Genomic DNA, 288,358 nt, shown 5'->3' with positions numbered 1-288,358 from the left:
TTTTCCAGCTCTGCCATATAATGCTAATTATGTTTGTTTGTTTATTTGTTTTGTTTGTTTGTTTGTTTTTGGAATATTGCTGTTGAGTATTTAATTTAATTTAATTAATTTAATTATTCCGACTTCTATGGTGCCCAATCCCATAGACCTCAGGGCGGCTTACAACAATATAAATACAATACAATAAAAATAAGTCAAATATGAATTAATAAAAACAATGAAATCTCATTAAAAGCCCCCTAAACTATCCACTCACAACAGCATACATGCCAGTGAAACAAAATTCGGCCTTGAGAAGATGTTAACATTCATGGCCCCCAGGCCCGCTGGCAAAACCAGGTCTTCACAGTCTTTTAGAAGGCCAGTAGGATGGGAGCAATGCAAAGCCTGCAAAGACTTAAGGCTGGGGGAAAAAACCTTCTTTGGAGGGAATAGGAAGCCGGAAAGATCATTTGTACCTAGTTAGGGCTGGAAAAAAAAGCTTGGAAAAATCTACATTCGAAGTAGAACATGCACCCAAATTTTCAGCCTTTTTTAGGAAGGAAAAAGGTGCATCTTATACTCCAAAAAATACGATATATTCATTCAGTAATACTTTTACTGGGCTAAAAATGGCAAGCTGCCAGGTTCTTTATAATTCTTCATATTATTTCTTCTTAAAGCCAACATGTATTCTGTTACCTCTTCCATTTTCCTATGAAGAAAAATAATTATTTTTCTAAGTTATTTTAGTAAAAAGGGTACCCACCTCAGTATTCATTTGCATAACTTCATTGTTTCTCACCCAAAGTTCTTACTGAGAATCTGTAACAACTCTAAATGGTAATTCTTCAAAGGTTCACTTTAAATTAGTGCTTATTTTAAAAATAATGATACAATTACAATATAATGTAATGGCAAAAAAGAACAAAGATTAACATTACCAACTCTAAATTTATGTGAAATATGCTTGACATTAATTTTTTTTAGTGGCAATGAGGCATTATCACACAACTATTTCTCATTTTTATTGGAAATGGAAATTCAGTCCATAGATTCAAATTAAAATGGAGTTTCATTCATTCCATGATAAGAACTTGGTTAACCTCTGTCTGCTGAAAAAAGCATTTCATATTACAAAGAAATAAAAGTAAAAAATCAAAGTATTCCCTTAATGTTATCACTAATTCATTTGCCATTCGTCTAAATTATTAACATTGGTGTGTAATTTAAATATACATGGAAAGTCGTGTAACAAATCTCAGAAGGCATACCAGTTAAACAAAAATTCCCGCTTTTCAACAAGAATAGATTAGCCATTCAATTTGGCATAGTCTTTATATGCTTTATTATGGCACTGTACATACAATCTTAGTACTTAGTACTACTTAAGACTAGTATATTAGACCCACATATCCAAGAATTTCAACAACTATAAACTCCTCTATGATAATTCTTTACAAAAATTACTCATCACTTTCCCAATATATAAGAAAGACAGATGAGATCCTGACAGCTACAGTCCAATTAGTCTTTCCACTGTAATTAATACATTTCACATTAGATTTCTCTGTCACAGATTGCATGTCTAGATGTATCCTGAGAAGGTTATAGTGCCAGAACAGGGGAAGGATTTAGAGACAGGCATTCTACAACAATTCAGTGTCCAATATTACATTATTTGGTAGAGAAATATTAGAGACCTTTGAATTTCTAATATTTTGCTGCCTTAAATGCATTTGACTCCATTACCTGAGAAAAACTTGAGGAAATTGGCTAATTCAACAATTGATCACAATTGATTAATTTGATTATTTAATTAGACTGTGATAACACTATGCTGGCTAAAGGTAATTAGTTAAGTGATCTAACAGAGTCTATTCGCGCTGATAAAGTGGTTAAGCAAGGATATAGTTTAGACTCTTATTGTTTAACTTTTATATTAATGATATTGTTGAAACTTCACCACCACCACCCCAAAAAAATGAAGATCAAGATCTGAGACAGTATGGATTGTCAAATATCAGTCCTACTTGCTTTAGGCCTAGAAAACCCCTGATAGGATTTAATCAGAGGGCATTTAATTTGACATTGGATAGGATGAATGGAAGAGGCAGACAGGAGTGGCTTCAAAACAACAGCTCTTTATTTGGCAACTATTTACAACTCAACAAGACTCTTTCTGATAGTCAGCCTTTTTATAGGGAGCTGCCAGACAGTCTAGCCCAGGGGTAGGCAAAGTTGGCTCTTCTATGACTTGTGGACTTCAACTCCCAGAATCCCTGAGCCAATCATGCTAGCTCAGGAATTCTGGGAGTTGAAGTCCATATGTCATAGAAGAGCCAACTTTACCTACCTCTGGGCTAGCCAATCAGCAGTCAGTATTTCCCCTCCAAAATGGAGGATCTGAGAATGTAACACCATGGATAAACCAAACTCTTCCACTTTCTAAATAGACAAATTGCTCTGTCCATCTGGAAACACTCCCCTCCCCAATCCTATGACATTCTATATGGCCCACTTCAAAGGCTCTTTTCCCTAGTCCATATAGGTGCTGTCCCCAGTTGGATGATAACTGGTTGATGTGTCAACTTTCTTTACGAAGATCAGATATGCATCTGCTCAAATATACAAATTGTGTCTGTTTTGCATATCCTTTTAAAGCACCCACTGTAAAGCACCCACTGTAAATACACTGATGAGTAGACCTAATATGCCCTTTAATTAGATAACTTCACTCCTAATGAAGAAATTAAGGTACCGGTATTCATATTAATGATCAATATCCAGGTATTCTGAAGGCAATAGCAACATCTTTATTAATACTGTAGCTCTAACTTAGTCCCTTCCATACAACTTAAGATTTATAGGATGTCATGCACACACACTATGTGGATGTTATGCCATTATTACAAGAATTATTCCCTAGATGTCGGATCAGTCGGATCAGGCCTGCATAACATAACTGTCAGAACCAGAGACTTTGTTGACTTTCATTAGTTATTGTTTCTTTCATTTCAGATGCATTGCCTCAAAAAATTGTTGTTGCCTTTCTCAGAGAATAATCTGAGATTTTTACATTATCATTATCTCAGTAGCACTGAATAGAAGTACGGAGAAGTACTCCCATCTTAGTAAATGTTTTAATAAAATTGCTTGAAGAGAATGTTAAGGAATTTCATATTTCTGCGAACTTGGCAGTGTGCTTTCTGATACTGGGCATTTTTTATCTATTTTTAATTTCTTTAGTCTATAGGCCAGGAGCCAGTCAGCCTTCTTTTCTTGATTCCTAGTATGCCTGCCAGGTACAACCTAATAGGAAATCACTTTCAAGGCATGTATTTTATTCATAAATCCTGGGTACTGAACATGAGCCACAGGACAATGTTATACCTCACAGCTGAGAATAATTTGAGTTTCGACCTTTGAAGGGTCAGCCTTTGTTTTTTTTTAAAGAGTCAAACAAAGTAATCTAGCTTTAAAAAAAAGTTCCATTGTATACAAGTAAAGGAACAATATTAATATTTTGTGAGTCATTATTTCCTTAGAAGGCTTGTATGTCTAACCAGATAATCTCCATGACCGCATTGAGATTCAGGTTCAAATTAGGAATTAAAGACAAAAATTAGAGACTAAGGAAAGCCTGAAGATTTACTAAGCAGCAAACTGTATCGCATTATACTTCAGCCTTCCCTGAATGGCACCTTCAGATCTTTAGGGTTTACATTTATGTATTTATGTATTTATTTATTTAATTGGATTTGTATCCCGCCCCTCTCTGAGGACCCCCTCTCCCAAATAGTATATTTAATTCAAGAAGTTATAGTCTCACTATCTACTATACAAACTGTATGTGTATGTACACATACACATGCACACACAGCTCTTCTAAAATTATACACATTCAACCTCATTTAGGAAAAACATACTGAGAGCACAGAAGGGAAAAAAAGAAAAAAAAATCAAAATCTTTCTATTGGTTCTGCGCACCTGACCAAAATTTTTCTACTGGTTCTGCGTACCTGACTGTACGTGTAGAAGCCGATCACTGCGTAACAGGTTCAAGAGGGCTAAATTATGACCCATGTACTTATCAGGAACATTTTGTCTGCTTACGTCTGTGTGTGTGTTAGGTTCATTTTACAATCAGCTACTGTTCTCTTCCCTAATCATGGGACGTCATTGGAGCACCAGTAGCCCCTTAACCCTCCTGTTCTGTTTAAGAAAAGTAACAAATCTTCTGTTCCCGGGTCACCCTGACCCGGACCGAAAACTCTTCATTTGCAGTGCTTATGTTTGGTCAATTTGAATACTTTTTTCACTTGGAAAGTAGTCTGAACATTTCTGCACACAATGATATGAAAATTGAACTGAAGAAATTAATCCTTATTGGTTTATTTTGCACATAAATATGCCTCCCCCCCCGTTTTTGTGAATTTTCTTTAGGTTTATTGATAATTATGCCTGCAAAATACATTCTATTTTACTAAAGTTGGTATGGGATTGGTAGCTTGAACATTTCTGAACATAATGATATGAAAATTGAACTGGAAAAATTGATGCATATTGGTTTATTTTGTTGATGAAATGCACGACCCCCCGTTTTTTTTAAAATAGTCTTCACTTTATGGATAGTTTTGCTAGCAAAATACATTCTATTTTACTAAAGTTGGTGTGGGATTGGTAGCTTGAACATTTCTGAACATAATGATATGAAAATTGAACTGGAAAAATTGATGCATATTGGTTTATTTTGCACATAAATGTATGCCTCCCCCCGTGTTCAATTATTTCAATTTATATAAAAATTATGCTGTTAATTTCAAACTTACATACTTTTTTTTAGTAAAATGGATTTGTTTCATAAAATTAGTTCTCTGGCTACAATGTGGTTGATTTTCAAAAGGATATTCCAAATATTTCTAGACAAATATGTATAAACAGTGACAATAATGGCACATAGCAGGGGTGGGGGGTGGCCCTTTTGTGGCAAAAATAAACCAATAAGAACCATTTTTTTCAGTTCATTTATATTTTTCTTATATTCAGAAATGTTCAATTTAGTATATCAAACCTTTTGGGGGGAAATTCCTTAGGGATTTGTAGCCTTAAAAAATAGAAATTGACACGAAATTAAAAAAGGATGGGGGGAGGGGCTTTTTGATCAAAATAAAAATATAAGTCTCAATTTTTCCAGTTCAATTTTCATATCATTATGTTCATAAATGTTCAAACTAGTTTTCCAGTTGAAAAAGTTTTCAAAAAGATCAAATTCAAGTACCTAAAAAAATTATTTTTGGTCCGGTCATATACGAATAGAAACAGACTCGAAGTTATGATTTTTTTTTGCCCAGAAAACAATTAGCCACCACCCCAAAAATATTTTTTGATGATCAGCATTGTTAAATTGAGTAAATGAATGCCTAAGATTTTAAAGAATACATTATTTCGGATTTGGAGCATAAAAAAATAAAAAGTGAAAATGGTTGCAAGCAGCCGAGGGGGGGGGGGGGCTTATTTCTGATATTAAAAAACCAATAAGAATCATTTTTTTCAGTTCCTTTATATTTTTCTTATATTAAGAAATGTTCAAGCTACCAATCCCAAACCAACTTTAGTAAAGTAGAATGCATTTTGCCAGCAAAACTATCCATAAATTGAGAAAAATTTCGCAAAAACGGGGGGGGGGCATTATACCCGCAAAATAAACCAATAAGATTTACTTTTTTCATTTCAATTTTCATATCATTGTGTGCAGAAATGTTCAGACTACTTTCCAAGTGAAAAAAGCTTTCAAAAAGACCAAACATAAGCACTGCAAATGAAGAGTTTTCGGTCCGGGTCAGGGTGACCCGGGAACAGAAGATTTGTAACTTTTTTTGCCCAGCAAAAACTAAGCCCCCCACCCCCCAAAAAAAATTATCATAGAGAGAACCCCTGAAATGATGAAAAGTCATGAAATTTCAAGTTCCAGATATGCAGGGAAAATTTTTTACAGGGACTCAAACTTGAACAGAACAGCAGGGTTAAACTCAATTAAGGCATTCTCAGAGTATGATCTCCTTTTGATTATTCTGGAGTCTTCTAACAACTTCATTTGGCTTTTTATGTCTTCAGTGAGACAAATAAATTGTGTAATGGAAGCATTTTCTAAGAAAAAGATCAAATCTTTATATTTTTTTAAAAAAACAAGAAAAAATATCCTAACCCTCATTGTAATTCAGGCTTGAACTGTTCACCCCGGGCATGTCCAGAAACTCATTTTCTAACACTAGATGCAGCATTCTCTGGAGGGAAATGGGCCATCTGTTTCCTTATGATGATAAGCTGCTAACTCTGTGCATTATTTATTATATATACCGGTTCATGTTAAGCAATGATTTTCGTCTTCTCCAGCATTAAGAATTCATCTGGGTAAAAATGGGATATGCATGTTAATAAAATCTGGTATTAGAAGGGGAGGAAAAGATGAAAACACTGCTTATATTTTCAGTTTCTGTCTTTGAAAGGTGGGATTAACAGTCCTCCACAGTCACTGGAGCAGGGGAGGAGATATGGATTAAGAGCAAGTGTCCTGAATCAAGTGTCTTTCAAAATTTATTTGTAACCTAGCCTTCCATCAAATGTATCTCCCAATGAAAACTACCACCTTATTTTAATAGAAGTTAAACAATGTTAACAATGACTACTGTCAGTGATGCATAATTACAGCTTGAATCTGCATTTTTAAACAGGCTTATTAGTTTAAATAATATCTGGAGCATTCTACAAATTTGCTACCAATTCTTGCATTCCTTAACTGTATTAAGGTTTGCAAAAAGAGAACAAAACTAACTAAATAGAAACATAGAAGACTGATGGCAGAAAAAGACCTCATGGTTCATCTAGTCTGCCCTTATACTATTTCCTGTATTTTTATTTTAGGATGGATATGTTTATCCCAGGCATGTTTAAATTCAGTTACTGTGGATTTACCAATCACGTCTCCTGGAAGTTTGTTCCAAGGATCTACTACTCTTTCAGTAAAATAATATTTTCTCATGTGGCTTTTGATCTTTCCCCCAAATGTTGCTACTTTTTAAAAGAAATACAGTATTTTTACTTCTGTGTGTTTGCATGTATGCGCATGCGTATGTATTAAAATTAACCAAGCTACCGGGCAAGTCAATTTTAGGGTACAAAATACACCTGTCGGTAAGGGCCTCTGCAACATAAATAGAATGGGATAATTTGCCATGTTTAAGATGAACTGGATTTTAAATGTGTGTTTGTATGATTGTGTACCCATACTCACAAAAAGAATCATATATACAGATATATACACATATACATAAACATACATATTTCTGTATTGGGAGCATGATGGCTCAGTGGTTAAATATGCTGAGCTTGTGACCGCCCAGGTTCAAAACCCAGCTCCTGTTATTCGCCTCAGCTTTTGCCCACCTAGCAGTTCAAAAATATGTGAGTAGATAAATAAGTATCACTTTGGTGGGAAGGTAACACCGTTCTGTGAGCCTCAGGATCTAGTCATGATTTCCATATGACTTCAGATAATACTGATTCCCTTGCTAAGAAACAAAGAAGGGCACAGCCCCCTATAGTCAGACATTGCTGGAGAGGGAAAACCTTTCCTTTTCTATCACCTTAGGGCAGTGATGGTGAACCTATGGCACAGGTTGCAAAGATGGGATGCAGTACCGTCTCTGTGAGCATGTAAGCCATCGCCCTAGCTCAGCTTCACTCAGGTCACTTTCTCCCTCACTCTCGCTCTCTGCATCAGCTGGTAACCCCCCCCCCCTGGCCCAGGGTATCCAGAGGGGTCTGGCTCATCCTTCTCAGAATCTGACATGACCTGAGGCAGACAAGGAGCACTCACAACAGTTCCTGTTCCCATCTCGATCTGCTTCTCCCTCTCTTCCTTCTTCTCCTTCTCCCTCTTTCCATATTATTGTGGTTGGCTCTGGGCCAGCTCCTGCTCCAAGGACTGTGGAGGTTGATGTGGGAGAATCATCACATTATCAGAGGCCAGTTTTACTGCCAACAGCTTCCGACAGCGAAGCATCTGTGTCAGGGGAAGATTCTAGTGAAGTAGGATCAAAGGAGGAGATAATTACAGGCAGCCCATTTGCTAATTACCCCATTAGTGAACCATCATCATCATTATCATTGTTAGGTTCAGAAGAGGAGGCATTCCTAGATGTTTGCAGATGCAGGTTAATGTCAAGGAAGGAACAACTGCTCAAGTATTACAGGAAATAAGGGAGAACACCTGTGGCTGGGGCAATTAGGCTAATAGGGCTGCTGATAAATTGCCAGTGTTGTTGCCTCTTGGTGTGGGAGTTTATCTGTTTGGAGAGAGAGAGAACTGTGTTTTACGTCTGGATTGCACAAGGACTCTTTGAACTGTTTCAGGATTTTACAGGACTCTTGGACTAATTCACAGTTAAGTTTAAGCGTGAGGACTCTTGAAGGGGGGTGGCTGTGACATCTTCACAACTGCTTTTTATCTGCTTTGCTTTCATTTTATGTTTTTCACAGCATTCAAGGCTTGGCATCAGCTGGTAACCCCCCCCTGACCCCCCTGATGCCATTCAAGGCTTGGCATCAGCTGGTAACCCCCCCCCGGCCCAGGGTATCCAGAGGGGTCTGGCTCATCCTTCTCAGAATCTGACATGACCTGAGGCAGACAAGGAGCACTCACAACAGTTCCTGTTCCCATCTCGATCTGCTTCTCCCTCTCTTCCTTCTTCTCCTTCTCCCTCTTTCCATATTATTGTGGTTGGCTCTGGGCCAGCTCCTGCTCCAAGGACTGTGGAGGTTGATGTGGGAGAATCATCACATTATCAGAGGCCAGTTTTACTGCCAACAGCTTCCGACAGCGAAGCATCTGTGTCAGGGGAAGATTCTAGTGAAGTAGGATCAAAGGAGGAGATAATTACAGGCAGCCCATTTGCTAATTACCCCATTAGTGAACCATCATCATCATTATCATTGTTAGGTTCAGAAGAGGAGGCATTCCTAGATGTTTGCAGATGCAGGTTAATGTCAAGGAAGGAACAACTGCTCAAGTATTACAGGAAATAAGGGAGAACACCTGTGGCTGGGGCAATTAGGCTAATAGGGCTGCTGATAAATTGCCAGTGTTGTTGCCTCTTGGTGTGGGAGTTTATCTGTTTGGAGAGAGAGAGAACTGTGTTTTACGTCTGGATTGCACAAGGACTCTTTGAACTGTTTCAGGATTTTACAGGACTCTTGGACTAATTCACAGTTAAGTTTAAGCGTGAGGACTCTTGAAGGGGGGTGGCTGTGACATCTTCACAACTGCTTTTTATCTGCTTTGCTTTCATTTTATGTTTTTCACAGCATTCAAGGCTTGTGTGTGGAAGAGCACTTAAGCTGATTAAAAGTGCATTTTTGGACAGCATTTTCCTTTTCATAAACCAACTTTGTTTACTTTACAAACATGTGTGTTTGAATTTCTCCTTTGGACTTAATTAGGGGCTTGTAATGTGAAGCCTGGCATAACACATATACTGTACATAAAGAGTTTTATATTATATTAAGCCTTAACTATACACTAAAAGTAATAACAACATAAAAATAAATCTATCATTTCATTAGGAAATTGTATAATCAAAAATTTGGAACTTATTTTATTTTTAAGTTGAAACATATTCCAACTGGTTTTATTACACTTCCCAAATTAGTCCCAAGAATACTCACCTATCTTCTTATCCACCCCCTCCCTTAATGACCATCTATTAAACTGGTGATTAAGAGATCAAATTATTTTCCTTTGGCATAATAATTCCATTGGCTGCGAAGGAAATACGAAAGCTTACTATGAAACAATTAAATTGTCATGCAATAGGTAATAAGGTGAAAAATTATAGTTGCTTAGATCAGTGTTTCCCAACCGGTGTGCCGCGGCACACTGGTGTGCCGCAAGACATGGTCAGGTGTGCCGCGAAGAAATAAGCTCAGCTTCTGGTCTCGCAACTTTTTGCGAAGAGAAAAAAGCTGTGAGACCGGAAGCTGAGCTTGCTTCTTTGCGCCTTCCAAGTTTTCCAGCAGCTGCGGCGCCCCGCCCGGCTGGAGCTTCCCTGTCAGCAGGTGAGCTTTGGGGCTTGGTGGGAGGGCAGCGGCAGCGGGAGGGCGGCGCGCAGCGGGAGGGTGATGGCGGTGGCAGCGGCAGCGGGCAGGAGCCATGCCGTGGGGCGGTGGCAGGGTGGTCCCTCTCTCTCTCCCCCTCTCTTGCTTTCTCTTTCTCTCCCCCTCTCTCCCTCTCTCTTTCTCCCAGTAGCCGTGGGGCGATGTCAGGGTGATCAGCTGTGAGGCGGAGCTACGGAACAGAGGAACAGAGGCACCGACGGCGGCGGCTGGAAATGCTGGAATTGCGTGGCTGGCACTTGCCTGCTGGCTGGACCAGGACGGAGGCTCAAGCCCCACGTCCATGCCCAGCGCAACGCCAGAAATGTACGGCGTCTAGCCACCGCCGTCTGTGCCTCCGTTCTGGAGCTCCGCTTCACAGCTGATCACCCTGCCGTCGCCCCACGGCTACTGGGAGAAAGAGAGAGGGAGAGAGGGGGAGAGAAAGAGAAAGCAAGAGAGGGAGAGAGAGAAAGAGAGAGGAAGAGAGGGGGGGAGAGAAAGAGAGAGAAAGATATAGCAAGAGAGGGAGAGAGAAAAAGAGAGGGAGAGAGGGGGGAGAAAGAGAGAAAGAGATAGCAAGAGAGGTAGAGAGGAAGAGAGGGGGGGATAGAAAGAGAGAGAAAGAGATAGCAAGAGAGGGAGAGAGAGGAGAGAGGGAGAGAGGGGGGAGAGAAAGAGATAGCAAGAGAGGGAGAGGGAGAGAGGGGGGAGAGAGAGAAAGAGATAGCAAGAGAGGGAGAGAGAGAAAGAGAGAGGGGGAGAGAAAGAAGGAGAGAGAGGGGGTAGAGAAAGAGAGAAAGCAAAAGAGAGAGAGAAAGAGAGATAGCAAGAGAGAGGGAGAGAGAGGGGGGAGAGAAAGAGAGAAAGCAAAAGAGAGAGAGAAAGAGAGATAGCAAGAGAGAGAAAGAGAGAGGGAGAGAGGGGAAGAGAGAAAGAGAGAAAGACAGCAAGAGAGAGAAAGCAAGAGAGAGAGAGAAAGAGGGGGGAAGGAGGGTGAGGGAAAGACAGAGAGAGGGAAGGAGGGCAAAAAAGAGAGGAAGGAAGGGAGAAACAAAGAGAGATGGAGAGAGAGGGGAAAGAAAGAGGAGGGAAGGGAGAGAGAGAGAGAAAGAGGGAGAGAGAAAAATAGAGCGAAAGGGAGGAAGAGAAATATTTTTTGTCCAAACTTTTTTTTACACACACACACCCGCCCACCCGCCCCTGCTCAATGTTCCCCAGGATTTTGTAAATGTGAATAATGTGCCGCGGCTCAAAAAAGGTTGGGAAACACTGGCTTAGATAGTATTCCAAATCAAATTCTAAACTAGCCATTAGTCAAAACAAGAGGTTTTTACTTCCAATAAAATGATTTTGTGCTGTTAACCCTGCAACCCAAAAGTAAGTGCATTTAATGATACATTTAATGAAAAAGAAATGGTATGGGGTGGATTTGTCCCAATGGGGCATATGCTTGAATAAATAGATTAAAAAATAAGGCAGAAGATAAATATGTTACAAAGTTAGGTGTATATTTCATTGCATTTATCTGTAGGAAGTTAGCACCCACCCCTCTCCTACAAAAAGGAAATATCCTAGGAAATATTAAAAAGGCAGAATATTATATAGAATATTCCTGGAAAGATGCTTTAGGCAGAAAAAAGACTCATTTTTAGTAGCTCCCACCTTTGTCAATGTTCCATCAAGGAATGGCCTAGCTCACTCATTCTCAGTGGTGGGCTATGAGGCGGAACGCTAAATTGCGCTCGCCCCTGCGGCTCGTACATTCTTGCGGGGCCAGCGCGATTTTTCTGCAGCACCTGTGGAGGTAGAAAAATCGCACACAGAGCCACATGTGCGCCTGTGTTTCGGCATGCATGGAAGCAAAAAAACCTCACCAAAACATGGGCGCACCAGCAGTTCCATGCGCAATTTTGCTACCTCCACAGGTGCAGCTACAAAATCCACTGGCCTCACAAGAACTGAGTGCAATTTAGCATTCCAGCTCATAGCCCACCACTGCTCATTCTCCTCTCCACCTTTGTTAATAGCCTGGACCAGTCTATTCTACATACCAAAGATCTACTTCCTTCAGACAGAGCCATATTAGGAATTGCCCAAAGCCCGTTCATTACACCATCACCCAGCAATGCCTATCCAAACTTGAACTCAAAAATATAGCCTACAGTGTTGTCCCTGCACGGCCCCATTTTGACAGCCAATCAGAGTGTATTTCTTTCGCAGGAGCAGGACGGCTCCAGGGCATAAAACAAGGAAGTCTCAGCATCTCTTCCTTTTCTCTCCTTCAACATCCTCAAGGCATGTGATCCCCTTTTCCTAGGACCTCAGACCATGTGGTCCATCTGTCCTCCATTAAACCATCTTTCCAAGCAGTCCCATGCTTCCAGTGTCTTTTTCCCCACTTGGAGCTGAACCCAGAAAGAATATTCCTTAAAACACATCCATGAAAATTTTCAGTGCAATCCAAACAATCACACTGATATAAGGTTGTGCATCTGAATCAAGTTGTTCTTACATGCATGCCTCAAGATAATGGAAGCAACAATGTAGTATAGCTGGGATCTCAGATTATTTTTGCTGTTGATACAAGTTTTCTATACAATAGCTTCGTCAAAGAAGAAAAGCAAGGTGCTTAAATGTTAAATAAGGTGCAATTTTCAATTATATCCCCTAACATTTACATTCTTTTTATTACAATTTGGGGCTGGAGGAAACCCTCATAATTTCTCTATCAGTCATGATAAATATGAAAAACCATATTTGCATATAAATTGTTAGGATTTCTTTATAAGAAATTATATAGAACTAATAACTAACTGATCACAAGTGAAACAAATATATTAGTATAATGAGTGCCTGGTTTAGAGATAAGGATTTGGCTGTTGCACCAAAAATACTCACTGTGAGTGTTAATCACCAAAATTGAATTTTACTGTGTACTGAACTGTGTACAAGTCTGACACTTTGAAATTGAACTAATCAATTTTCCTGCAGGAACACCAGCTTTGACACTGCAACCTTTACTATTACTGAATGGAAAGAAAACACACAAATGTCAGATACTGTATTAAGATTGGATTACTTTATGTTTGATTTCATATTGCCTCTTTGAAGTTTTTTTTTTGCATGATCCAGGGTTCATGACAAGTTTAAGTAACCACTTGATTACCCAAAGATGACAATGCCATGTGATTTTTCTTTTCACAGTAGTAAGACAATTCAAATCTTCCCCCCAACATTTTAAAATGTAATTATTACAGTTTCCTAATTTCTCTTATCTGTTTTGTTAATTACACTAACTATCCAATGTTTTCTCCTCCAAAGAAAACCAACTGTGGAATACAAACCATTGGCCATTCTAGATTATATTGTGACTATCACATAAATGTCAGTTTACTGTTTTTGCTCCATTACTAAATTGAACTACTAACTTCCCTATTTGAGTCAATGTACAATAAGGATGGGGTAAAATTTGCCATCCTCGTTCTTGATTTGGCTGTTGTGAGAAATTGATGAATGTTGTTTTTCTGCTTTTAGTGTGCCACTTGTTACAAGTAAGATTATCGGCTTAATGTGTCACTATCTAGCAGGAGAATCAATGTAGATGGGAGTGGGGAGGACAATACAACATAAAAAGGATGGACCTGACTCAGTATTTTGCCTGTACAGTATTCCTTTGTCTGCAGCTCTTTCCATGTCCCATTTTGGCATGTAAAATGATTTTAGAAAAAGTTTAAGGCAGCAATAGGAGACCACATCTTGACTTTGCAACCAAAAGGTCCTGTAGACTGGGAGAACAGAAACTTATTACTAGCTGGACCATCACATTTCCTACTTGATTGAAATGGACAAAGAGCAAATAAGCAACAAAAATCCAATTCCAGGTACATGCATAGGTAAAGACCAAATCCAATCCAAAGGTAATCAATGCATCATGGCATTTCAATACAGAATTGCATAAATAGGCTCCTTCCCAATTAAAAAAAAGTGTGTTCTTCAGACTGTAAGTTAAAAAAAGAAAATTAATTTCTATAAAAAGAACTCATGAAAGGGTGCTAGAGGTCTAGGCAAATGCTAGAAGGAAATGGCTTTGGTGGAGACTGGCTAGTGATAAAGAGAGGGAGTCACTGGTGCTGCTCAAACATATTTCTGGTCGCACTACAGTTACTCATCAGTTCTCACCTGCAAAATAATTGCTGATAATGTGTTACAAATTATACATTATAAATTATGAGGTTGTGTTGGGACAATGTCTTCTTAACAGTAAAAATGGCTTTTACTTCAAAGATTCAGCAATAATTTAAGGTTGTTTCATGCATGGGCTGGAGACAGAATAAGGATAATACCTATAATCAAGGAGGAAGTGTGTGTGTTGTCAATGTATGATGGTGCCATGGTAAAGTCTGACTGCAGACCGGTTCTTTATAGTAGGCAGATAATTTATTAGATGCTATAAGAAGCCTTATGGTTAGACCAATGTAGACTAATGTTTATTTTGAATCGAGTAGTGATGCTATATCTCCAGACTCTTAAATTATATTATTCTGGATTCAGGCCAACAAGATATTTCAGAAAAAAATTAATAGTCAAGATACCTCAGAAAAAAAATTGTGAAATCTTGCTGATTCAATACTTGGAAAAGAAAGTAGAACATATGTACTAAGGCAAATCCATTGCTCTTCTTATTCCAGCTACAGTAATAGAAGCAGATATTCCAAAAATTATTCTTCTTCTGGACAGCAAAATGCACAAAATCAAAGAGATACACTTCTTCCAACGAAGCGACATAATTATATGTCTATGTATAATATCACATAAGGAAAAAAGGATTATAGTAATAAATTGCATAAATATTTTAAATATGAAAACAGAACACAATATTTATTTTCCAGACTACTAAAAGCATTTGACTGAATCTATGTTAGGTCTTTGATATGATTTTATAAAGCCCTATCTCTGTACTTGAAAACAGTCAGGAAAATCCATTTAATGATCAAATTTTATTATGAGTTTATTATATTTCCAGGCATAATTTAATATCAGTTATGATCTGACTATAATTGTGTTGTTCTGTTGTTGTTATAGAATACTGAACCATTTTAATTACTTTTTAAAAATACAAGAAAAAATCTAAAAAGGACTTTTACTTACAGGATTAATGTAAGTGAAAGCATTTCTCCTTAGGTTTTTTTTTCAGATTGAAAACTGGGTACACATTTATCATTCTTGCTTTATATTATGGTCTATAAATGGTAAATTGATTTCAAATGTTAATATTAATGGATATTAGCTAATATCACATTATCTAACTTGCTTATGCAAACATTTCTGGATGAGTATTAATTTAAAATAGTAATGTAGGCCCGGGAAGAATATATGTTATATCATAACAAATATTGATATCCTACTGAGTCTAAGGACTAATAAAATATAAGCATTTTTTCAAATCACAGGGAAACAATTGGTAATGAGATAATACAAGCATATTTAAAACCCATGTCAGTGGAAATGTCTTCTCCAATTTCAATTATTAAAATTAGTGAGCATATGTTTTTGATTTTGGATAGCTGAATCTGATTAATTTTGATTGATGCTAGACAACCCAGGACCCACTGAGTCATCATTGCAGAGATATTTCTTTACCTAAACCAGGGGTAGGCAAAGTTGGCTCTTCTATGACATATGGACTTCAATTCCCAGAATTCCTGAGCTAGCATGATTGGCTCAGGATTTCTGGGAGTTGAAGTCCACAAGTCATAGAAGAGCCAACTTAGCCTACCCCTGACCTAAACAATGAAACAGAATGACCATGAGAGGGCAAAAAAAATCAGATTTCCAACTTCCTGCTTGCTTCCATTGCATTTTCTTTCCTTTCTAACCTTTCTTAAACCCAGGGGTGAAAACTCATACAACTTTTCCAGCTTTTCTTGTTCATCACTTTATTCTACATAACCTAGCAGCTTTCAATCAATCACTGTTTGCTTGAGAATCAATGTTATTTATTCACTTCTGTGAAATATCCATGTAGATTTCCTGTGGTTTCGGCTTTTTAAATTTTGATGGACTTGGATCCCAAGGAATGAAAAAGGATAATAGGAAAATAGTAATGCAGAAATAATTTCACAACAAAGAGTCTTAACAAAGTCCTATTATCTAATTTGTATCCAAATTCATTTGGATGCAACTTATTCATTGGCAAATGCTGCCACTCACTTGACTAAAATTTTATGCAGGTGTTTTATATCATACATATATCATGTACACAATGAAATCATAACTGCTAATTCTTTAGCTAATGTCGTCTTCATAGCACTGACTTCTTTCCAAAAACATAAGATGACATCATTATTGGTGATAGTATAACGTGCTGATCCAAGTAGAATGGATTGACAGCATGTAATTGACAAATGGAAATGTTGTCATTGTGTATATTTGCCAAGTGCCATTCAATATTTTCTGGAATGGCACGTTAATGTGCCAATAACTATTGGGGCCACCATATTCAGATTATTCATAACCTTTCAATTTTGATTTTCAGATTTTAATCCAATTATTTTATCTTCTTCTCTACTGTCTCCTGATATTGCTATACCAATTATCTATGCTTTATTTATTTTTTTAAACCTAGTTAAATCTGGCATGATATGAGCCAGTTTTTTTATCAGTTTAGAAATCCCACAATATTTTAACCTGGTAATATTTTACTACTTTTTCAACTATGTGCACTCACCAATTTTTCAGTACTCTCCCATTGTAATTTTTACAGTTGTTTCAGTGAATCATTTTGGCAATGGTGTTGTGTCATTGTTTATAATCAGTTTCTGAAATCTTCTTGCATGAACTGAGTGATTTATTGTTTCTTCCATCTCTTTACACAAATCATTTGATGATTTTTCAATTCTAGCCTGGACTGTATCACTTTGAATAGATTAGATTAGATTAGATTTATTGGATTTATATGCCGCCCCTCTCCGCAAACTCGGGGCGGCTCACAACAATAATAAAAAACAGCCCACCAATCTAATTACAATTTAAAATAGCTTGCTTTTCAACAGCAAAAAATCAAGCCTTTGGTGTTTTTTTAAAATGTCCCAATTGTAAACAATTGCCAGGTTTATCTTTATCTACTTCTCCATTAATATTTTATTATTAATTAATAATTTATTAATTATAAGGTATTTGTTCAGAGTAAGTCTTGTTCAGAGAAAGCACACCTTATAAGAACTAACTTACTAACTAATTCCACTTGACAATTAATTAATTACAATTACAATTCAAACTTATAACAGATTTTTCCACCAGGAGCATAAATATCTAAGTATGTTTCAGAAGGTCATTGCTGGATTATAGGGAGAAGACACAGAATATTCTGACTGTGACGGCAGAGATATTGCTTCTCAAACTTTTCTACATGGTATGCGCTTCAGTCCTTCCACAGACCAGGTCCTCATTTGAAACTTATGGTCTGCTTTTTGCAAGAGAAACAATAAGAATATTGATCAATAAATAATTGAAAATGGCCAGGTACCTGAGAAATAGCTGTTGTTATGTAGAAAAACCAATAGACGAATTCTGTCCTCATTTTATGAAAAAAGCAACATGCCTCTTAATTATGCCAAAACTGGAGGCAGGTTTGAATATTGGATATTTGTTCTAGATTTGATCATTTTATATGGCCAGAATGGCTCTTTGGGATTAGAAGGAGGATGCGTTGTCTCTACGTCTTTTACTGCCTCCAAGAATGTAACTTTGTGCCATATTTTTTTTCAAAATATCAGACTTTAAATCACAAAATTCAACAAGATTAGGTTCTGATTCCTTCAAAATATTTTGTGTGCAGTCATAATCCCTTGCTCTGCAGATTACAACTATTTAGAGTTTAGAGTTTAAAACACCCAGACATCTCTGGATTACTTATTCATAATGTCTTTTTCTATTAGTTTTCCTTGCACTTCCTTTTTCAGTTCAGTTATATTGCCAATGTTCAGGGGCTTTAGAAGTAGTACAGACAGTGATGGGCTGCCAAAAATTTTACTGCCATACTGTGGGTGTGGCTTGCCAGCCATGAGACCAGGCGGGGGTGGCTTGCCAGCCTTGTGACCAGATAGGAGTGGCTTGAAATCATGTGACGGGTTGCTTAAAGGTCATGTGACTGGGTGGGAGTGCCTTACCGACCAAAGAGGTGCTTGGACTCTTTTTCAGTTGATTAAGTCACATTATTTGAATAGCCACAAAAAGGACAAATGACAGCATTATTTGTTGAAGAGCACAGAAACATTTTAAGGTTTTGTACTGAACCCACAAGGTTCAGTATGATAACAGATTAGACAAGTAGCTCAATTATCTTTAATTGCTATAAAAGTTCAGTTCTAGATAATGATTAAAATGATTAAACAATTTATGAGTAAAAACATACTATTTAGTTATTTCCAGGAAAAAGTTTTTATTTTTTCCCTGTACCAATCACATATGCAATATAATATACCATCAATCTTAAACTACAATACAATAATAAAATTTTTGAATTGGGTATTCATAATCCATCCAGTGCTACCTCCTATACATTTGACATCTGGATAAAAAATAATTATTCAAATTTCTTATATGCATTTAAAAAGCTATTAACTAATACAGTTTCTTTTAGCTGCTGCTTTTCTTATTACATCTGATCATTTAGGCCGCCATACTTCAATCTCCTCGATATATCCTTAATATCTATTTCATATCTATTTCTTATCATTACTTTTATTGTAATCGCCCTTTAAAAAAGAAAAGAAAGAAACCAGAATTCCCAATCATAATGACTAATTATTTCCTATTTTAAAAGTAATTAAAGATCATACTAAGGTACTAGAGAAGGACAATAAAAAAACCTATTAAGTATTCAATAAATAGTGCATAAACTTACTACCCCCACTGGGTTCCTCCCCATGGGGGCCGCAACCCATTACTTAGGTTTCCATTTATGGGAAAGTCACTCTGATTCTAACACATGACAAAAGAGTAGCAAGAGTAGAGAGCATTACAGGATGATTAAAACACAAATGGGTGTCTGAAACCAAACATCCCTCCTTAGCAGGTTATGAATTTTCAGGTACAGGTAGTCCTCAGCTTACGACCACAATTGAACCAAAAATTTCTACTGTTAAGTGAGACAGTTACATGAAGTTTGCTCCACTTTATTACTTTTCTTGCCACAATTGTTAAGTGAATCAATGCAGTTGTTAAATTAACATGGTTTTTAAGTAAATCTGTTTTCCCCATTGACTTTGCTTGGCAGGAGTTTACAAAAAGGGATCACATTGCAACCGTTATAAATATGAGTCAGTTGCTCATGTGACCACGGGGATGCTGCAACGGTTGTGTGAAAAACAGTTATTCACTTTTTCAGTGCCATTGTGACTTTGAATGGTCACTAAATGGCTGTAAATTGAGGACTATCTGTAAATGTGTGTGTAAAAAATATGACTTTAGCAATCGAGTTGTCGAAGTGTGGAACTCATTACCGGACTCAGTAGTGTCAACCCCTAACCCTCAACATTTTTCCCTTAGACTATCCACGATTGACCTCTCCAGGTTCCTAAGAGGTCAGTAAGGGGCGTACATAAGTGCACTAGCGTGCCTTCCATCCACTGTCCAATTGTCTCTCCTTTATCCCATATATTCCGTTTCCCCCAGGCCTGTGCAATGTATGCATGGTATGTTTGTGTGTATGTTTGGTTTTTTTTAAAAAAGGGTTTTTAGTTATTTTAAATATTAGATTTGTCATATGCTGTTTTATTATTGTTGTTAGCCACCCGGAGTCTACGGAGAGGGGCGGCATACAAATCAAATCAAATAAATAAACAAACAAACAAACAAATATATTTTCTTCCTTATATATTCTCCTCTATTTTTATATCTTTTCTTCTATCCTCTTCTATATATATATTACTACATGTATATTCTCTTCAATGTGTATTGTATATGTATTATAAAATAAATAAAATAAAACACCAAAAAATAAATGTACCTTTTCCAGAGGTGTAAATATGCACATGTTACAGTAGGTGGCAGCATATAGCAATTTCCCTAATATAAAGGGGGGAAAATTAAAAAACCCTAAGCAGCTTTAAATCTTGGTAAGTATAGTACAGTGTTTGAATGAGAGTTTATAAAAATATTTCTGGGGTGGAAAGTGGAAAGATATTTTGGAAGACATCATTGGCAAACCATTTCCAAGTTCCAGGTTCCAAATGAATATAATTGGAAAATGGCAAAAGCGAATCCATTTTGGTATTGTTGCCAAGAGAACTAAATGAATGTGTCAATACAGTTATCAGGAGCCAGGTTTGACACAAGAGAACCTATGGGGTTTTTTTTTCTAGTGTATACCAAATAAATTATGTACATCAAAATGTAGATGTAAAAGTAAGGTTTGGGTATCTAGAGGGAAGATGGATTGCTGTGGAAATGACAGATTTAGAAGACTGAGAAGGAAAAAGTACAGAGAACAGAACCACGGCAGTTAACTTTAGATAGTTTCAGGGTACGTAACTGCATAGAATCTGATTATTTGGATTTAAAAAAACCTTTAGAGTTGGCAAAGTCAGCTTTTGGATAAAACTCCCTGGGCAGGAGTCAAAACAGGCAAGAAGATAGTCATAGCATTGTTATGTGCTTGTCTGATGTAAAGACTCATACATGAATCATGATGCTTTAACAGATGTGACATATTCCAAAGATTAGTTTATAAAACAGGAATCTTGATTAAAATACTAATACCTTTTGTATGAAGGAGAATGAGTGTTGAGGTAATGATATACAGTAATAAAGTTCATTGCCTGATGAATAATGTTTGATTCAAATAAATCAAAGATATGCTATTTTTAATTCTGTATCATTACAATGTGTTCCTTCAGGATGGAAAGGCTGTGATTGGCTTCATTCACAGAAGTCACTCAGCTTCTTATACGAGGTTCGCCCAGAAAGTAATGCACCACATTTTTTCCCCTTCAAAAATTATTTATTGAACACAATGAAACTTACACAAAAGAAAGAATTGTGTTTCTTCTACACTCCCTATTTTTCCATGTAATCTCTGTCCCATTCTATGGCCTTCCTCCAGCGAGGCACAATGGCCCTGTCGGTACCACTCCTTGTTCTGGTCATGAAACCATTTCTGCACTGTAATGGCCTCACCCTCTCTGCCCAGCGACTAACCATACTTTTGTTGACTGCAAATTATCCATAAACTGTACACAAACATTTGTGAATGTTCCCAACAGTTTCTTTCTCCGCAGTGAGAAATTCAGTGACGACATGCTGCTTGTAACGTACATCACTTACAGACGCCATTTTGAAATACTGCTGCAGCTACACTATCTGTCTGAAGAAATGCAAAATTTACATGTGCCCTCCTGACAATTCAAATAATGTATATCAAAGGTTTTGCATTTGTACCGCTACTGTAGGCTGAGGGGGAAAAAATGTGGTACATTACTTTCTGGGCAACCCTCGTATTTACTTAAAATCTGGTCCCAAGCCTAGTTAAATGCTATGAAATAGCATGAATGTGTGAATATTTTAAAGACAAGGGTTTTTAATTGTTTTTTAAGTATTGGATTTGTTCACTGTTTATTGTTGTTGTGAGTCGCTCCGAGTCTCCGGAGAGGAGCGGCATACAAATCTAATAAATTATTATTATTATTATTATTATTATTATTATTATTATTATTATTATTATTATAAAAGAGGCTGTGGAGGAAGAGAACTTTATAAATCATTTTACTCTGACTTACACAAATTGAGTAATGACATTTGAATGTAATACTAAAAAACAACAATCCCGAATGTAAATTCTCTGGTTTATTTGTATATGAGCAAGAACAATCAAGTGGATATGTAATAGCATCTTTGATCAGTTGTGAAATTTCTTCAGAATTCTGCCTTAGCTTTATATCTAAAACTGATCCATTTTTTTCATGAATCAAAATAAATGCAAATAATCAGTCAGATATTATTTTTATAAGTTGTTGAAATATGTATCATATATTTCTTGAATTGTGTGTCTGGGGGTTTGGTTTTTTTAGCAATTTTTTACAACATATGTAATATGCCATATATTTTGTAGAAAGACTGAATGAGTGGACCCCACTGAAGACCAGAAGATATAAATATAGATAATACAAATTTAAATGAAATTGTTCTGGCCATAGATATAGACATAAATATAGTTGCTGATAAATTTGCTGTCAACTGTGATTATTCCGACTTCTTAATAGAGAAACTATATTTCCATGATGCAACTTGTAGCTCAATTAATTTCTAATGAGATAAACAGGATAATTAAACTCTGAGATCAAATAAAAAGGATGAGCTAATTTTATGTGGAAGATTAACTACAGTGCTGAAAAACAGCAAAGTGGAAACGTTTCCGGAAATTTTGTCTCTTGTAGAACTTCCTGCTGTGAATTTTATCAGATGTCTTTATAACATGGGTAATTTTGTGACTGAATATTTAGTGGGTACTTTACAACCTGTTCACCAATCTTTGTTTAGAAATGAAATGTAAGACCATTAACTCTAAAAACCCAAAAATATTTTTGACCATTTTATTTTCACGTCTACGGGGAAGTGATTTTCATTTACGTATTATTCAAGCCAGATTGTCTGACGATCTAAAAATGCTGTATTTGGGCAAGTTGCCACAGTTTAAAATCATTTGAGGCTTGAGACTTCAGATATTTTTCTTTGCAGTCATAAACTTCAACACTTCTTTCAAGAGGAAAAATGAAATACAACAGAAACAATAATTTCATTATTATAAGACTAATATCCCTCTGATTACAGATTACAATACATCTGGCAAGTATTATTGCTGTAACAATGAAACAAATTGCTAGATACTTCACACATAAAAAAGAAGGTATTCTGATGCATTTGGCATGTTTAAGTTATTTGTATGTGAACAATAGAATATGATTATATTTGATTTGAGATAAGATGGCAATTTACTTCTACTTCTATGCAGTGTTTTTACAAAACAAGAACTAGAATAAAGGAAGATGCTTCTACAAAAAATAGGCATTTATTTTTGAACTTTTGTTATAATAATGAGTCACAAAAGGTGGAATGAGGAGGAAATGATTGTGCAGTGATATCTTCCAATTTGGAACATATTAGAATTGAAAGAACAGAGCAAAGTTCCTTGACCTCAGGAAGACATATTTATGAGCCAGCTCGGTTGGAGGTAGGGGGGAATCCGGGGAAGATTTTGTTCCAGGAACATCCAATACAGTGGTGGGGTCTAAATAATTTTGCCATCGGTTTGTGCGCGCGTCCTGGGTGGGTGGGTGGAGCCTTCCGCTGCCAGCACTACTGGTTTTAAGAACTGGTTCTAACTGGGAGCAACCCACCGCTGGTCCAGTACCCAAAGCAACCAACATGGTTTGTCAAAAACAGATCCCACCAAACAAATCTCAAGACTGCCCAAGGAGTTACAGAGGAGTTATTGTGTCTGTCATTTGCACCTTTATGTCTGTCTGGTTTGGCACTTGCAACAAAACAAAACAGACAGAGACTTCAATGGATAATTAGAACTACAGAAACATTTCTACCCACCCGCATTCCATTTGAGGACCGGTATACTGCACAAGCCAGAAAGAAGGCTGTGAAAATATTTACAGACCCCTCACATCTTGGACATAAGCGGTGTCAATTTCTACCCTCAAATTTACACTATAGGGCACTAAACACCAGAACAATTAGACACAAGGACACTTCCCCTACCCCATTCCATCACTATGCTCAATAGCTAATTCCTACAGCACTGTCAACCATCTAGTAAGACTGTATTCTATTATTCTTCTCATTTTTCCTATTACCCATCTCCTTATCTTCTTTTGACTATAACTTTGTTGCTTATATTTTATGATTTATATTGTTTACTTAGTATCCTAGTAAGATTAAGCTGATTGCTTATTTAATATCCTATGACTATCACCAAGTGCTGTATCTTATGATTTATGATGAATGTACTTTTACGATGTCTGTGAACATGATTTATCACTTATTGCTTGTTTGTACATGAAACCTTATGCACCGAAGACAAATTCCTTGTGTGTGACCAATCACAATTGACCAATAAAGAATTCTGTTTCTATTTTATTTCTGTAAGAATACTTCAACTTCAGAAGGCATTCAACAAAGTAGACCATAACTACTTCTTGGTAAGAAAGAAATCTGAGGTTGTATTTATCTATTTTTAAGTACTGCTAAGAACCCGATGATTTTTAAAACCACAAAACTCAAAAAGTGTACTTTCTTTTTCACATGACTGTAGATACTGTTAGTACTTGGCTCAATAATAGTAACTGTGAGGGGGATCTAGGATCTTAGTGGATAATCACTTAAATATGAGCCAGCAGTGTGATACACCACCAACGCAATCTTAGGCTGCATTAACAGAGGGATAGAATCAAGCTCACATGAAATGTTAAGATCACTTTATAATGCCTTGGTAAGATCACACTTGGAATATTGCATTCAGTTTTGGTCACAATGATATAAAAAAGATGTTGAGAGTCTATAAAGAGGGCAGAGAATACCAGCAAAGATGATTAAGGGTCTGTAGGCTTAAACATGAAGAAAGGGTGCAAGAACTGATTCATGAAAAGAAGAATTTCAGGGGTGTCCTTATTGTTTGAACTGCCTTGTAAGGTTGACATTATGCATTTTATATATGCTTGTGGGTTGTTGGAGTTTTTGCTCTTTCTTTCTGTTGTCTGTTCCAAATTTGCAGTGACTAATTTTGGCCTTCTACTTCATATATAAAACACAGTGTTAAGTTCATAAAAACTTGCAAAACACGTGGCTGCCTGATTCTTCTTTATTAGGAATCAGCTTGTGTGTAACAGAACACGCAACAAAATATACACCTGCAATTTGCGGCAAAAGACAAAGCACATGGCTTGTGTTTTGCTTTCTCTTGTAGGCGTGGCTTTGACAGCTGCTTGAATTTCCCGGCCATGGTTTAACCAATCCGTGGCCGGTATGTAAATGAGATAGATTAGCATACAGTATTAATATAATATCTTTACATATTGAGTATTTACATAGGAACGCAACACAAAGTGTTTAAAAGAAAGCATCCTTGGATTCAGCATTGGGTAGAGCTAAAAAAAGTTGATAGTGTGATCAAAGCCCTGCACATTTTGCATACATTTATATTATGTGTAAAGCTTTGATCACACTGCCAATTTTACTGCCATTTTGACTTTTTGAATGTCCTGTATGGACACCCTGTTGGGACTTGTAATCACAGCATAAGAAATTGTGGAAGATTGTAGAATTGACCTCAGTACATGAAATAAATGGAAGGATATCTGGATGTTAGGAATTTAGGAATTTCCCTTTCATTAACATAAATTGCACAGAATTTAATTTGCTGAAAATATCTCTATTCAGGGATAAAAAACATGTCCTTATTCTTTTTTATTCTAGAAGGGAAGAACATGATAAAAATAATACTAAAATACTAAAAATGTAAAATACTGAAGATGTTGATCAGATTAAGCTTTTTTTAAACTTTGGTATGCAAGGTTTGAATATTACAATTGCCTTTGCCATGAATATTATCTTCAGTTTACAACCAAATAACCATTTCATCCCTATTCCCCATCTTCTTTTAAATCCTCTGCTCTTCATCTACAAAATTCTTACTAGAATGCCAAATGATTGAAAATTTAGAATATTAATTTTAGAAGCAAAACAAATTATGAAAAAATAAATGATAGACACACTCACATGCATAAATAATTAAGCTGCATACTTTAATTTATGGCAAAGCCCAGCATATTGCCAAATAGGAAAACAATATATCTGCAACACAGGCTATAATACTAAAATCTACTTTTATTTCTGACAGTAATTGTGCTGAGGTCCCATGTTGGTGCTCAGCTATAGAAAAACAATTCTCCCAGATATAACCCCAGAAGCAGCTTCTTCGACAATTGTAAGGCATGCAGGGACCCTTATTTTCTCAGAAATGGAGAACTACTAAAGTAATCTCCACGGAACAAGTGTCTCTGTGACCAAATCCTTTAATTACATCCAGTGGAAAAGCACCTGTGGCAATTAACTCCTCTGACTCCAGCATAGCAATTTTAATTGGTTGTGGCAAAAACTTTCAAACTTAAAAAACCCACAGTTTTATATATTACAATTTGGAAAAAGAAATACAAATGAGCCAACATAGATTGTAGTATCTATTGTCTTCTGTACTAGTTTTCAAGCTACATAAGTGGAGCTGCACTTGCAATTTTTATCTTCGTTATTTGGGTTTATCTGTTCTTTGCACTAGGTAAATTTGATGTAATACTATTTTTTCCAGTTTCTTTAGTGTATAGTCCTGATTTTAAAAAGTAGGTAACCCTCATTTAGTGATTGCCTCATTTAGTGACTACTTGCAGTTATCACAGTGATGAGAAAGTAACCAATCCTCACATTTCTACTCTTTGTAGCTCTATAAAGCAAAGGAAAATTGAAGTAAAATCATAAGCATAGTTACAGTTTCACTTAGTGATCCCTTCACTTAACAGCTAAATTGTGGGTTCTAATTTTGTGGATGCTAAATGAAAGCCAAAATAATTTTTAAGCCTAAATAAGATTGTTACGCTGATGTCTATATTTATGTATAGGATTTATATCTTTTTAATCAGTTTGCTTTGATAAACTATCAGTATGCTGACTATGGTCCCAGGATCCCCAAATATTGTGTTTTAAATTTCTTAGTTCTTAATCTATTCCTGACTGACCAGGAAAGATGGAAATAGTTTTATGAAGGAAAAAGTTTTATGTATATTTAAATCAAGCATAAAATTCTCATGTTCAATAAATTTATATTTTGTTAATCAGAGAAAGGTCCAGGGTTGTGATATAGAGCCAGAGTACATAGTTCCATGTCTCTTACAAAAGTTTCACTAGTTGATATTATTAGACTCTTCAAGTATCATTTCAAAGTAAAGGAAAATTAGAACTCCTCTTCGGGCAGCAAATCCCCAGACCAATAGATGGCAGGAATGATTTATAGAAAACTGATTGCTACCATTCAAAGACCAACTTTTGAAGTCCAGATCCAGTCTGGTAAAATGAAGGATGGGGAAATTACCATTTAAAAAAAAGTCTTTAATACCTGTTCATATTGCTGTAAACTATTGAAAATAATAAGCAATATGATCGGGGTGGGTTCCACTTACCTTTGCCATTGTTTAGCATTGTGATATTTCGCGCGCATCCCCTTGTGCAATTCTGCTTTTGCGCATGCTCAGCAGCTAGAATCAATCAGAAACATAGCTGAGGAGCTGATCAGCTATGCTTTCAGTGAAGGAATAAAGGTAAATATAAACCCAGAGGTGAAAAAGATGATGAAAACAGTTTAAAAAATTACCAAACAGTAAAAAAAAAAAATCAGAAAAACATTCAAAGAAAAATGGTGGCGCCCACAGACCAACACCGACCAAACCAGATCTGTGACACCATTGTGACATCACCAGGTCGCTACCGGTTTGGGCAATCTGGTCCAAACTGGGAAGAAACCATACCTGAATATGATCAATAGATGTGGAGGGGGGAAAGAAGGGATCACTCTTTATGTTAAAATCAGCTTCCACATATTATAAATTAAGACTTAATTAACATTGTAAAGCATTAGAAAAAGTCCTAAATCCTGAATTCCCTTAAAGTTGTAGCTCAATTGTTTAGAGTCTAGCTCCTGCCATATTATTCAAATACACAACAGAGGCTCCTATCCAAAAAGAATCAAGTTCTACTATTGTTTCTGAAGAAGTAAAAGTACAAAGGTCAATTATTCTTTTTGACTATCCAAAGTTAACGTGTTATATCTGTCAGTTAACTGCAAAATGTTCAGTTTTAGTCCCATAGTGTTGTTTGGTAAAGGAAAGCACAGGGGTAGAGGCTCAACTAGGCAAATTTAGAACTCAAATCCAATGACTTTATAGGGAAGTAATTCCTTTAAAGTGCCAATTAGCTGGCAATAAGAATATGTAATTAAAAGAAAAATAATAGCATTTTTTAATAAGAAACAAAAATGGTGCAAACAGTTTTAGTCAATTTGTTTCCAACTTGTGTCAAATCAAGAATTTGGGCTTGGCTTGTTATCTTCCCTCAAAGATTCTGCTTCTCCCTGGATAATCACTTGGGCCTCCTCCAACAGCAATTAGGATTTTTTTTCTGGGTAGGAGGATCCTGGACTTTAGCCATAACTAAGTCAGTAATCTGAATGGAGGGCTATAGAAGAAAACATATCGTCTGCCCTTGAAAGTCCTGAAGACAATATTATCTTCTCATCTTCTATAAAACTTCTGTTAGAGGCTGGCCAGAGGATTAAGAAGGAACTATGTTTTTGTAAGACAAGGTTATGCTATCAAATTTATTTATTTATTAACTGGACTTTTACGCTGCCCCTCTCCGAGGACTCGGGGCAGCTTACAACATATGAAATAACAATGTATAACATCCTGAATCTAATTAATAACTAACAACCGAAAAACCCAAAGATCATAAGAACACTCATACCCATTCAGTCCACTAACTCGCATAACTTTCGTTGGCCAGGTGACAGAAGTCTAATAGCCCCAAGCTTGGCAACATAAATGAGTCTTGAGACTCACTTTTAAACCGTATATCCTGAATTTCTCTCCAAAGTGTGTAACTTTTCTATTATGCTTCTGAGTCCACCATATAGCAAAATCTGTTTATTATTTTATTGCCAATTTATCTATAGAAAAATAGATAGAAACAATATTTTGATGGGACAAAATCAGTTTTAATATTCAATAATGGCTGAAAGGATTGAAAGTGCATGACAACAAAAAAGATTAATTTTGTTAATGTCTCATCCTGGAAAGCCCTAATTTGTATATTTCATATAGGCGTGCTTTCATTTCCCTATCCGGGCTTTTATAAAAATATAGTTATATTTAATTAAAGGGAAAAAAGTGGTAGCAGAAATCCTAAGAGGCAGCAATATGCTTTCTATTTATTAGGGTGCATCTAAGCCTATTGTCATCTATCCATTTTGGTTTTTCTTTCCACATTCAATAGTTTACATAGACCATGCATCAGTGGTTCATAGCATACCAAAGTGCAGACTGTTTGCCAAGCCTCATCTTTCCAGGAAAGTGTCACTTAGTTACCCTTCTTCTTTCAATCAAACCTTGATGTGAGTTGACTGTTCATGGCCTCTGGAAGATCTTTATATTTCCAGAAGGTAGGAGAGAAAGAAGAGGATCAGAATTATTATTAGGCAGAATACACTAGAGACTAATAAATTAAGGATGTGCAGTCTAAGGTACTCTCAAATATATGACAAGTTAAAGCTAATACAGAATTCATATGTGCATTCATTTTATTTATGACTGACGGATTCCATTGTGATATGGCTCGGCAGTTGTAGGTACAGTACTTTATTTAAAAATGTGCATCAGGAGATGTGCTTAATAAATTATTTTGCATTTATGCTTGTTAACAGCACTGAATAGTAAGATATTGGTTCACACTATAATAAATGGAAACACTGCATATCAATAAGTTTCTTTTTCTTTTATTGCAATAATGGGTCAGACATTCTTTCACAATTAAAGCATTGCTTATGTTTATTCCTATACTACAATGCCTGTAATAGCTTATATTACTGAACTACAGATTTTTAAATAAGTTTATGGCTGTAAAATAAACTTATAAGCAATTTAAATAGGAAGAAAGGTTCATATTGTTTTTTCTCCCGGGATTGCATTTATAATAAATGGTTTACTACAGTATGTATTGGGAATGGACTTGGGTAATATAGAGGTGTCCCATTCTGGAATCAGATAGTTAGAAAAGCTTGTAACTTTATTTTGTAAGATTTTTAATATTCATGTTGTACTCTTTTTTAAAAAAAGATTTTGGTAAGGAAATTATCATTTTTAGAATAATTATTTTCCTATCCTGAGTTAAATTCAGACTGTTCAGGGCAAACTGATACATGAAGTCAAACTTTAGCATCAAGACAGATGAAAGGTTTTTTTTCAAGATCCAGCATCTAGTTGGAGGTCAGGTATTCAAGGGCAGCACACATGTACAGTGGTACCTCTACTTACAAACGTAATTCATTCCGTGACCAGGTTCTTAAGTAGAAAAGTTTGTAAGAAGCAGCAATTTTTCCCATAGGAATCAATGTAAAAGCAAATAATGTGCGTGATTGGGGAAACCACAGAGAGGGTGGAGGCCCAGTTTCCTCCCAGGAGATTCCTAGAGAGGCCCAAGGGAGGCTTCTCCCTGCCTTTTCCTGTTACAGTTTCGGAGGCTTGGGTTTGTAAGTAGAAAATTGTTCTCGAGAAGAGGCAAAAAAATCTTGAACACCCAGTTCTTATCTAGAAAAGTTCGTAAGTAGAGGTGTTATTAGGTAGAGGTACCACTGTATATGCTCAAATACAAATATAAAGTCACTGGACCTTGCTCACCTTGTCATTTCTAACTAGATGCATCAGATGGTTGTCCATCTAGCAGAACAGATAATTGAAAGGGTCTTTCCTGCTGATGAAAACCTAACATCAGGTCCTAAAGTGTTTATTTAAGTGCGCAGTACTTAACATATGCAATTGAGGGTTATGCTGGGATTGGACTCTTCTAAAAAGCTGTCAGCCTTCCCTGAATAATCCTGAAAAGACGAGGGTTAGAAGTAACTAACAAGGATAGTAGATAGGGAATCCCAGAACAGTAAGCTAGACTTAAGAGAGAGATAGAGAGACAGAATATGTATAAGTAGCAGGTGCTACTGGTACAGATGAGGACGTTGCACCGATGGCAAAAATTTAGCTTCATGCGCAGTTTCATGTCCCCAAGAGGATATGCGTGTGCATCTGAGCGAGATTTTGCTTCTGTGCATGCGCAGGCGTGGGATTTTGGCGATTATTTGCTTCTGCATCCATGAAATTTCATCAATTATTTGGCTTTGCGCATGCGTGGATGCAAAAGAATCGCCAAAATCTTACATACGCGCATGTCCCCTTGCATGATTTTGCTTCCTGCGCATGTGCAGAAGCAAAATCTTACTCGGATGCATGTGTGTGCATGCCAGAGATGTAAAGCTGCGCACGCAGCGCACTGGGAACAGCAAACCCTTGCCTGATATGTATGTATGTATGCATGCATGCATGTATGTAGGATAGAGTTAGACACCAGTCATTGTAGGATTCTAGGATGTCTGACTGCCTTTGCAGTGTTTATTGCTTTTATATTGTTTTCCAAACAGGAAAAGGTAACAAAGAGTGACAGCATTTTTTATTGGTGAATTATGCTCGCTAATCCTTAAGAACATCCTGTTCATACAACCTAGATAAGATCACGTACCAGCCAGGGATAATGTTCAACATCATCCTGGCGATATGAACTGGGTGAGATCATGTAGGTATGTGAGATTTGCTTGGGATAGGTGGTTTGCTGCACACCATCTCTACATGACCCCTATTCTCTACAAATGCATATGTGCGTATGATGTGTGTGTGTATTTTATCTGTTTCTGTTCTTTCTCTCTTCTCTCTTATGTATATGTGTGTGTATGTTTTCTTTTGAATCACCCTGGCATACCCAAATATAGGAGGAGCTTAATGCTTCCTTTTGCCTCTCAGCCCTCAGAGATCTTCTAATTCAAGAATGTCAAACTCAATTTCATTGAGGACTGCTCCAGGGTTGTTTGGCCTGGGGAGATGGGGCGGGGGGGGGGGGCATGTCCAGCTCAATGTCACTTGTGTGATCAAATGCAACTTTTGCTAGTAAGGTGGTAGCTCTACTTAAGAATTTTATTCATTCTGTGACCAGGTTCTTAAGTAGAAAAGTTTGTAAGTAGAAGCAATTTTTCCCATAGGAATCAATGTAAAAGCAAATAATGCGTGCAAATAAAAGCCCGGAATTTGGGTGGTAGGAGGAGGAGGAGGAAAGAAGAGGAGGAGGACAGTTGCTGCCGAAGGAAGGTGAGGTGAATCAAAAAAATCCAAAACTTTAAGGTTTAAAAAAAAAGAGGGAGTCTGAGGCGCGCGGCTCAGCCTGGCAACCTGGCGCACGACTGCCTCCCATACCCTGTGCCAGAGAGAAAAACCTAGGCGGGCGAGAGGGGGGAACCTCCCGTTCCTTTGAATGAAAGGCAGCTGCTGCTGCTGCTGCTACCTCTTCCTTCCCATGATGAAGGGCTCCCCTCTCCTCTCGCTTTGTAGCCGGCACCTTTCCTTTACTGTGGCGACTCCTCAGTTTGGCTGAAGCTGAGTTGATCCAGTTGGGGCGAAGAGCCCCCTTTTGCCTTTTCATGTCCAGACGCTCCGGGAGACAACCTCGTGCCGGGTGTGTGGGAGGCAGCGTGAGGGGATCACCATAGCAAAGTGGTTTATTCACTCTCCAAGCATCCAGAGAAAGGAAAATGCTTTGTTTGCTGTGGACTGCCAACGCCTCTTTAAGCGCCACTGAAAGATTCCTCTGGCAGCCCAGAAAAGCCCGAGATGGCCGGGATTAAAGGGTTAATGGCAGGAAACTGGCTGGGCCTTCGTGCTGCTCTCAAATTTCCTGGGAAATTTTTCCGGACTTGAAAATGGTTCTTAAGAAAAGGCAAAAAAATTCAAACACCCGGTTTTTATCTAGAAAAGTTCTTAAGTAGAGGTACCACTGTAGTATGTTTTGCTAATACTCTGCCAGCAAAAACAGAGCTTGGGAGGGGCCTACATGGCTCTCCCGGGCGGTTTTTGGTTGTGATGGCGTCCTTCAGCCCTCTGCCAGTGAAGAGAGAGATCAGAAGGGGTGCACGTCCCCCTCTCAAGCTCTGTTTCACTGGCAGGGGTACCGCGGGACAGTCCTTTGCTGTTTCTAGGGTGGCACTGTGGGGCAGATCTAAACACCCTGAGGGCCAAATTTAGTGCACGGGCCTTTATTTTGACACCCCTGTTTTAATTCAATCTTCTGCCTCAGGCCAGGCCAGTAATTCTCAGATTCTCTCTTTTTTTAGTCTAAACCTACTCAGTTGTTCACAGGATTTAGTTTCTATTTTTGTTGCTTTTCTCTGGACTCTTTCCAATTACTCGGCACCACTCTTATGTTTGCCGTGACCCAAAACTAGACACAATGTTCCTGAAGCTGCAGTCCGATCGGTGCCCATATAGTGTTATCTTGGACAAGTAACCTGGAGTTCTTCCTTCCTTTAATACTGCTCCAAAGTACCAATTCACACATCTGAGGACTATTGGGACTCTTAATTTGCCTAGCTAATTAGGAAAGGTGGATGGGGTAAGATATGGAGTTCTTTAGCCTGCCCCACTGTCTCTCAATTTAAAGGTCAACTTTCTATTTGTCCCAGAAAAGGCTTCTGAGAAAATATTTAATAATAATAACAACAACAAAGTTGGAAGAGACCTTGGAGGTCTTCTAGTCCAAACTCCTGCTTAGGCAGGAAACCCTACACTACTGCAGACAGATGCTTATCCAACATCTGCTTAAAAACTTCCAGTGTTGGAGCATTCACAACTTCTGGAGACAAGCTGTTCCACTGATCAACCATTCTGACTGTCAGGAATTTTTTCCTTAGTTCTAAGTTACTTCTCTCCTTGTTTAGTTTCCACCCATTGTTTCTTGTTCTACCCTCAGGTGCTTTGGATGATAGGTTGACTTCTTCTTTGTGGCAATCAGAGATACTTAAACACTGCTACCATGTCTCCCCTGGTCCTTCATTAAACTAGCCATGCCCAGTTCCTGCAACCGTTCATGTTTTAGCCTCCAGTCCCTTAATCATCTTTGTTGCTCTTCTTTGCACTTGCACTTTTTCCTACTCTCAATATCCTTTTTGCATTGTGGCAACCAAAACTGAATGCAGTATTCCAAGTGTGGCCTTACTAAGGCCTTATAAAGTGGTACTAACACTTGGCGTGATCTTGATTCAATCCCTCTGTTAATGCAGCCTAGAACTGTGTTGGCTTTTTTGGCAGCTGCTGCACACTGCTGGCTCATATTTAAATGTCTGTCCACTAGGACTCCAAGATCCCTCTCACAGTTACTACTGTTGAGCAATGTACTGCATTTTCTTTTGTTTTTTGCCTAAATGTAGAACCTTACTTATTTGAGCAGGGACAGGGGTAGAGAAAAATGTTTGAGAAAGCGAAGGTCAACTTCTATCAACCCCGCTCTTTTCCTTCTTCTTCGACACAACCCTTTCTCTCATGAACGAAGACGGTTTGGCCACCGTCGGCGACTTGAGGCATGCGTATTTCCAGCGGCGGTTTAAAACAATACAAACACCCCCCCCCCCACAAAACAACAAAACCAGCACGAGACCCGAAGTCGAGGCGAGGAAAACAAAAGGCGGGCAGAGGCCGATACCGGCGGCGCCTCAGCTCGGTTTATGTTTATTTTTGCAAGACACCCCCCTCCACCCCCGCACCCTGAAGAGCCGCCGGGAGCTTCTGCAGCAGCCTCAGCGAGCGAGTCACACGCTGTACACACGCAGCCCCGCGCTGGCTTGAGAGCGAGCGAGCGAGCGAGCTGGCGGTGGAGGAGGGGAAAGGGTAAGCGAGAGAAGCGGGCGGGCGGCTGAGGGAGAAGAAGCGCGCCGAAGAACAGCGCCGGCCGCGGGCCGAGAGAGGGAAGGCGGCGAGGGAGAGACACCTCCGGCCGCTGCGCCTTTCCCCAGCCGAGGAAGAGGCGGGCGGCGAGGGAGGGAGGGGAGGGGCCGCGCGAGCTCCGGCTTCCCCCCCCGCCGCGCGCCCACCCGCGGCGCAGCGGAGAGGCACCGCGCGGCCGCCCGCCCGCGCGCGGCTGCAGCTGACCGGGCGGCGCTGACTGACATCTCCCTCGCGGCTCCCTCGGGTTTCTCTTCACCATGGACAGCTTCGATTTGGCACTTCTGCAGGAATGGGACCTGGATTCTCTGTGGTGAGGCTTTGGCGCGCGCGCGGTGGAGGGGGGGGGGAGGAAAGAAACTGGGGAGTCGAGTCCGCATTGTGACCGCTTGCCTTTCGTCCCTTTTTCCTCCCCGCTTTCGGGGGCTGCCGGGAGTTCCGAAAGAGCCGCGGGGATGCTTCGCCGCTCCAATGCTGTAACGCGCGTCACGTCGGGAATGGGGTTTTAGTCGCGTTATTCTAAGCCGCCTCACGACGAGTCGTGAAGATGCAGTCACGGTACTAAGAAAGGTAAAAACCACGGGAGCGTTAATTTGCGCGTCGTGTTTTCGTCCGTAGTGATAAGTCTTCAAGCTGTCCTTCAAAACTCCCGTTCTTGGAGGGGGGTGGGGGGCTGAGTTGGACAACTGCAACCCTCCTCCCTCAGTTTCTCAGACTTCGACTCTTTTCCTTTGCAATTTTCTTCTTCTGCAATTTTTCTTCTTATATTCTCCTGCCTCCATCTATAAACTATTCGCCTATTTATTTTATTTTATTTTATTATTTTATTTTTATTTGTTTGTCATACAAATATATTGTAGTAGATTTATAATAGAAGTATAAAGTAGAGATAGAAAAGGTAAAAAGACATTAGGGTATATTATATACAGTATACACTATATTATATTATATATTATATATATTATATTCTCCCGCCTCCCTCTATATAAACTATTCGCCTCTTTCTCTGTCTTCTTTTGGGACAAGTTCCCCAGGGCTCCCCCTCCCCCCCAAATAATAATAATCATCATCATCCTCATCCCCGTGCGCGTTTCTGTCTTCCCATTTTCCCTTCCTTCCTTGGAAATACCTTGGGGGTTTCTCTTCCCGATACACCCCCCCTTGGCTTGTTTCCCATTCTGCTTTTGGGGTCATCCCCCCCCCCTTAGACTTTGCTCCCCAGACTGACCCGCGTCTTCACCTGGATTTCTCCTGGGTGACAATAAATATAGAAATTGCTGCATTTCCAAAGCGGCATCTGGCGGCAGTCAGAACCCATTTCGAGAAATATCATTTAACCAGGTGGAAATTTCTTCCCTCTCATTGTCATTCAAGGGGGGGGGGGGCAGCCTTCACAAGCGAATGCCTCCAGTACAGTAATTGCAACTGATGGCATTTAGCATATGAGCACCCTTAGCTCATTCCCTCTCTCGCCCTATAATTACAGTAATGCATTGCTGGGAGTTAGCCTTGGTTGGTGTGTGCGGATGTTGTTTATGCATCTCAGGTACTTTTTTTGCAACTGCTGGGTGCCACTTCAGTTTGTGCCAGCTTTCCTGTTGATTATAGCCTTTATGGCTTTAACCTTTTGTTTGTGCTTCTAGGAGGAGGTAAGTACATCATAAGGTTAAATGAATGATTATTTATGTACTGAGTTTAAAGAAGCACAATATACATTTGTTTAAAATTCCTATTACATATGTACCAAGTCACTATTGATTGCCATATACCCTATTCTCTTTTTTTGCAAAGAAGCTATTCAAGAAGATACAGTTATTCTGATGTGCTATCTAAATCTAAACATAGATTTCTATGTTAATGTAATTGGGAAAATGGTGGGGCTGTTTTGCTGAAAAATCATTTGTAGTTTTGTTTCAAGCTTAGGAATTGTGGAGATATCTCATTGACAAGACATATAGTATGTTTACATACGGTATACATACATACCATGGTCTTTCACGACTGAAGGATGCCAATGCAATACATACAGTATATTCAAATCTATCTGTCTGTCCATCTATCCATCAATCTTTAGGTGATGTGGTTCTTGTCTGAACATTATGCAGTCTGTCAAAATTTGTAGGACAGATAAGACTGGCAGCGAGTTTTCTATGGGAAAAAGATATTGTGATTGTGCTATATAAGCTCCACTAATGCTGAATACTGCAAATTGAGAAATGGCTTACTGAAAGGTTTAAATCTTAAATGTAAATGAGCTATGCAATGCATTATAAATGGAGTTGTACATTACAATTACTAATGAGTTAGTGGCATTGGATCCTAAAACTACAGCCCCTGATAATGTATACATTCTATACATATTACTCTTGATTTTAATGAATAGATATAATCAATAATTTACTACCAGGCTATAAATGTCTTGATAACTTTACTAGTAGACTGTGACTGTGGTTATGTTATCAGGGTCAATGCTTGTTTTGGAACTAAACCATTGTATTGCTTTCTTTTTAATGTATTTAAGGCCAATTCAGGCTTGAATATTTCATAAGAAACAGACTGGCTTAATTATCTAGATTGAAGAATACACCCCCCCCCCTAATTTCCTGTACTATGGAAATTAGCTATTTCTTTGGCATAATTAGTATTTAAAGAAATCTGGCAAAATGTTGGGAGACTAGATGTATTTGGTACATTTAATTTTCAATATTTTTTCATAAGCTTAATGATTATTAAGGGGGCACAATCTGAGGTTACAAGGGGGCACAATCTGAGGTTAGTTGGGGGAAAGATCAGAAGCAACATGAGAAAATATTATTTTACTGAAAGAGTAGTAGATCCTTGGAACAAACTTCCAGCAGATGTGGTTGGTAAATCCACAGTAACTGAATTTAAACATGCCTGGGATAAACGTATATCCATCCTAAGATAAAATACAGGAAATAGTATAAGGGCAGACTAGATGGACCATGAGGTCTTTTTCTGCCGTCAATCTTCTATGTTTCTATTAATTTTAGTGTTAACTATTTGCACTACTGTAATGTTAAAAAGTTAGCCTTCAATAAATACTGAGGATTTATCTATAGAGTAACTTTAAGAGAATTGTACAAAAAAAAATATTACCGTATTCTTGTTTGGAGGTAAGATTTATATGGTTGCAGATATTATCACTGATTCATTATGCTCAATAAGTAAGCAGCACTATCCTTAAAATGGCATAATTAGTTTGAGATGAGATTTGCATGGCAAGAATTAACATTCTGTATTTTACTGATAAGCTTTGTTTTTTTATTGCCAAGCATTTCATTGTGTTTGGTCAGTTTGGTCAGAGGCCTGTTTTGGTCAGTTATTGATTAATTGAGAGAACAGTTATGTTTTACAAACATTGGAGAAAGTGGACACCTTGAAGCATAAATATTGATCATATATCTTCACCACAGGATGATCTGTACGGAACAGAAAACTGCAAGCTACTTGTGATTGGAGGCCTTATGCCACATTGTGCATTCTTTCTCTCTTTCCATCTTTTTCTTTTTTAAGAGAGCAATTGGATTATTGAAATTTACAGCATTTCTGTCACTTCCACCCCTCTAATAAACTTGACCAAGATGTTTTAGGTATAATAACATTGTTTTATTCTTTCTAAAAAAATATTTGTTACTGCAAATAAGAAAAATGAACATTTAGATCAATATTATTGATGGAATAATGAAAAGGAACCACATTCTTGGGTAGCAACAGTAGATCATTGCATTTTGGACTGTATTTATAATGATTTGGTTGCTCATTTAGTAGTGTAAGGAAGACTATTTGATGACTACTTTACTTAGGAATGTAATATTTAATAGTCATTTATACAATTTTTAAGATTAAATAAAAATGTTCTTATGTGGTGAGGAAATGAATGGCAACATGAGAAAACTAATTGTGGCATACTAGAAAGACAACTTATTGTTATAATAAAGATTGTATCACTATTATTAATGCATAATACAGACATGTACACATTTTGAAATGATATTGTTACTGCAAATAATTCCTCTTACCGATGTCCTGTTTTTCCAATAATATTCCAGCAGCAGGATATTGCTCGTAAATACAATTGTGCTGAAATTGCTGCATTTTTTTAGAATTCATATAATGCATAAAATGTAGGACATGTATAACCTGTTGTTTAAGTTGCTTATACTTTGAGATAATGTAAATAATAGTCCATCAATGACCAGTAGTATAATTAATCCCAAGAAACACTTAGAGCAATATAATGCACTTTGTGTATTTTTGTATCCATTAAAAAAGTGTATAATGTGCAGTTAGTTTGCAATCAATTCACTACATTTTTCATTGACATAGCAATAATATGTTGGTGGGGAAGCAGCTTTTTATTTGGCTGCACTCTAAATGCACTTTACTGCATCTACAATTGTGTTTATGCAAGAGAAAACAAGCTGAGAATCTTGCAAAATTACTGTAAATCAGATTGTATTTAATGAAAATATTTCTGTTTGAAGACTATTTTAAGCCCCTTTTAAAGAGGCAAGGTAATTCACAAATGCATATGTATTATACACACATAATGTATTGTGTGTGTATTTGTGTGCCATTTGAATCTTTATATTTTCAGTATTCTTTTATGGCTACTTATAAAACTTTGGAATGAAGACTGTTACCATTAAAATCTGCAAGTACTTTATGCTTTATTTATAACCAATTAAAGACATGATAAGATTTCTGAGAAGATGAAGAACACAAAAACATAAATGAGATTTGAATCTTTTGTCCTGCTGGTTGAAAATTGTGGGAATGAGTTCAGATTAGACTGAAGGAATTCCACTCTGAAATATGGAAATTGCTGCTAATCAGGGTGTCCAATACTGAGTTAGATAATTCAGTCCTTAAGGCAGCTTCTCAGCGTGCTGTAATATTTGAAGAATCAAGGAAGTGAAGTACATGAAGGGGGGAAATGCCGGTTGTTATCATTTTAGAAATGTGATAGAATATTTTTCCATTATGTATCTTCCCAGAAACCCTTCCCAGATATAAGAAAAAGCACACCTGGGAGGGATGCTAAAAATAATAATCTCATATTAAAGTTACCTAGTAAATTCCTATATTATTTATTTATTAAATTTATATTATGCAATGAGATGTATCACAAGGTGATACAAAATCACCTATCTTTTTCTCAGCCTGCCTTGAAGAAGTATTTTGCAAACTTGATGAGGCACAAATGGAAATAAAATCAGTGGTGCCTGTTTAAACCACTTAAGATTTGCAGATGATGTTGTTTTCTTCAAGATTTGCAGATGATGTTGTTTTCTTCGCAAGATCCAGAAGAGTTACAAAGACACATACAAGAGTTACACAAAGCAGGAGAACCATTTGGCATAAACATAAACCTGAAAAAGAGCCAGGTTATGTTTCATAAATTCACCAAAGAAAGAAAAAAATTATATCTGGATTAGAACTAGACATAGACCACTGCATATATGGCCATGGCCAATTGATTTCAAGGGAAGGTGATGCAAAAAAAGGAAATTGAATGGTTATGTTAAATGTGATTGGCAGGTATTTCCAGGTTAAATGTAATTTTCAAGAACAACCTCCCTCTATGCCTGAAGAGAAAAGTTTTCGATCAGTGTGTGGTACCTGTTCTAACATATGCCAGTGAAACTCACAATTGTTACAAAAACTATGAGTGCTTCAAAGAGCCATGGAAAGATATATGCTTGGCATTACAAGACAAGACAGAAAGACTTGCCTTTGGATGAAAGAACAAAAAAAATATACATTGCCATCAAAAAAGTAAAAAAATTGAAATTGAAACAGGCTGGTCACATAGGAAGAAGAACTAAGGCAGTCTTAGAATGGATTCCACTTGACCAAAGAAACCTAAAACAAAATGGAGCTACAACGTCATCAAGTATTACAAGCCCAAAGAAAAGTTCAAGACCATATTGGTTGGAAACATGCAGAAGAGGCCTTTATTCTGCAATGGATAGACAACAGAAAGAATAATGATGAAATTTATATACTTCCCAAGTCCCAAAGTTTTCTGGTGGTTCACATTAAAAAGAAAAAAAAACCCAGTAATAGATTAGAATAAGATAATACTTTTGTTAAGCTTTTATTTTTTTAAATGTGAGAAATTTCTGCAAATGCTTTTGACAGTGCAATGATCTTCCACTTTAGAATAAATAATATTTATATTTAACAATACAAATAGTTAAAGGAGATTTATTTAGGAAATTTGTTTGTTTATTTGTTCACCATTTATGAATAATTCCAGGAAGTGAGCTACATATACATGAGAGCATATTGTTTACCTTTTTTGTTATCCTTGAAGAACTAAATTCCTTATCTTCCATTCTCTGCTCCTTGTGAAGCTTAACTATAAAAAGACAAAATATGGGATGAATGGAAGACTGAGATATCTTTTTAATTTGAGTTTTCTTTTTAATTTTCTGACTTGCTCTGAAATATAATAAGAAAATTAGGATTAGAATGTTATAAAAGTAAATAGATTAGATTTTTTTAGATTTTGAGGTCATGGTCCTGAAACATAAATTAGTAATAATTCACATATCTCAGTGATTCTGAGAAGGCTGCTGTATTTATAACAAACTTTGGTATCAACCCACTGTTTATTTCTTATATTGCTCCTCATTACATAGTTTCACCCTCTCCAGGCTCCAAAGGCTTCCCAGGAGGGGAATGGCCTCCCCATCTTCACAGAGGCTCTCTGGAAACCAAAAATGCCCTTCCAGAGACTCTGTGTGAGCCAAAAATCAGATGGCCAACGCACACATGCACGCTGGAGTTGAGTTAGGGAAACAGCTCTCGTGCCCGCAGATATGGCTCCGCGTGCCACCTATGGCACCCATGTCATAGGTTTGCCATCACTGATATAGGATGTAGGTTTTAAAATCAGTTTTTATTTCATCTTGAAGTACGGTATGTAAAACATTGTGTAACCCTTTCATAATAAATGGTTGTATTTTTATTAAATAAATTAAAGAAGATGACAAACATGGATTAAATTAAAAGATGCAGTAAGGAGGCTCTAAGGATTTCACTAATCATTGCTGACTATAAGGAGTGGTGCTTTTCTCAGTTTCAGATGCAATACTTTTATAAAAAATAACTTGTCTGTACTTTCAGTGTGTGCACATGCACACACAAGATCATTCTAATTCTATCATTCCTAGCCTCTCATTCACAATGTGTTCTTGAGTTCAGGAATGTTATATTTGAAAAACAGAAACCTTTAGCAGGATTAGGTAAAATAAATACCAAATTACACAATGATACACCAGATTTATTTAATTATTATTATAGGTATATATTTCCTTTTACTATAACGTTATCAAAAATGTAAATATTTTATTTGATAATAATGCTACCATTGTTTTATGACCTTTAGATTTCTCTTCAGAAATACAGTATGGTGCAAATAATGACATTCATGATTTGGTTTTGTGAAGGTTTCCAATTTGTTGGACAGCTCTTAATTTAGCATTGGCAGACAGAGACTACTGCTGTCAGAATGTATTTTATCGACACTTTGTTAGCTATGCTGTATGTTGACCTTTGACAAAAAGCCACAGTTGCCATATATCTTGCAGACTCTGAAAAAGAAAGGAAGAAAAGGTAGTATGTTTCTTTTTCTCGGGCTTGCAAGAGAAACAAAGCAAAATAAATAATATGAATTCTAAAACCATTTTGGAACAGAGAAGAAACTGAGATTGCAGTCCTAGAATAAAGTAGTGCTCTTTGTAGGTATGCATATACATTTGCCGTTGTAATATTGATGCATCCCAGTATTCTTAATTTTCCCAGCAGGGGATTAACCAGAACTTTAAAACAATTATTATATTTGATAAACATTTTAACATACATGGTTTTCCTTGACAAAAAGCAACTTTTACAATATGTTTAATTTGCAGTGAAAAGTAAACATAGAATAGGGCTGTGCAAAACCATTAAAATGTGTATTTGAATACCCAGAATCACACATGAAGCAGTTTTTTATTGTTAAAATAATGCAGCTTTGTGTGTGGGGTGGGGGTGGGGGGTGGCTTGGCTGATTCAGAAGCTGCTTCCAGCTGTCTCCATGTATAGCTACTTCACCTTGCTGAGAAAGTATTGAACAAAATATCCAAGGCAGAATAATACTAGATTTGGATCCAAAAAGGATGGCTTTCGAGAAAAGAAGGGAAATCATATTGAAATATATAGTCTTGCATTACAGTATATATCCAGAAATTAGGGAATGCAAAAAAGGAGATGCAATTCAGACATTTAAAAATATATATATACTATCACAGATCCATGCATACTTTCTATATTGAGAGGTGGACATATTTTACATTTTTAATATAAAAGCATGTTTTTAAAGAATTTTGTTCTTAATTATTGCTTAATTAATAGGTTTATTTGAATCGGTTACTGCTTTCTGTAATATATGGCAGGGGTACCCACCCCTAGGGCCATGGACTGGTGATGATCTGTGGTCTGTTAGGAACTGGGCTGCACAGCTGGAGGTGAGTGGCGGATGAATGAGCGAAGCTTACAGTATCTGTATTTGCAGCCGCTCCACAGCACTAGTATCCCTGCACATACAAGGTCTCTATGTTATGCAGTCCCACTTCCCCTCCCAGTCTATAGAAAAATTGTCCTCCGCGAAATTGGTCCTTAGTGCCAAAAAGATTGGGGACCACTGCTATATATGGAAAATATCCTGAAATAGTGGTCCTCTGACAGTGATAGAGGAACTAGAGTCTGGTGGGTTGAACAGAACAACTTGCTTATGAGTCCACAACAATGTTTTCATTTAGGAAATCACTTTTCTCCTACCAGTTAAAGGACAAATAAAAAGTTAAATATTGTTTATGAAATTAACTTCTTCGCTTCTCTGTATAAATAGGAAAGAGAGACAGTTGGGGGTAGTGGGTAAAAGATCAACTAGAAATGGGAAAACTATGGGTTCTAGTCCCACGTTAGGCAAAAGACAGACATGGTGACCTTGGACCTATCACTTTCTTTCAGCCATAGGAAAGAGGCAATGATAAGCCACTTAGGAAATATTTTGCCAAGAAAACTGCAGAGTCCTCTCCAGGCAATCTCTGAGAATCTGATGTGAGTGAAAGGATGGTTAAAACAATAGAAGCAAAGTTAAAAATTAGTCATTATATTACTTACATCAAGTAGCTAGGCTATAAAAATATGTCTTAATATTTTTAATTTCTTTTCCAAGATTTGCTAATTTTGAAATATGGAAAAGGAAGGGATAATACTTCCTCAGTTAGCTGTATATATGTGTCTGTCTTTGATAATACAAAATTATTATGTCACATAAACCTGGCAGCATAAATTCAGGAGACACATTTAGATTAATAAATCTAAAGCTTGATTGAATGTCAAATCAATTAAATACATATCTAAGGACACATACATATGCTCAATTATAGAGAATGCTGCTAAGTAAATTTTATACAATGCTTCAGCATAATATTAGTATTTTTTTTCAGATTTTACTTCCCAGTACCTTAAAATCAAATTCTTAGACTGCATGCAACAATGCAAGGCTTACTGTTAGGTTTACTACACAACCCATTGCATATGGTATTAAACTTCTACTAAAAGAGCCAATAAAACATACAAAGTTATACTAGGAGTTTTTAATGATACTTAAAGACATAACAACAAGAAACTTTACATATGGGTAATTTGAAATAATACAATAGCATGACAGATCAGTACTCACATAAGTTAATTGAACATTTGAATTGCTGAACAATTCGCCATAAAATTAAAAGAGATTCCTGCTCTACTCTGCCTCAGGCATTTAGACGAATAGCTTAGTGTTCTTATTTTACCTTGAAGAAATAATGGATTATAAAAGAAAGAAATAAGTTCTGAAGTAGATAATTTCAAAAGATAGAAGATACAACCAATCATACAAGAGAACTGCAGGAAAATATGACAAGCTTTCCAGATTTCATAAAACCTGAATGGATTCTATTTTATGTATGAAAGCTCTTCATTCTGGTTATTCTTTTCTTCGGTTCTTCAACCAGAAAGGATGTGAGGCAGTGGTGGGATTCAGTGGTGTCCACCCTGAGGCAGCCCTTCGACCGAGCGCCTTTGTGGACAATCATAGTGAGCAGAGCGGATGAGAAATAGAAATCAGCTGGCCAGCATGGTAGGCCGCAGGAAAGGCAGGCAAACAGGCAAGGCGCTGAGATCAGTTGGGCTGCATGGTCTGGGTGAGCGAGCTAAGGAGTCGGAGAGTAGCTGGGTGCAGGCATGACTCTAGCTGCCAGGCAAGTTGAGCGAGGTGAGATAGGGTGGGCAGGGCAGGGCAGAGCAGGGCCAGCCAGTGGTTCGTTTAGCTGGTTCTCCGAACTGCACAAAATCTTAACAACTGGTTCTGCTGAACTGGTTGAAGCTCACTTCTGATGTGAGGTGAAGTCATAGCTTGTAAAACAAATCTTCTCATAATTTTAGTCTTCCTATCCTAAAGAACATATGATCATATAGAGTACATTTATGATTTCTGTATGTATAGATAAAATAAGATTTCAAAATTGTAGTAGTAATTCTGTTAAGTTCAGCCTTAACCCTAACCTTAAACTCAACCTCCAAAGTTCCATAAATCTTACTATTTAAATAGCAATTCAGAATCAAAATGAAATAAATCAACTCTTTTCTTATGTGAAGCCTGCTATAATTTATGTATGCTTTTACAGGACCAAAAATGAAATGAAATTATATTTGGGGTCTTTGGCCTGATAATGATAATATCATATCATTTTTGGTCCTGTAAAAGTACATACATACACTCTTTCTTTTTTCAAAGTATAATCAGTTAATGAAGTTGGACGAACATATGGCAAAACTGGGAGGTTTATTTGAGAAATTCTGACTGAATTTACCAACCCCTCTCTTGTTATGTTTTGAAATAAATGGCTGTAAAGAGTGACTTCTGTGAAAAGCATGGAAGAGAAGTATTTCCCCTTTCTTATGTTGCCCTGAGGTGACAATTTGTCATTGAACAAATTCACTGGGAGTCCCTACACAGCAAAACAAGGTAACAAATTTGGGAGGGGTCACTGCATGAGGGATGTCTGCATGCAGCCATAAGAAATTCTTTTTAGATTGTCAGGGCCACCCGTTGTCTTTGCGCTTCTGCATCTGCACAGAAAGAGATGGGAATTGCTGCCAAATTGGCAGATGAAGTCAATGTGATGGACTTTGGGACAAGGGCTTGAACTTTAAGCTGGGTGGAGAAACCCCTGGGAATTCAAATTTGGGTTTCTCCCAGATGTATTAACATGGCTCTGCTAACTTTGGAACTTTGAGGAATACTTTGCCTCAGACTCTGATTTAGTTTTTATTTATTTATTTATTAGATTTGTATGCCGCCCCTCTCCGTAGACTCGGGGCGGCTAACAACAATAATAAAAACAGCATATAACAAATCTAATCCTTAAAATAACTAAACCCTTAATAAAAACCAAACATACACACAAACATGCCATGCATAAATTGTATAGGCCTAGGGGGACGGAATATCTCAATTCTCCCATGCCTGACGACAGAGGTGGGTTTTAAGGAGCTTACGAAAGGCAAGGAGGGTAGGGGCAATTCTGATCTCTGGGGGGAGCTGGTTGCAGAGGGCTGGGGCCGCCACAGGGAAGGCTCTTCCCCTGGGTCTCGCCAAACAGCATTATTTAGTCGACGGGACCCGGAGAAGGCCCACTCTGTGGGACCTAACTGGTCACTGGGATTCGTGCGGCAGAATCCCAGAATTGATGCTATTTGAAACCTTGACAATCATACATGTATATATTGTAAAGCATCAATTCTCTTTTATATTTACAGTTAGCAGGCCAGTGTTAATACTTTGTGTTTCTCTTGATGCATTGCAGAAGAAATCACCATTTGACATTTTGGCATACCCACTTCTGGGCCTTCCTAATATTTTCTGGGAATGTGTGTTCACATCAAGAAAACATTTCTGTTGGAATAGTTGTTGAATGACTTGTAAAGGTCTATTAGATACTTATTCTACAAAGTCTCCATATATAGCAACTAAGAAAGGCATAGCTTACTCAACCTTACAGTACTCATACATCACATTGAAATAATAGTCCTTCAGAAGTTTGTCTTAGTATGATTAAGCGAATTGTTGTGGCATTGTTCAAGTAGAAGGAGAAGCTCAAAAAACCAAATAATTGCGTTTGTAATTTGATTAACAGATGTCTAAACTGAGATCTTGACATTCTTCCTGTCTTAACCATAAAATGACATTGTTGTTATAATAAAGCCTATATATTATTTACAGTGCGCCTACTTTGGGATACTATGTATTAAGTTGTAAAAATTGATCCAAATTGAAGATTGTTGGATGTTTAGTTTTTTAATTTTAAAATAAGAGAAAAGAATACAAATGAAGGATGTAAAAGTATGGATTGTACTGTGGGAATTCAGAAAAAAATTGTTCAGTAAGAATTATTAGTATTACAATATAAAGTTGCAGTGTTTAACATTTGAAACACTTCATTATACAAAGGTCTAGAGTGCTATTGATTAGATCTAAATTATGGTGTATAGTCTTAAAGATTAACTATATTTGTAATGTACCAAAGAGTTCAGTTATCATTTTAAGAAATTTCTGGTTTTTCAGCAGAATTAAAGCTATGTAGCTTAATAAAGACTATATTTAAGCCAGGTTTACATTGTTCAATTTTGATATAATTGTAGTAATACTGGAAATTAGTAAATTTCAATAGTTAAATTTAAAATGTAGTTCAGTAGTTAAATTTAATATATTTTCTTTCATTTGTCCAATTTATTAGGTGCTGACATTCACTCTGTGGTTAATAATACTGGATCTTTGGTTATCATTCACTATTAATTAATGTATCATAACACTTTGTTTATTGTTGAGATTGTTTTGTTAAATCCTTCTTACTTTGAAGAAGTTAACCTTTACTGCAACAGGAACTTGTAGCAACTAGAAATTAATATTAGTGTTTAATTTTTATAGAATTATTTCCATAATTAAAGCTTTAGTATCCCAGTTTTGGACCTTATATTTGTGAATTCAGCATTGGCCCAACTGCATCCTGCTCTGAGTGTTACTCTGTGAAATGGGCATTCAGTATGTGTACTGTTAGAAATAACCAAAGAAACTTGGATCGATTAAAAAAACCAAAGAGTATTTATTGGGAAGAAATAATAATAATAATAAAAGCAGTTTGCAAAGTGCGGTGGGCCATTCAGCTTGACCTTAAAGAGGTTTGAGCCAAAAGCCACACTTAAGATTTCCACAGCATTACATTTTATAGTTTCTATCTTGACGCCCCTCCCATGCTCCTCCTATCGGATACAGTCACCGATCACATCTATTCCGTAATGCCTCAGAGACCACAGCATCTTTTTCAACATATCTCCAATAACATATTTTGCAGATACAGCATGTTCTTATGTGCCTTATTTTAGCATTAAGGAATGTCCCTTAGTTGGGCCTCTTTCTTAATTAACAAAAGGATATGTCAGCATATTTTCTCCAACTAAATAAAACAAGTTAACAAGGTCGAGCTGGAAGGGACCCTGTAGGTCATCCAATCCAACCCCCTGTCCAAGCAGAATTAAATCTCCTACATTTATATAAATTTCTACATACTGTACTATTTTATTTTTGAATGTTCTTATATCTAACAGTTCCATTGTAGAATGTCTGCTATCTTTTTTATTACTCTTTTTCAGAACATTGTTATACATGATGTTCCTCCCATGTGTCTTACAATCTATTTATGGTGGGTTTTTGGTTGTATTTTATTTTAATTAGATTTTATTTTGTGTTAGCTAAATTTTGCTTATTTATGGTATATTGAACTTGATTTAATAATTATGTAAAATCTATATTAAATTTAAATGTTAGGCTGACATTAGTTCAACAGTTTTGAGATCTTGAAATATAACTTCAACAAAGGAAGTGCTGTTTATCATAGCTATGACAAAGTAAGTAATCTAACGCATAACATACTTGCGGTATGCAGCAAAATCATATACAGTACTGCCACTAAATATTCCAACAAATTGAAGCAATACCAATTTCATACCTTTTATGCACTTGGCTTTCATTTAAGATCTGAACACTGTATTACTTCTTGCTGTACAAATTACCTAAGTAAAGTTTAGTCGTTAGCAATGTTTGATAACGTTTTATTCAATTCAATATGTATTAAAGAAAAACCAGAACTCCTAACTGGTTTAAAAATTACATTGACTTGAATTTACATTGATGCATTTTTAATATTAAGCATAATTTAAAAAATAATCTGCTCTTTTCTTTTTGGGAGAATCTCACTAAACTAAGTTCCTACTTGTTTTTATATTAAAAAAGAAAAGCAAATTTTTCTTAGCAGATGAAGCTTTCATTGATAGATTGGATCACAATTGGACCAGGTCATTTTCAAACAAAATACCATAATGCTAGTTTGGACTTAAGGGCAATTGTGGTCCTGAAGATGATTGTACTAAGAAGAGTTTTTGTCAATATTTGCACCCCAAACATGCCATGCTGTCAGAGAAGTGAGAGGAGTTGAAGTCTAGAACATCTGGAAGGCATCTGGTAGAATAAGTTGCCTTGGAGTCATGTATTATAAAATTGCCAAATTCTTTCTTACCTGAAGAAGCTGACTTAGAGTTTTTCTTCATTTAAATTTATCCCATTGAACTCAGATCCCACTTTTAATGGAATGACATTATCAATTTAGAAACATGTTAATTAGTACAAAATTCACATTTCTACTACATTGTAGGCTCATGTCAGAACACCTCCTTTGTTTTTTTTAATACAAAATTTTTGGGGTGGAATTTAGGAACTTCCGAGTGTGCGGAGAGGGGCGGCATACAAATTCAATAAATAAATACATTTAACTACTGAGTTCTGCTAAAAGTTTTAGGGTAAGATTAAAAAAATTCCCTGTAACTTCTCTCCGGCTTTTCATAGCAGCTTCGAAAAGTGCAATTCTGTTAATCATTCACGTCCCACCAAAATGAGCAGGCTTAGTTTTAACTTTATTGATTTATAATCAGAGGTACAAAAAACCCCATGTATTTAGGGTGACACATAATAATGTGTATTGAATGTCTTATCCCATTTGGATTATTTTATTTATTCATCATCGAAATCTCTAATGTCTTTGTGTTACAAACATAGCTAAAACTGATGAAATCAGTTATGTTCTGTATATTTTTCATGAAATGTTTATTTTTTTACCATAAGAATATAAAAATGTCTACTTTTTTCCTTTCATTAATTCCTTAATTTATTTTGTCTAGAAAAATCCATAGTGTTAAGTACTCTGTTTAGCTCTGCTGAAATGCAATTACATAAATATTATATTAAAATGAATTAAAATAAACATTTGTATTTTAGGTGAAGCACATTTATGTTGGAAAAAGAATGAGATACTTATTTTATTATTCACAGTTATCCTTGCTAGTTTTTCCTGTCTGCTAGTGATGATCTTTCAGTTCTTGTTTCATAAATATGCATATTGTGTTCAAGATCCCATTTAAATGCATGCATGAATAAGAAGCACTGAATTTGATTAACTTTATTAGCCATAAATTATCAAGTGTATTATTTTATGTTGAACCCTTTCTAAGAGAAAAATATGGCAAACTCTTACCTGTGTGATTTGTGATTAATTCTACTCATGCTAATGCAAATTTCTATGAGTTTTAAATGTTAGTAGCAGGTAGTAGCTGTAGTATATTGCAGACTTACATAGCATTTTGCTATCTGGACAGGCAATCATTTGCATCCTTTCAAAAATTATTTACAGCTTCAGCTAATTACTTCTTAGGATGTAAACCCTATCACATCCACACAATTCATTAAAGCACATTCAGTCTGAATAGAATAATTTTTCAACTTTTTGGTGTCACTTTTATAGACAAATAACACTTGTAAATGATGGATAATGGGCATCAGAGTGCTGTGTGGTATAAAATGAGCATGAATAATGTTTAATGGGAGATAGAAGATTAACTCGTCTATGACCTAATTGGCTGCTTTGTGGTAAATGCAAAATGCTCCATGTCTATTATAAATAATACTGAAAGAAGATGCTTCTTAATTCCTTCCTTATTAAATACTTTCCCCCCCCACTGCCTAACTCAAACAGGAAAAAGAGGCCCTAATGATAATCTTGCTATAGAAATTTAGGGATTGAAATAGGACAGATGGTAATTAATAATGTTATACACTAACAGAATAAATATCTGGCTTATCTAGAGGTACAGTATATAGAGACATATGCTGACCTGGGGATACATACCCTCTCCCACACTCCCTCTCTTTCTCTCTCTCTCTCTCTCTCTCTCACACACACACACATGTTGTGAGGGTAGAAGAATTAGATATGATTTTTATTACATGTATGCTGGCATCTGAAAAAAATATACTTTGTAAATTTGATGTAATCAATAAGATCTTATCACACTGACCAGAAAAGGTAAAATAAAATAAAATTGCTTATAAAAATATATATCAACCTATTTGGTCACAATCTCAGTATATTTTGCAGGTACCTACATAAGCAAAAATGAAATCAAATAAAAAATCAATTAAAAATAATCCAATTTAAGAAAATTAACTTGAGAAATAATATGGAATCAAAATGCAATTTTCAAACTGATATTTATGGTGTTTAGAAATTTACCTGATTTACTCGATTTTGAACCTCAATCTAAAGGTAGGTGTTGTGGTTAGCTCTGGCCCAGCTCCTGCCCCAGGGAATGTGGAGGTGGATGCAGGGGAAACTTCAACATGTCATAGGCCTGTGTTATTGCCGACAGAGTCAGTTCAGAGTTTAGTTTCCTCGGACGAAGAAGAAGGTAGGAGTGACTTGGAAGAGGGGGGCTTGGCACACAGCCCAGGCAGTCAATCTCCATTATCTTCCATTGATTCGGATAAAGACGTCTTGGACCCATGCAAGTGCAGAATTATGCGTAGAAGAGACCAAGTAAGGACATATTACAGGAGATAAGAGAGGCCACCTGTGTTTGGGTGGGGCTCCAGTAATTAGGGCTGCTGCTATAAATAGCAGTGTGTGGGTTTGACCATTGTGGAAGAGTATCTGATCGCACTTCTTCAGGAATCGTGTGTTGCTGTTTTCTGGACTTTGTTTGTTGATTTTTCACGCCTTTGAAACCAAAGCAGAGCAACGTGTGTGTCTCTCATTTCGTTGGAAGAAGAAGGGGTGTGAAGTTTCTTCACAACTGCTAGCTAAGTACTTAATGACTGCTTAAGAGAAATTGTACAGACTACCCGGTTGTTTTGGGACGAGTGCTCTTTGCAATACAAAAAGAGTGCTTAGTTTATTTTGAATTTTGTGATAAAGAACATTGTTTTGAATTTTCAAATGTGTGTGTGTCTGAAATTTGTACCCTTGAATTTTCGGGAGGCTCCTACCAGAGAGCCCGGCAGAACAGGTAAGGTACATGAATATTCCAAGAGATCCAAAGGAGAATTTATAGCAAGTGAAGTTGCCCGCACTTTGAACTAATCTAAATAAAATTCATGTGTAATTTGGGCAACTGGAGTTGCCATTTTTAACTGCCTCTTTCATGTTTTGGAGAAATTCTATAGAAATTTTCAAAATAATGCATGAATATTTCAAAATATTTTCCAGGTATTATGGAAATACAATGCATTCTGGAAATTATTTCTTTGTAATAAATAAAACATTGTATATTTTTCTGGTCAAGAAATTTAAAATACTTTTAAACATGCTTGTGCACATGCATACAGTATATTTAGATTCAGCCAATTATTTTTTTCATCCAATTAGATCAGAATGAGCATACCTGAATAGTTAGCATAATATGAAACTTGGCAATTGGAGATTTTTTTTTGAGGTGGGGTTGACTATCCTCACCGGGCTGAATTATTATTAAATATTCTCAAGAGAAAGAAACAAGAAAGTAATAAGCACAACATGGTAAAAAAGATTCAATACATGACTGTAAGAATACTGTCTTATGTAGAGGGAAAACGTTGTTTTGCACTGAATTTGTCCAATACTGTAATTTGAACTTAATTTTTAAAAAAGAAGAGAAGAAACTTGGATTTTTGGATATTTGTTTGGAAATACACATGAAAATGTTGATTTTTTTGCATATTTAATTAACTTTCTATGACAAGTACACAAAATTATATACTGGTAGATCTGCACTGTTATAAAAACAAGTGATTTGGTGAGCATCTAAGACAGCATCAACACAACCATTTTAATAGGAACAATGGAATAAGTCAGGTTGGAAAGTAAATCTGGTTGCTATCCAAAAGCTCCTGGATTGATTACTTTAAATACCAAGTTTATTCCTTATTGTTGAAATATTGTTTGTAAAAGGAACCCTGGGTTTGTTCTTAAAATCAAATTGTTAAACAGGTTATCTGTTTATCAATGCAGCCTTTAAAGTGATGGCCTTTATGCAGTGGTGAAATCTAAAAAAAATTCCTTATTTTGTGGGCATGGCTTGGTGGTCAGGTGACTTGTTGGGCTTGCTTGGTGGTCAGGTGACCGGATTGGTCTGGCCATCTTGTAAAATGCCTTCCCTTACCTTTCTCTCTCTCTCCCTTCCTCTTTCTTTCTTGATTTCTTTCTTTTTTCTCTTTATCTCTTTATCTTATTTCTTGTCTCTATCTTTCTTTTCTTTCCCTTCCTTCCTGTCCTTCCCTCTCTTTCTTTCTTTCTCTCCCTCCCTTCCTTCTTTCCTTCCTTCCTTTCCTTTTTTCTGTCTCCCTCTTTCTCTTGGCAGCAGAAGGAAGAAAGTGCTCTTGTAGGGTAGCTGGCTGAGCCCCGCAGTGGTGCGTCCCCTGTCATGGGCTGGATGGGGGGGATCAGGACCCGACGCAGAGGGCATCTTCCATCAAGCCTGGTCTGGTGGAAAGAGCAGCCCCTCCTGGCGCCTTCAGGAGCAGTGGGGAGCCCTTGGCTGTCTGCAATGAGGACACACCAGCACTACTGCTGCACTTGCCCATTGCAGGCATCCAAAGAATGGCACTGCCGTGGGTAGTTTCCAAGACTTTGATACCTGCCCAGGCGAGACCGGTAATGGATGCTCAACCAATGAGTGTGGGGCACCTGATGCCCCCTTCCTTCCCCATATCTGCAGCTGAGCCTAGCACCAGATGGGAGGCCACCACCCCAACCAACCCTCTCCATGGCTGGGCATCTGCCTCCCTTCCCCATGAGCGAGGAAGGGGAAACAGTTGGGACCTATTTCTTCTTGGAAAAGGAGGAGCCACCAAAGTTTGAAAGTTGGCAGATGATTCAAAGCTGATTTTGCCCCAGATTGATGTCCCTAGCTTTCAGTCATTCTCCCCTGCCACAGCGGGCAGTGGGCGGGTGGAACTCCCGTGCACTTGCACGACAGAGGAATGAGGGTAAAATGAAAAACAAGGAGATGGGGACTCTCCGAACACATCCACATATGGCTCATTGAATGGAGTGGAGACATACAGATGTGTGTGTCCCATACCGATGCATGCTCAAACAAAGCCTCGCTGGGTGGCTCTGCTAGTCATACATCCATGCAGGAAACTTCCCCGGTGTGGCACAGTTCCGGGATAGCGGAGAGTTGCCTGGGCTCTTCACTATCTCATAATTGTGCTACGCAGAAGAATTTTCTTGCACTGCTGTGCTGCTGGCACCAGCACCCGAGACAGAGTACACCCTGCCCTTCCTGACCTGAGGCACAGTGGGTCTTCCTTCCCCCACCACTTTTGTTGTGGTTCAATATAAACTATTGGCTATTTCTATGAGAGATAAAGAATTTGGCAATAGTTAATTATCTACAATAGAATTCATGTTCCGTTTCAAAGACAAAAAATATATGGGTGGTCAATTTTTATCCTGCTACTTGTGTCCAGCTCTCTCCCACCCTTGTTGGCTTTTCATGATTCTAGCTCCAAAATCGACTTTTCAGTTAAAATTCTTTTTTATCAGTTCATTATTGTCCCATATGTTTCTCCTCCTTCCTTTGAACTTGGCATGTCCTTTATTTTGAGAGTTATTGCCTTATTAATCATTTCAGAATGCAGCAGGCTGTTTTAATGTGTCATGATAGTTGAAACTTCAAGATAAAATATAGGCTTTTAATGGCTCCACAAATATTATTCCAGTGCATTTGCATCTCTTTTACTGCTACTTTCAAATATGTAATCATTTGTTCATATTCCATATTTTGGAAATCAAATAAATAGATAGGACTGATTAAATAGTGACAATCAAGCTGCCTGAATGACTTAATCCAGTTAGAAGGGAGCAAGTTTTGTTGTCTTCATTACCACTGAACTGCAATTGACTCCTTCACCTTCATCTCAAAATTGTCTCAGAGCCATAAGGATATCTTACCTTTCCCTAATAATGATAACAGTTTGTACTCACTGCCTTAATAAAATCAGCAGTTTTGCTTCTTAGACTCCTGTTGTATTGATGTGGTACAAAAATCTGTGTTTGGGTTAACTATATTAGATGATTGGCAATGGTAAGGATAATGTGTGATTTTAGACTTTTTCCTCGCAACAATGGCAGTTTACTCACTTTCTGGCAGTATTTCCTGTTTTATATTTTCATTTTTTTTTTTATTTTGCTTACCTCCTGAAACTACTGAACTGGAACTGCACATGGACCCTATTTGTATAAGAAGAAATATATAAGGCCACCAAATTCATAATTTAAAATCCTGGCCATTCCCTACTTAAGTGGCGAAATCGAGGGGAAAAGTTGCAGGAAGCAGCTTTGTTTATTTCAAGTCCTGGTCTGAAATTCAAGCCTCTGTTTCTGCTCCTGTTTTGAACTTGTCCAAGTGGCCTACAAATTGCTCCTGGACGTTTTGCCAAACAGCAATGTTTGTGTGGTTTATCTGCTGTTATTTGAAAGATTTCATCAGACTTGTGTTCTTTTATTTGAACTATTGCTGACTGTTAAGGAACTTAATTAACAGCCATTGCACAGAAAAGACTGTTTTATAGTTTATTTGATTTTAGAACGATTGCTAAACAAGCTAATTAGTACACATTACTATTAAAACAAGTCAGGAAGCTGGGTCAGAACAACAATGTCCTACCTGTCAATGACTACTTCAGCTTCAAGACAACAATACACGAGTACATAGCAGATACAAACTCAAAGTGAACCGCTCCAAACTTGATTGACGAAAATACGACTTCAGCAACAGAGTGGTCAATGCCTGAAACCCAGTACCTGATTCTGTGGTTTCCTTAATCCTTAATCTTAAACTGTCTACTGTTGACCTCACTCCATTCCTAAGAGGTCTGTAAGGGCCTTGCGTAAGTGCACCAGCATGCCTACCAACACTGTCCAAATGTTTCTTTTTATTTGTACTTATTTTATGTATTCAAATAATGTTATATTTATATATACAGTGGTACCTCATCTTACGAATGCCTCTTCTAATGAACTTTTCAAGATACGAACCCGGTGTTTAAGATTTTTTTGCCTCTTCTTCCGAACTATTTTCACCTTACGAACCCAAGCCGCTGCTGCTAAGATGAAGGGGTTTCTTTCCCCCCCTTTTTTTAAGAAAGAAAAGGGAGGGGTGGCTTGGAGGGGGGACAAGACTCCACTGAATTAACTAGGAGGACGGCGTTGTTGCAAGCACTGAGGGGGGGGGGGGTCTTTTTAAGAAATAAAAGGGAGGGGTGGCTTGGAGGGGGGGAAAGACTCCACTGAGTTAACTAGGAGGACGGCGTTTTTGCAAGCACTGAGGAGGGGTGTCTTTTTAAGAAAGAAAAGGGAGGGGTGGCTTGGAGGGGGGAAAAGACTCCACTGAATTAACTAGGAGGACGGCGTTTTTGCAAGCACTGAGGGGAGTATCTTTTTAAGAAAGAAAAGGGAGGGGTGGCTTGGAGGGGGGAAAAGACTCCACTGAATTAACTAGGAGTATTGCGTTTTTGCAAGCACTGAGGGGGGGCGTCTTTTTAAGAAAGAAAAGGGAAGGGTGCCCCCCTTGCCTTTCTTCCTTCCCACTCACCCTTTAGCCTAGCTTTGCTTCTTCCACCCGCCCCCTTTAGCTGCTCCTCCCTGCCCTCTGTTCGCCTCCCTTCTAAAGTTTGGGATTTTCCTGAAGGATTTGCACGCATTATTGGCTTTTACATTGATTCCTATGGGAAACATTGTTTCATCTTACGAACTTTTCACCTTACGAACCTCCTCCTGGAACCAATTAAGTTCGTATCATGAGGTACCACTGTATTATCAAATACCAACTTGAAAAATAAATAAATAAATATTTAACGGGAAAAATAATATTTATGGGGAAAGACTTGGTTAGAAGCAGTAGAGCAACCTTCAGCCTTATCAATATTTCTTTGCTCTCATGGGGCTTCTTTGCCAGTCGAAATTGGAGGAGCACTGTGCAAACTTTTATGGCCAGTTAGTGGAATTTCTTACAATTTCCAAGGTGCTTCTTGTTCTATATTTACTGAAGGGTATAGCAGACATGAGCTTTGTGTGTCAATAATAGCAATGGCCGTTACTGAATAATTACATTATGCAAAGATTTTAACTACGGTACATTTGAAAATTTGACGAGGAGAGGAGCAGTAAAGTGAGAAATTTGGAAGTTGATGCTAGGTAAATCTAGAGTTCATAAGTATATATCCAACTTTTCAATTATTTGCCAGCAATTTGGGATGGAACAATATGGCTTTGATCAACCTTGAAAAGGATCTACAAATGAACTGAAAGATGACTTATCGAGACAAGGCACCAGGGGTGAGTTCTGGATTGGGTTACTGTCGGTTTGCTCAGGAATATGCTGCATTGTGTACATGCTCAGCACTAAAAAAAGCATGTGCAGAAGCAAAAACCAAAATGGTGGCACCTAGAGCGCCGCTGAGAGAACCGGCTCATGAGTCTGGCAGGCCTGGGATACTGCTGGTTCCAGTGACCCAGGCCGCCAAGTTACTACCTAATCCATAGGTCTGAAACGGTAGGAACACACCTCTGCAAGACACAACAGAGAATTTGGAAAAACTGCTCTGGTATTGTGAACTGTTGGAAGAATTGAGGCACAGAGGAAATAGTAAGGCTGAGATAGTTTCCAAAGTCTTTCTTTGTCCCTATCCTGCTTCAAATGGCCTGCTCAGACACTAGCCCTCTGTTTTAACAGAGAAGAATCTGCATTTATGACTCTACCGTAAAGCTCCAGAAGGTTTAGCCAAAAGTTGAAATATTGAAGTTCAGATTTTGAATCATCTGGAAAGGGCTTCTGCAGGCCACATGGCCAATTTGTTTTTGAATTATGTCTAAAATATTGTTCTTTGAGCAATTTTGTAGGCTCTTCTTCACAATCTTAGCCCCTCCAGACAAGAAGCGCTTCAGCAGCCAATGACAGGCAAATGCATTCTATTATCTCTGTTACCCTTTTTCAACTTCAGGTTTAAAAATATCACTCTCTATTTTATAAACTTCAGCACTCTAGGCAATTTCATAGATGAGATCACAATACAGCAGTTGAAATTGCCCACCATTATTTGAAAAATCTAGGCTGGTAGAAACTATTGACAGGCATATACCACAAGCTGGTTGTGTTTTGTAGCAAAGCAGGTGTGGACATTTATTGCAATTGACAACAAACAAACATATAATTCTTGCCCATTCTACAACAGCCAGTAATTGCACACCAGTAATTCAGATGTTCACTCAGAGCAAGGAACATTTTTTCCCCACTTCAAAAGGTGTCAACAGCATGGTTTGCAAGCTTCCCAACCCTATCCTTTTCCTCTTCCTACTTACTGGTAGCTCTCTAAACTCCATTAGGGCTCATTATTGCCTTTTATTTTGGTTATGCCAGACTCAGGTATGCCTCTTTCTTAAATCTTAAAATGAATTTGGGATAATATAGTTTCTCTTGTTATATTTGCAGAAAGATAATTCATGCAAACAGACTTTTTAAAACTAGCTAAGTTTTCAAAATCAAGTAGAGGTATTTATTCTAGGTCAGTGGTTCTCAACCTGGGGGTCAGGACCTCTTTGGGGGTTGAATGCCCATTTTACAGGGGTCGCCTAAGATCACAGGAAAAGACAAATTTCCCATGGTGTTAGGAACTAAACTTTCTATTCTGACACCTTGGAACATATTTTTACAATCCGACCAATCAGGCATTTACAGTGGGGGCATCCCTCTGACCTTCCTGCCAATCAGCTTAAAGCTTCGTTGAAAGAATTTGCGCTAGCCTTGTGGTTGGGGGTCACCACAACATGAGGAACTGTATTAAGGGGTCGCGGCATTAGAAAGGTTGAGAACCACTGCTCTAGGTAAATTATTTATTTCTTTCAGCCAGAATGGCATGGACAACTAATATCAGTCAGTATTGGTATTAGAACTAGGATAAAAGTCTACGGAGAGGGGTGGCATACAAATCTAATAATAAATAAATAAAAGGCATCCCCCCCCCCCCCCACTTGTGCATGCTTTTATCTTGTTTTAATTGAATTTCTTTGTTTTATTGTTGTGGGCCATTCATTAATTGAGATATGGATACCATGAGATAAGAGTACCATGTACACCCCACAGAACCAATGATTGAGATGGGTGGCTATAGAAATTGAATCAATCAATAAATACAAATTTAACAATTTATTACTTTTATTGTTACTTTAACTTAAAATAAATAGGAACATGGTTTTTAGGCAGATTTTTAGTTAGAAAGAGTCAGATAACTGGAATCAAAATGTCTGAGATCATGATAATCAATATACTAATTAATATGTAAATTAAATGAGATTGTCTTATTCTTGCAGAAAATCAATTCATTTATTCAGATCTGTTAATTTATATGCTGCCAGGAGTTAAGGAAAAACTGAAGCATTCATTGTCTATTCATCTATCCTACTTATCCAACCATCCATCCATCATTTGGAGGGGGGTATATCTATTTAATTTAGTCAGTCTTGGTTCTGAGTAATTATGTCTAAAATTGCAGTTACCCATGCTTTCTCAAGCCACTAAATTTAAATACATAATTAGGTAAATGAAATCAACATTTATTGTAATGTATCTCATAGTAATGTATATTTTACAAAATAGTGTATATATTAAATGTAAGTCATCATTATACTATTTGTAAGTGTTTAGGTTCAACAGATTTTAAAATGCTAGTTGTAATCTTTTTAATATTCGCCCCAAATTTTAAAGTAAAAATAAAATTCAATTTTATAGAATATAGACAGGAATTGTTTGGGCCTTATATGAAGTGTTCTGATGTTATCCAAAATATTCTGGAAGTGTACCAAACGCAGACATAGTCTGTCTTCAACCATCGTCTGTTTCAAGGTTGAAGTGTTTAAACGCTTTGCACACCATTAGAAGTGTACAGGAGCAGTCCAGTGCCTTTTTGAAAGCAATTCACACTTGGTATTACATGCCATAAATGTTTCTTGCTAACTGAATCAAACAACAAGCTTTCTGTACAACTTCAAATTATAAAACAAGTGCATAAAATGCTGTATAATTAAAAATGCCTTCTAATTAATCATTGTTTTCCTGTTAAACAAATTTTCAGTGGCAGTATTCTTGCCATTATTAACCTAATAATGGAAATTGAAATAATAGAAGTAAATTAATGTGGTGGAGAAACATTTACAGAGTAACATTTAAATTAAATATGACATTAACAAGTCTAATGTTTAAATGCTGTATAATTAACATTTGTTCAGCTTCTGACAAATTACAATAATATGATTTTAGTGGCTTTATTTATGGTTCATGATATTCTTTGATAAACATTAAACGAGCCATGCTTTCTTTTATTTCTTTATGGCATGCTACAGTATACATACTCTGTATTAATGAAGAGGAAAACCCATTTACTTTTTCAAGTACAGTAGTATGCCAAGATTTTTAAAAAAATTGGTAATATAAGAATGCTTTATGTGTGGCAGGTACAAAAATAATCATATCTGCAGAGCAATAGAATACTGTATTGGAATCCCTAGTGTTCCTTCTCTCAACCCATCCATAGCTTTGCTAATTTTTTTGGAATTCTGTTATTTGCATTTGAAAATAAATATTGCTGAAATGCTTTCTTTTTGCAAGACCTCTTAATGGGAGATTGAAAACAAAAGTCCCAAAGCAATGAAAATATAACTAAAGCAACAAGAACTTACTAAGTTTATTATGTAATCATGGATATTAAATGCTGTACATTATAGTTGTATTAAAATTCAAAGTAGCCAGATAACAAAGAAGAGATAGGATGGAAATGGAATAAAATATGGTTCAGTATTTCACTCTGATTGTCTTAATTTAATTTAATGAACATATTGAATGTTAAGAAATTATCCTGGATAGAATTTGTTTCAGGTTTGAATATTTACTAGATGAACCTCTTAATTAGTCTTCCAGTGCACATGGATACAATGAAAAGATCAAGCTAAACAGATAGAAAAAGCATCATTTTCGTTTGGGATGATTTAATGGTTGAATTCAGTCATTATACTAATACATAATGTGATTTAGTTTGTTTAACTATATTTAATGAATTCAGCTGAGAGGTATTCCAGTGTTCAGAATGTTGTGGGAACCATCTTTTCTTCTCAAACAAGAAGGATGGATTTCATGGTTGAAGTAAAATCTTAAATCTCATGAGTCTCTAGGACCATATTGAGCCTCAAGTCTTTGTATTCACCTGCTATACAAACACCTCTACTGCAGTGGTGTAATCCAATTTTTTTTATTACCGGTTCTGTGGGCGTGGCTTGGTGGCTGTGGTGTGTTTGGTGGGCATGGTGTGCTTGGTGGGCATGGCAGGGGAAGGATACTGCAAAATCTCCATTCCCATCCCACTCTGGGGCTAGCCAGATGTAATATTTGCTGGTTCTCTGAACTCAAAATTTCCACCACCAGTTCTCTGAACTACTCAAACTTTCCACTACTAGTTTTCCAGAACCTGTTAAAACCTGCCGGATTTCACCTCTGCCCTACTGTTATATTAAGAATCTAAATTTTGTTTTGTCTCAGGAGATCTCGCTGAGACTTTTTAGAGCTGCCAACATAATTCTGTCTTTCTTTCTTTCTTTCTTTCTTTCTTTCTTTCTTTCTTTCTTTCTTTCTTTCTTTCTTTCTTTCTTTCTTTCGTTAGTTAGTTAGTTAGTTAGTTAGTTAGTTAGTTAGTTAGTTAGTTAGTCCAATACACAATGAGGGTTTTAGTGGGTATATATCTATATATACATAATAAAATACATGATGAAGGTTATAGAGGAGATACTCATAGTAAAATATATCTAAGAAATAATAGAAAAGAAGATAAAGTAATAGAATATATCAATGAAAGAATAGAAGAAGAGATATAGGAATAGAAGAAAGGTATAGGAGATATAGGAGAGCAATGGGACAGGGGACGGAAGGCACTCTAGTGCACTTGTACTCGCCCCTTACTGACCTCTTAGGAATCTGGATAGGTCAACCGTAGATAATCTAAGGGTAAAGTGTTGGGGGTTTGGGGATGACACTATGGAGTCCGGTAATGAGTTCCACGCTTCGACAACTCGGTTACTGAAGTCATATTTTTTACAGTCAAGTTTGGAGCGGTTAATATTAAGTTTAAATCTGTTGTGTGCTCTTGTGTTGTTGTGGTTGAAGCTGAAGTAGTTGCCGACAGGCAGGACGTTGCAGCATATGATCTTGTGGGCAATACTTAGATCTTGTTTAAGGCGTCTTAGTTCTAAACTTTCTAGGCCCAGGATTGAAAGTCTAGTCTCATAGGGTATTCTATTTCGAGTGGAGGAGTGAAGGGCTCTTCTGGTGAAGTATCTTTGGACATTTTCAAGGATGTTAATGTCTGACATGCGATATGGGTTCCAAACAGATGAGCTGTATTCGAGGATGGGTCTGGCAAAAGTTTTGTAAGCTCTGGTAAGTAGTGTGAGATTGCCAGAGCAGAAGCTATGTAGGATTAGGTTTACAACTCTTGAAGCCTTCTTGGCTATATTGTTGCAGTGGGCTTTGGCACTTAAATCTTTTGTTATTAGTATACCAAGGTCTTTAACAGAGTGGGGATTATCTGTGATAATTTGATTATTCAGTTCGTATTTGGAGTTCAGATTTTTCTTCCCAATGTGTAGGACAAAGCATTTGCTAGTTGAGATTTGGAGTTGCCATGTGTTAGACCACTCAGAAACAGCATCAAGGTCTTTTTGGAGAGTAGTTGTGTTATCGGTGGTGTTGAAGAGTTTTACATCGTCGGCGAAGAGGACACAGTTGCTTGTGATGTAATCGCAAAGGTCATTGATGTACACATTTTTGTTCACTTGCAAAGCAGGCTTCTAAATCTACTTTCTGGGGTTGCTGCAGTGATGGGCTACCAAAATATTTACTACCACACTGTGGGCATGGCTTATATATTTTGTTTCAACATCTTTCAGTGCAAATTGGGTGCTCTGGGGTGGCGCTCCAAATTTTGCTACCGGAACTGTGTTCCTGACCGTTCCCGTAGGAACCCCTCACTGGGTTGCTGTGATCTTAAGTACAAGTCGTCCTCCACTTACATGACCAATATTTTTGTTACTAAGTGAGACAATTAAGTGTGTATTTCTCCATTTAAATCAGTTCTGCAAACAAAGCAAATTTGAAAAGAACTAATATCTAAATATTTCTACATCTTCATCTAAGAGTATAACTGGTGAAAAATTAAATTTCTAAGTAGCTATTAAATTTAAGTGCATTTAATTGGAAATGACATTGAAATGGCATTTCAAACTCATACTCAATACTCATTTTGCTTTCAAGCACTTATGCGTAGTCCAAAACACAGTAAATCATGCAGAATATCTGCCACAATTCTATTTAAGCCAAGTGAAACATAACATGACATAGTACATACATCATTTCTTGACTAAATTTGATGAACTTCAAGTCATTACCAGTAAATTGGAAATGCTATTTGAATAATGTAACCTAAATAGACAGCTTGGCTGCTAGTACTTGACACTGATAATGAAATGCCATATTTTCCTGTCCCTTGGAAATAAAATATAACACCCTGCTATTTAGGCATACTTTGCTTTATATAGGACAGTTCTGTAATGATTCTTTTATGAAAGTTTATTTGAGAAATAAATGAATCAAATCACACTTTTAACAGGAGAGTGCCTCTCTGTTTTTGAATTTAAAGGTTTTAGAGTATGTTTAAAAAAGTTCCGAACAGTTTAGAAAACCAAATTAAAACATTTATGATCAAGTTAGACCTGTTAATTTCCTTATAAACTTGTTAATAAAAGCAATATTATATTACTTGGTGTGATTGTATCGTGACAGCAGAGAAATATGTTAAATATTATATTCCCCTAGGTACTATAACTGAGAAAAGGAATTGCCTAGATTTATTTTATAAAATTAACAGATCAGATATACTTACAAATACTAACCCAGTTGAAGTATTACATTAAAGTATAATTTGCATTACATTAAGGTATCATTTAGTGAATAGGCTACAGATCCCTGAGTTTATACAATACACTAAGTCATAAAATATTTGTTTTTTAAAGTCATTTATAAGTTATGCAAAATGCGTTTTATAAAATATGGCTTAAAATGCAGTAATGAAGCTAATTTTATTAGTTTTAAGCCATAATATGTAAATGATGGTAGTTTGAATCCGGTCTCTGTGTATGTCAGTATATGTCAGAGGTGATTTAGTAAAATTCCAGAGTTTTCCTGAAACAATTTTCTTCTCATCCAATTTTGCTTTCATCTGTACATAAGTTATTGTTACCGGAAGACAGTGACTGCATTGATATTTATATGACTGAAATAGTGAGTCATAAAACCCATGAAGAGAAAAGAATATTTTTTTACAATATAATTTTATTAATTTATTTATTATTAAGAGTATAAAGTACAAATAAAAAAAAAGAATAGTAGAAAAAATGGGGAAAAGGAAACAGATTTAAGTGTAGAATGAAGGGAGTGGAAGCATTAACTTTCAGCGCAATTGAATGAACCGAATAATGTTACAGCCTCAATTTTTTATGTTGCATACTCAGTATACACTAGCCATTTCTATAATTAAAAACTCCAGCACAAAATCTCAATAAAGGAAAATATTTGTAGCTCAAGGTTGAAATGAGGGTTTCTTGGTGCCCTCTGAGATTGGTTGTTTTGTTGCAGATGTTTCATCACCAAAAATAACCAAGTTCAGACAGAATCAAGGACCCCTTAATTTAAATTGGAACTGGATGGGTGGGCATTGGATTTGGTATTGTGTACTGTACTGTTTTTTATTATTGTTGTGAGCCGCCCCGAGTTTGCGGAGAGGGGCGGCATATAAATCCAATAAACCTAAACCTAAACCTAACCCTCACAAAATTCTAAAGCACTTTCCAGATACAAATTAGACATGTTATTGATTAAAGCAATTAATTTGGTCACCTCCACTAGTTCCTTCAGTTTTTCCAACCATTCTCCCATTGTGGGGATTAGTATATCTCTCTATTTTCATGCATAAACCATTCTCGCTGCTATAAACATGCAGAACAACAATGTTCAGATACAGAAGATTCTTCAAACGAATGTGCAAATTAAACCAGAGACACTCCTTCTGTGTTTAATGGACAAAGATCTTGGGGGAAAAAGTGAGGAGTGAAGATTCAATTAATCTAGCTTTAAAATTGCTTAGAGTGAAAGTTTTAAAACTCATTGCACAATGAAAAATGAAAATTTAACCAGGTATTTTGGTGAAGGAGAAGTAATTTATTGGATGTAAGATGAAAAGCTGTGAAAGTAAACATCAGTCTCATCTTAGACACATGTCACTGATTGATGTTTTCCCTGCATAGCTGCCTAGAGGTAAATTCTTTGAAATAGCATAGTAGGTATTTTGTCTATGGGATAGAACACTTTGTTTCCTTGTTGGTTTTTTTGATACCAGCCTATATGTCTTTATTTTCAATCAAAGGGAAAACAGTAAATCAGAATAATTGCTTTACCCTGTGGCATTTCTGTTTGTAAAAGGAAGAAAAAATAATGTAGAACCTTCAAATTAACTTTCATTTGAATTAGGTAAAAAGTCTAAAAAATTACTTGCGTCCCAATATAACATTTTATTAATCATGTCACCACTCTATGAAAAGCTAGTCTATTAATTTTATGAGCTGTAAGCAGTATATGTTTTCATTTGGAAATACAGTATCTTTTAATATTAATGAGTATAAATTCACCACTCCCTAAAAATTCATATAAGCTATTAAAACAGAAAGTTTATAAGGGGAAGTTGCTATTTTTTTAATTAAAAAAGAATCAGACTTATTAGATTTAAAATGAAGTAGGATATCTAAAAAATATGAAACACCTCTGTCAAGGGAACTTCAAGTTGAAGTTCACACATCTTGAAACCAGTCCTACTGTTTACATTAGCTGAAGTCCTGTTAGAATAATCCTGACTTCTGGGGCTAATATGAGTTTGGAACTTTTTGTAGCAAAGCTGTTACCCTTGACTGCTCTTTGATATGTTCTTAGTGTTGTTATTTTGTTAGGCTGAATCTGTTTTTAATGAAATGATAGATATATAGATGGATGGATGGATGGATGGATGGATGGATGGATGGATGGATGGATGGATAGATAGATGATATATAAATTTAACAAGATAAACAGTTAAAAAGTAATATAGAAGCCACTCAAAGTCATATATGTTTGTTGTTGTTAGCCATGAAGTCGTGTCCGTCATGTTGTGACTCCTTGGATAACGTTCTTTTAGGCCTTCCTGCCCTCTACTATCCCCTGGAGTCTCTTTAAGCCCATGCCAACTGCTTCAGTGACTCCATCTAGCCACCTCATTCTCTGTTGTCCCCTTCTTTTGCCCTCAATCATTCCCGGCATTCGGCTCTTCTCCAGTGAATCCTTCCTTCTTATTAAGTGGCTAAATTATTTGAGTTTTATCTTCAGGATTTGGCCTTCTAAAGAGCAGTCAGGGTTGATCTCCTCTAGGACTGACCAGTTTGATCGCCTTGCAGTCCATGAGACTCGCAGGAGTCTTCTCTAGTACCATAGTTCAAAGGCTTCAATTCTTTGGCACTCAGCCTTTATTATGGTCCAACTTTCACAGTCATATATTGCAACTAAGAAAACCATAGCCTTGACTATATGCACGTTTGTTGGCAGAATGATGCCTCTGCTTTTTAATATGCTGTCTAGATTTGCCATAGATTTCCTTCCCATGAGCAAGCCGTCTTTTAATTTCTTGGCTGCAATCCCCAGAGTCCATCAGGAATTGGGCACCTATAAATTCAATTCAGTAAAATAAATAAAAATAAATCTGTGGTGATCTTGGAACCCAGGAAAATAAATCACTACTTCTATTTCTTCCCCATCCATTTGCCTGGAATTGAGAGGGCCGGATGCCATGTTCTTAGTTTTCTTAATGTTCAGTTTCAAACCAAATTTTGCACTCTCACCCGCATAAAGAGGCTCTTTTGTTCCTCTTCATTTTTTTTGCCATTAAATTAGTATCATCTGCACATCTGAGGTTGTTGATATTTTTCCCGGCAATCTTAATTCCAATTTGTGATTCATCTAGCCCTGCCTTTCTCATGGTGAACTCTGCATATAAATAGGTAGGTAACAGTATACAGCCTTGCCAAACTCCTTTCTCAATTTTGAATCAATTAGTGGTTCTGTGTCCAGTTCTCACAGTTCTTCTTGACCCGCATTTAGAATTCTCAAGAGACAATAAGATGGTCTGGTACTCCCATCTCTTTAAGAACTTGCCACAATTTGTTGTGATACACACAATTGAAGGCTTTAGCATAGTAAATGAAGCAGAAATGAATGTTTTTCTGGAACTCCCTAGCTTTCTTATACATATGTTTATAGATTCTAGTAAATAAAATAAACTCTGTGAGAAAAAGAACATATGTGACATAAATTATTAAGGCATTATAAATACTTCTAGGAACTTGAGTGAAGATTTTGACAATGCAGCTGTCTTTCCACAGATGGAAGTCAGCCTTAGGAGAGCTCTAAAGGTGTTTGTGTTATGTTACAAGGACAAATATTTTATTATAAACTATATAAAAATAATGATTTTTACATAGAGTTAAATGCAGGGACACTGAGACAGGTGTAAGTGCAAGGACCGGTTATGTTTTCAGTGTTGTTATAACTTCAAAAGTTTGCTAAACAGCACAGTCATTGAGGGAAGATAACAGATAGCATTGTGATGGACCAGAGTTTCTTTGATGATAGTAGTAAAGTGGCTGCTATTATAGACTAATACAGGGGTCAGCAGCCTGCGACTCTGGAGCCGCATGGGCTCTTTGGGCCCTCTGCTGTGACTCCTTGTATCATCACTGTCTGGCCCTGCCCATCACCCTTCCCTCATCTGGCCTGAGAAGGTAAGGGCAATGGCAGGAATGGAGAAGCAGCTGGGGCTTATTTTCTGGAGCTGGTTGAGAAACAATCGCGATACGTGGCGGAGGCTTCCCTTCAGGTGACCCTGATCCCCCTCTCGTGACTCCCTGGCTGGCTGTGGCAAGGCCAGGAGGGTGCACACGCACAGGAAGACCCTCCTCAAGCGAACACCAAAGTGCAGTAAACATGCACGCAGGGCGGATGTCCACTCACTTAAGAAGGGTCTTTGTATGTGACTTCTCTCCTGCCCTAAGGATCTGGCCATCGCCTTGCCATGTTCACCCCTGGAGCTCTTAGACTGAGCGGGAAAGGCATAAGCAGTAGGAAGCGAAGGCTGCCTTGCGCGCAAATGTAACACAATGACCCTCCTCCTCACCCTCCTTGTTCTCTCATGTGGGAAGAGCACAGCAAGGCGATGCCCAGAGCCTTAGGGCAGGAGCAAAGTGGTCCTCTACCTGTCTTCACGTCACATCTGCATATAAGGCATCCGTTTGCTTCCTGCCACTTAGGGCTAGAACTTATGCCCTTGCTGTTCAGCTGAAGTGTTGGGGGGGGGAGAGGACATGTCAAGGAGATGGCAGGATCCTTCGAGCAGAAGAGAAGCCGCATCGTTTTGCGTCCTCTTAAAACCCTCCTTAAGCAAGCGCCCACCCTGTGCGTACCTCTGCTGCTCTTTGGTGCTCATTTGAGGAGGGTCACAAAACCTGGATAGGCATGGCTGGCAGGGTATCATATGACTTGATGGAATTCAATGACATTGAGTTGGCCACGTCCACCCAGGTTGTGTGACTCCTGGTGTTTTGATTTCTCTGGGAAACAGGGTCAAATGGCTGTTTGAGTGTTTAAGGTTGCCGACCCCTGAACTAACTATATTGGTGCAAATACATTTATTGTTTCTGGAGCAATTCTGACTTAGATGGAGTTAAGAGGAAAATTTAATAATGTTAAAGAGGAAGGGTTGCAACAGGGACCCAGTCAAAATTCTAGGATGCATAAAAAAATGAGGAATTCATTTTAATTTTTAAAATGTATTTATTGTCAAACATGTATCGGGTAGTAGTAGTTAGTATAAACATGTGTGGTGAATGTTTAGTGAAATTCACCAACTTGTCTTAAACTGTTATCAGAGCTTGTTTTAGTACTCTTCATTTAGCAGAGGAACTTTGCAGAAGTTATGCAAAGTTGTGAATTTGGGAAGATGGGGCCAACTGAAAACATGTTTTTAACAAGTAAATTAATAGTGATCTCCAGTTGAGCCTATTGCAGGCCCTGCTAATAAAGATACCCAACCGCCTTCATTATTTTATATTATTACCATCTTTTTGTGGACAAAAGCCTGAAACCGAGATATATTATCAGATACTGGTTTCTATCTCCAACAGTTTACCACCTTATACAAACTCTGGGGAGTAGGACTAAAGCATATTACAATTGTAGCATTCCTATTTGGAATTTATTGGGAGTGTTTTATATAGATTTAGCTAGTTTAAGACAATAAAAAGCTTTCTTTTTTCCTTATTATATATCAAATCCCTTCATCAAACTGGCGTTTAAAAAAAAGTTATCTTGTCAACTTTATCATTTTTGGGGTCTTGGTTTGCACCTAAATACTGCTACCAAATTTGATTAATTTTTGTTCTTTTTTGGTGCAGTGTCTATGATCTTGACAGAAATATGCTACGAAGAAAAGAATGGGAAAGGAGAAATCAGGAAACCCAGCATGAAGACAGCATATTTAATACCAGTTATTCTCTCTTTAGTGAACCATACAAGGTATGTACTGTATTCTTTTTCTATATCCTACCTATCTGTTAGATTGACTTGTTTATGGAATGGTGAAATAGATTAGGTGTAACTTCTATAAGGCAAAAGCCTTGGCGATGTGGCCTCTATGGTCGCAGTGGCGGCAAATGGAGTCGCAGAATGGGCATCTGGATCGAGGATGATTCCCTCTGAATCCGGAGCAGATGAAGAAGGGTTGTGCCGGTCTTGGGGATCTCGCCTGGGTCGCCCGGGTCTGGAGGCAGCTGTCATCTGCTTCACCCGGCTATGGCATTTGGTATTCGGAGTGCTGTCAGTTTTGAACACCGTGGCTGTCTTGTCATTTTTCTTGAGCTCTGCAGCCACGGCTTCAGAGACTTCCACGGTCTGAGCAGCTTTAATGATGTCCTGCAAGGACGTTTCTTCTTCAGTCAGAAGTTTCCGCATCCCGAAAATTAAGGCATCAATTAGGCGGGCTTCAGGGTTGTCAAATTTGCACTTTGAGAGAACAGTTCGCAGATGGGTGGTGAACTGATTGATAGATTCCCCCTCGGCTTGAGCCATCTGCGAGAATTGGTGCCTGAAGACCCTGGCTGGCTTGGTTGGCTTAAAATGAGCCGCGAGCTTGGAAGTTAAGGTTGCCCAAGATACAGAGTTTGCGGGTTCTGGGTCAGTAAGGGTCTGAGCCAGATCGTAAATCTGAGAGCCACAATAGTTTAAAAAGATAGCTCTCTTCCGTCCGCTGTCAGCATTTTTCATGCCGGCAGCCTCTAAAAAGACATCGAACTTGCCCATGTATGCTTGCCAGGTGGTCTTTTCAGGATCAAAGACATCGGGAGGTCTGGCTACAGATGAGGCTTCCATGGCTGTAGGTAGGCGTAGTTTCGACCTCCTCGTCGCCAGTGAAATAAACGAGCCAGAAGCGGGCTGCATGGATGACTGTTTATTTCTTAGATAGACTCAAAGCAGGCTTTCTCTAATTGATTTAATAGCAAATGGTCTAAGTGGAAGCGTGGGCGTCTCTAACTATTTATACTGTCAACCCCTAGCAACAGGCTAGGTTTGACATTGTTGCAATTTTCCCGCTTAAACAGAACAACCAATCATTTTAGTGTATGCAAATGTGAACTCTTGGTAAACTTATTACATTAACATATTTACATATTCAACATCATCCAAGTTATATTGATTCATTCCTTCATCAGTTCCAAATGTTACATAGTAAAAGTTCCTAAATATTTCTATCCAGATCAACTTCCTTTCCCCCTGCATCAGTCCTTGAATGGATTAAGATTTTACATGGAATAATGAAATGTTTTCCTTAACCAAATAAAACAAGCATACTTTGGTGACACACCCGCACTATTAATGCAATCTGAGTGTGATCCCCATTGTGTGCCCCACCTATACATGCATTCCTCCCGCTCCCTGTTTCGGGCCTAGTAGGCCTCCCTACAGCCTCCTGGGAGCAAAAATGGGCCATGGGGGGGCTGCGTTGCATTCCCCCCGTGCCTCATTTTCGCCCTAATATGCTTCCCTGAAGCCACCTTGGAGCAAAAAGGAGCTGGGTGGGGAGAGGTGCCACTCACTGCACCCCGTTTGTGCCTAGTAGGCCACCCTGCAGCTTCCTGGGAGAAAAAATGGGACGGTGGGGGGTTGCTGCATGATATATTGTTGTTTATAAAGTTTAAATTTATTTACAAATGCATAAATACTATGAGTTGTAAGGCAATAGATCTACATGAGTTACTTAACCTCTGCTATTTTTTCCCTGGCTAATGCTTATCAACATTTAAATAAATAGAGTTATTAGATAGTCTCAAATAATAACATGTATTTTTTAAACCATCAATCCTACACTACAAAATAACTGCACATTCTTTTTTTTCAGTGATTTTAATTCTTGATCTTTTATTTATGTTGATTATTTCCTTTACAGACGAATAAGGGGGATGAACTGTCTAGTCGTATCCAGAATACACTGGGGAACTATGATGAAATGAAAGAATTGTTGACCGATCACTCCAATCAAAGCCAGCTTGTTGGTGTTCCAAAAGCCTGTATGTCACAGGCGTCTATGAACAAAATAGAGGAGCACTTTGCTGCTGAAACTATGACCCTTACTCAGAGTTCTGTTTGCAGTCCTCAGTCTTCTTTGCCAGTGACACTTTCTGGACAGCTAAGCAAGAATGCAACAATAGGTTGGCAGAAATCTGGGCATTGCTTGGAGAATCAGAAAAGTGGGGGCAAACATAGGCATGGATTGTCAGATTCACAGAGTAATGATTTCAAAATAGCTAACCAAAAGAGCAGTTTGGAAAAGATTATGCATTACGTACACACTCCTTCACCATCATCTTCATCCAGTGCTATTCAAGGTCCTATAGTATCCTTACTTGTAGAGAACATTCAAACACAACAGCAGTCAAAATTGAGCTGTGCTACAGAGACTGGTGTTCAGGTTCAAGAAAGACCAGCTATGCATAGCAAAGGACACTGTGTACAAAATTTTCATCCTGCACTTGCTTCAAAACCAAATAGTATAATGCAGCAGAAACCAACAGCTTATGTGAGGCCAATGGATGGTCAAGATCAGGCTCCTGATAAATCTCCAAGACTAAAGGTGCCGGATGAAACCAGCATGCATTGCATCTCATACAGAGAGATGTCTTCTGTTAAAAATGAATCAGCTAAGACCAAGTCAAAAATGACAAAGTGTGGCATTTCCAAGCAAGAGGAGGTAAGTTTAATTATGACGCACCTTTCATAACAAACCAAAAAAGAATCACTTTTCAAATATTTAGGGTAACATCCCATGTAGCCTTTTACCTTCAGGAAGAATGTTTGGAATTGCATTTCCAGTGTTTTATGACTCAAATTGTAAGTGGCAAACATACACTATAATCAATATTTTTATATAATAGAGTTCAATTTATTGCTTAGTAAAGAGATGACTTCATTCAAAATGTGCACTAATGGTTTATGTATTTAATAAACTCTGCAATTGTTCAGCTATTCATATTTCTGTGAAAAGATGACTCTGATTTGACAACTTCTTTCAAGAGTTTCTGGTAAATGACTTTCAGTGAATTGATTTTTTTTTAAAATGGAACTACTATACTGTATACAGTGGTAGCAAGGATTTACATTAAAATGGGTAATATCTTCATATGTGAGGACTGCACTTGACCTTGGAATAGATTGCTGAAATGCGCGCCTGAAAGAAGCAATAGGAAAGAGAAAAATATGAACTGAACTAGGTAAAAATTATGTTAAAAATCCATTTCTCCAAATGAATACTTTTAAATTGACTGAAACCACACAGCCAAAATGCCTCATCAAATGTTATGACAATACTCAAGGATTTTCAAGGAGGCACAAATTCAAGTGACTCTGCTAGGCAACTATGATGAAAATAGCAAGTCAAAAATTATTTGCTGGTTGTTTTCAGACGCCAGATATCCAGACAGCTTTGTCAGAAGGAATTTTACATGGAAAGGTAACAACTTTCCATTCATGGTGTATATCCTTTCAGATGTTGTGTGTAATGTATGTATAAACAGGTTTACAAACAGTATTCTCCAAACCTACAATATTATTTATTTCTATAGTTAAAGTTCTGTTGTTGCCAGGGAAAACACAATTTACTATGGCAAACACAATCTGTGATTCCTCAAAACCCTTATTGATTCTAAGTTCATCTAGTAAGGCAGTGATGGCAAACCTTTTTTTGTTCAAGTGCCAAAAGGGGGAGAGCATGGGAGGGTCGTGCGCGTGTGTACCCACACCTATAATTCCATGCGCCTCCCCTGCAAATGTATGTGTGACCCCTCCTCCACTTCTGGTACATTATGGCACATCCGTTTTTCACTGTCCCCAGGCTTCAGAGCCTTTCTAGGAGTCTGGAGAGATGAAAAATAGCCTTCTCTACCCCACTCTGGAGGTCCTCTGGAGGCCAGAAATGTTCCGTTTGCCGACTTCCGGTTGGACTAGAAGTCCCGTTCTTTTGCTCTCCTCAGAGCCTTTCTAGGAGCCTGGGGATGGCGAAAATGCCGTCAACATCAAACTTTGTCAACTTCTAGTCTGTTTCTGGCCTCTGCAGGACCTCTGGCGGGGTGGGCCTTTGCAGACAGTCACTTTTATTTCTTTCTCGGTAAAACAAAAAATTATTTCTGCAGTGTTTAAGTTCTTATATTTTTTATCTCAGGAACCTGATATGTTCATGAAGTTGATTTCAGTACAATGAATCACAGGAAATAGCATTTGAATACAAATCGCAGGACATTAGTTTTAAATTTGCAGGAAAGGTTGATTTCCTCTACAGATCTATTCTGTATTTAATATTGTTAACCAGCTTTAGGGAGTTCTTGGTAGCTTGATATAAAATTAATCATAATAATTTATAAAATGTAATGTAGTGAAATATCTTTATACATTAACTATAACCAGTAAATTACATTAAATTAATTTTTGAAATGTTCATTCAGGATGAGATTTTTTTTGAGTCATTTTTACCAGTATTAATAAAAATGCATACTCAAATATCTCCACTTTTCAAAAATTATCCTACTTCTCAGTATAAATTATAACCTCTCAACTCAAGTGTTGTTGTTTCTCATGCAGAATTTTACTGTAAGCATCTGTCTCTCACATTGATGATGACCATTCCATCTTTGTCTTTGTCCATTCTCAAATACATCTTGGTATTTCTAGAGGGAAAGATTTATAATTTGCAATAGCTGTTGTAAGAGGCTAATCTTAGGTAGTTTGCAGTGTTTAAGTGGGTGCTAGAACAAATCAAATATAATAAATTAACCATACCTATTGGTACATCCAGACTTTCTATCTTTCTCTCCCTGCCTTTCTCCCTCTTTCTCTCCCTTCCTTTTCCCTCTCTCTATCCTATTTCCCCCCTCTCCCTCCTGTCTATCTCATCCTCCCTCTTTCCTTTCTCCCTCTTTCCTTTCTATCTTTCTCTCCCTCTTTCCTTTCTATCTTTCTGTCCCTGCCTTTCTCCCTCTTTCCTTTCATCTCTCCCTCTCTCTTTATCTCAATTCCCTCTTTCTCCCTGTGCTGCTGTGCCTGCCCTGCAGCCCCACCACGGACGGACTGCCTTAGCATCGGCGCCCCCCCCATACACACACACACACGCTCCAGCTCCCGGACCATTGGCGGCACACACACACACACACACCACACACGCTGCGTTTCTCCCTGCCTTTCTCCCTTTCCCTTCATCTCTCCAGGCACACGCTGCAGCTCCCGGACCATCGGCGGCACATACACACGCGCACACACCCCACACACGCTGCATTTCTCCCCGCGTTTCTCCCTCTTTCCCTTCATCTCCACGCACACGCTGCAGCTCCCGGACCATCGGCGGCACACACACACACACGCGCACACACCCTACACGCTGCGTTTCTCCCCGCGTTTCTCCCTCTTTATCTTCATCTCTCCACGCACACGCTGCAGCTCCCGGACCATCGGCGGCACACACACACGCGCACACACCCACACACGCTGCATTTCTCCCTCTTTCCCTCTTTCTTTCTTGCTCTTTCACTCTCTCTTCCTTCCTATCTTCTCTCTCTCCCTTCCTTCCTTTCCTTCTCTCTTCCTTCCACTTTTTTCTCTTTGTCTCTCTCTTTTCCTTCCTTCCCCTCTTCCCCTCCCTCTCCCTCTCTTTCTCCCTTTATATTTATCTCTCCCTTCCTTCCTCTCTTCCTCCCTTTCTCTCTCCCTCTCGTTCACTTTTCTCTCCCTTCCTTCCTTCCCTCCCTCCCTCCTTCTGTCCTCTCCTCTTTCCCTCCCTCTCTTTCCCTTCAGCTGGCTTTGCTGACCGGCACAAGGCTCAAGCCAGCTGCACTGGAAAGCCAGGAACGTCCTCCTGCCCCCCCCAGGCGAAAACACAACGGAGGTCTGCCGCCACCAGATTGAGCCTCCCGTTGCTCCACTTGGTTTCGCCTGTCATCCTGGACCTCCGTTGTGTTTTTGGGGGGGAGGGGAGGAAAGCTGGCTTTCTTGCAACTCTTTCCTGGGCAGGGGGGAGTAAAGCAGCGTGTTTAAAAGGCGCACTGCTTTCTCAGAAAGCCGGCTTTCCTGGCCGGCACAGGGCTTTCCCGCCACTCCTCCCCCCCAAAACACAACGGAGGATGACAGGCAGGGCGAAGCGGGGTGGAGCTACGGGAGGCTCAAGCAGGCAGTTCAGCGGAAGAGGAGGAGAGGGGGTGGATCGGGCGGGCGGGGGGCAGCGCCTTCTACTGCCGGCGCCTCCCCGCCCCCCCCAGGGTTGGCAGGGGGATGGGGATTGCGCGCCCATGGAAAAGGGTGCGCAGGGGGTATTTTGGGGTGCGCGCGTGCTCACGCGCGCAGCTTACAGGGAACGGTGGGTGGAGTTGGTATCTTTGGGTCCCATCTTGTAAGACCTAGAAGTCATGCATTTTCTGTCACTGTACCTGCCCTGGGGAACAGTCCCCCAGAGATCCAGATGGGTTTGATCCTGTTAGTCTTTTGCTTGTCATTGAAGACCTGACTGCTCCCAAACCCATGCAGCCCAGGACATTAAGAGAGCCCTTTGCTTTATTCTTGTGATTTAAAGGGAAAAGTTTTTTCTGTGCAAAATGCAATAAATCTTTACTGAAGGCAACAGACCAGAATATGTAAGAATGTATTTTTAACACTATGTGAAACACACACCATATAGTTTTTTTTCCAGATAATGAAAAAAAGAACAATAGGTTTCCTCATTTTTGTCTAAAACATAAGTTAAAGCTGGGGGGGGGGAGGGTGTTGTCAAATTCAAGGCATGGGAGCCAGAGCCAGTTCACAGGGTGCTTAGATCTGGTCTGCGGAGCCACCCTGGAAACAGTGAAGGACTGGGCCATGGTGCCTCTGCCAGGGAAAATGGAGGTCAGGTTCCCGAGCTCTGTTTTCACTGGCAGAGGGTTGTAGGAGTCCATCACAGCCGAAAATGGAGCCCAGGAGCCTGTTTTTTCTGGCAGAGTGCTTGGGCCACCACAGGTGCTCCCAACACGAGTGATGTTGTGCTGGCCACGCTTATCCCAGCATCGCCCACTCCAGCCCCCAGAGATCAAGCACAATCCTGATGTGGCTCTCAATGAAAATTGAGTTTAACACCCCTGAGTTAAGGGAATGGTAATTTTTGTATACAACTTTATATTTCTTGATTCTTTCATTGCTGATATCTAATAAACTTAAAAGTGTCAACAAGTATCTTTTGACCATGTGGGATTTATGTAAGTTTATGATGCTCTATTGCTAAAATTGTATATTGATTTTGATTTGTTTGTGTATAGATTTTCTCATTTAAAATTGTTAAATATAAAATACATTGAATAGCAATGTTTGCCTTTTTAAAATTTCAGTTTGCTTCTGATTTGGAAATAATACTAAATATGTTTTTCCTGTCGGTAGATATAGGTCTAAAGTTATACCTGTACTACAGTTGTATATGAAATCGGTCTCTTTTTTTAAAGGAGATGTATTTAGCAAAAAATAAAAAAATAATAGAGACATGCTATATATTCCTAACAGTGTAATGAACCTTTAAACTTTTACTCATATATCAAGATTATTATTACTTATTTCTATGCTACCTCTATGACATACAAAATGCCCCACAATAGCACTACACAATTAATATCACAAGTCCATATTGCAAATGATTTTCTAGAAGACCTCCAGGGACAAATACTGTGCATCTAACAATAATTATATGCATAGACAGTACAATTCTTTGCCAGCCAGTGCTTATTAAAATCTTGACATTAACCATTTGCTAGTAATTATGCTTTACCACATTGGTTGCGTACAGGATGGCACTAATGAAACAGTAGCTTAATTACTACTATTGGTATGGTGGCCCACAGGGTTAGAAAAATAACTGTAGCTTCAGTTAGAGGTAAGCACTTTTTTCCATACAAACAGAAGGGTTTTCTAATCACTAGTGATTGTACCATCTACACAAACATAGCCGAAGTACCGGTATATAGGTTGTACAATTATTTTTAACTACTGCTGCTTCTGCTTCAAATGCAAGAATAGGTAACAATATCAAGATAATATGCACTTTAAGAAAAGTCTGAAGAAGGCTTGTTTATAAAAAAATATTTATTAAATTGCTTTGCTGGCAAATCTAGCCAAACTCTCCATGAGTAACAAAACACATGGAACAATGTCACAACATGGCAGAAAACACACTGTGATTGCTAATGTATACCATTCCACACAACATTATAGAAAAGCTCTGTTTTCATGAACTTCTAGAAAATGTTTACAGAAAGAGGTAGTCTCAAGAGGGCAGTTATTCCAAAGAATTGGTACCACCACTGAAAAATAGCATTCCCTGGCTTTGGTTCCTTTACCACATAGCAACAGAAGATTGTTAGCAGTTTCTGACAGGAAAAATACCTCATATAGATCAACTTTGATTAGAGGAGATTCCTAGTTCCCAGCAACAAAGGTTAAAATCAGCAGCTTGAATTGTATTTAGAATGATACAGCTTTGAGCTTTATGGCACTTTGACAGCTGTAACTCCAAAATGGCTTACCTGTAGCAGAGCAGAGTCTTGACTTCTTGTTCCTACTGTGGTTGGACCTAGATGACATGAGATTTTTCTCAAAATCCATGTCATGTATGGATTAATCAGCATCCTTCATCTCTATCTTCTTGAGAATGTTGGGATGATCATGCAATAGCTGGCTTTAAGGTATTAATAAATTGTCTTTGAGTTGGAATAGCCAAATAACATGATATTTTGTTTTAAAAAACTTCACTATTTCACTTATCTCTTGTTGAGATACCTTTTGTCATACCACGGTTCCCCATACCACGGTTTTTCCCACCCGATGACGTCATATGTCATCGCCAAACTTTCGTCTGCCTTTAATATTTTTTTAATTAACTTTAATAAATAAACATGGTGAGTGATAATCAGAATGGTTGCTAAGGGAATGGGAAATTGCAATTTACGGGTGTAAAGTGTTAAGGGAAGGCTTGTCATACTGTTCATAATCAAAAATAGTGTATTTACTTCCGCATCTCTACTTCGCGGAAATTCGACTTTCGCGGGCGGTCTCGGAATGCATCCCCCGCGAAAAGCGAGGGAACACTGTATAAGTAAAGAATTGTTGTTTTTAGTAAATTGCATAAATTGTATCTTTATTTTCTTGCACCAGAAATAAACCTGGAACAGATTTGCGTGTATCAAATATTCATTAAATATATAAAGACTTGGATGTTTGAGTTTTCTGAATGACCCATCAGCCTCAATCTGACAGAGTAGAAAACTGAATAAACCTTTTTCAAAGAACAGCTTTAATTTCACCCTGTGCACGATGTAGCAGAATAATATGAGGTAGTAAAACCGTTAATTAAGCATTGTCATCCAGTCACTAAGCCACTGAACTGTAGAACTGAAGTACATAAACAGATCACGAATTGATCATCGGGGAATATGACAAAACATACATAGAGGAGAAGGGCAGCCTATAAATCTAATAAATAAATAAATAAACAAATACATAAATGTCAAAAAATCTACTGTTTATTTGTTTTCAATGCTGCAATTCATGTACAATGAGTATAGCTTATGTCATGACATCATAATGCATGATTTATCATTTCAGCACCATCCTGTTAGGATCAGAGCAATTCCTGAGCTGGGTAGCATTATTATTAAACTTTTCTGAGCCATCCAGGGCTACCAAAGATCCATTATCTTGGAAATATGAGATAAAGAGGCTGGACTTTAAAGTCTGAAACATAGATGAGATAAAGGCTTTGACTGCCTGCACTACAGAGAATAAATCATCTTTGTGTGCTTGGCTTCATTCTTGACAGCAATAATGAGACTAATCTATCTGAGAGAATCTGAGAGATTTCTGCTAAGTAAATCTATTTCTCAATAAGGGCTTGTGTGTCTAAAAAGTTGAGATTTACTGCAAGCTATATTGTGATGCCTGACAAATTTAAGCCCTTGTTAACCTCATTATATTTCTTTATCTTGCTTGCATAGATTTTTTTACTGCTATTACTGGCTAGAAACTACATTTGTGAATATTATGGGTTGTTATCATGTCCTGGAAATAGAAGAACAGTGCAAAAGGTGAAGGATGTGTTACCAGTTTTGTATTAAAGCTTGCATTCTACTTGCTGATAACATAAAACTTGCTTGACTTTTGGACTGTGGGCTGATAGGGTATGTTCTTAACCTTAATAAACTCAGGAAATGGGGAGAAGTCCATGCATTTTCAGGATTTAAGAGATGAAAGAAGACTCTATTTTTAACTGTGAGAAGAAATTCATTTCCCTAATTGCAGATTTGTTTATTTTGTGCTCCAAAAGTTTTGTTGAAGCCATCTAAGTAAAGTGATTTTGTTTCAGTATTAAGGGTTGAATGTGTTTATCAATACGGGATAGATTTTGATGTAAATATATAGATATAGTTGTATACAAAAATGGAAATGGAGATACAGATATAGCCACTTGGCACCTCTGTTTAGTATGACCTGAAACTTTTTGGGTATGGGAGACTTGTAGGTGCACCCAAAGAGGCATATGGCAGATTTTGTAGAGCAACTGTTGGACAAAAACTGTTTAGATTAGATTCTAGTACTAATCCAGTAGAGGTGCCTGAGAGATCAGTCTTGGCAGACCAGCCTGTTACCTTGGTCAAGTGTGAACTTGTTGAATCTGAAGAAGTGGAGAGAGTCTACATGACTGTAAGCTTGGCCACCTTATTAGAATACCCTCTTCTTGCAGTATAAGGTTTTATTGGAGATAAAATCTTCTGCCTCATGTATCCCAACGACCAGTCAGGTCCTACAGCATTGGCCTTCTCCAGGTCCCGTCGACCAGGCAATGTTGTCTGGCGGGGCCCAGGGGAAGCACCTTCTCTGGTGGCTCTGACCCTATGGAACGAACTCCCCCTGGAGATTTGTACGTGTCCCCCCCCCCGGCCTTCTGGAAGGCCTTAAAAGCTCATTTGTGCCACCAGACCTGGGGCCGTTGAGCTTAACATTTTGCTCCGGTCATTAATTTGAAACTGACTGTGGTATAAATGAGTGTGAATGTGAGTGTATGGTTTTTTAAAATGGGTTTGTAGATTCTTAATGGGGCTTTTAGATTACAGTATTTAATATTGGACTTTTTGAATTTATTATTATATTTTGTATTTTTTATATGTTGTAAACCGCCCTGAGTCCTTGGAGAAATAAATAAATAAATAAATATATAAATCTCTCTTGAAAAAAAAACAAACCCAGAAGCTCTCACAAGTGGACTGATTTTAGCTGAATTAAACAATTTCTTTATAAGAAAATAACAGATATTTACAGTACCATATGCTGAGTACTGTATTTCTCTTCATTCAATTAATAATAATAATTTAATAAAAATTTATTAGATTTGTATGCCGCCCCTCTCCGAAGACAGAGAATTAGCTTCATTACAGCAACTTCAGAGCAGAGACCTTACAGATTGAACATAGAATTAGCAGAGACCTCATGGAGACTGGAAGCCTTTAGCTTACAGTTTCTCCTGCACAGTAGCAGCTAATCCCATTGGCTGACTGAGTTACTATGCTAGTTTATTGGCTGACCATGTTACCACCGGCTCTTCCAACTCATAAATATCTCAACAGATTTCCTGTGAGCTAAGGTGTGGTTGGGATTTCATGGTTCTCCACCACTTAAGTAGAAATGCTATTTCACCTGTTCTCGAGTGATGGCTAAACAAATTTTGTCCAGTATACCTTTTAGAGAAGGTAATGGCACAGCAGCTTCGGTAGAAGCAGAATAAAACAGATTATATGGACACCTTTCAGTCAGGTTTCAGGCTTGGGTATGGAACTGAAACAACTGAAACAACACTGGTGGAAGCAAAATGTGGGGAGTACATTCATCTTTACTTTACTTGATCTCCCTGTAGCCTTTGATACCAATGACCATGGTATCCTTTTGGACTGGCTGCAAGAATGCTTGTTCTCCTCCTTCCTTTGCAACCAGTTCCAAGGAGTGTTGATCTGGAATGAAAGATCCTGTCTTTGGTGACTTACATTGTGGAGTGCTACAAGATTTGGTGCTTTCTCCACTCCTGTTTATCGTATGCATCAAACTACTAGATGAGGTGATTTGTAGCCGTGGGGTAAAATTTCATGGATATTCTTCATGCCTGGTGAAGTAAATTATGATTTTAATATTCTGTTTCGATCAGCAGTGGGTTGCTCCTGGTTCGGCCCAGTTCTAAGAACAACAGTGCCGTCAGCTCAAACCTCTGCTCACCCACCCAGGACGATTCTGTACATGCGCAGAAGCATTGCGTGCCTAAGTGCTCGTATGAACCAGTAGAACCCACTACTGGTTTCGATGTCTGGAGGCTCTGTGACATTGGATGAGGAACATCAAGCTTCAGTTCAATACTGGCAAGACTATGTAGCTTTGGGTTGAGGATTCACCTGGATGTGAGACAATGCCATCTTTAGTTCTAGATAGGGTGGCATTGGCCAGACAGATCCATTTTACTCCTGCAAAATTTACACTGTAATAAAATATATCTACTGTTTCAAGGTCATCAAAAGGACATATTTGAGAGATGGGAATCTTTTGAAATCTACCATGTAGCAAACCTGATGGCAATACATTTAAGATATTAGATAGGTGGATATATTTTGTAGTCGATTCAGATACTTGATTACCTAAACCTTCCAATTCCGCAAAAAAATTCCACTCTTCTTGTAACTAAAGAGTAAATGCTTCTTGAACTGCATTAGGTTCAGTAAATTGTATTTTTGATGGTTTAGACTTTCCTGATTGTCAATTCAGTAACAGACGGAGTATTCAAATGCAAGCGTACATTTTAAAAGTTAGGTGATGATTTTGAAGCCTTTCATAATTTCAAAATGTTGCCTTGGCAGACTGATACGGAGAAAATCAATTGGATTTAACATTCCTTCCTTAAAGTGTCAGTACCCAGGATATATATCTGTGAAAAAGAAATATATATGGGGAAAAGTAAAATTGCTCATTCTGAGAATGTTCAGTGTAATCTTTGAAAATATAAGTGGTTTTACAATTTGTTAATCTAAAAAATGTGTCAACTAATATGCATAATTTTAAAAGACTTGAATGTCTAGCTATGAAATACATCATTATACTTCACTTACATTAATATTAGAAAATACATTTTGAACTACACAATATTTCACAATCTTATGAATTCAGATTTGATTACAAGGTGCAATTAATACCAATTTTCCAGTTTACCTATGATTACTTTTTTTAAAGTGCCACATTGTGCCATATTGTTTTTATGTACAGTGGTACCTCTACTTAAGAACTTAATTTGTTCCGTGACCAGGTTCTTAAGTAGAAATGTTCTTAAGTAGAAGCAATTTTTCCCATAGGAATCAATGTAAAAGCCTCCTTAAGCGCCACCAAAAGGTTCCTCTGGCAGCCCAGAAAAGCCTGAGATGGCCAGGATTAAAGGGGAATGGCAGGAAACTGGCCTTGCCTTCATGCCACTCTCAAATTTCCTGGAAAATTTTTCCGGGTTTGGGTTCTTAAGTAGGAAATGGTTCTTAAGTAGAAGCAAAAAAATCTTGAACACCCGGTTCTTATCTAGAAAAGTTCTTAAGTAGAGGCATTCTTAAGTAGAGGTACCACTGTACATGTTTTTAAAACAATATTGTCTATACAGACATAATTCTAATTTGACGTAAATAGGAACTTAGTTTTGTCTAATCCAAATAGCCATAATTTTTGAGATTTATAATTACTGTATTTTTCAGAGCATGAGGGTGAAAATCTGGGTGCATCTTATACTTTGAATGTAGACCACCCACATTCTCCACGCGTTGCATTTTTGAGTGGTTCCAGGCAGTGGGAATACTCACTTCCACATGAAACACAGGGAACTGCATTAAGAGTGTCCCTAATTCGGAAGAAAAGGGGTGAAATTTCAGGAAGAGGAAATTGAGACGCCGCACTGGGATTGTCCCAGCTGCGAAAACATGGAGCCAGATTCCTAACAGAGTGAAGAATGCAGGAGGGAGGGAGACGAGGGAGGAGGCAGCAGTGACCAGAGGTGGGAAGTGGGATGCAGAAATCAGGGGTAACTCGAGTCCCTGGGAGAACTACAAGGGGATTGCTTCCCTTGTAACTGTGGCAAGCCTGGATTCAAGAGATGCAGGAGTATTCAAAGACGAGGAGCTTTCCAATAAAGCTTTAAACAAGTTTTGAACAAGAGGCAAAAAAACATCACCACCTAGGACAGACTGCTCATCTGAACGCCTAACTAAGCAAGTGCTTGGGATCTCCAGCCTTGGTTTTGATCCCAAGTCGCCTGCAGAAACAAAGCAAAGGATTTAATACGAAGTTTTCAGGTGGCAGATCCCCCTCCATTTTGGGGGTAGAGGGAATCTGCCACCTGGTATCTCTTTCCTCCATATCCTCGTATTTCAGGCACGTTTTTTGCAATCGAGGAGGGAGATCTGCCACCTGAAAACTTTGCTTCCTCTCTTTCTGTGATTGCAAGGGAAGCGAGCCCCCTTCCAGTTCTCCCAGGGACCGGGGTTACCCCCGACTGCTGTATCCCACTTCCAATCCCCGGCCACTGCTGCCTCCTCCCACCTCTCCCTCCCTCCTGCACTCTTCGCTCCATTAAGAATCTGGCTCCATGTTTTGGCAGCTGGAACGATCCCAGCACGGCGTCTCCTTTTCCCTCCTCCCAAACTTTCACCCCTTTTCCTCCGAGTTAGGGATGCTCTCAACGCAGTTCTCTGGACTGTTTCAGGAATCGGGCTCCGACCGAGACAGCAAAGGCTCATGGGTTGCTGGGAAGCCTGGTAGCATGTTTATGAAATGGCAAGTCTAGGAGAACTGATGTGCTGCCTCTCTATTGGGCCTTGCTGTGAGAAAGCCCGGCTTTCAATGACTATGGCTATAGGTAAGAAGAACGGGGCATTTTGGGAGTCAAGTCTGTCTTCTGCCCCCATGAAAATCATACCCCACCATACCCACTCCAGTTAAATTCCATCCCAATTTCTGCAGAAAAAAATGTCAACACATGCATAATAAAACAGAAACTCTGATTAACGATTTGAAGATCTGAAAATGATAATTTGATTTGATTATGTAATCTGTAGCTGTATAGTATAGTTTTCCCCCTATACCACATCTGTATATTTATTTTGCTGAAGACATAGCTAAAATGTGTTTAATGATAAAATCTGTTCTTAATTATGGATAGCAGCTGTCAGAAAGGATCCCCCCCCCTTTATTCTGAAAACTTGCCTGATCTACTCATTTTTATCTGCATTGGTCAGGGTTGCCAGTGCGAGAGCAGAAAGCTTTATTGCTGACTTCAATTTGGTTTTGGGAAGGTGGGAGCAAATTGTCTCAATCTGCATGGCAGGTTTTAATTTTCCTTTTCCTAGTATTGCAAGCTGTTGTTTCTGCCTAATCCAAGAGGCCTATAAAGCAGCACAACAAATGAGTTAGCTATTAAGTGCTGCGGTAAGTATTTTAGGCATCAATTCTTATAAATTTCCCATGCCTTATTGAAGATGCACAATTATGATATTATTATCCTCAGATAGATACTACTAGGGAATCATTTTCTTTTTCTTTTTTCTTTTTTCATTAGAAAGGTTTTTATTTATAAAACATTTAAAAAAACATAACATATACATAACAATGTAACACAATACAGACGGATAACAAAAATAAAAGGTACATGACAGTCCATATACATATTAGTTATTGCCCTTTCCCCCCCTCTATTGATTTTTCAATATCTGTGTAAGTTTCAATTGATTTAGAATTTCTCCTTCATACTTTCTAGCCTTTGATCTTGTTTCTCTTCTCTATCCAACTATATAATTTGTTCCAGGTTTCAAAATAATCTGTGTCTTATTTGTCCTTTAACCCAAACGTCCATCTGTCCATCTCTGTGCATGTAAAATTTTTAAATAAGATTTCTTCTTCTATGGGAGCATCTTTATTTTTCTATTTCTGGCCATATGCTATCCTTGCTACAGTTAAAAATGTAACATTAAATAGACTTTATTTTTCTCATATTTGTCGATGGTTATTCCAACAAAAATAATTCAGGTTTCAGATTGAGTTTCATCCCTAAAATTTCTTCCAGCCATTGTTTATTTTTATTTATTTATTTATTTTGTCCAATACACAATAATACACAATGAAGGTAATAGAGGACACCTTCAAGGAAACAGAATTAGAGAAAGAATAGAAAAGAGAGTATAGGATAAAATAATCAATGAGAGAATAGAAGAAAGATATGCACTTATGCACTCCTCTTAATTGTCTAATTTTCTCCAAATAATCTCTTCTTTGTGGCACTCCCACCACATATGATATGTTACAATAGTCTTCCAGCATGTTCCTGATATGTTCTGATTCATTTTGGCCAATCTTACTGTAGGGAGATGCCATCTATAAAACATGTATGCGTGTAAAAGGCAGCACTGATCACTGATCATTACAAGATCAGGCACTAAGCACCAGCAGATCCATAGAAGCAGGGATTTACTACACTAGAACCCAAGGAGTATATATATGGACTTTAACTCCCAGAATTCTCCAGCCAGCCATCAAGGAGTTTCCACAGAACATTATGGAGAATAATAGAGCTAAGAATCTGTGGGAATTCTGGATCCAGAAGCATAGGCAGGCATTAGATAATCAACCATACACTGTAGCAATAGAAATTAATAGACAAAGACCAGACAAGTTTGGAGGCCAGGCAAGCGGGTTGAGGTAAGGCGTCCTTAGACGTGATCGATGTGGAGTTGGCTTCGCCCATTCACTCACAGACCCACCAAGCCACACCCACCAAGACACGACAACAGAATCGGTAATAAAAAAAATTGAATCCCATCACTGCCTTCCATCCTTCCAAGGTCAGTAATACAGTGGTACCTCAAGATACGAACCCCTCGTCTTACGAACAACTCGTGATACGAACCCGTGGTTCAGAAAAATTTTGGCTCTTCTTACGAACTTTTTTCGAGTTATGAACCGGCATTCGGGAGGCTGCTGGGAAGCCCCCCGGCTGTTTTAAAAGGTGACAGCCGGGCGGTGGAGCTTCCCAGCAGCCTCCCGAACGCCGGTTCGTAACTCAAAAAAAGTTCGTAAGAAGAGGCAAAATTTTTCTGAACCCCGGGTTCGGGGTTCGGGAGGTTGCTGGGAAGCCCCCCAGCCCGGCTGCGACCTTTTAAAACAGCCGCACGGCTTCCCGGCAGTCTCCGAACGCGGAAGTTCGGGTTTGGCGTTCGGCTTCGGGAAGCTGCTGGGAAGCCGCCTGGCTGTTTTAAAAGGTCGCAGCCGGGCTGGGGGGCTTCCCAGCAGCCTCCCGAACCCCGAACTTTTGCCGAACTTCCGGGTTCGGGATTCGGGAGGCTGCAGGGAAGCCCCCCCAGCCCGGCTGTCACCTTTTAAAACAGCCACGTGGCTTCCCAGCAGTCTCCGAACGCCGAACACGGAAGTTCGGGTTTGGCGTTCGGCTTCGGGAAGCTGCTGGGAAGCCGCCTGGCTGTTTTAAAAGGTCGCAGCCGGGCTGGGGGGCTTCCCAGCAGCCTCCCGAACCCCGAACTTTTGCCGAACTTCCGGGTTCGGGATTCGGGAGGCTGCAGGGAAGCCCCCCCAGCCCGGCTGTCACCTTTTAAAACAGCCACGTGGCTTCCCAGCAGTCTCCGAACGCCGAACACGGAAGTTCGGGTTTGGCGTTCGGCTTCGGGAAGCTGCTGGGAAGCCACCTGGCTGTTTTAAAAGGTCGCAGCCGGGCTGGGGGGCTTCCCAGCAGCCTCCCGAACCCCGAACTTTTGCCGAACTTCCGGGTTCGGGATTCGGGAGGCTGCAGGGAAGCCCCCCCAGCCCGGCTGTCACCTTTTAAAACAGCCACGTGGCTTCCCAGCAGTCTCCGAACGCCGAACACGGAAGTTCGGGTTTGGCGTTCGGCTTCGGGAAGCTGCTGGGAAGCCGCGCGGCTGTTTTAAAAGGTCGCAGCCGGGCTGGGGGGCTTCCCAGCAACCTCCCAAACCCCAAACTTTTGCCAAACTTCCGGGTTCGGCGTTCGGGAGGTTGCTGGGAAGCCCCCCAGTCCGGCTGCGACCTTTTAAAACAGCCGCGCGGCTTCCCAGCAGTCTCCGAACGCCGAATGCGGAAGTTTGGGTTTGGCGTTCGGCTTCGGGAAGCTGCTGGGAAGCCGCGCGGCTGTTTTAAAAGGTCACAGCCGGGCTGGGGGGCTTCCCAGCAACCTCCCGAACCCCGAACCCGGAAGTTCTGAAAAAATTTGGGGTTCGGGAGGTTGCTGGGAAGCCCCCCAGCCCGGCTGTAACCTTTTAAAACAGCCGCGCGGCTTCCCAGCAGCTTCCCGAAGCCGAACGCCAAACCCGAACTTCCACGTTCGGCGTTCGGAGACTGCTGGGAAGCCCCGCCGCCTGGCTGTCACCTTTTAAAACAGCCTGGGGGCTTCTCGGCTGCCTCCCGAACGCCGAACCCGGAAGTTCGGGTTTGGCATTCGGCGTTTGGGAGGTCGCTGAGAAGCCCCCAGGCTGTTTTAAAAGGTGACAGCCGGGCGGCAGCGGTTTTTTTGCGGGGTTTTTTTTTGGTTGCACGGATTAATTGACTTTACATTGTTTCCTATGGGAAACAATGTTTCGTCTTACGAACCTTTCGTCTTACGAACCTTCCCCCTGGAACCAATTAGGTTCGTAAGACGAGGTATGACTGTAGTGCTGTTGCTTTTGCTATGGCAGAGCAAACTGTCACAAAGTACAGTAAACTTAAGCCGCTTCCTAGTTTTCTTGTTCACTTATATATTGTTGATCTGCTGAGGCATGTCCAGATATTCTTTGCCATGCAGATAGAATTTAGGGTCAAGGGAGAGCAGTCAAAACCAGTTGCTATATTCACACTATTAACTGTTACCTCCTATTGATAGCCGCATATTTGATGTTAATGAGAAAGCTTTCCATTCACAAGATTCTTTCACTCAGTCAAAAACCTGACCCAAGTTGCAAGTGTATATCCATGTCTCGTTAATATTTTTTCTCATTAGAAAGTTCATTAGGGAGATAGTTTGAATAGATGGAACTTCTTGTTGACAATTATCCTGTTAGTATTTATCAGCCCTTAGATTCTCATCTAAGTTGATTCTTTCTGCTCACAAAAAGAGCATGTGAATAGAAATAAGTCATTATTTTTGTATATTAAATACTGTGTTTTCCAATACTGTATACTGTATATATTACCAAGTAAATTATATCCAGAAAAGATTTGAAATTAAATATTGTTGTATTCATTTTCATTTTTGAACATTTATTTCAAAATAAAATATAATTATTTTCATATTGAAGAAATGCCAGATTAGATTAGATTAGATTAGATTTATTGGATTTATATGCCGCCCCTCTCCGAAAACTCAGGGCGGCTCACAGCAAGACAAAAACAATACATAATGATACAGATGCCTTAGAGCAGAGGTCCCCAACCGCCGGTCCGCGGACCGGGACCGGGCCGTTGGGGCTTTTCAGCCGGTCCGCGGCGCCAAGGCCCCCTCGGCCTTTCCGCACCACCAGCGGCGCTCCCCCCGCCAGCCAGCCAAGCCCCGCGCCCGCCGGAACCGGCTCCTCGCTCTCCCCCCGCCGCCCGCCGCGTTTGCAGGAGGTGGGGAGGGTTGGGCGGCCCGCCAAGGCCAGGAGGGACGCCGCTGCCCCCCCTTCCCTCTCTCCGCCCGCCGCTGCGCCTCCTTGACGCCGAGAGGAAATGCCGGCAAAGGCTTTCCTCAGCGGAGGCCGGCGAAGGTGATATTGAATGTCGGGGGAGAACGGGCGGTTGCACGCGCTCCCTATCTCCCTGCTAGCCCACTCGGAATATTCAAAATAAGAAAAACCTTTGCCGGCGAAGGCTTTTCTTATTTTGAATATTCCGAGTGGGCTAGCAGGGGGATAGGGAGCGCGTGCAACCGCCCGTTCTCCCCCGACATTCAATATCACCTTCGCCGGCCCCGCCTCTCCTGCAAACCCCCTTGCTGAGAGCCCGGGGCGGAAGTGCTCTCGCAAAGGTGAGGCGGGCAGGGCGTGCGCGCGTCATCGCTGAGAAGAACGGAGAACGAGAGTGAGTGATAGCAACAGACAGCAAGATAGAGAGAAAGTGAGAAAGAGAGAGTGAGAAAGGGGGGGAGAGAAAGAGATAGCAAGAGAGAGAACAAGAGAGAGAAAGAGCGTGAGAAAGAAAACAAGAAAGAGTGAGAGAGAGAGAAAGCAAAAGAGACAGAAAGAAAACAAGAGAGAGAAAGTGAGAAGAAGAGAGAGAAAGAGGGGGAGAGAGAGAGAAAGAGAGAGGGGGGAGAGGGAGAAAGAGAGAGGGAGAGGGGGAGAGATAGCAAGAGAGGGAGAGAGGGAAAGGGGGAGAGAGGGGGGAGAGAAAGAGAGAGGGAGAGAGAGAGGAGATAAAGGAAGAGGAGAGAGAGAAAGGAAGAGAAAGAAAGAAAGAAAGAGGGATAGAAAGAGAGAGAGAGTGAGAGATGCTCAGTGAGCCTTTCTTTGAAGTTGCCTTTCTTTCTTTCTCTTTCTTGCTTTCTTTCTTGCTCTTTTTCTTTCTCTCTTTTACCTTCCCTTCCTCTATTTCTTCTTTTCTTTCTCCTTCCTACCTTCTTCCCTTACTCTCCCCTTTCATAAGTTTCCTTGCTTCCTTCCTCTGTTCCTGTCCCTTCCCCCTTTCTTTTTTTCTTTCTTTCTTTCCTTCCTTTCCTCCCTCCATTTCTTGCTTTCCTTTTCCTTCCTCCCTTCTTTCCTCCCTCATTCCCTTCTTTCACTCCTTCCTCTCTTACTCTCCCCTTTCACACCTTTCCTTGCTTCCTTTGCACCCTTCTTTTGTTCCTGTCCCTTCCCTCTTTCCTTCCTTCCTTCCCACCCTCCGTCCATTCATTCACCCATTCCTCTCTTGATCGCCCCTTTTACGGCGCCGCTGACAGCTAGCTCCCCCCCCCCCACCGGGCCATGGAAAACTGGTCTAGCTTAAAGCCGGTCCCTGGTGCAAAAAAGGTTGGGGACCTCTGCCTTAGAGGTAAACACGAAATTAAAGAGCCCCAAAAGTAAAAATGAAAGGGGCAGACCAGAAATAAAATAAGCTCAGGCATTTCTATGTATGCTGAATGTTTCATCTCAAGGATATTAACATGAACATCATATTATTGAGCAGTGAAAATTATCTTAAAGCAGAATATAGTGTAGATGTGAACTACAAACATACTTGCAAACGCTCCTGTTTTTCTCAGGCATTTTGACACTCGTTAAAATAATTACTATAGATTTCAGCACATTTTAATATAGTGAAAAACATGTTTAAACCATTTTCTTTTCAGAAGATTTGCTTGTTAACATTTAATGCCTTGATTAATCTAATTAATCTACAAAGTGTTTTCCTATTGTATCTTGTCATTAAGGTTGCCAACATGATAAGGTGTAAATTGATTATAGTGTGATAACTTGTGGCTTGCAAAATATGCTGAAACTACAAAGCAAGGTGAAATGCTTGCATACTCTAATAATTTATATTCTAAAGATACATCTTGTACTGATTAATATTACATTAATGCACATTGATGTCAATATTATTTGAAAGATTGGAACACAGAAATTTACAGAACAACTCCCTCATTTACCTTTAATAAAAAGATGCAAAATGCATTAAATTTAATGGAAAGAATCATACGTGACCTAGGTGGCCAACAAAATAATTGTTTTACACAAAAATGCTGCTTAAAATGGTAGTGCCGCGAGTTCACGTCTGATTTAAAGATAACAATTTAGAAGGATATTTCCTTTTTAGCAAGATGGCATAATATCTATAGCAGTGGTTTTCAACCTTTCTAATGCGGTGACCCCTTAATACAGTTCCTCATGTTGTGGTGACCCCCAACCATAAGTCTAGTGCCAGTTCTCCAAACAGAGCTTCAAGCTGATTGGCAGGAAGGTCAGAGGGACATCCCCACTGTAAACACCTGATTGGTCGGATTGTAAACATATGTTCCAAGGCGCCAGAATAGAACCTTTCGTTCCTAACACCGTGCAAAATTTGTCTTTTTTCATAGTCTTAGGGACCCCTGTGAAATGGTCATTTGAACCCCCCCCCGAGGGTTCCCGACCCCCAGGTTGAGAACCACTGATCTATAGTATCAACTGGTTTCAGTAAGTTAAAATAGTATGTAATTATCATTGTCCTTACGATTATTCACTGATCATCATATATTTGCAATGGATTGCCATCTTGGCGGGAGTGTCTCAACTGTACCCTTCCATCTTACCTCCTTCTTGTATAAATGTAGTAGTCTCTGGTTATGTGGAAAATACTTCTGCTACTGCCTCTTATCTCCCTGGAAAAAGAAAATGATGAAACTTTTCTTCCCCAAAACTAGAGAACTGGGGAGACCCCTCATTCTGCACACCTTAACTCAGTGTTTTTCAACCAGTGTGCCGTGGCACACTAGTGTGCCGCGAGACATGGTCAGGTGTGCCGCGAAGCTCAGAGAGAGAAAGAAAACAAGAGAAAGAGAGAGAAAGAGAGAAAGAAAGAGCAAGAGAGAGAGAAAGAAAGAAAGAGAGAGAGAAAGAACAAGAGAGAAAGAAAGAGAAAGAAATAAAGAAAGAGAGAAAGAGAGGGAGGGAAGGTGGGAGAGAGAAAGACATAGAGGGAAGTAGGGAGGGAGAGAGAAAGAGCAAAAAAGAGGAAAGAAGGAAGAGAGAAAGAAAGGGATGGAGAGAGAGAAAAAAAGAGGGAGAGAAAGAGGGAAAGAGAAATAGAGTGAAAGGGAGGAAGAGAGAGAATTTTTTTGTCCAAACTTTTTTAGCCACCCACCACCACCACCACTCAATGTGCCCCATGGTTTTGTAAATGTAAAAAATGTACCGCGGCTCAAAAAAGGTTGAAAATCACTGCCTTAACTAACTACAATACTCCTCAACTTAAAACAGTTTTGTTTAGTGATTTTTTGTTTTAGTGATTGAACCAGATCCGTTCTCCGGGCCTTGAGTTTGACACCCCTGCTCTAAAGCTTCCAGGTTGAAAGGATTGCTGGTGACATCATAGTTGCCTAGAGAACGCCCATATACAAAGTCTGAATATGGATGTTATGCGTGGGATCTCAGCTCCAATAATTTAAAATAATATACAGTGGTACCTCTATTTATGAACTTAATTCATTCCATGACCAGGTTTTTAAGTAGAAAAGTTTGTAAGAAGAAGCATTTTTCCCCATAGGAATCAATGTAAAAGCAAATAATGCGTGTGATTGGGGAACCCACGGGGAGGGTGGACGCCCTGTTTCCTCCCAGGAGAGGCCCCATAGAGGCTTCTCCCCGCCTTTTCCGGCCCTGCTTCCTCCCAGGAGATTCATAGAGAGGCCCCACAGAGGCTTCTCCCTGCCTTTTCCAGTTACAGTTTTGGAGGCTCAGGTTTGTAAGTAGAAAATGGTTCTTAAGAAGAGGCAAAATTTTTTTGAACACCTGGTTCTTATCTAGAAAAGTTCATAAGCAGAGGCGTTCTTAGGCAGAAGTACCACTGTACTTGCAACAGAAAATCACAGGCAAATTTCTTGAAGAGTTAACCAGATCTTCTTCAAATATCAGAATTTGTTAAAAGAGTAGCACACCTGAATACAGATCCTGGTCTACAGTTTTTATTTTGGAAAATTTTCCCCAAGCTTGTTTTTCCAGCTGGCTGGTTCTAACTAATCCCTAACTCATATAGAGTTGCAAACATCAGTCAACATTTTAGTAGCACATTTTCCTCATATCCCACATTTTCCTCCTACAGGTTATAAAGCAAATTATTAATTAATATTAAATGTACAGGAACAGTTCATCTCATATGGTTTTATACCAATGGTTTTATAATTAGTATCAAATGAATGTTTGCAATCAGCTGTCTTTTTTTTTTGGCATACTTTAAAGAATCTTGCCTGCATATCAGTTATATAAGATGACATTAATATTATAACAATTGACATTCCATAATATACATTCAAATATTTTTTTTAAATTTAAAGTTAGTCCTCATATGTAATTTAATTTCAAATATTAATGATCTGATATATTGCTTAAAAACAAATACAGTGATCCCCCGATTATCGCGAGGGTTCCGTTCCAAGACCCCTCGCGATAATCGATTTTTCGGGATGTAGTGCGGAAGTAAAAACACCATCTGCGCATGCGCGCCCCTTTTTCCATGGCCGCGCATGCGCAGATGGTGTTTTTACTTCCGCACCTGGGAAGACCCAGCAGCTGAGGAGCCGCCTGCCTGCCCGCTTGTCCGCCGCTTTTCCACTTGTCCCCCGCTTGTCCGCTTGTCTGGCCGCCGCTTTTCCACCCGCCGCTTGTCCGCCGCTTTTCCGCTTGTCCAGCCGCCGCTTTTCTTGTCCGCCCGCCGCTTGTCCGCCGCTTGTCCGGCCGCCGCTTGTCCACCGCTCTGGGAGTTGAAGACCCAGGGAAGGTTCCTTCGGCCGCCCACCAGCTGATCTGCTCGGCAGCGCAGTAGCAGCGAGGAGCCGAAGATGGGGTTTCCCCGTTGCCCACGCAAAGTGGAAACCCCACCTTCGGCTCCTCGCTGCTACTGTGCTGCCGAGCAGATCAGCTGGTGGGCGGCCGAAGGAACCTTCCCTGGGTGCCGCCCGCCGCTCGAGAGCAAGAGGGGGAGAGATAGAGAAAGAGAGAGAAGGAAAGAAAGAGATGAGAGAGGGAGGAAGAGAGTGTGAGAGAGGAAGAAGCAAGATAGAGAAAGAGAGAGAGAGAGAAAGATGAGAAAGGAAGGGAGTGACGTCATCGGGTGGAAAAATCGCGATATAGCGTTTCGCAAAGATCGAGATCGTGAAACTCGGGGGATCACTGTACTGCTATTTCTGCAAATTTCAATAGATTTAGTACTTTTGAAAGATTGACGTGAATGACACAAATGGTAATTTTTGAAATGAATCTATCAAGGTTGTTCTTCATGTTTTACATTGTAGAATATTTATTTTTCTAATGTCTATTTCAGTCTCATGCCCTTTCCTCCATTTTCTGGCAATGTATAGGCATGGCTGCATTAGTCAAACTTGAATGCATAGCAGCAAACTGAGATATATTGGCAAAAATTGTAGGAGTATGACAAGTACTATGCAATCATCACTATAGTTATTCTTCTTTAAAAAAGAGAGAGAGGGAAAATGCCAGTCAGACTTTTCATATTAAACAGGATTACCTCTGAAAATACTATAACTTGTTCTTTTCTTTCAATAAATCTTAATAACAGGAAAGCAATTTCATTACTATGTTCTTCTTTATTGAAGCTTTGATAACCTAACACAATGGATTTGATCCTTTACCTTCAAAACATTTCTATAAGGAAGAATCTTGATTTTTGAGCAATATTGTAAATGATACCAAAAATTATTTGTTCTTTTTATAATGCTAGGTGATTTTTCTCTGAGAAATCCTATTGTATTATTCTTAGCTACAGATTTCTATTTTCATTTTCTTTATTTATCTTTATATTAGATATATATTTTTAATCCAAAATTTCATAATTGTGAAAAAATATTACTTAAAATATTACTTTGTACTCGGGAGAATAGTATACACAAACTTGGGTAAGAGATGGTGATAAAAATATACACCATTGAGATTTCTAATGAGACTAGGTCTTTGTTCAATAATAAATTCAATTATTTAGTATTTCAGTTCTTTTGCTGGTAGGCTTCTCATATTGCCACTAATGATATCATAATTTTGTATAATTCTTTTTTATGGTGTGCAGTATTTTTATCAAGTAAATTATTTCTCCTAGTAACAGTCATTAATTTTTATTATATTTTACTAGCCTCATTTTGTTCATATAGCTATAGAGTGAATTCATGCATATTTAAACATTCTAATTAGGATATGTATATATGTGTTTGAGAGAGGGAAGAAAGGAGATTATTCAGGTAATTATCCAGACACAGCAACTGGTGGAGTTTGTTTTTATTTATTTGAATCCTGTCTTTATTGGTTTTACAAATAGTCATAACGGCGAACATATCCAACACATTTTCTCTTATTTTTCCCATGAAAATTCTGTGAAATAGGTAGGCTGAGAGAAAGTGACTTGTTCAAAGTCATCCAGCTAGTTTACAATCATTGAGGATTACGTATCATAACATCTATGGTATGCTATGTTTCCCCTCCACCACCTTTTCAATGCACTTTTAAAATATCTTGATTGTTTTGTGGAGGTTTCTTGGTGTATTTTAAAAGATTTTTTTTTAGTTTTGTATTTTAATTTTCTTTTGAATAAAAATAGAAAATAGAAAATAAAATAAAACATAAATGTATGAACCAAATCCAATTCACATTGCAATAAATTGTCCTTGTGGAATATGCATCTGCAACAAAATTCTGCCTGATGCTACACAGCATTGTTTTCAATATGTAAATGTGAAAGAAAAAAAATAGAATTAGTTTCTACTTCTTGTGAGCCAAAATGTTAGGTACAATCCCAATTAATTAATTAGATTTCTATTCCGCTCTTTTCAAAGTAAATAAACATAATATACACGAGAATCTAATTATTTAAAAGACATATACAAAGTTAGTAAAAAATCTAAAACCTTTTACACAATCATCCACATTCATACGATTCAATCATTCATTATAGTATTTTATCATACTTAATAATAAAATTGGCTGTGGTGGATGAAGTCTTAAGATTTCTAGCAGGGAGAATATTGCTATCTCTTCTTTGGTGAATTTCTGTCTGTAAATTCAGAATCCAAGAATCATGACTCACAGGAAACATATCCCTGTAGAAACAACAACTCTGAATGTTCCAAGTTCATCTGGTTAATGAACCCAATTTGATATCCCTGGTGATTTTGATTTCTTTTTTCTTTGGCATATATGTTAATTTATCTAAAATAATTTAATGATCACTGATTATATAGTGCTTTAAATTTAAAGTGCTGTTATAATTCAGTCTAAAGTTTTACAGTTTTTAATTATAAATTGCCCTGGGAAGATGGCCTGGAGAGACAGCTAAGAAATACATTAATGAACAAATTGATTAAAATAAATTAGCAGCTGCTCAATGGACATTCTTTAGTTCATAAAGAATTTACCTTTAATTCAAATTGCAATTACAATATTGTTTTAATTATTTTAATAGGTTTTTACTTCCTTATTATGAACAACAGTGCATAAATGTCTCCTTACCATTGAAGATAGCAATTTTGGCAGAATAATGTTATCTATCCCAAATTATCCCAAAAGTTAAGAGTAATTCATCCTGAATCAAATATCAATGTTTGTTCTTAATAACATCTATTATCAATTGTCTATCTTGTGTTATCTAATTAAATTAGATCGACCCCCTGTTTATTAAATGTGATGTATGGTTGTGATTGCATTGGTTGACTGATTTTAATATATTGGGATTTTAGCTTGTAGTTTTTAAATACCGTATATACTCGAGTATAAGCCGAGTTTTCAGTCCAAAAAATGGGCTGAAAAACACAACCTCGGCTTATACTCGGGTCATTGACAAAGTCACCACCAGAGGGCGCTATTGCTTGAGCCAGAGCGAGGAGGCACCAGCTTTTTTCCCCTCTCGCTTGCCGTAGGAGCTGTGGGAGGGGCTGGTTCTTCCTCTCCCTGGCTCAAGCAAAGGAGCCAGCCATGTGCTCCAACCGAGAGGGGAAAAAAGCAATGGAAAGCCGGTGAGGTGTGTGTGTGTGTATGCCCCCTCTCCCCCCCCACCGTGAAAAAAGCCAGCTACCTCTTGCTGAAACCCGGAGGCTTTTTTTTTTTTACACCCTGTGTGCATTTGTCAACAGGTTTACAGTAACTATTCCTTGCTCTCTCTGCATTGCCCTTAGTTGGATTAAAAAGGCCCCCTGCTGTCAGATTCTCCTCCCCCTCCTTTGAAAGGATTTAAACTGTTTAAAAAATGGTATTTTGTGGTAGTTGCTATCCTTGCTTGGATAGAAACTAATAAGGCAAGAGCTAGACAGGAATTCCTAAAGTGTGTCTGTGGAACTTTAAAAGTTGCCTTTTATAAAGTGGGTTTGAGAGCAAGTTTCAATTAGCAAGTATGAGGGGAAGCATTTTACATATTTTAAAAATGAGTTTGATTCTTAATAGGACCTGCATATTTAGGATACAAAACCACAAGAGCTGTCTGTGTTTTGCAAGTTTTGCTTGTCTCACTAGTCTGTCTGTCTGTCTGTCTGTCTGTCTGTCTGTCTGTCTGTCTGTCTGTCTGTCTATCTATCATCTACCTACCTACCTACCTACCTACCTACCTACCTACCTACCTATCTGGTTTTCTATGCTGATAACCTCACAGCAGCTAATGTTGAAGCTCTGTTTGGATATACAGATTTATTTATTTATTTATTTAATTAATTAATTAATTAACTGGATCTGTATGCTGCCCCTCTCCAAGGACTCAGGGTGGCGCACAGCATATATAAAAACAGAACAATAATGTAAATCCAATTAATGATGAGATGATGAGAAGGAATCCTGTTTTAAATTTACAGAGCTATTTTACTGGTTTTCTTTAAAATAAATATTCTGAAACATGTAATCTTCTGATATTTCAATTAATGTAATTTTATTGGTTTCCATTTTTATAAGTTACCAGTAGCCACTGCATTTTCTAACCTCGGCTTATACTCGGGTCAATGAGTTTTCCCAGGTTTTTTTGTGGCAAAACTGGTGCCTCGGCTTATACTCGGGTCAGCTTATACTCGAGTATATACGGTAATTAGATTTGTTATACGCATTGTTTTATACTGTGTCTTGTGAGTCGCCCCAAGTTTTTGGAGAAGGTCGGCATATGAATCTAATAAATAGTAGTAGTAGTAGTAGTAGTAGTAATAATAATAATAATAATAATAATAATAATAATAATAATGATGATGTTCGGAAACTTCAGATCGTGGAGAATGCAGCTGCGAAAGCAATCATGGGCTTTCCCAGATATGCCCATGTCACATCAACACACCGCAGTCTGCATTGGTTGCCGATCAGTTTCTGGTCACAATTCAAAGTGTTGGTTATGACCTATAAAGCCCTTCATGGCATCGGACCAGAATACCTTCGGGACCGCCTTCTGCTGCATGAATCCCAGCGACCGATTAGGTCCCACAGAGTTGGCCTTCTCCGTGTCCCATCGACAAAACAATGCCGTCTGGCAGCACCCAGGGGAAGAGCCTTCTCTGTGGTGGCTCCAACCCTCTGGAATCAACTCCCCCTGGAGATTAGGACTGCCCCCACCCCCCTTGTCTTTCGCAAACTCCTAAAAACCCACCTCTGCCGCCAGGCATGGGGAAATTGATTCCCCTTGGCCGCTTCGTTTTATGTATGGTTTGTTTGGGTTGAATGATTGTTTTTAAATCAAGGGTTTTTAACTGTTTTGCTTTTTAATAATTGGATTTGTATTTTGTATTGCTGTTGTGAACCACTCCGAGTCTTCGGAGAGGGGCGGCATACAAATCTAATAAATTCAATTCAAAATTCAATAATAATAATAATAATAATAATAAATTATTATTATTATTATTATTATTATTATTATTATTATTATTATTATTATTATTATTATTATTATTATTCAATCTCCACATCAGTTTTTCTTCCCAACAAAATCCAAATAGAAGTGGTTACCAATTAAGTGTAATAAAGCCATTCTCCAACCTCCCTCAGTCCTCCTAGGAAAAAAAACCTCTTTGTCACTTAGAAAAACAACATCTGCTAGGTCCGTTGAGTCCATTTTTTACCATCGACAGACTGGAGGCTTTCCTGAAGCCTGGACAGGGTGAAAATGGGCTCCCCCCATCCAGAAAGCCAAAAATCAGTTGGCCAGCTCACATGGGGGGCAGGGGGGTGTTATATATGCATGTGCAGGGGGAAGGCATTGCATTATGGGCGTGGATATATACAAAGGATTTGATTCCCAAAAAGGGTGTCAGAGCTTGCAATGTGAACTTAACATCTGTCTACAATATTTAAAACTATCCCCACATTTCTTCAAGAGATTTTGCAAGTGGTGCATGTCTATATGAATCATATAAATAAGTAAAAATTAATTTAAAAGTATAATGAATATTAATGTAATGAATCAAGTAAAAGTAACTTTCATTAAAATTCATTACCTAATAATTTAGAATTGAATATAAAATACACTCAAGTCATACAACTGTTAGATTATTCTGCCAAAATTTTGAATAGGTTAATCTCTGTAATAAATGTTTCAATTATTTCTGACATGCCTGCAGGTATCTAATTAAATCAGACAGGTTCTCCCTATTGGATACCAGAATACAAAATTGTGAGCTTTGTTTCTGGAGATTTTCTGCTTAAGAGACAGACTAGCAGTCTAGCTTTGACAACTGAGAATACTCGTGCAGACAAAGAGAAATATGTTCACTATTAAAGAGTTACATACAGAAATATAAATAATGTTGTCTTATGATTTCTGCATAGCATCCATAGCTATTGCATGGCTGATCAACATGAGTTAGGACACAAATGCTAACACAAAGAACAAAAGATTCAGAATATGTGGGGTTTTTTTTTAAAGGAAACAAAGGCAGATGATTCAGATGTGTGCAAAGGTGGACAGAGATACATTTTCAAGGGCTGTGGAATTCTGGGAATTGTGTATTCTATGTGAAACTTTGCTTCATGCATAATATTTAAAAATATTTAAAAAGGAATGGATCCAGTGTGGAGCCACCGTATCAAAGAAAGTGGAAGTCACAAGAGTAACCTGTTTAAGGGCACTTGGAGATTTCAGGTTGGTTAAAATTGGAAATAGAATATCTAGCAGGATCATATCTGGAAACACATTGGCCAATAAACAATTTATATAGATACAGGTTCATATTTGCATCTATAGAAGATTTACTGCTAGATTTCTTTTTTAATGAAAATGAAGACAGGTACTTTTAGATTTAATAGTTCTGTATTTTTTATTTCTTAGTAAGATTTTATAATATATATTTTATCTCTATTGGCACATAATTAAAATATTTTAAAAGTTTTGTCTTAATGATTTTTTTTTTATGAAGTAAACAATGGCATAATTAAACAAACATTTTGTTTTTGTGTGATTGATTGATTATATGCCATCAAATTGATGTCAACTCTTAACAACTGGATAGATTTTTTTTCTGGAACTATCTGTTCCCACTCTGGGCCTTTGAGTTTTTCCAACAGTGCACTTATTGCCATTGTAGTCAAATCTATCCATCTTGTAACTGATTATTATCTTTTTCTGTTCCTTTTCATCTTTCCCAGGATTGAAGAATTTTTAAGAGAGCTAAGATTACTAACAATCAAGAAATGCATATGCAGACTAACATTTATCTGAAAATAAATGAATACTTTGACCAATATACTTAGATACCTTATACCTTATTATCTACACCAGTGATTTTCAACCTTTTTTGAGCCGCGGCACACTTTTTACATTTACAAAATCCTGGGACACACCACCAACCAAAATGACACAAATCTAATAAATAAATAAATAAATAAATACATACATACATACATACATACATACATACATACATACATACATACATACATACATACATAAATAACCCCCTCATATATATAATCCCATGTAACATCCCCTTATAAATACAGTCAATCATCAATCATCCCTCCTGAAATTTATACCGCTGTCTCATTTCTGGGTACTTCTCCTGTCTTTCCCCCTTTTCTCTCTCATGTTTCTCATTTCTCTCTCTTCCTCCCTTTTTCCCTCATTCCTTCTCCCTTTCACTTCTCCTCTTTTTCCATCCCTGTCTCTCTCCCCCCCTTATGTGTGTGTATGTATACACACTCCAACCATTTCCAAAACCAGGTGAGGGCTGGGGTTTAATTCTCTTTTATTCTTTTCAAAAACAGGTGAGGGCTGGGGTTTTTTTCTTATTATTCGGGTGCCTTTTACCATATGCTTCAAGAATCACCTCTCTCTCTCTCTTGTTTCTCTCTCCTCTCATTCTCTGCCTCAATCATTTTCTCATTTCTCCTCCCCTTTTTGTTCTCATTTCTCTCTCTCTCCTTTTCTCTTCCTGTCTCTCTTGCTATCTTTTTTTCTCTCTCTCTCTTGCTTTCTTTCAGTATCTCTTGCTATCTCTTTTTCTCTCTTGCTTTTCTTCTCTCGTGCTTTTTCTTGTTCTTTCTCTCTCTCTGTTGCTCTCTCTCATTCTCTTATTTTCTCTCTCTCTCTCTTTTCTTTCTCTCTCTCTTAGTCTCTCTCTTGTTCTCTCTTATTTTCTTTCTCTCTCTTTCATGCTTTCTCTCTCTTGTTCTTTATCACTCTCTCTCTCTCTCTCTGTTGCTCTCTCTCGTTCTCTCTCTTCCTTTCTTCTCTGTGGAGGCCAGCGAAGGTTTCCCTTAGTTTGAATGTTCCGAGCAAGCAGCCCCTTTACTGACAGCCCGGGACAGGACTGTGAGAGGGGTGGGCGTTCCCACAGCGCTTGGAGCGGCTAGCGGCCGGATCGCCAGCGCCGCTGCAGCCACCACTGTGGAAGAAGCCGCACCCCAAAAAAGCTTGAGAGAAGGAAGGATCGGGCTGGCGGGGACAGCCACAAGTGGAAGCCTCAGCCCTGGAGCCCCCTCGCGCCCATGGCTTCTCGTCGATGTCTCTGCCTGCCCGATCCGCTGGAGTGCTAATAGCAGCGGCGGGCAGGAGCCCCCCCCGCTATTCCCGCCGCCGCCACCGCTATTAGCACTCCCGCGGATCGGGCAGGCAGAGGCATCGATGAGAAGCCATGGGTGCGAGGGGGCTCCAGGGCTGAGGCTTCCACTTGCAGGCCCCCCCCCCTATTCCCGCCGCCGCCGCTATTAGCACTCCCGATGCCATTGCCACCATGGGGAGGCAGGGGCAGCCGCGGCTCCCTTTACTCCTACTGCCGCACCTCCCTGCCCCTGCCTCCCCACGGTGCCTCCGGCCAAACGCGCCTCTGGCTTCTCCGCCCTGCCCCATTGCCCGCCCACTCTCCTCCGCCGCCGCCTCCTGCCTTGGGGCGAGGAGTCCGGGACTGTGTGGCTTTGCGCCATGAAGAGAAAACGGCAGCAGGGAAAAGTCGGCCGTTTTCTCTTCATGGCGCAAAGCCACATAGTCCCGGACTCCCGGCCAAACGCGCCCCTGGCTTCTCCCCCCTGCCCCATTGCCCGCCCGATCCGCCCACTCTCCTCCGCCGCCTCTCGCCGCGGCACACCTGACGGTGTGTCGCGGCACACCAGTGTGCCGCGGCACACCGGTTGGGAAACGCTGATCTACACCAATAAGATCATGCACAGGTTTTTCTTCCCCTCATACTCTATGGAAGCAACAGCATAACAGAAATACAGTGATCCCCCGGGTATCGCGATCCCGATCATTGCGAACGGCTATATGGCGATTTTTCAACCCGGAAGTCAAAACACCACCTGCGCATGCGCGCCCTTTTTTTTCTATGGCCACACATGCGTAGATGGCGCCGGGCAGATCAGCTGCTGAGCGGCTTCCCTGGGTCTTCCCCCTCTTGCTGGCGGGAGGGCGAGCGGCGGGCATCAGCGAGGAGTTTCCCCACCGCCCACGCAAACTCCTCGCTGCCGCTCGCCCGCCCTTCGCCCGCCCACGCTGTTCGCTCGCGCCGCTTCCCAGCTGAGTCCTGAAGTGAATTGGCTTCAGGACTCAGCTGGGAAGCGGCGCGAGCGAACGGCTTGTCCGCCGCCTGCCTGCCCGCGCGCCCGCCGCTCGCTCGCCCTTCGCCCGCCCACGCTGTTCGCTCGCGCTGCGAGCGAATGGCTTGTCCGCCGCCTGCCTGCCCGCTCGCCCACCCTTCGCCCGCCCATGCCGTTCGCTCGCGCCGCTTCCCAGCTGAGTCCTGAAGCGAATTGGCTTCAGGACTCAGCTGGGAAGCGGCGCGAAGCGAACGGCGTGGGTGGGCGAGCGGCAGCGAGGAGTTTGCGTGGGCGGTGGGGAAACCCCAATCTTCGGCTCCTCGCTGCTGCGGCGGAAGTAAAAACACCATCTGCGCATGCGCAGATGGTGTTTTTACTTCCGCACCGCTACTTCGCGAAAAACCGATCATTGCGAGGGGTCCTGGAACGGAACCCTCGCAATAATCGGGGGACCACTGTATTGACATTTTTGTACCTTTAGCATTGGAGAAGACACTTTAGAGCAGGGGTAGGCAAAGTTGGCTGTTCTATGACTTGTGGACTTCAACTTATAATTCCTAAGCTAATCATGCTACCTCAGGAATCCTGGGAGTTGAAGTCCACATGTCATAGAAGAGCCAAATTTGCCTACCCCTGCCTTAGAATATCATGCATAGAAAAATAATAGTCCTTGAACGAATCAATCTAGAGTTCTCATTCAAGGCACAAATGAACAGGGTCAAATTATAATACTTATGACACACAATGCACAGGCTCTATAAATTCTGTAGTCTATAATGCTGAGAAAGAAAGAGATCAAAAGAATGCATAATCAGTAGCAAGATAGATGAACTCAATTGCAGCAATGATGTACCATTGGAAGACCTGAAGACAGATTCTGCTGGAGAAAAACTATCCATATGGTTGTTCAGAGTTGATATTGACCTGCTAGCATTTAATCAATTAATCAAATTTAAGATAACAGATATTTAGAAATATATATTTTAAATTATTTATAAAATGCAGGTTGAAAGTTAATTATAGGAAGATTCATGCTGTATAAAAATATAATCTAATAAAGGAAGGACATATATCAGATTACGCAGACATGACCAGCTATGAAGATCCATGTATCTTTCACTAATCCACGTGAAGGCCCCAGAATAATACTGAATAATAATAGCAATAGCACTTAGATTTACATATAGCTTCATAGTGCTTTACAGCCCTCTCTAAGTAGTTTATAGAGTCTGCGTATTGCCCCCAACAATCTGGGTCCTTATTTTACCTACCCATATTTGTGCTAACTTGTTTCAGTAGGTACTAAAAGGTTGAAGCCCTTCGTGAGTATTGACTACTGAGTCTATTTGAACTTCACTAGGCAGGATCCAATTTTAAAAAAACCTAGCTGAGCTGCCGCTGCACAATTTAAAAGCTGTTACAGAAGAAATAGAACATAAATTCTCTAAGCAGTAATGATTTCCTTGCACATGCATGTACCTTTGAACTCTCAGTAGTTCTAATTAATAGTATTAATGTATTTAATGAATGTGGTATAGATTATATCCAGCACATAATGAAACAGCTGTAATTTTGCTTCATTGCTACTATTTTTTTGCTAATTTTGTAAATTATTGCTTTCTTTGATTTTGTAAACTATTACTTTCTTCAAAGCAAGGAATCTTCTCAACTGTAAGTTCAAGAAGTTATTTGTTGCAGATAATGAACTCACAGTTGAGAAAAATCCTTGCTTTGAAGGAACAGCTAATTATAGGTGTTATTTTAAGCTTAAATTAACAACAAGGTTTTTAGATAATGACAGTTACAGTTGTCATAAAGAAATAACTAATGCAAAATTGTTGTTATGTCAATAGTATACAACAGTTGTTAATCATCTTACACATGCAAAATATGAAGCGACGTTTATGAACTGCATTTGGCATCCTACATAAAACTCCAATTAAGTACAAAAATATTGATCAACTCTTTTTATGAGCCAATACTTTTGCACAGGTCAAATTGGCTTTGCCCTGAACCCTTAATAATGCAAGATTGTTTAAAAAAATGAGATTTTAAATTTTATTGACTAATCACTTGAAGTAATTAAAACTTATACGTCTTTAAAAGAATATTATATTTCCTGTCTCATGCTACATAAAGAGGGCATTAAAGTTCATTGCTTCTATTAAGTTTTGAAATCCTCCTAAACATGATAGTAACAGTATTTCTCTCAAATCTGCCACCACCATGGGGGAACTGAGACATCTCCCCTGGGCCTATACAGTTTATGCATGGTATGTTTGTGTGTGTGTATGTTTTCTTTTTAATAAGGGTTTTTTAATGACTTTTAATTATTAGATTTGTTATATATTGTGTTATTATTGTTGTGAGCCGCCCCTAGTCTATGGAGAGGGGCGGCATACAAATCTAATAAATTGAATTGAATTGAATTCATGAGCATAGGTATCACAAAAAACTTTGAATGTACTATTATTGGGATATTGTCTATATCAGTGATGGCAATTTTTTTTCCTGTCGCATGCCAAGAGTGTCTGTATGGGGGGGGGGGTTTGCATGTGCCTGTGCCCACACCCATAATGCAATGCACCCCACTCCCCATGTGTGCACACATGACCCCCTTCACATGTATATATGCATGACATCACCATCGCTTATGCACAAACACACACACACACACACACGCAAACGTGCTCCCCTGCACCATTTAGAAAAAAGATGCTTGCACCAACCTGGAACCCAAAACATGGTGGGCAGCTAGTTCAGGCCAGTTGCTCCCCTGCACTTGCATGCCTGGCTGCCACGGTCAGGAAACACCCGAAGCTGCGCTGCCCAGGATCCACATTAGAAGCTGTTTGTGCTGGCAGAGCAGCGCTGCCTCTTTGCTCCTCCTCCTCCTCCCAGCCTCACTGTCAAACCTTGGCATTTGCCTTACTGGAAAGGGGGAGAAAAGTCCTGGTGGTGATGGGAATGTCTGTGGTGCCAGAGACTGCAGCCATGCTCTGGAGAAGCCCTGTTGGAGCTGTAATCCAATTAATAATAATAATAATAATAATAATAATAATAATAGTAATAATAATAATAATAGTAACAACAACAATAACAACAACAACAATAATAATAATTATTATTTATTAGATTTGTATGCCGCCCCTCTCCGAGGATTAGCTGTATACATGGTGGCAGCCAGCGCAAGAGAAGCAGAACACCCAACACTCAGTTCTGCAGCCCGGTTGGGCGATTCTGGAATGGCCTGCACTGGTGGGGTGTTAGACTTGCCTACATAAATTTACCAGCACCACTGCCTCTGCTTCTCTTGCACTGGCAGCCACCATGTACACAGCATGCAGCTGCGAAATCTGGAGAAAGAGGGAGCCACTCACACCTTTTTAAAAAGTCTCCTTTCCCCAAAAGAAAATAAATTGGGTTGTTGATTTGTCATGTGTAACATAAATGTAGAAAATATAGACACACAGACACAGACATACAACAATTCCATTCTATTTATGGGCTAAGCGAACCCTTTGGGCTGCTTTTACATGCAAAGAAATGAGACTCCCACAGAAATGGCTGGGCTCTGCAAGTGAAGCCACCACTCCCCCGCCACTTTGCCTGGTACCTCTGGAAACACATCCCTCCTTTCCTCCCTAAATCTGCCTTCCTGTGCAAAGGGTCTCGGGAGAAAGTTGGAGGAAGCAGCTTGACTGGCGGAGGCAGGTCATATGTTGGCATTGTAGGGCCACATCCCCTGCATCCATCACTGACCAAGGCAGCGTGGAGCCAAGAGGTTCCTTCAGCTGGAAATATCAAGGCTGGTTTTTCAATTATGGTGCTCATTTGAAAGTTTGGTGCCAAGATTTCACAACCAAGAAAGGAAGGAACGGTGCTCTCCTCTCTTTCACCAACCCCCTTGAAGATGGGGAGAGGGGCGGCATACAAATCTAAATAATAATAATAATAATAATAATAATAATAATAATAATAATAATAATAATAAGTTTCTAGTAGCTGCTTTCCAAAATAGATCTCTTAGCTCAAATAGCACCCCGAGGTTGAGATAGCTCTTCATCCCCATCTGTACCCAGGTAGCGGCCAATGGCCCTGAGTAGTGGTGTTTTGTTGGTTTGTGGGAGTGAAGAGCCGGTAACAGCATGCAGATAGAGGGAAAGTGCTTTTTGTACCCCCAGCTTACTTGTGCAGGCAGAAGCAGATGTTCAGAAGAGATCCGAGGATGGGCTTCTTTTAGTTGGATGATCACTGGGGTAGTTCAGAGGGGAGCTATGTTGGTAGATCCATTTGGAGGGACCTGGGTGGGGTGAGTCCTGCTTAATTTGGCTGTTATTTTTCCTTTTCAAACCAACTCCAAGCATGCTATGCACAAACCTCAGCAGCTCTTGTGCTGCCGCCTGTACCACTTGCTTGGAGCTGGTCTGGAAATGAAAAAAACACAGCTGCCCCACCCAGGTCCCTCTGAATGGGTCTCCCTACTTTACCCTCACCTCTGAACTACATGCCTGAAAGTAATTGCCCCCCCCAAAAGGAGCCTGCTTCCAATCTCTTTTGAGCACCATGCGCTGACTGGGAAAGCTCCAAACGTGCAGCCTAGCCTGGGCTCCTCCCTGCTGAGGGCTGCCATTCCCTGGCTGATGGCAGCACTCTCGGTCCTGCCACCTCATTCACTCCATCGGCCGTGCGGTCCCCAGGGCTGTGGCGATTTTTGCCTTCCTTTGGCCATTGTTTGGGCACCATTGTCGCAGCATTTGCAGCTCTAGAGCATTTGCAGCTCTAGCTTTGCAGAGTACACAACCCATTAGATGTCAAAGTCCTCTTCAAACATGATGAACGAACATCATCATCATCATCATCATCACAGTTCTATATATTTAGCCGTTCAGCAAAGTTTAATTATTAGACATTTAGCACAACCAAATAACAAATTTTAAAAATATAACTAAAATAGAGGTGTTTTTTGAAAAAAAAATCAGGATTGTATCAAAATATCAGTTATCAATAGAATTTATTTTATTTATTTATTTTATTTATTAGATTTGTATGCCGCCCCTCTCCGAAGACTCGGGGCGGCATCCACCAGTAGAATTCAGAAGTGATTTAGGTGGAATGCATGTAAGTTTTAATTATTTTTAATTAATCATAAGTGATTAAAAATAATTAAAACTTGCATGCATTCCACCTAAATCACTTCTGAATTCTACTGGTGGATGTTAACATTAACCTATGAATATATTAATATCATAAGTGATTAATATATTCATAGGTTAATGTTAATAGTATTTATTTTCTTCTTAGAAAAATTAAGTTTTTATTTATGTTGTCATGATGAAATCAAGTTTCTTTAATGAAGAGATTGGTGGGACTTATTCAGGGGACCAAGCTTTGAACACTGTAAGTTGTGATAAAGCCTACTTTCGTTTCCTGTCACTGAAACTGTCACTCTGAGCTTGTCTTTTCAGTAACATTTGTATTCAATAGCATTTGTATTTGCTGATCCTAAAAATGATCCAGTTGCATTAAGGATTTGTTATTAAGTCTTTTTATACTGGAGGTATCCTTTTGGATTTACATCTGAAATGTAGCAAAACACTAAATATTTTTTTGTTTTCATACCATATTTTCAGAATACTTGAGAAAGTGAGCAACAGTTCTTGGAACTATTACAGAGTGAGATGTGGAATAATTGACATATTGAGAATGAATTATTATTTTAAATACAGATTAAAAGTCTGCATGATGGCTTCTGAGAGTTACTAATCTTGTTGCCTATAATTTCATTCTTAAATTACTGGTAATTGCAATAAGATTAAGAATGAGTCTAGTATTATTATTAAAATAAGTATCAATATTAGCTAGAGAAGAACTTTTCACTAATTCAGAAAAGTGTTTTCTGAAAATAAGGAATCTAAACTATTCACATTGTTATATTCAGGTGGAAGAATATACAGTATATAACAAATACCATAGGACTGTTTTTGTGGATTGGTTCATTCCATAACTTTTAATAGAAGTGTAATATTTATAGAAACCTTTCTAGAAAAATACTATATCTTTGAAATTAGCTTGAAAATTATAAGCAGAGCATGTATAATTATAATGATACATGTTGACATCTGCATATAGTTTTTTTTAAAGAGTTTTGAGTGACATGTATAATTATGAAACTAATTATACATGTCACTCAAACATTAAAGGACATTAAAGGACTTTTTTTCTTGAGGTGAAAGTTTAAAACACACCTCTCATCATTCGGTGATAAAACATATTTCAGGAAAAATTACAAATATGGTAGTATAAAATGTTAGTTGTATATTTTCAAAAAAAGACCAATTTAAGCAATTTAATGTACCATATTTTTCAGAGTATAAGACACACACCCCTCGCCGAAAGTGGGTGAAAAAATCAGGGAATCTTATACAGCGAAAGTTGCTGTAGGGGAGGGGATTGGTGAGGCGCTGATCAGCTGTTCAAACAGGCTGTGGTGAACAGGCTGTGGCGGTGGCAAATGGGCGGCACTGAACAGGCAGTGGCAGCATACGGGCTGTACAGAACAGGCTGTGGTAATGGAGAATGGGCTGCGCCAAGCAAGCCTCAGTGGCGGTGAATGGACCACGGTGGTGATTGGACTGGGGCAAAGAGGCCCCAGTGAATGGGCCAGATGAATACTGGATGGATACTGGGTGGCGGAAGCAGATTCCCCCCCCCTGGTTTTCTTCCCCCTAAATGATAAGTACTGTACATCTTATAGTCCGGAGTGTCTTATACTCTGAAAAATACTATAAATATAATACAATAGAAATACAGTGGAACCCCGACATAAGAGCTGCTCGACTTAAGAGCTACTCGAGATAAGAGCTGGGAGAGGAGAGACATTTTTTTATTTTATTTTATTTATTACTTGGATTTGTATGCCGCCCCTCTCCGCGATACGAGCCGAGAAGAGCCGGGCTGGCTTACTTTCCTTCCTTCCCGCGCTGATGCAGAGCCACTCTAACAAAGCGTCGCGCCCCTCTGATGCTTTCGGCGGCTTCCGAAGCGACGCTGGGCTCTTTTGCCGCCAAAAGCGCCGGGGGGGGCGTGACGCTTTGTTCGAGTGGCTCTGCATCAGCGCGGGAAGGAAGGAAAGTAAGCCAGCCCGGCTCTTCTCGGCTCGTATCCCGGCACTTGGTGAGTGGAGAGGCGGTCGCCTCCCCTGTCGCCCCACTCCGGGGGTCCTTGGCTTCTGCTGGGGGTGGGGGGATCCGAACGCTGTTTTGAATTTCACATTCCGAGTGGCCCAAATGCCAAAGGCGAACTTCCGCACCTCAGGAGTTAGCTCGCAAACGGCGCAGCTGTTTTAAAACATCGCTGCCGGCCTGGGGGGGAGAGGGAAAGGGGGGAGAGGGGGGAGAGAAAGAGAGAGGGAGAGAGAGAAAGAGAGAGAGAAAGGGGGGAGAGGGGGGAGAGAAAGAGAGAGGGATAGAAAGAGAGAGAGAGAGAGTGAGAGATGCTCAGTGAGCCTTTCTTTGAAGTTGCCTTTCTTTCTTTCTTTCTTTCTTTCTTTCTTTCTTTCTTTCTTTCTTTCTTTCTTTCTCTCTTTCTTTTTCTCTCTTGCTCTCTTGCTCTTTCATTCTTTTTTCTTTTTCTTTCTTTCTTTCTCTTTCTTTCTTTCTCTTGCTTTCTTTCTTTCTCTTGCTTTCTCTCCTTCCTTCCCTCCTTCCATTTCTTTCATTCTCCCTCTCTATTTTTATTTCTCTTTCATTTTCTTTCTTTCTCTCTTGCTTTCTTTCTTTCTTGCTCTTTTTCTTTCTCTCTTTTACCTTCCCTTCCTCTATTTCTTGCTTTCCTTTTCCTTCCTCCCTTCTTTCCTCCCTCTACAGGATTGGGTGGCAGTGAAGTTACTCTCCCCTTTCATAAGTTTCCTTGCTTCCTTCCTCTGTTCCTGTCCCTTCACCCTTTCTTTCTTTCTTCCTTTCTTTCTTCCTTTCTTTCTTTCCTTCCTTCCTTTCCTCCCTCCATTTCTTGCTTTCCTTTTCCTTCCTCCCTTCTTTCCTCCCTCTACAGGATTGGGTGGCAGTGAAGTTGAATAAATAACTACAGTTTAATGAATAAAAATAAAAGTTTGCCATGTTGATTGTTTTGGGTAAAAAGAGGAAGGGAAGGAAAGCTCTCAGCTTATCATCTTATTAATAAGTAAAGTTACATTTATTCTTGCAATGTCTTTTTGCATAATTTAGACTAACTTTGTGAGTTTTTTGAGGGCTGGAACCAATTAAAATTATTTACATTAATTCCTATGGGGAAAAGTCATTCGAGATAAGAGCTGCTCGACTTAAGAGCGCAGGTCCGGAACGAATTAAACTCGTATCTCAAGGTACCACTGTACTATTAACAAAATACAATAGTATATTTACTCAGTGTCATGAAGCTGTTTTCAATCTTGATTTAGGCAGCCTACTAGGAATTTGATAAAGTTGTAAAAGCAAAGGTGATTGTGAAGCAATCATGAATAACAATAGCCTGTCGTCCTATCAGATTTTAGTGACAAGATAATGATTATTGCCTTCAAGCCATTTCTTTTTGCAAACATATAAAAGGAACCTGGGAGGAAAGGCTGAGAATCCTTTGCTGCTTTTGCCCTATTTCATATAACATTATTCAGTTTCTTGATACCAAACCTAGAAAATAAATCTATTGCCTTTCTAGCATTAACAATTGGAATCTATCCAAAGACATAATTAAAATAAATTCGTCACTGTTTCTAGGGGTTTATCCTCACATCTTGTTAATAAAGTTTCTTAAAAGATGTATCTTTGTTTCATCCTCTAACCATCAAAAATACATTTAACTAATTTGAAATTGTTTTCTGGACACAATTTATACGATGATATAATTGATAATGCAGTGAAGACTGATATATATATGTGACAACATACAGATAGAATTGTCGGGTATCAATAAAATTATAACTGCCTTGGAAATGGCCCTAGGTTGGGCCGAGAGGTAAATAAGGAGCTGTGATGTTCCTTTAATACACCAGGGTGATTCGACACAAAAATATGTAACCCTTCCCTGGTGCAGAGCTGAAGGGATTGGATACTGTAGCCTACAGGATAATTCTCTGCCTTACAAGGCAAGGGTTGCAGGTTCAAGTCCCAGTGGGTATGGCTAGCTGATGAGGCCAAAATAAGGCTGAAATAGATCTATCCTAATCTCCCTTAATTTTCAAATTCAGCAAAAAAATGGCCTTTTATAGGCTGTTGAAGACGCTTTTCCTTCTATTTCTGTGTACTCTTTTTGCAGAATAATTCTCCTTTAATTTTATTGTTTCATACCTTGCTTTTTCCTCTATAGTAAACAGCCATATTTCCTCATTTCACTTGCCATCAGAGAAATCAGACAGCTGGCCTTGCTCCCTTCCTCCCCATTGTAAATTATTATTATTATTATGAGTATTTATTGCTTCAATGTTTAATTGGTTTTTAATTATTGTAAGCCACTGAGAGTTGCTTCTATGTGAGGTGGGCAGTAAACATGTCAAATAAATAAATATTGGCCAGCCATAGCAGCATCCAACAGCCTGCCCATGTAGTAGGGCTAGTCTGGAACAAGGCTGAATCCAAAAATATTGAATGATTTGAACAATCTTAATGAATACTTGAACAAAACTAGATGAAGAGCTAAGCTGCTAATTTAGCTATTCTCTTTGTATCGAATTTAGCCCTATCTACCTTGTAATTCAGACACAAAGTCAAGGTCTTTTTGGAGAGTAGCTGTGTTATTGGTAGTGTTGAAAAGTTTGACATCATCGGCGAAGAGAACGCAGTTGCTTGTAATGTGATTGCAAAGGTCATTTATATAGGGTATGAAGAGTGTTGGTCCAGGTATCCAGAACAGGATTAGATATGGCGCTCCCTATTTTGACAACTTGTTGTCTGTTTGATAGGAATGCAGTTATCAACTATGGAAGGATCCTAATATTCCGTAGGATTTGAGTTTTAGAAGTAGTGAGTCATGAACCACTGAGTCGAAGGCTTTACAGAAGTCAATATAAATTGCATCTATAGATTTGCCCTGATCGAGATGTGTAGTCCATATGTTTTTGCAGTAAAGGAGCAGTGAATTGCAGTGAAGGAACAGTGAATTGCAGTGAATTGAACTTTTTTCAAAGTCTCAACATCTTTTTGGTAATGTGGTGACAAAAACTGGATGCAATATTCCAGGTGTGGTCTTACTAAGTTTTTATAAAGCAGTACTAATACATTACATGATTTTGATTCTGTGCCTCTGTTTATACAATCAAGGATTGTATTAGCTTTAAAAAAACACTGGTGAATTTGGTTGTTCACACCTGACTTAATATAATTTACTGTAACATGCAAAATTTTGGCCATTTGCACTGCATGTTGACACATGTTCATATTATGCATTGTTTGAATTTTAACAATGGCCTATAGTTTTCAAAACGATTTAATGTATTTAGTTACTTAAAACTAATTATAGAAATACTAAGAATATAAAGCTAATTCTGTGATATTATAAAATGCCTATTTATCACATCACATCATTTTATTTTTTATTTTTTGAAAATGATTAGATTAGATTAGATTTATTGGATTTATATGCCGCCCCTCTCCACAGACTTGGGGCGGCTCACAACAATGGTGAAGAACAGTACATAGTAACAAATCTAATATTTAAAAATCTAGATTACAGTTTTAGATTAAAATAATTAATAAAAATATAGTTAAAGAGAAATTAAAGCTATGCAGAATTCATGGTAGTTGTTAGTGAAGCTTAGATCTGTGAGCAAATGCTTTTAAAAAACTCATATAATTTTATTTCAGTTTTCAAATTCTTTTTGTATATTTTGTTTTGAAAAACTTGTAAGTTAGGGAAAAAAATTCTTGCCAAAGCATCCTAAGTCATATAGTGAAGCCATCCATTATTAGGGATAATATTTCAGTTTTGAAATTCAGGGAAGAGCATAGTTTTAAACTATGTTCCTTACATTCTAACATTTATCAGAATCTATGCTGCTTAAATAACAATAAAGAAAATGAATCGATTGACAGCAAGAACAGTTTATTTATTCCTTTAGTCACACTTCACTAACAAAATCAATACCTATCTAAAACATCTGATATTCCAGTGGTTTAAATAAATAGCTGACATCCTTGAATGGGGAAAAGGAGAGAGCTTAGAGAAGTAGCAGCATAGATATTTAGCATTTATATTGATCTTGCGTTGAATACTCGTGAAATTTTTATTTGTAGCTAAAATGTGTGAATCTCTTTTATGAAGAAAATACTCCCTATAGCCGAAGTCATATAAAAGAAAAAGAGAACTGATTCTATAATACTGTTGTCAGGTTGTATGTTTATTTTAAAAGAGATTGTACACTAGAGTGTTTTTTATTAAGGCCGTTTTTTGGAAGAGTGTGCAGTATTGTGTGATTTAAAAATAAAAAAATAGAGCTATTGACATTCACAATATAAAACTTTTTTTAAAAAAAATCTGGTTAGCTAATAGCTTGCTGTAAAGATGAAATGAATGAGACAGTGTTATTACAGAAGTGCAGAACATTGAAATAGGTCATAGCCCTGAAAGTTCATCCATGTTTCTTAATCGTACATAATAGAAATAATGGCATTATGTTTATGGCAAAGCATAGTCTTGGATCCATTAATTAAGATAAAAAATAAAAGTAAAGATACAAAGGCCTCGTGCATCAAGGTTTCTCCATCAACGTCTCCAATCAAGTCATCTGATTCCATCCACTTCCATTCTTCATCTATCAGTGTTTCTCAAATAGTGGAGTGGGTCCCCCTGGTGGGGGGGCATGGAGCGATACCCCGGGGGGTGCGAGACCCTGGGGAACGTGCTTTTTTGGCTGCAGAGAGGGGGGGGGGGGATTGCACCGAACAATAGCACAGAACAAGAGACATGAAGTGCATATAACAAACCTTAAGAGACACCATGGAAAAATATTTAACAGGGAGGAAAAGAAAGGAGAAGAGAGACAAAAATAATGAGACAAAAGTAAGTCTCCCGAAAGCTAAGATGAGGAAATATGACGAAGTGTATGAAGCGGTTGGCTTCAGAGACAGGTGGGAGACGAGGAAATACTAGTATGTTTACTATGTTTAAAAATATTGGCAGTAGACAGCATGAAGCCAAATAAATTAAGGCATTACTTAAATACATTACACCCCAATCACGCTGATAAGCCGCTTGAGTCTTTTTCTGCAAAAATGTGCTGAATATTGCAAACAATCATCCCAGTGGAGAGTTGTGGGTGTGCGAAATGTTTATTTCTTCCTAGGGGGGCATAACAGAAAATAATTGAAAAACACTTATCTAGGAGCAGTCATTGATTCTCTTACATGTTCTGTCTGCCTTTTCAACAAACGGCAGGACAGCCTTACGCAATTAGTCCTTCAGGTTTTAGCAGATCACAAGGTAATCTTAGAGACCCTGTCATCCCTCCTGGGAAAGATGGTGTCTTGCATGGCTATCACCCCCTGGGCATGTCTCCATTCCCAAGAACTTCAATGGTTCCTCTTGCCATTTCAGAAGTTGGGCCAGGGCACATAATTTCACAGAGTTCTACTCTCCCTTTCAGTTTGCTGATCCCTTCTCTTGTGGAGTTCCTCAGCCATTTCCAAAGGCAGCTCATTTTGAATTCCACACAGACTAGTAGTGACAACAGATGCAAGCCTGTTGGGATGGAGTGCCCACACCTACAGAGCGATGGTGCAGGGCCAGTGGCCACCCCAGGAGTCCACGTAATCATCAATTGACTCGAACTATGAGCAGCCTACCTTGTCCTCAGGCAGTTCCGTTACAGAATCTCTGGGTCCTCATGTTGACCATCAACCTGTGAACAAAAGCCCACATAAATTGCCAGAGGGCACCAATTCAAAATCTCTACAATGCGAAGCCAGGAGGCTGGGCCAAGAGACACCTCCAGTCCTTGTCTGCAGATCACATCTCAGGGAGTTACAACACCCATATAGACTGGCTCAGCTGAGCGCAAGTGGATTAAACAGAGTGGCGGCATCTTCCATTCCTCTTCATCGAAATATCTCACGTATTCAGACCACCGCTCATCAGCCTCTTTGTGACCCCTACCAACACCCAACTATCATGGTTCTTTTCCCGCTTTCCGTCGCTGGGAAAGGAGCAAGTGAACGCACTCAGGAGTCCATGGCCTCCCAGCCTTCTATACACCTTCCCGCTGCTGCCAGTGATCCCAGACTTGATTCAGAAAATCCTTCAGGAACGAGTGGAAATAATACTTGTGGCCCCATTCTGGCCTCATTGAACATAGCTTGCTGACCTCCAGGCTCTTTCAGTCACCTGGCCATGGCAGTTGCCCGTTTCGATGGACATAATAATAATTTAATAGCAATTTATTAGATTTGTATGCCGCCCCTCTCTGAGGACTCAGTTAGGGAGCTTTACATCACCCAGACCCTGCTTGGCTTCAATTGACTGCCTGGAAATTGAATGGTGCAACTCGATCAGCCAGGAGTATGATGGCGATGTTATTCCCATCATGCAGGCTTCCCACCATCTATCCACTGCCTGTATTTATTCTGCCATATGGGAGATTTTTTGTAAATAGTGTGCAAAGGAAAATCTCTCCTCAGTGTGTATTCTTGTTTCTAAAATTTTGCGGTTCCTTCACCAAGGTCTTCGCAAGGGCTTGGCTCCCAACACCTTCTACAGACAGATGGTGGTGCTTGCATTGGTTCTGTGATCGGTTTGAGTCTTTAATTTGGGTTCTCACCACCCGTCATTTCCTCAAGGGAGCAACCAACCTCCAGCCTCCTACAGCACACCGCTATCCTACCTGAAACCTCATGGAAGCGCCCTATGATCTTCTTTGGGAAACTATTGCACTACCTCTCCATCAAGGTGGCCTTTTTTGTGGTCAAAATGTCACTTCGCCAAATTTCGGAGCTATCAATCCTTTTGATGAAGGGCAACCTATGCATATTTCAACTGGACAAGGTGACTTCTTTCTTTCTGAAGGTAAATTTGATGTCCCATAAAATACATAAAACATAAAAACATAGAAGATGGTCAGCAGAAAAAGACCTCATGGTCCATCTAGTCTGTTCTTATACTAATTTCTGTATTTTATCTTAGGATGGATATATGTTTATGCCAGGCATGTTTAAATTCAGTTACTGTGGATTTACCAACCATTGTCTGCTGGAAGTTGGTTCCAAGCATTACTATTCTTTCATTAAAATAATATTGTCTCACGTTGCTTCTGATGTTTCCCCAACTAACCTCAGATTGTGCTCCCTTGTTCTTGTGTTCACTTTCCTATTAAAAACACTTCCCTCCTGAACCTTATTTAACCCTTTAACACAGAGGTCCCCAACCTTTTTTGCACCAGGGACCGGCTTTAAGCTAGACCAATTTTCCACGGCCCGGGGGGGCGGGGCTTTGGTCATATGGGGGTGGGGTTATGGAGGGGTGGAGCTTAGTGACACAGCCCTCCACACTTCTCCACAGGACGGGGAGAATCAGGAGGCTCCTTTGGCGGCTGGGGGCTGCCTGGCTTTGTGATTTTGGCTGGGGGGGGAGTTAGTAAGGTCCTACTTCTCCACCCCCCAGCCAAAAATTCAAAGCCTATCTGCTGGATACGGGCGATGAGTGGGACAGAGCGGCGCGGAAGCCTCTTGCAGCAGCTGCTATAGCCACCGGCTTCCGCGCCGCTCGTCCCACCCATCGCCCGTATCCAGCAGAAGCTGCTGCCTGAGTGCTCTTGGCCGGCGGGATTCAAAGTGCTGGGGTGGGGGGTGTCCCGACAGCCCCCCCACCCCAGTGCTTTGCCTCCTGCTGGGACACCCCCCCACCCCAGCACTTTGAATCCCACCGGCCAAGAGCACTCGAGCAGCAGCTTCTGCTGGATACGGGCGATGGGTGGGACGAGCGGCGCGGAAACCTCTTGCAGCAGCTGCCACAGCCACCGGCTTCGGCGCCGCTCGTCCCGCTAATTGTCCGTGTCTGGCAGAAGCTGCTGCCCGAGTGCTCTTGGCCGGCGGGATTCAAAGTGCTGGGGTGGGGGGTGTCCCAGCGGGAGGCGAAGCACTCGGGTGGGGGGGCTGTCAGGACACCCCCCACCCCAGCACTTTGAATCCCGCCAGCCAAGAGCACTCGGGCAGCAGCTTCTGCCAGACACGGGGAATGAGCGGGATGAGCGGCGCCGAAGCCGGTGGCTGTGGCAGCTGCTGCAAGAGGCTTCCGCGCCGCTCTGTCCCACTCATCGCCCGTATCCAGCAGATAGGCTTTGAGTTTTTGGCTGGGGGGGGGGACTTAGGAAGGTCCTACTTCTCCCCCCCCCAGCCAAAAACTCAAAGCCTATCTGCTGGATACGGGCGATGAGTGGGACAGAGCGGCGCGGAAGCCTCTTGCAGCAGCTGCCACAGCCACCGGCTTCGGCGCCGCTCGTCCCGCTCATCGCCCGTATCCAGCAGATAGGCTTTGAGTTTTTGGCTGGGGGGGGGGAGAAGTAGGACCTTCCTAACTCCCCCCCAGCCAAAATCACAAAGCCAGGCAGCCCCCACCCGCCAAAGGAGCCTCCTGATTCTCCCCGCCCTGCCCGACGCCCCACCCTGTCCTGCATAATGTCCTCTGCCGGGAGGGCAGCGCCGCCGCGGACCGGCTGGAAAACCCCAACGGCCCGGTCCCGGTCCGCAGACCGGCGGTTGGGGACCTCTGCTTTAACATATTTAAATGTTTCGATCATGTCCTCCCTTTCCCTTCTGTCCTCCAGACTATGTAGATTGAGTTCATTAAGTGTTTCCTGATAAGTTTTATTCTTAATACCTTCCACCATTCTTGTAGCCCGTCTTTGGACCCGTTCAATTTTATCAATATCTTTTTGTAGGTGAGGTCTCCAGAACTGAACACAGTATTCCAAATATGGTCTCAGCAGTGCTCTATACAGTGGGATCACAATCTCCCTCTTCCTACTTGTTATACCTCTAACTATGCAGCCAAGCACTCTACTTGCTTTCCCTACCGCCTGACTGCACTGTTCACCCATTTTGAGACTGTCACAAATCACTACTCCTAAATCCTTCTCTTCGGATGTTTTTGCTAACACAGAACTGTCAATACAATACTCAGATTAAGTATTCCTTTTCCCCAAGTGCATTATTTTACATTTGGAAACATTAAACTGCAGTTTCCATTGCTTTGACCACTTGTCTAGTAAAGGTAAATCATTTGCCATAGTACAGACGCCTTCAGGAATATCAACCCTATTGCACACTTTAGAGTCATTGGCAAATAGGCAAACCTTCCCTACCAAACCTTCCCCCTATGTCACTCACAAACATATTAAAAAGAATAGGACCTAGAACAGACCCTTGTATCAAGAACTGGTTCTTCCATCCTTCTGCATTTATCCCTCCCATCCATCAGAACAATGTTGGCATGCCCTATGGTGGAGTCTCAAGGTATATATTAAATGCCCAGGAAGTCGGAGGCCCTCTCTGTGGCTTTCAATCCGCATTCCTTGGGACATATCTTCTGCTCCCTTTGGTTGCTGGATCAGCAGCACCATTGACCAGGTCTACGAATTAGCCGCTCTTCCCACTTTAGAGGGCATCATGGCACATTCAACTAGGAGTGCGGCTATGTCAGCTGTTTTGGTGACTGAGGCCTCTTGACAAAGTCTGCAGGGCTGCCATGTGGGCACATATTTCCCAGTTCATCCGCCACTATAAAAATAGATTCATAAGCTTCGGTGGGTGCTGCCTTCAGGAGGCAGATCTTTTAGCAAGGTGTGGATCATCCTTAGTCTGCACATTTTTATTTTTCCCCCTTCCTGTGACCTCTGTTTTGGTATGTCCCATCCTGAATCCTGATTCCACTCCAGGATGGAGAATAGGCATTGGACCTACCTGATATGTCTCTTCCCAACTAGTGGAACCAACATTCAGTCCCTCCCTTGGTGGCTGGTGCTGATGTTTTTAAGTTGATTTGGCCTCCCTAGTCCCTTCTTTCTGTCACAATCCACCAGAATGGGAGTCTTCCATGTGTATCTTTGAATTAGAAATTGCTACAGTGAGTCTAGTCATCGGATTCGTCAGATCTGGGTGTAACAGGGCAGATCCCAGCAATTAAGTTTAGAGACAGACTCGGTCCTCAAGCTGATTGGTTGATGACAATCAATCTTGAATGCTGGTTCCACCGGATGAGAAGAGGCGTATCAGGTAGGTCCAAGCCTATTTTCTTACCTTTCTTGCCAAGGTTGTTAAGTTAATCACTGTAGTTGTTAAGTTAGTAATATGGTTGTTAAGTAAACCTGGCTTCCCCATTGACTTTGCTTGTCAGAAGGTTGCAAAATAGGATTACATGACCCTGAGACAGGAAACCATCACAACCATCTGAATTTTGATTACATGACAATGGGGATGCTGCAACGGTTATAAATGTCCTAACTCATTTTTTTCTGTGCCATTATAACTTCAAATATTCACTAAATGAACTATTGTAAATTGAGGACTCTCTGTATTCATTCAGATACAGCATAGGTAAAATAGTAAGAAGTTGGTTGATGCTGTTAAGGGATATTATATTGAGGAAGTGTTCTGAGCTAAGTAGGAAAAATATGTCTCATTTTTTTGGTACCAAGAGAAATGGGGGTATCTCCCCTTTGTCATCCTTTTAATAGCAAAAATATTGCTGATATTTACTCAAGAAAGCAAAAATGAGATACAATGGCTTAAAGAAAGATGGCACCTTTTGTATTATTTCTTTTACTTCTTGCACAAAGATATCTCTTTGTGAAGGATAAAGGCTAAAAAAATAACAATTTGTCAGGGAAACGGTACTGATATATTACGGTACTTAAAAACTACAACCATAGTGATTTATATTATTAAATCAATATTAAATGTATTTGCACTTGTAATTTATATCCATTTCTGATGAATATCAGGAAGTCTCATTTTTATGTTAAAATATTCTAAAATAATATTATTTGAATGATTTTTAATTTATTCTTCACAAACAATGTTGTGAACCACTCCAAGTTGTGTCTCCTAAGATGGATGATCCCATATAATTCTTAAAATAATAAAAATGTACATAGTGATGAAAGTTTTATAGTATTCTTCCTTAGACACACAGACAGACACATACATTAAAATAAGAATGTGATAAATGAAAGACAAAAAATTGAAAGAGTCTGACTACCATATTAGTGCAAGAAGTATGAATAAAGTTGATTTGTTTAAAAGCAAAAGAAAATCCTTGAACATATTCTAAAAATTTTTGATTTTGTGTATTAAAAAAGCAATAAAAGATGCTGCTTCACTTTCTTATTTAGAATAGTTATTAACACAGAGTAATGCTTTTAAAAAGTCAGGTGGCACAATGCAGCACTGTCATTTTTATGTCCATCTAATTAATTTATTTATCTTGTTTTGGTATATGGAGAATGTTTGGATAAGAGGAAGAGATAGAGAAACTCACTGCACTAAACCTCTTGTTTCAGAAAGTTTGGATATTTTTTCCTAAACCACACATAGTAAAAATGCAAACAGTGTTTAAAGTTCTTTTCAGTTATGACTAAATAAGAAAAATGTGAATGTCAAATTGTATTGAATTTAATGTGAATTTGTTTTTAGTTTTCTTTAAATCTTTTTAAATGACCTATAAAATGATATCTCCATGCTAAATGCTTATAATACTTCTTCCAGTTCTCTAGAAAAAATGCTATATATGTTTTTTGCAGTTCTTTCATTCAACTTAAATATGAACCTTATTTTTATTTCTGGTCAGCAGGGCTAGGTAAGTTTTGAAAATAAAATTAAAAAATGAAGTGCTTTTAACGAATACTAAAGAAATGCTTATTTATCCCAAGTATACAAACATACAATAAGATTTTGTGGTTTTTCTACCACTAGAAAATGAAATAATAACATATTGTTCTGCAAAGATCATGAAAGTGGTAATTATGAATACTTGACATGACATTTAATTGTACATGTTTAACTATAAAATCACTGAAGTTAATTGTGGGAGAAAGATCCAACAGGACAATGCATTTTTTTTAAAAAAAGTGCAATACTCTTTAAAAGAAACACAAAAAAATGTACATTAATCTGGAAATTTGGGTAGACGCAATATTAATTTGTACACTGGAGTCCTAAATGAGATTTTGAAATTTTCATCATGAAAGCAAAACTGTATAAGAACTAATGACAACACATTTTCAGGGTATAAACTGAATCTTTAAATTACACAAATACTGTGGAATTATTCAGCAGTGAAAGGAATGAAATAAATATTAAAAAACACAATATAAAGATCTATTTGAATGAATCAAACTTTGCTATTTAATTTACATATGTAGGGCTTATTAGGATGATGAATGACACTGCTGAAGAACAAAACATATTTCTGAAACAAAAGAACATCTCTGTAGCCTAATAACATTTTATGCCAGCACTTATATTTATCAAAAAGAGATGCTATTTATTGCTATGATTATTTAAAAATCATTTTTATTGTCCTTTGTTCTTCCCTCTTCTGGGAATTTTAATTCAGAGTTTTGACACCTGCTTATTAACTTGCTTGAAATATGAAATACAAAGGCATCTGCTGTATAAAGAATTCTAACCAGCATGTTTATATTACTGGCAGCTGTACACAAATTAGCTCAGTTTGGATTTATTTCTCTTCAGAATAGAAAGCATCTCAGGCAAGGTTGCCTCAGCTCACATATATATTATGATGATAATTTTTTTTAAAAAAAATGCCCGAGATTCAGAGCAGGTGCATCTACAGTGATTTGTCAAAATCTGCACAATGGCTAACAGATTGTTGCGACTGACGGCCTACCCTGCACACAAAAGGGGTGGAGCTTAAATTGTGATGATTGCCATCTTGCAAATTTTAATAGTCTCAATGAAAAGCTCTGAGTCAGTACTACAATTAAGAATTACTTATTCTTATGCAAGTTCACTTGTTAGTTTACAATATGTCAGAAATTATTTATTTGTATCAATCTGCCCACACAGATAATCAAACTAAGCAGTTTCAATGATTTGATCAGTACATTTTATGTTACGGTCACTGGGACATGTGAAGCAGAAGATGGTCCCCTAAATAATCTGGTCCAATACCATGTATGGCTTTATAGGTAATAACCAATGCCTTGAATTGTGTTCCGAGACCGTTTGGCAGCCAGTGCAGCTCACGGAGTGCTAGACTGATATAGGAGTACCTAGGTACGCCCAACTCGGCTCTTGCTGCTGCGTTCTGGACTAAGTCTCCAAATGTTCTTCAAGGGTAGCCCCAAGTAAAGTGCATTGCAGTAATTGAGCCTTGAGGTAATGAGGGCGTGAGTGATTGTGAAAAGAGACTCCCTGTCCAAATAGGCCTGCAACTGGCGCACCAGGCAAATCTGTGCAAAAGTCCCCCTAGCCAAAGCTGAGAGATGTTGCTCTAACCTCAGTTGTGGCTCTAGAAGGATCTTTAATGTCACCTTTAATTGTTGACATTTCAATTCCATACACTAGGAACTTGCCCACAAACAGATACACATCACATGATAGAAGGAAAACAAAGGTCTTTATCAAAAGAAAAGCAGAAATAACTCCCTTTTTAAATGTCAAAGGGATTTTCTGGTACACACAAGGCACAGGTTAAATGCAATCCAATTTCTCACCCAGTAACTGGGAAATTGAGTCCAATTCCAAAGTCCAGAAATTCCACACACAGTCTTGAACAGGGAAACAGCAAACCACGATCTTGACGAAACTATGAATCAGATAAACTTCCACGAGGCTAAACCAGCACGCTGCTCTTTTTATCTGTAGCACTAATTACAGCAGCCCCACCCAACCACAGGTGGCCTCACTTATCTCCTGTAATAATCCTTCAGTTGTTCTCTCCTATGCATCACTCTACGTATGCATGGGTCTGTCATAAGTTCTTGTTCACAATCCAGGGATGATAAGGATGATTGATCTCCTCCTGGGCTGTCTACCAACCTCCCCTCTTCCCTGTCACTCACGCTTCCTTGGTCAGAGGAGACTTCGTCGGCAGATTCTATCGGGAGCAAAACAGACCTGTGGCATGTGGATGTTTCCTCCACATCCACCTCTACATTCCTTGGGGCAGGAGCTGGGCCAGAGCTAACCACAACACTATCTATCTATCTATCTATCTATCTATCTATCTATCTATCTATCTATCTATCTATCTATCTATCTATCTATCTATCTATCTACCTACCTACCTACCTACCTACCGACCTACCGACCTACCTACCTACTTATAAAGGATAAAATACATTAATTAAGGTTTTAAGGTTTTAAGCAGATGAAACACATGAAAAAGTTATGCAATTATATTGTTATTATTCTAATCCTAGCCAGTTACTTATTCACAAGTAAGGCTTATTTAATTCAATGTCTGTTCATTGGTAAATGTACATTAATTCACACAGCAACACATACAGTAACTGTTGTTATAAGCAGAGTGAATCTGGATCTGGAATTTTTCCACATAATTTGATCTTGTATGTTTAGGAACATGAAATGGGAAGAAGGAACTGCAATATTTTTTTGCTTACGGAAAGAAGCATACTACTGGTAAACAAGAAGATGACTTGAAGTGAACTGTTGCCCCTGAAGGAACTTCCTTGTCATCTTACATTACAGTGACAGCTTTTATTTTTAGCATGTAGAGATCCCATAATAGGAACGGAAAATATGTGTATCTGGCATTTCCTTTCCATGAAGCTGTAATATCTCCTTTGAGATTCCAAACATCTGAACTTAAGTAAGAAGCAGAACTTTCATAATGATAAGCTTTTGAATTAATTTCTATCTTGAAGTTCAAGACAAAAATTTGTGGCACATTAATTTTTCTCCAGCGACGAATGAAATAAAGGAATCTGCTTTCTTCTCTTGGCCATGTTTAAAACTTGATTCTTTCCCCCAGTCTTGGCTTAGACCTGAGCACGGTTAATTATGGCCCCTTTATTACCTGTGGATTTCAACTCCCCAAATTCCTGGCTGGCTCAGGAATTCTGGGGGTTGAAGTCCACAGATCATACTGAGTTAGAGTATATCGAAGGTCCAAAGTGTTTAATTTAGGACTTTTCACCACTTGTCAAATTGTGTTAATGCATGTTGTAAATTAAAACCAAAATGAAAATATGGCTGGACTACACCAAATCATATGAGTTTTAAAAAATCGCTCAATTTTCTTACAGTGTGGGGTCTTTGGTGCATTTTACAATGCAAGTACAAAACCTGATATCCAATCTTTTAAAAACATGGGGGTTCTTTCTTTTTTTCTTTTTTTAAAAAAAGGAGTATACTGTATTTTCTATTTTTAAAAACTGGGATACATTGGTGGTTTTTTTTCAAGATAGGATATTCTAATATTATTTGATAGCTCAATTTTACAATGGAGATGGTAGTCTTCATGTTGTTTTTGGTTTCATCTGCAATTGAATTGTTGTTGCTTTCATTTTAAGTGCAGCCAGTATCAATTAAGATACTGTTTTGGGAGACTGTGTCAGTACATGTAAGTATTATGTAACTTTAAACATCTCCTGTATAATATCCACGACACTAAATTACATAGTAGTCATTTAATTTCAATGATTATTATAGCAAATACGTTCCCAATGGATTACGGCCAATCTGTGGTAAGGCACTTTTAATTTAAATGATCTTTGGCAGAGAGCATATCATAATATTTCTGATGTTATACTTGTGAAAAAAGCAACACTTAATTTTTTTTTCTGTTTTACCATTTTTGAAAAGAAGCATTTGTAAAATTGTATATTCATCTTCTCAGATGTTCATAGTCTCTGTTCCATTTTAAAACACATTTAAGAAAAATGGCACAGAAGCAGTCCACCAGCATTGCATAAAAGTTGCCAGAAGGCATATATTCATATATGGTGGCCATTAATTCTAACTTTATATCTATTTCCACTTTGTTTACAGGACAGTGGAGTAGGTGATGATGACTGTGTTGAAGAAATTTTACGGGTAGGAATGAATTCTTCAGTTGTTTCAAAGTTTAGGATATGCCTTTTTTATGCTAGTTAGAAAGATGTTTAAGTTTAGTTAAGGGGCGTGCATAAGCGCCCCATTGTGCCTATCGTCCCTGTCCTATTGTCTTCTTTTGTTACTTTTTATCATTACTTATCTAATGTTTAATATGTACAAATTATCACCCTATAATTGTTTGACAAATAAATAAATAAATAAATACCGTAAATAGTTAAATAACTCTAAATTGCATTTTAATCTAATTCTTCCTGATTTATTGTTTTGGAAAATTAACATGTGAAGTAAAATACAGTGATCCCCCGGGTATTGCGCTCCCGATCATTGCGAAACGGCTATATGACGATTTTTGAACCCGGAAGTAAAAACACCATCTGCGCATGCGCGCCCTTTTTTTCTATGGGCACGCATGCGTAGATGGCGCCGGGCAGATCAGCTGCTGGGCGGCTTCCCTGGGTCTTCCCCCTCTTGCTGGCGGGAGGGCGAAGCCCCCCCAGCACCCGCTCGCCCGCCGTTCGCCCGGCCACCCGCCGTTCGCCCGCCCTTTGCCCGGCTCGCCCGCCCTTCGCCCGGCCACCCGCCGTTCGCTGGTCCGGCTCGCCCGCCGCTCGCCGCTCGCCCGCCCTTCGCCCGGCCACCCGCTGTTCGCTCGCTGCTCGCCCGGCCACCCGGATTCGTTTGGCTTCGGGACATGCCGGCGGCGACGTTTTAAAACAGCCGCGCGGTTTACCAACTGAGTCCCGAAGTTCGCCTTTGACTTCGGGACTCAGTTGGTAAACCGCGCGGCTGTTTTAAAACGTCGCCGCCGGCATGTCCCGAAGCCAAACGAACCCGGGTGGCCGGGCGAGCGGCGAGCCCGCCCTTCGCCCGGCCACCCGCCGTTCGTTCGCCGGGTTGGGGGTCCGGGGGGTGCTGGCACCCCCCATGCCGGCGGCGACGTTTTAAAACAGCCGCGCGGCTTCCCAATGCGTCCCGAAGACAAACGCGGAAGTTCGCCTTTGACGTTTGTCTTCGGGACTCAGTTGGCAAGCCGCGCGGCTGTTTTAAAACGTCGCCGCCGGCATGGGGGGCTTCCTAGCAGCCCCCCAAACCCGGGTTGGGGGTCCGGGGGGTGCTGGCAAGCCCCCCATGCCGGCGCCGACGTTTTAAAACAGCCACGCGGCCCCCAATCTTCGGCTCCTCGCTAGCGCTGCGGAAGTAAAAACACCATCTGCGCATGCGCAGATGGTGTTTTTACTTCCGCAGCGCTACTTCGCTAAAACCCGATCATTGCTAGGGGTCCTGGAACGGAACCCTCGCAATGATCGGGGGATCACTGTATATCTTTCTTTTCTCAGTGTTGTGTGACTAAGTTCTCCAGTCAAGTAATTCATACACAGATATATAGCTGAAATATTTAATGAGTGAAATTACTGAAATTGTTGTACAAAAAAAGCATCAGGCTTCCAAAGTGAATATAAAGCATAACAATTTTATGCCTTGTATAAAAATTGGAAATTGATTTACAAATAATATGAAATGAATTAAAGAAAAGAGAAACTATGAAATAAAGACATTTATCCATTTCTAATGCCTGTTCAGTCTTTAGTTATATTTAATAATTAATTTTTATTCATTAGCCATCTCAGTTATATAATTTATAAATAAAGAAGTGATCATTTGAACTACCATAACTTTTCCAATGCTAATTTATTTCTTATAAATTGTAGAGATAATACATAATATTACATACCTTCAAACTTATCCAAAGTGGAAGACTCTTGAAAAGACCATATTTTTTTTGTTCTTTCAATAAAGTTATTGCCTAAATTTCTGTCTGGTGGGTAGTTTACATCTTCATTAGCAATATTAGCAAGATAGTGGTATTTGACTTAAATAACAATAGAACTTCAATTTATATTCTGCTTCACAGTGTTTTATAGCATTAAGAATTTGGGAAGATCTGCTACTTTCAAATTACATTCAAATTCAAATTAGAATGAATACATTTCCTTCTCAATATGATATATATGGCCAGTTGAAGTAGAACTTTAAGTACATTTTTCAATAAAATTGGTGCAGTTTATCTCTGCATTCATCTGCAGTTTAAACTGCAGATAGACTACTTATATAGTGCACAATTCATTCATTCATTCATTTGTATGTCACCCAATTCTGAAGAACTCTGGCAGCTTACAACAAAGATAAAAACATCGTAAACAATTAAAACATCTATTAAAAACAATTGAAAAGCATCTACATCTTTCATTCTGGTCAGATCTTATAAAGATATAGTAGTGAGAGCAACAGCCCCGGGCCTGCTGCCTTACGGAAGGCCAATAGAGTAGGGGTAATCCTAATCTCGGGGGGCAGCAAATTCCAGAGGCTTGGGGCAGCCACAGAGAAGGCTCTCCCCACTGGGCCAGCCAGTCGAGTTTGCTTAGTTGACGGAACCAGAAGGACCCAGACTCTGTGGTATCTTACAGGTTATTGTGAGCTATGCAGTAGGAGGCAGTCCCAAAAATAACCTAGCCCTCAGCCGTGTAGAGGTTTAAAGGTAATAACCAAATCTTGAATTACGTCCGGAGACTAATCGGAAGCAAGTGCAGCTCGCAGAGAATTGGTGAAATGTGGGTGTTACTAAGTGCACCCACAGCAGCTCACATGGCTGTGCTCTGGACCATCTGCAGCACTCTTCAAGGGTAGCCCCATGTAGAGCATGTTGCAATAATCCAACCATGAGATGACAAGAGTGACTGTGAGGAGAGCCTCATGATCCAAATAGGGTTGCAATTGGTATACCAGGAGAACCTGTGCAAAGGTCCCCCTGGCTACAGCTATTAGATGTTATTCTAATTTAAGCAGTGAGTCCAGGAGGACACCCAAATTGCAAACCTTTTCCCAGGGAGGTAATTTCTCCCCTCCCCCCAGTGCCAAGGATGGATAATCAATATAATGGTGGAAGGTCTTAAGCATAAAACCTATCAGGAAAGACTTCATGAACTCAATCTGTATAGTCTAGAGGACAGAAGGGAAAGGGGGGGGACATAATTGAAACATTTAAATATGTTTAAAAGTTAAATAAAGGTCAGGAGGGAAGTGTTTTTAATAGGAAAGTGAACACAAGAACAAGGGGGCACAATCTGAGGTTAGTCGGGGGAAAGATCAGAAGCAACGTGAGAAAATATTATTTTATTGAAAGAGTAGTCGATGCTTGGAGCAAACGTCCAGCAGACGTGGTTGGTAAATCCACAGTAACTGAATTTAAACATGCCTGGGATAAACATATATCCATCCTAAGATAAAATACAGGAAATAGTACAAGGGCAGACTAGATGGACCATGAGGTCGTTTTCTGCCGTCAATCTTCTATGTTTCTATGCTTCTATAATCTTTTTGGGCGGAAACCCACAGTCACTCGGTCTTGTCAGGGTTGAGTGAGCCTGTTTCCTCGCATCCAGACCCTCACAACCTCAAGGCACCGGCATATCACATCCACTGTTTCACTGAACTGACAAGGGGTGGAGATATACAATTGGGTATCATCAGCATATTGCTGGTACCTCACCCTGTGTCGACGGATGATCTGACCCAGTGGTTTCATGTAAATGTTAAATAGAGGAGGGAAGAGAGAACTGAGCTCTGAGTGACCCCACAAACAAGGGATCTAGGGGTCGATTTCTATCCTCCTACCAACACCAACTGTGACCAGCCAGAGATAAAAGAGGAGAAGCACTATAGCACAGTGCCTCCTGCTCCCAATCCCCTCAGTTGTCCCAAAAAGATATCATGGTTAATGGTATTGAACGCCACTGAGAGATCAAGTAGCACCAAGATAGAGGAGTAACCCCCCTATTTCGGGCTCGCCAGACATCATCCATCAGCGTGACCAAAGCAGTTTCTGTGCTATAACCAGGCCTGAAGCGGTAGGTTCGAGCCTGGATGAAAGTTCATTAAATCTGCTGGATCCAGGGAAGACTTCTTGAGGAGGGGTTTCTCAATCAATCACTTCCTTTAATGGTTGTGGAAAAGACCCCTCTCTCAAGGATGAATTAATTATAGCCTGTAGCCAGCTTTGTGTTATCTCTCTGCTGACAGAAACCAGCCAGGAGGGGTATGGGTCCACCAAACAAGTGAAGGAACTCATAGTTCCTACTGCCTTGTCAACTTCCTCAGGAGTCACAGCCTCAAACTCATCCCACACAATCGGACTAAGACCTGCCCCTATTAACTCAGTTGAATTTGCCCAATCAGAGTCCAAGTCTATCCAAATGTGAGTGACTTTATCCGACAAAAACTGCACAAACTCCTCAGCTCTACCTTGTAAGGGATCCTTCCCTCCCCCCACATCAAGGAGGGAGGGAGTCACCCTAATAGAGTGGCTGGGCGTGAATCAGCGGATGGGATAAGTGTGGAAAAATGCAAGCGTTTTGCTGCACATATGCATATAAAATTCTTAGCTGCCTTATTGTTGGTTTAGGTAAATCTATATTTTCAGAATAGATTACAATACATATCTTTTGTGATTTTGTGCATGAATATCTTGACAGCTCTTGATCTTATCTTTCATAGAAAACATAGGAATTGACATATGCTGTATGTTGAGTAGCACTTTAAATTTCTAAGATGTTATGGGTTAATAGAATATTGAGTAAGTAAGAAAAATGTAGGCATTTAATATCTACCATTCATTCTCTGATTACTCTTTTGGCAGTCAGGGCCTTCATTTTAACATTTAATGAATAAAATGTCTGTGCTGCCGGAAATGAAGAAACTAATTGTGAAAAGACATAACTAGCAACGACTAAGTAAGAGAATTGAAATATAGAATCATCCAGGAATGTATTAATAACAACATGATTTTCTCACTTACTAAATACTGTGTTAAAATATATAGGTATTTATCTATATTTTTAAAGGAAAGAAAGCCAAAACACATTGTAATCAAAGGTTTTTTTAGCTAACTAAAATATGAAATCATATAGAAAGTACATTTAGATATGAACTTGACAGTAAGCTGATTATTATTCTTATTCCTATTAAAAAGAGCTTAAATGTATGCATGGACTGGGATTTGAATTAAGCAATTAGGCTATATCACACTTCACTTGCCTTCATATATTTACATATTTTTATATTTTTCAATACGTAACAATGTCTCTCATCTTTTATTTGTCTTTGTGTAACTAGCTCTCTAGGTTATCTCATTATTCTGTCTAACAAATAAGTTACTCAAAACAATTGTTATAAGAGGTAGTAGCACTAAAAATGTCCTCTTTTTCATGTTATTTCTACTATCATATACAGGTTTGTTCAGGGCCGCCATCAGGAATTTTGGGGCCCCATACAGCCTAAGTGTCTGGGCCCCCCCTCCCTTCTTCCTTCCTTCCTTCCTTCCTTCCTTCCTTCCTTCCTTCCCTTTTTCTTTCTTTTTTCTCTTTTGGTTTTTTTCCCCTTCCTTCCTTCCTTCCTTCCTCTTTCTTTCTTTCTTCTTTTTATTTCTTTCCTTTTTTCTCTTCTTTTTCTTTTCCCTCCCTCCTCCCTCCCTCCCTCCTTCCTTCCTTCCCTTCCTTTTAAATTTTCAAACTGTCTTCTTCATATTCCTGGCTGAGGAATTCTGAAAGCTGCAGTCAACTGTCTTCAGCCATTGTCCAGCTCTGTGCTATGGACCCCTCCCTCCACCCCCTGAAGAGGCCGGGGGCTTCTTTCCAAAGCCAGTGGCAGTGATGCCAGAACCCCCTTCCCTGGGGATGGGAGCGGGGGGGGGCTCCACTGGTCTCCCTCAACAAGACCTTCCGCAACACATCAGCCCTGCTGGGCAGGCCTCTTAGCCCCACCAAAGAAATGGGGGTTAAGGAAGACCCCACCCCCCACCTTGCCCCAAACACTGGCACTCTGCATAACCCATGCGGGGGCTTTGGCTTCCCCTCTGCAGAACAGAAGCTGGGGACCTCTCCCTCCACATACACTGGATCCCTATGGCCCATCCGAGGGCTGGCAAAATAGGTGTGCCCCCCCACCTGCTTTTCTATCTCTCTCTCTCTCTTTCTCTCTTTCTCTCCCTCTCTTTTTGTCTCTCTCTCTCTACTTTTCTTTCTTTTTCTCTTTTTCTCTCCCTTTCTCTCTCTTTTTCTCTTTTTCTCTCCCTTTCTCTCTCTTTCTCTTTATATCTTTCTCTCTTTTTTCTCTCTCCCAACCTCTCTCTTTCTCTTTCTATCTCTTTCTCTCCCTCCCTCTCTCTTTCACTTTCTCTACCTCTTTCTCTCCCTCTCTCCCCTTCTCTCTTTCTTTCTCTTTCTCTCCCTCTCCCTCCCCCTCTCTCTTTCTCTTCCTCTTTTTATCTCTCTTTCTCTCTTTTTTCTCTTTTATCTCCCTTTCTCTCTTTCTCTCTCTCTTTCTCTCCCCCTCTCTTTCTCTCTTTCTATCTCTTTCTCTCCCTCCCTCTATCTTTATCTTTTTATCTCTCTCTTTCTCTTTCTCTCTCTCTCTTTCTCCCCCTTCTCTCTGAAGTGGGGAGGGCCGGGTTGGCACCAAGGGAGCTCGAGACAGGGTGCAAAAGCAAACTACTCTGCTGGCCCAGGCCCACATCGGAAGGAAGGAAGGAATGGTAAAAGGGGCGATCAAGAGAGGAATGGGTGAATGAATGGACGGAGGGTGGGAAGGAAGGAAGGAAAGAGGGAAGGGACAGGAACAGAGGAAGGGTGCAAAGAAAGCAAGGAAAGGTGTGAAAGGGGAGAGTAAGAGAAGAAGGAGTGAAAGAAGGGAATGAGGGAGGAAACAAGGGAGGAAGGAGAAGGAAAGCAAGAAATGGAGGGAGGGAAGGAAGGAAGGAAAGAAAGAAAGAAAGAAAGAAAGAAAGAAAGGGGGAAGGGACAGGAACAGAGGAAGGAAGGAAGGAAACTTATGAAAGGGGAGAGTAAGAGAGGAAGGACTGAAGGAAGGGAGGGAGGGAAGAAGGTAGGAAGGAGAAAGAAAAGAAATAGAGGAAGGGAAGGTAAAAGAGAGAAAGAAAAAGAGCAAGAAAGAAAGCAAGAAAGAGAGAAAGAAAGAATGAAAGAGAAATAAAAATAGAGAGGGGGAATGAAAGAAATGGAAGGAGGGAAGGAAGGAAGGAGAGAAAGCAAGAGAAAGAAAGAAAGCAAGAGAAAGAAAAAAGAATGAAAGAGCAAGAGAGAAAGAGAAAGAGAGAAAGAAAGAAAGAAAGAAAGAAAGGCAACTTCAAAGAAAGGCTCACTGAGCATCTCTCACTCTCTCTCTCTTTCTATCCCTCTTTCTTTCTCTCTCTTCCTTTCTATCTCTCCTCTTCCTTTCTCTCTCCTCTCTCTCTCCCTCTCTTTCTACCCTCCTTTCTCTTCCTTCCTTCTCTCCCTCCCCTCCCTCCTTCCTTCCTCTCCATTTCTCTTTCCCTCCCTCTCTTTCCCTTTTCTTTCTTTTGGTCCACTTCTCTCTCTCTCCGCTTCTCCACTTGCCTCCCCCTCGCGCCTCGCCCTTCCCACCCGTCCACCCGCGCGCGCTTACCAGCAGCAGGAATTCAAGTAAGCCCAAAAGAAGCCATTGGCTCCGGGTGGCGTTCATGGCCCCCCCGAACCCCCAGCCCAGCTGGAGCTCCCTCTCGCCGCCGCCATCTCCCTGTGACTGCCTGCGGCCGCTGCAGCCCCCCCTCCCACCGGGCCACAAAGGACATTTGCCGCCGATGCCAGTGAAGCTTCAGCTGGGCGGGGCGCTGCCGGTACTTCCCTCCTGGGGCTCCCACTCGCAGCTGTCCCCCGGCTTCTGCTCGATGCCGCGGTTTTCGGCGCTGTCCTGCTGTGCCCCAAAGACGGAAGGCGGGAAAAAGGCGAGAAGAATGGAGCTCTCCTTCTTCCTGCCTTCCGTCTTTGGGGCCCAGCAGGACAGCGCCGAAAACCGTGGCATCGAGCAGGAGCCAGGGGACAGCTGCGAGCGGGAGCTCAGTGCAAGGAGTCGCTGACTGCGGGCCCCAATTTGCCCGGGCCCCGGTAGCGCGCTCCCTGTAGTACCCGTCTATCGGCGGCCCTGGGTTTGTTAATCTGTCAATCTCTCTGGATAAACCAGACAGAAAACACATCTAAATGAGTTAAATCTATTTTATTTTAAAGCTACATTAACAGAACCTTGAAATCCTGAAAAAGCATAACTTTCCATTGCCACTTTTAATTGCTTGTTCCATTCAAAAATCCTTTCTAAGTTTCTTTTCCTGACCTTTAAACCACTAGGGGTTCCTGATTCTCTTTTCTGATTGTTTCCTGGGCAGCACCTCTTCCCTCCTTTCCTCAAGGTCATTCCCATAATCCATTACAAATCACAACATGAATGCAGAGAATTTTGTTTCATGGTTTGCGGAAATATTTTATTTTTCTCCACTGATGAAGAAATGAATAATACAAACAACTACTATTAATGTGTTTGTCCCTACTGGTCTTCTCCTACACAGATTTATTTTTATTTTATTTATTTTGTCAAATATGTATTGGTAATATACAAAAATATAACAAAGTTTATATACATGATACTAGTAAGAGAGAAACATTAGGACAGGGGATGATAGACACGCTGGTGCACTTATGTATGCCCCTTATTGACCTCTTAGGAATCAGGTAAAGTTTTGGGAGTTAGATGATGATACTACAGAGTCAGGTAGTGAGTTCCATGCATTAACTACTTGGTTATTAAAGTCGTATATCCTGCAGTCGAGTTTGGAGCGGTTTACTTTAAGTTTGTATCTGTTGTGTTGTTGTGGTTGAAGCTGAGGTAGTGATTGACAGGAAGGATGTTGTAGCAGATGACTTTATGGGCTATGCTTAAATCATGCTTAAGGCGGTGTAGTTCTAAGCTTTCTAAACCTAGGATTGTAAGTCTAGTTGCGTGGGGTATTCTGTTGCGAGTGGAGGAGTGGAGCGTTCTAGTAAAGTATCTCTAGATGTTTTCTAGAGTGTTTATGTTCGAAATGCGGTGTGGGTTCCAGACAGATGAGCTATATTCAAGGATTGGTTTGGCGAAAGTTTTGTATGCTCTGGTTAATCGTATGAGATTACTGTCGAAGAAGCTACGTAGGATTAGATTACGAAGGATTTGGTAGTGAGCTGGTCCTGAATGATTTTTTAAAGATTATGCTTAGTGGTTCGGCTAGGGCTGTTGAGAGCTTTTTTAGGAAGTATACACATAGACCATCAGGCCCAATTGATAGAGAAGGTTTAAGGTTGCATAGTGCTTTTTCAACATTGTCTTCTGTTATGTCTATTTGTGTTAAGTTGCTGTGAGTTTTTGAGGTGTGATTAGGGAATTTTGGAGATGAGCCGTTGCTGCTTACAAAGACTGAGCCAAAGAATGTGTTGAAGAGGTTAGCTTTGATGGATTCGTCGTAGCATTCTTTGTTGTTGGATTGTAGTATTTTTGCTTGACTCATAGTTATGATGTCACAGCATCCCACATTTATATGGGCACCATTTGTGATATTCTTTGTGGGCTTCCTATAAGCAAAAACAAAATCAGCAGAAGGTTGCAAATTGCGAACTTAGACATCCTTGCTTAATCTCCCCTGATGATTTGCTTAACTGGAAGTGCCAGAATCTCTGTCATGTGATGTCACACATTCTAGTCCCAATTGCCATCAATAACTGAGGACTATTTATAGTGCTTTTGTTATCTATTAGTCTAATACATTGTCATAAAACAGTTTATAATGGGATATGTGATATTATGTTACTTGCCATACGTAGCCAACTTACAATTTCTCTAGCAAATTATTTAACAAATCAGTACAATGTTAGTAACAATATTAGTGACTTTTGCATGTATGTATGTACTTATGTATATATGTATGTATGTACAGTATGTATGTAATGTTCTTGAATAAGAAAAAAAATGTTCCAATGACCCTGAGTTAAAGAATGTACTATACACTTTAATAATGCAGTGTACTGAACTGAAGTCAAATTATTTAACAAGTCAGTACAATGTTAGTAACAATATTAGTGACTTTTGCATGTACGTATGCAGGGGTGGGCAGCAGGCAAGATTGGGTGGAACACAGTTCCCACAGTGGAAATTTATGTATGTATGTATGTATGTATGTATGTATGTATGTATGTATGTATGTATTTATTTATTTATTTATTTATTTATTTATTTATTTATTTATTTATTTATTTATATGCCGTCCCTCTCTGAGGACTCATGGCGGCTCACAACATAAATGAAGCTGTGTGCCCAGCTCCAGCTGACCATCCCACCTCCCATCCTCCTCCTCCTCCTCGGAAAGTGGCAGGGAGATCAGCACCGGCAGGAGTTGCAGGGAGCCCATTTCCTCCCCCATCTTTTCTCAACAGCTGATTGGCACCCATTCGCCTAGCTACCCAGCCTGAGGTGGGAGGGTGACGCAGGAAGGAGAGCACAGGAAACACAAAGAAAATTGTCATGCCAGAGAGCAACACTGATGAGGTTCACTTGAACGATAATGATGTCTTTCACCTGGTCACATGGCTGGCAAGCAACTCCTACCTCGTCATGTGACCATCAGGCCACACCCACAAAATAAGCCACACCCATAGTGTGGCAGTAAAACTTTTGGCTGCCCATTACTGTACGTACGTATGTATGTGTGTATGTATGTACTGTATGTATGTATGAATAATAAAGAAACAAATTAATATTAATATCTCCAAATGTATTTTAATAAAATAAGAATTTTTAGGTAATATTTTAAAAAATACCTTTTAGAAAAATCTCCAGGTAAGATGGTCGAATTGAGGTAGTTAATGGGATTTTACTCTTTAATATTGAGTTGTTTTTTTAAAAAAAAAATTAGAGTGATATATTAATCTAGCAATTATTTGTAAATCATGTTTAATTCACTTGGAAGTTTAATTCTTTATAAGATTTATTAGAAAAGTGGTTGACACTTCATTTGTTGCTGCTGCTGCTATTTGTACAGAATTCTTATTTAATGATTAAATAAGATCAGTGTTTTACTCCATTGCCTAAAACAAAAACAAAACACATAATTGTTTAACCATCTGTATTATGGAAAATGGAAATTTAAGTAGTCTCTACAGATTTTTGTTCTGGAGGAATGCATTATAAATGCCTTGTAAGGTGCTCTTTTCATATGTGGAAGAAATTACCACTATTGTACATCTTTTTATATCTTGTTGCTTAGCAACGTATCATGGAGTGGGTACTACAAGGTGTCTGCTTTCTCATTAGAAATGTGCACGTTGCTCTTTAATCCTGTTAAATTAGCGTTGTTTATATTTTTTTGGATCTTTTTGTCTTTATTGATTGAGGTTTCGGCTACCAAATTCAGAAGATTTTAAAGAATTTGATCTTTCATTTCTAATTTAGTGTGTGTGTTTTCAAGTTAGTTCCTTCTTTGCCAGTTAATCACTCTTGTTTTTGCACAATGATTTGAATAGTTGTGTCCATAATCATAAAGATAATTGGAATGAGTTAGGCTTATCTGTGTATCTCATGATGTATTATTATTATTATTATTATTATTATTATTATTATTATTATTATTATTATTATTATTAATTAGATTTGTATGCCGCCCCTCTCCAGACACTTGGAACAGCTCACAACAACAAAACAGTACAAATCCAATAGTTAAACAATTTAATGTCAAAGCTCCTACTGTCTTTGGTCCCAGCTACTTTGAGTAGAAGAAATTAGCCGTTCGTTTTATTTTGTAAACATTTGAAGAAGCACTAAAAGTTTCACTGGACCTCCATGGATTAGAAATTATAGAAAAGCAAGGGAAGAGAGCTAAAAATAGCTGTATGCAACAAAAAAAGCTGCTTTTTGCAATTGACTGGTAGGGATTTTTCAATGGTGATAGTGTTCAAGTGGTGCTCATATATTTTGGGATTGCATCCAAGGCATCTATTACAATTGGTACTATCTTTGCTTGTTTTTGCCAAAGTTGCTCTGCTTCTGTTTGCTGTCCTTTGTATTTTCTCCAAGTCTTCATCTTCTCCTCTGTTTTGTCCAAGTACTCCTATCCAGACTTTTTTGGTCTTTCCTCTTAACAATTGTTAAGTCTGGGTTGTTACTCCTTGCAAGTGTTTTATTCACATCATTCATTGTGACAGCCATATTTTGAATGAATCTGAGTTTTCAACAACAACAACAACATTTCAAAAGGAGAAACTGGAAGAAGTTATTTTTACTTTTTACTTTCAAACAGCAGAAGTTTTGAACAAATTCTGGCAGAAAGCGAGAGAAATTCTACCCCCCAAAAAATCAAAGAACTAGAACCGTGGTTGGTAAAGATTATAATAGTTGCTGACGTGCTCAAACTGTTTCGTTTGATTAAAGAAAATATCTGTGTTTATTTATTTACGTTTACCTGTCTCAGAGTTCTTGCATAAAACAGAAGAAATAAATTTACAGTCTGTGCTTTTGATGATTAGATAGGATTGAGTGCTCCAATATGACTTTAGAGAAAAAGATAAACCTGCAATAGTACTATAAACAAGATCAGAAACAATTTCTTTAAATATCAGTTCAAGATCTGGTGACTTATAATTGAGCCATTAAGTTTCCTTTCAGAAAGATGGCATGCACAGAATTTCTACAATACAGTCTGCTCCTGTTTGCATAACCCAAAAAAGAATATGGAAATGGAAGTGTTTTTCTATACATTAACATCTCAGGATGAATTTGTCATCTCGCATAGTTTATTTCAAGTCACTGGGTAGTAGAAAAATTCATGAAGCCACTTTTGATTATGAACTTTAATTCTGTTTTTGTTTTTCTTTCCTCTCTGTGTACATATAGTTCTTTTTCTCATGCTGGCCAAATTGATCAAAGGACTTTATTGTGATAGCAGGAAAAAATAGTTTTAGATTTTTCATGTTAGCGTTTGGAATTCTCTGCATACGCTTCAATTCAACTGACCTCTTAATATATCAAAACACATTCTGTTTTTCCTGTAAGTACTTTAAATCCCTGGAAAAAGTAAAACCCCTCTAAAGACTGTAACATCTCTATGAAGTTTAAATGTAGCTTTATCAAAGCTATCAAAACATAAAGCTGAAAGCAAAGAGTAAGGGATACATATGAACTGTTTATTTTAAAAGTCTACAAAAGCTGTTTTACTACTATAATTAGTAAAGAACAGCTATAACCAGATGTGATAAATTTGAAAAGTATGATTTCAGTATTGGCAGTTCTATTATTTTTTAAAATTAGGCTAAATGGGTTAATTTCATGTTTATTGCCTTTGTACATTACTGATCTTCAAAAAGCTTCATCTCACTGATGAATAATATTCTTATGGGATAGAATGAAGGCTCTTTTGATGATGTATATTATGCTAGCTAATCCATGTCATTATATATTGGCATTGTATGGTGGCATCATAGCATCTGTGAAAATTAGCCCAGCTCATGCCCTGATTTTCTTTTAGATAGAATACTACTCCTGATATTAATCATATTTCAAATAATCCCTGATTGTAACCGACTTTCTACATAGGAAATTTTCTAAACACTCTAAGCTATACATCTGTATTTCTTTTACAAATATTTTGCAAGTGATTGGATGTGTAAGGATGCATTGACTTAAGGATGTTAGCTTAGTGGGAAAGGGAAATGCAATGGGAAATAGACCTAAGCATGAGTTCTATCTTAGAAAAATTAGATGATTCTATCTATTTTAAAGAGATAACAATAAGTTTAGATGCAAAAGAGAAGATCTTTGAAACCAGTTTAAAAATACTAGAATAGACAAATATACACTAGCTAGGTTTCTGAAAATGAATAAGCTTATGTAATATTAAAGGAGTCCCCTGGAGCTTTATAGCTCAATAAAAATGCATGGGTGTGAACTAAGAGAACCTTAATTATCATTTCCTGAAGAAAGAAGCAGAAGGAAACAAGTTATGGAACACTGCCTAAGCGACAATGAAAAGATTGGTTTAGAAGACCTACTCAAGTTAATTATGTGACTTGTTATATTTGAGGATACAGATAGTTCTTGACTTATGACCACAATTGAGCCTGGAATTTAGATGGTCATTGCAGTTGTTAATATATAGTAATGCAATAGTTTTCACTGCTGCTCTTCATTTCTGTTACTGATGGCGGGAGGTAAGACTTCAATCTTCTCAGCAGGAAAACATTGTATGGTAGTTGTTTATTGACATAGGTTTAGATGACATCAATATGCTGTTGTTACTCAGCTTTCAGTCTCAACAGGTGATGCCATCAAAGTGTTTTTGAGGTGCTTGTAGACTTTTACATTTGGATGGGAAAGAACAGTTTGAAACTTAGTCTCAGCAAAAGAGCCTGACTGGTCTGCCTGTCCCTCACTGAACTGGACTGTAATTTAGAAGTTTTGAACCTGCAATTCCTATTCAAAGAGCAGGTGACAGCTTTGGCCTTTTAACAGTTCTATCTGGATGCCAGTTATGACTCCTGGCATGGTTACTGGCTGGCTTCCAGGTGCTATTCAAAAAACTGTCACCTTTAAAGTTTTCAGGATTTGGATATCTGCAGAATCTCCTTGTTGAGTCCTGGGACTAAAGAGGCTTGAGACAGGTTTAAGACAACAGCTATTTATTCTACTCTCAGTGGACCAGAGAGTAGACTGGGTAGTCACAATATCTAACACTCTCCCCTTTTAGTTGGAACCATCCACTTAACATATGTAGTTTCGTAGGTAGGCGGGATGTTTGGAAACTAGTGGATCTGCGCGGTTCAGTCGGGGAATTGGCTTTGGCCAGAGAGGTTGGGTCTGCTGTCATCTCTGGCTCTTTCCGTGGAAGCTCCTGGAAGCTTTCGGGTTTGACTCAGCTGTAGGGAAACCATCATTTTTGGAGCTTTGGTTATCTGCATTAGTGTGTTGGCGGCTGTGCAGTTTTTTTATGTGCCCTAATTCTACCACATAGGACCGGGGACTTGTAACTTCAATTATCTCCCCAGGTAGCCATAGGGACTCCTTATCAAACTTCCTTGCGAACACTTGGTCAATTATTTTGAATGGCCTAGTTTGTTTCTGCTCAGCTGGTTCTTTTTGGTTGGCGTATTTGGGGTATAATCTATCTAGTGCAGAGTGGAGTCACCATCCCATGAGCAGCTTGGCTGGGCTTCTACCTGTGACTGTGCTTGGCGTTATATGTTATACTAATAGGAACTTATACTTGCTTGCCAGTCACCTGGGGCTATATGCCCAAGTGCCTCTTTGGCTTATACTTGCTTGCCAGTCACCTGGGCCTATGTGCCCAAGTGCCTCCTTGGCTAATCTGCCCATTTAGCCTGAGCATTCCTGGTCAGATGTAAAGGAGCGGTCAGTGCAGGGCAAATACCCTGTTCCCTTGATCTTTGTAACTGTAAATTGAGGCCCATTGTCTGATACAATCATGTCTGGTAACCCACGAATGGCAAAGAGTTTCTGAAGCATTCGGACGACTGCTGTGGTTGACCCCATTAAGATGATCTCCAGCCATTTGGAATACGTGTCAACCATTAGCATGAATGTTTGTCTGTGGAATGGGAACACAAAATCGATGTGTACTCTTGACCAGGGTGCCTTAGGCATTCCTGAACTGGGGCTTTGAGGGGGGGGGGGTGCAGCCCTAGATTCCTGGCACGGCATGCAGACAACCACCCATTACTCTATTTGTTTGTTCATGTTTGCCACCATACATAACTCTAGGCCAGCGCCTTCATCCTGACCACCCCTGAGTGATGTTAGTATCTCCTCTTGTAGTGACGGAGGAACATTATGAGATCTCTCCACAATAGGCAACCCCCTTGGGCTGAGATCTCATCCTGTTTAACAAAATAAAAGTTTAAACTCTGGTTTGTCAGGCCCTTGTGGCCATCCCCTCCAACCTAGTTCAAAATAGTCTGGAACACAGAGTTCCTAGCTGACCGTGAAATTTATAATACCTTTATTAGTTTTGAAGGGTTTTAGTGAATTAATACATTGTAATGCTTCAATTTTTAAAAATTCTCATATTTATATTATCCCGTTATTCTACTTTGGGGGCTTTACTATTTGTAAGCAAAAATAATCAGATCCACATCTGAAGAGTTCAATTAGCTATTTTATTGCTCAAGCACACAATACAGGGATCTTCTCAAACTAGAGCGTTGCACCCAGATCAGACTCTATTAAGGTTCAATGGAATTCAAAGCGAGGGGGTCAGACGAGTTTTCCATTTGACTTCTCCCCCTGTCTCGGACTCTCTCTGACATATTTTATAAAAGAAGCAAGTCTGTCCTATTGCAGATGCTATAACTGATGGCTCGCTGGAAGGACTCACTGGAGAAGAACCTAATGTTGGGAACGATTAAGGGCAAAAGAAGAATGGGAGGACAGAGAGTCCTCCCATTGGAGTCACTGGAGTCACTGAAGCAGTCGGCGTGAGATTAAATGGACTCCAGAGGATGGTAGAAGACAGGAAGGCCTAGAGGAACATTATCCATGGGGTCGCGTTGGGTCGGATGCAACTTCGCACCCAACAGCAACAAATAATTTATGAGGCACTCTACAATCACACATCTGAATTATACATTTTTCTTCCCTGCTCTTTCTATATTCATTTCATAGATTTGATTGATTGATTGATGGATTGGATTGGATTGGATTTGTATGCCGCCCCTCTTCGAGGACTCGGAGCGGCTTCCAACAAGCAATACAGTTTACAAATCCAATATTTAAAAACAAAACACATTAAGAACACAACTCAACAGACCATGCATAAAATGGGACAGCCGGGGGAAATCAATTTCCCCATGCCTGGTGACATAGGTGGGTTTTTAAGAGTTTGCGGAAGGCAAGGAGGGTGGGGGCAGTCCTAATCTCCGGGGGGGAGCTGATTCCAGAGGGCCGGGGCCGCCACAGAGAAAGCTCTTCCCCTGGGTCCCGCCAAACAACATTGTTTTGTCGACAGAACCCGGAGAAGTCCGACTCTGTGGGACCTAATTGGTCACTGGGATTCATGTGGCAGAAGGAGGTCTCGAAAGTATTCTGGTCCAATGCCATGTAGGGTTACACCTTGTGTCTTGGCTTCATTATCAATTAAAAAAGGTAAAGATTTCTCCTGTCTGGTGATGTTCAACTCTAATTACTGTAATCTGTTTCCTAGCCAAGGGAGATAATGTTGTCCAAAGATGGTTCTGTGGTGATATGGCCAGCATGTCTATATACTGAGACACATGGAAAGCTGTTAACTTCCCATCAAAATTATGTCTATTTATTAACTTGCATTTGCATGCTTTCGAACTGCTAGGCTGGCAAGAGTTGAATCAGTAGCAAATGCTAATCAATATAACTGCTAGCTTCTTCTATAACAAAATATGTGCTACAAATGTAATCAGTATCATAAGAAATGCTCCCATGTGCTAGATATTTGTCCATTACTATGCATGTTTTACACTCTGCCAAGATTTCCTTAGCAATGTAGTTAATTTGAAAACCCTGTTTTTTATTTATTTCTGTATTTCTTCTGCCTACCAGTATTCTGTCATCTGTCATATATTGATGAACAACCGACTCGTTTTTTTTAAAAATCCTCCCCTATTTTCATAACTTGAAATTGTACCACGATAATCCTCATATTGTGGCTACTGTTTTAGTAAGAAGTAGAAAAATAATGCAATTGTGCTAATACTTCTAAATACATGTTCTATGCAGTTGGTGAAGTTACTATTATTATTTATATTTATACATCATATTTCTAAGCCACCCATATTTCTCATGAGGGTCTCTGTGTGTTTAGGCTGTAATGATCCTGACCTTGATGTATCTTTATTCTTCCTTTCATATTCTATTTACATTATTCCATTCTAAGAGACTGCCATTCATATTAATTTTCTGCTTGTATTTGTCAGTTGACAAGTTAAAAACAAACTGCACTTATCTTATTGGCAATTCTGAAATTAGAATCCACAATTCTTGGAGGAAAGGAGGTTAAGCAGACTAAGACTGTGCCCTGAATACAGTAATCACATTATCTCAGCTTGTCTGTGCAAGGCCATTTTTCAGACAATTGTTTTATTACACAGTCCATTGCTTTTATTTAAGCACCTGCTGTAACTCCTAAATTGATGCTGAGATGCAACTTAGTCATCTCACAAATGACTAGCCAAATACCTTCAATAATTTGACAAAATATTTAGAGGCAGAATACCGGTTTCTATTTATTAGATACATACATAGTCATCACATGATTTCCCTTCAGGGTAAAGAACATTATGCACAGCATAGAAAATGAGCAATAAATTCTCAGCCAAATAAATTATATGCATGACAACAGAAAACTAAAAGAACTATAGTTAAAAACAATTTACAGCAACATCATTTACTACTTTCTGAGGTTTTCTGGTCTTGTGGAAAGATCCTTGTTTCCACTATGTTCATAAACTATATCGTACATTGCTTTTGTTGTTTAAACTTCTCATTGCACTTTTTCTGAGGTTCCCATCAATTCCATCCACCCATCCATCCATGAATAACTTTTTTGATTTGCCACCATTCATTCGTCCATCATAGATTTGGTTTTTTAGGCTCAATCCTCATTCGTTTATTTTGCATTCAATCCAAATAAATTCAGCATTCATTTATTACTGATCCCTTCTTTTCTTGCAATATTTAAGTATCACATTTCCATCCCATTCCCTTTTTATCTCCTGATATACCCAACTCTCACTTCCATATAACAAAAGAACTGAAGTACTCTTATACACTGCTATTTTTGCATTTTTTAAAGCAAAGATTATTTCCTTTCCAGATCATATATTCTCACTAGCTTTCTATCAGTATTTGCACGCCTTTAAATGTCTCAGTTTCTTGTCTTTAATAAACATTCTGTAAAAAATACACTCAATGTCATTTTCATATTAGATTAGGATCAGAGAGACCCATGTTCAAGTCTAACATGAGCCTGCAACCTGGATAACTGAGCCAGTAACTCCCTCTCTGTCTTGAGTTCCAGCAGACATGGTAGATAAATCCACAGTAACTGAATTTAAACATGTCTGGGATAAACATATATCCATCCTAAGATAAAATACAGAATATAGTATAAGGGCAGACTAGATGGACCATGAGGTCTTTTTCTGCCGTCAGACTTCTATGTTTCTATGAGTTCCTAGAGGAATAAACACTATTTAAAAATAGACCATTTTCTCTAGTATTTTCCCATTTATGTATAATTTGCAGTTTTCTGTCTATTAGCCCTATGAAATACAATTACCTTGATTTTCAGGCATTAATTTTTGTAACCATACTCCTTACAGTATCCTTGTATCTAATATTTATTGTTCAGATTCTAAGCATCATCTATGTAGACATTTGGTAGTTTTTGTGGCATCCAAAAAAATAAAAGATTGCATTTTGGTGGGAAATAAAACTATGAAAGAAGGATTCAGTTTGATATACAGGTAGTCCTCATGACCATATTTGAACCCAACATTTCTGATGTTAAGTGAAAAATTTCTTAAGTGAGTTTTATCTCATTTGATGACCATTCTTGTCACAGTTGATGAGGGAATACGGCTTCCCCGTTGATTTTGCTTGTCAAAAGTTTGAAAAAGGGGGTCATATGACCTCAGGGCACAGGGCACAGCAACAGTCATAAATATCTGAATTTTGATCACATTGTCATGGTGATGCTACAAAGGTTGTAACTGAAAAGTGAGCATAAGTCACTTTTTCCAGTGCTGTTGTAACTCTGTACAGTCTCTAACTGAATGCTAATGCTGTAAGTCAAGGACTATCTGGCATATAACATACTGTTTTGTTATTATCTATGAACTGAGTCAGCTATCTTATATATTGAGCCGCCCCGAGTCTTCGCAAAGGGGCGGCATACAAATCTAATAAATTGAATTGAATTGAATTGAATTCACTAATAATAGAAGAAATTTGTGAAAAACAATGGCTTAAATGACTAGCTGCTGCAAAGGACACTTTATTTGTTTATTATATTTATACCCAGCCTATCTATCACTTGATAATCAGGACAGCTTACAACAGTTCAAAGAATTCAAAATATAAACCAGCACAAGAAGATACCAAAAATACATGAAAGTAATAAAAAAATCAGTTAATTTAACAATTGAAGAATCAAACCAATTCAATTAACAGATGAATTGTTAATTAAAAGGTTGGCTGAAAACTTGTACTTTCATTAAACTTATAAATATTGGCAGAATGTGAGCCAAAATATATTCAGATGTCACCCAGCTCCAAAGCTCTCCCACTGGTCTGTTGTATGTGTTAAAGAGTGTAGGAAACCAAACCTGTCAAAGAGTAATATTTTAGTCTCACCTTCAGGTTGGGCTGAGCTGCTGCAAAATTATGTCTCCCGTATTCAGTCCTTCCAATTATTTCAGAAGGGTGTAATGATCATTGGTATCAAACACCACTGAGAGATCCAGGAGATCTAATGCAGTGCTCCTCCCATCTACTTTCCAATATAAAGCATCATGAAGACAACTAATCTAGTCTCACTACCCTATTCTGGGGGGAAAAACTAATTGAAATGGATCCAGAAAAATCTATGTTTTCTATAATTTCTTGTCATGTTATCTTTTTTCCCTCAAGATATATCTATGCAGTTTTATTATTCCTTTTTTCTTCCTTTACGTTTCTAATGCTTGTTCTGCAGGGCTCTCTGATAGCCTCCCGAAAATTCAAGGATACCAATTTCAGACACACACACGTTTGAAAATTCAAAACAATGTTCTTTATCACAAAATTTAAAATAAACAAAGCACTCTTTTTGTATTGCAAAGAGCACTCTTCCCAAAACAACCAGGTAGTCTGTACAATTTCCCTTAAGCAGTCATTAAGTACTTAGCTAGCAGCTGTGAAGAAACTTCACACCCCTTCTTCTTCCAACGAAGTGAGACACACACACGTACATTGCTCTGCTTTGGTTTCAAAGGCGTGAAAAAGCAACAAAGTCCAGCAACACAAGATTCCTGATGCACTCCGATCAGATACTCTTCCACAACGGCCAAACCCACATGCTGCTATTTATAGCAGCAGCCCTAATTACTGGAGCCCCACCCAAACACAGGTGGCCTCCCTTATTTCCTGTAATATGTTCTTACTTGGTCTCTTCTACGCATAATTCTGCGCTTGCGTGGGTCCAAAACGTCATCATCTGAATCAAAGGAAGATAAGGGAGATTGACTGCCTGGGCTGTGTGCCAGGCCCTCCTCTGCCGAGTCACTCCCACCTTCTTCTTCGTCTGAGGAAACTAAACTCTGAACTGATTCTGTCGGCAATAACACAGGCCTATGACATGTTGAACTTTCCCCTGCATCCACCTCCACATTCCCTGGGGCAGGAGCTGGGCCAGAGTCAAGCACAACAATGCTGCTACAATTCCTTTAGTCCATCTCCATCCAAACTGTTCCATCTCTATTTTTACAGTTTACAGGAAAAAGTATATATACTTGTATGCTTACATGTATGAGAGAGGCTGGTATGTGTGAGAAAATGCTTGGTATGTATAAGAAGAAGCTACCAGTTAATTTTCTATGCATGGCAGTGTCTTTTATAAAAAATTAATTTTGATCCTTTTTTGTCTTGGTTTTGCAATTTTAGAGTGGTAGTATATACATTCTGCTATATGCACACAATGGAGATCAGAGAAGGAGAGATGTCTAAGATTGGTTTCAACAGCTAGGAACTCTATGTTAATACAATAGGAAAACTGGGCATTGTCATACTTTGATATGTGTGCAGACACAGTAATGGGCAGCCAAAATTTTTACTGCCACACTGAGGGTGTGGCTTATTTTATGGGTGTGGCTTGATAGTCATGTGACTAGGTAGGTGTGGCTTGCCAGCCATGTGATCAGGTGAGAGTGGCTTGAACGATCATCATTGTTCAAGTGAACTGTTAAGTCCTCGACTTACAACCTCACCAGTGTCGCTTGCTGGGATGACAATTTGCTTCATGTTTCCCATGCTCTTCTTCCTGGGTCGCTTCCCGCCTCAGACTGGGAAGCTAGGTGAATAGGTGCTGATCTGCTCTTGAGAAAAGAGCGGGGAGGAAAAGGGCCCCCTGCAACTCCTGCTGGTGCTGGTCTCCCAGCCGCTTTCCGAGGAGGAGGAAGAGGATGGGAGGGGGAGGGATTTAAAAATATCGAAAGTTGAAGGAGAGTTACAAGGTTATTATTGTCGCATGATGCCTTTTCATCTCAACTGCAAGTAAAGTGAGAGCTTTGCAAGGGGAAAAAGATCGCAGGCCAGACCGCGTTGACGCGACTCGGCTCAGCTCTCCTTTTTTCCCCTGCTGCTGTTGCTGCGTACTCCTTGCTTTTTTCTTCTTTCCTCCTTCCTGGCATCAGGAGGTGGCCGTGTGAGGCTGGAGGGGAGCCAGGCAGGAGAGAGGGAAGCTCACCAAGGCCAGGAAGGAGGAAAGAGGAAAAAGCGAGGAGCACAGATGCAGCAGCAGCAGCAGGGAAAAAAGGAGAGCCTAGCCAAGACCGGTAATCCCAGAAGTGACTGCCACCGGTCACCTGGAGCTAGGCATGCAGCTTTATTTCCGCTGGTGGAACTGTGTTCCGTCCTGCCTGCTGCCCATCCCTGTGCATACATACATACATACATGTGTGCATGTATTTGTACACCCACATTTCTGTATCCTTTTTTGTAGGGATTAAATTTAAAATCATGTTCCTTTAGAATACATATATCACTTTTTCTCAATCATGGCTACTCTAAGATGTGTAGACTTCATGCTGGCTGGGGAATTCTAGAAGTTGAAGTCCATACATCTTAGGGTTAAAGATTAAAAAATTAAAAACACTGATATAGACAATTAATTAGCAGTAAGCAAACTTTGGTTGGTATGGGGTTATGAAGCATGCTTTTGGGGAAGTTATAATGGAATGCATGGATGATTTTGGGGGATGAGAGGGGAAAGAGGAAGGAAGCAAATAGATAATAGAAGCAAGAGCCCCTAGTGCAGGGCTGTCAAACTCCCAGCCTGTGGGCCGGATGCATCACGCGCTGCCCATGCCCATGCTCAGTTTAGCAAAGAGGGAAAAAGTCATGTGATGCCACCATGATGGTGTGAGTTTGACACCCCTACCCTAGTGGCTGAACGGTGAGAGAAAGAATCTTAGTAAGGACCTGGCTTATTGGATCAAGTAGTTAAAAGTGGCACTATGAAAGTTGTACTTTGAGACTTGCAAGATTAGCAAGTAATGTAGCTTTACCTGCTGAACATTTCGCTAATTGTGCTTCCTATTTGGTTTATCTGAGAGGGCTGACAGAAGATGAGATGATAATAATAATAATAATAATAATAATAATAATAATAATAATAAATAATAATAATTGGATTATTAATTGGATTTGTATGCCGCCCCTCTCCGCAGACTCGGGGCCGCTAACAACAGCAGTAAAACAGTACAACAAAATCCAATACTAAAAAAGCAGTTAAAAACCCATTATATAAAGACTTAAAGATAATGCAAAACAGGTGAAATAATTTTTTCATACATATTGATATAGCTGGGATTTTTGTTATTAAAAAAACGAATGGGAAATGATAATGAATTGTAACTATTTTAAAAAGTATTATTGACTATTGTATGGATATATGAAACTCAGAAAGCAACACTCATGACATGAGATGTAGAAAGACTAAAAATAAATAAAACGTATCGGGGGAAATAAATATGTTGACACGAAAACTGCCACAAAATCCTTTGTTTTAGAATATAGAATTTCAAGTTTAAAATATATTAATACTTTATAATATATTTTTGAAATTTCTCTCATTTTTTTCTAAGGAAATGACCCACACTTGGCCTCCACCACTTTCTGCTATCCACACACCTGGCAAAGTAGAACAAAACAAGTTTCTGTTCACAAACAAGGTAAATTGTTTTAGCCCAATCATCATTTTCTTCTATTTTGACAAGAAGCGCTTTCCTGTAATTTTTGGATAGGCAGTTTTGTCAAAAGTATTTATAAAAACACTTTTCCTTGTTTAATGGCTGTATTTGCATTTGAATGTGAATATAAACAAATGGTTTGTGAAAGCAAGGAAATAAAATATATACAGACGTTTTTATGGACTTTGCCATGATATGTGTGGTAGCATTGATGAGAATTCTTCTATGATCCATTTTTTCTCTAGTAAAACTCTACAGAGTTTGTAGATAAGAAACAAATAGCACAAAGAACAGGTAGTGTTTTTTTTAACGACCTGTTCTTTGTGCTATTCTTTGTGCTATTTCAGTAAAAGAGAATATATGTTGCTCATGAAATATCTGCAAGCAGCCAAGATCAGATACCAGAAGGACTCCAAATGTCTTACATTCTTACATTCTGTGAATAGGAACTTGGTTGCCCACAATTTTATTATCTTAGATTCCAAGACCTGCTGGGCAGCGGTGGGTTGTAAAATATTTTGCCACCGGTTCGCAGGTGTGCTCATCTGCTCATGTGCAATGCTTCTGTGCATGCGCAGAAGCAGGTAGGTGGAGCCATCCACCGCCAGCAGTATCGGTTTTTAAAACTGGTCCAAACTGGGAGCAACCCATTGCTGCTGTTAGGTCAATGAGACATTTTTATAGCCTCATGGAGGCTCAGGTACATTATAGCATATTTTCCTTACAAAATAGCTTGTATAGTTTGAGCAATATGCATGTTGAAGAAGTGAATGATGAAGACTTAATTGAAGGAGATAGATATACAGTATTTATTTCCACAAAGTTATGTTCACAGCAGTACAGTTGTAGTATACACGGACTATTCACTTATGGATCCATTTATTCAATATCATCCAGCCTTCTCTATGACAAGTTTATATCATGAGTACAAAAGCACAATATAAACTGTAGCCTGTTGACTGTGTAATTCCTGTCTCAGTTGACATCATGAATTCTCCGCAGTTACTAAAATTAATCTATTCTGTGTTCCAGGCATATTTTCTCACATTATTATTATTATTATTATTATTATTATTATTATTATTATTATTATTATTATTAATTAGATTTGTATGCCGCCCCTCTCTGTAGACTCGGGGCGGCTCACAGCATACAATAAGACAATTCATAACAAATCTAATAAATTTAAAAAACATTTAAAAACCCCATTATTAAACCAGTCATACACACAGTCACACTATACATAAATTATATAGGCCCGGGGTAGGGAGGGGGAATGCCTCAATTCCCCCATGCCTGACGGCAGAGGTGAGTTTTAAGGAGTTTATGGAAGGCAAGGAGGGTGGGGGCAGTTCTAATCTCCGGGGGGAGCTGGTTCCAGAGTGTCGGGACCACCAGAGAGAAGGCTCTTCCCCTGGGACCCGCCAGACGACATTGTTTAGTCGACGGGACCCGGAGAAGGCCAACTCTGTGGGACCTAATTGGTCGCTGGGATTTGTGTAGCATTATGTTCCAGTCTCGCTCTTAAACGTTTGACCAGGAAAATATGGTCTTTGTAAGCCTTCCATTAGAGGTGATGGGCTGCAATGAGAAAATCAGCAACTGTTGATCATACCCTGCAAAGATCCTTTATTAGTAATTACCAGTTTTTCAGCTTTTCTCTCTTTGAAACAAGAATCTTTCTCTTTCATCATTTAGGGTATAGATGGCCTCCGTTTCTGTATTTAATTCTCTAGTTAACAGGTTTTCCTGTTTCTCTTTGATAAATAAGGTATATTTACAAATATTATTTTTGCTAGTCTCAGCCCTTTCAAGCAGATGCTTATCTATAAGATTTATAATCAATTTAGCCATACACATATACTGCTTTCATCCTTTGACAGCTCCTCTTTATAAGAAATTTCAACATATTAATCTCTGTTCATTTGTCATGTCTAGAAGTAATTACATCTAGATAATTAGCTTTTTAAATTTGTGTTTAAATCTATCTTGATCTATCCTTAAAGCATGCCGAAGCACTGCTAACCTGTATTTTATGTCTGCTTAAAATGTACATTATATTAGTAGGCAATTAGAATACGGTAGCCTTTCCTATCTGTAGGCAAGTTAATTTGCTGTACAGTAAAAAGGGACATAAAAATTAAATGGCTACAAGTAGAATTTATTGTTATCATATTGTATGTGTTTAAAATAAAAGTCCAGCTAGCAAATTGTTTCCTGGATATGCCATTTGTACTGCTGTTTTCATCTCCTAGTTTAGTCTTCATCTTCATTCATTATTCTGCTGAATTACTTTAAAAATGTATGTAAATAGCACAGGACTCTAAACATATAGACTGTGTGTAAACAATATTATGGAAGAAGAACAAGTTCTATCAGACAAAATTGAAATTTGTTTGAATGTGAATTTAAAAATAAGCTTTTGGAATCATCTGGAAAAAGATGATAAACTGGATGTGCAAATGAAACCTACTTAATAACTACATACTAATAATTAATGACATAATAATTAAAAGGGACAACCAAATAACGAACTAGAAAAGTAACTTGAATAATTTTCCTACATTGGATTTATAAAAGAGACATGGTCAACTTTTGTGAGAAGAGACAAATAACAAAAGAAAAGAAATCAAGTTCTAGGATATTATTTGAAGGGATTGTGGGTAGGCTGTAATTCCAATTATCATCAAACATTGTACTCTTCTATAATCACATGATCACACTCTGGATGCTTGGCAACCTATTCACACTTACAATTGCCAAGTGTCTTACAATCATGTGATCTCCATTTGATCATAGGTGAAAGATGAGATATGGGAAGAAGATATCATTTGTTGTATTTTAGAGGTTGACAAGTTGCTATAATTATTTATATTTATGAAGGTGGGGGAGAGTTATTTTTTAATAGATATTTTTTCTCTACTATTCTCTACTGTTTTCTATTCTTTATTTTTTTCGTGCATCTTTTCTTTTGGTTTTTATTCTTTCAGTTTAGTCTTCGGAGAGGGGCGGCATACAAATCTAATAAATAAATAAATTAGCTTTTATCTAATTGTAATGTTTAATTAAAAATTCCTAAAATTGTTAATTTTACTGTGAAAAACATTTGCCTTCTATAACTCCTCTTAATTTTAATTCTTTTTATATTTATCTTTTTATTGTTTGTAAGCTACCCAGAGTTGTCTTATCACTAAGATTGATGGTCTATAAATTCACACAGAGAGAGAGACAGAGACAGACAGAGACTCTTCTAATTACCAGCTACAGTATTTGTTACTTTATACTTTACTGTGTAGGATAATAAATATTTTGCTTGTTACTTTGCTTTCTGTTTTCAGAAGTCTTTAAAAACAAATCTCAGGAAATCTTTCTCTCTCTCTCTCTCCTCTGCCTCTCAATTAATTAATTTGTTTCCTTCCCATCTCACTTAAGGTGAGCCTTGCAAATTTATGGCACGTGTGGCAGGTAGCACGCAGAGCCATATCTGCCAGCATGTGAGCTGTTGCCCTAGTTCAGCATTTTTGACCTCTGGAAGACCTCCAGGGGGATGGAGTAGGCCATTTTCACTCTCTCCGGGCTCCAAGAAAGCCTATGGTACCTGGGGAGGGTGAAAACCAGGTCTACCGGGCCCACTGGAAGTTGGGGAGCAGGGGGTGTCATGCAATGGGGATGGGGTAATGGGGGGGTGTCTCACGCACACACACATGAGGGTGGTGGGAATTAGGGTCATTGAATTATGGATGTGGGCACGCACGCTGTTGTGAGAGGGATGTTTGCCCGCTTTCACCTGGTGCACCAGTTGCGGCCCTATCTGGATCAGGAGTTTCTTCTCACAGTCATTCATGCCCTTATCACCTCGAGGTTCGACTATTGCAATGTTCTCTACATGGGGCTACCTTTGAGGAAGGTTCAGAGACTACAGGTAGTCCAAAAAGGAACTGCGTGAGCTGTCACGGGCCTCCTGAGATATGTCCATGTTTTTCCAGCACACCGCGAGCTGCATTGACTGCCAATTGGTTTCTATGCAATTCAAAGTGTTGGTCATGACCTATAAAGCCTACATGGCATCGGACCAGATTACTTGTGGGACCATCTTCTGCCTCATGTATCCCAGCAGCCGGTCGGGTCCCACAGAGTTGGCCATTTCCAGGTCCCACCAGCCAGGCAATGCCGTCTGGCGGGGCCTAGGGGAAGAGCCTTCTCTGTGGTCGCCCCAACCCTATTAATCAGCTTCCTCTGGAGATTCATACTGCCCCCACCCTCCTGGCCTTCCATAAGGCCTTGAAAATGCACTTCTGCTGGCCTATGATTGAAGCTATTATGTATGTTAGGATGTATGTTGATGATTGGTTTTTTAATGAACTGGGTTTTTAAAATAGGTATTATTTAGATTTTTAAATCAATTTTAGGATTGATGCTTTCTCTTTTTAGAATTTTAAATGTTAGATTTCTGTACATTTGTATTTGTTCCGTTATAAGCCGCACTGAGTCTCAGGATAGGGGTGGCATAGAAATTGAATGAATGAATGTAATACATCATAGTAAATTCTGTTGGATGAGAAAGTTTCAAAGCCATATACAGTGAACCCTCGAGTTTCGCGTCCTCAAGGATCGCGAAAGGGCTATTTCGCGAGTTTTCAACCCGGAAGTAAACTCCACCATCTGCGCATGCATGCCCTTCCACGCATGCGTAGATGGTGGAGTTTCCCCGCCGGGCAGAGGCTTCCCTGGGTCTTCCCCCTCTTGCCCCCGTAAGACCCCAGCGGCGGCGCGAGCAACGGCATGGGCGGGCGGGCGGCACGCGCGGGGACACCCCAGTTCGGCTCCCCAGCTGGGAAGCGGCCCCAGCAACAGCGTGGGCGGGCGGGCGGTGCCCGCGCGCTTGGGGACATCGCAGCTCCACTCCCCAGCTGGGGAGCCGAGCTAGGGAGTCCCCACCGCGCGCGCGCGTTGCTGGGGAAAGCGCGCGCGCTTGGGGACATCGCAGCTCCGCTCCCCAGCTGGGGAGCCGAGCTAGGGAGTCCCCACCGCGCGCTGCGTTGCTGGGGAAAGCGCGTGCGCTTGGGGACTCCCTAGCTCCGCTTCCCAGCTGGGGAGCGGAGCTGCGATGTCCCCAAGCGCGCGCGCTTTCCCCAGCAACGCGCGCGGTGGGGACTCCCTAGCTCGGCTCCCCAGCTGGGAAGCGGCCCCAGCAACAGCGTGGGCGGGCGGGCGGTGCCCGCACGCTTGGGGACATCGCAGCTCCGCTCCCCAGCTGGGGAGCCGAGCTAGGGAGTCCCCACCGCGCGCGCGTTGCTGGGGAAAGCGCGCGCGCTTGGGGACTCCCTAGCTCCGCTTCCCAGCTGGGGAGCGGAGCTGCGATGTCCCCAAGCGCGCGCGCTTTCCCCAGCAACGCACGCGCGGTGGGGACTCCCTAGCTCGGCTCCCCAGCTGGGAAGCGGCCCCAGCAACAGCGTGAGCAACGGGGTGGGCGGGCGCGAGCAACGGGGTGGGCGGGCGAAGGGCGGGCGGCAGTGGAAGCAAAAACACCATCTGCGCACGCGCAGATGGTGTTTTTACTTCCGCACCGCTACTTCGCTAAAAATCGATCATCGCGTGGGGTCCTGGAACGGAACCCTCGCGATGATCGAGGGTTCACTGTATACATATTTCAATCTCTTTTCTTTAAGAGGGAGATCTAGATATTTAAACATCTAGTATGGTTAAGACTGATACAGATAAAAGAGAAACCATGAAATGAGTACAATAGGGCACTAACTACTAAAATATAAGGGGAATTCAGTACAGAATTACACAGAAGACATTTGTTGTTCAAAAATGTTGGAGTTTTACTAGATGCCAGTTAGTAAAAAGCATTTAAACAGATGGGGCTACTTGTAACCCATGTTGAAATGACCAGAAGTGAAAAAGCTAGTAATGTTTTAGTGATTGCCAACTATATAACATTCACTTGCAAGAAAACCCCCAAACTATTGTGCATTTTAGGAAAACTGACAATTTTTTAAAATAAAAGTAGTTCAAATGTCTCTTTGCATGTAGACTGAATAGATGGCCTCAGTAAATCACCATATCTCAGCCTTAGTTTCCTATCTGTGAAATGTAAACTACAGTAAACAATGACTAACTGTGATAAATTCAAAACAGAATTCTTATTGCTTTTTTCAGATCCACTGACTATAACTAAACAATTTAAATGTATCTTACTTGGAAGGAAGAGGAAGTTGATTTTAATTTATCACCTTCATTCTGTGCATCAGGCAACCAAAAATGACAAGTTTACTTGAAATTGCTCATAATTTTGGTTATATGCCATTTAGAAAGTTGTTAATCCTATTCACTGTTAAAACTGCACATATTTATGTTAATTAGCTTTATTGTTGCAGTTCGCTTTGTTTGAGTTATTTCAGTGGAACAAAAAATGGCTTTTAAAAATGATATTTCATAGTGTTTATATTTAGCTAAAATGCCATTTTCACATATTGAAGGCAGACACTGAAGATCAGGAAACCATAAATAATATACAATAATGCATTCTCAGAATGAACAAGTCATTTGCAAATACAAAAAATTACAGGTTTCTTTGTACATCTTTAAAAGTTCCATTATTGCATTGAATTATTCAAAACAAATTTGAGCTGACATACTTGGAAGACTTAGTGTAATGGCTGCCAAGATGATGAAGATGTTTCATAAAAACATCAAAACAGTATGCAGTATGGCATAATTTCTCATCATTGTTGTTAGATTATCATCAGGATTTGCATGCTCTGCCTGGTCTGGATAGAACAGATTCTATCTGTTGGGATTCAGGCACTGGCTGTGCTGTACTTGAGCTGTTGTTGTTGTGTTGACATGCAACTGGCAATGGCTCAAAATCCATGCTGCTGGACCCCAAATTCTGCTAGGGTAGTTCTGCCAGCCTTTGTTCTCTGCCACCATTGTCCTCCCTTGCCTCATGCATAGGTGCTGCACTAGCATGTGATCACCATGTAGGAATATAGAGGAGCATTAATGCTGACACTGCTATTTATCCATGACAATTGGTTCCAAGAGGGTGCTAAAAACATGGGTGTGGTGTGAGGTGACAAGTGAGAGACTGCAATTATGGTGATACAATATTATGCATATTTATGCTTTCGTATAAATTTGATAACAATTGCATTTTAATTTTGCATCTGTATGCATGTGGTTTGTCATTTAATGCATTTTAAATAATGTGGCTTCTATGCGGATCGATAATGACCCACTTGTTTTAAATGTTCTCCTAGGAGGGTAAAGGAAATGAATAAGGAAGGAATAAATTCAATGTTTTCTATTGCGGAGATTGCATTGTACATCAGACTATTGATCATTTACAAAGGTATACATTTGTAAAGACTAGCATAAGACTTCCCAAACCTTCTTGGTTTATGCTGCCCCAAACATTTCCCAAAATATGTGAACTCACTAACAGCTTAATTCATTAAGTTACAAAACAGCCTGCAGAGTTTATGTTGGTTGCTCAGTGCTCAGCTAAAACTACTGTGATCATGATCCAAGCTAAATGCTATTGTCCAGTCAGCAGTCACTTGCCTATACAATTGTGACTAATTTAGCATGCCCATACTTCTACCATATAATAAGAGAACTGGGTTCTTTCCACAGATGGTGCTCTGTTAGAACAATTTCCTGTGGCATCTAATCCACTATGGTTGTAATTATACTCTTAAATATTTTCGGAAAATACAATATACTGTACTCTGCATATTATCATTTTGAGAAACAATAAAACGATGGCTGGTGTACTTGATTGTTTTGGAAGTGATTCTTGGAGTTTTCTTCCTAGATGAGGACCATTCCCATATGTCAGTTGTCTTCAGCAATGAATCAGAGGAGGAAAACTCTGATGTGTTTCTAACATGGATGACATTCTGCCTAAGAATATTGAAAGATATTTATTTATTTATTTATTTATTTATTTATTTATTTATTTATTTATTTAGTTAGTTAGTTAGTTAGTTAGTTACTTAGTTAGTAAGTTAGTTAGTTAGTCCAATACACAGTACACATTGAAGAGAATAGACGTGTAGTAATATATATAAAGAAAAGGATAGAAGAAAAGATATAAAAATAGAGGAGAAGATATATGAAAGGAAGAAAAGGTAAATGAGATAAGGAGAGACAATTGGACAGGGGACAGAAGGCACACTAGTGCACTTATGCACTTATGCACGCCCCTTACTGACCTCTTAGGAACCTGGAGAGGTAAATCAATATGCACACAATCTCTTTGTTGCTAGGGTTAAAAAAGTGTGGTCCAAATATTGTGTACAGTAAAATTACTGTTTCTATCATGTGTGTCAAGCTTTAATATTGTTCAGGTAAATTATTGTCACTGTACCATTCCATCTGCTTAATTATCGATTCCTTTTTTTCGTTTTTTAGGATTCCCAGCATGTCTCTACAGGACAAAGCAATCAAAGTAAGAATAACTTTCACTTCATAATTGCATTTGATGGAAATCATGATAGGTTGAATATACCCTAAGATAAATTCACAAGGGAAAAATTGTGTTTGATATATTTTGATATTTTACTTCTTTTTTTAACTGGAAACCCTTTGTCTCCAATTTCTACTAACTTTTAAATTGTGATTCTAGTCTCCAAAAATTAAATGTAGGTATATGTACGAAGGTTATCCAGAAAGTAAGGTTACAAGATTTTTTTAAAATACAAAGAATGAATATATTTTAACAAAAGTTACACGGATTGTAGCATAGGTAGTACATTGTTTTTCCACATAATCACCATTCAGTTCAATACATTTTGTCATCCATGGAACAAGTTTTTTGTTGCCTGTGTCATAGAAGTCTCCCGCCGCTTTTTCAGCCAGTTCGTCACTTCAATTTTCACCTTGTCCGCGTCAGAAAAGTGTCTTCCACCAAGGTGTTCCTTCAATGTAGTGAACAGATGATAGTCACTGGGTGCGAGATCTTGACATTATGTCCTCTACATAAACTGAAATGATTTCACGATGAATCACAGCAGCGTTCATGCCTTAACATTCAGGTAGCGTATTAGAGTGCGCACTCGCACTTGGCGGGAAACGGAATGAGGATGCTCATCTCTAACCTTCACCACAACACCAGTTAATGATCTACTGACCACTGGTACTGCTCGTTCGCTTCCATTGGCTTCCCACTACACAATAGTAATGCGAACTTCCCCCCGTGGACATTCTCCGCGAGAGCTGTGTGCCTTGTGACCTTACCTTCTGGTTAACCCTCATACCTTCAGCTTGAGACAAATACTCTGGCTTTTAGGAGATGTTCATAGATTATTTTCTGAAACAATGACAATACTTTCTTCGTATTCACTATATCTTCTACTCTCCTGCAATGACATCTCCAAAATTTCTGTTATGCTTCACTCTAGGGGGGCGTAGGAAATGGCCTTGAAGGACAAGACGGGGAACAGGTACTAAGACAATGGTCAGATAAGAGAGGTTTGAACTAGGCCAAGAAAATAACCGGCGAGACACTTTTCAGAAAAGCCCCTTTCTGATTTATATGAATAGGAGGCGAAACACACTCAGACTTGCCAAATTCTATTACTATAGCAATTACATTACAAATAATTTTGACCCTATGGTGTAAGTTTCTTAGTCTAATCTACCTTGCTCTGCTTTCATTCACCATTATGGTAATAAAAGATATTAATAACATTATATTTCTTTAATTTAATGAATGTAGCTTCCTAACACAGAGAACTAGATCCTATGATAAATTAATTGGAGCAAGTTTACTGATGCTTTCTTCTCTGCCTTGGAAGTACTTAATGCTTTCCCCATACGCAATTTTGTGGATTTCCTGGAGAATAGGAATATGGAAGGGTTATTCTATTTGAATTATCCTAAGATCCAATTTGTATATTCCTCCATACTCCAAGCCATGACTTTTTTTTCATATTGTTTAGGATGACTTTGACTTTTATAGAAGTTTTATGGAGGCGCAAGAGAGGAAGTAACAGATACGTTTTGCTCTGCGGGGTTAAGTTACATTGGAATCTTACTCATTGTGTTGACATGAATGCACCAGGTTTATAAATTCTGTCTTTCTTATTTTCTCATAGGCATATTCATATAAACAGCAGTAATTTAGGTCTATATAGATGTTGTAAAACTATATGGGCTCTCTGTTGCAAATAATTCTTTTGTGATACCGGTTGGGTTATCTGCTAAGCAAGCTAAGCAAACATAAATATGTTAAGAACCATTTATTTTACTGTGTGTTAGAATATTTCTGAAGAATAATCATGGAAAGAGAAACACTTGAGAAAACGTAGTGTGGGGCAGAGCAGTTTACCTATTTTTTATTTTGGGGTAATTTCTTTTATTTATGCAGTATTTTAAGTATCAGGTGTGTGTTCAGTTCTACACACATAAATAAATGTGAAAAATTCAGTATGCCATGAGCATTGGGTACTTGTACCAATATATATATATTGGCTAGAAACTAAGCAAAACCTCCAAATTGAATTACTTTGGGATGTGAGCTTTCTTTGATGAAACTTAAACAAGTAATATAAAGAAAGAGAAAAACGTCCTTTAGTTTGGGGAAGAAATAAGTAGCACAACATGGTCTACATTTAAACATAATTCTAATTTTAACTTTGCAAAGTGAGCAACCTTTTGATTTTTAGAGTTTCATGTTCTAACTGATACTGTTCATGAAAAACATTGCAAACATTTTTTCGGTTTTTATTTGACCACACTTGTTACAATATCTGAACCTTAAATTACAATTATGGTTTTAACAATTAATTATACAAAGAAGCTAGAATTTACATTGTTATTTTACAATCTATAGTTAACTTTTTGGTTCAGATCATGTAATATGTTTAGTTTAAAGGAATGAGATTCTTATTACTGTTCAGCCATCCCAATGTAACAGATCCCAGAAAAATGATGCTGGTTTCCAAAACATTATAGTACTAATATTTAAAACATTTGCTAACTACAGGAGTCTCCAAACTTCATCACTTTAAGTCTTGTGGACTTCAACTACCAGAATTCCCTAGCCAGAATTCCTTGGAGAATTCTGGGAGTTAAAGTCCACAAGTCTTAAAGTGTCTGAGTTTCGAGACCCCTGCTTTATTAGAAAGATGCTAACTTTCTCCCTAGGCATTAATAGGCAATTAACAAGAAGATCGAATAGCTTTTTTCCAATAAAGCTTAGAGATAAATGGAATGCCAAAATAAATGTATTTAGTTGCCAAAATGTCAGTCATTTAGCCTTCTCACTCTCCCTTCTACCTAATCCATCTTTCCATTTCAATAATGGATTGTATTGTAAATTGTAATTGTAAAGACAATTACAATCTAACTTTCTTAATTGTGAGCACCTCCTATGAACTTGGCACCAGAGGAAGAAAGGGAGTGTGCTAACAACTGTACATCTCAGTAATGTTTAATGAAATGTGGTTTAAAACATGGGTAGACAACCTTTTAAAGCTAGGTACTGATTTGAAATTTTGTAGGCTTGTGTTGGATGCACTTACATAATTGCTTTCTATTCTCAAAGTGGCTTTTCCCAGTGGACAGAGCAATCACAAAACATCAATTTACCTAAGAGCAAAGTAGCCCTCCAGGATGATGCCTGTCATTCCATTGGGACCTTTGTAGTGCCCAAAGGCATTGTTTATTCTAGATACTGTATATGGATATGAGAATAAGATTTGCTTCCTTTTAGTTCTTTTAAAAAAATATTTTTTAAGGAGACGGATCAGACAGTCTGCAAAAGGGAGGAATCTAGAGACACTTTGTATGCATATTCTCCATGTATTTCCCAGAATAAACATTGAGTTTTTTTCTGAAATCCTAACGCTGGCTCCAGGTAAATATTTCAGGAGCCAGGAATTTTATAGTGAAGTGCATTTAATAACAAATGAAAAATGTAAGAGTCGGGGTGTCCAGCAAACCTGGAAAACAGGGGGGAAAATCAGGGAATTATCAGGGAAATCGACAGTTTGGGAAATATCAGGGAATTGCCAGGGAATTCGTGAAAAAAAAATGGAATAAATCAAGGGGAAAAAACCAAACTATTAAAATGTTTAAAAGTCAAGGAAAAATCATGTAAAAAAACCACCAGATTCCACTACCTGGCAGAGTCAAACAAACATGAACATAACTGTGGCAACAACTTGCTTCCCCAGCTACCGATATTTCTCCACGGCTTAGCCATTTGGTATGACATCATCTACGACCATACCTTAACTAGATCACAAGTTACAGGGAAATGTCAGGGAATTTCAAAATGCTTTCTCCCTGAACACCCTGAAGAGTGGAATCTCATATAAGAATTATTTCTCCAGTAGGTTAAGTCCAACTGCCTGTCTCCTGAAATTATACCATTCACTCTGTTCTCTACCCTCTGCATTTACGAATGCTCTAGCTCTAGCTCTGGAAATAATTGTTCCTCTTTAGGGGAAGAATAGACAAGCAGGAATTTGTTCCACATTAACAGATGGTTCATTTTATAGAAAACCACTTAAGACTTTGGTTTACTGTTTCATTTTTCTGCTTATTTGTTGAATTTCAAATAGATAGTAAGAAGCAATTACACATTTACAGAGAAATGTACTGTACATGTGAGAGACCCTGTATTTCTTTTTAAATCCCAGCTTATATTAAAATGTTTCAAATAATCATTTTCTTGGCATTTCAAAACTTGTAGTCACATCAGATTTTAACTTTCTCAGCGAGATACCTCAGCTGAGAAAGCCTAAATATTTTGTAAAAAAATATTTTTAATTATGTACTGTAGCTGCCTATATTGTATAAATTATGTCTAGGTTGTCATTATAAACATAATAGAAATACAGGATTAAAATTTTAATACACCATTCTTATATCCTGATAGTAAAATTTTATCTAAATCTATTAGACAAAATTAGATCCCATTTATTTTAATGAGGCTGCTGGATAAATTACAAATCATTTGAGAAATATTGGACCTTTTCTGGACTTTAAGACATAAATAGAAAGCCACACATTTAGTGACCTAAAGAATGTCCCACTGTCATATCAGGCCATGTTCCTATGTTTACTCCATGTTTTTGCAAAAAATATTTTGAGATGTCATATTTTACATTTGCCTGGAAACTTCATGTCTAATGCTTCAAATATTTTAAGATTGACATTAGCGTAAAATAATAGTTTGTTGTTAAGATGCTGCAGTATTCTATTGTATTATATAATTTCCCTCCTCCCCAAAACAATACTTTTGAGGGCAGAATTGTCCCTTGACAGATTTCTTTTTGAGTAACTTGAGTTTCATGTAATTCACAACCTAGGACCATTTATAAGGAAGTCATACTGATCCATTCACTATAGTACTGAAGGGATAGAGAGATAACTATCTAGTAAAACAAAACTGTTTTCTAAACAACTGGTTCTTTGGAGAATACACTGCTTCCATATATTATATTTAAAAAGAATATGCCGTAAAGCAGGTTATTGAAGGTACAAGGTAAGTAGATAAATGTATTTTATAATCTTAGTGCCACAGAGTTACATAACTCATGATTTTGGCTTATTTAAAATTCATGTTTATTGCTGACTTAAATATATGGAGTTTTTTTAAAAAAAGGCTGCAATTCATTTTTAACTGTGATAAATAGATAAATTAGTGAAGATTGGACTTAATCCCTGGTTAGTTCAATGGATTTGCAGCTGGCTGAAGCGTAGACATCAGAGAGTTATTGTTAATGGCGAGTATTCTGAGCAGAGACAGGTTACAAGCGGTTTGCCACAAGGGTCTGTTCTAGGTCCTATTCTTTTTAATATGTTTGTGAGTGACATAGGGGAAGGTTTGGTAGTGAAGGTTTGCCTATTTGCCGATGACTCTAAAGTGTGCAATAGGGTTGATATTCCTGGTGGTGTCTGTAATATGGTAAATGATTTAGCTTTACTAGATAAATGGTTAAAGCAATGGAAACTGCAGTTTAATGTTTCCAAATTTAAAATAATGCACTTGGGGAAAAGGAATCCTCAATCTGAGTATTGTATTGGCAATTCTGTGTTAACAAAAAATTCAGAAGAAAAGGATTTAGGGGTAGTGATTTCTGACAGTCTCAAAATGGGTGAACAGTGCAGTCAGGCGGTAGGGAAAGCAAGTAGGATGCTTGGCTGCATAGCTAGAGGTATAACAAGCAGGAAGAGGGAGATTACGATCCTGCTATATAGAGTGCTGGTGAGACCACATTTGGAATACTGGGTTCAGTTCTGGAGATCTCACCTACAAAAAGATATTGATAAAATTGAACGGGTCCAAAGACGGGCTACAAGAATGGTGGAAGGTCTTAAGCATAAAACGTATCAGGAAAGACTTAATGAACTCAATCTGTATAGTCTGGAAGACAGAAGGAAAAGGGGGGACATGATCGAAACATTTAAATATGTTAAAGGGTTAAATAAGGTCCAGGAGGGAAGTATTTTTAATAGGAAAGTGAACACAAGAACAAGGGGACACAATCTGAAGTTAGTTGGAGGAAAGATCAAAAGCAACACGAGAAAATATTATTTTACTGAAAGAGTAGTAGATGCTTGGAACAAACTTCCAGCAGACGTGGTTGATAAATCCACAGTAATTGAATTTAAACATGCCTGGGATAAACATACATCCATCCTAAGACAAAATACAGAAAATAGTATACAGTAATGGCAGACTAGATGGATCATGAGGCCTTTTTCTGCCATCAGTCTTCTATGTTTCTATGTTTCTTATCACAATTATATCACAACATAATGACCTTTACAATTATGGCTCATTTGCTAATATTCTCATTCTTTTTTTTTCAAGGAAAAGATGATGTTGAGCCAAAGAATCCAGAAGACTGTACCTTGCATACATCGTAAGTTAACCTAATATTTACAGATTGTTAAATGGTAGTAATTTTCCTTGAAGTCCCAGAATAGAATAGAATAGAATTTTTATTGGCCAAGTGTGATTGGACACACAAGGAATTTGTCTTAGTGCATATGCTCTCAGCGCACATAAAATGAAATATACATTTGTCAAGAATCATGTGGTACAACACTTAATGATTGTCATAGGGGTCAAATAAGCAACGAAGAAGCAATATTAATAAAAATCTTAGGATACAAGCAACAAGTTACAGTCATACAGTCAACATGGGAGGAAATGGGTGAAAGGAATGATGAGAAAAACTAGCAGAATAGAAGTGCAGATTTAGTAGAAAGTCTGACAGTGTTGAGGGAATTATTTGTTTAGTAGAGTGATGGCGTTCGGAAGGTGTGTCTGTCAAAAAAAATCAAGGTGACTGCAACTTCATAATCAAAGCCCTGCTCCTTATTTACATGCATCACTTCTGTTTAACATAACAAATCTCTTTTGGATTTAAAGTACTACTTCTGATACTTTGAATTACTGTTTCATTGAAAGTTATAGCAATTGGCTAGTATAGCAAAACCCCTTGATTTTTAAAGAGACTGTAGCAAACAACAATATACACATTTTCGAGTCAGCACTTTATAAAAAAATTAAATATATTTTTAAAATATGACAATAGGAGTTTTTCTCTCTTATTAAAACATATGGCATGTGTTGCTTATGATTTACTGTTTATTTTTCAGTGGCCACAGATTACAGCTTTATCGTTCAATTGTTGAAATCCAAATGAAAGATTTAATATGAAGAATTAATATTAATATTAATATGAAGAAAGAATCCTCCACAATTTGTTGAGGATTCTGAATTAATAAAATTAGTAGGCCAATCAATCACAAAATATGATTCCAATGAAACAGTGGTAGGTTTTTAGTGTTAGTCTGCATGTCAGACAAATTTTTAAGTGCTGCCTACCATTTTTATTATGACCAGGAACAGTTATGTCCAATAATGTTTATTTGGCACTGGTGTTCTTGACACTATTTAAAGTAAAATACTTTTTCAAATCAATCTTGTCAAAATTGTTAACAAAAATAATTAAGACTCTGCTTGGTGATTAATAATTGTCATGTATATTTTAATTTATATACACATGAATGTGCATCCCCCCCCCCCAATACATTGTACTGTACTTTGGTTTAGAATAATTTTGTTATTTAAATGTGATCTGTAATGATTTCAGCTGTTGTTAGCACATGAGGGGTGATGCAGTGGTTGGAGTGCAGCCCTGCAGGCTACTTCAGCTAACTGCTAGCTGTAGTTCAGCAGTTCAAATCTCACCACTTACTCAAGGTTGACTCAGCCTTCCATCCTTCCATGCTGGTTAAAATGAGGGCCAACATTGTTGGGGCAATATGCTGATTGTGTAAACCGCTTAGTTTATTGGTTTATATACTGTATTCATTTTAGTAAAATCAAATTTGAATATATATATTTATTATCTATTAATTTTATATACTGAAGTTCATTGGCTCTGAGTGGTTACAAATGAAACATTAAAAATAAGATAAACAAAAAAGGAGCGTAAATATGGTAGGGATGGCAAGAAACAAATCTACCCTGTTCAAAGGGGGAAGGGTTAGTCATTAATAAATAATTTTCATAAACTAGGTTTTGAACTTGGCTTCTTTGAAACTTTGAAATTTGGCTTCTTTGAAACATAGTTCAAAATTTTAAATGTAAGTCAGATAAGAGAAAAGTTGAAAATGCATTGTTAGTTACAATTTCATTTGTGGAGTATATGGAAAGAAAATGTAAAACTATATATGAACTATTTGTTGCTGAAAATGAACATTAGACTTCTCAATCATTAAGGAACTATGTTCCATTCTATAAATAAGATATACAAAGAACAGTTCATCATTTAACTATACAGAACATTAGGCATAAATGTGTAGCCTTAGAGAACTTCTGCTGTCATAACATATCATATATATCGTCTCTCTCTTTTACTCCCTCTCTCTTTTCTTTCATGGGCACATTTAGTATATATCTAGTGTATTAATATGTCCATGAAAAAGAGAGAGAGAGAATATATGTTACAACAGCAATTTGTTGAGAAGTAATACATATCTAGTATATTTATTAGAGGAGCATGGTGGCTCATGTAGTTAGGATGCTGGATTGAAGACCTGCGAGGGGAGCTCTCATCTAGTTTGAATTCTAAAGTCCCAAAGCAATTTAATTTTATATGGCTTTCTCTAATTTATGGTCCCACCAGTTCTTGCTTTTGGGTAAATGATATTTCTTGCAGATCTTCCAGGCACAATTGTTGCTACTTTGTCATGCCGCTGCTTGTAGTCAGTCTGTGCAATCGTCTTGCAGTAGTTTACCAGTTGGTCCATTGTTTCTTCAGCTTCTTTGCATAGAAGGCACTTACCTTCTATTGCTACTGCTGCTGTTGCTGTTGTTGTTGTTGTTATTATGATGATGTTGTTGTTGTTGCATTAGCCAAGAGACTGCACTGATAATGCAGTGTAATGATTTGGCTGCCAATTTTTCAGCTCTGTTGTGGGACACACTTGCATGCTTCCTACAGTGAGCCACAGGAGGGCAAGCCGGCTTCACACCAGAAAGAAAGATAAGCAGCTCTTCCACAGTCATTCAAGGCTCCCTCCCTTTCCTGTATCTGCCTTGCAAACAAGCATTGCAATCTGGAATATTCAGAACTGGCAGGAATCTGCCTGCATGGAGAACCAACTTGTCTACCCACCGAAGTGCTACCTACATAGGTGTATCTAATCACATATAGCATACCTTTAAACTGTTAGTTGGAGAAATGCTGAAGCAAATGATGGGATCTCACACCACTATGCTGTGCTAGGACTTGAAACATTGGAGCAAAGACCGTCCCCAGTGTCATAAAGCTACTGAGTCACTACACCTCTATGTAATCAGAAGAAAATAAGGAAGAAAATAATACAATTACTATAGTAATATATATTTATATAGAAATAAACAAGATAATAATCAACATGGGTTTGTCAGAAACAAATCATGCCAAACCAATCTCATATCATTTTTCAATACCATAACCAAATCAGTAGACCAATGCAACACAGTAGACCTAATATACCTGGGCTTCAGTAAAGCTTTTGATAAAGTAGATCACAATCTCCTAATCCACAAATTAGGAAAAAACGGGGTAGATTATAATACATGCAGATGGATAAACAGTTGGCTGATCAATTGCACCCAACGAGTTGTCTTCAATGGCTCCAAGTCCACATGGAATGAGGTAGGCAGTGGGGTACCATAAGGTTCAGTCCTGGGCCTTGTACTCTTCAACATTTTCATTAATGACCTAGATGAGGGAATAGAGAGAGAACTAATCAAATTTGCAGATGACACCATCCTGGCAGGGGTAGCCAACACCCTAGAGGATAGGCTCAAATTACAAAAGGACCTAGATAGATTAACACAATGGGCCAAAACTAAGAAAACGATGTTTAACCTCAAAGAAAGGAAAGTCCTTCACCTAGGTAAAAAACAATCCCTAGACAGGCATACAGACTGGGAGGAACGTCACTTAGCAGTAGTGACTGTGAAAGAGATCTCGGTGTCTTGGTGGATAACCAACTAAATATGAGCCAACAATGTGCAGCAGTGGCTAAAAAAGCCAACACAATCTTAAGCTGCATCAACAGGGGGCTACACTCTAAGACTAGGGAGGTATTAATACCACACCTGGAGTATTGCATTGAGTTTTGGTCACCACACTTCAAAAGGACATAGAAACTCTGGAAAAGGTACAGAAAAGAGCAACCAAAATGATAAGGGGACTAGAAAATGAAGACAAACGAAGAGAGATTGCTGGAACTGGGCATGGATAGTCTAGTGAAAAGAAGGGCCAGGGGGGACATGATAGCAGTATACCGGTACTTGAGGGATTGCCACAGAAGGAGGGGGTCACTATATTTTCCAGAGCACCAGAGGGCCAGACGAGGAACAACAGTTGGAAGCTGACCAAGGAGAGATTCAACCTGGAAATAAGGAAGAACTTCCTGACGGTCAGCGCAATCAACCAGTGGAATGGCCTGCCAGTGGAGGTTGTGAACGCCCCAACTCTGGACATTTTCAAGAGGAGATTGGACTGCCATTTGGCTGGGGAAGTGTAGGATTTCCTGCTTGATCAGGGGGTTGGACTTTGTGACCTACAGGGTCCCTTTCAACTCAGATAGATGGATGGATGGATGGATGGATGGATGGATGGATGGATGGATAGGTAGGTAGGTAGGTAGGTAGATAAAATGTAAACATAGTAGATGCCCTATTTAGTGAGTATTCAGAGTTATGAGACTCCTTAAACTTACAAACATCAGTATGTCTCTGCAAACATGTGATCAAGATACAGACACTTTGCATCTGGCAGATATTTTTGTACATTGTACCATCCCATGATCATCATTTGTGTGCTGCACATCCAGTATCCAACAAACAATGAATAGAGAAGCTGGCAGTAAAACTTCAAGTTCTTGTCACATTATGTCATGCTCAATGACCATGGGTGATTAGCTTAACCATTTAAAAAATTGAAATTGGTCATAGAAGAAGATCAAGAAGAAAGAAGGGGAAAAAATGAAATACACAAGATAGAAACATTACTGAATGTTCTTCTCAAAATCCTGGTATATTATTCAAACCTTACTTTGGTGAATCTTTGCTTTTCCTAAATGATTATGCAGATTTGTTAGGTCACACAATCATTCTAGCAAGTGCTACAAAGCAGAATCAAATAATATAACAGATGTATATTATTGTGAATACATTGGACATGGTTTGTAAAAACGATTTCCCTAAATTTCAGCATTGAGATGAATTACTACACTGTGATGATATAAATAGCAATGCCTTCTCAGATACAAAAAAAAAATACTTCCAATAATTTTACATCAAACGTTTTGCTGAAGCAGGAGCAGTGAGTAGCTTATGATACCCTGTTTCCCCGATAGTAAGACACCCCCGATTGTAAGACGTATCGGGGGTTTCAGGGGGGTCGGCTAATATAAGCCGTACCCCGAAAGTAAGACATATGTCTTACTTTCGGGGAAACACGGGGGGTATTGCCGCCTCCCTTTCATCTAGCTGTGCGCCGCCTCCTGCCCACGTCCGCACCGTCCCCCTCTCCATACGTCGCCGCGCCGTCCCCTGCACTTGTCACTGCCGCCTCTGCAAATTTACTCGGGCACGTCCCTACTCCAAAGAAACCTCTCCCCCCCCTGCCCGTCACAGAAGGTAAAATGCATATACACTAAAAAAACACGTTTTACACAGGTTTTTTAGCTGTCAGTGCCCCTTTAACAATATAAGACATACCCCGAAAGTAAGACATAGTGGGGCTTTTGGGGATAAAAAGAAAGTAAGACACTGTCTTACTTTCGGGGAAACACGGTATCAAATGTCTGTGCCACACAGATGATCAAAAATATAGTTTTTTTGGCAGAAGGCTATTTATTTTATTTGGTTCATTTAAAAAAGGGTCTCTTTATATTAAACCACTAAGCAAGCAATACTAAATTCTTCAATATGTCAACCATTTGAAACAATATAATAACCAGATTCTGCTCAGGTTACCTATTAAATATTATTTCTGTTTATTAAAGAGAGCACTTTTATATCATACCATCTTCCTAATAGTTTTCAGATCTCGATAAATGTCATATTTGTCACCAAACTCTGTTGAAGAAAGAGGAATGAAAATAACACAGAGGTGCCTAGGCATAGCTATTCTAAACTCCTAAAACCTGGATAAAACTAAGTCCATAGCTAAAGTTCTCTTAAACTGCATGAACTTCAGTGGCCAAAAGCTATTATTAATATAGCATCCTGCAGATACTTAACACTGTGACAAATCTTTCTCTTAAAGCCTAAACTGTCAGAGTAAATGTAAACTATTTAAGGGCTTCTGGAGAGCTTGTCTCCTTGAGATTTAAATTATTCTTCCGAACTCCTTCAAATGCTGACAGTTTCAAAGAAGGAAGAATGTTCTTGTGCTGGGTGGCAGGATTTCTTTTCTTTTTTAAACCAGCTTTTGCTTCAGTCCTAAGGGTAAACCAGCCAGATGCGGTTTAAATTCACCTTCATGCTACGTCCTGGACACCTCTATGCCATGTTCTTATTAAGAATACCCGCCAGGTATTTTAGATATCATTTCATGATATCAAAACTCTCTCCAGCTCATAGAGAGGCAGTTACAGAACAGAAGTAGAAAAGGCTGCTCAGGAATGACGATGACAGAGTGTGGCCAGATCAGTCTAATTAACGCCTCTATACCAGTGTTCCCTCTAATTTTTTTGGGGGGTGGGCGGAAAAGTATAGTGTCTGAGCGGCAGTCCCTTCGGGACTGGGCGGCACAGAAATAACAAACAAACAAACAAATAAATAAATAAATAAATACTGTGTGTATATAACAGTGAGCTCATAATAGGGCAACTCTATCAATATCAAAATGCTACTTAAATAGTTGAGCTAGTTTCAAACTAGATTTTGATTTTCTTTCTCTCTTCCTTACTCCCATTCTTTTTCTTTCTCTTTTCCTTCCTCTCTTTTTTCTATCTGTTTCTCTCTCTTCCTCTCTCTCTCCTTCCCTCTCACTCTTTCCCTCTCGGCTTCTGGGCAGGTTTGGAAAACTCTGAGTTGATGATGATTTTTAAGTGAGCGATTGCTCACTGCTCAGCTTAGAGGGAACTATGCTCTGTACATATATATCCAACTGGATACCAATGTCATGTCCTGTATAAAGGATGGTAAATAACAAACTGTATACATTTTAAGGTAGCTACTGTTCCATAGTGTTAAGATAAGGAGGAACCTGAGCAACTTTCCAGGGCAGCTAATGATGAGGAGAGCCAGAATGGTGTACTGGTTAAGAAAGCAAGCTAGAAACATGGAGATTGCGAGTTCTAACTCTATCTTAGACAAAAGCCAACTGGGTGACTTGTGCCAGTAACTTTCTCTCAGATCTAGGAAGGAGGCCCAGGTAAATAATTTTTGCAAATGTCATGAAAATTACAGGGACTAGTCCAAGCAATTGGTAGGGATCAGAGGTGGGGTGCTGCCAGTTTGGACTGGTTCTTTAAAAGTGGTAGTGGAAATTTGGCACCGCTCCCCGAACTGCCAGCGATGACCAGCGGTCCACTCTCCTGAACCAGTCCTTTGGTCCTTGCGGAATGCAAAAATATCCCTGCACAATGGCAATCAGCTACCATTGGTTCCAGTTGCTTATGCAGTTGCAATGAAAGAAACATGAAAACTTGAAAGAGCTCTAAGATGCATTGGTCAATATGTGGTGGTCAATGGTCAATATGTGGTGACCTGAAAGTGATTGCTACCTTACTTCGTCTTCAAGGTGAATATATCTAAGTATTGCTGCTTCCTGTGAATGGGACAGTCATATGAAAGAATTGCACAATATCAAAAGAGACTGGCTGCTACGGCAGACATTGCAACCAGGGAATAAAAAAATGTAAAGTATCCAGCACTTGTAGACAGCAACAAGATTTTACTATCTCCATTACACATCAAGCTGGTATTAATAAAAAACTTCATGAAGGCAATGGACAGGAATAAAATAGCTTTTATGTACCTGATAAGTACATTTCTGTCACTTAGTGCTGCAAAAATAAACGAAGGAATTTTTGTTGGCCCACAGATCCGTGAACTTATTAATGATGATGAGTTTCTTTCTCTGTTGCTTGGTAAGGAAAAGAGTGCATGAATAGCATTCATGTCAGTGACATCAAATTTTCTTGGAAACAATAAAGCATCGAACTACGAGGACGAAATTGAAAAACTCATCCAGGCCTACAAAACTCTTGGTTGTAACATGTCCTTAAAATTCATTTTCTACACTATCATCTGAATTTCTTTCCATAAAATTGTGGAGCAGTGAGTGATGAGCATGGGAAGCGCTATGGAAAAAAGTTATCCAGGTAAATGGAGCCCATCAATGATTTCAGACTACTGTTGGACAATTGTAAAAGACAATCCTTTCCTTGAATACAAAGGAAAAGTCAAGAGAAGCAAAAGGGTCACAAACTGAAGGCATTAGTTTCATTAATCATTAGATTCATGAGAAATTAAAACTTTTGAACATTTTAAACTTGTTTACTAATTTAGCTTTTCTTGATAAACATATACAGTACAATAAAATAGATTATTTCATATATTCACTGTTGCAAAAAATAATTCACTTAATTTTAATTAAAATATGTTCTGTCGGGCTCTCTGGTACACTCCTCCCAAAAATTCACAGGTACAAATTTCAGACACACACACGTTTGAAAATTCAAAACAATGTTCTTTATAATGAAAATTCACTTAAACTAAGCCCTCTTTTGGTATAGCAAAGAGCACTGGTCTCCAAACAAACTGGTAATTTGTACAAGTCCCTTATCAGTTCTGTGATACTTAGCTTGCAGCTGTGAGGCAATTCACAATCCTTCTTTCACAAAGTGAAACACACTTTGCTCTGGTTAATTTCAAAGCGGGGAAAAATCAGCACACAAAAGGTCAAAGTCAGTAAAGCAGTCATGAAACACAACGATCAGATAATCCTCCACAATGGCCAAACCCACAGGCTGCTCTTTATAACAGCCTCACTAATTACCACAGCCCCACCCAACCTCAGGTGGCCTCATTTTCTTTGATAATAATCTCTCAGTTGTTGCCTAGGCATCGCTCTCCGCATGCGTGGCTGTATCATTAACTCTTGTTCTGAATCCAAGGAGGAGCTAGATAATTGATCTCCTACTGAGTTGTCTGCCACACTCTCCTCCTCCCTGTCACTCATGTCTTCTTGGTCAGAGGAGCCTTCATCAGCAGATTCCACCGGGGGGAAAACAGGCCTGCAGCATGTGGATGTCTCCCCCACATCCACAGTCCTTGGGGCAGGAGCTGGGCCAGAGCTAACCACAACAAAAATATATGGGTTTATATATATGTATTAAGTTTTGGCTCATTATTTGCCTATTCCCTCTAGTTGGAAAATGTAAAATGTCCATTGCATGAAAACTGGAGCCAACTAACAAATTTCATTATTATATTTGAATTCAGCTTGTGAAATTCATTAAGAAATGGCACATTTCATTTCTGTAACAAAAACAAATTGAAAATTTGTAGAACAGTGAATTGTTGGCAAGAATCACAGGAAACACAGGAAGAAAAACATACATGAGAGCATAATATAGTTAGTGGAACCCAAAAACACATACTCGAACATTTCACTATTGCAACAGATTTCCCGTATTGTTCAGAACTTATTCATGTTAGATGAAAGTTAATGTCATTCCTGAAAATTAGTTTTTTAAATAGTTGCTTCTTTCATGTTCATACACACACAGATACACATACAAACACACACACAAATTAAGGATTTTCTGTCTTCTTTTTTAAAAGGTGCCAATTATTCCTATTTCTCCCCATAGTATATAAAATGTATGTAGAAAATCTGTGAAGTAAATGCGTCCGTGATGTAAATTCAAAGAGGCAAATTAAAATTACTTGTGGATATATCAATTTGCACACACAAATTGTTTATATTCAGGAACAGTGGAACTTAATTTATCCTTTCACTGGTTTTACTGCTTCTTTCAAACATTACTTTCAGGGACAGGTTTATTGTGCTCCTGAATTAGGCAAGGAACCATTCATGAGTGGAGCATTTACATTTAAGAAAAGAGGGAGGGAAACGTCTTCTTCCTATCAAATTACTCCAGTGTTCCCTTTGAAAACACTGAAAAAAGAAACAAAAGGAAAGAAGAGAACTAAAACTCAATTGTTTCTGGTTTCTGATTGTCTTTTAACAAACAGAAAAATGCTTATTCAAAGAATCATAACGTGTCCCTGCATTCCGCTGCTGGGAACTTTTACCTGCCTAGAATTCACGGTCAAAGAAAGCACCCTTAAAGGTGTATGATAAAAAATTTAAAAAAGAGAGTTCACACTAAAGTGTTATAAAATCCTAAAGTCCCGAACCATCTGCTGATTTGTTACATGCCAAACTGGGTTCACTGGGTCTTTGGACTCACTTCAAGTTTTCAATGCTAAAAGAACACGGCCATTGGTATCACACTACAAATATATATACTTAAACACAATCAACTGTGTATCTTATATCTCTTGTTTTAATTTTTGTACAGTATGTATTAGCACTCATCATTTGCTCAAGTTTTGCCATGCCCAAAACATCATTAACAAAACTGGCTTAACCATTGAAGATTATATTTTCATTGCATGCTGAGCTTGAAGTTAATACATAGAACTAACTGCCCTATAATGGAGTTTAATGCAGGACATTCTGGTCAGTGGTATCAGTGAGTGATACCGGTGGGAGAGAATATTTGTAGCTCAGGATTGAACTATGGGTTCTTGCTGCTCTTTGAGCTTGGTAGCATTGATTATGTCACATAGTTTGGTAATAAAATGTCTGCAAGAAAACAACCAAGCTCACAGAGCACCAAATATCTCACAAAAATATGCTTTTTCACCAAAACCCCTGAACCATTTTCCATATGTTCGAAAACTATCTCCCTAGATCTCTGGGTCTGATATTCCGGAAGTATGTAGACTTCTAATAGAAAGTAGGTTCTTTCATAGGCAAAAGTACTCCTTACATTTAAGTAGATCAGACAGGAAATCAACATCATAGGAAGGCCACCAATAAACTACTTTTATTGAGATTGGTTATGACAGTCTTTTAAATATCAATATGTTGTATCTTTTCCCTGTTCTTCTACACTGGTGAATTGGAAAGATGTCTGCCAAGATGTTTCCCAATGTTATTTCATTGCTCTGGACTTAAAAAGATAATTAATTTCTTTTTGGTTAGGTTTTTGTTTTTTCACATTTCTGTCAAGGTCAAAAAGTTAGGCCAGACTGACTGTAAAAGCTTTGTTGTAACGTTTACTCATCTAAACACAGGGCAAGACAAGTTAAACACCTAATTCTGACACATGTTATTATTTCCACGTTTTGGTGCTCCAAGAAAATTAGAATATTAAAAATCATGGTATGACTTTATTAACAAATTTTATTTTAAAAATTGTGCAAAATGTTGTATTTAATTTAAAAATAAACAATTCTAAATTCCTCATCAAATGATATTTATTTATATGGACTCATGACAGATTACAACTGTATTAGATCATACTCAATATAACATGTTAGATCTGTCTGTCTGTCTGTCTGTCTGTCTGTCTGTCTGTCTGTCTGTCTGTCTGTCTGTCTATCTATCTATCTATCTATCTATCTATCTATCTATCTATCTAATAAAACATGCATGATGTCTAAATCATTGAAATGATTTAGAAATGTAAGAACAAATAACACTAACTCCATAACATCAAAATGCAATTCAATTATAATCAACATCCTTAGTACAGCACACATAATTGGCATAAAAGAAAATCACATAATTAGAAACCAGCCAACACCAGTCAGATGACATCAACTATCCAAGTCTGTCTAAAACAATTCAGCATTTAATACTCTATTGAAGTCTATTGCATTCAAGGTAATCCTGATATTGAAAGGGAGATTATTCCAAATTATTTCAGTTGTTACCAAAAAAAACCCCTCTTCATACATACACTCACATGAAAATTCAGGAACTGTTGTATCTGATAGAAAATAGGATGAGGGCAAAATCCATTTTATTTAGGGAAGCAGTTCTTTTATTTGTGAATTGATGGTAGGGCTAAAAAACTAAATCCTTTGTACTAGAATTTCAGCAATGACTGATAATGTTTCATAGGATAGAACTGAAATATTTTTTTAATTATTATTTTTATTTCATGTACTGCATGCTACCTGTTATTTGTATAAACATTTGTGGAAGGTATACTTCAAATGCTCTCTACTTTGGAAAATGAGCCTATATTGTAATAGGACTTCAAAAAAGATTGCAGTTGTAATTAAAATTGAATACAAAATCATATTGTTCTGCCCATCTGTCTATCTCCAAATATTCTTGAAATGAAATTTGTTTAAAAGATGAATTTTAAAGAATTATTTAAAGAATTTTAACGGAAGAGCAAAAAACGTTTTGTAGTATCCACCTCCTTTATAGCCATTGTTGCTGTTCTTTAATTTGAGACAGTTGTGAATTAAATGTTTTGGAAAACATTTCATGTACTGCATGCTACCTGTTATTTGTATAAACATTTGTGGAAGGTATACTTCAAATGCTCTCTACTTTGGAAAATGAGCCTATATTGTAATAGGACTTCAAAAAAGATTGCAGTTGTAATTAAAATTGAATACAAAATCATATTGTTCTGCCCATCTGTCTATCTCCAAATATTCTTGAAATGAAATTTGTTTAAAAGATTAATTTTAAAGAATTATTTAAAGAATTTTAACGGAAGAGCAAAAAACGTTTTGTAGTATCCACCTCCTTTATAGCCATTGTTGCTGTTCTTTAATTTGAGACAGTTGTGAATTAAATGTTTTGGAAAATAAAAATGCATGGAACAGAAGGCAAAACAACAAGGAGATGAATATTGGTTGGCATTTATCCAGTTCAAATAAAATGGCACATGGCAAGCAAAAGATAATAATCAAACAAATATTAAGACTGAATTTAGAAAATATCTGCTCTTTTGATTGAACGAGATCCAGAATTTGTCAGTCATATGTTTAGTTTAAGGCAGATCTTATTAACAGTTTATGTTCAAGCTTGTTTGGCTTGTCTAGTTCAATATAGAATATATTGAAGTTTTCTACTTTTACAATTATTGTTCTGGTTGAACTATTTTTTTTGTAAACTCTACTATTCAGTTGTTTTGTATAATTCAGATCATGGGAGTTTAAATGTATATTTGATAGTTTAAAAACATATTTATTTAATTTTATAGTATTCTATTTTTTATACCCAAGAAGTGCAGTGATTTTCATCTCTTTACTACTATAAAGATGCAGTTATGAACAGTTAATAATGTTTATATTTAAACATGTTTCATTTAAGATGCAGTAATACATTTTACAGTGCGGGTTATAGCAGCACATTACATTCATAATGTATAATACATAATAATGTATTACGAGTGTCTTGAATTTAAAGCTGTTTGTTTTACTGTGGTAAAGCACAATTACTTGAATTAGTTAAAATATAGTTGTAAACAAATAGAGTAGCCTTGATTTGATAGGATACGACTGAAGGGTTTTTTTCCTTCAGGGTAAGAATCTTTCCAATAATTACATCTTCATTATTTTTACAGTGTAGGTCTTGTATTAAACATGAGGTTTTAGTTGATGTTAGTCAATTTTGCCATTATGCTTTTCAATTTATATTATCAAAGCATTCTTAAGTATATGTTAATTTTTACACTGAAATCACTGGGGATTTAATGTACTTAATTTTAATACATTATATTCACATTTCTTGTATGGTCCTTTTTTTTTTTAGTAATCTCCTGAGTAAACAGGCCAGATATTTAGATGATTAATATCAAAACATGCAGTCATTATTCTGGAGAGATATTCAAAAGGATGTATTAAAATTAATTATGCATAAATCTAACCTTTTATTGTTAATAACAGTAGATGTCTCATTGATGTCTCTCATTGCAATTATAAATAACCTGTATTTTTCTATTATGGACTGCCTAGATAGGAGGGTTAGAATTCATATGTTCTGATGTCTATTAATTTGTTTTATGAGACTCAAACCAGCTTGTGAGAACTTTCTTGTTAAATAATTGCCAGAATTTTAGACATCAGTTCCTTTTGTTAAAGATTAATTGCATGATAGTTTAAATAAATTATGCAAAAAATATCAAGTCTGACATACATTGAAGAGAATTGAAGAATTGATAATGTAATATTTTTCAAGACCTATATATAATGGAACTCCAAACTAAACTTCTTTTATGTTTATGCTAACCAGTTTAAAATGAAATTGGGCAATATTAATAAAATATTGTAATAGATATTTTTATTGTTGTTTTTATTTATTCCTTATCTTATCCACAGTAAGGGAATCTAGATTCCCAAACAATTTTCCCAAAGTAAGATTAATTTTTGAATAGACATGCATAGGATCAGGGTGTTATAGATTGCACACAGAAAAAGATTAATCTTAAATGAAGTACTCCTTTTACATGAGTTACATTCTAATTGTTACCTTGTCATTTGAAATGTTTTAGCACATTAATTTTTTATTTGTCAGCTTGATTAATAATGACATTGGTGAATAGTCATACATTCAGTGGATAGATCTTCAGAATAGATCTGAAAACAGTCTCAGGTGGGACTGCTCAAAGAAATTGTAATTTCATTGGGCTATAATATGACCAAAACCAAGAACAGACAGACAGACAGATAGACAGACAGATGTGTTAATGTATTGGCAAAAATATTTTTAATGAAAAATGAAGGGACAAAATTCATCTAGTTTGAGGGTCAAATTTCATAAGTATATCTATTTGTAACTTCACCTTAAAGATTTATTAATTATTAACATTGGTATATAAAAATTGTTATATCTTTAAAACAAGTACCAGGAATTGGTTTCTCCCCGTTCAGACTGGATCGCTCGAACCAGTAGCGACTTGCTGTTGATGTCACAATGATGTCACGGATCCAGTTCGGTTGGTGCTGGTCCATGGGCACCGCCATCTTTTTTTCACAATTTTTTAAATGTTTGAATTATTTTCCTCTGTTGCTGCTGCTTAAAAAAGGACCCGTCCGCCTGTCAATGAGTTTACACTTACTTTTATTCCTTTGTCCGAAGCACAGCTGATCAGCTCCTCAGCTGTGTTTTGGACTGATTATAGCTACCGAGCATGTGTGGAAGCAGAATTGCATGTCATACTGTTCCTGTTAATATGCTGTACTTTTTTTTACGTGTAATCAAATAAACTTGCAAACTGGCTATTTCTTTGATCATATGGATTAATATGGCTCATAACATTTATAATGAACCTTCCTTTTCTGAAGAAATTATAGAAGGTAATAAAAGCTTATTCAAAGGTATTGAGACTGCTATCTTAGTTTTGCCTTTGTATATAGGCAATTATGTTACAGTAGAACAGTCAAACAATATATGTGTATATTTTGCAGAATCCATTTCTTGCTTTAAATGTCATTTCATTAGTTTCTTCATTATAGTTTCTATATAATAACTATAAAATTAGTTCTGAAATGAGGTAATTAATTTTTGTTTATAGAAAAAAGCAAGGACCTTAAATAGTTTGTTCATAATAACCTCAAGGTTGATAATGGGAAAAGTCCAAGTACATTCTTTTAGCATTCAGTACCTAAATGAACTGAGCAGACAGTAGCACCTAACCAAGTAGCGGTTTTGGAAAAAGCCAAGCAGTATTGGATCAGGTTTAAAATATGGCAAATCATCAGAAAATGCCAAGACTTTAGACAGCCCGGGAAGTTAAAAGAAACTCTAGAAAGAATACAATAGCAATCACTTCCACATTTATACAAAAGAAAACAATATGAATATGTCTGTGTCACCAGACACTAAGAACAACTTGCATATAAATAAATTATCTAATAAAATTGTATTAAACTTGCGTACTTGATTAAAATTTTAATCAGGATTTGCAACACAGTTTGTAATTGATTAAATGCCATGTTCAAATGTGAATGGGGAGGATAAATTCAGCATAAACAGATAAACAGTTGTATACTGATAATCTTTTAGCCATGGTTAAAAGATTAGAAACATTTCATTTTCAAAGGAGTTGTTACCAAAAGAAAACCAAAGATGCTTTCCAGTATTTGGATGTGTTTCCTATGTTTAGTTTTTTCTGCTACAAAAATATCTCAAGAATTGGATGGAAAAGATCCTGTGGTAAAGAATTTACCAACAAGTTTACTTAAAGCAGTCCAACTGCATGTTTATTCATAAAAAGGGCTTACTTCCAGAAAATTAAATATAAGATTGTAGTTTAAAATAGTTGAAGACTTCCAAAAGCTTTGGGTTGGGCTTATTTCCATCCCATGGAAACTTTTCTGTAGAAACTCACAAGAAGCCTTTTAATTACATAAGACAACAAATACTTAAGGTGTTGGCAGTCTGCATGGCAGCCCAGCTTCCCCTTTTGGGGAGGGAATACCCCAACCCCCAACTAAATCTCCAAAACAGTATGAAAATGTAGCCATACAAAAGACTCCTATATATATCCCTCAGGGGTTTCCAAAACAAAGCTTAATTAAAATACATTCCCCAGCCCAAAAGAGTTCCTCATCCCTAATCTACATTATTGATATTTAACAGCATGGATAATTATCACTAGAGTCATAAAAATTGACAACTCTACAATGACACTTTGAAGTTTTGAGTGTTGCATTTTTCAGAGTAATTCTGTTTCACATGAAGACAAGCTCAAAATGGTGTGCCTAGACTTGAGATGGCAAACCTATGGCACACCTGCCACAGGTGGCACACAGAGTCATATCTGAGGGTACGTGAGATGTTATCCTATGTCATCTCCAGCTGATTTTTGGCCACCTTTTTGGCCGTTTTTGCTCTCCCCAGGCTTCAGGAGGCTTCCCTGAACCCTGGGGGTTGCAAAAATGGCCCAATCAGAAGTTTGTTTCCCAACTTTCAGTTGGTCCATTGGCTGTTTTTCACACTCCCCAGGCTTTGGGAGCCTTTTCTTAACTCTGGGAAGAGAGAAAAACAGTCCAAAGAAGCTGTTGGGCTGGAGGCTCCAGTGAGGCATGTGTGGAGTGGGCAGCATGAGGGGGTTGTGCATATGCGCAGGGGGAAAGCAGGGGGCTGTGCGCAGGGTGAGGGTATTGTATTATGGGTGTCAGCATGCGCACACGCTATTGTGCAAGCTATTGCGCCCATGCATATCCTTTTGGCACCTGAGCCAAAAAAGGTTCGCCATCATGGGCCTAGGCCATCAAAGCCCACTATTTGTGTGCATATGTGCGTGCACATATATAGTACACACATATAAATACAGGGGGTGGAGCAATGTGTTATTGGAAAGGAGAGAAAACATTCATCATTTATAGATAATGACCAATAGTTAGGTGCAATGCAAACATTTCTTCTTTCATAAACTGAGGTAAGAGTTGTAGTATAATAAGAAATTTTGATCTCCAAGTCTGTTCTTTGACAGAAGGCTGAATTCATGGGTAAGAGCATCAGGCAAGCCCATTAGAATCTTAACTTTTATCCTCCCTGTCATCATCATGAGTTTAGACCAGATCAGTACTTAATTGGTATATCCATCTAGTTAAATTAAAAAGCGAGTTAACACAATTATTCTACTTCCCTGAAATCATCTAATATGGCACGGGGAAAAAAAATGCATAACATTCTTGTTGTCACCTACAGCTCAAAATTAAAATCATTAAAGCATATCACAGTAATCTATAGTCTAAATTGAATAATGAATGGCATTTCAGTCTACGAAGAGGGACGGCATACAAATTTAATAAATAATAATTTCCCTTTTATAAGCCTTTGAATGGCATTTCCCTTTTATAGGCCTTTGAATGCTAGACTTGCATTTGCATAAGTCAGTTACCAACTTTAAACAGTTACTGTCCAAAAGGAACAGGACACACTATAGTGGCACAGATTCAGAAATCAAAAACTCTCTAATGCAATGGTTTTTAACCTGGGTGTCAGGACTGCTTTGGGGGTTGAACGACCATTTCACAGGGTTCGCCTAAGACCATGACATAGTTACCGGCAGAAATTATATTAATGGAATTAAAGGGGACAGAATTATGTGAATTAAATAATTCTACAAAACTCTTCATTGGTTAAAGCTCTAATGATAAGTAGTTACATGTTTTTCATGAATCTGGAAATAACATTTACATTGATGTCAAAAATAAGGTGAATGAAAACCGTTCTTTTGTGGCAATACCTATTGTAATTTCTTTATTGCTTTTTTAGTCTTTGTATTTTTGGTTCTTTGAATTGGAAGATGATGAGAATAGCTTTAAAACTGTAGGAAGAAATGTTAGTACCCTATACTGAGATGCTGACATAACTGTACGCAAAGGATCTGCAAGGTCTAGTAATAAATCAGGGATTACTGGAAAAATTTGATCTAAAATTAAATATAAAGAGCTTAACCTAATGTCAGCAGAAATAACAGAATAACAGAGTTGGAAGGGATGTTGGAGGTCTTCTAGTCCAACCCCCTGCCTAGGCAAGAAACACTATACCACTTCATACAAATGGTTATCAATATCTTTTTAAAAATGTGTTGGAGCATTCACAGGCAAGTTGTTCCACTGATTAATTGTTCTAACTGTCTGGAAATTTCTCCTTAGTTCTAGGTTGGTTCTCTCCTTGATTAGTTTCCATCCATTGCTTCTTATCCTGCCCTCAAGTGCTTTGGAGAATAGTTTGACACCCTCTTTTTTGTGGCAGCCCCTGAGATATTGAAACACTGCTGTCATGTCTCCCCTAGTCCTTCTTTTCATTAAACTGGACATACCAAGTTCCTGCAACTGTTCTTCATATGTTTCAGCCTCCAGTCCCCTAATCATCTTTTTTTTCTAGAGTCTTCCACATCTTTTTTACATTTTTAAAACTGGATGCAGTATTTAGTATGCTGTCTAACCCACATTTTTCTACTTTATCTAGTAGTAGGAACAACAGCCAGGCTTAAAATCGATAGTGAAGATATTGAGGCGATATATAACTTCTGCCTTTAGGGATCATCCATCAACAATAAAGGAATCAGCAATCAACAAATACTCGGCAGATGAGCACTTGGTAGAGGAGCCACAAAGACCTTGTGGGATATGTCTGTACAGAGTTCTAATTCAAGGCACAACTGACTTGGTTCATATTATCATATATAGACATATTATCCAGTACATATTATGTGAAGGCCTTGCTCTCTGGAAAAAGTCTCTAATGTTGAGAAAGATGGAGGGTAATCAGAAGAGGACTATCAGGAGCAAAACGGATGGATTCAGTTGTAGTGTTAATGGGTGGACTATTGAAAAGTTTGAAGAATTAGATTAGGGAAAGATTGTCATGGGTAAAAATATGTGTGGTCCCTAAGTGACTTTATTGTACATCATAATTGTAAATCATTGTGAATAATTGTAAATCATTTCACATAGAAAATACTATATAGAATAATTCATGAATGAATTCCATTCAAAAATGGAATGAATGGTTTGACTGGTATGTGATAGAATGAAAAAAACACAATAAAGTAAGGTTTATTGTTGAATTGCTAAATAAAGCATTACTGCATTAGTAAAAAAATATTGCAGGTTCTTCTTCCTAATATTATTTTGCTGAAACAATACCTGTTTAGTGAATATTTCTTAATCTTTTGATTTCCTATTTAATTTTTGCAATCTTTAAATTTTTTAAAATTTATAAAAATAAGCAACGTGATTTCAGCACATTAGCTTTCTAGTCTATTGAATTCTTTTGGTGATAGAAATATCATAAACTGAGTTTAAAATAACAGTTCTGTTGATATAGTGTTGACAGATATTTCTAAATGAGATGCATGCTTTGAATATATATATTCATTAAGTAGAGTTGACCATCTGTTACAGGATGGGGAAAGAAAAATAGCAATAAATTTCACTTCATTAACACAGACTGAAACATGTGTCTAGCCATTATTCATGAAGTATTTATGTTTTACCGTTTGGATATCTTCTCTTAATATGATAAAAACAAATGCAATTTGGTTCTAATAGTCTCAAAAGGTCAATCTTAATGCATATGGGGTTTTCTTTTCCTGGAACTTTCATTACATGATTACTTCAACATTAAAACTCTGGAAATTTCCATATCAATATGTATTGATGGTTTAAGTGAAAATTGAAATAACATGCAAAAAAGATTAAATATCACAAACATGTTTGAGGTCACATGTAGAGATTTTTTATTTACCTTTTTTTCCTGTAGGTCCAGGATAATCAGGGATGGGCTACTGCCTGGACGGTGGGGGGAACACAATGGGGTAGCAAAAATGGAGCTCCATCCCAGAACACCCAATTTGCACTGAAAGATGTTGAAAGAAAATGCATAAGCAACGCCCACAGTGTGGTAGTAAAAATTTTGGCAGCCCTTCACTGAGGATAATATATATTCACAAGAGACTGCATCCCATTCTGTAAACAGAATAAAACTGTACTTTTTTTGTTGAATAGATTTTGAAGCATGCATGAAATGATGTAGGACATATAAGTATATTTGCTAAAATGTAAATTATTAACTTCATATTAGCAACCTTTCCAGCATGCATTTCCGATCCGATTCATGCTGGTCTACGTGAATTAATATTCTTTGAGAGGCAGAATTCACAATGTCATGTACTATGTTAATAATCCAGATTCTATTGATGATATTGATATTAATTATCACTTAGTTGCTTGCAAACAGTGTAAGTTACCTGCAGTGGCATGACTGCATCATGATCCTGGGCTTGGGGCAATACTATCACCATTCAGAGCCATTTTGAGTAATGAAGCTTATAGGGAAATTTCAGATTTAGAGCATAACATTGAATATTAGATGGTAAAAACAGGTATTTTAAAAAATGGCCTTCATGCTCTTAGCTAAATTATTTGCTAAATTAACTCAACATTGACAGACTTCAATGTACAGTACTGCTATGAAAAATAAAAAAGTAATGTTATTTATAAATTGCATTTGTTTTAACAAGTAAATTGCTTAAAACAATTACATAAGTGCATAAGTGCACCTTTGTGCCTACCATTCCTGTCCTAACGTCTTTTTATCTTTTCTATCTCTACTTTATATTTATATTATGTTAAACATACTACAATACAATACTATATTTGTATGACAAATAAATAAATAAATAAAAGAAATAAATAAATCTTTTTTTCAAATTTGCAGTCATGCTACTTTAATGAGAAAAATATGGGTGTTGTGCTCTCATGAATTCCAAAGCACTATCTTCCAAATAAAACATGCACAGCCTTAATGGAAAAAAGGGTCTTGGACTAAGGTGAAGTTTTGCCCTGAACCAATTGAAGCGTAGTTTGAACTCACAATGAAAAGATATCTATGGTTTAAAGTATTATATTGAATTCCAATTAGGATTTGTTGTTTTCTAGAATGCTAGAAGATGACCTAAAGTTGAGCAGTGATGAAGAAGAGAGTGACCAGGTAAGAAATTTTAAATTTGTTAATTTTTTAACCTCTTAATTCATTAGATTTATATGCTGACTTTTCTCAAAAAGACAATGTTCCAATTTTAAACTTAGGGCTAATGTTTATTATCTATCTATCTATCTATCTAGCTATCTAGCTATCTATCTTTCTATCTATCTATCTATCTATCTATCTATCTATCTATCTATCTAGTACGTATTGGTAATATACACAGATCTAACATTGTTTATATATATATATATTTATATATGATGGGTACTGATAAGAGGGAAAAATTAGGACAGGGACGTTAGGCAGGAAGGATGTTGTAGCAGATAATTTTATGAGCTATGGTTAGGCTACATAGTTCCAAACTTTCTAAGCCGAAGATTTCAAGTCAGGTTGCTTACGGCAGTGTTTCCCAACCTTGGCAACTTGAAGATATTTGGACTTCAACTCCCAGAATTCCCCAGCCAGCGAATGGGGAATTCTGGGAGTTGAAGTTCAAATATCTTCAAATTGCCAAGGTTGGGAAACACTGGCGTAAGGTATACTGTTATGGGTAGAGGAGTAGAGGGCTCTTCTTGTCACACATCTCTGGACACTTTCTAATGTATTTATGTTCAATATGTGGCATGGGATTCAGACAGATGAGCTGTATTCAAGGATTGGTCCGGCAAATGTTTTGTATGGTCTGGTTAGTAGTATGAAATTACCGGAGAGGAAGCTACATAAGATTAGGTTAACAACTCTTGAAGCCTTTTTGGTGATGTTGTTGCAGTGGCTTTGATACTTAGGTCATTTGATGAGTATTCCAAGGTTATTTTAGAAGGTAGCAATGTTGTCGGTGATGATTTTTACATAATCAGCAAAGAAAATGCAATGTGATTGCAAAGGTCATTTATACACAGCATAAAGATTGTTGGTCCTAGTACACTGCCATGGGGTACATCACTGTTAACAGGAACGGGATTAGATAGGGTGCTCCCTATTTTGACCACTTGTTATCTGTTTGACAGGAACACAGTTATCCAGTCATGTAGCGGTCCAGAGGTGCGTAGGATTTCAGTTTTAGAAGTAGTTTATTGTGAACCACTGAGTTGAAGGCTTTGGAGAAGTCTGTAAAATTGCATCTATTGTTTTGCCTTGGCCAAGTTTTTGCAGTGTAGTATTCCTGAAACCGAATTTCTTATTTGAAAGTAGGTTGTTTCTAGGTGGAGGGTAATGGATTGGTTTATGATTGATTCCATGACATTGCATGTGACACAGCATAGAGAGATTGGTCTGTAGTTTTCTACTAGACTGGGATCTCCCATTTTGAAGATGGGGATGACTTTGGCTAGTGACCAGGAGTGGGCAGCTGGCAGGAAGGCGTGGAACGCAGTTCCGCCGACGGAAATGAAGATGCATACGGAGATCACTTCGGCGGCTGTCACTTCTTGGATTACTGGTCTCGGATTGGCTCTCCTTTTTTTTCCTGCTGTTGCTGCTACTGCGTCTGCGCTCCTTGCTTTTTTCCTCTTTCCTCCTTCCTGGCCTTGGACGAGCTTCCCTCTTTCCTGCCCTGCTTCCCTCCAGCCTCATTCAGCCACCTCCTGCCTGAGGTGCAAGCAGAAGGCATGGGTGGAAGCGGTACTGACAGAATTTATGCTTCTGGCAGCACCAGTTCACCTAGGTACCCAGCCTGAGGTGGGGGGGGGGGTGACCCAGGAAGAGGAGCACAGGAAACACAAAGCAAATTGTCACCCCAGCGGGCGACACTGGTAAGATTGTAAGTTGAGGACTTAATAGTTCACTTGAACAATGATGATCGTTCAAGCCACTCCCACCTGATCACATGGCTGGCAAGCCACTCCTACCCAGTCACATTTCTATTAAGCCCCACCCACAAAATAAGCCCCACCCACAGTGTGTCAGTAAAATTTTTGGCTGCCCATTACTGCTAGTGACCATAGATTTGGTAGAGAACTGGTCCTGCAGGATTTCTCAAACATTATGCTTAGTGGTTCAGCTATTTATTTATTTGTTTGTTTGTTTGTTTGTTTGTTTGTTTGTTTGTTTATCAGATTTGTATGCCGCCCCTCTCCACAGACTCGGGGCGGCTCACAGCAATAATAATACAATGTAAATAAATCTAATATTTAAGTTAATTTAAAAACCCCAATTTAGAAACCAATCATACATACTAGCATACCATGCATAAATTTTATAAGCCTAGGGGGAGGGAAAGTGTCAATTCCCCCATGCCTGACGACAGAGGTGGGTTTTAAGGAGCTTACGAAAGGCTACGAGGGTGGGGGCAACTCTGATATCTGGGGGGAGTTGGTTCCAAAGGGTCGGGGCCGCCACAGAGAAGGCTCTTCCCCTGGGTCTTGCTAAAGACATTGTTTAGTTGACGGGACCCGGAGAAGGCCAACTCTGTGGGACCTAACTGGTCGCTGGGATTCGTGCAGCAGAAGCCGGTCCTGGAGATACAGTATTCTGGTCCGGTGCCATGAAGGGCATTATAGGTCATAACCAACACTTTGAATTGTGACCGGATGGCTGTGGAGAGCTTTTTTGGGAAGTATGCACATAGTCTATCAGGTCCGATTGGCAAAGAAGATTTTAGGCCGTGCAATGCTTTTTCAACTTTGTCTTCAATGAAGTCTATTTGTATGAAATCATTGTGAGTATTTGTGGTACATCTAGGGAAGACTCGCTTTACACGGGGCTTTTCGGCGATCCCCTCCAAGATCCCCTCCCTCGCAGTGCTTTGCTGAATCCCTTCTAGGTTGGGATGGATTTTTCTTTTTTAATGTCTTTCCGCTTGGGATCACCTCTCAACTTTCCAGTCTTGGTTGGCTGGTTTATCCCTCTGCTGGCCTCGGTTTTACTTTGTGGCTGCCTGACTGCTTCTTCAGCTATTCTTGGCTCCACATGGTTTATGGTATAATTATGATTGAATACATTATTAAGTACAGTGATTAAATTCACACAACATACTAAGTCACATTCAGACAAACCACATTACAATTTAACACTAAATATGAACTCAGCTATAAATAATTACAGGTAGTCCCCAATTTGCAATTATTCATTTAATGCCTACTCAAAGTTACGATTTCACAACTCTCGCAGCATCCCCATGGTCATGTGATTAAAAATACAGATTCTTGGCAACTAGTTCATATTTATGATGCTTTCAGTGTCCCGGGACATGTGATCACCTTTTGCAACTTTCTGAGAAGCAAACTCAATAGGAAGCCACATTCACTTAACAACTGTGTTACTTATGTAACAACTGCAGTGATTCATATAAAAATGTGGCAAGAAAAGTCCTAAAATGGGGCAAAATTCAATTAACAAATATCTCACTTAGCAACATAAATTTTGGGCTTAATTATGGGTCGTAAATCAGGGCCTACATGTAATCATAATAGAGGAATATAAAATTGGACTGTCAGTTTGTAATAATTATATAACCATGCAAATTTGCAATTGCTTTGTTTACACAACTGTTTCCCCCTTAATTAATATAATTCATCCAGTTAATATTATTACTTAATATATTATGCAATGATCAGATGATCTAACGAGTCGAAAGAAAATTTCACATTTTACGTACATGAATTTGTAGGCAGAATTTTCTTTCTGTTAAGCTGCAACAAAATTTGCCACTGAGCCTTAATGGCAGTAGAAATTTATAACCCACAGAGTTAATCAATCTGCATTCAGCAGCTTAAATAGATTAAATAGAACCCATGTGCTTGTCTGGAAAATGTAACTAAAGTTCATTTGGTCTGTTTGCCTCTCCAACTCCTAAGGTTCGTAAAAGGCAATACCAGGGTATATACTTTTGGTTTATATCGAAGAAATGGTAAAATAATATAACTACAAGCTAAAAAACAACTACAAAATAACCTTTGAGACCTGCCTCTGAATTGTAACTGCGGATGTGCAGGAAACAAAAACCACTGGATGCTTTAGATAGTAACACAGGGAAGGGCCAGCAAGTTTTTTTTAAAAAAATATTACAATACTGTATATACTTCTAGTTTGCAAAATTGCTAATTATGCTATGTGTTCTGTATCTAGTTGAAACATTGTGCTTTATTTTTTGATATTAACATGAATGAAGAATACATGTACATCAGGGGTGTCAAACTCAATTTCGTTGAGGACTGCATCAGTGTTGCGTTTGACCTCGAGGGTGGGCAACCTGGCCAGCTCGATAATAATCATGTTGGGGTGCCTGTAGTTGCCCAAGCACTCTGCCACTGAAAATGGGCTCCTGAGCTCTGTTTTTGGTTGTGACGGCCTCCTGCATCCCTCTGCCAGCAAAAATGGAGCTCAAGAGGGCCACTTCCTGGTTATTTGCTGTTTCCAGAGTGGCCCTATGGTCACTGTGTCATCCCCTGGGCTTTGAATTTGACACCCCTGATGTACATACACATACAAATACTGCATGTAGTGCTCATTTAGCAACCGCAATTGGGACTAATAACTCAGAAATTGCTAAGTGAAACCACAACTTAACTTTAACATTGTAAACCGCCCAGAGTTACCCTGTGGTAAATCGTGTGACCAGTAAATTTAATAAATAAATAAATTGTGGTTATGAAGTCACTTTAGCTTTATAGACCTGTAAATGTTGTAAATGCAAAGAGTGGTCATAAAGTTCTTTTTTTCATCACTGTTATAACTGCAGATGATCACGAAATGAGGCAGTTGTTAAATGAGGACTACGTTTTCGATCATATTAGAATATATATGAGCAATTATTGGAGGGGGGCAGAAGAAACGAGCATGTGCATCACCGCAAAAGTATGCACTATAAATGATGCAAGTTATGTCATTTGTGCTATCAAGCCATGATGCAGAGGCCATTATTTTGACATGATTGTGGCTTGTTCGAAATGCCTATGACATGGGTATCAAACTAGCCACGTCATGTTGCTGTCACATGACATATTGTGACGGATTTCCCTTCATGGAGCTGGGGTGAGCATGGCCAGCGCATGATTTACGTTGTAGGAATTTGTTGATAGTAGGAATTACAGGCCAGTGTTTGGAAAGAAATAAGCTGGGGATTATATATACTATAGGCAAATAAGGAGCTGTGATGTTCCTTCAATAAAGCAGGGTGACTCGACACAAAAATATGTAACCCTTCCCTGGTGCAGAGCTGAAGGGATTGGATACTGTAACCTAGTCCTAGAGGATAATTCTCTGCCTTACAAGGCAAAGGTTGCAGGTTCAAGTCCCAGTGGGTATGGCTAGCTGATGAGGCCAAAATAAGGCCGAAATAGATCTATCCTAGTCTCCCTTAATTTTCAAATTCAGCAAAAAAACATGTGACATGTTTTGTCACATGTTTTGTTCTGAGTTCTGAGTTCGGGTTTTGCCCCGTGTAATATTTTGAATGTCTATGTGACATTTCGGTGAAATCACATTCACCATCATCAGGCTGAAGTTGTAAGCTTCGTGCTGCTGTAAATATAGTCACAAATGAATGAACTTGACTACCATTGATCCTTATCTAACATTAACCACTTTCTGGCCTGTAAGAAGATGCTTGTGCATACGCTTTTAGCAATACATCACTGAAATTGAACTTCCCTATGTGGACCTGTCCTGGTCTTTCATGCCTGACATATTCATCTGTTCTCATCTCACCATTAAAATTAAAATGTAGCACAAATAATCTAAACACTGAAAACAGTAGTTTAGTAAATCTGATAGGAGCTAGGGAGCCATCTGATATGTTTTACTAAAAACAAACAAGTTGAAATGTTATCCCATCTACTGATATCAAGATCTAAAAAGAAGTAAAGGTGGTAAATTGCAGCTGTTACCAAAGATGCAATTCCTAAGTGCAACTAATATTGCACTGTCATTTTTACAAGATAAAACAATCCACTTTTCTTGCATAATTTTATGTGGTATAAAACTGATAATAGCAACAGTTTCCCATAAAAAACAATGTGAAGACACCAATGATAGAAAAGTACACAGAAATCAGACAGTCAAGCAAGAAGAAAGTAAGTAGAAGCAAGAAAAAATGATGGGGACAAACGTAACATTAAATTTTTGGTGTAAAAGTAGAATGTATTTATTGTGAGTAAATGGTAAGTTATTTTCCTTCAGAACATCTGGACCATCACTGTGTCATCCATGTTTCTTTCCAAAATGAGAGACAGGTTGACAGTTCCAAAACATATGGAGAAGTTCAAATTGCTTCACTTTGATCAAGCGGTATTTAGAATCAGTAAAAGGAAACTGTCATTCAACTATCCATCCATATATTTTTATCTTTAGCATCTTTACTGCCCATTCTAAGCCTGCTTCTTCTACCTGTCATCATTAGTCTCTTTATAATTTTTTCACTGGACTCCTTGACTTTTATAACTATAGCTTGTATTTTTGACTGTCAGACTTGCATCATAAGTTAAGTGTGGGCAATTGATGTTTCTTCCTCCAGTTTTAAAAAAGTATCTTCTTCCAAACCTGCTTCCCTTAATACATGTTCAGAATATAGCCTGAATAACATGCAGAATTATCCTCAATTTACTTCCTTGTTGTTTAACTTAAATAATAGCTGTAGGTTTGGACTTCTAGTAGGAAACATAGCTCTGGTAAAGGAGCTACTTCGTTTCTCTTTATGTAATGTGCCCAAATAAAATTTGCTCCAGATGCCAATATTTTGATATATGAGTGTGCATATTGCAATGTGCAGCTTCAAACCAATTGTTTGGGGAGAGATAATTGTTGGAGGAAATAGCTTAGCTTAAACCATGTTCTGCATGTTCCAGCATTCATATTATACACAGACACCCTGCTTTTATAATGTAAAAACACAGTAATTCAATGTCAAATTATACTCTAAGCATAGTTTAAGTTGGCACCAAGTGCTGAAACGGGAGAGCGCGCATGGGCGAGGGAACATTGGAAACTGGAAGAGCAGCTCCAGTTTTCTGGTTTCTGGCACGCATGTGTGGGTGAAAACCAGCTGGTTGGCGCACATGTGCGCTCTGGAAACCAGGAGCTCAGCTTCCAGGTGCGTGCATGCGCCCCAGTGAGTTGCTCTTCCAGTTTCCGGTGCTTCCGGTTTTCTGCTCTCCAGCGTGCGTAAAGACCATCTGTCCAGCATGTTTGCATGCACTGGAACCTGGAAAAACAACAGCCGATGGCCGGCATGCACAGAGAGATGGCACTGCATGCCAATTCCAGCATGTGTGCCATAGGTTTGCCATCATGGTTTTAAGTTTATTTTTATTTTGTTTATTTTATTTCTTTATTTTGTCAAGTATATATTGGTAGTGTACAAAGAAATAACACGGTTTATATAGATGATGCTGGTACTAAGAAGAGAGAAATTTAGGACAGGGACGGTAGGCACACTGGTGCACTTATGCATGCCCCTTACTGACCTCTTATGAATCGGGTGAAGTCAACAGTGGATAGTCTAAGGCAGTGATGGCGAATTTATGACACAGGTGCCACAGGTGGCATGCAAAGCCATATCTGCTGGCACACAAGCCCTTGCCCTAGCCCAGCTCCAACGTGTATGTGTGTGCTTGGCCAGTTGATTTGCAGCTCACATGGAGGTTATGAGAGGGGATTTTTGGCTTACAGAGAGCCTCTGGGGGATTGTGGGGGGCATTTTTGCCTTCTCCAGGCTTCAGGGATGCCTTTAGAACCTGGGGAGGGTGAAAAAACAGGCCTACCAGGCCCACCAGAAGTTGGGATATGAGCCATTTCTGACCTCCAGAGGGCCTCCGGGGGGGGGAGGCCGTTTTACCCACCCAGGCATTGACTTATGGGTGTGGACACTCATGCATGCGCGATAGAGGGCACACACGCACTTTTGGCACCCATCACTGGTCTAAGGGTTTGGTGATGGAACAACAGAGTCCGGCAGTGAGTTATACCATTTCCAGGCTTTAGAAATGCATCAGAAACACTGGGTGTTAAACTAATATCATTATGCCTTCTTTGAATAGAGGAGAAATCTAGCAAGCCACATAAAAGTGACCTCCTTACCTGTGGGTTAGCCCACCCTAAGGGCGTATTACTCCCAAGGTGAAACATTTAAAATCTCAACATTACAAGCCAGATTAACTGTGACAGCTTTCATTAATAGAGCCTTAGCTATAGTGCATCTAAAATTGGCTAACAAGATTTTAATAGAAGATGAAGTTTAATGATCACGTTTAATGATCTCAGCAGCCACTGCCCTTTGCAGCAGATGCTCATTACTTTTAAAAGCTTTCTTCCCTGGCTATTGCATGGCTGTGCCCCAAAGAAATAGTGCAGATATAAGCTCTGTAGCACTGTGTGTATAACACAAAGAGGCTTGATTTGAATGTGCATAATTGAGAGAAGGTCAAGTGCATATTCTGCAGTAATGACATTGAGCATTCTCTGCTTATCATAAATTATGCCAAATAAGCACTTATGCAGTGAGAAGGGAATGCCAATATAAAGAGAAGAGGAGAGGGTAACATGTAAATTTCACAAGCTTGTGAATCTGTTTATGTACCATGTTGTAATAAACAGCTCTCGTTTAGTAAATTTATTCTGTTCGGCAAGTGGCAGGTAGGGGAGAGAAAATAAACAACAGTGCAAAGAAAGATCTGCTATTCTTCCATGACCGGATAACCAATCTGCACAGAATGTTCTCCTTCTAATTCCTCCTCTCCCTGTGGAGACATTGTTCTTTTTAAAAGCAAGGAAAGAAGATCTGAAAAACAGATACTGAATATATCCGTTTCAGTGAAGCTTCCCAAATAATAGAAAATACAAAGTAATTGCACAAATTATAGTTACGAAACAAATAATTAACACTTGTAATGCTTGGGTACAGAGTATAAGACGCACCTAGATTTTAGAGGAGGAAAACAAGGATTCTGAACCAAATGGTGTAGTAATATATTATGTAATAAAATACCAGGATAGCAGAATATTTTTTACAAATCTGTACACTTTTTACAAACTTCAAACTTGACAACTTTAAGACTTGTGGACTTCAACTCCCAGAATTCCTCCTCCAGTCATGCTAGCTCAGGAATGGGAGTTGGTCCACAAGTCTTAAACGTGTTTGAAGACCCTTGTACCCCTAACGCTAACCCAGGGGTCTTCAAATGTGACAGCTTTAAGACAGCTTTAGTGGACTTCAAATCCCAGAATTCCTCCTCCACTCATCTAGATGGGGTAACTAGAAGGCAAAAAATGGCCCATTTTTCACCCTTCCCCCCCTCCCCAAAAAATCAATGCATGCAGAGGATTTGGGAAGCCTGCAGAGCGCTCCTAGGGGGTGGAAAAAGGCAAAAACGTGTCTTATAGTCCAAAAAATACGGTAGTAATATATCAGCAATTGTGATGTCATGTCTTTCATTTCACCTTTTGAAAGGATGTCTCCTTTCTTTAAGTCAGATCACTTTTTAAAGGAGCTTAGAAAACAATTGACAATTGATTCAATTCTTGTCTCAGTCAAGAATAATTAATCATACCAAATTATAAAATGGACATTGTGTCATGTATATGTGACCATCTTTTAATTAAACATAAGATTTCTTCCAAGGTAATGCTATTTGAGCTAAATCAAAGACTTTATAATGTAATATAATTTTTAACAGTTGTCTGAAAGCAGAATTAAAATAAATTATAACCGGAGGATAAGAGATAAGACTATATGGCAAACGGCAAAATTCATTTTAAATGAATGAGGCTTTGTTTGAATTGCCTTTTTAAGCAAAACAACCTGATCCACTTTTCCAGTGGTAGTGTACAAATAATTGTGTTATCCTTCAAAATTCAGATGCTTGGCAACTAACTCATATTTATGACTATTGCAGTATCCCAGAGTCATATGATCACATTTTGCAACTTTCTGACAAGCAAAATCAACAGAAAGTCAGATTCATTTAACAACCACATCACTAACTTAACAACTACAGTGATTCACTTAATATCTTTGGCAAAAAGAAGTCATAAAATGTGGCAAAATTCATTTAACAAATGTTTTATTTAATAATAGAAATTTTGGGCTCAATTGTGTTGTGGTTGGCTCTGGCCCAGCTCCTGCCCCAGGGAATGTGGAGGTGGATGCAGGGGAAACTTCAACATGTCATAGGCCTGTGTTATTGCCGACAGAGTCAGTTCAGAGTTTAGTTTCCTCGGACGAAGAAGAAGGTGGGAGTGACTCGGCAGAGGGGGGCTTGGCACACAGCCCAGGCAGTCAATCTCCCTTATGTTCCATTGATTCGGATGAAGACATTTTGGACCAACGCAAGCGCAGAATTATTCGTAGAAGAGACCAAGTAAGGACATATTACAGGAGATAAGGGCGGCCACCTGTGTTTGGGTGGGGCTCCAGTAATTAGGGCTGCTGCTATAAATAGCAGCATGTGGGTTTGGCTGTTGTGGAAGAGTATCTGATCGCAGTTCGTCAGGAATCCTGTGTTGCTGGTTTCTGGCCTTTGTTGATTTTTCACGCCTTTGAAAACAAAGCAGAGCAACGTGTGTGTCTCACTTCGTTGGAAGAAGAATGGGTTTGAAGTTTCTTCACAGCTGCTAGCTAAGTACTTAATGACTGCTTAAGATTAATTGTATAGACTACTTGGTTGTTTTGGGATGAGTGCTCTTTGCAATACAAAAAGGGTGCTTAGTTTATTTTGAATTTTGGGATAAAGAACATTGTTTTGAATTTTCAAACGTGTGTGTGTCTGAAATTTGTACCCTTGAATTTTTGGGAGGCTCCTACCAGAGAGCCCGGCAGAACAAATTGTAGTCATGAGTCGAGGGCTATCTGTAAATAAAGGGTGGTTTTTTTTTTACTTCATGTGCTATTTTTTGTGTTCTTTTCCTTTTCTCCCCTTCAAAAGCCACGCAAAACTGTCATTCTGAAAAAGGTGCACATCAGTTTAAGATTTAAAAAGTGAACAATGTACATATACTGTACAAATATAATATACAAAATTATAATTAATATTTTAAATACCTTCCATACAGCATTCCATACTGGGTATTTTTTAAGATAAATGCCTGTGGAACTAAAATAGACCTATGCATGCATGTCACAAATAGGCTGATCATCCCAAAGGTGCTTTTTCAGGAGGCAACTAGATTTTTTGTAATTGTTCTGACCCGGTTCCCCAAACACAAAAAGGCTAACTCAAAGATTCCTTTATTAGGAGCGCCAGCAAAAAGTTTCTCTCTCACTGCAGGCTAACAAGTCCATCCAGCTGGAAGATGAATAGTTATCTGCCACATCTATTCATCTCTGCCCCCTGCCTTGTATCCCCAGAGGTAGGTGGAGCTTTGCTAGCAGGCGTGGCTCTTCCTTCCCAACGACAGCTTCAGTGCCAACTGCTGAGTCGTTATGCGTCGGTCCTCGCGAATGAGCACATCAGTAAGCTGCGTCTTGTGACAGCCGTGGCTGGCTGCCCTGGATGCTGCAAATCTTGGAGCTCTGCCAAATTGTCTTCTAAGGGCCTCTCCCACTGTGCCCAGCGACTAACCGTACTTCTAAAATGATAGGTTTGCATGAGATCCATCCTCACCTTCTTAATAAAATTAATCATTTCATTATAGTTAGGGTTCTTTATTTTAAAATGCATATCATTGGGAATTCTGAAATTCTGGTATGCAGGCTTAATCAGACGAAACAAGAAACGTACATCACAATGTCCCACTTCATTTGCATGTCTGATTAAGTTTAATCAGAAATTGTGACACCTTGCGCCCAATTATTTTCCCTCCCTGGAATCATGATCAATAGTTTGAGAACTCCTACTATATAGATATATGCAAGCCCAGAGTGGGCCTTCTCGGGGTCCCGTCGACTAAACAATGTCGTCTGGCGGGACCCAGGGGAAGAGCCTTCTCTGTGGTGGCTCTGACCCTCTGGAACCAGCTCCCTCCAGAGATTAGGATTGCCCCCACCCTCCTTGCCTTTGGGAAACTCCTTAAAACCCACCTCTGCCGTCAGGCATGGGGGAATTGAAACATCTCCCCCTTGCCCATGTAGTTTCTGGGTATGATTCGATTGTGTGCTTGTTTTTTATATACCGGTATATATATTGGGGTTTCTTTTGGATTTTTTAACCTAAAACTGTAATTTAGATTGCTAAATATTAGATTTGTTACTATGTATTTTTTTTTACCATTGTTGTGAGCCGCCCCGAGTCTACGGACAGGGGCGGCATATAAATCCAATAAATCTAATCTAATAAATAAATTCCAATATTTTTTTATTCTCCGTACTGAAGGAGCGGGTCCAGCAGTCACATGGGGTTGCTCATGTCCAATCCGGTGGAACTGAGCCTAGTATTAAAAAAGCTTGCCGGATCCGCCCCTTCCCCAGAATTCGCTCAGTTCGCATATCCTGCGGTTGTATTGTGAATGCTCGTTCAACATTCTAACACCTTCCCTTCGACCTTTCCTTCAAAAAAAGTAGTAAGATTTATTGTCTTTATTCAATTACTTGCACTATTTGCGCCAGCCGTTTTTAAAAGGAAAAAAATAAAAAGCGGCTAGGCTTTTTTACTTGGGAGAAGTTGCGGTTTCGTTTTCCCCCGGCGGTTTTGCCGGTTACGATTCCTGCGGCCGCTTGTGGATTCTTCTAATCCCTTGGCCTGGAGGTCCTGGTGCAAGTATTTATTATTGGATTATTGCTTAATTATTGTATAAAAATATATTTAAGGGCTTATAAAATACCTCCTGCGGAGTGGGACGCCTTTAGTCTCCTGGACTTAGTCGATCGCTTTTCCCCTTAAGAAATTCTACGAAGCGATTTTTTGGCGCGAAGGCCTTCGCGCCCTTTCTTAAAATATCTAGGCCTCTCGTGTTGGCCTTCTGCCAGCCGCGTAGGCCTCAGTCCACCGCGTGGATCCGGGAGCGGGCCTTGGGGGTCCCAGGCTAAATTCTCCACCGGCCTAGCCTCCAACCAGAGTGCCTTGGTTTTACTTAATTGCAAAGTTTAGGGAGGCTGGCCCCGCTGGATTTGGGGGCACGAACTCTGGGTTTGCCCAGATTGTCCTCACGTTTCAGCAGCTTCGAGGCCTCGAAGCAGGATCCATTCCTCTTGGGAAGTCCTTGAAATCTTCTCCTTATAATTTAATTATTGGCTCAGCCTTGTCTTCTGTTAATTGTCAGACTATGGCTACCTTTCCCAAGAGAGGCACAACTAAAGGTCCCAGAGAGGCCAGGCCTACAGGCGATGAGATTACTAGTATCCCCCAGGCCTCTTCCTCCTCTTCTCCAGGGGCCCGCCCCTCGACCAAGGTCACCAGGGCCGAGAAGAGAAGGGACCTAGCCCTACAAAAGATTCATGATAAATCAGCAAAACGTTTGAAAGTGCAGGCCCAAGTAATCAGTAGTCAAGACCCACCAGAGGCCTCTAGTCTGCCTCCTTCTGGGGTCCCTGTGTTATCTCTGGATGAGCCAAACCTAGACAGACCCCAACCTAACCTATGGGGCATAGGTCCAGAGGAACCAGATATTATGGAAGATTCCCCCCAGCCAGGATCCTCCCAGGCCTTTAGGGATTCTTCTGCCATTTCTGCTGATATTTCCAGTTTACCTCCTGAGTTCCAATCTATTTTTGCTGTGTTGTCCAAAGCCATTGATGCCAAACTCTCCTCCATCAATGAGCTTCCTTTACCTCTTCCTCCTTCTCGTTCCTCCCGCCCCTTGGGTTCTTCCCCAGCGGTCAGAGCTCCTATTCAGGATGACTCAGAGTCCTCCCAAGATGAATATGAGGATGTAGAGGAGGATGAAGACCCTTTCCAGGGCTTATCTGAGGACGAGGAATCCCAAATAAAGGTCCCTCCTCCCATTACTATTTTCCCTTCTCAACTATTCAAATCTCTCCTCCTCAAAGCTAGAATTTCTACGGGATTAGCGGCCCAGGAGAAACAAGCCTCCACTTCCACTGATCCCCCGGAGGAGAATTTACCTTACTTCACAGAGGAACAGGAGGATAACGAGGTAATCCCTATGCCTAAATTATTTAAAGATGCCTTACTTAAACAGTGGGATTTTCCAGCCTCTGGCCTTAATCCCTCTACCAAGGACAGAAAGTTGTATAAACTCTCCTCTTCCTATGAAGAGCTTCTATCTTTTCCCAAACCAGATGAACCTGTCAAAATTCTTCACTCGGCAGCGGCTGTGCCAGGCGAGGCGGAGGAAGTCCTCCGTCCAGAGGACAAGCGCATCGAGCAAATGCTCAAAAGAGGTTTCTCCGCTGATTCCTGGGCCATTAAAAGTTCTGCAGCAGCCTCCTTCTTCTCCAGAGCCATGCTGCTGTGGCTTCGCCAACTTCAACAGCACATTCCTCCAGATGACTTGAGAGGTCAACAAGACTTCAACAAGGTCTTTGCAGCTGCCCAGTATGTGGCTGATGCCACCTTACAATCTACTAGATTTTCTGCTAAGTCTATTGCAGCCTCTACAACGGCAAGAAGACTCCTATGGATTCGCCCTTGGCAAGCGGGAGTTCGCCAAAAGTGGCAGTTATCCCAGGGCCCCTTAAAGCGCAACCTTCTCTTCGGTGATCTTCTGGATCCTCTCCTCACGGAGACCACAGACAAGAAGAAGGTTTTGGGCCCAACCACAAAAAAGGTTACTAAAACGCAGTCCTTTCGTCGCCCAGGGCGCCAGCAAGATCAAGCGGCTTCCTATCAGAGATCTCCAGGTCAGTATTCCCCCCGCTTTCGTTCCCAAGGTAGGAACTCCAGGGGTAGGGGTTTTCGTTTCCAAAGGGGAGCTGCCTCTAACAGGGCTTCAAAAAAACCTAGATGGTAACCTTTCCTCCATTCCCATAGGGGGTCGCCTAGCTCATTTCGCTGCAAATTGGCGTCTCACCTCCAAGGACCCTTGGGTCATTGACACTGTTCAATCAGGCCTTCTTTTAGAATTTATTTCTCCTCCCCCTAAACGTTTTATTTCCTGCCCTTCGCCCAGGTCATCCTCAGATTGTAACCGTATGGAGGAGGCCATTTCTCATCTATTGTCCATTAGAGCCATTCAGCCGGTCCCTTCCGGTCAGAAGGGCCTAGGTTTTTACTCCATCCTATTTATGGTTCCAAAGTCCTCCGGAGGTTGGAGAGCCATTTTGGATTTAAAGAAACTAAACCTATTCATCAAATATAGGAAGTTTAAAATGCACTCCTTGTCTTCTATTTTGGCCGCCATTCACTCGGGAGATTTCATGGTCTCCTTAGACCTCACTGAGGCCTACCTTCACATTCCTATAGCCAAATGCCACAGAAAATTTTTACGTTTTTCCTTTCAAGGCAGGCATTTCCAGTATAGGGCGATGCCATTTGGCCTTTCCTCGGCCCCTCGGGTCTTCACAAAGCTCTTGGGGTCCCTGGCGGCCTATATCCGGGCGTCTCCCATCCACATTTTATGTTATCTTGATGATATTTTAATTCATGGGAACTCCCTAGAGAGAGTGAAATCAGACCTTTCTGTCACCATGTCAGTCCTTCAGGACCATGGGTTTTCCATCAACTTTGAAAAAAGTCACCTCCAACCTTCCACTTCCATTTCTCACCTGGGAGCCATTATTGATTCAAAATCTTCCCAGGTTTTTCTCTCTCCCGAGAGGAAACTCAGTATAGTGGAGTTAATTTCTAACATTTTATCTAATCCTTCAGTATCCATAGTTACTCTATCTTCTCTTTTGGGGAAGATGGTGTCATGCATAGGCATCATTCCCTGGGCTCGCCTTCATGCTAGGGAACTCCAGTGGCTTCTGTTGCCTTTTCAGAGATCGGGGCACAGCAACTCAAATCGACGCATTGTCATCCCACTGAGTGTTCGCAGATCCTTCAAGTGGTGGAAGTCTCCGGCCATGGACAGAGGATCCCCGTTCAGGTGCCCGGATCAATTTGTCATCACCACAGATGCCAGTCTATCGGGATGGGGCGCCCACGCCCAGGGGATGATAGCCCAGGGCACGTGGTCCCCGGAGGAAGCTTCCAGGCCAATAAATTGGCTAGAGTTAAGAGCCGTCTCCCTGGCTCTGAAGCATTTCTCTCCTCGCATCCCCAACCGGCACGTTCTCTTTCTCACCGACAACATTGCCACAAAAAGCCATATCTGCAGGCAAGGGGGCACGAGATCCAAGGCTCTCATGAGGGAGGCCCTCAAGCTGGGCCTTTGGGCGGAAAAACATCTCCAGTCGCTCCTAGCCGATCACATCTCGGGGAGTCTCAACATCCAGGCGGATTGGCTATCCCGAGCAACGATAGACCCAGGAGAGTGGAACCTCCATCAAGACCTGTTCCATCAAATCACCCTCAGATTCGGCCTACCAGTCCTGGATCTCTTCGCGACCAATGCGAACGCCCAACTCCCTCGCTTCTATTCCAGATTTCCATCCCCGGGAGCGGAAGCGATCAATGCCCTCCGGAGTCCATGGCCTCCAGGCCTACTCTATGCATTTCCTCCGATTCCAATCCTCCCGGACGTGATTCACAAGGTCCTCACCGAGAGGGCCCGAGTAATCTTAATCGCCCCTCATTGGCCCCGCCGGCCCTGGTTCGCAGATCTCCAACAGCTGTCCGTCCAGGACCCTTGGCGACTCCCCGTTTCGGGGGATATGCTGCGGCAGGGGGCCTCTTTCCATCCAGACCCGGAGTGGTTCCACCTCACCGCCTGGCTGTTATCAGGAGAGATTTAGAGCTGCGTGGGCATGACCCTGATTCAGTGGAGGTCATTCTAAAGGCCAGAAGGGGCTCGACCAACCGAATCTACGACCACACGTGGTCCAAGTTTCACCAGTGGTGTCTTCAGGAAGGTCTCTCCCCTCTGTGCATCCCCATACACAGAATTATTTCCTTCCTTATGCAAGGTTTCCATAAAGGACTCTCCACCAGCACCCTCCGGCGTCATCTGGCAGCCATTTCATCTGTCCTAGGGGGCCCCCGCAGACAGCCTCTCCGATCCTTCCCTGAAGTTCAGGAATTCCTCAAGGGCATAGCCAACCTCAGACCTTCCAAGGTCCACAGGTATCCATCCTGGGATTTGCCACGGGTTCTCCACTCCCTCACGCAGGCACCATACGAACCCCTAAAATCGGCGTCCCTCAGGTACCTATCCTTTAAGGTAGCTTTTCTGGTGGCTATTACCTCTGCCCGACGCATTTCGGAGCTGGCTGCCCTCTCAATCAGGCAGGACCTTTGCCAATTCCATCAGGACAAGGTAGTCTTGCGACTGGACCCCACCTTCTTACCCAAGGTCAGTTCCATGTTCCACAGATCTCAGGATATTGTCCTACCTTCCTTCTGCCTCCAACGAGACCATCCCTTGGCAATTAGATGGCACACCCTGGATCTCACCAGAGCGCTGAGAATATATATCCAACGCACAGGACCCTTTCGGAGGTCAGAAGCACTTTTTGTAGCCTATCATCCCAGAGTCATGGGGGCCAAAGTGTCTTCAACAGTAATAGGCCGTTGGATCAGAGGGACTATATCTAAGGCCTATGAGTCGGCCTCCCTCTCAGTTCCAAGGAACATCACTGCGCATTCCACCAGGAGCGCAGCCACCTCGGCCGCTTGGGCGACTCAAGCCCCGTTGGAGGAGGTCTGCAAAGCAGCCACTTGGGCCTCGCCAAATTCCTTCATCAGGCACTACAAAATTGATTCTTACGCTTCAGCGGACGCTGCCTTCGGCAGAAGGGTACTCCAATCCGTTATCTCACACGATAGCAAGCTAATCCCACCCTAGGGACCATCTATTGGGTATGTCCCATGTGACTGCTGGACCCGCTCCTTCAGTACGGAGAATAGGCGTTGATTGCTTACCTGAACGCCTCTTCTCGTACGGTGAGCGGGTACAGCAGTCACTTCCCGCCCTTGTATGTGTCTTCTTTACCTTTCTATCTCTTTCTTCCTCTAACAATGAGAGTTGAACACTACAGAGCTTCACAACTGAGCCTAGTCTATGGATTCGCGAATTCTGGGGAAGGGGCGGATCCGGCAAGCTTTTTTAATACTAGGCTCAGTTCCACCGGATTGGACATGAGCAACCCCATGTGACTGCTGTACCCGCTCACCGTACGAGAAGAGGCGTTCAGGTAAGCAATCAACGCCTATTTTATTTATTTTTATTTTATTTATTTAGATTTGTATGCCGCCCCTCTCCGCAGACTCGGGGCGGCTCACAACAAAGTGAAAAACAATTTACAACAAATCTAAATTTCTACTAAAAACATTTAAAAAACTCCATTTTCTAAACACACATACATACACACATACCACTCATAAATTGTATATGCCCGGGGGAGATGTCTCAGTTCCCCCATGCCTGACGACACAGGTGGGTCTTAAGGAGCTTACGAAAGGCAAGGAGAGTAGGGGCAGTTCTAATCTCCGGGGGGAGTTGGTTCCAGAGGGTCGGGGCCGCCACAAAGAAGGCTCTTCCCCTGGGGCCCGCCAACTGACATTGTTAATATAATGGTATATTGGAATAATCTTGAGGGACAAGGTGAAGAGATGCTACCTATGAAATGATCAAACAAGAGAGTGAGGAGCCTGTAATTGCTTAATAGTTAGAGAATGAAACTTAGGAAGTACCCACCATAATTGATCAGGCTGTAAAAAGAAATTTGTACTTTATGCGTTGAAATATTCTGTTAACGTAGCCTTACAATAAATAGAACTCGCTCATCAGATCGTATTTCCTGTATGGCCTACTTTGGAGGGCTTACAAGTGAAGCTAGAAAGTAGGTCCACAAAAGATCAGCAATGAAATGAAAAGTTAATCATCTGATTAAACCTAAAGTCCTCAAAGATGGGCGGCATATAAATCCAATAAATAAATAAATAAAATTTCTGCTATTTTTTGAGAAGTATTTTTACCCCTGCAAGAGACTTCCGTGCTAATGTATTTCCTACATTAGCCAATAAAGTACTGGGAGGGATGGGATACTGTCCGGATGGGGTGGGAGTGGGGGGGCACAGTGGGGTTTGCACTGAAAGATTCTGAAAGAAAATGCAGGGCATCCTGCATAAATCACACCCACAGTGTGGTGGTAAAAATTTTGGTAGCCCTTCACTGGGTACTACATAGCCATAAGGTAATTATCAATGGACCATTCATTCATTTGCAGGTAGCCCTGTTAAAATTTGTCAAGTTAAAACTGACAACTAATCACAACTGCGCTGATTGTTGCCATCCTTGAACAGTTTGCTATGTGAATAATTGCTAAAGCAATGGTGCTAAAGAAGGAAAAAAATTTCTCATTTAAAAAACCCCAAAAACTTCCAGACAGGATTTGTTAGATGTAAAAATCTGTGTAACTTCTTTAATATTTCAATGGTGTTAATCGAACAAACTGCTATTACATGGTGTATAATAGTTGGAAAATAGCCAGATGGCTATAGTGCTATTTGTACATCCTATAAAATTTGGATACGTGACAAGAAATGTGGGTGACACATTTTTTATGTGTTGATTGAGTTCATATTTTAAAAGTTGTATAAAATAAACATTTCTGCCCTTCTTTCCAGCAGGCAGCACAGAAATCTGCTCTCCAGGTTCTATCTGACAGGTATATTTTGTTGTTTTTATGAATTATAAACTGCTCTGTGAAATGCTGAATCCTATTTACTGTGGCATATAACTCATAATTGGATTTTGTCCCTGAAGTATCACTGAACTGGAGTATTAAACATTTTGCATATTTGGATTTGTCATGCATGCATAGAATTTATTGTAGAAAAAGGTAAGCCATAGTCTTCCTGCATTTCCTACAAAAAATCCGATTGTGGCATGAAACTATAAAGAGATGAAAACACATGAATCAAGTAGTAAATGCATCAGTTTAGCAGTTGCTCATTTCATAGCATTAAGGATGCAATTTATTTCAAAATTGACTTATTTTCATTTTATTTGGATTTTTTTATGGTGGAAATCATCCAGGTGTTGTTCTATGTACATAAACTGGTATATTCTCTTCCAAGTGGCTTGAGACTTATTCTGTATTTTTAAAAGACTGATAAAAAGATAGCAGCATTATTGGTGCTAAATGATTCTTCTAATTTTGGCCAGTCTTTTTCTCAGGTCAAATTTCTATTCGTATGTCTAAGATACTGCATTATTTCTCTCTATATGACATTCAGACATGAAGTTGTTTCTCAATAGATAGTTTTACCTGATGTTACTCTCAGTGAAACTGCTGGAATTTTAGAAAAGTCCTTTTTGTAACTTAGTTTTTATTCTGTTTTATATTTAAGAGATAGCAGGCATTATTACTGGAAGTATACTTCATTGCACTTTTACTGAAAAAAGAATCAGAAGAGCAACAATAAAAAAATTATTAGATTTATATTGATTCAGAAATAAGGCATTGGGTCATGAATCAAAGTAAATTTCCTTTTGTCCTCTTGGCAGGTATATCAATTCTTCTGGCTACACTCATGTGCCTCCCTGAAAATAAGAAATAGTACACTTTCTAAGACAGAAAAACAAGTTTGCTGCTGCCTAGAATAAATTAGCATATTTTTCAGAGTATAAGTTGCACCAGAGTATAAGATGCACCTTAGTTTTGGGGGAGGAAAACAAGGAAAAAAGGCCTCTGCTTCTAAGCAATTTGCCAAACAGCAAACAGTACAAATAATATACACTGTTTGTTATGTATTTCTATGCATATCTGTCTGACACATAAAAATAGCAAAAAATTGGATAAATATACATTGTGGCAATATATTAATGCCAGAAACTTTTCTTAAATGTAGTCACACTAACTCCTCCCAATTATTTAAATAGATCTACTCTGCTTATGCTAATCAGGCTCTGGGTTGTTTATTACAAAGTGGTAAATTGCTGGCAGGCAGAGACCAAAGGATGGGGGTGGGGCTACATTCGGTGTATAAGACACACTCAAGTTTTCACCCTGTTTTAGGAGGTAAAAAGGTGCATCTTATACTCCAAAAATGCGGTATACAGTGATACATCATCTTACGAACCCCTCGTCATATGAACTTTTTGAGATACGAACCCGGGGTTTAAGGTTTTTTTGCCTCTTCTTCCGAACTATTTTCACCTTACGAACCCGCTGCCGCCACTGGGATGCCCCACCTCCAGACTTCCGTTGCCAGCTGAAGCGCCCATTTTCATGCTGGTGGGATTCCCCTGAGGCTCCTCTCCATGGGAAACCCCACCTCCGGATTTTGCGATGCTGCAGGGGAATCCCAGCAGTGCAAAAATGGGCGCTTCAGCTTCCAAAAGGGGTGAATGGGCTTGCACGCATTAAGCGCTTTTCCATTGATTCCTATGGGAAACATTGTTTCATCTTATGAACTTTTCACTTTAGGAACCTTGTCCTGGAACTAATTAAGTTCGTAAGACAAGGTATCACTGTATATTCTTCGTGGACAAATAACATTTCTTTGTGGACTAAGCCTAAAATCATGAAACTAGTCCCATCCCTGCTGACAAATGTTTGCTGATGGGAAGGGGAAGGATTAAAAAAACCTTGTTTTTATAAATAGATCAAAATTTAAATGGTTTGAGTTGTATTGAAGAGAAGGATTGGTGATGGGAAACAGATGTTTACAAGTTTATATGATAAATATGGGATTTCTAGGAAAAAATATTCCAGTTTTGAAGGCATAGAAGATTCCCTCTCTACTTGTCAGGACTCCAGTCCAATCTGCTAGCATAAAACAAATCCTACAATTTAGAATAGCCTGCTGCAATGCTGTGTCAGATGCACTGATCTGTACACTCCATCGTTCCAGTCAGCATGAGCAGGGATTGTTAAGTGGTTTATTTAATCTGGGAGAAAGTTGGCTGCCTACTCTATGTACTGCCATACAAAATTTAAGTGGATGGTGAGAAACCTATAATTTTTCAGATATTGCTAAATATTGCTAAACAGGTAAATCTTCTATATAGTATATTAATGACAAAAATAGTTAACAGAAAGAACAACAACAACAATAATAATAAAGAGAAGGTCAAGTTTTCAAAATTCTCTGTTAACAAACTGTTATTATAATCTACTCATAGAAAATTTGCCACAGCATTTTATCTACACCAAATCATTCCAAAAATTAAGAGTAATTCATCCTGGATCAAATGTCCATGTTTGTTTCTTAATGCCATCTCTTATCGATTGTTGTTCAACTAAATATAATTGTCTCCACAGCGAGTCTATCTTCTGAACAAATAGAATAGAAGTGATTTCCAGTTAGGTGTAATAAATTGATTCTCTAATTTCCCTCAGTCCTTGTAGGAAGGAAAAAATTGTCACTTCCTCATTCAATGCATAAAATTGGCTCAGTTAATTCTCCAGCTGTGCAGTCCTTTTGTGAATCTAACTTCCTCAAAACTACATTCCTTTGCATATTTTCCATAACCATTGTCTCATCAGCTTTAAATTAAAAGTTGGGTGATAGAAATCCTTAGGCTCAATCTGGTTGCAACATCCCACAAATATATTTTCTTAAATCACAGTCACAATCACATTGATATCCATTAAGGAAAGAGGTCTCTTCATCCCCACTTCCCCCACTGCTAGATCGTAAGCAGCTCCTTCCACTGCTTACAATCCTCTTTCCTTAGGCAAAGTTTATAGACCTTTTAAAAAAAAAATCAGCCTCTTCCTCTTCAATTCCCATTTAAGTGCTAATGCTGAACAAAAAACAATCCTCCCACTCAGATAACTTCCATCGCTTCAAGCTCACTTTTGCCACTTCACTACCGGAACTAATAGCGACTTGTCGCCTCCAAAATGGCTGTTGATCAGGAAACCTAAACTGGCTGCCTGCGGGGTTTTGCGCTCACTCACATGGCTCACCAGACTGTGTCCTTTCTTCCCCAGCGGTAAAGGTCTGTTTTGACCCAAAATTGGGTCTCCAGGCTGCTGCAGTTCAGTGCTTCCCCACAGAGCATAGAGGGAAGTGACTATCTCATTTTGGCCGAAGCGCCACCCCCTCCTTTCCAATAGTAATTGTAACAAAACCATTTTGTAAACATTAACATCCAGTGGTGAATTCAAAAAATTACTACCGGTTCTGTGAGAGTGGCTTGGTGGGCATGGCAGGGGATGGATACTGTAAAATCTCCATTCCCACCCCACTCCAGGGGAAGGTTATTGCAAAATCCCCATTTCCTCCTGATCAGGACTCAGGAGGCAGAGAATAAATGTGGGCAAAGCGAGTCAGAGATGGTACATACCGGTTCTCTGAACTACTCTAAATTTCTGCTACCAGTTCTCCAGAACTGGTCAGAACCTGATGAATCCCACCCCTGCGTATATTTAGTTAGTCTTTGTGTTGAGTCATCCTTTCAGAGATATTTCCTTACCAGATTCCTCAATGCCTTCAATAGTAGTAGAATATATTGTTTTCTGAATATATTGTTTTCACCACAGGCTTGAAAATGGCCCATGGTGAACTATATAACACAGTAACTATTTTATGGCAGTTTGTTCACATCACAAACTGTTTTATGCTAGTATTATGTCATAACATATTTTATAAAATTTGCAAAATTTTAATTCCCCAGGATTTGTGGGTCCCAGTTTTTGGACATATTTTGTAAGATGTGTGATACTTTGGTTCGAAACTTTTTGCTCTTTGATGCACTGTTTCACTCAGATACAGGGAGAGGAAGGAAGGGAGGGAGGAGTGGGAGGGGGAGTTAGAGAGAGAGAGAGAGAGAGAGAGAGAGAGAATTGATCTGCATGCCTGTTATAATGAACATTATATTATGTACAATAGTTGCTGAAATTCTCGTTTCAAGTTTTAACCCATCACAACATATCTTGCAATCAAGCTGCGAACATGTTGTTAAACGGTTGCTGTGAGTGCCTAACTCATGCATAAGAAGCCATCTGGTTTGTTAATGAAGAAAAATATTTCTGTTTTATTGTTTGTTTTTGACACTTGAATATTGCATTGCCTTTGGGCAGTGAAAAACTAAGGTACAAATTATTTCCAGCCTTTATAATAGCTCCAAGTACTCTTATCTCCATCTGGTGATGAGGGCAGTTCTTGTATTAGATGGCTTCCTCTGGTGTTTGTTTTCATAGCAAATAAAAAGAAATAAAAAGAAAGATAGAGAAGAAAGGTATGTTTTTTAATGTCCAAAGTTTTTATATGAACAACAATATTTTATAGTTACCGGTGATTAAAAGCATGGCAGCATCCAACATTAATAAAAACTGGTTGAAATTCAGCTTTTTTATAAAAGTTTAAAAGTTCAATAAAAATCATTTAAAAAGCGATTCATTTAAAATCACTCTTATAACAATGCTATTTCATTATAATATTAATCAGAAAAAATGTATACTTTAATTTGTTGCTATCATTAGGGATGTAGCTGTTGTTATGCAGAATTATTTTAAATTATTCTGAATAATTAACCAGTGTTGTTTTTTTTGTGTTTGTGGGCTTTTAATGCCTCTTGATAATTGTTACAAGCAGGAATAAAACTTTGTTTGTCTTTAATCGGTCAACACTTAACTGTATGGTTGAATTTATAAGGATTTTGAATATCATATCATTGTTCAGGATTATAGAAATTAATAGGATCCACTTCCACTAAAATTGGGAGTAGAGAGATCCATCTAGCATATTCTTCACAGAGGTGGGCTACTCCCAGTTCAGCCCAGTTCTGTGAACTGGTAGCGGCTGCAGCAGCTCTACCCACCCACCTGAGTGAACCAGTAGCAACCAGTAGAACCCACTATTGATTCTTCACCACAGAAACGTATTGAATGATTTTTAACCAATCACTCTCATGTAGCCCAAACTTTGGAAAAAGGTCATTCTTATGGCAAAATACAGGAAGAGAGATCTTTGTGTACTCCTCTTCATGCTGTTGAATAAAAGACAATGCATATTTATTTGATCTATTTAACGGACTAACAAATAAAGGAAAATCACATAGAAGCATTCTCAAATAATCCAGTAAAGGTTTTAGAATAAATTTTTCATAGCAGTATAAGTAATGATAGAGCAATCTTAACATTAACAAAATATTGTATATATCCATATATATATCCATACATATATCCAATATTGGTTTTTGACATAAAGGAGAGCTATAAGTGCCCAAATTAATTGTTGCATGTTTGTTTTGTCTTGTGTGTATTTACTAAAATAAATAAATATTAAATATTAAAAAAAGAGATGCGGATATGATTCACTTTTAAAATAAAAAATGAAAAAAAAGTAAAGATTAAAGTAAAAAAATGAAGCAACTGAAGTAGTAAGTGGTATTAGACTGGGAGTGGATTGTAATTCTTAGCAATATCTTGTAAGAGGAAGACAAATATGTCTTATGACATGTTTTATGTTATTCCCTTTGGTTATAATTTATTATTTTAAAGAAAGTCTGCACATTCATATTTTTGGTAGCTTTCAGTCCAACTTATCACAAGTTTAATCACTATTAGGACATCTCAATAGTCAAGCAATCAATCTTTATCAGCAAGATCACAATTTTTTAGCTTTGTGTGGATTTTGGGGAGATTTTTTTGGTAGTATGTGCTGTGCAAGATATAGGTGAAATATCACACAGAGCTCAGTCTTTAAAAAAAGAAAGTCATACTGTGATTGTGTTTGCATATGCCCCCAAAATAAACTGCTTACTCAGAAAATACCATTTTTAGAAGAGACTTCAAGAGACTGCAGATAATTTCAGATGAATTAAACATCTGCTTTTAGTTTCCCTAGAGACAGTCAAGGATTGATTAAGTAATATTTTGACCCCATTTGACCCCCACAAGGATTGCACCTCACAAGGAATGTATGTTTTGTAAATCCAGGTTTTCCAAGCCAAATAATTACATCAGATTTTTAAAAACTAATATCCAGAGTTAATTTCAAAGAAACCCATTAATCCTATATCACAAGTTCCTTGTAGTCTGCTAATTGCATCGCAAACATGTTCTTTAATAAAAATAGGATGAATGCAACATTTTTTCTCCTTTGGATCTAAAACACAATTGAAACCTGTGACATATGATTTCCATGCTCAATCTTAATATAAATATGCGGAATAGAACAGTGACTTCTTTATCCCAAATATGTAAGGGATAATTTAAGTGAATGCAATTTATGAACATAATAAGCACTCATTTTATCTAAAACCATTAGCTTAACAAAACAAAACAGAAAACCATGCGGCTATTTGACATGTCTCTAGCAGATGATGTCCATAGATAGTACTAGCAGACCTTAACTTACAGTGATTCATTTAGTTATGGTTTAAAATTACAACAGTACCTAAAAAAATGAACTTATGACCATTTTTTAAATACTTATGATCAATGCAGTTAGGTTCATTTGATTAAAATTCAGGCACTTGGCAACTGTCATGTATTTATGACAGTTGAACTGTCCTGGGCTCATGTGATAATCCTTTGTAACTTCCCAGAAGAAACAAAGTCATTGGGGGAAGCCAGATTCGTTTAAGGACTGAATAATTCACTTACACAATTGCAGTGATTCACTTAACAACTGTGACAAAAAAAGGGCAAATGAGGTGTAATTCACTTAGCAACAGTCTTTCTCAACAACAGATGTTTTGGGCTCTGTTGTGATCACACCTGTATTAAAATGTTCAGACAAGCCTTGTTAGGCACTTCAGTAGTATTAGACTAAAGCCACAATAACAGCAACAAATAATAATAAAGCCACAATAACAGCAACATTGTTTGGTTGATGGGTCCCGTCGACCAAACAATGTCATTTGGCGGGCTCCAGGGGAAGAGCCTTCTCTGTGGCGGCCCCGGCCCCCTGGAATCAATTCCCCACAGAGATTAGAACAGCCCCCACCCTCCTTGTCTTTCGCAAATTACTCAAGACCCACCTTTATCGCCAGGCATGGGGGAACTGAGACATCCTCCCCCAGGCTTTTATATTTTATGTTTGGTATGTATGTGTTGTATGGTTTTAATTGCTGGGGTTTTATATATGTTTTATTTTTAATATTAGATTTCTTTCACTGTTATATTGTTTCTATTATTGTTGTGAGCTGCCCCGAGTCTTCGGAGAGGGGCAGCATACAAATCTAATAAATAATAAGAATAACAACAAAAATGGCTCCCTCGGAGAGGTGGACATGGTCAAATGCCACAGTGACACGGAGTGCCCCGTGTTCTGCGGGGGATTCCAATACCCATGTGGTTGGGAGACCTGGTTTGGTCAGAACCAAGTTGGAATCACCCTGGAGGAATGGTGAAGAAGGGAGACACTGTCAGCCCTCCTGGGAAGGGTGGCAAACCCCCCCCCCCGGAATCTGACAAAGAGTTCCTGACTGGCAATACTAGGAAACGGCTTTTAAAAATTGGAAGTCACCTGGGACAAGAAGATCGAAGATTAAGTACTGGAGAGAAGAAGTGAAACTGATGTTGATGAGTTACACTGTTGAACTGAAGCTTTGGGACTTTTTTAAGTTTAAAAAAAGGGAACAAAAAGACAGAAAGGGAGCTAAGTGGCTATTCAGCAAATAGAAGACTAATAGAAGACCATTGAGGAAACATTTTTAAGGAGCGATAACTAAAGCTCAATTTAGAGGATTTGGAGATTTAGTGAAGGTTTTTTAAAAAATTAACATTTAAAGTATATTGCTGAATGGGAAAGCTGGAACTCTGGGATCAATAAAGAGGGACACCTGCTGACTGGAACTATTATAATTGAGGAATTGTGACCTTGTAACTTCGACAATATGGAGTTAGAGGACTATAAGGACATCATAAATCTCCTTAAAATTTCCTTAATGATTTAAAAAGATGTTTCCTGGAGTTTGCAGATGGAGTGAAAAAAGAAACAGAAAAAGTATTAAAAGACAATAAAAACTTTGAAAATTGAATAATGAGCAATGAAAGTGGAGTGAACACAGAACAAGAGACCAGCAGAGAAGAGAAAGAAGCAGAAGTAGTAGTGAAGGTGGGAAAAGATGTGGAGATTCACAGCGAGATCCATGGTGCGAAAAAAGAAGACATTGGAAATGGATAGATTAATGGTTTTATTGAAATGCATGATAATTATGATGATCAACCTGAGCTTAACAGTGACAAAAAGAGAAGAGGGCAAAGATATAAACATTGGATAATAGAAACTAAAAATGAAGGGGAAAATAAGGAGAAGGGATTAAAAGGAGTGGAAAGAAGATTGATATTAATAATAGCTAGAAAGAGGAAAAAAGAGAGGGAAAGAAGTAGGGTGTGTGGATGCTGTCAAAGTCCCTGATGAAGACGATGTCTTCAGAGGGGCTAAGAGCAACCCAGCCATGTGGGATCACTCATGAACGCGAATCCTAGAAAGAAGACTTGGACACATTTTCTCTCTGGGTGAAGTGACACAGTATGGAGCCGTGTACCTCTTTTTATTTGGGAGCATGAGCAAATGGGGATAATTACACGTACATGTCAAGTGATACACAAACATCCAATAACATAACTTCAAACATGACATATCTTGAGTCCTTCCTTTCCCCCAGATACCATAAACCAATTTCCTTGAAACTTTTTCCTTTGAGCAAATGTTTCTCACGCCTAATTTCTCTGAAGCCTTCTGCCTTATCACAACCAATCTCCTTAATCACATCCTGTGTTTGCTTCAGGCAATGTAAATATCCCCCTTTGATCATATAACGTCCTATCTGGAGTGATGTAAACTTGTTTATCAGTGAGATGTTTATTGAACCCTTCGTTTTCCTGTTGCAAATTTACCAGAAGTGTAGACTTAAGCAAGTTAGTACCGTCCTATCCTGGCTGTAATAGAATCAGGGTAAGCAGAGCATTTTTATGCTAGAGGTCCAGATATATATGATATAATCCTATTCTAACATTTTATGCTATACTGCAACAAGGAGGTGCAAAGGTAAAAGAAAAAAAAAGAAAAAAGAAACTTAGAAAAGTAGAATGGAAGCTTCAAGAAAATGGATAAATATCTTACACATATAATTTAGCACGCTTGTTAATATATTTGATTCTGATTGTTATTTGATTACTTGATTACTTTATAATGATTTTTTAACATAAATTAATTAATTAATTAATATACCAAGAGCAATAGATATGAAATTAAGAAGTATTAATGATTACATTTAGTAGATGATGCATGTTTATTAAGCTGTGTTGAAGTATATGATAGCCTATGTATGTTTTCAGTGGGGGGAGAAATAATTTAAAATATATATAATTAAAATTACCCACTCAGGGAAAGATTTGGAGGGTGTAAGAGGAAGGAGGATAGGAGGAGAGAAAGGAGAGAAAGTAGAAGGAGAGGTTGAGAAGGAGGAAGGAGGAGGAGATGGTCGTAGGAAAGGGGAGAGAAGGAGCAAGGAAGTAGGTGTTAGAGGTAGAATAGCCACCTGAGATAGAAAGAGGGGAGTGGAAAGAGAGAACTTTGAGATAGACTGAATAATAAAACTAAAATTGGATTATTGTATTACTATTTTAATATATGCATATTAAGGAATATGTGTGGCTATGTATGCTTTTGATGTGGAGAAAAATTTAAAAAAGTACAAAAAACGATTTCCTCATTTCTGTGAAATTCAACTGTTTATTTATTTTATTTATTTTATTTATTAGATTTGTATGCCGCCCCTCTCCGAAGACTCGGGGCGGCTAACAACAATAAAGAAAACAATGTAACAAATCTAATATTAAAAAATAATCTTAAAAACCCCAATTTAAGAGACCAATCATACAAACAAGCATACTATGTATAAATTCTATAAGCCTAGGGGGAAGGGAAAAAAATTCAATTCCCCCATGCCTGACGACAGAGGTGGATTTAAGGAGCTTGCGAAAGGCAAGGAGGGTGGGGGCAACTCTGATATCTGGGGGGAGCTGGTTCCAGAGGGTTGGGGCCGCCACAGAGAAGGCTCTTCTCCTGGGTCCCGCCAAATGACGTTAAATCTATTCTTTTTTTTTTCATCCTTTGTGACATATACAGATCTTTAGTTAAGAGCAATGTTCTTCCCCGTTTATTGACTGTTATTTGCTTCTAAGCCCAGTTCAAAGGGTTGGTTGGTGTTTCCACTGAAATCTTTAAATTTGGGGGATTAAGCTACTGCCATCATATAAAGTTGCTATTATGCTCTACTTCCTTGCTAAACCTGTTGGCATGCAGAAACATGCATGCATTGGGTTTTCAAACTATTTTAATGGTTTTTAATTGTTGGTTTTAAATTGTTTTTAATGGGGTCTTAATATTACATTTTATGTTTTGTTTTTTGGTTGTGAGATGGCTAGAGTCCTTTGGGAGTTGGGCGGCATATAAACACAAACAAATTAACAAACAAGCAACATTCTTTAACCCAGGGGTCCCCAAACTTTTTACACAGGGGGCCAGTTTACTGTCCCTCAGACTGTTGGAGGGCCGGACTATAAAAAAAACCCTATGAACAAATCCCTATGCACACTGCACATATCTTATTTAAAGTAAAAAACAAAATGGGAACAAATACAATATTTAAAATAAGAAGTAATTAAGTAATAAAGTAATTTATACATTTTTATTAACAAGTAAATTTAAACTTAAATCAAGAAACTCCCTCCATTTCTCCTTCCTTCCCTCCCTCCTTCCTCTCTACTTCTCTCTTCCCTCTCTTTTCTTCCTTCTCTCTCATTTGTTTCATTTTCCTCTCCCTCATTTTCTCATTTTTCTCTTTCTCTTTTTCTCTCTCTCTCACTCTTTCCATCTATCCCCCTTTCTGTCTTCCTCTCTATATCTCCCTCTTTCTCTCTCTGTCCCTCTCTCTTTCTCTCTCTTCTCTTTCTCTTTCTTTCTCTGTCTCTTTCACTCACTCTTTCTCTCTCCCTCTTTGTATCTCTCCCTCTTCCTTTCTCTCTCCCTCTTTCGCCCTCTTTCTCTTGCTTTCTTTCTCTCTCACTCTATTTCTATCTCTCCCTCTCTCCCTCTTTCTTTCTCTCTCACTCTATTTCTATCTCTCCCTCTTTCTCTCTCCCTCTCTATCTCTCCCTCTTTCTTTCTCACTATATTTCTATCCTTCTTTCTCTCTCACTCTCTATCTCTCCCTCTTTCTCTTGCTTTCTCTCTATCTTGCTTTCTCTCTCTCTCTCATACACCACGCTGGAAACAGAGAGAGAAAGAGAGAGCGGAGGGCAGCTTGCCAGTCCACGGCCCCCTGAATGAGCAGCTCTGCATGTCCCCAGCACTGGACTTCGCCGTCGCCTCCGCTCCCTCCGGCTCTCCAGCTAACCCCCTGAATTCACCCGAACGGAGGCGGCCGCGGTTTCAAAGGACCAACATACGGTCCTTCATGGTGCTGCGTTGCTAAAGCCTCCAAACTCCGCTGCTGTCCTTGGGCATTGTTACTTCTAAGCTGTGCTGAGAGAGAGAGAGAGAGCGGAGAGTACCGGACTTCACCGTCGCCTCCGCCCCCGCCCGGCTCTCCAGCTAAGAGGCAGCAATCACGTCCACCCCTTCGCCCTCCACAGTGCCCAGCGCCCAGCCCCACGCCGCCTCCGCCTCCGGGTAGCGCGCCCGAGCTCTTCCTGCAGGAACGGGTGGTGGGGTGGAAGTGGTTGGACTTATCTACACGCGCGCCTGCTGATTGGGAAGAGAGGGAAAAAAATCTGCGCCTCCAAAGAGGGGAGAGGGGGAAGAAAGAAAAAAAGAGTTCCAACTTGGCGGAAGGCGGAGGGGAGAACCGAGCGTGCTGCAGCAAGTTTGCTTGGCTTTCTGGGGCTTTTTTTTTTCCTTCCCTTCCACCACCCCTGTCTGAATGTCGTTTGCCGCTTAGGAGTGACCCTCTCTCGGGCTTGTTGTGGATGTGGCATGGATGAGGGGGAAAGCCCGACTGCCCGGAAAAGCACATTTGGAAAGTCTCTGTGGAGAGCCAAAATCCCAACGAAGCTTCTTTTTTCTTCAGTAGTCGGTAAGGAGGCGAAGAAGAGGTTGAACTCGTTTTGCTAATTCGCGCTTACGGCTTTCCCCCTCATCCGCGCCGCATCCACAACAAGCCCGAGAGAGGGTCACTCCTAAGCGGCAAACGACATTCAGACAGGGGTGGTGGAAGGGGAGGAAAAAAAGCCCCAGAAAGCCAAGCAAACTTGCTGCAGCACGCTCGGTTCTCCCCTCCGCCTTCCGCCAAGTTGGAACTCTTTTTTTCTTTCTTTTCCCCCCCTCCCCTCTTTGGAGGCGCAGATTCCCCCCCCCTCTTCCCAATCAGCAGGCGCGCGTGTACATAAGTCCAATCGCTTCCACCCCACCACCCGTTCCTGCAGGAAGAGTTTAGCGCGCTACCAGGAGGAGGAGGTGGCGGTGGCCTGGGGCCGGGCGCTGGGCGCCATGGAGGGCAAAGGGGTGGACTCTTTGCTGGAGAGCCGGACCGGGGGCAGAGGCGACGCCGAAGTCCGGTGCTGGGGCCATGCGGGGCCGCTCATCCAGGGGGCCGTAGACCGGCAAGCTGCCCTCCACGCTCTCTCTCTTTCTCTCTCAGCGCAGCTGAGGTAACAGTGCCCGGGGACAACAGCGGAGCTCGGAGGCTGCAGCAACGCAGCGCCGAGAAGGACCAGGTCCCTTGAAGCCGCCGCTGCCTCCATTCGGGCAAATTCAGGGGGGTTCCTGAATCTCCCGTCCATTCACCGCGGAGGATGAGGTGAGGAGGAGACGGTGCAGAGGCAAGGGGCGGGGAGGAAAGCGGGCCTGCAAGGAGCCAATTGCAGGCCCGCTTTCCTCCCCACCCCTTGCCTCTGCACCGTCTCCTCCTCACCTCATCCTCCGCGGTGAATGGATGGGAGATTCGAGAGCTTATTATATCTATTGATAAAATCTCGCGTGCTCACTGCGGGCCGGATAAATCGCCTCAGCGGGCCGTATCCGGCCCGCGGGCCGTAGTTTGGGGACCGCTGCTTTAACCTGTGTAAGAGTTTCCTGGCTGGGGGAAACAGAAGCTGTAGATGGGTTTTTATTACTGGGCAATTAGTCAAAAAGAAAGTACACCAACAATTAAAAAAAAATATTCAAAGACTCATGGTCCCAATACTGATTGCCTCCTTCTCATACCCTTTATGAGGAATTAAGTATTGTAGTGTAACATGTAATTTGACCCTTTTAAAAAACACACCTTAAGATAAAATTTAGCACCAACCAGCTGCCTCTTATTATATTTGAACATCCAATTTTAAGGAGACTTGGAAGTAAATAGAGTTCAAAGCTAATTCTAAAAAAGGGTTAACTCATATCGACCAGGGAGTCTTAACTGCTCAAACGCAGCTGATGCAAGGTCAGTGGCAAACACAGGGAACCTGGGGGTTACTTTATTTTTCTTGCGAGTAGGTCAAATAAAACACTGCTGATATTCCATTTATCTGGTGTGACAAGCAAACATTTGGCAGCAAGTACAGGCATACCCTGGAATCTGGCATCAGTCTCCTAGCACAGCTGTCAGCCTGCTGACTAATCACTTCTTCCTGAAGTTAATGCAACTCTAGCTTTTTAACACTCTTTCATCTCGCATACCCAGGCACTCAGTCCTTGGAGAGAGCTATTTGTTTTGGTAATGCAGTAATTAATTATAACTTTTTTTTAACGGTTTTGGCAGCAGGCCACTTGCATGAGTTCTTTTTCTATAACATTTCTTTAATATTTACAATGTGGTGGTTTGTAGCTGGGAGTTAGTTTCCTTGGCTAATTTAGGTTATCTCCTCTAAGGGAGATCTGGAAAATATTCGTTCTGATTTCATTATTAAGGGAAGGTTACATGTTTTTGATGTTTCATTTTTAGCACTTTGTTTAGGGATTTTGTTTATTGTGATAGATAATATTGCCTTTGAACACCACAGACTTTATAACAAACACCTACTGGTACAAAGGACAGATGGTATGCACTCCTGGATGGCACATGGCATCCAGCCAGTGTAACTCTGACTTGATCATTCAAAGAACAAAATCAAGATACAGATGTGGCCAAGGAGATGAGCCTGGGACACCAGTTAGATTAGATTAGATTAGATTTATTGGATTTATATGCCGCCCCTCTCCATAGGCTCACAACAATGGTAAAAAACAATACATAGTAACAAATCTAATATTTAGCAATCTAAATTACAGTTTTAGGTTAAAAAATCCAAAAGAAACCCCAATATATAAAAAACAAGCACACAGTCGAATCATACACAGAAACTACATGGGCAAGGGGGAGATGTTTCAATTCCCCCATGCCTGATGGCAGAGGTGGGTTTTAAGGAGTTTCCGAAAGGCAAGGAGGGTGGTGGCAATCCTAATCTCTGGGGGGAGCTGGTTCCAGAGGGTTGGAGCCACCACAGAGAAGGCTCTTCCCCTGAGTCCCGCCGCAGGCATATTTGGACAAGGAGTCTCTTCTCACAGTCACTCATATCCTCATTTCCTCTAAGCTCAATTACTGCAATGCGCTCTCCTTAGGGCTACCCTTGAAGAACATTCAGAGACTTCAGTTAGTCTAGCACCCAGCCATGAGAACCGTCTTGGGCGTACCAAGTCCAGCACTCCATGAATTGCATTGGCTGCCAGTCAGTTTCTGAACACAATTCAAGGCGTGGGTTATTACCTATAAAGCCCTACTTGGCATGGGACCAGATTAATTATGGGACCGTCTTCTGCCTCACATGTCCCAGTGATCAGTTAGGTCACACAGAGTCTGCCTCTTCTGGGTCCCATTGGCCAAACAATGCCAACTGGCCGGTCTGCGGGGGAGAGTCTTCTCTGTTGTGGCCCCGGTCCTCTGGAACAAATGCCCCCCCCCCAAAAGATTTGTACCGTCCCCACTCTCCTCGCCTTCTAGAAGGTGCTAAAAACACATTTATGCCGGCAGGCCTGGGCACCTTGAGTGATAGCTCCACTCCTGCCATTAGAATGAATGAGAGATGGTTGTTTGTTTTTAAATATGGGTTTTATCTACTTTTTCTAATGTTTTAATTGTATTTTACTCTTATCTGTTTATTTTATCTTGTCTATTTTTTATTCTTGTAAGCCACCCTGAGTCTGCAAGGAGCAGTTATAAAATAAATAAATTAAATAAATAAATATTCTTAGCAGATACGGCTTCTTTTTTGTGTTTCAGTAATCTTGGTATATACTGTACTTAAAATGGCCTTTTTTGGTTCCTGTGACTTTTCTCTGGCGACAACATAGGTACAGAATCGTTTTCCCCATTTCTTCTGCTTGGAAGTTACTGCGATGACTGCCGTACACTGATCTTTTAACTTTTAGTACTTCCTCTACACTTTTATATTGCAGCTGATTAGGGCCATTTCATTGGGCATGATTGTATGAATTACATCAATTCACAGTTAATTAATTAGTATAAAAATAGTCTTCAGGATTTTCAGGAGAAGGAAAGGATTTAGGGGTAGTGATTTCTGACAGTTTCAAAATCGGTGAACAATGCGGTCAGGCGGTAGGAAAAGCAAGTAGGATGCTTGGCTGCATAGATAGAGGTATAACAAGCAGGAAGAGGGAAATTGTGATCTCGCTGTATAGAGCGCTGGTGAGACCACATTTGGAATACAGTACTGTGTTCAATTCTGGAGACCTCACCTACAAAAAGATATTGATAAAATTGAACGGGTCCAAAGACGGACTACAAAAATGGTGGAAGGTCTTAAGCATAAAACTTATCAGGAAAGATTTCATGAACTCAATCTGTATAGTCTGGAGGACAGAAGGGAAAGGGGGACATGATCGAAACATTTAAATTTGTTAAAGGGTTAAATAAGGTTCAGGAGGGAAGTGTTTTTAATAGGAAAGTGAACACAAGAACAAGGGGACACAATCTGAAGTTAGTAAGGGGAAAGATCAAAAGCAACATGAGAAAATATTATTTTACTGAAAGAATAGTAGAACCTTGGAACAAACTTCCAGCAGATGTGGTTGGTAAATCCACAGTAACTGAATTTAAATATGCCTGGGATAAAAATATATCCATCCTAAGATAAAATACAGGAAATAGTATAAGGGCAGACTAGATGGACCATGAGGTCTTTTTCTGCCGTCAATCTTCTATGTTTCTATGATTTCAGTGGAATTGTATACTCAATCAATCAGTTAGAAAATAGGATTGCTTTACCATAATTTTTTGCAACTTCAAATGATGCTCAGCAAAATCGTCAAGAAATAGGACTAGTTAACTCTCAGATTTGGAATAAGACTGCCAGGTTCCATAAAGATGAGAATTTCCTTGCCTTTAATGGCAGTTTTGACATGGATAGCTTTTCACACTACGGTGTGATTGAAACGTTTTCTGCTGAAACCATGGCTCCAGCTTCTTTAACCTCTAGCTATTAAAATTCAAGAGCATTCATCTGAAAAGAACCTGACAGGCTATATTGTTTGGGGTACTTCCAAGCAAAATAGCACTTGAGCAATTCACTCAGCTAAAGCAACTAGAAATTAAGGCAATTGTTCTTAAATTAAGCAGTGCTCCTGCTAGAATCACACTTCTCTACCATAAGGGGACGATTCATTTTTGGTTTGGCATTTTCTGGGAAGAAAAAAAGGATGCTACTACTGGTATATCTACTGCCTTGAGAACATGCAGGCTGCTGCATAAATTTAAGAGCAGAATTACAACTGTGTTTTATTTTACTGGAATTCTAGACCTAAGTTCATAAAATACTCTGGGTAGAGATGGTTCTTTGGCAGATAAAAAAAAGAAAAAAATACCGATATACCACTACCATAGTGTAAGAAAGTACAATGAGTCATAGATACAAAGCCAATTGGAGAAACCTGTTATTTAGAGAATTTATTAACAGGATTGGACCCCTGAGTTCAGGATTTCAGGGGTCCAAATGTTACTAGTAACCTAGGAACAGCCTTTGTTTTTCAAGAGGAAAGGCTAGTAGAAATTTTATACTGCAGATGAGTTTGTCCAACTAGCATTTCTTATTTACCTTTGGCTGAGCTTGAAAAGCCAAACAGGATCAAAGCAGTTTTACGTTCAGTTTTCCATTGTTCCCTACTAGAATACCTCTGGCCCTTTTCACACCTCTACGCCAACATAGCTGTCTATGTGCAGTGAAGTCTTGAGTATTTTCTTCTATTTTTAGATAGAATTCTGCACTTAAGAAACATGGATCTTTGCACATGTGTTTCTCTTATGGTGAAATTACTCATAAATTTATAGCTGACTCTCTGAAGCATTGGTTTTAGAATAGAATAGAATAGAATAGAATAGAATTTTTATTGGCCAAGTGTGATTGGACACACAAGGAATTTGTCTTGGTGCATATGCTCTCAACGTACATAAAATAAAATATACATTTGTCAAGAATCATGTGATACAACACTTAATGATTGTCATAGGGGTCAAATAAGCAATGAAGAAGCAATATTAATAAAAATCTTAGGATATACGCAACAAGTTACAGTCATACAGTCAACATGGGAGGAAATGGGTGATAGGAATGATGAGAAAAACTAGTAGAATAGAAGTGCAGATTTAGTAGAAAGTCTGACAGTTTTGAGGGAATTATTTGTTTAGTAGAGTGATGGCATTCGGGAAAAAACTGTTCTTCTGTCTAGTTGTCCTGGTGTGCAGTACTCTGTAGCGACGTTTTGAGGGTAGGAGTTGAAACAATTTGTGTCCAGGATGCGAGGGGTCAGTAAATATTTTACCCGCCCTCTTTTTGACTCGTGCAGTATACAGGTCCTCAATGGAAGGCAGATTGGCAGCAATTGTTTTTTCTGCAATTCTGATTATCCTCTGAAGTCTGTGTCGGTCCTGTTGGGTTGCAGCACCAAGAATATATAGTAATCTGCTTTACTATAGCTGATAAATCCTATTATTAAATATTTGATAGAAAATAGTCACTTTGTCCATTATTACAAAACACAGGATTGTAGATATTATTGTAAGTTTCAGCAACGTACACTGAATATTTTTAATTTCCCAATACCAATGTAACAAGAGGAACACTGATATAAAATTGGTAGGATAAATCTTTAGATAGGCTAGAGCCCATAATAGAGGACCCTATTAAAAATAAAGCAAAATATAGTAATAATGACCAATATTCCCTATAGAACAGCTGCTGCCCATCTTGTGGTTTGAGGTCATAATTATCTTGTCTTGGAGGTAACAATTGAACTGGTTGTTTCATATTATACCAAACGACTTCTGGTGGCAAAATAATGATTTCGAAGAACTATATAAAGGTCGCTGTCAACTAGATGAATGATCAACTAAGTGGCAGATGTGATTTTGCTTAAATAAGTGTCAAGTTTATCTCTTGAATAGCCTAGAGATAGGCTCAAGATTCAGAAGGAAGTTGACAGACATGAACACTGGACCCTATACAGTGGTACCTCGAGATACGAGTTTAATTCGTTCCGGACCTGGGCTCTTAAGTCGAGCAGCTCTTATCTCGAACGACTTTTCCCCATAGGAATTAATGTAAAGAATTTTAATTGGTTCCAGCCCTCAAAAAACTCACAAAGTTAGTCTAAATTATGCAGAAAGACATGTTTTTAATGAAGAAATGTAGATGTACATATAAATGAATAATGAAGTTTCTTTCACTTAACTTGTAAACTTTCTTAAACTTTTAAATTTACATATGTTCAACTTCTCTGCCACCCAATCCTGTAGGACAGAGGTCCCCAACCCTTTTTGCACCAGGGACCGGCTTTAAGCGATCAAGAGAGGAATGGGTGAATGAATGGACGGAGGGTGGGAAGGAAGGAAGGAAAGAGGGAAGGGACAGGAACAGAGGAAGGAAGCAAGGAAACTTATGAAAGGGGAGAGTAAGAGAGGAATGAGTGAAGGGAGGGAGGGAGGGAAGAAGGTGGGAAGGAGAAAGAAAAGAAGAAATAGAGGAAGGGAAGGTAAAAGAGAGAAAGAAAAAGAGCAAGAAAGAAAGAAAGAAAGAAAGAAAGAAAGAAAGGGGGAAGGGACAGGAACAGAGGAAGGAAGCAAGGAAACTTATGAAAGGGGAGAGTAAGAGAGGAATGAGTGAAGGGAGGGAGGGAGGGAAGAAGGTGGGAAGGAGAAAGAAAAGAAGAAATAGAGGAAGGGAAGGTAAAAGAGAGAAAGAAAAAGAGCAAGAAAGAAAGCTGCAAGCACCCCCCCGAGCCCCCCAGGCCGGCTGCAACCTTTTAAAACACGCGCGCCGCTTCGCAGCTGTCTCCTGAAGCCGAACGCGGAAGTTAGCGTTTGGCTTCAGGAGACAGCTCCTTGGCGCTTGTATCTCGAATTTGGGTTTGTAAGTAGAACAAAAATATCTCTCCCCTCCCAGCTCTTATCTCGAGTTGCTCTTAAGTAGAGCAGCTCTTATGTCGGGGTTCCACTGTATAACAAAATGAAATTCAATACAGAGAAAAGTAAAGTTTTACACTTGGGCAAGAAAAACTAAATTTACAAATACAGAATAGGTGGTAATTGGCTCAATAGCAATGACTGCAAGACGGCTTCTAGGAGTCCTAGTGGACAATCACTTAAACATGAGCCAGCAGTGTGCAACCACCAAAAAAGCCAAGGTATTCCTAGATTGTGTTAAAAGAGGGATAGACTCAAATCCCCATAAAATGTTAGTACCACTTTATAATGCCTTGGTAACACCATACCTGGAATATTACATCCAATTTTGATATTAAATCCGCAATATAAAAAAAATGTTGAGAGTGAGACTCTAGAAAGAGTGCAGAGAAGAACAACAACATATAAAAAACAGTTGCAGGAATTAGTAAAAAGAAGGAGTGATATGACAGTGTTCCAATATCTAAGATGCTGCTACAAAGAAGAGGGGGTCAAACTAGCCTCCAAAGCACCTGAAACAGAGGTGGGTTCTTCCCATTGGGCCGATTCATCTGAACAGGTGACCCACTGGTGATGTCATGTGACCGTCGGTGCCAATCCATGGGCATAATCAAATAGATTATTTACAAATAGAAAAGTTCCTAAGTTCTTCCTTAATACACTTAACCTTTGCAGTCAATATAACAAAATGTAGCTACATTCATAGAAATAGTAACTTCTTCGTTTGATACTATCGTTTGATAGTAGTAGTAGTAGTAGTAGTAGTAGTAATAATAATAATAATAATAATAATAATAATAATAATAATAAATGGAATAAATCAGACTATCTGGCTACTTTATATATTGTTGAGTGATAAAATGGGTCCCTGTACAGTATAGTAGGACATGGACAGTGGTTTTGGTAAACTTTCCTCAGAGACGCAACCTTTGTTCTCATTGATATGGTATATTTCTGCCCTCAAGAACCATCATATTCCCTGTCTTATAGCTATCCTTCTGGCCAGAGGAAAGGGGCATGAATGTTCAGGAAAACATTCCTGACTATTGATCCAGATGGGCTTCTAGATCTCAGGTACAATGTGTGCTCAGTCACACCAATTGTTAAAGTGCCTCCCCAAAACAATAATAATACTATAGTTTTTGCAGAATTGTCTGATTTCATATTGATTCATAATTGTCTGCAGGGAGAAAAGAATCCAGACTTTTTGAAACAGGTATCAAACTGATGGTATGTCAGGTGCAGACCATACCTATCCCAGCTCCGTGAATGGAAAAAACAATGTGATGTAGCGAATTTGACACCCGTGTTTTGAAGAGCACAGTATGCTATAACACAAATTCATGGACCAGTTACAGTGTTAATCAATCCAGTCTCCTTCCTAATAATACATTACGTTACATTAAAAAATAAACAAGAGCTATTTGAAATACAGTGGTACCTCTACTTACGAACTTAATTTGTTCCGTGACCAGGTTCTTAAGTAGAAAAGTTTGTAAGAAGAAGCAATTTTTCCCATAGGAATCAATGTAAAAGTAAATAATGCATGTGATTGGGGAAACCACAGGGAGGGTGGAGGCCCTGTTTCCTCCCAGGAGATTCCTAGAAAGGCCCCACCTTTTCCGGTTACAGTTTCGGAGGCTCGGGTTTGTAAGTAGAAAATGGTTCTTGAGAAGAGGCAAAAAATCTTGAACACCCGGTTCTTATCTAGAAAAGTTCATAAGTAGAGGCGTTTGTAGATAGAGGTACTATTTAGAACCATAGCATCCTATCTGATGATAAGTGCATTAAGAAAGAATATTTTATAAGTCATTGAGGGCTGCGGAGAGGGGCGGCATACAAATCTAAATAAATAAATCTAAATAAATAAATTTGCTCCTAGATTAATGGTGCATCACACTTCTTCAACTCCCTGTGTCTATAAATCTGATTATAAATTTTCCATTTATGCTAACTTTCCCCAATATTCTAGATCAGTCTTTCTCAGCATTGTGAATTTTAAGATTTATGGACTTCAACTCTTGGAAAAGCTGATACTTTACTTACCACTTCATTGTTGCTGGGAGTTCATTTTTCCACAGGATTGGGCCCTTTTCAGTTGAGCAAAAGTGCCATAAGGTCCCTGCTGAACATCAAACAATTACATAGCATGTTTACCCAATGTTTACCCAATAAAACTTTACTGCAGCTATGATATGATGTTAAGGGAAAAGACAAATATACTCCACTATTTTGCACACATTTTAAATGACATCATTTAATGAGGATTTAGTGGAACTATGAAAGACTGTGCCCAAATATTTCAGCCCTTTTATTTGTTTTACAATCTGGCCATTTGCTAGCAACTGTACATTCCAGGTCAGTTTTTCTGAAGATGTAAGTTGTATCCTAGTATTTTGAAGGGGAGGCATTTTTACAGGGCAGAAAGATAGAGAGTAGTGTTTTATTTAAGCTTCAGTTCTTTGTGTTTCGTATTCTGGCTTTGATCAATTACTGGATCTGGAGAATGAGATATAATACCAATTGAGAATGAGATATAATACCAATTGAGAATGAGATATAATACCAATTGGTATCAGGGCTCTGAATCTTTGGAAAGGAGTGGCATACAAATCTAATAAATTATTATTAATTATTAATTATTATTTTATAATTTTACCCAGCACATGGCAGGAGGCTACTACCAAAACCAGGAGTTTGCTCCAACTTTCAGACTTTTCTTTTACTGGATTTGCATAGTTTGTTTTAATTTAAGCAAGGGTATCGCAGCTAGTTTCTCTTTAGTATTACTTCTGTCCATGGCATAATTTTCCAACATCTATCATGGAACAATTTGTACAATATTATGAAATCAAAACAATGGAGCCATCTTCAAAGCAAACAATGTTATAATAAAGTTGAAATATTCAATGTTCTGTGTTGCAGTAAATAATTGTAAGTTTTCTTTCAAGTGCCTTTTATTTTTAAATATATAATTGCAATAGCTATATAAAAATGGAAATGAGGCTTGCAACAATATTTTACAGGGTATTCACTCATCTTTCCATTAGGAATGCTTCTGTTCATAAATCCAGGGAACCATTTTATTTAAGCAGAGCCTTCCATTCCTACAAGTTTTTTCCTTCAATTTTCCAACTGGCATATCATGATTCATGAATATTGAGCAGCTTCACTGCCTTTATTTTGAAATTTTGTGTACATTCCATAAATAAATATGATTATATTTCCCACTTACTTTCCTATGATATCAATATCAATATCAACTTTATTTGATTAGTCAATCGACCATATCAAAGCGAGAAAAAGACCACATCGGTGGTCATAAACCTGTGACTGGTTAAAATACAATAAAATTGGCTAAAATAGAGGGAATTTGAATAAATAATAAGTTAAAATGCAGTATAATATGCTAAAATTGAGTAGTAAAACATGAGAATATAACTCGTGCAAAGGATTATATTAAATAAATCTAAGATACTGATATAAAATATTCTTAAGTGAGTTCATCTCCTTTGCATGCCACCCAATATGTTCTATAAAACGTATTCTCATCTGAACAGCCCTGACTATAAACTTAGCGGTTCTAGAAACTACATATATATTTGTACCCTGAAGAAAATATGATAATTGTTTATTACAGTCCCAGTGTATGATTTTGTCAAGTAGGGGCTGTAAATACTGAGGTCTTACTTTCCTATGAAATTTGAAGTTTTTCCTCCTAAGCTCAAGTTGAGTTATTTTTAGTAAAAAATGATTTTTTTAAAACCCACAATATGATTTAATTTGTATTTTGTGTATTGTTGTCTCTCTCTCTCCCCTCTCTGAATATGGGCTCAGCAGCAGCCCTGCTAACCAGCAGTCCAGTTGTAGAATTTTGGATGTCTCTAACAAGGGCTCAAGCAGCAGTTCAAGTGAGTCGGAAAGCAGTTCTGAATCTGATTCAGAGACTGAAAGCAGTTCCACAGAAAGCGACTGCAACAAGCAATCACATTGTTCCAGCCCAGAGGTAATAAGTTAAAATTTATTTTCTAAACCAGTGGAACTTTTGTACCAATAATATGTCTGAGACCAGAGAGTTTTAATATGGTACATTTTGCTGAAATACTTTGTTTTATAATATGAAAACGCTGTTAGATGCAGCACAAGATGACATTTTATGCAAGAAAAAAGCATATTGAAATTCGTCTTTCCAGTTGTCATAATATTGCTTTTAAGCAGAAAGCTGTTGTGCAAAGCTTGGTATAAATGAGAACATTTTGTGTTCATTAAAACTTTTATAGATTTCTAACATTGATCGCAAACTAAGATAGGCATGTGTGTGAGAAGGCATATACACACATATTGCATGTATGTATGTATGCATGTATTTATGCATGTATGTATGTATGTATGCATGTATGCTTGTGCCATGGTGGCACCATGACTAGAGTGCAGTACTGCAGGCTACTTCTACTGACTGCAGTTTGGCAGTTCAAATGTCACCAGGCTCAAGGTTGACTCAGCCTTCTATTCTTTTGAGGTGGATAAAATAAGGACTGCTTAGAGAAGGCTTTAAAGCACTGTAAAGCAGTACAGGTACAGTGTCCCCTTGACTTTCGCGGGGGATGCGTTCCAAGACCACCCGCAAAAGTCAAATTTCCGCGAAGTAGAGATGCGAAAGTAAATACACTATTTTTGGCTATGAACAGTATCACAAGCCTTCCCTTAACACGTTCAACCCCTAAATTACAATTTCCCATTCCCTTAGCAACAGTTTAGATTATTACTCACCATATTTATTTATTAAAGTTTATTTTTAAAAAACTTTATTAAAGGCGGATGAAAGTTTGGCGATGACATATGACATCATCGGGCGGGGAAAACCGTGGTATAGAAAAAAAAACCGCAAAGTATTTTTAAATTAATATTTTTTTTAAAAAAAATGTGGTATAGACTTTTCGTGAATGTCGGACCTGCGAACATTGAGGGAACACTGTATATAAGTGCTATTGCTAAGTGCTATGTATTTAGATATGTATGTATGTATGCATGTACTATGTATGTATTGTGTTGCTGATGATCATTCAGCATGCAGTTAAATTTCAACCAGCCACATTAATGATGCTTAGCAGCTCAAAGTGCCTGACAAATTCACATACATTTACATAAATACACACATACACACACAGACGTAAAGGCTCAAAGTGCCTGACAGTGTGAATCTGTCAGGCACTTTGAGTAGGTAAGCATCATTAATATGGTGGCTGAAAGTTAACTGCATGCTGAATGATCATCAGCAACACAATCTCAGGTGTGAGCAGGTACATAAAGCCACTGCCACCAGAAGATTCAGGCATTGCAAAGAGACTTACGGATATACCGCAATATGCCTCAAATAAAACTAATTATAGTTCCCTTCTTTAATCAACAGACAGGATGAGGTATATGTATTGAATAATGCCTTAGTATAGCAAACTCATTAGTATTGGAAAATCACTGGATAATTCTTCTCCTACCTACAGAAGATTTCAGCAACAAATCTGAATAATTTCTGTGTAGCTATGTTTTGCTCTGCAGATGTTATTTATTCCACCATATAGTTTAGAAAACACTTTTCAAAGATATATTCCTGAGGATGAAATTTAAAGTTTTCAAAAATATTTTAAATACAGTAAACATTTTAAACTCTTAGAGTAGAATCCAGATTTAGTCAAAATAAAAATAGGCCCATAATCATCATTGGTTCAGCTTGAACTGTTTTTGTCTGTTTTATTTGAGCTGCTTTATTGTTACTTTACTTGTTATTTATTTCTATAACCTAACTTTAAATCAGAAGGCAGCTGTAAAAGCCATAATTAGATGTTTTAAACTTTCAAATGCATTGCAATTGTGTCCAGAATGCATTTCTATCAAGCTACATTTCAATGCTTCAATCTGTTGCTATTCTGTTGCCCTATTGCAGGTGCAGAACAGCTCATCCTATTTATTTTTTTAAGCTTCAAAAACTATGGAAATCAGGCTTCCCACCGGCAGTGTCAGAGTCTGTAGTTACACTGTGTCTGTCTAGATCTAGAACAGGGCTGTCAAATGTATTTCATTGAGGACCACAGGGTTGTATTTGACCTCAGGGGGAGTGAGTGGGCATGGCTGGGGTGGGTATGACCAGTTCAACATCCTGCAGCCCACACCTGGCCCTCCTGGGCTCCATTTTGGATGTGAAGGGCTCCTGCAGCCCTCTGCAGCAAAAATGTAGTCGAAGGCTACAGGAGGCCATTGCAGCCAAAAACAGAGCTCGGGAGGGCTGCATGCGGAGCTCCATTTTCACTGACAAAGTCACCATGGGCCAGTCCTTTGCTGTTTCCAGCAAAGTCCTATAGGCCAGATCTAAGCACCCCAGATCTGGATCAGATCCAGCCTGTGAGCCTTAAGTTTGACTACCCTAATCTAGAAGGACTATGCATCAGCCCAGTACATCTATTTCATCTCCTGTAGCCGAAAGTACAGATAATTTTTGCTTTGGGCTTGCAACAATTCATGTAATGTTCATGTATTCATAGACAGGAAAACTGTAAGCAATTATAAATGGAGGGAGGCACAGGTAGTCCTCAACTTACAACCATTCATTTAGTAACCGTATGAAGTTATAAAAGCATTTAAAAAAGTGACTTACAACTGTTTTTCACACTTACAACCTTTGCAGCATGTGATTTGCATATGTGACAACAAGTTCATATTTATGGCAATTGCAGCTTCCAGGTGGGTCAGGTGATCTCCTTCTGACCAGCAAAGTCAACAGGAAAGCTAGATTCACTTAACAACCATAATACTAATTTAACAACTGAAATGATTCACTTAACAACTATAGCAAGAAAAGTCATAAAATTAGGCAAAACTCACTTAACAAATGTCTCACTTAACAGCATAAATTCTGGGCTCAATTGTAGTTGTAAGTTGAGGACTACCTGTATCTAATCTTTGCAGAACTGAAGCTACTGATTGTCAGAGAGATAATATATAAGTTCAGCTATATAGAAAACCTAATATTTTACATTTTTGGAAAGTTTAATTGTTTTTTAATCTGATAGTAATCAAAATTTCAAAATGACAAAAGTTTTATATGCTGGCCATATATTGAATCTAGAGTATAAGGGGCTCCCTAAAACTTTTTTCAGTAAAGTTTTTATAATATATTGAGATCCAGTTTGGGGCAGTGGTTAGGGCATGAAAATAGAACTTGGGAGACTGTGACTTCTTGGCAGCAGTGGCCTACAAGCCGGAACATTAAATTACGCTTGTCGCAACGGCTCACAAGTTCTTGCGGGGCCAGCGCGATTTTGCTGCTGCACCTGTGGAGGTAGAAAAATTGTGCAAGGAGCCACAGGTGCGCCCGTGTTTCGGCAAGGTTTTTTGCTTCCACACATGCCGAAAAGGGCTCACCTGTGGCTCCATGCACGATTTTGCTGCCTCCACAGGTGCAGCAGCAAAATTGCGCTGGCCCCACAAGAACTTACGAGCTGCAGCGGCGAGTGCAATTTAGCGTTCCGGCTTGTAGCCCAACGCTGCTTCTAGGCCTGCCTTAGGCATAAAGTCATCTGGGTGACAAAGGGCTCTAGAAAGAAGGTAATGACAAAGCACTTCTGAAATACTGCCCAGAAAACTTCAGGGACTTGTACAGTCACCATGAGTAAACATTGATTTGAAGGCATCAAAGAAAAGTGTAACATGTGTGTTAAATTTTATTTCCTAGCCTGAACAGCCATCTCCTAACAAGTGGCAATTGGATAAATGGTTAAATAAGGTTAATCCTCATAAAGCTTCTGCTTTGAATCAAAATGGATTGGAGGTCTTTCAGTATTATAGCAAACTAAAAGAAAAAAGGCAAGACAATGAAAATGTACCTCCTGTTGAACAAGCCAGTCTCCAGGAAAAAGAAATTAAGAATCTTGGTAAAGAGGAACTGAGGTCTAGGACAGCTAACGTAGCCCCAGGCCATAGGGGAGGAAAGCAAAAACCACTTCCTTCTGCTGCCTCGAAATCAGTATCTAAAAAACAGCCAAGGAGGACAGAGTGTAGCCTGGTTTGTGATAACTTAAACAACCATTCAGCTGACAATCTTAATTTGAACCAAATTCATTCCGCAAATAATAACATTTGTAATCAGCCCAAGACCAGGCCTTGCAGCAGCAGCATTGAACAACGAAAAGTACCACAGTCTGTTACCGCCGTGGAAAAGAGACGCACAAGAGCCTCAGGGAAAACAGCGCCCAAATCCAAGGAATTTATTGAGACAGAATCTTCATCTTCAACTTCATCGGACACTGAATCCCAGTTCGAACAAGAGGAGTGTCCTTCACACAAACTGCAGACCGTAGCCTCAGCATCATCTGGACATGACCAGAAACAAAAGAATTCAAGCAATAATAATGGTTACAAAAAACCCAATAATTGTGGTGCCTTTGGTTCCATCAACACCAGAACTAGCAGCGATATAGCAAAAGAGCTGGAAGAACAGTTTTACACACTGGTTCCTTTTGGCAGGAATGAGCTTTTGTCCCCTCTAAAAGATACTGATGATGTCAAAGCACTTTGGGTCAAAATTGATTTGACTCTGCTCTCCAGAATCCCACGGCAATTATCCGAGGAGCCACTGATCATGAACACAGGAGTTAAAGAAGCCATTCAAATGCAATATAACATTGCTGCTGACCTGCCAGCAGAAAAAGTGGTTCCTAAATCCAGAAGAAAACGAAAGGTAGGTTTTATACGTTGGTCATAATAGCACCTACTGGATATGCATGGGTAACTTGAGATATTTTGGGGCAGAGATACAAACGTTTTATTGGATTATCTCAATTCACGGGGGCTAGAAGGGATTCAAAATCTGCAACATGGAAGTGCAGCATCACAACTGAAGACCTGCCTCTTTAGTTATGTATGTGCAAATGGCACAGTGCATATACAAGGCTTTGATTGTGACACCATGCTTGCCTTCTTGAGTGTTTGGCACCCTTACAGATGCCACTACGTCAACTGAATCCAGAGTTAAAGAGAATGGAGCCAGACCAGCTATGGTTTGAAATACAGTACAGGTTAAGTCTAGATAATCTTAAGTGCCAATTTTTTTGGTCCTGGTAGCTTTCTATATTTGTTAAGTTTTACATTTTCTAAAAGCCAAAAGATCAACTACAAAACCTTGAATATCTTATAAAAAGATTGGGTGCTTGAGATAAAGTCTATATTTTTCTGCTTAGAATATGGCTGTTGTTCTATTCCTTTGACGTAAGGTCTTGCCTCATAAATGGTTTTTAAGAGCTGACAATATAACATGCAACCAGTTTCAGCAACTTAAATGATTTCTTGATTGTAATCACAGGGAAGATGATTATATTTTTATTTAGCCTAGCATTACTGGTTTTTGAACATGTATTTTTATTTATGTAATAAATTTCTATACCGTGTTCTATGATATCATATTTCAGAATGACTTTCTATAAAAATATTAATCTACAAGGAAATACCAATAAATTAAAACAAGATAAAAATACATTTATTAAAAGTGAGAAAAGTAAAGGAAGTAAAATCAATTATTCACCTATAACATTTAAAGGATGTTTGAGATTAAACGAGGAAATATTTTTGTATGGACTGAAAGAACTCGCTATAAATGATAAGCATCTCGTGGATTTGGGAGGGCGTGGTACTTTTCAACATCATCTGCTTCTAGACAGAGATGCTAGTATCTTTTCAGGTAAAGAACATTATTTTACCATTGTTCCTTTTGGGAATAATGGTGTTTAGATGTCAGAAGTAAAGAGGGTAAATCCAACTGTTGCATTGATCCAGGCTGATTTAAACCAGGAATTCACTTGGTCCAATTCGGAACTCTCTACATATTGTTACCCATTGTTGTATAATTATTCCAGCTTCACTTGTTTTCTCTCCACGTGGAGAACTGAAGATATTTCTACTTACATGGAGCCCTGGCAAGTCATACCAGAAGGGAAAATAATAAAATAAGTGTCCTTTTTTATTTACACAATATAAGCAAGCATGTAAAAACAGGCAGAATGTTACATCACACTGTCACAACATCCATTGTTAAACAAAACCATTGGAGAATACAATCTGGGTCAGTCACCTTGAGATTTTTGTCTTCTGAACTTTCAAACTCATGCTGGAGCCCATCTTCAGGGACTTTCTTTCTAGCCTAGGAGAGGCCAGAGAGAAGTTCCTGAAGATGGCTCCAGCATAAGTCTGGAAGTTTGGAAGACAAAACCTCTGGTCCTAGTGACCAAACCAGATTAAATCCTGCAACATTAATTTCGGACACATGTTCACTTTCATTTGTGAAAACAATTGGATTCTATGAAGACTCCTGAATCCCAGACTCGTACAACTTGAAATTAAATTGCTTAACTCAATAGAGTTTGTATTCAAATATATATGTGTATATGTTTATATGTATGTATGTATGTATGTATGTATGTATGTATGTATGTATGTACTGTATGTACTGTATGTATTTATGTCTAGATAGGAAAACAATAGGGCAGAACAATTGCTGTTATATGGAAACCCTGGATCATCTTCATCTACATAATATATGAATAAACTGGTCCATATCCTTTCCTTAAGAAAGAATCCAAAGATACTGCTTTTTACATTGCTTTTATTTTATTCCAAGGTTAAAATAAAAAACACAACATTCAAGAAAACCCCCCACAAAACATATGACAATTAAAGCGATAAAAATGCATCAAAAAGTCATTATATAGATATTATCCTAGCTGAATACTGATTAATATATTATTACAACATAGTTTCCACCCCTTGCAAAACAAGCCCTTCAAGAAATTATAAACAGTTGTGTTTATAATCTATTTGCAATTTGTTGACCTGTTTTCTATATGTTATGAAGTAGTTTACAGGAAAGATAATTTCAGTAGCACAAAACAAAATTAAAGTTTCCATACTCTCCATTAACAGACTGTTATTGTAATCCACTAGTACAAAATTTACCAGAGCATCTTATCTATCCCAAATCGTCCCAAAAGTTAAACATAATCGACCTGGGTCAAAGAGCCAAGTCCTTTTGTATGTCTTCATCCACATCATGTTAACTTTTTTAAAAGAATCATTAAAGATTGATCAAGCTTTCGAGAGGAATCCAGCTAGGAGCTGCACATCTCCCCACCTTCTTTTCTTAGGTTTCAGAGACTGTTCAGCCATCTTAATCTCTGAAAGTTAGCCAGGGAACAAAGAACAAGAAAAGTATGTATGCCTCTGTATTTTAATCTAAGATTATAAGAAAAGTTCAATGAAAATAAACTCTCAAGTGTTTTAGAAATTCAAAAAATATAGAATCCAGTTGTGAGAGTCTGAGAACTCCTCACCACCATTCCCCTTGAGCGTTACCATATTTTCCATATGGAAGAGACAGAGGTTATCCAAAATGACATACCATATTTTTCAGACTATAAGATGCACTAGAGCAGGGGTCAGGAACCTTTTTGGCTAAGAGAGCCGTAAACGCCACATATTTTGAAATATAATTCCGCGAGAGCCGTACAATATGTTTAAAGGGCCATTGACAGATCAATCGCTCCAATGTTCACTTAGTACAGCAAGGAATGCTCCTCCCTGCTGTATAAAGCCACAACTGGACTGAAACAATGGTAATTAGCAGTAAAAAAATTAAATAAATAACTTACATTGTGAGCTTGCGATGCATGACATCAGTCCAGCAGTCTGGCTTCTTCTTTTTCCTGCGCATGACTGGAAGCTGGCATTCTTCCCACCTGATGTTGAGAGAATGCCAGCTTTGAGGCATTCGCAGAAGAAAGAAGCTGGAATGTTGGACATGTCACACAACGCATTGTAAGTTATGTCAATTATCTATTTTATTATTTTACAGCGAATTATTGTTTAGGTCCAGCGGTGGCTTAGTGCAGCAGAGAGGAACACTCCTTTGTGTACTCTTTGTCTCTTTCTATCTCTTTCTCTCCCTCCCTCTATCTTTCTCTTTTTATCTCTCTCTTTCTCTTTCTCTCTCTCTCTTTCTCCCCCTTCTCTCTGAAGTGGGGAGGGCCGGGTTGGCACCAAGGGAGCTCGAAACGGGGTGCAAAAGCAAACTACTCTGCTGGCCCAGGCCCACATCAGAAGGAAGGAAGGAAGGAATGGTAAAAGGGGCGATCAAGAGAGGAATGGGTGAATGAATGGACGGAGGGTGGGAAGGAAGGAAGGAAAGAGGGAAGGGACAGGAACAGAGGAAGGGTGCAAAGAAAGCAAGGAAAGGTGTGAAAGGGGAGAGTAAGAGAAGAAGGAGTGAAAGAAGGGAATGAGGGAGGAAACAAGGGAGGAAGGAGAAGGAAAGCAAGAAATGGAGGGAGGGAAGGAAAGAAAGAAAGAAAGAAAGGGGGAAGGGACAGGAACAGAGGAAGGAAGCAAGGAAACTTATGAAAGGGGAGAGTAAGAGAGGAAGGACTGAAGGAAGGGAGGGAGGGAAGAAGGTAGGAAGGAGAAAGAAAAGAAGAAATAGAGGAAGGGAAGGTAAAAGAGAGAAAGAAAAAGAGCAAGAAAGAAAGCAAGAAAGAGAAAGAAAGAATGAAAGAGAAATAAAAATAGAGAGGGGGAATGAAAGAAATGGAAGGAGGGAAGGAAGGAGAGAAAGCAAGAGAAAGAAAGAAAGCAAGAGAAAGAAAAAAGAATGAAAGAGCAAGAGAGCAAGAAAGAAAGAGAAAGAGAGAAAGAAAGAAAGAAAGAAAGGCAACTTCAAAGAAAGGCTCACTGAGCATCTCTCACTCTCTCTCTCTTTCTATCCCTCTTTCTTTCTCTCTCTTCCTTTCTATCTCTCCTCTTCCTTTCTCCTCTCTCTCTCCCTCTCTTTCTACCCTCCTTTCTCTTCCTTCCTTCTCTCCCTCCCTCCCCTCCCTCCCTCCTTCCCACCTCTCCATTTCTCTTTCCCTCCCTCTCTTTCCCTTTTCTTTCTTTTGGTCCACTTCTCTCTCTCTCCGCTTCTCCACTTGCCTCCCCCTCGCGCCTCGCCCTTCCCACCCGGCCACCCGCGCGCGCTTACCAGCAGCAGGAATTCAAGTAAGCCCAAAAGAAGCCATTGGCTCCGGGCGGCGTTCATGGCCCCCCCGAACCCCCAGCCCAGCTGGAGCTCCCTCTCGCCGCCGCCATCTCCCTGCGACTGCCTGCGGCCGCTGCAGCCCCCCCCTCCCACCGGGCCACAAAGGACATTTGCCGCCGACGCCAGTGAAGCTTCAGCTGGGCGGGGCGCTGCCGGTACTTCCCTCCTGGGGCTCCCGCTCGCAGCTGTCCCCCGGCTTCTGCTCGATGCCGCGGTTTTCGGCGCTGTCCTGCTGTGCCCCAAAGACGGAAGGCGGGAAAAAGGCGAGAAGAATGGAGCTCTCCTTCTTCCTGCCTTCCGTCTTTGGGGCCCAGCAGGACAGCGCCGAAAACCGTGGCATCGAGCAGGAGCCAGGGGACAGCTGCGAGCGGGAGCTCAGTGCAAGGAGCCGCTGACTGCGGGCCCCAATTTGCCCGGGGCCCGGTAGCGCGCTCCCTGTAGTACCCGTCTATCGGCGGCCCTGGGTAGGAGCCCTGTCTGCGAGCCAGATACGGCCATCAAAAGAGCCATATCTGGCTCGCGAGCCATAGGTTCCCGACCCCTGCACTAGAGTATAAGACGCACCTTAGTTTTTGGGGAGGAAAATAAGAAAAAACCTGATTGGTAGGCAGATCGGCCTTCCAGAATATGCACAAACAGCTGTTTCCAGAGGTGAACTTTAGCAACAGGTTTGTTGGTTGTGAGCTCTGTGCTTTGCTTTTCCAGCCTCTGAAATGGAAAAATATTCTGAAATTAGGGGGGAAATTATACAGATTTAAATAAAACAATTTCGAAATTTATTTGGAAGAAGGCTAGGATAAAAATAAAACTGTTGCATGATGAAAGAAAAAAAGGAGGTTTTGGACTACCAGACTGGGAACTATACTATCAGGCAGCGGCAGTGCTATGGCTAAGGGAATGGATATTGCTTAGTAATAAAAGTATATTAACCATAGAAGGCCACGATTTGCAGACAGGCTGGCACAATTTCATATGGGAAAGAAAAAGCAAATCTCATAAATAGTTTCAGAGACACCATGTGAGTGGAGCACTGTTAGAGAATGGATGGAGATTAAGAAAAAAATACTATATCAAAACTCCTAAATGGATATCTTCTATGGAAGCAACGACCTATCCAAACGTTTTAGACTTGGACAAGAAAGTGACCTATAAAGATTTATTGGACTAACAAAATAATCTTGAATCAAAAGATTTGGCATTGGCTGGAATAAAAATAGATTGGTGGCTTTATCTTTAAATTCAATTTAGGTACAAAAAAGATTTGTCACAATTCAGATTTCAACAAAAATATGAAGAACTGGATAAAATTTTAATAGGAACTGAAGAGAAAATGATAACAAAAACTTACAGTTGTCTATTATATGTTAAAATGGAGGTAAAAATGGGGATTTGGGCTCAAAATTTTGGTTACACAATTGAATTGGAGTATTGGGAGAAAATTTTGGAATAAACTCACAATGGCAGCCTCCTATAAAGAAAACATCTATAAAATGTTCTATAGGGGGCACCTACCTCCGTCAAGATTGGTGAAGGTGATTTCAAATATAGCACCTAAATATTGGAAATATAAACACGATCAGGGGATATAATCAGTAAAGGGCAGCCATTCGTGGCCCTACTGGAACACTCGGGAGGGGGGCACCTCATCTTCTGCACATGCGCAGAGTCATGGGCCAAAGCCATCCTGCCCGGGAGCCACCAGCGGGAAGAAATCCTGCAGGAAGGAAAGAATTTCTTCCCACTAGCAGCTCCTGATCGGGATAGACCACCGTCGTGCAGGACCCTGCCCCGTGGTTGCCGTCTGGCTGCATTGGCAAAGGGGTCTTGTTTAGTCCCAGATTTCTTCCTTCTGTCAGCTCTTGGGCGGGACTAAAGGAAGAAATCTGCCTTTGCCAATGCAGCTAGACGGCAGCCATGGGCCTGGGTCCTGCACGGCGGTGACCCATCCAGGCCAGGAGCTACCAGCGGGAAGAAATCCTTTCCTCCCTGCAGGATTTCTTCCTTCTGGTGGCTCCCAGGTGGGATGGACTGCTGCTGCACAAGATGGGAGCCACCAGAAGGAAGAAATCCTGTAGGAAGGAGAGCAGCTTGTTGGCGAGGTGATGTGGCTCCTGCTTCGGCTGCTTGCCAAGAAGGACAGCAGCTCGTGGGGAGATTCTGGCAAGCAGGCGAAATGGGAGCGACGTCATCTCCCCAACGAGTTTCTCTCCTTCCTGGGTGGGGCAGTGAGATTCAGCTGCTGCACTTGCGCAGAAGCCAAATCTAGTGTGCATATGCATGTACGCGCATGCACCACCGGCAGTGATGAAGCTCCATGCGCAGCTTCATTTCCGCCAGTGGAACAGCGTTCCACACCGTCCCCTTGCAGCCCAACCCTGGACGTAATGCCATATATAGTGGATGTGCCCTAGGTTTGAAAGATTTGAAAGATTCAAAGGTGGATAGAGGAAACCAAACCAAAAGTAAAATTAAAACTGGAATTGTTTTTGTTAGAGATTATAAAAAGAAAAATAAAGAAAAATATTCAATATCTTATACCGCATATAATGATAGCAGCTATACAGTAATTATTTATGCCCAACACTGGAAATTAGAAACAGCCCCTTCAGGCACCATGGTAATTAAAAATATATTAGAATGTGCTGAAATGAATAAATTAACAATGGAAATACATGACAGAGAAGAAACATAATTTTATAAAATATGGAACAAATGGTATAATTGGCTGGAACATAAAAGTAAAATTAATAGATAATGGTATGACAATAAATAAAATAGGTATCGATATTTGTATTTATGCATATAGGCACATGAAAACAAGGTGATAGGTGGATATAGTTAGATGAGATGTTAGATATTAAGAATAAATTATATGTAGGACTTAAGTATATGAATAAATATAAGTTCAAGAGTAAGAGATATAAAAACATAGTATGTACACCGATACAGTATGCTGTAAAATTAATATTTTACAGTATATGGTGTTATGTTATGGTTATGTTATATTATGCTGATTTTGAATGTATGATTTATATTTAATGTTTTTAAAACTGTTTAATAAAAATTAGAAGGGAGGAAGGATGGATGGAAGGAAGGAAGGAAGGAAGGAAGGAAGGAAGGAAGGAAGGAAGGAAGGTGGAGCATAATATTGATTGTTTAAAATGAAAGTATTTATTGGAACTAGGATTCTAGTGAACAAGAAATATTGATAGTAAATGAATGTTGCATTTCAAATTAGCATAAGGCAAGCTTACAGCATTATAGAACACCAACATAGGAGAACTGCTAGGGTATAAAAGTCATAGAGTGTTGTAAATTAGAAGATATACTAGGAGCTAAGGCTTGTGAGAAATAGTGACTCATCTGAAGTTTGTCAAATTGACCCAGTACTTTAAAGGAAAATATCTTACTGAAGTGAGGACCCCAGTTTCGCTCTGCTGATTAAATTTCATTCAGGCAAATAAAAATTTCATCTGCATGATTAGTAGCTTGAAAATAAAAATGTTGATGACTGTAGGCATAGCCAGACAAACACAGTAAAGTGCTTTCCTGTGCGCCATGAAAAGTAGCAGGTTTTGACAGATGGTTAAGCCCCTAAATCTAGCCATCTGTCACAAGTCACTTCTCCAAGCCCCTTCTGCTCCTCATGTTCAGGAGAGCAATTGGTGATAATTTTTCCTGCCAGCAGGTGACACTTGCTAGCAGGAGAAATGAAGCCAAGGAAATTCATCCATCACTATCCTTAACTTGTCCTATGTTATAACTGTAAGGACAGCATCATTTCTCAGCCTTCATACTAAGGCAGAAGAGGGCTTGGCAACAGTTTTAATGTTGGCATCCTTTTCTGCTGGCTTAAGGACCAGTGCATGGCCGTCTGGCTGTGTCATTTGATAGCAGCTGTTGATCCTGTGCTTTCTGCACCCATCTGCAGACAACAGCAGCTAATGGTAGGGCATATTAAAATGAATAATGACACTAGCTATTTCTTTGTTCCCAGGAGAAAAAAGTGAGGTGATACACTGGGATATGTAGGCAAGTCTCTCCTTGCTGGACGTGTGAGCCAGGGATAGAATTGCAATAATATGTTTATAAGCTTATGTACACGATAGTTCTCTAACACCACAAAGTTTGAATGGACCTTATATAGAATCCTAATGGAGTAAAAAATACCCTTCACAATCTACTTCCACTAAAGCATCACTTCTCTGGAATAGATCTTGCAATACATTCTACATTTGCATTGCGTTGTAGTATAAAATTTTGGCATGACACAAAGACCACAAGTGGCTTGTTAAACCGAGAGGGAACCTCCAAGCTCCTTTTCTTTGTAGCTTTCTTCATTATTTGAATTGGGAACTGTATCTTGAAAGATCCATAACCATGTACTGTTTGCCTCAAACTTGATTTTATTGAGGGTCACATCAGGGTTACGTTTGAACTCAGGGGACTAGGGTGGACATGGTCAGCTTGACATCATTTATGTTGGGGGCACCTATGGTGCCTGAGCGCTCTGCCAGCAAAAATGGGCTCCCAGTCTCTGTTTTCAGCCTCCTGCAACCCTCTACCAGCAAAAACATAGGCCTCCTGAGCTCCATTTTTGTTGACAGAGGCCATATGGGCTGGTCCTTCACTGTTTCCAAGGCAGCCATGTAGGCCAGATCTAATCACCCCACGGGCCAGATTTGCCCCATGGGCCTTGAGTTTGACACCCCTGCTATAGGGCAAATGGGTTATCAAAAAGTCAAGAGAGCAGTTACAACCATGCCATTGAAATTCTACTGCTTTTCTATGTGTAATGAATGTAAATAAGAGGTAGGACTGCCATGTTGACTCTTTTTAATCATCCTCTCCAGATGTACCTGTTAGCTTCAACTATTGAGCTAAAAGATTTGGTATACATCAGGAAATTAGCAATAATAATAGTAATAAGTTAACACAATTAACATAAAATAGTAGTTAATTTCAATGTTAACTACCAAACTTGTAAAATACAAGTTCTACAATGATTCTATGATTTTGTACCAAAATACCATGCATATGAGATGTTTTTTTCTGTTAGTATGAAAATGAGGAAGAAAACAGAGAAACTAAGAAGATTCATACTGAGCAAGAATGTTCCTCCAATTTACTTCCTTCAACCCAAGTTATTTCTTCACCAAATCATTACAAAATCATTAAAAAAAGGTATGTCTTATCTAGCTATCTAATATTTGATGCAAAATTGTTAATTTAATATCAAAAGAATAAAAAGCTGTCAGAATAATTTTGTGGTCAACTGCTGCTAACCTAGTTATAATAATTCAGATTGATCATTATACTTATTTTTCATCAGTTTTGTTATCCATGGTTTTGTTCCAACTTAACAGTGTCAACAACGAGATGATGTGTATGAAGGACTAAGAAAACATTTGAATGTATTTGTGTATTCATTCATCTGCCAGTTTGTATATGTGTAAAATACCCCAAAACGTGCCTGGAATTATTGATTACATGAAACATTGTGCTATAAATACCACAATCTCAAACTCTGAATAACCAGAATATGCATAATGATATTGATGTAATTGAGTAATAATTGTGTTAAATTAGTTAATTAAAATTGCCACTTTGACACAAATTTTAGGCTGGAACAGGATATAATCAGAACATGATGGGGGGGTGGAATAATGTAATAAATAAAAATATTTAAAATGTTCTAATCTCATGAAATGACATTTATATTTCCAAGATAATCTCATTTCTCATCATCTTTGATTTGGTGAAATGTAACTATAACGTATGACAGTTTGCTGTGACCAATTCACCATGACCAACTCCCTAGAGTCAATTCATTATGGCCAACTCACAAAGGCTAACTTGGTGCAGGTAAACCTTTGCAGGACAAAAGTGACAGTAATATCAAAGAAATGTCGGAATAAAATAATTAAAGAAAGCATGCAAGAGGAGGAACAGGATGAAATTTGAATGAAAACATTAAAACAATTTTAAAAATTATTTTAAATAATTAAATAGAATTTTAAAATTGTCCTTCAGAGAGTTGTCCCATGGCAAGTTGGCCGTGTGAGTTTGCTGTGGTGAGTTGACCATAGTGAGTTGACTTCAGTGACCTGGCTATGGCGAGTTATCCCATTCCCAATGTACAGTAATCCCTCACTACTTCACGGTTCATCTTTCACGGATTCGCTATTTCACGGGTTTTCAAAGGGGGCTTAAATCCTTTAAAAAATTTAAATCCATTAAAAATTCATAAAATTCTTCTACAGTACTACTGTACTCCATTAAAGAAACTGGTAGGATATCACATGTAGTTCCATCTGAGAAACATTATAAAATGACTGTTTAATGCAAAGGATGGGTTTTAAAAGTCCAAATACTCGTTAAATACGTAAAAAAAAATCTTTCCTCTATTTCACGGATATTCGTTTTTCACGGGTGGTCTTGGAACACATCCCCAGGGAAAATGAGAGATCACTGTATTGGTATTTTTTAACTAGAATAATGGCTTTTTCCTCTTAATATAAAGTAAATTTTCACCAATGAAGGTGGCAAAAAACCCCCACCCTTTTGTTGTAATTTTAAGGACTTCCTGTATTTCAAAATGACACTTCCTGAAGTAGGTTGATCCTTTCCTTTTGATTTCCTCATTAGCTATAACCCTGCTAACATTCCATCATATCTTTTACGCCATAATTCCGGTCAGTTCAGAAAACAACAATAAAAATATAAAAACCATAAAACTGTAATAAAAAACTCCCCAAATGTAAACACTCCACCATACATCCACATTTGATTCAACTGTGCCCCAACCTCACACTTCTCCAATACTTGACAATACTGTGAGCCGCCCCGAGTCTGCGGAGAGGGGCGGCATACAAATCTGATTAAACTTAAACATAAACATAAACTTGACCCAGCTCTTTAAGATCTTCTCAAAGGCTAGGAGCGAGGAGGCCTCCCAGATCAGAAGGGGAACATCGTTCGGTGAGGGAGCAAATGCTATAGAGAGTCTTTCTGGGTGCTATTAAATGATAACATTTATGGAAAGGGCCCAAAGTACACTCACCTTATCTCACTGGATAGAATAGTGAACAATTTCAATTCACTAAGCATTAGGTTAGTTACTAATTTTAGTTAATTGGAGTTCTATGCAACAATTCATCCTAAAATCTTAGGAGAATTGGAATAAACTAAATTAAATTAATTAATAGATGATATGTAAGATCTTGAGGAGGTGGTGTCTGCCAGATTGGAGTGATGAACTGATTTGATTTAAATACATCTTTCTGTTAATTTAGGCTAAGTTTTTAATGATGGTGATGATTTACCAGAATCCATTGCAGCTGTCTGATTTCAGTCTATTTCCTTATGTATGTTTACCTGTGGTCTACAGTCCAAAGCAGAGACCAACAAAGGCCCACTCCTATTGGTAATGACACCGCATGGCAGTATCTAGGAACCTCTGTGTGTATTGCAGCTTAAACAGTGTGTATAAATTAAGGGAGGTCACAAAATAACATGGGCATGAGACAAAGTAATTGTGTTTAGTATTACATGTGAAATTATAGCCATCAGGGAATAGCTAGCTCAGCTGTGTTTCTGCATAGCCGCAGTCCTAATTGCACTAGCTAACTCAATTGATGGACTAGCAAGAGATCACAGTTTAAAAATGTAATTTGAGTACTTAAAAATAAAATTTGATAGTGGCAGAAATGTTTTCTTGGGAAAGACAAAAGTATGTTTAGTGGATATTATGATGATGAAGGTGATATAGTTTGAAGTTTGGTCTTTGAAAAATTGTCTAAAACAATTTGAAAAAAAATCATAAAAATCCATATCTATATCCTTCTTTTAAAATAAATAAAAGCAAACATTTATTTTAACATAATGATTAAATCATAATGTCATTACTTTATACATATCCATCCTATTCTCTTTCAGTCTAAACAACATTGAGCAAAGCACAGAAAATAAGTTTAAGAAGTAGCAAATAAACAAATAGCACAAATTAAAGAAAAGACAATATAATTACATTTAATTTAATTTACACCAATCTTATTCCCTAGACTTCTCTATATTTTTGTATCCTTGCAAGAGCCACTCTTCTTTCCATTGAATCCATATGCAACTTTATACAGTACATTGAATTTTGCTCTTTAAATGTAATAATAATATTGTCTATAAGATATCACCTATACAAGAGCCAGAGCATCAGTTCCTCTGGACTATGTATGAAAGGAGTCTATATTGCTTGATGCTTGTAGAAATAAGCCCTTTAAGGGAGGAAAAAAGATACAAGCATATAATTTGTAACAAGAGAAGATTGAGAAGATAATTTGGGTTCAAGTGCTACAGATTGCCCCGAGATGCTTGTAATACTTAGAACAAGGACTATCAGATCTGGGCTAGAAAAGTCTACATTAGCAGAGATACACAAAGTTTGAACCTGTATTAGATTATTTGGTTTATTTTCTTCGTTAACTAGTTTATTATATATTTCTGTCTCCTTGGGTGCTGTATTACTAGCAATAGCACTTAGACTTATATACTGCTTCATAGAGTTTTTCAGCCCTCTCTAAGTGGTTTACAGTGTCAGCATATTGTCCCCAACAATCTGGGTTCTCATTTTACTGACCTCAGAAAGATAGAACCCTGAATCAACCTTGAGCTGGGGAGAATCAAACTGCTAATAGTCAGCAGAATTAGCCTGCAATACTGCATTTTAACCACTATACCGCCACAACTCCTAAAGTTGTTAAGTTATTTAAGTGCTAAGTTTGCCAAATGCAGAGAACTTCCAGCTCCCTGTAAACACATATTATCGGTTTAGTCCATGAGATTTTATTTTAAAAATCAATTATAACTGTAAACGGTGCTCCACAGCTTACGGTATGTTTATTTTTAAAAGCCACATCTTATTTTCCAACCAACCTTTAAAACAAATCTTCATTTTTATATAAGTATACATTAACCATAAATCTGAAGCTTGCCCTAAAGGAAAGAGGAGAAATGTGGTCGAATTTGTCCAGCAACTCTTGGTACTCATGTTAAAACCTGTTTCCAGGAAAAAAGAATAATTAACTAAGTTCATCATGAAGTTACGGTAAAGCTGATAATGATCATAGTATAAAAATTCCTTATCCTGAGTGTTTTGACTGTCCATTATTGTAATTTCTATTTGTAGTTTGGCAATACCAATAAATAAAAATGAGAAAATGCTTCAGTCACCTAGTTCTCCCTTCTCTGATGCATCAAAATATAAATTCTGTCATGATGATTTAACTTCTAGCAAAACAAATGGTAGCAACCCTTCGTCTTCCACATCCTCAAGTAAAAAGCACAAGAATGAGATTAGATCATATCTACATCCTGGAGATTTCAGTGTAAGTTCTGATCATAATGTATTTAAAGTACTTAAATATCCATTTTGTTTATTTCTAACCTTCTCCATTTAGATCCGGGGTGGGGTCGTTCCTCACACCTGATTTAGGTGGTTTGGAAAAGTTTTGTTTGTTTGTTTGTTTGTTTGTCAAACAAGTACAGTATTATAGTACATACTAACATAACATAAGTAGAACATAGTAATAGAAAGGATAATAAGACAGAAGGATACGGACATTAGGCACAAAAGTGCACTTATGCACGCCCCTTACAAACCTCTTAGAAAAGGGGAGAGGTCGATTGTAGATAATGTAAGGTTGAAGATTTTGGGGTTGGGGGAAGCAACAACAGAGTCAGGTAATGAGTTCCAGGTGGTGACCACTCTATTGCTGAAATCGTATTTTCTGCAGTCAAGTTTGGAGCGATTTACATTCAGTTTGTATCTATTAAATGCTCTTGTGTTTTTGTTAAAGATAGAGTATTCTTAGGGTCCCACCTCCTTTAGAATTTGAGTACTGGGTGTGAGAAAACCTTTGATTCTACTGACATCTCAACTTTGTATGTTGGCATTATTGTAGACTATTTGGGGAAAGGAGAAGAGTGCATTGAAAATTAATTTTGTGAAAATTTGCCTGAGACAATATAATATGTATTTCCTCCCTAGCACTTTTGCCTCTTTTTGGTAAACGCTCTCTTCTAATGTTGGATTTATACTTCTATATTTTAAAAAATCCTTTATTTCTAAAGTGTCTTTAGAGATGTTTAGCTTATTACTTTACAGGGTTTTTTTTCAAATTTAGAAGTAGAGGGCTGATTAAATATGGAAAAATACACAGTATATTGAACCTGCCTTATTTTGAATAATCATACAGCTGATCTTGTCACTTGGTTACAAGGATTGTTTATGGATGCATGTCCATGATCCCTTCCTAAACTGGTACCCTCTAACTGCTAGAAATCAACTCCCTTCATCTACAGTGAAACTTAGAAAATAGAAGAATGGTAGTTCAACCTACCACATTTTTTGGAATATAAGATGCACCGGAGTATAAGACACACCTTAGTTTTGTGGGGGGTGGGGGACAAGGAAAAAAGGCCTCTGCCTCCCAGCAATTTGCCAAACAGCAAACAGTACAGATTATATACACTGTTCACTGTGTATTCTTGTGCATATATGTCTGATCCATAGAAATAGTAAAGATTTGGGAAAATGTACATTATGGCAATATATCAATGCTAGAAAGTTTTCTTAAATATAAGAAAACACACTAACTCCTCCCAATTATTTAAATAGATCTACTCCAAACATGACTAAGTGACGGTTTAACTCAGCTGCCTTACTTAATACTAAAACAGGACACCGTTACATTTCAGATTATACTTTTACAGATCTTTAAAATTGATGTGGCTTTCTGGAAGTATTATCTGCTATTTAAAAGAAGATACAATAGCACTGGGTCTTTTCAAATCAAGGATTTATTTTAAAAATCTTAATTTTGTTAAGTTAATAATAAAGCAATCTTTAAGTCTAATAATTTTAACTCTATAGGCATTTATAGTTATTGACTGATCTCCTTGCAGCAAAAAACAAACAGCCAGTTTCAGCACAGTCTGCTCCCTCCAGCAATTTGCCTCTGTGCAGCTTTAGTTTCACTTTCATTTTAGCACATGGGATTGCCGGCAACTTCAATCAATCAGCTGAGTGTCAGGAGGCAAATAATAAGTGGCTTGTGCTAAGCAGGCTCTGCTGCTGTTTGCTGCAAGGAAGTAAATTGCTGGCAGGAAGAGACCAAAGAGTGGGAGTGGATGGGTAAGGCTACATTTGGTGTATAAGACGCACACATGTTTTCACCCTGTTTTGGGGGGGTGTTTAAAAAGTGCATCTTATACTCTGAAAAATATGGAAATTATTTCATAATATAAAGCAGGACAGATGAATTAAGGCTACCAGAAAGATAGCTTTCAGGTTGCAGACATCAGTCTTTTAACATTTTGTTTTGCTTGCATGCATTTTAGACAAATGTAAGTTAAATTTGTGCCTTTAATTTATTACAGATATAAAATATGAATATGGTAGATATTTTCAAAATTGGATCCTGCCCTGTGGGGCTACATTTGGTGTATAAGACACACCCAAGTTTTCACCCTCTTTTGGGGGGTAAAAAGGTGTGTCTTAATTGGGAAATATACAAACAGGGTTACATTTACATTGAGATCTCATTTTGTAAAGCTGTGATGAATCCTGTTCTTCTCTGACTTCAATAAAACTGAAGCTTCTTTGTAATCTTGTATAGAATTATATCCTAAAATTCATAAGATCATGTTCAGGTTGTCATCTTCTGCATGTATTATCTAGAACAAAGTTTTACTGAATTCAGATATACTTTTCTGATAGATGCATATGTAACATAAGATTCCACTGAAAGAATTATTTGAGCAAGAAACACATATATGCAGGAGATATATTTGCAAATAGATTTTGTTACTTATTTTCTCAACATAGAGTTGGAAGGTTTATAAATAAATAAAAATACCCATACTGAAGTGTGTTGTTCTGAACTACTGTATCATTGTTTCGATCCATAAAAAATACTGCACAGGCAATAGTCCTTAAATGTAATAATCCTTCTAAACTTGTTTGCAATTATTGTTGATGGCGGAATTCCTGATTGTTCCTGATTGTTAATTTTACTGTTTACTCAGAAAGCCATGTATATCAGTTCAGAAAATACTCTGTTCTGCAACAGGACACAGTGCCAAAAAGAACCATGGTCATCTATACTGACTGTGCCCAAAACCTGCAGGAAATCAAAACTCATAGCCAATGATGGGTAAGTCAATTGTTTCTTCTGTAGAAATCTTCCCTTCTTTCCTCACTTCTTCCATCTAAATTCCATTTAAATTGGAACTGGATGGGTGGGCATTGGATTTGGTATTGTGTACTGTTCTGTTTTTAATTATTGTTGTGAGCCGCCCCGAGTTTGCGGAGAGGGGCGGCATATAAATCCAATAAACCTAAATCCAATAAACCTATCTCTCTCTCCATGTGTCATCTCTCTCCTCTCCTCCCCTCCCCTCTCCTCTCCTCTCCTCTCCCCTCCCCACCGCCTCTCTTCTCTTCTCTTCCTCTGCTTCCAGCCTAAAATAAAATGACAGTGCATCATAAAAGTGGATATATGTGGACTTCAAATGTACCTATCCAATTGTGTTCCATGCTTGTCAGAAATGTTTTGGGTGTGTGAGTCTGTGCCTATATGTCTCTCTGTGTGTGTGTGTATATATGTATGTATCTGTAAATTTATTTAAAGATTTAACTTTGTTTTAAATGGCATCAGTTGAATGCAGAATGCTTACTGGGAGCCCGGTGCAATTCATCCAATAAAGTTACAATAGCAACACCAAGAAGCCAGCATAACTATTGTGCTACTGCATTTTGCACCACTTCTATTTCTTGCTTTGTGTAGCCCTGTGTAGAATATGTTGTAATAATCTAGGCAAATATTTTAAGATATTTAACTTCAAATCTTAAATTGCTATCAATTAGGCTCTTCACTTTTACAAACTTTAGAATGCATTTCTCATTTAAATAAAGACTTTCACCAAAAAGAGATTATTTGTGCATCTTATTTATATGTTCTATATGGTGTTTCTACATAGTTTGATGCCTAATTTTTCTACTGTTATTTGGAATCCACGAAATGTAAAATGTTTTAATACAGCATACAAGGAATATATATATATATATGTGTGTGTATGTGTGTGTGTGTGTGTGTGTGTGTGTCACATGTTTTTGCTGAATTTGAAAATTAAGGGAAACTAGGATAGATCTATTTCGGCCTTATTTTGGCCTCATCAGCTAGCCATGTTTATGTTTATGTTTATTTAGATTTGTATGCCGCCCCTCTCCGCAGACTCGGGGCGGCTCACAACAAAGTGGAAACAACAGTATATAACAAATCTAAATTTCTACTAAAACATTTAAAAAACCCCATTTTCTAAACACGCATACATACACACATACCATTCATAAATTATATATGCCCCGGGGAGATGTCTCAGTTCCCCCATGCCTGATGACACAGGTGGGTCTTAAGAAGTTTACGAAAGGCAAGGAGAGTAGGGGCAGTTCTAATCTCCGAGGGGAGTTGGTTCCAGAGGGCCGGGGCCGCCACAGAGAAGGCTCTTCCCCTGGGGCCCGCCAACCGACATTGTTTAGTTGACGGGACCCGGAGAAGGCCCACTCTGTGGGACCTAATCGGTCGCTGGGATTCGTGCGGCAGCAGGCGGTCTCGGAGATATTCTGGTCCAGTGCCATGAAGGGCTTTAAAGGTCATAACCAACACTTTGAATTGTGACCGGAAGTTGATCGGCAACCAATGCAGACTGCGGAGTGTTGGTGAAACATGGGCATACCTAGGTAGGCCCATGACTGCTCTCGCAGCTGCATTCTGCACGATCTGAAGTTTCCAAACACTTTTCAAAGGTAGCCCCATGTAGAGAGCATTACAGTAGTCGAACCTCGAGGTGATGAGGGCATGAGTGAGTGTGAGCAGTGAGTCCCGGTCCAGATAGGGCCGCAACTGGTGCACCAGGCGAATCTGGGCAAACGCCCCCCTCGCCACAGCTGAAAGATGGTTCTCTAATGTGAGTTGTGGATCGAGGAGGACGCCCAAGTTGCGGACCCTCTCCGAGGGGGTCAATAATTCCCCCCCCAGGGTAATGGAAGGACAGATGGAATTGTCCTTGGGAGGCAAAACCCACAGCCACTCCATCTTATCCGGGTTGAGTTTGAGTCTGTTGACACCCATCCAGGCCCCAACAGCCTCCAGACACCGGCACATCACTTCCACTGCTTCGTTGACTGGACATAGGGTGGAGATGTAAAGCTGGGTATCATCAGCGTACTGATGATACCTCACCCCATGCCCTTGGATGATCTCACCCAGCGGTTTCATGTAGATATTGAATAGCAATAGAGGACCGACCCCTGAGGCACCCCACAAGGGAGAGACCTCGGAGTCGACCTCTGACCCCCCACTAACACCGACTGCGACCGACCGGAGAGGTAGGAGGAGAACCACTGGAGAGCAGTGCCTCCCACCCCCAACCCCCCCAGCCGGTGCAGAAGGATACCATGGTCGATGGTATCAAAAGCCGCTGAGAGGTCAAGAAGCACCAGGACAGAGGATAAACCCCTGTCCCGGTCCCGCCAGAGATCATCCATCAACGCGACCAAAGCAGTTTCCGTGCTGTAACCGGGCCTGAAACCCGACTGCTGGGGACCTAGATAATCGGCTTCTTCCAAGGATCGTTGGAGCTGGAGTGCCACCACCTTCTCAACAACCTTCCCCATAAAGGGAAGGTTGGAGACTGGCTGGTAGTTATTAAGTACGGCTGGGTCCAGGGAAGGCTTCTTGAGGAGGGGGTGCACGAGCGCTTCTTTATAGAGTGATGGAAAAACTCCCCTCCCCAAGGAAGCGTTGGTAATCTCCTGGACCCAGCTCCGTGTCACCTCCCTGCTGGCCGAGACCAGCCAGGAGGGACACGGATCCAGTAAACAGGTGGCAGAACTCACAGCTCCAATGGCCTTGTCCACTTCATCAGGTGTCACCAGATCAAACTCTTCCCAGACAGGTGGACAAGTACGGGCCCCAGTCACCTCAACTGACTCGTTGTCAGCCGACTCTGTTTTCCAATTGGAGTCGAGGTCCGCCCGGATCTGAGCGATTTTATCAGCGAAAAACGTGTTAAAGTCCTCGGCACTACTCTGTAAGGGGTCCCCAACTCCCCTCTGATTAAGAAGGGAGCGGGTCACCCTAAACAGAGCGGCCGGGCGGGATTCCGCTGATGCAATCAAGGCGGCATGATACGCGCATCTTGCCGCCTTGAGCGCCACTTTGTAAGTCTTAATAAAAGCTCTTACAAGTGTTCGATCGGATTCAGACTTACTCTTCCTCCATTGCTTCTCTAGACGTCTCTTCTGGCGTTTCAACTCCCGGAGCTCCTCGTTGAACCATGGAGCTCTACGGGGTCTAGCGCCACGGAGAGGTCGCAAGGGCGCAATCCGATCAAGAGCCTCCGCTGCAGCCTTGTTCCAAGCTTCCGCAAGAGACTCCACCGAACTGTGGACGAGTGCATCTGGAATAACCCCAAGCGCCGTCTGAAAGCCCTCTGGGCCCATCAGGCGTCTGGGGCGGAACATCTTAATTGGCTCCGCCTCCCTGCGGGGAAGGATTGGAGCCAGGAAGTCAAGTCGTAGTAGAAAATGGTCTGACCATAACAAAGGCAATGCTTCTAAGCCCCTTAGTCTCAGACCATTACTCAATTGCTCGGAGAGGAATACCATGTCAGGTGCGTGTCCTCCCTCGTGAGTCGGACCCTGAACTACTTGAGTCAGGTCCATGGCTGTCATGGTGGCCATGAACTCCTGTGCCAACCCAGAGGTTTCGCCGAGTGACGGCAGGTTGCGCAGGCAGGGCTTTTGACATGCAGCTGGGAGGCAGGTACGTGAGAAATAAGCCCACCTGAACCCCTAAGTCCAAATTCATCAAGAGAGACTCGCAACCTGCAATGTCTGGAGCAATGAGTCTACGTAGACAAAAACTCTCCCTGGCTACAATAGCCACTCCTCCTCCCCTTCCCTGGGGTCGAGGTTGATGTCATATCTGAAACCCGGCTGGGCAGATTTCAGAGAGAGGAACTCCTCCCTCCGGGCCCAGCCAGGTTTCAGCAATACATGCCAGGTTGGCCTCCTCATCCAGGATCAAATCCCGGATGAGGAGAGCTTTATTTACCACTGACCTGGCATTGAGCAGCAGCAACCTGAGCCCAGGGCCAGAATTACACTCATCACCAGTGTCCAAGGTTGGACTCACGGAGCCAGAACAAGGGATCGTTATTAAGCAACGGTCCCTCGTTCCCCTGGAACGGCTAACTCCGTGGCCCCCGCCATATCTGCCTCTCCCCAGCAGTACCGGGATATTCCGACCCTCTGCCACCCCAGAGATCGATGCCCCTTCCCCTCCCGCCTCTCGAGCGTCAGGTGGGCCAAGTCTATCATTCATACTGTTACCATTCATCCCACCCATACCGTGACCCCACCCCCCCCAGTCATCCCAGTCATCCCAATCATTCATCTCATGCACAGTGCTACATACATCCCAATCAGCCATTAGTTAAAAAAAACCCAATAGTTAAAAAATAGATTAAATTAATAGAATAGTTATATTAATATATTATATTAATATATTAATATTATATTAAATTAATAGAATAGCCATACCCTCACTGGGACTTGAACCTGCAACCTTTGCCTTGTAATGCAGAGAATTAACCTCTAGGCTACAGTATCCAATCCTTTCAGCTCTGTACCAGGGAAGGGTTACATTTTGTGTCGAATCACCCTGGTATATTGAAGGAACATCACAGCTCCTTTTTTGCCTCTCGGCCCAACCCAGGGCCATTTCTAAGGCAGTTATTTTTATTGATAGCCGACAATTCTATCTGTATGTATCACATGTTTTTGCTGAATTTGAAAATTAAAGGAGACTAGGATAGATCTATTTCGGCCTTATTTTGGCCTCATCAGCTAGCCATACCCTCATTGGGACTTGAACCTTCAACCTTTGCCTTGTAAGGCAGAGAATTAACCTCTAGGCTATAGTATCCAATCCTTTCAGCTCTGTACCAGGGAAGGGTTACATTATGTGTCGAATCACCCTGGTATATATCAAACTCTTTTTTTTTTCCCTTTATATTTCCTTTCATTCTAGACTGCACAATTTAGATTATTTTATGCAGGAAGCGAAAAGAAAAAAGCATAAAGCAGATGCAATGGTAAGAATGCTTGAATTTCTGATACATTATGTCACTTTATCTGTAAAATTAGGAAAATTGTTCTAATACTAATTTTTAAATCCTTCTAACATAAGCATTTCTTTTACTAGCACAGATTTAAATGTAATCAGATAAGTAAACAATTATCCAAGATCAATTATGAGATACGTTTGGGGTAAATTAAAATTTGAGATAGTCCAATTCTTTTTTTAAAAGAATTGTATGGATATAGCACTTCATTGGTTTAGCAGATCCCATTATCAAATACATAAGGAGTCATTTGTAAATTAAAATGCTACAAGCCAGGCTTGGGCTAAGATTTTCAGAAAGCAGTTTGATCCAACACTGATTTTTTTGAACAAGAGGAAAATAGAATAATAATAATAATTATTATTATTATTATTTATTAGATTTGTATGCCGCCCCTCTCCGTAGACTCGGGGTGGCTCACAACAATAACAAAGACAATGTAAGAACAAATCTAATAATTTAAAAAACACTAAAAAACCCATTATTAAAAGCAAGGATACACACAAACATACCATGTATAAACTGTATAGGCCCGGGGGAAATGTCTCAGTTCCCCCATGCCTGACAGCAGAGATGGGTCTTAAGAACTTTACAAAAGGCAAGGAGGGTGGGGGCAGTTCTGATCTCCGGGGGGAGCTGGTTCCAGAGGGTCATGGCCGCCACAGAGAAGGCTCTTCTCCTGGGACCCGCCAAACGACATTGTTTAATCGACGGGATCCGGAGAAGGCCAACTCTGTGGGACCTAACCGGTCGCTGGGATTCATGCAGCAGAAGGCGGTCCCAGAGATATTCTGGTCCAATGCCATGAAGGGCTTTATAGGTCATAACCAACACTTTGAATTGTGACCGGAAATTGATCGGCAACCAATGCAGACTGCGGAGTGTTGGTGTAACATGGGCATACCTTGGGAAGCCCATGATTGCTCTCACAGCTGCATTCTGCACGATCTGAAGTTTCCAAACACTTTTCAAAGGTAGCCCCATGTAGAGAGCATTACAGTAGTCGAACCTCGAGGTGATGAGGGCATGAGTGACTGTGAGCAGTGAGTCCCGGTCCAAATAGGGTCGTAACTGGTGCACCAGGCGAACCTGGGCAAACGCCCCCCTCGCCACAGCTGAAAGATGGTTCTCTAATGTGAGCTGAGGATCGAGGAGGACGCCCAAGTTGCGGACCCTCTCTGAGGGGGTCAGTAATTCCCCCCCCCCAGGGTTATGGATGGACAGATGGAATTGTCCCTGGGAGGCAGAATCCACAGCCACTCCGTCTTATCCGGGTTGAGTTTGAATTTGCAAACCCTCAATTTGTTCTGTAAGTCAGAGAGAGTTCCCTAACTTTTCCAGCTTTGCTTCCTGGTGAGGGAGGAGGAGAGAGGATGGTTTCATGTGAGCAGTGAGCAAGTGCACAGGGCCATTTGTGAGAATGGTGGGCACATATAATAATAATAATAATAATAATAATAATAATAATAATAATAATAATTTATTAGATTTGTATGCCGCCCCTCTCCGAAGACTCAGGGCGGCTCACAACAAGCGATAAAACAATATTGTACATATGCTCCCTGCTCATACAAATTGGGTATGCAGGCATACACTTACCCATTGCTCACACCATTTCCATGGTCTGGTTCCAAATGGCTCAAGGTCCAGGAGTTGGGGATACTGCCATAAGCAAGTCTGCATTCCTCCTCCTCCCCTTGAAGGTTGAAAAAATATTTTGCTTTTTGGAAAACTTGCAAGAGGAAGGGGAATTTGCAATAATCATGATTCATTCATGAAAATGCCCCTTCCCAGGAGTCAATTAGAGCTCACAGTATTGGCCTTCCCTGGTTCCCATCAGCCAAACAGTGCCAACTGGCGGGAGCATGGGGGAGGACCTTCTCTGTGGTGGCCCCGGCACTCTGGAATCAACTACCCCCAGAGATCTGCACTGCCCCCACCCTCCTCTCCTTCCGAAAGGCTTTAAAAACATGGCTTTGTGGCAGACCCTGGGGCCTTTGAGCTATAGCACTCTACTCCGACCTAGAAGGGATGATTGTTTTTTTGTATGGGGATTTTAATTGTAAATCGTTTTTTACCACTGTACGCCATCCAGAGTCCATCAGGAGTTGGGCGGCCTATAAATTCAATAAACTTAAACTTAAAACCTCTGCTAAACTCTCTGGCCATTTGTGAATGCAACCACAGCATTAGATACCACTACTGGATATATCTACAAGCTTCTCCTGGTATGGACCTTGATTGAATAATGCTATAATGTCTTCAATACAATGTATATGGCAGAATTTCTTCCAGCTCTAGGAAGGACATACTTTTGAAAAAAAAACCACGCCAAGAAAACTGCGGGAATTTGTCCACATGGTTGCCAAGAGTGTCAAAAACTGACACTCTTTCTGTTTCACACACAAAGAATAAAATTATTACGAATTAAATTATAGGTGTTTAGGCTTCAAAGATTTACTCTGAACTTTATGCCCAAACCATATATAATACCAGATCATATTTTTGTAATCCTGTTTCTCCTTGCATTTATTTCTTGTGACCACTCCCATCTATATTTCCCGCTTTCATTTGTGAATATTAAAGATCAGCTTTGCTTCACTGGTGTAGGCTTCATATTTCAGCATATCAAGGCCTGAATTTGTTTTCCTTTTTTCATAATGTGCCTTTCTGAGCTAAAGATAAAGATGCCCTCAGATGAAGCATCTTTCCTGCCAACATCCATGCAGTTTTCTTGGCAGCCTTACAGAACTGATGCTTTTATCCAGGGCGTTTGACATCCCAGTCTATCCAAGAGCTGTGGAATTTACAAATAGTCTCACAGCCAAGTACTTATCAAGCGGGCTGCTTAGTCACCAAAGTTAGTTAAGGGCTGCCACCTCCTGGATCTTGATATGTTATAAAACTCATAATTCACCAGATATTCCTATCTTCTCTGCTGAGAAATTTACCAACTACAGATCCAGAGTTTTGAAGTATAATTGAAAGTTAGCATGAAATATTATCCTGTTCTGAAAATGAAATAGTGGTTTCTTGGTTCAAATTATATTAGATTAAGTAGTCGTTTTCTGATTTAGCAAGTACCTTGAGGGCAAAAATCTTATACAAATCTTAAAAACTAAACCAAACATCCTTTTTTTTTTGCTAATATAAATATTTTGCCTCTTGCATAGAAGACATTTGTAAGAACTCTAGAATAGATACAAATATATTATTTTGTCATGTTTTTCCTCGAAGGTGGAAAAATTTGGTAAGGCACTGAATTATGCTGAAGCTGCGTTATCATTTATTGAGTGTGGAAATGCCATGGAACAAGGCCCCCTGGAATCAAAGTCCCCATACACAATGTACGCAGAAACTGTGGAGCTTATCAGGTGCGTGTCTGACAATACTCCCAACATTTGACTGGCTCTCATAGAAACATAGAAGATTGATGGCAGAAAAAGACCTCATGGCCCTTATACTATTTCCTGTAATTTATCTTAGGATGGATATATGTTTATCCCAGGCATGCATGTTTAAATTCAGTTACTGTGGATTTACCAACCACGTCTGCTGGAAGTTTGTTCCAAGCATCTACTACTCTTTCAGTAAAATAATATTTTCTCATATTGCTTTTGATCTTTCCCCCAATTAAGCTCAGATTGTGCTCCCTTGTTCTTGTGTTCACTTTCCTATTAAAAACACTTCCCGCCTGAACCTTATTTAACCCTTTAACCCTTTCGTACTCATGCAGTATATAGGTAGTCCTCTACTTACAACCAGTTTCTTAACAAGCATCCAAAGTTATGACAGAAACCCCAAAGCTATTTAAAACCAATTTTTGAAGTTTAAATGGCTGCATCCCCTCTCACAGTCATTGTATTTTAGGCATTTGGCAACCAGATCACCTTTACAGCCATCTGCAGCATCCTGCTTTTGGTTCAGATTTCAGCAAATGAATTCACTCATTGTGAACTCATTTATCCCCTGAAGTACAACCAATTAGAGACTTCCTCTATTTCTTTATAACAATTTTTCTGGGACATGATGAAGAATTAGTCTTCATTGGAAATAATGAGAAACCTTGTAGCTTACCTGTTTATTACAGCACAATGTTGATTCAACATTCATTGACTTTTACATTTTTCTGGGAAGGAAAACTGATGATCTTTAAAATATGGTGTAGACAGAATTAAGGGAGGTGTACTCACCCCCATCCTTCTGCTCCAGTATTGCCACAATACAGTAAAAGTAAAACAATTCAAAGATATTATTGTATACTGTCTGTATTGACAGTAGGAAAAATAACCTTCTGTACTGCATTCTTTGGACAAAAATGCTTTGAGAACATATTTTCATAATAATATATGAAATAAAGCAAATTTTCTCCTTGGCATCCTCAGGAGGGTCCAAGGTAGGTAGCTGTAGCCCTCCAGCTCTATGACTGGGTGGAAACTTCTAAGGACTGCCCCCCTGCCAACCACCCCCAGTTCTTCACTCAATCTGAGCTCTACAGATACTCAGGAGATATCTCCTGAGATATTGAGGGTCAAGACTAACAGTGAGAAGGACGATCCCTGTTTTCTGCAGAATTCGCTAGTTTTACATTATTCAGAGCTGAACTGTCTAATCAGCTGTTCAGTGGTACTCTCCACTGCTGCAAATATTGAGCTACCTGTCACCTTTATTTCATGAGACATGAAGAGTCTAGTCCTGGGCAAGACACTCCTAGGTTATTGAATGTTGTTAAGTAGTCGGCGACTACTTAACAGTTCAACCATAACAACACAAGAGCTTCAACCACAACAACACAAGAGCACACAATAGATTTAAACTTAATATTAACCACTCTAAACTTGACTGTAAAAAATATGACTTCAGTAACCGAGTTGTTGAAGCATGGAACTCATTACCGGACTCCGTAGTGTCATCCCCAAACCCCCAACACTTTACCCTTAGATTATCTACAGTTGACCTATCCAGATTCCTAAGAGGTCAGTAAGGGGCGAGTACAAGTGCACTAGAGTGCCTTCCGTCCCCTGTCCTATTGCTCTCCTATATCTCCTATACCTTTTTTCTATTCCTATATCTCTTCTTCTATTCTTTCATTGATACGTTCTATTACTAAATCTTCTTTTCTATTCTTTCTTAGATATGTTTTACTATGAGTATATCCTCTATAACCTGCATCATGTATTTTACTATGTGTGTGTATATATATATATACAGTGGTACCTCAAGATACGAACCTAATTGGTTCCAGGGGGAGGTTCGTAAGACGAAAGGTTCGTAAGACGAAACATTGTTTCCCATAGGAAACAATGTAAAGTCAATTAATCGGTGCAAAAACAAAAAACCCCCGCAAAAAAACGCTGCCGCCCGGCTGTCACCTTTTAAAACAGCCGGGCAGCTTCCCTCTCTCTCTCTCTCCTTCCTTCCTCCCTCCTCCTCCTCTTCCTCCTCCTCCCGTATTCCGCCTCCCTCCCAGCCCGCTAGGCAGGCCAGCCATGTGGGCTCCGCTCTGTTCCCTGCCGGCCCGATTGAGAGGCTGGCGGGCAGGAGGAAAGCGAATGCCACGGGGCTGGGCTCGGCTCCCCCTCTTACCAGCCCAGCAGGCAGCCGCCGCGGAAGGCTCCCTTCTGTTCCCTGCCGGCCCGATTGAGGGGCCGGCGGTCTCCGCCATGGAGCCCGGCCCCATGGGCTAGGTTACATCTTCCGCCGGCCCCTCAATCGGGCCGGCAGGGAACAGAACGGAGCCTTCCGCGGCGGCTGCCTGCTGGGCTGGTAAGGGGGGGAGCCGAGCCCAGCTCCGTGGCATTCACTTTCCTCCCGCCCGCAGCCGACTGATCGTGGGCTCCTTCCCGAGCTCGGAGAGCTTCCTGGGCATGAAAGCTCATGAATCCAACAAGGACAAAAACCAGGAAGCTCCTTCCCAAGCTCGGAAAGCTTCCTGGTTTTTGTCCTTGTTGGGTTCCCGAGCTTTCATGCCCAGGAAGCTCTCTGACAGGCGCTTAGCTCCTCCCATCCATCCAGAAGCCGAAAGTTCTGCCCTTTGTTCACCAGCCTCCACGTTTTTCTTTCGGCTTCAGGCTGGACAGGAGAAGCTAAGCAGCCAGAGACGTTGCCAGCCCAGAAGCAGGAGACGCAGGATCGGGCCGGCGGCAGGCGCAGGGCGAGGCAGCAGGTCTGCATCCTGGGCAGGCGGGCGGGCGGTGGGCGAGGAGGCGTGGCCGAGCGCCGCCAGCGGCGGTTCTCCTCACTTCGCCCGGTCCTCTCCTGCCTCCTACACTGATGTTTCCCGCTGCGTCGGGCGCCGCCAGCCCCAAGTTGGATGCACCCTCGCTGGCCCGCTCGGCTGCGCCTCCTCGGCCGCCGGCCGCCCACCCAGGATGCAGACCTGCTGCCTTGCCCCACGCCCGCCGATCCTGCGCCTCCTGCTTCCCCCCCCCCAGCCAAAAATACAAAGGCGGCCTACCGCCGCCCGCGGAGCAATGGGAAGCTGAAGCCGGCGGCGGTTTCAGACTCCCTTTGCTCCAGGCTACTCCGCCCTGCCTGTCATGCGGCGGCAGACCGTCTTTGTGTTTTTCGCTGGGGGGGAGAGCAGGAGGACCTTCCTGACTCCCTCCCCCAGCGCTGGACCTCCTGCCCTCCCTCCCAGACAAAACCCCAAAGTGGCCTCCCGAACCCAGAAAGAAGCCCCGCCGCCGGCTGTCACCTTTTAAAACAGCCGGGGGGCTTTTGCTGAACATCCGGGTTCGGCTTCGGGAGGCTGCTACGAAGCCCCCCCGGCTGTTTTAAAAGGTGACCGCCGGGCTGGGGGGCTTCCCAGCAACCCCCCGAACCCCGAACCCGGAAGTTTGGCAAAAGTTCGGGGTTCGGGAGGTTGCTGGGAAGCCCCCCAGCCCAGCGGTCACCTTTTAAAACAGCTGGGCGGCTTTCTAGCAGCCTCCGAATGCCGAACGCGGAAGTTCGGGTTTGGCGTTCGGCTTCGGGAGGCTCCTGGAAAGCCGTCCGGCTGTTTTAAAAGGTGACCGCCGGGCTGGGGGGCTTCCCAGCAACCTCCCGAAACCCCGAACTTTTGCTGAAGTTCCGGGTTTGGGGTTGGGGGGGTGCTGGGAAGCCCCCCCAGCCCGGAGGTCACATTTTAAAACAGCCAGGCGGCTTCCCAGGAGCCTCCGAACGCCGAACCCGGAAGTTCGGTTTGGCGTTCGTAACACGAAAAAAGTTCGTAAGAAGAGGCAAATTTTTTTTGAACCCCGGGTTCGTATCATGAGTTGTTCGTAAGACGAGGGGTTCGTATCTTGAGGTACCACTGTACATATATATATATATATATATATATATATATATACACACACACACACAGTGGAGTGTCCTACAAAATACTATAAACGATTGTAACTATAAAGCATTTTAATTAATCAGAGATAAGTCAATTTGAGAATTGGAGCTAACTGAAAGAAATGATCAAATGTGATGACATTAATGGAAAAAAGCATGGAGCTAAGAATTTCATAGTCAAGGAAAAGAATAAACAGTGCCAGGGGTTATTCATCTAAGCTTCATGAGGGAAAAGACTTTTCTATGCTTTGTTAAAACTGGCAGGCAGACAGACCCAGTGGTATTCATGAAGAGTTCTCAGTGAAAGGAACAAGAGGGGGAGATGATAATGAAATTGATTAGCTGTGACAAGTAAAGGTTGCAATTCTATGTACCCTTAGGTAGACTTCAGCCCTACTGAGCTACAAAAATTTTCATTTTCTTTTTTTTTTCCCCCTTTCCTGACTTGGTTTTCTATCTTTTGCAGATATGCTATGAGACTAAAAACCCACTCAGGTCCCAGTATGACATCAGAAGAAAAACAACTAACAGCATTATGGTGAGGAAATTAAAATATATTCAAAAAAATTCAATTATTCAATCCTCAAAATGGAATTTTATAATAATTAAACAAGTACAGTAATACAAGATTTCACACTGCCTTTTGTCTGGAATTGTTATATAAGATCACAACCATCACCTTTAAATTTACTCCAGAAACAGATTGCTATTTAATGCAGATAATTGTAATAATATTAACATCTAGCATTTTTATAGAATATTTTAAATACCTATGGTTTTTAGCAATTGTCTGACTGGTATTAATATATTGGTTGCTATGTTTTAGATTAGCTGAGTATTTTTATAGACAGTCCCATGTCTAATTACAGAAGTGCAAAATTAAGGTTGCTTTTTATAAGTATGTGTAAAGTTGGTTTGTCATCCTTAACTAGTCAGTCATCTTCCTTAAAAAAAATTACAGGCTACAATAGCCACTTTTATTGGCACAGAAGGATCTTTTAGTTTATCCCCGTCTATCTCATTTGAAATCTTAAAGTTCAATAAATTCAATTCAATTCAATTCAATTTATTAGATTTGTATGCCGCCCCTCTTCGAAGACTCGGGGCGGCTCACAACAATAATAAAAACAATATTCCAGCGAAAACAAATCTAATATTAAAAAGCACATAAATATCTTCTTTTTCTTTGCTACAATATCTCCCATGTTTTTAAAATGCATACTGTAAATAATGTTATTCAACTCTAAAGTCCTATTTTCCCATACTTTAAAAAAAATCAGTGTTAATTAAATCTCTAAATAACTGCTGATTGCTCATTGTGGATTCTCAGTGGCGTGCTTCCTGATGAGTAAATAGAGATGATAGTAGGAGTATAAGTGAGTAGATTCCCAGGAGTAAGCACACTGAGGCAGTGAGCATGAAGAACAAACAGAAGTTCCCATTCTAGCAGGGAAATTCTAGAGTCTTTAATAGACTTTGCCTCTAAGTTATCAGTATGCAGCTATTCTGAAAATCTGACACGAGAACAATATGACATACAAATCAAAAGAAGAAAGTGATGCATCAGGTATTGACAGAGAACACAATTTCAATAAGGGGGAAAAACCCAAAAGTGTAAGGCAGTTAGTCCTCAACATATGACCACAAATTTCTGTTATTAAGCAAGATACTTGTTAAGCCGCCCCGAGTTTTCGCCCCGAGTTTTCGGTGAGGGGCGGCATATAAATAATAATAATAATAAAATAATAAGTGACTCATAGAATGGGAAAAGTCTATTTAGAGAAAATGCTCCCTTAAAAATCAAAGGTTCAGCCAAGAAAGAGATTTATATGTGATAACAATCTCTTTGAATTGTCCTGGAAAACTACTGGTGGCCTGGGCAGCTCTTACAGAATCATACCACTTTGTTAAACTGGGACCAACCCATTAACAGATGAGTTGCTGAAATCCAGACCAACTGCATCTTTGAGTAGTATTCAGAGGCAGTCCCAATAGACAACATTATAGTAACCTGTGTAATTAAGGTGATGAAGATATGAATAATTGTCTCTGAAACATTATCTTCCAGAAATAGCTGCATCTGATGCACCATCCTAGCAGTCAAGCAGAATTCTCATAACTTGGAGCAACTTCTTAAGGGATTAGAATTTGTCTATCCTTAGCGTGTAAGCAGAAAATGTCTGTTGAAAGTCCTTCCTACTAAGATGTCCAGTAGAAGGACATGGAAGCAGGAATTATCTGTAGAAAATACTCTCCTTTAGAAACAAGTTGCCTCCAGAAACAAAGCAGTATCTTCCATTACAATTTTTCAGAAATGTGTTAAAAATTGGTTGTTCTGCAACCAAAGGAATAGAAGATTGATATCTGAGTAATTTGTGTCATCATCTCATGTATCATTTATTGTATTGTATTGTTTTATTTTAACATAGTCTATATTTGATCATCATCTCTATACCACTTAGAATCTACGATTAGTTAAGTACCATAGTGTAGAAGTTCCATAAATAAGTAACCACATGCACTCAAAAAACCTAAATGAACAAACATGGCAATACTATAGGAAGCTCCAGGATTAAAATAAACACAGGAAAAATGATGCAGCAGTATTTTTGTTCATATCTACTACCAAGTAGTACAAGATGTGGATAAAGCTTTAAAAAAGTGAATTGCAGATATTTCAGAGCACCATTGAATAATTCCTCCAACATCTCTTAGGGGAAAAATTGGATTGATGTAGACAATCCAGGAAATTCCAAACTTATCTTATTGACACTTTTCTCTTTATAGAGTAGAAGGCAGCGCCAAAGACTTGGCTGTATAGTACTTGACTTAATATTAAGGGATTTAGTTAAAAGAAGTAGAAATGGAAAGAATATTAGGGTGAAAGGTACCATAATATAATAATAACAATAACAACAACAACAATAATAATAATAATAATAATAATAATAATAATAATAATAGTAATGCAACGACTTTGGCATAAGCCAGTGAAAGTGGTCCCAGTGGTACTTGGCACGCTGGGCGCAGTGCCAAAGGATCTCAGCGGACATTTGAAAACCATCGGAATTGACAAAATCTCCATCTGTCAATTGCAAAAGGCAGCTTTACTGGGATCGGCAAACATAATTCGCCGCTACATCACGCAGTCCTAGGTGGTTGGGAAGCGCCCGACTGGTGATGAAATACGAAATCCAGCATAGTGATCTCGTTTGCTGTGTTGTATTGACATAATAATAATAATAATAATAATAATAATAATAATAATAATAATAATAATAAATTAATTAATTAATTAATTAATTAATTAATTAATTAATTAGATTTGTATGCCGCCCCTCTTCGAGGACTCGGAGCAGCTCACAACAACAATAAATACAATATAATACAAATCCAATATAAACTATATGAAAAAACCCGTTATTATTAAAAACTAGCAATTCTAAAACAATAACACCAATCTCATATGTTGAGTCAGGAAAAGTGAGGGGAGAAATCAATCCCCCCATACTTGGCGGCATAGATGAGTCTTCAACATCTTACGGAAGACAAGGAGGATGGGGGCAATTTGAATCTCAGGGGGGGTTGATTGCAGATGGCTGGGGCCACCACAGAGAAGACTACCTGAAATGCACATAACTATTCAAGAACCATTTTTTCCTATGTTATTTTTAGAATTAAACTTTACCAAGCTTCAACGTGACCTCATGAATACACCCAAACAGTTTTCTTGACGGCGGTTTGCCAATGTCTTGTTCTGGAATTTTTCTTGTCTAGACTGCAGTTATCCAAATGCTAATCCATCTTAAATTTTTGAGCTTGGCCAATTTCAGCTATATGCTGCCAAGTAGCTATGCCTTTCCAAATCTTTAGAAAATGGAAAGTGTTAGCTTTCTCACTTTGCGACTGATTGTTATAAAAAGCATTGCAGAGCAGTTTAAGCTAAAATTGCGGAAGAACAAATAAATCATAGGTAGTCTGAGTAAACTCTATGAGGCAAAAATGATAATATAATTTTTGTACCATTACTCTGATATTTGACTAAGACAAATGGTTTGTACCACAATGTTTTATTTATTTATTTATTCATTTGCCCAATACACAAGTACATAGGAAGAAAGATAGACATGTGATAATATAAAAGAGGGTGAAAGTAAACTCAGAGGAGAGGATATATGAAAGGAAGAGAATATATAGGATAGTTGAAAGAAAGGAAAGACAATTGGACAGGGGACGAAAGGCACACCAGTGCACTTATGTACGCCCCTTACTGGCCTCTTAGGAACCTGGAGAGGTCAATCGTGGAGAGTCTAAGGGAGAAGTGATGGGGGTTAGGGGTTGACACAATTGAGTCCGGTAATGAGTTCCACGCTTCGATAACTCTGTTGTTGAAATCATATTTTTTACAGTCAAGTTTGGAGCGGTTCGTATTAAGTTTGAATCTGTTGCGTGCTCTTGTGTTGTTGCGGTTGAAGCTGAAGTAGTCATTGACCAGTAGGACGTTACAGCATATGATCTTGTGGGCAATACTCAAATCGTGTTTTAGGCGCCATAGTTCTAGGCTTTCTAGGCCAAGGATTGTTAGTCTATTTTCGTATGATATTCTGTTTCGAGTGGAGGAGTGAAGGGCTCTTCTGGTGAAATATCTTTGGACATTTTCAAGGGTGTTGATGTCTGAGATGTGGTATAGGTTCCAAACAGATGAGCAGTAGTCTAGGATGGATCTGGCAAAAGTTTTGTAGGCTCTTGTGAGTAGTGTAAGATTGCCTGAGCAGAAGCTGCGTAGGATCAGATTAACAACTCTAGAGGCTTTTTTGGCGATATTGTTGCAGTGGGCTTTAGCACTTAGGTCATTCGATATTAGTATTCCAAGGTCTTTTACAGAATGTGGGTTAGCAGTGAGAGATTGTTTATTCAGTACATATGTGTGGTTTGGATTCTTTTTGCCGATGTGGAGGGTAGAGCATTTGTTGGCTGATGTAGTACGTATTTCACTCTTCCCTGTATATCGATGCCCATATATTCCTGATCTGTGAACAAGAAAAACAAGGATTTCAAGCAGTACAGAAAGCCATCTTCTTATCTATTAATGTCTGTAAGGTAATGCTCATGTTGCCTTACCGCACTGGATAGTGTTACTGTTAATAATGCATCCTGACATGTTTCTAGTTCTTCTGCATGAACAACTGTAGACAACTAGATAAGTATCCAGAGTCTTTGTTTAGGAGGAACGTGTACAGAAAATCAATTAATACATCGCCTTTATCAAGCCACAGAGACTTTATAAACTATCCTGAAGCATATATATATATATATATTAATGATCTAAAAATCCCCCCTCTCTCTTATATATGTATGTGTGCGTGTGTTTACATTAGAGTTAACACAAAGTGTGTATAAATACTGTATATGCTTTAAAAATAAGCTTTCAAATCAATATTTTGAGTAATGTAGTGTGACCATTATATATTCACTTACCCTGCCACAGTAGAACTAAAAAAATGTTCTAAAACTTTTGTTTGCTTTGTAGCATCTGTTTTGTGGGAAGGAAGGACTGATGATAATGGTAACAATTAGTGATAGCACATCCAGTTTGTGGAATTTAATCCAGCATAAATTCCCTCTAAACAGCACTGATTAGCTATCATAATACCTTTCTTGCTGCAGAACAGATAAGTTGAGTCTTATTTACATATTCATAACAACTGAGAAGGTTATAGGGTGAGTTATGACCTGAGATCTTTAATTCTATTATAGTACCATGCAAAGCAAATTGGGGGTAATTCTCATTTGGAGGTTTATCACTAGAACATTGTTCTGTTCCTTTTTCATCTCCTAGCAGAGACTACCCTCTATTGGAATGAAAAGGAAAATCAAGTCTGCTATATTATTTAATTTGTCTAAGATTTTAAAAAGTGACAGCTATTATAGTTATTAACATTGTGCAACATTAACCTTTCTTTGTTTTTTTCCATTTATTTCAGCCATGTAGCAATAAATGCTACCTCAGATTTACCCCTCTTTTCCTTCTAAGCTAAGAAACATTCCTACTTTTTGTTAACTTTTTTTCAGAACCGTAATCTTTTTTGCAAACAATGATGCTGAAAAAAATACGTGCCTTGGTTACTTCAGATCCTTCTGTAAATAAATAGATTTCAGTTAAGCCTCAGTAAAGGCATAAGAGAGTTAGGGTTATTAATATATAATCTGTGTCTATGATTGTATCAATATTCATGTATATAAAGTTTAGAAAGTTGCAATCTCACAAATTTTTGGTTGTGAGTGGTGGGAAGCTGTCCTGGACAAAAACATTAATATTACAAATAAAATAACTACATACATTAAGAACAATGCTTGCTATGTTTTCATCTCCTTTCTAATTTTAACATATACATTTAAGTAGAATCTAAAAAGGGTATTTGTATTTTATTTTGATTATTGAAATGGAAGATTTTTTTAAGAGGTGTTTTCTATTCCTTCCTTATAGTTACCGCTGTTTGGCACTTTTGTACTGGAGAATGTTTCGGCTCAAAAGAGACCATGCTGTAAAATATTCAAAAGCTCTCATTGAGTATTTCAAGGTATGTTCCTGCTCTGACCAACCCCAGGCCATAAAAACTCACAGACTGACTTTGCACCAGTCCTTATCTTTTAATCCAGCCTACCTGTCTTTAGTTGTGTTTGTAGTGGAGGAAATTGAAAACAGGAATGCTATGCTGCTATCTTGAGTCTTAGAGGAAAGACAGGATATAAGAGATAAACAAATTGCTATGTATTATTTTACTGTTAAGTTTTTTTTCATTTTTCTGTTCTATCATTTATTTGGTATTGTAACTATAAATTGCATTGAGTACTAAATAAATATTTTATCCATATCATAATTTGAGATGTACAGTCTGCATATGGATTCTAAAGCTTTTGCTCTGTTTCTCTTTATTTCTGTGGTAGATGCTTATTTCATTTTTTTGTATTTTTTTTCTGTCTCCAGAATTCATCTAAAGTTACTCAGGCACCATCTACCTGGAGTAGTAGTGTGAAGTAAGCTTACTATTTTCTGTCCTAATATGCACCTTGCCTTGCAAAGCAAAACATTTCAGATGGACGCACTTTGTTGGGGAAGCTAATACTCAATGATCATTCAGCCAATAATGCTCACAATAGTTCCATCTCTGGGCACTTTGAGATAATGCTTCATTGTTGCTGATAATCTTTGTTTATGGTAATTCCTTGATCATTTAAAAAAAGAGGCACTTTGCAGCTTAATGGCTAAAAAAAAAGTTAAATAAGGTAACTTGAATGAAATTTGAAGATTACTTCACACATTTTTAAGCAAGAAGCCTGAGTTTACTACTGAAGGCTTCCTCAGTCTAGAGCCCTTCAATTGTGTTGATCTACACCTCCCATCATTCCCAGGCAACCCTTAATTCGACAGGCTGGAAAGTATAAAGGGCATAATCCAATTTTGAAAATATCTACTATATTCATATTTTATATTTGTAATAAATTAAAGGCACAAATTTAATTTACATTTGTCTAAAAATGCATGCAAGCAAAATAAATAAAATATTAAAAGACTGATGTCTGTAACCTGAAAGCTGTCTTTTTGGTAGTCTTAATTCATCTGCCCTGCTTTATATTATGAACAATATCAATTACCATATTTTTCAGAGTATAAAGCACACTTCTTACCCCCCCAAAACAGGTGTGGCAAAACCTGGGTGTGTCTTAAACACCGAATGTAGCCCCATCCAGACACCCCCACCGTTTTGGTCTCTGCCTCGCAGCGATTTACCTCCTTGCAGCAAACAGCTCAGAGCCTGATTAGCAAAAGCAATTGAGCATCAACCTCCAGACACACAGTTGATTCAGAAACAGGCAAGGCAGGTGCTAGAACTGAAAATTAAAGTAGCTGCAAGGAGTCAAATTGCTGCAAGATGGACTGGTGGCAAAATTGGACTGTTGAAACTGCTAGGAGGCAAGTCAATAACAATAAATGTCTATAGACTGTTCAAATTATTAGACTTATTTTTTAGTAAGTTGTCTATTGTTCTAGACAACTTAACAAAATGAAGACGCTTTCTAAATTAAATGCTTGATCTGAAAAGGCTCAATGCTATTGTATCTTCTTTTAAATAGCAGAGAATAACTATACTTTCAGAAAGCCACATCAAATTTAAAGATCTGTAAAAGTATAATTTGAAATGTAACAGTGTCCTATTTAGTATTAAGATAAGGCAGCTGAATTAAACTTTGAGTTAGTCATGTTTGGAGTAGATCTATTTAAATAATTGGGGGGAGTTAGTGTGACTACATTTAAGAAAACTTTCTGGCATTAATATATTGCCATAATGTACATTTCTTCAATTCTTTGCTATTTCTATAGGTCAGACACAAATGTACAGAAATACACAGCAAACAGTGTATATCATGTGTACTGTTCGCTGTTTGCTGTTTGGCAAATTGCTGAGAGGGAGAGGCCTTTTTTCCTTGTTTTCCTCCCCCCAAACTAAGGTGTGTCTTATATTCCAGTGCATCTTATACTCCCAAAAATACGGTACATGTTGAAAAGTGCAGGGAAAGAGCCAAATTTATCTCAAAGGCTAAAGATGTATAAAATCCTACACTGATGAGTTCTTAAAATAATTTATTTTTTACTGATATATTGAATATTAGTAATAGCACTTATATACCACTTCACACTGCTTTACAGCCCTCTTTAAGTGGTTTACAGAGTTAGCATCTTGCCCCTAACAAACTGGGACCTCATTTACCCACCTTAAGAAGCGTGGAAGGCTGAGTCAACCTTGACCCTGGTGAGATTTGATCTGCCAAATTGCAGGCAGCAGAATCAGCAGAAGTAGCCTGCAATACTGCATTTTAACCCCTGCGCTACCATAGCTCTTTGTTGTTGAATTAATTGTTGAATACTATTGAATCAACTGTTGTTGAATCAACTGTTCCAGGTGTACAGGAACTCCTTCTCCCATATCACCCAGTTTGTCTCCGCTGAGCTCAGTCGGGAGCACCGGAGCTCCTTCTCCTTCCTCCATCATCAGCATTCCTCAGCGAATACATCAGATGGCAGCCAACCATGTTAGTATCACTAACAGCATCTTACACAGTTATGACTACTGGGAGATGGCTGACAATCTTGCCAAGGAAAATCAAGGTGTGTGATAAGAAACAGTTGGTTGAAACGTTAAAAATGTAGTTTGAGAAAAATTAAAGTCTAGCACTCTAAAATCTCACCTTTGCTGACAAAGCAGGTTTGGGTCCCCACCTAATTCTGATATGGCTTCTTATGTTGGATGTTCCTCCCAAAACTTCAGCGCTAACCCCTAATATTGCAACATAAGCAAGAAAGGAATCCCTTTGCAGCACAAGCCTTTAAAATCCCCAAAATTACAGAAGTGGGCAGTCCCTGAGTTTACATTTTTATTTCAGCACACAAACATTGTCTGGCAACTTCTGAAGTGTTGTGAAGAGTTCAAAGATAGACAAAGACCATGTAGGAGTGAGTGGAAGAAGAAGAATCACTTTATTTTATAAGAGAATCACAGTTCTCTTATAATGAACTGTTATCCTACTTTGGCTGTGCACATGCACAGTTTTACATGATGAAGTAAGTTATAAACATGTCGATATATCATTGATAATGTTGCAGGTGTAAAGACAGAACTTTAGGGAGTTTACAGGAGAGTCTGGGCAGCAGGTAAAGAATGTGTTTTGATGGTATCAGCCGGCATGTCCTGGAACATCTTGTTCCAGGTTTGAACTTTCCAGGCCTACCCAAAGCTCCATGATTGCAAGGCCTGAGCAAAAAGCCCATGCTAACTTATGCTGACAGCATGATGTGAACTGAGCGTCCATACGTGGCTTTTTGTCACATTTGGGCTTGCTCAACCATATGACCCTGGACCTACAAAAAGAATACTATAAACTTCTATACTACACAAAGAATACAAACTTCAGTGAGAAAACTTTCATTGTCCTTGTCCCGGATGCTTTCAGAAGCCTAAACAAGTCCTAAGGTACTGCATTGTCCTTGAGAAAATAAATCTAGCATTTGCACTAGCCAGCCTCCTAGGTCAGGGGTCTCCAACCTTGGCAACTTTAAGACTTGTGGACTTCAACTCCCAGAGTTGAAGTCCACAAGTCTTAAAGTTGCTAAGGTTGGAGAAAACTCCCCCCCCCCCATCCTAGGTCACATCCTTTCTGTACTCTTAATACAGGCTGGACCTTGGCATGTTGGTGTATAGAACCTAGAAAAGGACATTGATGGAAAGAAAAGAGGAACCAAAACGAGGGGATAGAAAAATGTTTCCCATTGTTGGTTTACAATTAAGCAAAATTATGGCAATAGCTTCACTATTTCTCAGTAAAAATGTTCAGTGTGTGCTTGATTAAACCTTTGAATATCAGTTAATCTTTGCTTACAGTACTTTCATAAAATATTATCTGCTAGGGATTTCCAAATCAATGAAATACCTGTTGCACAGCAAGGATTAATGGGTCTCATTTATTTTATTGTTTTCTTTCCTAGATTTCTTTAATGATTTGGATGCACTGATGGGAGCTATCACATTGCACAGCTCTATGGAGCATCTGGTTCAGTATACACAGCAAGGACTTGACTGGATAAGGTGTAGTGCTCAGTTATCTCCATGATGGTTGTCTTCGCCTGGACTCTAAACTCACAATACGGATAATTCAGTTATTGTAGACACTGTGCTACAGAAATACTCAATTGCAGCATTTGCTTCAAACACAATGTGAATATTTTGTTAACACTGGACAATATTGTTTCAGAAAGCAAAAATAGGTCTGGGTATATTATGCAAATTTGTCTTTTCCAGGCCATTGTTCTTTTAATTATCTCCAAATATCACTTCCTTAGCAAGAAACATAAGCATAGCTACATGTAAGCATACAAGATACATATTCCTCTAATATTTAGAAAGCCAAAGCTTAATTTTATGGATTTATTTATTCAAATGAAATGTAGTACCTGTTGTTAGTAATCTCTTAGAGCAATTTTTTCTTAGTAATTATATCTATCTCTATGTCACTTTTGTAAAGAGAGACTTAATGAATGATTAAGGACAGCTTCAGTGACAAATTATGAGTAAAATACATTTTACTGAGTAAAATAAAATGTAAAATACATATTACATTTTAAAAGGAACTTGTGGCCATTGACTTTGCCAGGCAATACCTTCTTTCTATCACATTATTAAGTAGTAGCCTTTAAATTGGGAGCAATAGCAGTTTTGGAGTTCTGAATTTTTTACAGATTTGTTGGACATCAGAAAAATGCAACATTGAAATAATAAATATGTCTGTTACTTGTAGCTCTGAAACAATTATCCTTGTGGGTGAAACAGTATGTAGAGCAGGGCTCCCCAAACTTGGCAACTTTAAAACTTGTGGACTTCAACTCCCAGAATTCTCCAGCCAGCCAGAATCCTGGGAGTTGTAGTCCACAAGTTTTAAAGTTGCCAAGTTGAAAGACCTCTGATGTAGAGCATCAATCCTTCAGATTAAAATTCGGTGGCACTATTGGGAGCCTGATCAAACTTCAAGTCATCCCTCACCATTCACCCTTGTGAGTTCCTCATGATGAACCCAAATGCATAAAGAAGGACTGCAACCTTTTGTGCTCTTAAACAGCAGTCATGTTCAGTATTTGTTCTTCAAGTCCTATTTTTTATAAGGCTAGATTTACACTTTTGCAAATAGTTTGTTAAGCAAAAAAACCCACCCCTGTATTTTTAAAGAGTAGAGAGGGGTGGAGTGATTACATCCATCAGAACAAAACTTTGTGAGTGTTAATTTTTATCTGGAACAGCATTTCAAAGCCAGCTGTAGCTGATTCCACCCAATTCCAAAGCAAAAGAGCATTTTAATATACAGTTCAAAATAATAGCTTACTTGTAATATGTTTCTCTTTTACTGTATCTAACAATTACATTCAGTTCTTCTATTTTTGCAGAAAACTGCTTTACTATCATGTTCTTTGATGCATCAAGAAGGGCTCCATTAGACTGGTTCATCTGAAGCATCTGATGGATCCTCTTGGTTTCCAGAAAGCGCTGGGAGAATTCTCTGAATCTTTGGTGGACAGGTCATTCAAGGCTTTGGTCCCTTCCTGGAATGAGGGTATTTCACTGGCCTTAGACTCAAGCCACTTGGTACACACTGATCTTGGTGAGCTCCTTGGTTTTCTGAGCTGCTTTGAAAAATGAAGCATTAAAAAAGACACCTACAGCCCCACTAGAGAAAGACAAAGAATAGGTCCAATCAAACACTTTTACAAGCCTATGTTAGAACTTGGGTCATGCACCAAGGGTGGCAAAATATATATTTTTTTCTGCACTTAATTCATCTACAGAATGTAGTTTAGCAGTCTTTTGTAGAATGATTGTACAATTTTCTATTAAGTGAAAGAAAGGCATTCAACATATTTCTGGGACCGTCCTTCTCCTTTGGTTTTCTAGTAAGTAATCAGTAAAACTTTACAAAGTTAGCTCACTCTATGATGTAGCTGTACAGTTTTGTCACCTTGCCATAAGTGCAACATCTGTATAGCTGTGCTAGTCCAATAGAATGGAATTCCTACTAAGGTTTGAATGGCTTAGAATTCTATTGGGTTTTTGTAATCTGACAAGTCAGCTTTTCAGAAGTCATTGGTAATCTCTCCTGATCATTTAATCCTGTAGAATTGGTTATTTCTCCTGACATATGATCAGGTAGCATGAGGATCCGTTTTGTTAACTGGTATTGCTGTTTTATGGTTCTTTCAATCTTACCATTATAAAGCCATCTTCGGTGATTGATGGGATCAAGTATACATATTTCAGGATCCTCTGTTAAAAGAGGCTCATAGGTCTATGCTGGATTCCTAAAATGCCAAGTTCTGGAATAATTGAGTAAATTAAGTGCTCATTATTGGAAAATATAGAAAGAGTTGCCATTAATTTATATAACTAGTGTAATATAATATGTCTTAGATGTTATGTCAAAAAAGGATAAACTCAAGACTATGATTAGGCAAATAAAAAATTAACATTATAAAATATTAATGCATATTATTCACCTGTTCTTGATTTAAGAACAAATAGAAGCGAAGATGTAGATCTGCAAACAAAAAATAATAATTTATAGAGCTACTTCCTCAATAGAATCATCAAGAACAAGGATTGAAAAGGACCTTAGAAGTCATCTAGTCCAATCTTCTATCCAATGTAGGAGTATATTATTATAGCATCCCATGCTAATGATGTCCCAGCTTTTAATTAAACATTGCCAGCACATTAAACTCTGATTATAAAGGAAAAGTGAGGATAATAGATGTAGCTATACTAGGAGATAGTAGATTAGAACACAAAGAACTGAAGGAGATATCAAAATGGCAAGATATGAAAATCAAAATTGAAAGATTATGCCATAAATTGGCTATAATGGTCCAGGTGGTAATCAGCATACTGTGATACCAAAATATCTTGGATGGCATGTAGAAAGTTTGCACATTGACAAAATTTCCCTCTATCAGTTGCACAAGGCTACACTGCTTGGACCCACACTGATACTATGACAAGAAATTATAATATTATATATTATTGGGATGAATTCAGTGTGTATAAAGGCTAACAGTAGCTAAAGAATTAGCAGTTATGGTATCACATTACTATGCATATAGTAATTCAATAACATCTACCTATCCTGGCCCTTGGGAAGAACTTGATAGATGGATAAAAATGCCAAATTCAGTCTAAGGATATGCTTACTATGCAATAATTTTTGTGATAATTCAGTAGGTACAAGAAACCAACAATATAATAACTCATATAAGTAACGTTTAAGTACAATTGGTGAACAATAATTTTTGGAAGGCCTTTCTAAAGAGTTTGATCTTTCAAAAAATACCAGAAGATTGTCACAAAACAGCTAATTTTTGAGGGAGATATTCCTTGCGCCATTATAGAGGAGCAATATTTTTTGGTCTCAATCTCTATCACCTCAAGGAATTAAGGTATTACGAGTAAAGAATCCTAGGATAGCCTGCTGAGAAAAAATCAAATTCAACTGGTTTAGTTTATTTAATAGTACAGTCATAGACCAAAAACACTAAATTATATTTACAGACACGCATGCAGAGAGAGAGAGAGAGAGATAGGGACACACTCACACACACATATACATATATACACATATACATATATACATACGCACGTATGTATGTGTATATAAAAGACAGTTATTCACTGAAAGCCAATTTGTGCCTCAGCTAAGCACATCTGGAAGAACAATTAAATCAAGAAATGTCTGGTTGTTATTAATAGTACAAAACTTAGCTATAATTCCAGAGACTCCCAGTTGGATTGTTTAGTAGGTAATGCACAATTGCCATTTGAGAATGGATAGTTTGTAATGAGAAAGGAGGTAAGCACTGCCTCCATGATTATAGACAGAGCAGTTCAGAAGTACGTGCACCAGTGTTCCCTCTAATTTTTTTTGGGGGGGGGGGCGGAAAAGTATCGTGTCTGAGCGGCAGTCCCTTCGGGACTGGGCGGCACAGAAATAATTAATAAATAAACAAACAAACAAACAAACAAAAAACCCACCCTGTTTTGCCTCAGAGAATTTCAAAATAAAATACTGTACTGTGTGTCTATAACAGTGAGCTCATAATAGGGCAACTCTATCAATATCAAAATGCCACTTAAATAGTTGAGCTAGTTTCAAACTAGATTTTGATTTTCTTTCTCTCTTCCTTACTCCCATTCTTTTTCTTTCTCTTTTCCTTCCTCTCTTTTTTCTATCTGTTTCTCTCTCTTCCTCTCTTCCTCTCTCTCTCCTTCCCTCTCACTCTTTCCCTCTCGGCTTCTGGGCAGGTTTGGAAAACTCTGAGTTGATTATGATTTTTAAGTGAGCGATTGCTCACTGCTCAGCTTAGAGGGAACTATGGCACTAATGTTTCAATTGCAGAGTCTGAGTAGGTATACACATTGGATTGAACGAAGTCACCACTGAGGCAGAATATCCAGACCTACAAGTGTGAAGGCCCTCATATGAGCCACAGCCAGAAAATTATATTTGTAGTCTGCTGCAAACTATCCACTATCTCAACAACTTTGATAAAATTCCTGTTATAACTTTACATTGTTACCTAATGGATCTTAGTCCATTTTCAGCACACTCTTTCTCTTAATTAGAAACCAGTCATGGTTCTTTTGGTGCCAACATGGCTATGGAAAAAAGAAAAAACAACAGCGTGTTTTCTTCTAAGGCTTTGCCCAACTCTCTTCACATTCAAGCAGCTTAAAAATACATTCCTTCTGTATGGCATTATAGTGGCACATTTTTATTGTTTACATTGAACAACATAATGAACTAAAATATGTTGTACAGTAATTTATGCTGTAAACTATATGTGTGTGTATGTGCATTGAAATCATTTTCCTCCCAGTCTGCAAAGGTGCTCAAGAAAGTGACAGCAATATTTCTTGTATGACATGGACCACTCTTTTGCTTTATTTTCCAAGTTTCCTTCAACTTGGGGAGATAATTCTGGATACTTGAAATTAATTTGAATATATATGTGTATATGTATACACACACAAACACACACAATGTACATATACGTATACCGTATTTTTTGGAGTATAAGACACACCAGAGTATAAGACACACCTAGATTTTAGAGGAGGAAAACAAGAAAAAAAGTATTCTGAACCAAATGGTGTTGTAATATATCATTTAATAGAATACCAGTGTAGCAGAATACTTTTTACAACCATGTATACTTTTTACAAACTTGACAGTTTTAAGAATTCCTCCTCTAGTTATACCAGCTCAGGAATGGGAGTTGAAGTCCACAATTATCAAACTTGCCAAGTTTGAAGACTCTTGCACCCCTAACCACTAAGTCTGCAAATTTGACAGGCTTAAGACTAGTGGACTTCAACTCCCAGAATTCCTCCTCCAGTCATGCTAGACAAGGTAATTAGAAGGCAAAAGGAGTTGCCGTTTTTGTGAAAAATGGGCCACTTTTCACCTGGTTTTTTAACAAAAATGGGGGCAATTTTGCCTTCCCCTATTCCCAGGAGCACTCTGCAGGCTTCCCAGACTCTTTGCCGGCCCCATTTTTACAAAAAAACTGGGCAAGAAATGGCCCGTTTTTTTGCAAAAACGGGCATTTTTGCCATCCTCCAGGACCCAGGAGCTTTCTGCAGGCAGAGGGTGGGGCATTTGGTGTATAAGATGCACTGATATTTCCACCCACTTTTTTGGGGGGAGGAGATGCTCTTATATTCCAAAAAGTACGGTATGTATGTGTGTACATATATTTGTGTGGGTGGGTGGGTATGTATAATATGTATGTGTATATGTATATATATGTATAAACTGTACAACATTTTAATTATTTTATAAATAATTATTTATACCTAAATTAGAGTAGCAATGTCAATATTCATCCAAAGACCACATTGTCAATTATGAAAGACAACCACTGACTCGACACAAAGTTAAAAATGTGTATGTTAGAACTGTATTCAAACAAACAAATAGATTTGTGTTAAACCATAGTATATTTTTTATTGTTTAGAAAGTTTTGTGAATTCAGTTGTGTTGATTAGTTTATGGCTCGGTGTGATGTTTAAACCAGGAAGTGGGTTTATTTAACAACCAGCTTAAGTGTATTGTATGATCATAGTTGATACATCAACAATTCTCCCAAGAAATATAACAAAAACGACAATAATATCTTTACTGATCTGATTAAAACCAGATGTTTTATTTTAATGGGTCATTTCACATATTACTTGTACTGGTATTTCCTTTGAACTACATTGGCATGGAAAGGTTTTAGTTTCTTGAAGTTCTGCCTGAGCGAACCATACACAGTATCTGACAAAACAAATAGTTTGTACAGATATTGGAACTCGGTGTTCTCCCCAAACTGGATGAAAATTATATAATGTTCACATCATTTCAGTATTTTTCTGTTTTCTGTATGAAACTGGCTTCATTGCTGAACTGTTATAAGCAATGTATTGGATCTTATTTTACAAGAAGAGCAATGTGAGAGATACTAAATTCTGTTCCATGGCTAAATTTTCATGTACATTGCAGTGATGAAATTATTGACAAATTGTTTCAATGCTTGTCAACTTTTGGTCTTTCTGCCATTCATTCAAAATTCATGTAGCACAGTTCCTGGAATGGTGAAAAAAAAATCCTACTGTAATGTAACAGTATGGGCCTTAAGGATTTGTGTGTGTATGTTTTTTTTTTTAAAGAAAAAGCACTTTTATATTTAAAACTTAATATTAATGCATCAATAAGATTACTTTTTTAATGTGAAAATAAATCATTAATTCAATACACGTGACAATTGTTTCCTCTGGGTTTTTTTCATTTTTTTAAAGCATCCTTTGAAATTCAGCACATAGGCTTTTTTCATTTCCATGAAACACCTGACTTTTGTTTTCCTGATCCTCATCTGAGTAAACAAACTTAAGGAGCCAAATCTTTGACACAAAATTGTACTTCAGTGCATCAGTCAACAGATTTGGAGCGGTGCTTCAGTCATGTCATACCTCTTGCAGAATAGTTCAGACAGCTCTATCAAAAACTATTTTGAACTTTATCAGTTGTCTGGACTCTTCAAAATTTTAGTCACAGATTGAAAGTTACTGTATGAATCCCAGATTTGCTTTGGAAAAAAAAGCTATAACTGTCAAGCCCAAACATTGCAGATGTCAAAAAAGTCTAGCACGTTAAAAAATTCCTACATTCAAAGCATCTCACACACACATTGCAAAGAGTTGAGATTTCTTTACATTACATTACATTCACATTACAAAGTGAATTCACATATTACAAACAGTTGAGGCTTCAATCATGCAGGGCTTTTTCTGCTAACTAGAAGTTTATTACTCCTAATTATTTGGGATCCATCTGTATCCTATCTAACGAAGAACAGCCACTGCACAAGGCTATTCATGTTCCAGAAATGCTAAGTTGATTCCTGGCAACACAAAAGTGTTGGTTATGACCTTTAAAGCCCTGCATGGCATTGGACCAGAGTACCTCCGGAACCGCCTGCTACCGCACGAATCCCAGCGATCGATAAGGTCCCACAGAGTTGGCCTTCTCCGGGTCCCGTCGACCAAACAATGTCGTTTGGCGGGCCCCAGGGGGAAAAGCCTTCTCTGTGGCAGCCCCGGCCCTCTGGAATCAACTCCCCCTGGAGATTAGAACTGCCCCCACACTCCTTGTCTTTCGTAAATTACTCAAGTCCCATCTATACCGCCAGGCATGGGGGAGTTGAGACACCTTTCCCCCAGGCTTTTTTTATATTTATGTTTGGGTATGTATATTTTGTTTGCTTTTTTAAATATGATAGGGTTTTATGTGCTTTTTAATATTAGATTTGTTTTCGCTGGAATATTGTTTTTATTATTGTTGTGAGCCGCCCCAAGTCTTCGGAGAGGGGCGGCATACAAATCTAATTTTTTTAAAAAAACCAGAACAAGCATGCAGTGTAACTTTCACTCAATCTATACAATGCTTAATGCTCAATCTGTACAATGTTAAAAGTGACTGGTCAACAATGTTAAAGTCAAGAGTTCCAAACAAGTGGTCAAGTGTCAAATTTCTTCCCATTCTGTTGCAGATATTGCTCCCCAAAGATTTCGTGGATGTTCTCCAGAAAATGCTTGCTAATCGAAGTTCAAATAAAAGGGCAGTGTTAAATGGTAGAGTCTTGGCTGGGCCTGCTGAAAATCCCACCTTAGTTTCCTATTTTCCCTATCTCAGGTAGAACAGATCAAAACTCCATATTGAAACTTTCAAGGGCATCTGCCAAGGATTTTAGGTCATGGGCTGTAGGCTAACAGGGCAGTCTCTTATCTTCCTACTCTAGAATATGGGATTCTTTGCTCAAGGATGTGCCAAATTTATGTGAAAGGAAAAAAATCTGAATTACACATAGAAGAAAAATATACAGTTACTGTTTTTAATAGCCATGTGTCAAATTTTAATTGGACAGTCTTTTTACTTCCTTCTCTCCATTATTAGCAGAAAGCATCGTTTTAACAGTATAAACTGGGCTTGCCCAGACATGCACATATCTCTCCAACACTCTGCAGGCTGCATTGGCTGCCAATTGGTTTCTGGATACAATTCAAAGTGTTGGTTATGACCTATAAAGCCCTACATGGCATCGGGCCAGAATACCTATGGGGCCGCCATCTGTCGCATGAATCCCAGCGACCAGTTAGGTCCCATAGAATTGGCCTTCTCCAGGTCCCATCAAGTAGACAATGTCAGTTGGCGGGGCCTATTATATGTTGTGAGCCGCCCCGAGTCCTTAGAGAGGGGCGGCATAAAAGTCCAATCAATCAATCAATCAATAAAATTACTATAACTGTTTCTAGGCTATATCAGACTCCACAAATCTTTGATTTGACAAAATATTAAGTATTTCTGAGTTTTGTGTTGTGCTGTCCTAAACTTTCATTTTTGTAGTAGTAATCGGGTTTATATAGCTATCTTGAATTATTTAATTGGTATTACATTAATGTGCTTTTGTGCAGTATTTGATACAGCAGAATTATTATCTTCACCTTCGCAACAGGTCATGGAATATGCAAGTGAAAGACTTATTTAATGCCAAACCGATTACACACATAATATGCATTGACTTCCTTTCTATTTTTAATTAGAACTGGGTGTACGTGAGCTAGAAGTCTTCCTGGACTCAAGACTCCTATTTGAAGAGCAGGTGGCAATCCTGGCTAGGAGGCCTTTGCACAAGTTTGTATTGTGTGCCAGTTGTGCTCATTTCTAGAATGTCCACTCATACACTGGCTACCTTCTGAATGGACTACTACAATGCATTTGAGATGAGGCTACGCTTGAAAAAATATCTGAAAATTTTAGCTGGTGCAAAATGAACTGCATGAGCTGTTTGCAACGAGCATTGGTCACCAGTTTGCTTCTGGTCCAATTCACGATGCTGGTGTTGACCTTCGAAACCTTTCATGGTATAAAATTGCATTGACTTCCTCTTCTTGATTTCCTCTTCCCATCCCATTAGGTCTAGCAGAAAGGCATGTTATGGGTATCATTGGCTAGAGAACTACATCAGGTCCTACGCAACAGGTCTTTTCTGCTGTGGCACATGCACTATGGAATCTTTTCTACCCCCATCCCCTGGGGGGGATAAAGACAGCCTGTTTTCTAAGTTTATGAAGGTCCCTTTAGACCTGGTTATGCCTACAGGCCTGGGGGTGCTAGGGAATAGGTGAACGTATGAGTATTATTATTATTTATTTATTATTATTTATTTATTATTATTATTAATTATTATTAACATCACTTCATCTTCTATTTCTTTGTTCTTGCTCTGCTTTTATAGATTTTCTTAATATTTTTAATTAATTAATGGGGAGATGGTTGATCACATAAATTGGACAAATAATTAAAATATATATATATAGTGTTAAATATAGTTTATACTTGCATTTTAACCTCCAAATGTACCCACATCTAAATTGAGTCTATGGAGTAGACAGTGACTAGAAATGAAATGAAATGGAATGAATAAATAAATGAATAATCTGCAAGAAACATTACTTATAAAGGAATACTATATAGCAGTATAGGTAAGCAGTCCAAGGCACAAGAGACTAGGCTATGTTCCTGCAATGCAACACTCTTATATGAGAGAGAAAACCTGACTGACAGCTGTAGTAATGTGATATTTTCCCCATTATATTCAGATGCCCTAGCAGAGTTATCTGGTTTCAACAAACTTATGCTGCCTTATATTGTCTCCCAGATGCGGTTCCTTGGTTCAAACCTTTTAAAGCTGTGGCTGCTGTGGCTGCTGTTAATCTCATTTTCAAAGAGATCCAAAAATTTTATGAGTTCATAAATCACAGAACGAAGGTATTTTCATGTGGATGGTTCTTAGTGGCATCAGTACTATCAATCAAAAAGCATGCTGCACAATTTCTGCTTTCCTTTTGACAACAGGTTTTTTTTTAATTATGAGAGGCATGGAAATTAGAAGTAGAATAGCAGCAGAGAAAGAAAAATTACAAACTAATAGGTGAAAGCAATGCTATCTGGACCACGCCCAGCCTTTATGTATTGTAAAAATGAAGTATTGCAGTTACACAATAAAAGCAGCTAACAGCAGTCTAAATCACATTTCTGCTGCAGCATTTTCGGCATCTCCAATGAGATTAATAGAGATTTGAATATCGTCTTTGTTTCTGATCGATTATTTAGATTTGCAGAGAATGTTTATACAGTGGTACCTCTACCTAAGAATACCTCTATTTAAGAACTTTTCTAGATAAGAACCGGGTGTTAAGATTTTTTTGCTTCTTCTTAAGAATCATTTTCTACTTAAGAACCCGAGCCCGGAAAAATTTCCCAGGAAATTTGAGAGCAGCACGAATGCAGTTTCCTGCCATTCCCCCTTTAATCCCAGCCATCTCAAGCTGTTTTGGGCTGCCAGAGGAGCCTTTCAGTGGCGCTTAAGGAGGCTTTGGCAGTCACGAGCAAATGAAGCATTTTCCTTTCTCTGGGCGCTTGGAGAGGGAATAAACCACTTCGCTATGGTGACTCCCTCACGCTGCCTCCAACACACCCGGCGCGAGGTTGCCTCCCGGAGCGTCTGGGCATGGAAAGGCAAAGGGGGGTGCTTTGCCCCGACCAGATAAACTCGGCTTCAGCCAAACGAAGGAGTCACCACAGTGAAGGAAAGGCGCCGGCTACAAAGCGAGCAAGAGGAGAGGGGAGCCCTTCAGCATGGGAAGGAAGAGGAAGCAGGTAGCAGCAGCAGCCACCTTTCAGTCAAAGCAGCGGGATGTTCCCCCCTCTCACCCGCCTGGGTTTCTCTCTGGCGCAGTGTATGGGAGGCAGCCTTGTGCTGGGTGTATGGGAGGCACATGCCTCAGAGTCCCTCTTTTTTTTAAAGTTTTGGATTTTTTTGATTCACCTCACCTTCCTTCGGCAGCAACTGTCCTCCTCTTCTTCCTCCTCCTCCTCTTCCCACCCAAATTCCTAGCTTTTATTTCTTTCCTAATGGGTTTGCTTTTACATTGATTCCTATGGGAAATTTACTTCTACTTACAAACTTTTCTACTTAAGAACCTGGTCACTGAACGAATTAAGTTCTTAAGTAGAGGTACCACTATACCAATAAGGAGGATAGGATTTTACTTTGCTCGCTTCCCATTTTAATTAAATAATATATTTTTAAAATGTGTCCAAAGAGATACTAGTGAGAGGGACCACTGTGTCTATGAGTAAGTTTGAAGCGTTGCAAGACAAAAGCTGAGAATGCTGTGGTGGTTCTATTAAAGTAGCTAAACCTGTTCAAATCTGGAGGAATACCTGGATGCTATAGGTCCTATAACTGTCACATCTCTATAAGGAGCATCTCATTTCAAGGAAGTTTAAAAACTCTTACTTGGAATCAGTCCAGTTTATGACCATGTTTATTTATTGGATTTGTATGCTGCCCCTCTCCAAGGACTCAGGGCTGCTCACAACATATCTAAACAATATAAAATATACATATCTAAAAAATCCAATTCAAATAGCTAAAAACTTTAAAAATTGTTATTATAACTTTTAAAATCATTCATTCCCTTTCACATAGCAGGACATACTACACTCGTTGGCCAGGGGGCTCGGGTCTAATGGCTCCAAGCCTGGTGGCACAGATAGGTTTTAAACTTTTACAGAAGGCGAAGAGAGTGGGGGCAGTGCGAATCTCTGGGGGGAGCTGATTCCAGAGGGCCGGGGCCCCTACAGAGAAGGCTCTTCCCCTAGGTCCTACCAAACGACATTGTCTAGTTGACAGTTCCCAGAGAAGGGTGACTCTGTGGGACCTAATCGGTCGCTGGGACTCATGTGGCAGAAGGCAGTCCTGGAAGTAATCTGGTCCAATGCCATATAGGGCATAACCAACACTCTGAATTGTGTCCGGAAACCAATCGGCAGCCAATGCAGTCCACGCAGTGCTGGAGAAATATGGGTATGCCTTGGAAGGCCCATAACCGCTCACGTGGCTGCATTCTGGATGATTTGAAATTTCCGAACACTCTTCAAAGATAGCCCCATGTAGAGAGCATTGCAGTAGTCGAACCTCAAGGTGATAAGGGCATGAGTGACTGTGAGTAGAGACTCCCTGTAGAGATAGGGCCGCATCTGGTGCACCAGGCAAACCTGGGCAAACTCCCCCCTTGCCACAGCCGAAACCTTGATGCAAATGAGATGAGGTCTTCAGAGTTGTTGCCAGAGGATAATACTTAAAGAGACAAATGTTTTCTTTGTGCAGCCATGTGAATTTTTAAATACATAAGAAGAAACCATATCTATTCTATTAAATTAAACTCTGTACTGCCCCACTTAAATAGCCATTCAAAGGGCAAGTGTGATCCTTGGCTAACAAAATATCCTGCCTTAATTCATCCATTAAATTGTCTTTTAGAGATCAAAACATCATGCAAAATCCTTTTTGTATCCTGACAATTTTGTTCATTTCAGCAAAGCATACTGGAGTACATTTGTTTTGCATACCAATGGGAAAAATACCAAGTAACAAAGGATGGGAAATCCTGAAGCTCAGAAGACCCACTGCTTCTCAGAGTGGACACAATAGGGTTTAGATAACATCAATTGATGTACTTTAGGTGGCTCGCTTTGTTGTTATATTCTAAAAACAAAATTACAATTTCAACACTGAAACACAAGATGCAATAAAGAGGCATACATGATATATAATGACAGATACATTATTTTCGTTGGACATCAAGGCATACAGATTTCAGACTGATTTTGATTGGGCTCGTATACACGAGTACAAAGCATATACACAGAGAGAGAGAGAGAGAAAAAAAATGTGATATATGTATTTATGTACAAGGGTTGCTCAGAAAGCAATGCACCACATTTTTTCTCAGTCTACAGTAATGGAACAAATGTGAAACTTTAGATATACATTATTTGAATTGTCAGGAGTACGTGTGTAAATTGTGCGTTTCCTCAGACAGAGAGCGTAGCTGCAGCAGTATTTAAAAATGGCGTCTGTAAATGATGTACATTACAAGCAGCGTGTCATCATTGAATTCCTCACTGCGGAGAAAGAAACTGTTGGGAACATTCACAAACGTTTGTATAGAGTTTATGGAGAATCTGCAGTCGACAGAAGTACGGTTAGTCGCTGGGCATGGAGGGTGAGGCCTTTAGACATGATTCACACAGTGTAGAAATAGCTTAGTGACCAGAACAAGGAGTGGTACCGACAGCCTTGTGTCTCACTGGAGGAAAGCCATAGAATGGGACGGAGATTATGTGGAAAAATAGGAAATGTAGAATAAACATCATTCTTTCTTGTGTGTAAATTTCATTGTGTTCAATAAATAATTGTTGAAGAAAAAAAATGTGGTGCATTACTTTCTGTGCGACCCTTGTATGTATATATGTATGGGAGGTTATATATTGAAGAACGCATTCCTACTAAGGTTTGTTGGGTTAGAAACAGAAACACGCAGGAAAACCCAGCGTCTTTGCATTAAATTGCACGGATGGAGATACGCGAGGCTGATCCGTTTACTTATTTGATTAGCAAGAAGTCGCTAGTTTGGACCCAGGCGCGCGTGTCAGAAAACAAACCCGGCGAGGCTCGCTTGTCATTTTGCAAGCAGCCCTCGATA

The 288,358-nt window shown here is 39.2% G+C and overlaps 1 protein-coding gene across 1 annotated transcript; it reads left to right on the top strand.

The window, feature by feature from the left end:
* The first annotated feature begins 68,942 nt into the window (after nt 1–68,942).
* Nucleotides 68,943–274,308, top strand: AFF3 (ALF transcription elongation factor 3). The gene is made up of 21 exons (XM_070751578.1): nt 68,943–69,013; nt 69,881–70,001; nt 71,929–72,729; nt 126,733–126,777; nt 150,567–150,653; nt 159,096–159,132; nt 165,511–165,562; nt 186,670–186,721; nt 206,215–206,255; nt 229,772–229,940; nt 233,661–234,665; nt 244,105–244,229; nt 248,227–248,425; nt 251,127–251,254; nt 256,196–256,259; nt 259,527–259,663; nt 264,079–264,150; nt 270,100–270,193; nt 270,601–270,650; nt 272,576–272,781; nt 274,156–274,308. The coding sequence occupies exons 1-21, from the start codon at nt 68,943–68,945 to the stop codon at nt 274,278–274,280; spliced, it is 3,681 nt and encodes a 1,226-aa protein (XP_070607679.1). The 3' UTR covers nt 274,281–274,308.
* The last annotated feature ends 14,050 nt before the right edge of the window (nt 274,309–288,358 follow it).

This window comes from Erythrolamprus reginae, chromosome 4 (genome assembly GCF_031021105.1).
Source record: "Erythrolamprus reginae isolate rEryReg1 chromosome 4, rEryReg1.hap1, whole genome shotgun sequence".
Lineage (NCBI taxonomy): Eukaryota > Metazoa > Chordata > Lepidosauria > Squamata > Dipsadidae > Erythrolamprus > Erythrolamprus reginae.
Note: the sequence above shows the minus strand (reverse complement) of the source record. Positions and strands in the feature narration are given on the sequence as shown.

Coding starts and splice junctions, on each gene's coding strand:
- AFF3 (XM_070751578.1), top strand. CDS start 68,943: ATGGCTGGCAGGGTATCATATGACTTGATGGAATTCAATGACATTGAG. Junction 259,664..264,078: donor GAAACTGTGGAGCTTATCAG/GTGCGTGTCTGA, acceptor TATCTTTTGCAG/ATATGCTATGAGACTAAAAA. Junction 264,151..270,099: donor AAACAACTAACAGCATTATG/GTGAGGAAATTA, acceptor CCTTCCTTATAG/TTACCGCTGTTTGGCACTTT.